The 238,235-nt window shown below is 37.0% G+C and overlaps 47 protein-coding genes across 47 annotated transcripts; 22 read left to right on the forward strand and 25 right to left on the reverse strand.

Annotated features, from left to right (window-relative positions):
• Positions 1 to 433: 433 nt before the first annotated feature.
• GCK72_022946 (uncharacterized protein) lies at positions 434 to 1,045 on the reverse strand (the record flags this gene model as incomplete). Its single annotated transcript, XM_003102888.2, has 2 exons — positions 434 to 684; positions 733 to 1,045. 2 exons carry the CDS (start codon positions 1,043 to 1,045, stop codon positions 434 to 436), a joined length of 564 nt encoding a protein of 187 aa, XP_003102936.2.
• Positions 1,046 to 4,563: 3,518 nt separating this feature from the next.
• Positions 4,564 to 5,042, forward strand: GCK72_022947 (uncharacterized protein; the record flags this gene model as incomplete). Its single annotated transcript, XM_003102869.2, has 3 exons — positions 4,564 to 4,741; positions 4,786 to 4,928; positions 4,974 to 5,042. The coding sequence occupies 3 exons, from the start codon at positions 4,564 to 4,566 to the stop codon at positions 5,040 to 5,042; spliced, it is 390 nt and encodes a 129-aa protein (XP_003102917.2).
• Positions 5,043 to 10,074: 5,032 nt separating this feature from the next.
• Positions 10,075 to 10,389, forward strand: GCK72_022948 (uncharacterized protein; the record flags this gene model as incomplete). Its single annotated transcript, XM_053735145.1, has 1 exon — positions 10,075 to 10,389. The coding sequence occupies one exon, from the start codon at positions 10,075 to 10,077 to the stop codon at positions 10,387 to 10,389; it is 315 nt and encodes a 104-aa protein (XP_053578711.1).
• GCK72_022949 (uncharacterized protein) lies at positions 10,126 to 10,395 on the reverse strand (the record flags this gene model as incomplete). Its single annotated transcript, XM_003095244.2, has 2 exons — positions 10,126 to 10,285; positions 10,340 to 10,395. The coding sequence occupies 2 exons, from the start codon at positions 10,393 to 10,395 to the stop codon at positions 10,126 to 10,128; spliced, it is 216 nt and encodes a 71-aa protein (XP_003095292.2).
• A 1,381-nt stretch (positions 10,396 to 11,776) lies between these two features.
• GCK72_022950 (uncharacterized protein) lies at positions 11,777 to 13,599 on the forward strand (the record flags this gene model as incomplete). Its single annotated transcript, XM_053735146.1, has 6 exons — positions 11,777 to 11,849; positions 11,925 to 12,049; positions 12,296 to 12,506; positions 12,555 to 13,156; positions 13,207 to 13,385; positions 13,440 to 13,599. 6 exons carry the CDS (start codon positions 11,777 to 11,779, stop codon positions 13,597 to 13,599), a joined length of 1,350 nt encoding a protein of 449 aa, XP_053578712.1.
• Positions 13,600 to 22,907: 9,308 nt separating this feature from the next.
• On the forward strand, positions 22,908 to 23,513 carry GCK72_022951 (uncharacterized protein; the record flags this gene model as incomplete). The annotated part of the gene is made up of 2 exons (XM_003095240.2): positions 22,908 to 23,214; positions 23,263 to 23,513. 2 exons carry the CDS (start codon positions 22,908 to 22,910, stop codon positions 23,511 to 23,513), a joined length of 558 nt encoding a protein of 185 aa, XP_003095288.2.
• Positions 23,514 to 24,088: 575 nt separating this feature from the next.
• On the reverse strand, positions 24,089 to 25,495 carry GCK72_022952 (uncharacterized protein; the record flags this gene model as incomplete). Its single annotated transcript, XM_003095264.2, has 4 exons — positions 24,089 to 24,313; positions 24,362 to 24,701; positions 24,757 to 25,099; positions 25,156 to 25,495. 4 exons carry the CDS (start codon positions 25,493 to 25,495, stop codon positions 24,089 to 24,091), a joined length of 1,248 nt encoding a protein of 415 aa, XP_003095312.2.
• A 16,727-nt stretch (positions 25,496 to 42,222) lies between these two features.
• GCK72_022953 (uncharacterized protein) lies at positions 42,223 to 43,178 on the reverse strand (the record flags this gene model as incomplete). The annotated part of the gene is made up of 3 exons (XM_053735147.1): positions 42,223 to 42,300; positions 42,759 to 43,021; positions 43,085 to 43,178. The coding sequence occupies 3 exons, from the start codon at positions 43,176 to 43,178 to the stop codon at positions 42,223 to 42,225; spliced, it is 435 nt and encodes a 144-aa protein (XP_053578713.1).
• Positions 43,179 to 49,066: 5,888 nt separating this feature from the next.
• GCK72_022954 (uncharacterized protein) lies at positions 49,067 to 50,072 on the forward strand (the record flags this gene model as incomplete). Its single annotated transcript, XM_003095275.2, has 2 exons — positions 49,067 to 49,708; positions 49,761 to 50,072. The coding sequence occupies 2 exons, from the start codon at positions 49,067 to 49,069 to the stop codon at positions 50,070 to 50,072; spliced, it is 954 nt and encodes a 317-aa protein (XP_003095323.2).
• A 6,196-nt stretch (positions 50,073 to 56,268) lies between these two features.
• On the forward strand, positions 56,269 to 58,134 carry GCK72_022955 (uncharacterized protein; the record flags this gene model as incomplete). Its single annotated transcript, XM_003095251.2, has 4 exons — positions 56,269 to 56,389; positions 56,466 to 57,167; positions 57,247 to 57,435; positions 57,536 to 58,134. The coding sequence occupies 4 exons, from the start codon at positions 56,269 to 56,271 to the stop codon at positions 58,132 to 58,134; spliced, it is 1,611 nt and encodes a 536-aa protein (XP_003095299.2).
• A 742-nt stretch (positions 58,135 to 58,876) lies between these two features.
• On the reverse strand, positions 58,877 to 64,730 carry GCK72_022956 (uncharacterized protein; the record flags this gene model as incomplete). The annotated part of the gene is made up of 10 exons (XM_053735148.1): positions 58,877 to 59,137; positions 59,188 to 59,742; positions 59,797 to 60,317; positions 60,381 to 61,502; positions 61,566 to 62,249; positions 62,313 to 63,969; positions 64,019 to 64,189; positions 64,239 to 64,406; positions 64,453 to 64,611; positions 64,662 to 64,730. The coding sequence occupies 10 exons, from the start codon at positions 64,728 to 64,730 to the stop codon at positions 58,877 to 58,879; spliced, it is 5,367 nt and encodes a 1,788-aa protein (XP_053578714.1).
• A 1,252-nt stretch (positions 64,731 to 65,982) lies between these two features.
• Positions 65,983 to 66,960, forward strand: GCK72_022957 (uncharacterized protein; the record flags this gene model as incomplete). Its single annotated transcript, XM_053735149.1, has 3 exons — positions 65,983 to 66,047; positions 66,469 to 66,777; positions 66,828 to 66,960. 3 exons carry the CDS (start codon positions 65,983 to 65,985, stop codon positions 66,958 to 66,960), a joined length of 507 nt encoding a protein of 168 aa, XP_053578715.1.
• Positions 66,961 to 71,200: 4,240 nt separating this feature from the next.
• GCK72_022958 (uncharacterized protein) lies at positions 71,201 to 72,708 on the forward strand (the record flags this gene model as incomplete). The annotated part of the gene is made up of 5 exons (XM_003095256.2): positions 71,201 to 71,410; positions 71,457 to 71,703; positions 71,750 to 71,887; positions 71,996 to 72,416; positions 72,465 to 72,708. 5 exons carry the CDS (start codon positions 71,201 to 71,203, stop codon positions 72,706 to 72,708), a joined length of 1,260 nt encoding a protein of 419 aa, XP_003095304.2.
• Positions 72,709 to 73,292: 584 nt separating this feature from the next.
• On the reverse strand, positions 73,293 to 73,902 carry GCK72_022959 (uncharacterized protein; the record flags this gene model as incomplete). The annotated part of the gene is made up of 4 exons (XM_053735150.1): positions 73,293 to 73,398; positions 73,452 to 73,552; positions 73,598 to 73,697; positions 73,745 to 73,902. 4 exons carry the CDS (start codon positions 73,900 to 73,902, stop codon positions 73,293 to 73,295), a joined length of 465 nt encoding a protein of 154 aa, XP_053578716.1.
• A 3,401-nt stretch (positions 73,903 to 77,303) lies between these two features.
• On the forward strand, positions 77,304 to 77,726 carry GCK72_022960 (uncharacterized protein; the record flags this gene model as incomplete). Its single annotated transcript, XM_053735151.1, has 2 exons — positions 77,304 to 77,444; positions 77,535 to 77,726. The coding sequence occupies 2 exons, from the start codon at positions 77,304 to 77,306 to the stop codon at positions 77,724 to 77,726; spliced, it is 333 nt and encodes a 110-aa protein (XP_053578717.1).
• Positions 77,727 to 91,823: 14,097 nt separating this feature from the next.
• GCK72_022961 (uncharacterized protein) lies at positions 91,824 to 95,310 on the reverse strand (the record flags this gene model as incomplete). The annotated part of the gene is made up of 4 exons (XM_053735152.1): positions 91,824 to 91,933; positions 92,489 to 92,554; positions 94,913 to 95,060; positions 95,203 to 95,310. The coding sequence occupies 4 exons, from the start codon at positions 95,308 to 95,310 to the stop codon at positions 91,824 to 91,826; spliced, it is 432 nt and encodes a 143-aa protein (XP_053578718.1).
• A 2,685-nt stretch (positions 95,311 to 97,995) lies between these two features.
• On the forward strand, positions 97,996 to 98,270 carry GCK72_022962 (uncharacterized protein; the record flags this gene model as incomplete). Its single annotated transcript, XM_003095250.2, has 2 exons — positions 97,996 to 98,079; positions 98,124 to 98,270. The coding sequence occupies 2 exons, from the start codon at positions 97,996 to 97,998 to the stop codon at positions 98,268 to 98,270; spliced, it is 231 nt and encodes a 76-aa protein (XP_003095298.1).
• Positions 98,271 to 100,728: 2,458 nt separating this feature from the next.
• On the forward strand, positions 100,729 to 106,335 carry GCK72_022963 (uncharacterized protein; the record flags this gene model as incomplete). Its single annotated transcript, XM_053735153.1, has 15 exons — positions 100,729 to 100,773; positions 101,046 to 101,165; positions 101,217 to 101,282; positions 101,533 to 101,619; positions 101,701 to 101,790; positions 101,841 to 101,903; positions 102,085 to 102,162; positions 103,036 to 103,122; positions 103,350 to 103,419; positions 104,191 to 104,393; positions 104,475 to 104,626; positions 104,678 to 104,738; positions 105,238 to 106,026; positions 106,071 to 106,210; positions 106,263 to 106,335. 15 exons carry the CDS (start codon positions 100,729 to 100,731, stop codon positions 106,333 to 106,335), a joined length of 2,124 nt encoding a protein of 707 aa, XP_053578719.1.
• A 366-nt stretch (positions 106,336 to 106,701) lies between these two features.
• Positions 106,702 to 107,526, reverse strand: GCK72_022964 (uncharacterized protein; the record flags this gene model as incomplete). The annotated part of the gene is made up of 5 exons (XM_053735154.1): positions 106,702 to 106,874; positions 106,927 to 107,028; positions 107,076 to 107,186; positions 107,238 to 107,378; positions 107,475 to 107,526. The coding sequence occupies 5 exons, from the start codon at positions 107,524 to 107,526 to the stop codon at positions 106,702 to 106,704; spliced, it is 579 nt and encodes a 192-aa protein (XP_053578720.1).
• Positions 107,527 to 109,275: 1,749 nt separating this feature from the next.
• On the forward strand, positions 109,276 to 110,118 carry GCK72_022965 (uncharacterized protein; the record flags this gene model as incomplete). The annotated part of the gene is made up of 5 exons (XM_003095248.2): positions 109,276 to 109,354; positions 109,404 to 109,553; positions 109,597 to 109,758; positions 109,803 to 109,913; positions 109,961 to 110,118. 5 exons carry the CDS (start codon positions 109,276 to 109,278, stop codon positions 110,116 to 110,118), a joined length of 660 nt encoding a protein of 219 aa, XP_003095296.2.
• A 5,456-nt stretch (positions 110,119 to 115,574) lies between these two features.
• Positions 115,575 to 116,976, reverse strand: GCK72_022966 (uncharacterized protein; the record flags this gene model as incomplete). Its single annotated transcript, XM_003095271.2, has 3 exons — positions 115,575 to 115,691; positions 116,315 to 116,633; positions 116,687 to 116,976. 3 exons carry the CDS (start codon positions 116,974 to 116,976, stop codon positions 115,575 to 115,577), a joined length of 726 nt encoding a protein of 241 aa, XP_003095319.2.
• A 662-nt stretch (positions 116,977 to 117,638) lies between these two features.
• Positions 117,639 to 117,941, reverse strand: GCK72_022967 (uncharacterized protein; the record flags this gene model as incomplete). The annotated part of the gene is made up of 1 exon (XM_003095289.2): positions 117,639 to 117,941. One exon carries the CDS (start codon positions 117,939 to 117,941, stop codon positions 117,639 to 117,641), a length of 303 nt encoding a protein of 100 aa, XP_003095337.1.
• A 1,199-nt stretch (positions 117,942 to 119,140) lies between these two features.
• On the reverse strand, positions 119,141 to 119,446 carry GCK72_022968 (uncharacterized protein; the record flags this gene model as incomplete). Its single annotated transcript, XM_003095273.2, has 1 exon — positions 119,141 to 119,446. One exon carries the CDS (start codon positions 119,444 to 119,446, stop codon positions 119,141 to 119,143), a length of 306 nt encoding a protein of 101 aa, XP_003095321.2.
• An 832-nt stretch (positions 119,447 to 120,278) lies between these two features.
• GCK72_022969 (uncharacterized protein) lies at positions 120,279 to 120,527 on the reverse strand (the record flags this gene model as incomplete). The annotated part of the gene is made up of 1 exon (XM_003095277.1): positions 120,279 to 120,527. The coding sequence occupies one exon, from the start codon at positions 120,525 to 120,527 to the stop codon at positions 120,279 to 120,281; it is 249 nt and encodes an 82-aa protein (XP_003095325.1).
• Positions 120,528 to 122,480: 1,953 nt separating this feature from the next.
• GCK72_022970 (uncharacterized protein) lies at positions 122,481 to 122,696 on the reverse strand (the record flags this gene model as incomplete). The annotated part of the gene is made up of 1 exon (XM_003095253.2): positions 122,481 to 122,696. One exon carries the CDS (start codon positions 122,694 to 122,696, stop codon positions 122,481 to 122,483), a length of 216 nt encoding a protein of 71 aa, XP_003095301.2.
• Positions 122,697 to 124,084: 1,388 nt separating this feature from the next.
• GCK72_022971 (uncharacterized protein) lies at positions 124,085 to 128,051 on the reverse strand (the record flags this gene model as incomplete). The annotated part of the gene is made up of 9 exons (XM_053735155.1): positions 124,085 to 124,167; positions 124,215 to 124,329; positions 124,379 to 125,099; positions 125,151 to 125,405; positions 125,461 to 126,545; positions 126,594 to 126,831; positions 126,959 to 127,446; positions 127,497 to 127,633; positions 127,964 to 128,051. 9 exons carry the CDS (start codon positions 128,049 to 128,051, stop codon positions 124,085 to 124,087), a joined length of 3,210 nt encoding a protein of 1,069 aa, XP_053578721.1.
• Positions 128,052 to 130,071: 2,020 nt separating this feature from the next.
• Positions 130,072 to 130,744, forward strand: GCK72_022972 (uncharacterized protein; the record flags this gene model as incomplete). Its single annotated transcript, XM_053735156.1, has 2 exons — positions 130,072 to 130,489; positions 130,614 to 130,744. The coding sequence occupies 2 exons, from the start codon at positions 130,072 to 130,074 to the stop codon at positions 130,742 to 130,744; spliced, it is 549 nt and encodes a 182-aa protein (XP_053578722.1).
• Positions 130,745 to 131,840: 1,096 nt separating this feature from the next.
• On the forward strand, positions 131,841 to 133,504 carry GCK72_022973 (uncharacterized protein; the record flags this gene model as incomplete). The annotated part of the gene is made up of 7 exons (XM_003095285.2): positions 131,841 to 131,939; positions 132,021 to 132,245; positions 132,291 to 132,453; positions 132,544 to 132,665; positions 132,712 to 132,933; positions 132,983 to 133,360; positions 133,415 to 133,504. The coding sequence occupies 7 exons, from the start codon at positions 131,841 to 131,843 to the stop codon at positions 133,502 to 133,504; spliced, it is 1,299 nt and encodes a 432-aa protein (XP_003095333.2).
• A 1,762-nt stretch (positions 133,505 to 135,266) lies between these two features.
• GCK72_022974 (uncharacterized protein) lies at positions 135,267 to 139,559 on the forward strand (the record flags this gene model as incomplete). Its single annotated transcript, XM_053735157.1, has 4 exons — positions 135,267 to 135,323; positions 138,856 to 139,089; positions 139,141 to 139,303; positions 139,399 to 139,559. The coding sequence occupies 4 exons, from the start codon at positions 135,267 to 135,269 to the stop codon at positions 139,557 to 139,559; spliced, it is 615 nt and encodes a 204-aa protein (XP_053578723.1).
• Positions 139,560 to 140,259: 700 nt separating this feature from the next.
• GCK72_022975 (uncharacterized protein) lies at positions 140,260 to 146,402 on the forward strand (the record flags this gene model as incomplete). Its single annotated transcript, XM_053735158.1, has 12 exons — positions 140,260 to 140,883; positions 140,934 to 141,146; positions 141,237 to 141,398; positions 141,462 to 141,695; positions 141,745 to 141,939; positions 144,395 to 144,556; positions 144,623 to 144,928; positions 145,087 to 145,242; positions 145,765 to 145,848; positions 145,925 to 146,008; positions 146,055 to 146,242; positions 146,327 to 146,402. The coding sequence occupies 12 exons, from the start codon at positions 140,260 to 140,262 to the stop codon at positions 146,400 to 146,402; spliced, it is 2,484 nt and encodes an 827-aa protein (XP_053578724.1).
• Positions 146,403 to 150,819: 4,417 nt separating this feature from the next.
• On the reverse strand, positions 150,820 to 151,565 carry GCK72_022976 (uncharacterized protein; the record flags this gene model as incomplete). Its single annotated transcript, XM_003095272.2, has 4 exons — positions 150,820 to 151,021; positions 151,100 to 151,200; positions 151,264 to 151,375; positions 151,423 to 151,565. 4 exons carry the CDS (start codon positions 151,563 to 151,565, stop codon positions 150,820 to 150,822), a joined length of 558 nt encoding a protein of 185 aa, XP_003095320.2.
• Positions 151,566 to 154,009: 2,444 nt separating this feature from the next.
• On the reverse strand, positions 154,010 to 155,529 carry GCK72_022977 (uncharacterized protein; the record flags this gene model as incomplete). Its single annotated transcript, XM_053735159.1, has 4 exons — positions 154,010 to 154,131; positions 154,233 to 154,877; positions 155,199 to 155,286; positions 155,332 to 155,529. 4 exons carry the CDS (start codon positions 155,527 to 155,529, stop codon positions 154,010 to 154,012), a joined length of 1,053 nt encoding a protein of 350 aa, XP_053578725.1.
• A 10,200-nt stretch (positions 155,530 to 165,729) lies between these two features.
• On the forward strand, positions 165,730 to 168,034 carry GCK72_022978 (uncharacterized protein; the record flags this gene model as incomplete). Its single annotated transcript, XM_003095262.2, has 5 exons — positions 165,730 to 165,784; positions 165,886 to 166,060; positions 166,141 to 166,252; positions 166,757 to 167,908; positions 167,996 to 168,034. 5 exons carry the CDS (start codon positions 165,730 to 165,732, stop codon positions 168,032 to 168,034), a joined length of 1,533 nt encoding a protein of 510 aa, XP_003095310.2.
• A 1,389-nt stretch (positions 168,035 to 169,423) lies between these two features.
• GCK72_022979 (uncharacterized protein) lies at positions 169,424 to 170,221 on the reverse strand (the record flags this gene model as incomplete). Its single annotated transcript, XM_003095258.2, has 3 exons — positions 169,424 to 169,713; positions 169,761 to 169,935; positions 169,985 to 170,221. The coding sequence occupies 3 exons, from the start codon at positions 170,219 to 170,221 to the stop codon at positions 169,424 to 169,426; spliced, it is 702 nt and encodes a 233-aa protein (XP_003095306.2).
• Positions 170,222 to 173,577: 3,356 nt separating this feature from the next.
• GCK72_022980 (uncharacterized protein) lies at positions 173,578 to 174,156 on the forward strand (the record flags this gene model as incomplete). Its single annotated transcript, XM_003095261.2, has 4 exons — positions 173,578 to 173,675; positions 173,782 to 173,878; positions 173,927 to 174,027; positions 174,081 to 174,156. 4 exons carry the CDS (start codon positions 173,578 to 173,580, stop codon positions 174,154 to 174,156), a joined length of 372 nt encoding a protein of 123 aa, XP_003095309.2.
• A 331-nt stretch (positions 174,157 to 174,487) lies between these two features.
• Positions 174,488 to 175,049, reverse strand: GCK72_022981 (uncharacterized protein; the record flags this gene model as incomplete). The annotated part of the gene is made up of 3 exons (XM_053735160.1): positions 174,488 to 174,627; positions 174,677 to 174,740; positions 174,975 to 175,049. The coding sequence occupies 3 exons, from the start codon at positions 175,047 to 175,049 to the stop codon at positions 174,488 to 174,490; spliced, it is 279 nt and encodes a 92-aa protein (XP_053578726.1).
• A 10,255-nt stretch (positions 175,050 to 185,304) lies between these two features.
• Positions 185,305 to 185,781, forward strand: GCK72_022982 (uncharacterized protein; the record flags this gene model as incomplete). The annotated part of the gene is made up of 2 exons (XM_003095263.2): positions 185,305 to 185,547; positions 185,602 to 185,781. The coding sequence occupies 2 exons, from the start codon at positions 185,305 to 185,307 to the stop codon at positions 185,779 to 185,781; spliced, it is 423 nt and encodes a 140-aa protein (XP_003095311.2).
• A 2,725-nt stretch (positions 185,782 to 188,506) lies between these two features.
• GCK72_022983 (uncharacterized protein) lies at positions 188,507 to 189,591 on the reverse strand (the record flags this gene model as incomplete). The annotated part of the gene is made up of 3 exons (XM_053735161.1): positions 188,507 to 188,698; positions 189,155 to 189,401; positions 189,485 to 189,591. The coding sequence occupies 3 exons, from the start codon at positions 189,589 to 189,591 to the stop codon at positions 188,507 to 188,509; spliced, it is 546 nt and encodes a 181-aa protein (XP_053578727.1).
• Positions 189,592 to 190,047: 456 nt separating this feature from the next.
• GCK72_022984 (uncharacterized protein) lies at positions 190,048 to 191,078 on the reverse strand (the record flags this gene model as incomplete). The annotated part of the gene is made up of 2 exons (XM_053735162.1): positions 190,048 to 190,216; positions 190,807 to 191,078. The coding sequence occupies 2 exons, from the start codon at positions 191,076 to 191,078 to the stop codon at positions 190,048 to 190,050; spliced, it is 441 nt and encodes a 146-aa protein (XP_053578728.1).
• Positions 191,079 to 191,543: 465 nt separating this feature from the next.
• Positions 191,544 to 192,170, reverse strand: GCK72_022985 (uncharacterized protein; the record flags this gene model as incomplete). Its single annotated transcript, XM_053735163.1, has 3 exons — positions 191,544 to 191,733; positions 191,933 to 192,049; positions 192,097 to 192,170. 3 exons carry the CDS (start codon positions 192,168 to 192,170, stop codon positions 191,544 to 191,546), a joined length of 381 nt encoding a protein of 126 aa, XP_053578729.1.
• Positions 192,171 to 195,803: 3,633 nt separating this feature from the next.
• GCK72_022986 (uncharacterized protein) lies at positions 195,804 to 196,777 on the reverse strand (the record flags this gene model as incomplete). The annotated part of the gene is made up of 6 exons (XM_003095246.2): positions 195,804 to 195,876; positions 196,035 to 196,129; positions 196,204 to 196,253; positions 196,303 to 196,402; positions 196,452 to 196,571; positions 196,661 to 196,777. The coding sequence occupies 6 exons, from the start codon at positions 196,775 to 196,777 to the stop codon at positions 195,804 to 195,806; spliced, it is 555 nt and encodes a 184-aa protein (XP_003095294.2).
• A 3,165-nt stretch (positions 196,778 to 199,942) lies between these two features.
• Positions 199,943 to 203,431, reverse strand: GCK72_022987 (uncharacterized protein; the record flags this gene model as incomplete). Its single annotated transcript, XM_053735164.1, has 11 exons — positions 199,943 to 199,985; positions 200,043 to 200,258; positions 200,310 to 200,776; positions 200,826 to 200,999; positions 201,043 to 201,396; positions 201,445 to 201,739; positions 201,789 to 202,073; positions 202,124 to 202,453; positions 202,534 to 202,803; positions 202,872 to 203,192; positions 203,268 to 203,431. The coding sequence occupies 11 exons, from the start codon at positions 203,429 to 203,431 to the stop codon at positions 199,943 to 199,945; spliced, it is 2,919 nt and encodes a 972-aa protein (XP_053578730.1).
• A 4,237-nt stretch (positions 203,432 to 207,668) lies between these two features.
• GCK72_022988 (uncharacterized protein) lies at positions 207,669 to 211,050 on the forward strand (the record flags this gene model as incomplete). Its single annotated transcript, XM_053735165.1, has 11 exons — positions 207,669 to 207,832; positions 207,907 to 208,119; positions 208,190 to 208,459; positions 208,540 to 208,869; positions 208,920 to 209,204; positions 209,254 to 209,548; positions 209,597 to 209,950; positions 209,994 to 210,167; positions 210,217 to 210,683; positions 210,735 to 210,950; positions 211,008 to 211,050. 11 exons carry the CDS (start codon positions 207,669 to 207,671, stop codon positions 211,048 to 211,050), a joined length of 2,811 nt encoding a protein of 936 aa, XP_053578731.1.
• A 5,912-nt stretch (positions 211,051 to 216,962) lies between these two features.
• On the forward strand, positions 216,963 to 217,488 carry GCK72_022989 (uncharacterized protein; the record flags this gene model as incomplete). Its single annotated transcript, XM_003105685.2, has 2 exons — positions 216,963 to 217,064; positions 217,111 to 217,488. The coding sequence occupies 2 exons, from the start codon at positions 216,963 to 216,965 to the stop codon at positions 217,486 to 217,488; spliced, it is 480 nt and encodes a 159-aa protein (XP_003105733.2).
• Positions 217,489 to 231,538: 14,050 nt separating this feature from the next.
• Positions 231,539 to 232,064, reverse strand: GCK72_022990 (uncharacterized protein; the record flags this gene model as incomplete). Its single annotated transcript, XM_053735166.1, has 2 exons — positions 231,539 to 231,916; positions 231,963 to 232,064. The coding sequence occupies 2 exons, from the start codon at positions 232,062 to 232,064 to the stop codon at positions 231,539 to 231,541; spliced, it is 480 nt and encodes a 159-aa protein (XP_053578732.1).
• Positions 232,065 to 233,291: 1,227 nt separating this feature from the next.
• On the forward strand, positions 233,292 to 234,264 carry GCK72_022991 (uncharacterized protein; the record flags this gene model as incomplete). Its single annotated transcript, XM_053735167.1, has 6 exons — positions 233,292 to 233,408; positions 233,497 to 233,616; positions 233,666 to 233,765; positions 233,815 to 233,864; positions 233,939 to 234,033; positions 234,192 to 234,264. 6 exons carry the CDS (start codon positions 233,292 to 233,294, stop codon positions 234,262 to 234,264), a joined length of 555 nt encoding a protein of 184 aa, XP_053578733.1.
• A 750-nt stretch (positions 234,265 to 235,014) lies between these two features.
• GCK72_022992 (uncharacterized protein) lies at positions 235,015 to 236,763 on the reverse strand (the record flags this gene model as incomplete). The annotated part of the gene is made up of 8 exons (XM_003095281.2): positions 235,015 to 235,049; positions 235,145 to 235,262; positions 235,307 to 235,684; positions 235,732 to 235,953; positions 236,002 to 236,120; positions 236,190 to 236,349; positions 236,397 to 236,618; positions 236,665 to 236,763. The coding sequence occupies 8 exons, from the start codon at positions 236,761 to 236,763 to the stop codon at positions 235,015 to 235,017; spliced, it is 1,353 nt and encodes a 450-aa protein (XP_003095329.2).
• Positions 236,764 to 238,235: the final 1,472 nt, after the last annotated feature.

Here is a 238,235-nt window from a genome sequence, read left to right on the forward strand (position 1 = left end):
ACTGTGCGAACAAAGAAGTCTAACTCTCGACTCTCAAAGTTGGACATTTCTAACTGAAAAAAGCAAAAAATGATATCATTTTGGCCGGTATTTATATCGGCATGTGTTTCATGATCAAGTAGACTGATTTGCTTCAATATTGTAACGAAAGCAAAAACAACTCGTGAAAACTTCACAATCTGTTAGAACTGATGAAAAACCAATCGTATTGATTTAATCTGTTGATTAAATTAAATTCTGTAATGAAAATTCTATTTTTTTAACCATTCAAATGGACATTGCAGGTGTCCAACTGATTTATGACAAATTTCCCTGAATGAAAAAATAACAGATCCTACAGGATAACATTTTCATGAGTTTCTTCCCCCGCTTTACTGATCTGAAAACTGCATGTTCAATCTTCATTAAGCCAACAGAATATCTGATAATCTCATTAATAAAAATTATCAAGAATTGATTCATGACTAGTGAACTTTTTGTGAACATTCTCAGGGCAATTTTCAATGTTTCCACGGAAGACTACGTCGAAGAACAAATGCCATTCGAGACTATAGACAAGGTTATCCGATTTGTTCAGCGGTTTCACGTAAATCCGGTCATTCAAATATTCTTTCCTATACTTGATGTATTTAAATTGCCACATAACGTTGTCCACTGGTTGCGAGAGCAATTCGACTGTTTGATCTGTATAAAGGAAAATTGTTAAAGAGTCGAACTGTGATTGTAACTCACTCTTGTTGAAAAAGCCAGGGCATCCGTGTAGAAAAAAGTGAGCTGCGAAGTATTTCCCGATTTCACTGGTATTTCCAGTTGCAATAGCTTTGTTCAGCTTGAGAACGAATTTCCTAGCCATAGTTTCAGTATTGTCCGAGGGGCGAAGGAAACCGACAGGATGTTTGATAGGATCATTGACGTTATAAACAGCATTTCTTGGGGATCCGTCGTTTTCAGAGTCGAGAAAGACGGGTGGAAAGTCCGACCAGAATCCGAAGTTTCCTCCGATCAAAGAGGAAAAGAGTAAAACGGTGAAGACGGTCGAATGCATTTCGAAAATGCGATGGAAAACCTCCAGCGAGCGGCAGTTTATATAGGCGGAAGAGATCAACGATCATGATAAAACGATGGGAACCAACTGCCATAAAACATTGTGAGACAACAGAGAACGAGCATTTTGGAGTTTCCCCACATGAGAAAATGGCCTAATCGAATGAAATATTTTCCGTGTGGGCGTTAAAATATTAGGTTGGCAAGAAAGTTTTTGTGCATGACTCAAGTTATTTTTACTCAAACAGGAAGCATACCAAATACCAAACATAGTAACCATTTTAGTCCACAACTGTCTCCAATTTACTGGGTATGTTCCCGATACCGTCCTGGCAGAGCGCCGGCTGTTTCGAGGCAAAATAGACTTCCACCCATTTTTCGACTTGACTTCAAGTATCGAAGTCCTGTTCAGCGGCCGAGCGCTGAATTACCCCGAACTTATAGTAATTCGTTAGAAGAAGGTCCGAGCTCTAATTTGCATGATTAAAAACTATTTTCCAATATTAGGTGAGAAAATATTTTGTCGGGTATGCAACTAGCGGATATGCAACATTATGGAGGTGGCAGATTTTTGACCGTGTGGAGCTGAAGACTCACGTATAGTTTCGATTTTTTGCACACAGAAAGAACAGAAGTAGAAGATTATTATTTCACATTTTCCAATCATATACGTTGTGTTGGGTCCTCCACATTAGGGTCATTATTTTCTTTGGGTATGATTCCCTTTTGATGATGTCTACCAGCGTTTGATCATTGCCAAGTCGTGGGTTTCCCTGGGGTAGTTTGTGTGCAATACCCACTCTCTATCAGTGATACCCAAATGGTTAGGTCAATTGAAGTTTGAAAGAGGAGAGAGATTTCGAAGCCGCAGGTCTACCCTTCAACGCGGATCTTGGCCAAAATATGACTATTCAATGTCTCTTTTTTTATTCTTGCCGACACATTTCAAAAAGTTTCCAATTGTGTTATAAGTAGTAGTGATTATCATTGATAATTCACAGGAAGATTGAGATATAAACTCTCCTTCTACAGCTCACAGCATGTACAAATCCTATTCATATGCACTTTTAGTACGTGGTACTTCGACCACAGAAAAATCGCATTTCTCAAAGTTGGAAACTTAATTACTAATAGTGTGCCAAAAGAAGAATTCATCCTTGTAAACTTAATTACTAATAGTGTGCCAAAAGAAGAATTCATCCTTGTAAACTTTTCCTGTTGGTTGCACAAATTTAGAAATTTAGGTATTAGATGGAAAGCGGAAATAAAAATATTGCTGTAAGAGTTGTCGGTCAAGAATAAAGATAGGCATGGCTCTTGCAGACGAGAAGCGTCAGGAGGAATTCCTGACTGCTATCAGAATCACAGAGAGTTTATCTAACAAATGGTATGCGTAGTTGGTTTTGATTCTTGTAATTTATCTGACAGCATTCAAAACAAAACATGCACAAAAACTTTCTTGCCAACCTAATAAAATACAAATTTTGATCATAGAACAATCAGAATTGACGAGAAAAGTGCAATAGATCAAAATTCATGTGCGCGCTATCTGGAAAAATAATTCAATTTTTGAAGGGACTCGTGGAATTTTGAGTAATTTTAATAAAGGAAATGTCATTGGTGCTGAAAAATTTTCGCTCAAATTACAATTTAAAAACAATTGGTAATGCAACGAAAAAACAGTCAATAATCGAAATAAACCATTAGACTTATTTTACAAAACAACAATCAAAAATACAATTTTAATCATCAGATGGTTATAGTACAAACGTTCAAGTTCTCAGTCTTTTTGGAAGAGAATCAGATCTCGCAGCACCAAAACGCGTTACATCACCAAAGATTCTGCAACACCAAAACACATTGCGCTACCAAAAAAATTAATGAGTTGAAATTTCAGCACGATAGTAGATATTGCAAGAAATAAATCAAGAAATATCAAGTTCCAGCTGCATTACAAAAAAATCAACTTTGAAAGTCCTAACTTTCTTTTCAGATTTGTTTAAAAATAAGAATCAGAACTCACATCATTGAAAAAGAAATCATCATAAAATCGCATCACCAAACGTTTGAAGAATTTTCATCTAATATAGCTGGAACTTAACATTTTTGATTCTTTAAAGTGAAGTGGCGTCTCCAAAGACTTCTATTGTTAGAGTGGGCAAGAGGAAGAGAGTTGTTAGAAGCCCAAGACTCTACCAAGTTGATTATCATTCGAAGTGCAAGAGGATCATGGGAGTACAGCTTAATATCGTCAGCGAATGCTGCAGTATGAGAGGATAAATGCAGAGGGAGCGCAAAGATGCGGAAAGTTTGGTGATGCAATATGTTTTGGTAATGCGATGTGATGATTGTTTATGTGTATGTGTTGTGAGTTCTTATTAGCATTTTCCAAGAAATATGTTAAGAAAGCTAGGATATCTCAAGTTATTTTTACCTTATCCAGCCAGAACATAAAATTTCTTGATTTATTCATTGCGATATTTCCTATTTTGCTGAAATTTTAGCTAACTGATTTATTGGTGATAAAATGTGTTTGATGATGCGATAGGTTTTGGTGGTGCGAGTTTTGATTTCATACTAAAAAAGGAAATATTAAAGTTTTCTTTTTCTCGAAACAATCTTCTGTACGCGGGTATTTTTCAATTCACTCTTAGAGGTTTACCCATTTCAACACTCCTTCATTATAAATTCTTGGTACCTCATGATTTTGTCCGGTTCTCATCTTCTACCCGCCGTCCGATGAATATTATTTGTATTGACAAGTTGCACTGACTTCTTCTCTTACACTATATTAAGCTATTAGTCTTGGGGTGTCTTGTTATCCATGCTCCTCTTGGAAAGAACACTTGATTTATGGTATACTTGTCAAATGGGCCAAAAGTCTCTGTTTCGAAAAAGCTCGATTTCAAAACGGCAAGGTAGCCAAGAGTCTCGGTTTTGAAACTTCTCGGTTTAAAAATGTCTCGGCTGCGGAACGTCTTGGTCTGAAACGTCTCAGTTTCAGAATGTCTGTTTTCGAAATGGCAAGGCAACCAAGTGTCTCAGTTACCAAACGTCTTGGTTTCGAAATGTCGTGATTTCGAAACGACAAGGTTCTCAAACGCCTTGGTTTAAGATTGTCTCGGTTTTGAAATGATAATGCAGCTAAGTTTCTGGTTTTGAAACGTCTCGGTTTCGAAATTTCAAGATTGCCACATGTCTCGGTTTAGAAACGTCTCGGTATTGAAATATTTTGGTTTCAGAATGTGTGGTATCAAAATGTCAAAGTTACCAAATGTCCCGGTTTCAAAACGCCTCGATTTCGAAATGTCTGATTTTCAGAGTATTTTCAGATCTCATTTTTCCAGCTTTTTTAAGTTGATTGTTGATCACCTCCTCGTCAAGATTTCATATTTTATCATCATGGTCTCTCATGCCCATAAAACTCCCCCATGGGAAACCGTCTTAATTGAGTTAACACGCCTATAAACCTATAAAGCTCGACACCTCTCCCCAGAATTCGCCATCATTGTGAAAACGATGCGTCTTCCTATTCTTCTTCTGACTCTCGCTGTCATGGTCTCTGCCACTATCTACTGGAAACATCCAGTTCGAGATGCGAAGGCGCTAGTCGAGCATCAGTTGAAGCTTATCATTGACGCAATGTATATCCAGGATATCAAATTGTTCGAGAAGCTTGTCAATGAAAACTATATTTGTGAGTTGAAATTTTCAATAAATTAAAAAACAACTACTTTTCAGTGGTCCAACCTATTATCGCAATGTACTCTTCTGAAAAATCTGGATATATTCTCTCGGCGAGTAAAACCGCAGACGGAAGTCTCATTGCTATAGCAAGATCAACAAAGGACGGGCATGACAGTCTCTATTTTAAGTGGGAGTTGGTAAGAGGAGTTACAGGAAGGCTAACTCAGATATCCTGATTTCAGTATGCTGAGAGTCCAAGCGGCTACAAGCTGGTCATCTGCGGTTTCTGTTCGGTAATCGGGCAATACTAATTGTATCTGTATAGGACTGATTAATAAATTATGGAACATTCCTTTCTTGTTCAAAAATTTTCTCAAGTTTCGATAGTCATTCTGAACGTCCATCCAACAAGTGACAACTGGCGAAATTGGGCTAGACGTCAGAGAATCACGTTTTTCAGCTCATCATCGTCAAAAGCTGAAATTATAGAATTTCCCAAAAATTTTAGATTTCTTATTGGAGCGCGACTACCACATCTCTCCTACACCGTTCAAAAGTCACGTTTTTCAGCTGATAATCGTTAACACTCAGCGATTTAGAACTAAAATCACAGAATTTTCAAGATTTTCTGACATAAAATTGTGTGGATTTTTCATTGAAGCGCGATTCCCCCCTTATGGTGCCAGCCACCTACTTTTCTTTCTCCTAATTTGTTGCCCGCTAGAGACTTGTGGGGTACCTATAAAAATCGATAACAACCGTGACGGTTTGAGCAAACAGTGGGACGACCACTGGAATGTACTCTGCGTCTCTCGCACCTGCACACTCTTTCATTTCTCTGCGTCATTACCGCACAATGATATCTCGTCATCTCTGCGCGCTCTCTTACTTTTACACTGTCTCTCGTTTTCGTCGTGTGCTGTCACGCATATTAATTCAATTTTGTTTTTGTTTTATCATTTTTTGCGCATCCTTTTAGCGCATCCTTACCGTACCCAATTATTTTTCCCAAACCCCCATGATATTATACTTTTTGAAATCGGGAAGATCTAGAGATTACGAATATGCTAATTTCAAAACATGAATATTCCAAATGTTCAAAGTTTATTCCATAAAAAGGGGATTTTTTAGGAAATTGATAAAGAAAAATCGAACTGTTATATTTTGAGAACATTTATTGGAAAACAACAAGAACAAGAAAACAAAGAACAAGAAACAATCAGTAACAATCGAGTTATTTCAACTATTTAGATTTTCCATTTCACACGAATTCCCATTCCAGAGAGCGAAACGAACATTATGATTTGCTATACAGTGCGTCCAATAATGATAGGACCCCCCCTAGATTTTGGGGTTCCAGACAGAACCAGTATAGATACAAAAAATCTGTGATGACCATTCGATTCAGGATACAAAGAAACCCCAGGGGCCATATTTTCATGATTCTACCACTTTTCTTATAAGCGTACCACCAAAAAGTCATTTTTTCAGCCGTCCACTAATGATAGGACCACCTCAAAAATCCAATTTTCAGTTGATTATCAAGAAATTTTTTTTCTTGGAAAACTGTTTTAATCGATCGAAACATACTATTTTTGTTGTTTTCGGATGATTCCATTATAGTTTTGACATTTTCAACCCCAAGCCCAAATGTTTTCCTTTTTCGAATTTTCACTCATCAGAAATCCGAGTGGGTTCGAGAATCGTGAGTATAAGTTTACAGAAAATGAATGTTTTTGCAAATCCCCTATTCATTTTTATCATGAATGACTTGATTTACCTTGCCGGAAAGTTTCAGAATGATACGTGATCTGTGATAAGAGATACTCGTCTCGAAATTCTGAAACAGTGAATATTTCTGATGGGTGAAAATTCGAAAAAGGAAAACATTTGGGCTTGGGGTTGAAAATGTCAAAACTATAATGGAATCATCCGAAAACAACAAACATAGTATGTTTCGATCGATTAAAACAGTTTTCCAAGAAAAAAAAATTCTTGAAAATCAACTGAAAATTGGATTTTTGAGGTGGTCCTATCATTATTGGACGGCTGAAAAAATGGCTTTTTGGAGGTGCGCTTCTAAGAAAAAAGGTAGAACCATGAAAATCTGGCCCCTGGGGTTTTTTTGTATCCTGAATCGAATGGTCATCACAGATTTTTTGTATCTATACTGGTTCTGTCTGGAACCCCAAAATCTAGGGGGGTCCTATCATTATTGGACGCACTGTAGATACAGAAGCTTTTTCTCCATCACCGTCTCTAATCAAATAATCCCGAGACGTTAAACCTGATGGAAACGAGTTAGAAGAAGAAAACAGAAACATAAGAAGAGAGGGAAATGAGATGCTGAAATACCATGATTTGTTCATCTGGGAAATACTTTATTGAACAAACCTCATTCGCCAATTGATATGAAGAATATAATCTGGATGATCAATTTGTCTGACATATCTTTCAAAAGTTCTGCAGCGTCGTAGTTTTTATAATCAGAAGAGTTTATCATAAGGGACTTCAAGTTTTGAAATCCTTGGGTTGACTTCCATTTTTTCAGAAATTGAGAGATGTTAGAGTCATTAAAGTTCGTTGAATGAAATTGAAGTCGGTTACCTTTAAAGCGAAGTAGAATCTCATCTCCATGGTCTCCTTTTAAAATAACTCTCAAGTGTTTAGCTCCATAAATCACAGAGTTCGTACTGAGAATTCCGTTGAAATCACCGTCAACTTGAATGTATTCTTGATTTGAAGAAGCGGTGAAACATGCTTCCAACTTTTCGGCAGTCGTGTTTTCTGGTACTTTGATACTAGTTCTGTTGATGTTTTTCAGACTTGGTGGCAGTTCATTTTCAGTTTTGATCTCATAATCGATTGATGACGATCCCAAAAATTGATACAGATAGTCATGAATTCCATGGACAACTAGGTGCTTCTGCTCTTTGTCGTAGATATAGTTTCTCTTGGAATGGAAACTGGAAATGTTATTAAATCGAATAAAAAATAATAAAAGAAAGCTTGTTCTGCCACAAACTGGCTAAACTAAAAATCCAAACTTCGCCTAAACTAGCAAATACTCACCAGATAGGAATCTCTGGTCCCTTTCCAAACACCTCCGTCGGAGTAACGACCAGCTCTCCCAGCGTGATTGATAATAAAGAAAAGAACCCGATTGAAGTTTCTGATCTCACTCTAACATATATAGTGCCTTTTTCTTCAAAAGAATATCTCACAAATTTGATATTTTTCCATCGAGATTTTTGAAGCGATTGAATCAAATATCTTGTTTGTTTGGAGCAGAAAGATAGAACTAGAAGATTATCAAATTCGATTAACTTAAATATTTTCTGCTGGCAAGTGAAGAAAACTTCAATAGTTTCATGATTACCTCTGAAAAATTGCATGATATGTACGATTAGAGGAAAGTGACTAGAAAAAAAACGAGAAAGAAAACGAGATGTTCATTAGGTTGGTAGGCCGTTGAGTATGTGTAGACGACGTGGCATTCCTCAAGAATCAATAATAGAAACTGTGGTCAACTGTGGTCTCAACCTATTTGCTTACTGTACTAGGTGGATGGCGACGTTTCGGTCTCACTAGTGAATGATCCGGACATAAGGTTTTTGAAATAAGACCTACATGGTTGGATAGTTCGTAATCTGATGATTTCGAAACTGTTTTCAAATTTTGCAGAACGCCTCTAAAGATCGAGAAAAATAAGCTCAAAGTTTGAGCACAGATTTCCATTTTTTAACCATAGGGAACATGGAAGTCCAATTTGAAAAACGACTGAAAATGCTCACAGAAACCTGCATAACTTTTTTCATGAATAAGTTCTGCAAAATTTGAATGCATATTCAAAAAGAGCATGTTTTCAGCTTTTCATCAATATATAATTTGACCCAGATCTCTAAAATACTTCTGGATCATTTCCTAGTCAGTGAAAAGAAAACGTGATCCGTCATATGAAACTTCTCAATTTTTCCCAGACATTCACTAAAAAACGAGAAAACCAGAAGAAAACAACTTTATTGGAAGAATAAATAAACATTAAAAGTTTGAGTAGTTTTATATTAGGAATTTTCAAACAATCTGCCATTAAATACAGCTTATTCACAAACATGTGAGTTCTCCTCCGAATTCCAGACAATGTTTTTGAACGTGCGTAAGCTCTCCGCTCTGTCAAACCTTCTGTAATTAAAAATATATATACTTCGTTAGTAAAATGTGAACAAACTTTTGATCCCAATTGAACTGTTTTGGCGAGTCGAATTGTTGCAAACCAACACTTTCGAGTATTTCGTCGGTATCAAAGTTATTGTGATGAATGAAAAAATCCACTGTTTCTAAATTTTGAAACCCTTGGTTACTCTTCCATTCGTTCAAAAATCGAATCACAGTTGATTCGTCGATAGTTCTGTCCCTGAAGTGAAGAGATTTTCCTTTGAAACCAAGTAGAAACTGATCTCCCGAACCACTATAAGAATAGATTCTTAAGCATTTTGTTCCGTAAATCACAGAGTTCGTACTTGGAATTCCATCATTGAAATGCCCGTCAATTTCAATGTATTCCTGGTTTGGAGAAGCGGTGAAACATGCCTCCAACTCTTCGGAACACAGATTCGAGATCTATTGATATTCTTGAGACTTGGTAGCAGTCTGGAAAGAGAAGAGAAAACTTGATGGACGACATGGGATCCGAAGAATTGGTACAATTAAGGAATGAACTGCTTTAGCGACTGTTGCCTGTTTCTGACTGCTCTCGTATGCATATTTTGTGCTTAAATATTGAGAGTTCTTCCTTCGACTGAAAAAAAAACATAATTAGTTGAGCTAGACGGCAATTACTAATAATTAATTGACCTACCGAATTGAAAGCATTCTTCCCATTCCAAACAGTTGCGTTGGTTTCACTTTTTTTCTCATGTCGAAACATAGTCTACAACCTTGTTTAGAATAATAGGGTTGAGTACAAACAGAAAAATAATTAAAATCGAAGATGTACGAGATTGTTTCAATTTTTCTAAATCGATTTTTTTGGAGACATTGAATCAAATATTTGGTTCGATTCGAGCAGAAGGATAGAACCAGAAGTTCGTCTAATTCAAGACTTTCAAATATTTTTTTCTTGAACGAGATTTGGAAATCGTAGAAGATGCATGAGAAGATTCTGAATAATTAGAATTAGAACATCAAATTAAGGGATTTCAATTTTTAAATTTTTATTCGCACCCACAAAGGAACAGAAAAAATGATAGACAAAAAGGGCCGTTTTTTAAATATATTAAGAAAAGTAGGGGATTTCTCTTGTTAAGCAATGATTGCAATAACAAGACAAGAAAGCTGGTGGTGATGGGGATTTTGAACTTGTATGAGCAGCAAGTTTGGGAAGAATTTGAGCGCTTAGAAGCACATGCGGTGGACGATGGATGGGCCGGACTCGTCGTACTCTTGCTTGGAGATGCACATCTGTTGGAAGTAGGACAGGGAAGCAAGCATGGATCCTCCTATCCAGACGGAGTACTTGCGCTCTGGTGGTGCGTTGATCCCGATCTTCATGGTGCTGAAAAGAGATGGAAATTAGAATTTGAAGAGACGAGGAGTTATAGAAACATACGATGGGGCAAGAGCGGTGATCTCCTTTTGCATGCGATCAGCAATTCCTAGGTACATGGTGGTTCCTCCGGAGAGAAGGGTGTAAACTTTTTTTTCAAAGATAGCTGAAACATTCAGCAATACGAAAATCAGTTTTTTGAAATAGTTCCAATTCTGATTTTTTCGATAATCGATTTTTCCTGATCGTGATTTGAAAATTCGAAAAAATACTTTTTATTTTTCTTTTGAAGTTATTGAGTTTTTAATGTCGAAATGTTGGAAACGATCTAAATAAACAAAAAATTATGTTGAATCGGCATTCTACTTTTTGAGCATCGTGCCACAGCTTCAGAAATCAAAAGTGGCGCCCTCGGGAAAATCATGATAACTTATCAGAAAATGCTACAAATTAATCGAAACATGTACCAAAAGATGTGTTTAGAGCTTTTCTACAAAAAACATCAAAAAGTTACATTTTTAGAAAAAATAATTTTTCTAATTTTTTTCACTCAAAAATTTTTTGATTCCCATTTTTTCCTAATTTTTGATATTTTCTCGCTATAAAACGAACATACCTCCTACTAACTTGATACAAAATGCTTCATCACACAGAATAAAACACATATGTGTATCCTTTGTTCGTTTTATAGCCAGAAAATATCAAAAATTAGGAAAAAGTGGGAATCAAAAAATTTTTGAGTGAAAAAAATTAGAAAAATTATTTTTTCTAAAAATGTAACTTTTTGATGTTTGTTTGTAGAAAAACACAAAACACATCTTTTGGTACATGTTTCGACTAATTTGTAGCATTTTTTGATAAGTTATGATGAGTTTCCCGAGGGCGCCACTTTTGACTTCAGGAGCCTATGATCGCTACTGTACTTGTCAAGACCCTGCCCGATCCGGCAAAACCCAAAAGACCCAAAGGCCCGGACCGTGCATTAGGAAAGTTTTGAAAGCTCGGCATTAATAAACGAGTCATTTTTTAAACATTTTTTAAATTTTTTATCGAACATGTAAAAATTTTTGATGATTAAAAAAACATTTTTCTTATTCCTCAATAACTCCAAGAGAAAAATAAAAAGTTTTTTTTTTCGAATTTTTAAATCACGATCAGGAAAAATTGATTATCAAAAAAAATCAGAATTGGAACTATTTCAAAAAACTGATTTTCGTATTGCTGAATGTTTCAGCTATCTTTGAAAAAAAGAAGTTTATGCAAAACTGACTTATTTCAGCAGAGATACATATGAAAGTATGCAGGTGTACTCACCTATGATCGCTACTGTACAATACTTTTCAATACGATATAAACTTTGGCTTGAAATTGTCCAACTTTGAGAGAATGTCATGACTTTAGGAATTCATTCAATGTAAATTGGTGGGTCTCATCTAATGCACACTTGTGGGAGCTAGTTACAGTAAGCAAATAGGGGGACGACCATATGTAGACCTCTAAATGTTCGACGGACCTCTTCTTATTGATCCTTATGGGTTGCCACGTCATCTAGAGACAGGACAGAAATTGGCCTGTGAGATCATCTACCTAATACAGTAAGCAAACAGGTTACACCTAAAGATTGGCTGGCCTCTGAGTGTGTGTTTAGACGACGTGGAATTCTATGAGAATGAAGATAATCGTAACATTCCCAGAGGCCCCACTCAGTTCAAAGGCCAACAGAGAAAAGATGTTCGAGACCTTCTCAATAGCCCAGTCATGTACGTTAGCACAGTAAGCAAATGGGTTGAGACCACAGTTGGCCTAAATCTTTATTATTGATTCTTGTTGGATGCCACGTCGTCTACACACACACACACTCAACGGCCTACCAACCTAATGAACATCTCGTTTTTTTCTCATTTTGCTGTCGCGGTTTGTCGCGGAGCCCCTATGTTCAATGTTGCTTAGCCGTTCATATCTTCTTCCTCTCTCGCTTATTTTTCATAATCTCGTCGTATTAATTCGTTTTCTTTTCAGGTACATCAAAAACTAATCAGAATGTGTGACGACGAGGTTGCCGCTCTTGTTGTAGACAATGGATCCGGAATGTGCAAGGCCGGATTCGCCGGAGACGACGCTCCACGCGCCGTGATCCCATCCATGGTCGGAAGACCAGACCATCAAGGAGTCATGGTCGAAATGGGACAGAAGGACTCGTACGTCGGAGATGAGGCTCAATCCAAGAGAGGTAATGATTTCAGAACGCTATGGACTTGATTTAATTCCCTAATTTCAGGTATCCTTACCCTCAAGTGCCCAATTGAGCACGGAATCGTCACCAACTGGGATGATATGGAGAAGATCTGGCATCACACTTTCTACAACGAGCTCCGTGTTGCCCCAGAAGAGCACCCAGTCCTCCTCACTGAGGCCCCATTCAATCCAGAGGCCAACAGAGAAAAGATGACCCAAATCATGTTCGAGACCTTCAACACCCCAGCCATGTACGTCGCCGTCCAAGCCGCTCTCTCTCTCTACGCTTCCGGACGTACCACCGGAGTCGTTCTCGACTCTGGAGATGGTGTCACCCACACTGTCCCAATCTACGAAGGATATGTAATCCCACACGCCATCCTCCGTCTCGACTTGGCCGGACGGGATCTTACTGATTACCTCATGAAGATCCTCACTGAGCGCGGTTACTCTTTCACCACCGCCGCTGAGCGTGAGATCGTCCGTGATATCAAGGAGAAGCTCTGCTACGTCGCCCTCGACTTCGAGCAGGAGATGGCCACCGCCGCTTCCTCATCTTCACTCGAGAAGTCCTACGAACTTCCTGACGGACAGGTCATCACTGTCGGAAACGAGCGTTTCCGTTGCCCAGAGGCTCTCTTCCAGGTAAATAAATCAATAATTCAAAGATATCATTCAATCCCAATCATTTTTAGCCATCCTTCTTGGGAATGAAGTCTGCCGGAGTCCACGAGACTGTGTACAACTCCATCATGAAGTCCGACTTAGACACCCGTAAGGACTTGTACGCCAACACCCTTCTCTCCGGAGGAACCACCATGTACCTAGGAATAGCTGATCGCATGCAAAAGGAGATCACCGCTCTTGCCCCATCGTATGTTTCTATAACTCCTTGTCTCTTTAAATTCTAATTTCCATCTCTTTTCAGCACCATGAAGATCGGGATCAACGCACCACCAGAGCGCAAGTACTCCGTCTGGATAGGAGGATCCATGCTTGCTTCCCTGTCCTACTTCCAACAGATGTGCATCTCCAAGCAAGAGTACGACGAGTCCGGCCCATCCATCGTCCACCGCATGTGCTTCTAAGCGCTCAAATTCTTCCCAAACTTGCTGCTCATACAAGTTCAAAATCCCCATCACCACCAGCTTTCTTGTCTTGTTATTGCAATCATTGCTTAACAAGAGAAATCCCCTACTTTTCTTAATATATTTAAAAAACGGCCCTTTTTGTCTATCATTTTTTCTGTTCCTTTGTGGGTGCGAATAAAAATTTATAAATTGAAATCCCTTAATTTGATGTTCTAATTCTAATTATTCAGAATCTTCTCATGCATCTTCTACGATTTCCAAATCTCGTTCAAGAAAAAAATATTTGAAAGTCTTGAATTAGACGAACTTCTGGTTCTATCCTTCTGCTCAAATCGAACCAAATATTTGATTCAATGTCTCCAAAAAAATCGATTTAGAAAAATTGAAACATTCTCGTACACCTTCGATTTTAATTATTTTTCTGTTTGTACTTAACCCTATTATTCTAAACAAGGTTGTAGACTGTGGTTCGACATGAGAAAAAAAGTGAAACCAACGCAACTGTTTGGAATGGGAAGAATGCTTTCAATTCGGTAGGTCAATTAATTATTAGTAATTGCCGTCTAGCTCAACTAATTATGTTTTTTTTTTCAGTCGAAGGAAGAACTCTCAATATTTATGCACAAAATATGCATACGAGAGCAGTCAGAAACAGGCAACAGTCGCTATAGCAGTTCATTCCTTAATTGTACCAATTCTTCGGATCCCATGTCGTCTATCAAGTTTTCTCTTCTTTTTCCAGACTGCTACCAAGTCTCAAGAATATCAATAGATCTTGTTGCGGAATTAATAAGTTATTAACTCGCAACTTGAGTTATGACTCCTGAGCCGCTAGTCTCAAAGCAGATTCACTATAATCTGCAAAAGAAATGAATAAAATGAGCTTCAACAACTGCTTGACACGTGACCCGTGACCTTCCACTACCATCACTATTCTGCACGTGCCTGGACCCAACCTGGTGACCTTACGATAAGGATTTACCCTACATTTCTGTGCATATAAGGAAGAGGAAATCGTCAGAATGTCGTCGTCTCTCAATCAATTTCACTCTCGGCGTTCGACTGTCAATCGAAGAGGAACTTGTGGCACCGTGGTTTGGAAGGGTCTTGGTGGCGACGGCCTGCGGATGGAATGGTCAAATCTGGATGACACATGCCCGCCTGTGACAAGCAATCGGTTGGAGATGCCTCGATCTCGGACGCCCATGGAACTCTCCACTGACATGTTAATAAAGTTGTTGTTGCTCTCCTCCCTTTTGTTCCATCTCGCACTATAAAAGTGACATGGGCTCACCGTCCCACTTGCGTGTCACGACAGATCTCGAATCTGTGTTCCGAAGAGTTGGAGGCATGTTTCACCGCTTCTCCAAACCAGGAATACATTGAAATTGACGGGCATTTCAATGATGGAATTCCAAGTACGAACTCTGTGATTTACGGAACAAAATGCTTAAGAATCTATTCTTATAGTGGTTCGGGAGATCAGTTTCTACTTGGTTTCAAAAGAAAATCTCTTCACTTCTGGGACAGAACTATCGACGAATCAACTGTGATTCGATTTTTGAACGAATGGAAGACTAACCAAGGGTTTCAAAATTTAGAAACAGTGGATTTTTTCATTCATCACAATAACTTTGATACCGACGAAATACTCGAAAGTGTTGGTTTGCAACAATTCGACTCGCCAAAACAGTTCAGTTGGGATCAAAAGTTTGTTCACATTTTATTAACGGAATATATATATTTTTAATTACAGAAGGTTTGACAGAGCGGAGAGCTTACGCACGTTCAAAAACGTTGTCTGGAATTCGGAGGAGAACTCACATGTTTGTGAATAAGCTGTATTTAATGGCAGATTGTTTGAAACATTCCTAATATAAAACTACTCAAACTTTTAATGTTTATTTATTCTTCCAATAAAGTTGTTTTCTTCTGGTTTTCTCGTTTTTTTAGTGAATGTCTGGGAAAAACTGAGAAGTTTCATATGACGGATCACGTTTTCTTTTCACTGACTAGGAAATGATCCAGAAGTATTTTAGAGATCTGGGTCAAATTATATATTGATGAAAAGCTGAAAACATGCTTTTTTTGAATATGCATTCAAATTTTGCAGAACTATTTCATGAAAAAAGTTATGCAGGTTTCTGTGAGCATTTTCAGTCGTTTTTCAAATTGGACTTCCATGTTCCTTATGGTTAAAAAAATGGAAATCTGTGCTCAAACTTTGAGCTCATTTTTCTCGATCCCTAGAGGCGTTCTGCAAAATTTGAAAACAGTTTCGAAATCTTCAGATTACGAACTATCCAACCATGTAGGTCTTATTTCAAAAACCTTATGTCCGGATCATTCAGTAGTGAGACCGAAACGTCGCCATCCACCTAGTACAGTAAGCAAATAGGTTGAGACCACAGTTGACCACAGTTTCTATTATTGATTCTTGAGGAATGCCACGTCGTCTACACATACTCAACGGCCTACCAACCTAATGAACATCTCGTTTTCTTTCTCGTTTTTTTTCTAGTCACTTTCCTCTAATCGTACATATCATGCAATTTTTCAGAGGTAATCATGAAACTATTGAAGTTTTCTTCACTTGCCAGCAGAAAATATTTAAGTTCATCGAATTTGATAATCTTCTAGTTCTATCTTTCTGCTCCAAACGAACAAGATATTTGATTCAATCGCTTCAAAAATCTCGATGGAAAAATATCAAATTTGTGAGATATTCTTTTGAAGAAAAAGGCACTATATATGTTAGAGTGAGATCAGAAACTTCAATCGGGTTCTTTTCTTTATTACCAATCACGCTGGGAGAGCTGGTCGTTACTCCGACGGAGGTGTTTGGAATGGGACCAGAGATTCCTATCTGGTGAGTATTTGCTAGTTTAGGCGAAGTTTGGATTTTTAGTTTAGCCAGTTTGTGGCAGAACAAGCTTTCTTTTATTATTTTTTATTCGATTTAATAACATTTCCAGTTTCCATTCCAAGAGAAACTATATCTACGACAGAGAGCAGAAGCACCTAGTTGTCCATGGAATTCATGACTATCTGTATCAATTTTTCGGATCGTCATCAATCGATTATGAGATCAACTCTGAAAATGAACTGCCACCAAGTCTGGAACACATCAACAAAACTAGTATCAAAGTACCAGAAAACACGACTGCCGAAAAGTTATAAGCATGTTTCACCGCTTCTTCAAATCAAGAATACATTCAAGTTGACGGTGATTTCAACGGAATTCTCAGTACGAACTCTGTGATTTATGGAGCTAAACACTTGAGAGTTATTTTAAAAGGAGACCATGGAGATGAGATTCTACTTCGCTTTAAAGGTAACCGACTTCAATTTTATACAACGAAATTTCATGATTCTACCATCTCTCAATTTCTAAAAGATTGGAAGTCAAACCAAGGATTTCAAAACTAATTATTAGTTGGTCAAGAGACGCTGAGCCAGAGCGGAGAAAGTTTCCAAGAGAAAAAGATCAAAGCAGCGTTTGGCCAGAAAAAATCTGGCAAAATTGTCGAGAAGAAGCGAGAATTGATGTATTTGAAGAATAAAAGTAGGATTTGGGGACAAAAACAACAAGACAGAATTATCAAAAAAGAAGAGCGAATTGTGCAAGCGAAGCCAATGAAAGTGGTGGATAGTTGGACACGATGTCGCCTGATTGGGTCAAGTTGACACTCCAATTGTACTCCACACGCCTGGAAATAGAATAAATAAGTTTATGAACGGAAGGTTATTGAAAATCTAGCTTACCATTTATATACAGACTCAGAAGCAACGTGGGTGACCGATATTTCGATTTCGAAGTAGTACTGTATTAAAAAATTTAATTATATTTTTTCAAAATCAAATATTTCATTTCTTAATTAAGAATTGCATTCCTACTCTTACCCCTCATCAATAAGGAACGGCACTCTTCCGAAGTCAAAAGTGATGAATGCTTTCTACGAGAAGAAGTGTGGCGCCATTTTCCAATTAAAAAAACTATCCTCTCCAGCCACCTCATCCATCACACCATCTGCTCGTTGCATATACAAAATCTCTTTTCTTTTTCTACTATTCCAAAGAACATTCCTCTTTATTTTCATAGGAGATAAACAAGAAAAGGAAAATCCTGACCCTGAAATCACTTTTCTTTTGAAGGAGAACGGAAATCGAAGTAAAACAATTATACTCAAGCCCGTTTAAAACCAAAAACCGAATGTAACAACCGTTCACTCTCAACAAACAGCACCTCTACCTTCATTCCTTCCAGAAAAACTCTAATATATCCTCACATGATTCGAAAGCAGAAAACCTGCAGGAAAAACAAGCAAACAGCAGGCTCGTTGAAATACTCTTACAACAATGTTCACAGACTCCACAGGCCGAGCCGCGCCGACATTTTGCAGTACGAGTTTTAGTGTGATAATTAAATCAATTGAATCTCAGATCACAATCGCCAATGATCGGAAAAATGGATAGATGTGATCCCACACTATGTTAGTGAGTTAGTGTTTTATTTGTTTGTGATGTGATTTATATAACTTTATGCATTACACATACTATAATTCATTCAATCTCATTGTTATTTGTTTCTTACACCCAGCTTTTCCACTCACTTTTTTGAACATTTTGAATATCGGACGGTCAAAAAAAAAGCTGAAATAAATTCAATTTATTTTTTGAGAAAGTCATATTTCATTTTTCAATCAAAAAGTCTATCCCTACTCTCCCCCTTCATCAATCAGGGAGGGCCCTCAATCGAAATCAAAAACGAAACCTGCCTCCTCCGTACAGTCTTAATTCAGAAGCGTTTACAGAATGATGAATATTTTTATGAAGAAGTGAGACGTCTTTTTTGATTAAAAAGGTATCCTCTCCAGAAACCTCATCCATCACACCATCTGCCTTGTTGGATATACAAAACCTCTTTTTTTTTCTATTTTTGACTCAAACGAAAAATATTTATATTTTTGTGAAAGGGGATAAACAAGAACCATACCTAGGAATCCACACCTTTCAATTGAAAAAAATTTGAAAAAAGTAATAGCAGGAAATGTTTGCGACCGCGATACCGGAGGTATAAGGCAATTGGAGCAGAAGGTTTTTTCACTATTTATCCAAACTTTCTTACTTAAACATTCCGTTACGCTATTAAAGCAAAAGGTTTTTTTTTGCTTTTCTATTCCAAATAACTGGCTCTCTTAAAAATTCTTGCGTGTCAGTAGCCCCTGCACCTCTCCTGGACACGTTCAAAAACTTATTTATTTTGTTTCCAGGCGGGTGGACTACAATTGGAATGCCAACCTGGCCCAATCAGGCGACTTCGTCGACGACTACTGGTAATCAATTCATGCACCGCTTGCATTGGCCTCGCTCGCACAATTCTCTCTTTTTTAAATAATTATGTCCTGTTTTTTGTCACCAAATCCTACTTTTATGCTTCAAATGCTTTAATTCTCGCTTCTTCTTGACAACTTGTCAGATTTTTTCTGCCCAAACGCTCCTTTGATCTTTTTCTCTCGGAAACTTTCCCCGCTCTGGCTCAGCATCTCTTGTCCAACTAATAAATTTCTATGAACAATGTTGTATTTTAAAAGTGAGAGTTTTACCGCATTTTTTCTGCCCAAGTGCTTCTTTCGGTTTGGAATTTATCCCCGCTCTGGGTCCGCCTCTCTCGTCCAACTAATAAATTTCAATTGTTGAACAATCCTGTATTTTATAGTTTTTTTTGAATTTAGGAGATGATGTAAGAGGAGGATGATTCCTTTAGAGAATGATTCCCTCAAGAAACCATTCAAAGGGGGTAGGGGTTAAAAAACAGAGAAGGGAGGCAACAAAGTCAGAAGAATGACCGGAAGGGGGGAAGAGGAGATGGCACTTTAATACACTGCCCGACATAAATATAGAGCCACTTGTGATTATCGACTAACTCACAAAAATGATGATACTTCAGGAAGTTTTCAGAATGGCAAAAATATACATTTATTAGCTGAAAAATGTTGCATGCAAAACATTTTAACTCTGCCTCTTTGTTTTTGGAAAAATCGAAAAAATGTGAAAAATGGCTTCAATCTATCCGACATAAGTATAGAGCCACTCACAAAAAGTGTCAACAATGAGAAAATCACAAGCTAAAAACATTGAATTCAGAATCTTCGTCGAAAGTTGAGTTGGTTAGAGATATTTCTCCAACATTTTCAGTTAAAAAATTTTGAGAAAAATGAGAATTTCTGCAAATTTCCAAGCCTCTCCATTTTCAGTTTGTTTTGTCCAAATAAGTTCTATCTAGCATCTGATTTTTGTCTATATTAAGTGTGTAACTCATGAATTAAAATTTGGTATAGTTTTTGTAAACATTTGAATTCTTTTGAACAACTTAGGTTGTCTTAAATCAGAAAAGTAGGAAATTTTTTGAAATTTTGCATGCATTTACATCGAAATTTCTGGTATTTTCCATTTTAACGAATTTTTTTTGCTTGTCAGACACCGAACTGGTTTTGTTGTTTTGTTTATCATCATTTATCCTGAATTAGATCTCTTGTAAATCAGCAAAAAAAGTAGCAACATGAAATTTTAGATCAGAAAAGTTGAAGCAAAATCATCAGATTATTCAAACTGTGTTCAATGAGCAATTATGACAATAATTCAGCATATATCAGTGTTATCATCATAGATTTGTTGCATTTTCAAATTTTTTCCTGAAGGCGGGGCACTTTTTACCAGAGCTAAAAATATACCTCTGTACGATACAGGTGTTTTTCATGTTGCTACTTTTTTTGCTGATTTACAAGAGATCTAATTCAGGATAAATGATGATAAACAAAACAACAAAGCCAGTTCGGTGTCTGACAAGCAAAAAAAATTCGTTAAAATGGAAAGTACCAGAAATTTCGATGTAAATGCATGCAAAATTTCAAAAAATTTCCTACTTTTCTGATTTAAGACAACCTAAGTTGTTCAAAAGAATTCAAATGTTTACAAAAACTATACCAAATTTTAATTCATGAGTTACACACTTAATATAGACAAAAATCAGATGCTAGATAGAACTTATTTGGACAAAACAAACTGAAAATGGAGAGGCTTGGAAATTTGCAGAAATTCTCATTTTTCTGAAAATTTTTTAACTGAAAATGTTGGAGAAATATCTCTAACCAACTCAACTTTCGACGAAGATTCTGAATTCAATGTTTTTAGCTTGTGATTTTCTCATTGTTGACACTTTTTGTGAGTGGCTCTATACTTATGTCGGATAGATTGAAGCCATTTTTCACATTTTTTCGATTTTTCCAAAAACAAAGAGGCAGAGTTAAAATGTTTTGCATGCAACATTTTTCAGCTAATAAATGTATATTTTTGCCATTCTGAAAACTTCCTGAAGTATCATCATTTTTGTGAGATAGTCGATAATCACAAGTGGCTCTATATTTATGTCGGGCAGTGTATAAGAATGCAAAATTTGAAAATGTTTCGGGTGTAGAAAGAAAAAAGGTGATATGGGGAAGAGTAGTTGGAGAAAAAAGGTATACTCTTAATAGCGGGTTATACTTGTCATTATTAGACTACAGAATTCCGAAGGGGAGAAAATATGAGGTCTGGGCGGTAATAACGTTCCTTATGGGAACAGCATGGGAGAAGAAATCAGAGCATTTGGAGCATAATACAAATAATATTCAACGGCGGATAGAACCATACGTACAAATCTAGGTTTGGCAAGTATGAGGTACCGTTAAGAAATTCATGAAGAAAGAGTGTTGAAAAGAGTCAAGCATTTAGAGTGCGCAAAAGAAAGACACCCGCGTACAAAAGATTGTTGCGAGACAAAGAAAACTCAATGACTGTCTTTCTTGTTGTTATCAAAGTGTCAGACGGGCTCACTATGATAAATAAAAAACCATTAGTTGGTTGAGGAGAGATTTCACGGTAAAACTTTGTTGATCTCCATCAACAAATGAGTAAAACTTGGGAGACTACCTATTTTTAGTTTTGAATGAACTTTTCTTGCCCTGGAAAGCTAAACACTCTGCTGGCTGCTTTTTATCACTTACAGCAATTTATCAATTGAAAGTTCGATACTTTTATTTCAATTTCCGGGTTTGTATAAGATTACTGTCACAAAAGCCGATAACTCTGAACTGAAAGTATTGCTTGAATTTTGAAAATTTTCAAAATAAAAACGAATTTTCAATAATAAAAAACAAATTTTTCCAAATTTTTTCAAGAATTGTTTCTTCCAACTTATAACTATTTTTGTTTTGTTATAACATCTTCCAAAAAACACAATCAGTAGACCCAAAAGAATTCAACATCTAGAAAGTTCTGCGCCTCTCTTTTCCTAATTTTCTCAGTGTTCGAGTCACCGACTTTTGAATCTCTGTAACGGGTGAAGTAACAAAAAAACAGCCAACTTACAAAATCGAATACTAGACTTGTTCTACAGACCAAGAATCAAAAATGTAGTTTTTCGCAAAAGATGGAAACATCACATTCAAGTTTTTCCTGGTAGACAATCAATACTTGCATCATCAAAACACATTCCGCATCACTAAAAATTTAGCATTACCAAATCACATTTCATCACCAAACATCAGTAAGCTGAAATTCCAGCAAGACAAGAGCAAAAAACCAAGAAATATCAAGTTCGGGCTGGATCAGGTCAAAAAACCTTGAAAAGTACAAACTTTCTTTTCAGATCTCTTTGAAAACGATTATCAGAACTCTTTTTTCTTTTTTAGAGGAAGTCAGATATCGCATTACCAAAAAAATGAGCTTAAGTTTGAGCACGCTAGTATATATAGGAGAAAATAAAGAAATACTGTATTATTTTTATTTCAATTTTATTAAACGCAGTGTGTGTTCGACTCACCTTTTCTTATTATTATTATTAACAATGGAAAACAAATTTCATGCAGCAGATGTTTCTTGTTGCTTTACTCATTTTTTTCCATATTATACTTTGAACAAGTATTTTTCAGCACCATTGACATTCTCTTTTTTCAAATACTTACTAATTCCACGATACTCTTCAAAATCTAAACATTTTTTCCGGATAGCGTCCTTATTAATTTTGATCTATTGAACTTTTCTCGACAACTCTGAATGTTCTATGATCAAAATATGTTTGTCACACCCACGCGAAACAAATTTTATTCGATTAGGCCATTTTTTCATGTTGAAAATCTCATGCTCGTTCTCTGTTGTCTCACAATGTTTTATGGCGGTTGGTTCCCATCGTTTTATCATGATCATTGATCTCTTCCGCCTATATAAACTGCCGCTCGCTGGAGGTTTTCCATCGCATTTCCGAAATGCATTCGACCGTCTTCACCGTTTTACTCTTTTCTTCTTTGATCGGAGGAACCTTCGGATTCTGGTCGGACTTCCCACCCGTTTTTCTCAACTCTGAAAACGACGGATCCCCAAGGAATGTTGTTGATAACGTCAATGATCCTATCAAATATCATTTCCTTCGCCCCTCGGACATTACTGGAACAATGGCTAGGAAATTCGTTCTCAAGCTGAACAAAGCTATTGCATCTGGAGATACCGCCGAAATCGGGAAACCGTTCTCATCTAAATTTATCCTACACGGATGTAATGGTCTCTTCAACAAAAGTGAGTTATAATCACAGTTTGACTCTTTAACGATTTTCCTTCATACAGATCAAACAGTCGAATTGCTCTCGCAACCAGTGGACAACGTTATGTGGCAATTTGAATACATCAAGTTTAGGACAGAAGACAAATTTGTCTGGATTTACTTGAAGCCGCTGAACAAATCTGATAATCTTGAATACGTTCTCGAATGGAGTTCGATCTTCGACGTAGTCTCCAATGGAGTAATTGGAAATTGCCCTCAGAATGTCCATCAAAAGTTCACCAGTCACGAATCAATTCTTGATAATTTTTATTAATGAGATTATCAAAATTTCTGTTGGCTTAATGAAGATTGAACATGCAGTTTTTAGATCAGCAAAATAAACTTAAATAAATGTAATCTTGTAGGATCTGTTTTTTCATTCAGAGAAATTCGTTATAAATCAGTTGTGAAATCTCCATTTAGATGGTTAAAAAAATACATCTCCCTATACAGAATTCAATTTAATCAAAAGATTAAATTTATACAATTGGTTTTTTATAAGTTCTAACATATTGTGAATTTTTACAGGAGCTGTTTTTGTTTCCGTTACAATACTGAAGCAAAATAATTCACTTGATATCCGATTTGTGTTTTCTAGAAAAAATGAATGTTGCTACAATCAATGATTGTTTAAAAAAGCAGGAAGCGTTTGTCAAAAACAAAAATTCATATATATATAAAGGATTAAAAAGTTTGAAAAAGTTTGTAAAAAATCAGCAAAAGAAATAGCAAAGGAATGAATGATACAGAAAATGGCTGAACATAATAATACAGGTTAATGTTTTTTAAACATGATAAATTGAGAAAATGGTGTAATGAACTGATAAATATAAGGAATAAAGTATTACATTACTTAAACAGGTTTTTGTCGTTTCTCCTTGCCAGTTGCGCAAACATCTGACCAAGATCCGTTGTGTCACTCCGTTCGCAGATTTGAACAATTTCCAGCAGTGCTTGCCTCATCATTTCTGCCTTTTCCGGGTGTTTTTTGGCGACTCGTTCAGCTTGATCCTTGATTTGACCAATATCTCTTTGAAATTGTTCAACGTCTTCTAATCGAACTGGGGTCCGGTTCTGAAAATACTATCATTTTTAAGAAAAACATGTAATTAAGAATCTTACGGTTGAGTAGGCAACGTGACGGCGAGGAAGACTTGGGACTCCGAATGGTGGTGGCTCGAATCCGCTGTTATCACCATGATCCATTTGAACATCGAAATCGGCGATTGGCTGGATCGTACTCGCTTGATGAATGGCTAGTGGTGAGTGTGTGTCTTGAATCGGCCAATTTTGCATCGAAGTACTCGGGACATCATTATCGAAAGACAAAGGATGTGCTTCACTTGGTCGGTTTTCATACATCGGTGGATCAGTGAACCATAAACCAGTTCGATCATCAAAGTATCCGTCGACTGGTTCTTGCTCATCATCTGCGTGAACATCGGAGCTCTGGTTGGTGATGCTGAAAAATAAATGTTATCTTTCAAAAATTATGATTAATCACTTTAAAAACTTACTCAACGGCAGGCTCAAAACCAATCTCATCGTTGTCGAAAGTATCTTCTGTGATATCACCAACAACCGTTTCATCATCCCTGATGTCTTCTACTTCCTCTTCATCATCAGAGACGTCAAAAATTATGGGTTCTCCCTTTTTGTCCACAGTGGCGTTTTTTCGGGTCTTGGTTTCCCATTTCCACGTCTCTGCTCTGAAGAAACGAATTGAGCCGTAGTTTGGATACTCTTTCCAGAGCTTATCCTCTACTTTCTCAACGGAGAGCATTTTTCTTTTGACCAATTTTTTCAATTTGCGGCGCAAATTCTCCTTCTCCATTCGAAAACAGGTCGAGACTGCCTTGGCTGAAAATTAATATGTAATATAATTATTCACTATGCTTGATTCAAAAGTAACTCACAGCTCAAATAACAACCAGTGCGCTTGTAAACATCAATGGCAACATGGGCATATAACCGATGCTTGCCTTGGCCGTATTGTGGGAGAAGTTTTGGCATTGTTGATATGATATCCAAAATGACCAGTTTGATCATTTCTTTGTCGCGACCTCTATTCAATTCGCTTTGGTGCCAGTCTTGGATTACAATATCCGAATTGTGTTCAATTCTCACATACTGTGAAAACGAAAGCTGACGACTCGGATCCCTTTGTGGTAATTCAGGAAGAGGTAGACGAGGAGGTTGTTGCCAGATGAATAATGGTGCTGGCTTGGTCTTCACTTGAATCCGTTGCAATGACATAATCAATAGGAACAGCGGTAGGTTTGAGCTGTAATAAAATTGATATTGTTATCATTAGATTTGAGAACAGAAAAAATTACAAGGAGTTTTCAAAACAAATTTGGTATGTATAGAGAAGAGTTTAAAAAATAAGAAACTACTACACTGCCCGACATAAATATAGAGCCACTTGTGATTATCGACTATCTCACAAAAATGATGATACTTCAGGAAGTTTTCAGAATGGCAAAAATATACATTTATTAGCTGAAAAATGTTGCATGCAAAACATTTTAACTCTGCCTCTTTGTTTTTGGAAAAATCGAAAAAATGTGAAAAATGGCTTCAATCTATCCGACATAAGTATAGAGCCACTCACAAAAAGTGTCAAAAATGAGAAAATCACAAGCTAAAAACATTGAATTCAGAATCTTCGTCGAAAGTTGAGTTGGTTAGAGATATTTCTCCAACATTTTCAGTTAAAAAATTTTGAGAAAAATGAGAATTTCTGCAAATTTCCAAGCCTCTCCATTTTCAGTTTGTTTTGTCCAAATAAGTTCTATCTAGCATCTGATTTTTGTCTATATTAAGTGTGTAACTCATGAATTAAAATTTGGTATAGTTTTTGTAAACATTTGAATTCTTTTGAACAACTTAGGTTGTCTTAAATCAGAAAAGTAGGAAATTTTTTGAAATTTTGCATGCATTTACATCGAAATTTCTGGTACTTTCCATTTTAACTAATTTTTTTTGCTTGTCAGACACCGAACTGGCTTTGTTGTTTTGTTTATCATCATTTATCCTGAATTAGATCTCTTGTAAATCAGCAAAAAAAGTAGCAACATGAAAAACACCTGTATCGTACAGAGGTATATTTTTAGCTCTGGTAAAAATTGCCGCGCCTTCAGTAAAATTTTGAAAATGCAACAAATCTATGATGATAACACTGATATATGCTGAATTATTGTCATAATTGCTCATTGAACACAGTTTGAATAATCTGATGATTTTGCTTCAACTTTTCTGATCTAAAATTTCATGTTGCTACTTTTTTGCTGATTTACAAGAGATCTAATTCAGGATAAATGATGATAAACAAAACAACAAAACCAGTTCGGTGTCTGACAAGCAAAAAAAATTAGTTAAAATGGAAAGTACCAGAAATTTCGATGTAAATGCATGCAAAATTTCAAAAAATTTCCTACTTTTCTGATTTAAGACAACCTAAGTTGTTCAAAAGAATTCAAATGTTTACAAAAACTATACCAAATTTTAATTCATGAGTTACACACTTAATATAGACAAAAATCAGATGCTAGATAGAACTTATTTGGACAAAACAAACTGAAAATGGAGAGGCTTGGAAATTTGCAGAAATTCTCATTTTTCTCAAAATTTTTTAACTGAAAATGTTGGAGAAATATCTCTAACCAACTCAACTTTCGACGAAGATTCTGAATTCAATGTTTTTAGCTTGTGATTTTCTCATTTTTGACACTTTTTGTGAGTGGCTCTATACTTATGTCGGATAGATTGAAGCCATTTTTCACATTTTTTCGATTTTTCCAAAAACAAAGAGGCAGAGTTAAAATGTTTTGCATGCAACATTTTTCAGCTAATAAATGTATATTTTTGCCATTCTGAAAACTTCCTGAAGTATCATCATTTTTTTGAGATAGTCGATAATCACAAGTGGCTCTATATTTATGTCGGGCAGTGTATCAAGTACCCTTAAACCAGTTATTGAATATTGCGTAGTTATCTCGTAGCAGTAAATATTAAGCGTTAAAACAAATTAATTGAATTATGTGCGCTAAAAGATAAAACAAATCGAATAATAAAACAGAAATGGCTAAGAGCAGACATTATACAACATGGTGGCAAGACAATGAGTTGCTAAATTAAGATAGGAGACAGGAAATGAATGGTGATTAAAATAACTTTTTTCAAACGAACGAGACGTGCTCTAGTCTTAATGAGACCAATTTGAAGAGCACTGGGGTTTCAAAGTGAATCTCTAGTGAAGGTGTCAGTGAACTGTTAATAGAAAACGTTGTTGAGAGTGCAGTAAAAGAGTTAGAGGTCGGAGACTAACTGCCTCTCAGAGAGAAATAAAAAATCATCCCAAATAAAGTGGGACCGTCGGATTGCCTTTGGTAGCCAAGTAAGGGGGTAAGCAAAAGAAAACCCTTGGCTACAAACGTGCTGACAGAGAAAAAATAGTTAATCAACAAAAAAGTAAGTTGTATTAAAAACAGCTGGTTTATGAATAAAGACTGCGTGATCAACTCTATCAAAAGACATTTCGAAACCTACGTATAAAAATTCAGAAGCTTTGATTCAAGAATTAATTGATTGAATCGACGGTAAGACCTGAGTCTTGGAAAGAATGGGAAGTTTAGCATGAGTTGACCAACAATAGGAAAGGGGGAAGATATCATCGATGTGCCCAAGACAAAAGTGAGTTATTTCAGAATGAGAAAGTGGCGAAAACTAGACATGGCCCAAGTTTTATGAAAAACTGTAATTCATTTTTGTAGTTTGAAACGTGTTTCCTATGAAGTGAAGTATGACCTAGAAACGCAAAAAAATCGGCAGCTGCTCATTTTTGCATTCAATTCAGAGAAAAATCAGAGTTTTTGAGAAAATTTTTTTTGAGAACAATAAAATAAAAAAATATAGTCAGCTATAAAAATTTTGTTCTTTTTACTATAGTTTTCTCTGAAAATACAGTTTTTCCTTTCTTCTCCAATTTTTCCAACACGCCTTGTGTCAAATCAGTTGGATTGACCGGAAACTTCGGAAGAACAGGAATTGTAACATTCCAGAGCGAAATCATTTTTTTATTTACTACCCTCTGCTTGAAAATTTACGGTACGTGTTGTTTGAAAATTTCTGATTCATCTTGTAATCCTTCCTCACCCCAATTGAATCTTCACAAGAAGTTTCTTTCTAATGTATATTCTTAATCTCTTTTTCTTTATTCTATTATTAAATAAAGGTTTAATTACCCAAGTTTGAGGTAACGATTGGTCTTGAGGATCTTAGTGTTGAGCGAGCACCCCTAAGGACAACCCTGCGTTTCATGGTGCATCGACACCGACGAAGCCGGACATTCCCGCGTGGCAACTGAGATCATCGAGACAAACTCAACCGATCGCAACAAAACGAAGAAAAGGACAATTCGCCCAAAACGGAAAGTCGAAGAAAGCAAAGGACAATCCGCCCAAAACGGAAAGTCGAAGAAAGCAAAGGACAATCCGCCCAAAACGGAAAGTCAACGAAGTTCAAAGGACAAAACCGAAGAAAGAATTCCGGACAGCGTCGAAAGGACAACTCAATTGAAACATGTCTCAATTGAGCTACAAGCAAGGCAACCTGAAGGTGGCCATTGAAAAGCTGAAGGCCCTAACCACTTCAGCGGAGGAAAAAGTCGAAGTATGGCAAGACCTCCAACTGGAAGAGATTTCAGCTCACCAAACCGAGCTGGAAAAATTCAAAGACCTACTGGAGTCCAAGATCACCACATTGGACACTTTCACAGGAGAGTTCAACGCGGAAGTTGATCTCCTGGAAGACGACAAGGAGATAAAGAAGGCTGATGACGTCATCGCAGCAGTGATGGCAGCTATTGGAGAAGCAAACGAAGTCACAGATCTGATCGCTTATGAGCTGAAGAGATGTGAAAAGGCAGCAGGAAGAAATCGCCAAGCTCCAGTTACTCCATCCACAGTATATCTCCCACCAGCAACAACAGTCACTCAACAACCACAAGGACAACGCTGGGATATTCCCAGAATTCCCAAGTTCAAAGGAAACCGCTGGGAATTTGAGAATTTTTGGACAATGTTCCAGACATTCGTCCATTCATCCGATCAACCGAAACTGCTCAAATTCAACTTCCTGATTCAACTTTTGGAAGGAGAACCGAAGGAGCTGATTGCGAGGTACAAACTTTCAGAGGACAATTACGAACGGGCTCTGGATCACCTCGAGAAGAAGTACAACAACCGAGAGGACATAATCTCGGATCTCACCAACAAACTCTACAAGGACAAGTCGGAATCAAACACGATTCCAGACCAACGCAAACTCTATGAGAGAGTTTTCATCATCTGTTCCCAACTTCAGGATCTCAAGGAGAACATCGAAACCAGAATGTTCAAAGATGCCATCGTCCAGAAATTCAGCAAGAAGATCCAGGAAGAAATCTTCAGAAGGAAATTGGACACTCCCACGGACGATTGGACACTCAACAGGATCCTGGAGGACCTGGAAAAAGTGATCAAACAAGAGGAGGAGCTCTTCAAACTCATCAAAAGTGCAGAGTCGGAAAGAGAAAGATCAAACCACAAGAATCCAGGACACAAAACAACAACGGACAAATTCCACTCAAGGGAAAACAAGAGCCCATACTGTCTATTCTGTAAAAAAGAAGGACACTGGGGAAGCGACTGCAGGACACATCCAGATCCGAAAGAACGGCTGGAAATGATACGAACAGATGGACGATGTGTGAAGTGTCTCAAGATAGGACACTCACCGGACAAGTGCGACAGAAGAAACTGCAGAAACTGTGACAAATCGCACCATTATTCCCTCTGCTTCAAAAAGATGGAAACCAATGGCTACAGAAAGTACGAGTCATTCAAAAAGAAGGACACAGGAGCGCCATCAAAGCAAGAAGCAGAAAAGGACAAGCAGAAAAAAGCAAATGGCAGCGGACACACTGTAGCAGTCACATGCAGGCTCCAAGAAGAGATGGAGAGAGAAGAAGCCCAAGATTGGACAAGCTCAGTGGCTTTCTCGAAACAAAAAGAAAGTCCAGCAGCAATCCCAACGGTACAGGCAAAAGCGTGGAATCCAAAATTGAACGATTGGGACAACCTGTCAATTATGATTGACACGGGAGCCGACACAACATACATCTCTCGACAAATAGTGGAGAGATGGAACCTACCAGATCTCGGAGAGAAAGAAATCTGGTTCAAAAGATTTAAGGAGCCAATTCCGGAAAGGGGTCATTTCATGAAAACCCAGATCACGCTCATGACGGACCAGGACAACAAGATCACGGTCAATCCATATGTAACGACAGACCTGGTCGGACAATTGAGACGTACGGGAATGTCTGAATCAGATTTTCAATACATCAAGGAAATGAAGATCAAGCTCAACCAAGACGCTCTCAAAACGGATGTAGAACCAGACATCATAATTGGTTGCGACTACATCCCAGAAATCATTCCCTCAATCCAGGAAAGACTGCCATCAGGAATTACCCTACTGGACACGGTTTTCGGGAAGACAACCTTCGGAAAGCCAGACCGAGATGAGCCGGAAGAAGAAACTGAGTACATCAGTTACCAATTCTCTATCATCGAAGAGACGGACACCGCTCGTGAACGCGAAGAAGAACAACGTCGAGAAACGAAAATGAAGACCAATGAGGAATTCACGGGACCAGTGGCCGAAGAGATGGCGGAAAACGACAGGAAAGTGGTCAAATTCTTCAAAGAAACTGTCGAAAAAAGAGGGACAAAATACTACAGCAGATTGCCCTTCAAGCCAGAGATCGAATCTCTTCCGGACAATTGGTCGATCACGGAAAAAAGACTCTGTGGACTAGTCAAACAGCATTCTACAGAAGTTCTGGAAACCATGGACAAAGTCATGAAAGACCAAATCGAGAAAGGATTCCTGGAAAAAGTGGACAAGAACACTCCAACGAAGAATCCCATTCACTACAATCCACTACAAGCAGTGCTTACACCCCACAAGACCACAACCAAATGTCGAATGGTGGTAGATGGAGGAAGTCACTTCAAAGGGAAACCATCATTAAACGACATGATCTACCAAGGACCATCAATTCTACCGGACATAACGGACATGCTCACGAGACTCAGATCGGGAGCAACGATGATCACCGCAGACGTGGAGAAAGCTTTCTTACAAGTTTTCTTACATGAGGACGATCGAGACGTCACCAGGATTTTGTGGTTGGAAGACATCTACAAACCACCAACACCGGACAATATTGCGGTATACCGCTATACTCGAGTTTTGTTCGGACTCAATGTCTCACCATATTTGCTAGCAACAACTATTCAACACCACCTCGGACAAAGCGAGAATATCGATCTTGCTAACCAAATACTCAACAACACGTACGTGGACAATGTCATTCTGACAACAGATGAATCCACAGAAGGAACCCTGGACATTATCAAGTTCAGCAAAGAAACCTTCAACGAAATGGGAATGAACTTGAGAGACTACAGGACAAGTTCAGAAATTCTGAATCAACTCATTCCAGAGCAGGACAGATCGCAAGAAGTCATCATGAAAGTTCTGGGAATCGAGTGGAACTCCGAAACGGACAACTTGAGAGTCTTCATCTCAATGGAGCATCAAGCAACCAACTCAAGAAGGACTGTATCAAGTGCTATTGCAAGCAACTTCGATCCCACAGGGAACTTGGTACCACTGATCCTTCCAATGAAACTGTTCCAGAGGAATCTTTGGGACGACGAATATCAATGGGACACCAAAATCACCACAATCCATGAAGAACAATGGAAAATGTTGGTAGACCAATGCAATGGATATTCCAGGAATATATCAAGAAATGTGATCGAGAAATCGAAGTCAAACACTCTGGTCACATTCACAGATGCCAGCAAAGATGCAACAGCATGCTGCATCTACATTGTCAACAATCTCGGAGCCAACATCATCTTTGGAAAAAGCCGAGTGAAACCCCTAAAAGAAAGCTGGACAGTTCCCAAATTGGAGATGCAAGCGTTGAAAATGGGAGTTTCGAAGACCCGCACAGTACTCGAAGCCTTGATGATCGGACAAATCAAGGTGGACAAAATTGTCATCCTCACGGACAGTACAATAGCTCTCAGCTGGTTGAAGCAGAAACCAGGAGTGAAAGAAGTGGGCATATTCATCAACAACCGATTGAAGTCGATCCATCAGGACACCAAAGCAATCCAGGACAAACAGATTCCAGTTCAATTCGGACACGTGGCAACAGAAGACAACCCAGCTGACCACGGAACTCGAGGACTGGACAGAGACCAATTGGACATGTCAAATTGGTGGCATGGACCCAGCAGCCTGAAACAAGACCAGAAAAACTGGAGCAAGATATTTGGACTTTTCGAGATGGAAAATGAATCTGAGATTCACGTCGTGGGAGCAATCAAGACAGTTCCCGACGATCAGGAAAACATCTTCAAGTCCAACGTCACCAAATCTTATGGAAAGATGAAGAGAATCGCGGCATACTGCCTGAAATTCATCCAAATCACAATCCGTGGACTTAATGAAGACCGCAGAATGAAGATGACAACAACGATTCCAGCTCTTCAAGTGGACAATACTCCAGGGAAACTGACTCCGGAACAAATCAAAGAAGGAGAGCAGTTACTCATAATGGATCACCAGAAGATGATTCCACCCAAACATCTGAAGGAGTGGGGAAATCTCGGAATCATCAGAAACTCCAAAGGACTACTTGTTTGCAGAGGAAGACTGGAGAAAGCCGAACTATCAGAGGAAGCGAGAGAACCAATTCTCATCAGTCCCAAATCAGACCTAGCTGAACAAATCATCAGAGACAGTCATGGTCGCTTCCACGGTTCGCTCGAACAAACAATGGACAAAGTTCGGAGAAGATTTTGGATTCCGAAACTTCGCCAACAAGCCAAGCAGATCATTGCAAAGTGCGTTCCATGCCAAAGAATGATCAAGAGACCATGCCGTTATCCGGATATGGCACATCTTCCAGCCACACGAGTACAAATTACTCGCCCATTTGGGACAACAGGATTGGACAACTTTGGACCAATACCCGTTAGAAACGAAGATGGTACAGAAGGACAAGTGTACGGCACAATTTTCACATGCGCCGTCACACGATTGATACACGTTGAAGTAGTACAAAACGCCAGTGCACTTCAATTCCTTCAAGCATTCAGAAGATTCTCAGCATTGAAAGGAGTTCCGGACAAAGTCATTTCGGACAACGGGACAAACTTCGTTCTGGGAGAGAAGATCATCCAACAAGCCATGGATATGAGCCAAAATGAACTCCACAACATCAAGTGGAAGTTCATTACACCGTACTCTCCGTGGAAAGGAGGATTCTATGAGAGGATGGTCAGATCCGTCAAACATGCTTTCTTGAAAGCAAACAGGAAGAACAAGCTCACAGTTGAAGAACTTCAAACAGTTTTTCATGAAATCGCGGCTGCAATCAACAGCCGACCACTCACTTTCATCGAAGATGATATCAACAGTGGACAAGCTCTGAGACCGATGGATTTCATTTCCCCTGAAATGAAAATAACGATTCCATTGGAAGATGTGATGGACATCACTGAAGACTATCTACCATCAACTGAACTCAACAGTATGGAGACAAAGTTGCAAACAGTCAAAGCATTGAAAGCGTCAGTTCTGGAAACAAAGAAGACGTGGAAAATCTGGCAGGACAAGTACTTGGCAGAACTCCGAGAACATCACAAAAACCGCATGGACAAGAAGAGAGGATCAAAACTTCTTCCAACCATCGGACAAGTCGTACTGTTGTGCGAAGAAGACCAACCACGAAACTCGTGGAGAATGTGTCGAGTACAAAAACTCAATCAGTCAAGTGATGGAGTCATTCGGGACATTGACATCCTAATCGAGAACGGAAAAACTCTCAATCGTTCGATAAACCAAATCGTACCTCTTGAACTGGATGAGGAACAAGATGAAGAAATCGAGGAAAACGAGAATCCAGAAGGACACTCGGTTGGAGAAACCGAAGGAAGAGAGGACAACTCGAAAAGATACAATCTTCGAGAACGGAAACCAGTCAAAAACAGCGAAGTCAATACCATCTGCCAAAGCTCGGCGATAAGCCGAATCATCAACTCAAACCTCATCATGCTAACGCTACTATGTCTAGTAGGCTATGCTGCAGCTACAGAAACCAAATCCAAGGTGATCTGTACAAATCAAGGGTTGCGAATACTCGGACAATACAAATCGTTCAATGCCTGTATCAAGGAATATTGCACACAATATCCAAGATTCGAACTACGGCACACGGAAACAGCAGAGATATGGATACCACCAGAGTTGAAGATCGCACCACACCACGGGACAATCAAGATTCAAGAAAACGGACAAATGACAATATGGGAAATCGACTGCCCAGCAGTCAAATATTGTGACACAATTGATTGTACCATATGCTGGACAAACATACTCAATCCGGAATGCCATATGAACTTTGCTATTCTTGGATTGGGAGTTGTCATATTCTTGGCACTGATGTTGTTTCATCTCATTTGCAACGTTCCAGTCAAGTTGGGAACACCGTTCAAAATGCTCTGGACAATCTTGACTTGGATGACAAGGATTCTCGCCAATACAATGATAAAAATTATTGGAAAGATGAAATTTTGGAGAAACCAACCGACAAAAAGAAGAGCAAAATGGAGAGAAATCTTGGTGATCGTATACGTCATCGCCGCCTCAATGCTCCTACCAACAATCCAAGGATGTCAAGAAATTGACATTCTGACTCAACTCCAGACCATATGCCAAGAAAAGGACAAAACGGCATGTCGAGTCTATACCGAAGAAGTCATCAATCTCAACCAAGGAAAAAATGAAGCTTGTATCCGACTCAACAAAAATGGGACCACGTTCAGAGACATCCGGATAAAACTCATCGAAGGACAATATGTTTGTGAAAAACAAACAATGATATTCACAAAGGACGTAGAATTGAGGACCTGGAGTGTAAAACGATGCCCGTCAATGGGTGAATGCACCAACGAAAAATGCTCCAAAATCAACAAATCATCGATCGTATCTGACCTCCACGAAGTAAACCATCTAGTCGGAGTCACTGGATGCTCCGAGAGCTGTGGAGGACCAGGGTGCGGATGTTTTTACATCAGTTCGGGGTGTCTGTTCTACAGAATATACGCCAAACCAAGAAGGGAAGGACTGATGGAGATCTTCAAATGTATGGACTACAGGACACAATTGAAAATCGAAGTCAAATCAACCACACTCAGAAACAAGAAGAATACTGCCAATCAACAACAATTGACAATTCCAATTGGAGGACAAGCACAATTCGAAGACATTACCTTCACGGTGGATACGATCAACTCGTTTCCAACTTCGATCACAAACACCTGGTTCATCAGGAATGGTTCAAGTATTGCCACTTGGACACAGGACAAATGGCCGAGTTTTCAATGCAATCAGGACAACAATTGTACATTAGAAGACAGATGTACATGCTATCCAGCACAAAATGAGATGATATGTTCATGTGAAGAAGATGACGTCAAAAGCCACTTCACGGACATCAACAAACATCTCCCGATTCAAGAAGGGCATTGGAAATTGGAGCAATTCCAGGACCACGTGGTCGCGAAAACGGACACAGCCGCCACGACAATCACCTTGAAGCTGAAAAGTAGATGGGAAACAATCCTATACAAAACAGCTGAAAGTTGTGAAGTATCAGTCACACATGCCATTGGATGCTACGCATGCACCACCGGAGCAACAGCCGAAATTTGGTGCAAATCAGAGCGAGCGGACACCACGGCAAACGTCGAATGCTCTGAGAATGAGGTGTTCGCGGTAGAATGCACTACAGAAGGAAAGAAATCAACAATCAAGTTCTTCTCGGACACCGCCAAATTCCAAACACGATGCAGAATTGACTGTGGAGGAAAGAAGTCAGTGGAAACGGAGATAACCGGGGTCCTCAAATACTCGGCTTCGATTTGGACTTCTTTCTACCGAATGATACAAGGAAACACCACGATATACAACGAGATCAATCTTCCAGATGTTGGACACCTCATTGAATGCTACATGTCTTATATGAAGACTGTAGCAATCGTGATCGCCATCGTACTGCTCATCTTTGTGACCACATACGCAGTCATCACCAGAATCGGCATCAAATGCTTCATGGCAGTCTACTATGGAATCATCAGCATAATATGCCTTCCATTCAAGTTGATCAGACGACTGAAAAACAGAGGACACGAACATCTTCACATTTTGATTGTAATCCCAATCATCACTGCACTCATTTCACCAGTATTTAGTACCATTCTAAATACTGAAACTTCTCCTCACTCTATTCACACTCCTTTGTTCTCCGGACAATCCTCACTCTCACAACTCGTTTTGCCTTGCCCACTCTTCTCTCAATCCTCATCTCTCACTCAATTTCCGTTCAAAACCCTCACAATCTCTGTAAATCCGGACAAAAAGAGAATATTTACAGGGAAAACCATGCAGCGACAAAGCAAAGTTGTGGACCAGGAGACCAACAAAAAGGACAAGGCTCCCCTGAGCAACGCCGAAACAATTCAGGCGATGACCAAGGCCATGGAGGAGTGGAAGAATATGAAGGAGGAGGAGAAGAGAGCAAAAATGGTGGACCGGGACTTCATGTTCAATATGGACCAGAAGCTCAACGCCATATGCCAATACCTCGGCATTCCACTCACCAACTCGCCGCCAGCATCCCCAAATGGAGATTCTGTGGTCCCAGAAGCGGTTCAATTCGAGGAAGTGGAAGCTGGAAACGGACAAGAGGAAGATCCGATGCCACGGGATTCCTCACCTCGAGCTTCATCGCCAAGTGATTCAACACCTCGTGCTTCATCGCCTCGAGCTGCACTGACTCGAGCATCATCGCCTCAAACTCCATCGACTCAAGCTCCATCGCCTCAAGATCCACCACCGCGTCTTCAATCGAAAGTGGAAGCCGTGGTAGACAAGAACAACTACAAAATGCGCAAGCTGGAAAAGAACCCAAGGAAGGGCACTACCACCTGTGTCTTCTGCAAGGACAGTCATTACTCTGATATCTGTCCAGTCGTACCAAAGGCTGACGACAGAAGGACAATAGCCATGAAGAAGAACAGATGTTTCCAATGCTTGCTCGATGACAAGAAAGGACACCCATGCAAAGAAAAACCATGCCACTATTGTCGCAGGACCGGACACCACAGTGCTCTGTGTCTCAGAGCCATCAACAAATGGATGGACAAGGAACATCGCAAACACCGACAGGAGGACAAGACTAGTGATAATTATCACCGTCGCCACCAAAAATGAGTTATGCTACATTGATATCCCACTCCTCTTTGTTGAGGCGGGAGTGTACTCGATCCGTACTTTCCTTTCTTTATTATCAATGACGTCATGAGGTGGGATGGGAGACGGGCCCAAAGGGCACCCTCTCCTCCCCCGCAACATGACACATTCCACATTTCTCACCTTCCAAATGGTTTTTCCCTCTATTGCTTTTTCTCTAGAGCATTGTCTCTCACCAGAAAACAGTCTGGCTCCGCCCCACGGGCCGGAGCGAGACAGTTTTCATTTCTATCCCTCATTCTTGATAAAAGCTCCCAGAAGCTTATATTTTATTTATTTTACTTTCTTTTCTTCTTGTTTTCATTTCTTTCGTTTTCTAGATTTTTCCCATTCTGTTTTCCTCCTCACATTCTAGAAACTTTCTAGGAAGTTATTTTCTACTTTTGTAATCCTTCCTCACCCCAATTGAATCTTCACAAGAAGTTTCTTTCTAATGTATATTCTTAATCTCTTTTTCTTTATTCTATTATTAAATAAAGGTTTAATTACCCAAGTTTGAGGTAACGATTGGTCTTGAGGATCTTAGTGTTGAGCGAGCACCCCTAAGGACAACCCTGCGTTTCACGTATGCTGCTACATATATTTATATTCCGAGAATGTACCACGCCTTGAAAACTAACTCTCACATTAGCAAAAATCTCGACTTTAAACATTCTTGTTTTTTTTCAAATATTAAAGGATATTTGCTATCTTTAATAATTCATGTTAAGAAAGACGTAAATGAGTTTATGAAGACTGAAAATGTCCTCTCTCACATGTTCTCATGTTTTCATTCGAGAAATGCTGTCAAAAAATGATAACGACAAAGTTGCTTCTAAAAATAACCATACGTTTAGAACTAACATGTGTACCGGAATACTGTTCGAACTTTTTACAAAATATGAAACAGCAAGTTGAAGTGTTTTGAATCCGGAAATCGATTAAGTGTATGATTTCGCTCTGGAATGTGTCAGACATCATTGCCAAATATGCAAAAAAATGACACGGCCTATTTCAAAATAGCTGTTTACAAAAAAATCACGATTTAAATATGTTTGAAGTTCAAACCTCTAAATATCAGTACCACCAAACCTTTACAGCCTGGGAGACATAGGTAGCAAGTTCCAAGTTAATAGAGCAACACTTGAGTTAGGAATGTAGCATTTCCGAAACCGAGTCGGTACAGAGCTAGATTAGTTTTATCTAAAAACGAACTACACGTGCTCAAGTCTTATTGAGGTCATTTTGAAGTACACAGGGTTTTGTGAGAAAATTTTTAGAAAAAGTGTGTAAAATGTTAACAGAGAACGTGCCGACAGAGAGAAAATAGGAAAGCCAATCCGAAAACAAAAAAGTGAGTTATACCACCAAAAATTTTGGTTTTATAAAAAAGAGTGTGAGATCAACTTTGTCAAAACCGTTTTTGCAATCTAAACAAATCAATTCGGGTGAGTGTGGGAAAGTTCAAAAGCTGTGAATTTTTGCATTGAATTTAGAGGAAAGCCCCACTTTTCGAGAAATATGTTAACTATGCGATACAACAAAAATAGATAGGTCAGTTATCGGAGTCAAAATCATATTTGTCAAACTAAACGAAGTTTTCATGATGACTTTAGTACAAAAAATAACAAGAAAGCACAAAAAAGAAGAGTGAATAACTTCCCAAAAAATTTCAGAAAAGTGATTGTATACTGGGCGAACAGTTAAGCAAAGAGCATCAAAAAGCATCAAAAAAATAATCTATGTTTGCGATTTTTAGTTTTCCAACAAAATATTCTGCTCATACCCTAATTTCCATATTCTTCCATATTATATTATTTTGTTCAGGTAATCGGGTGTCAATAAGTGTTTGAATGAAAAAAACAATACTGCGTAGGCTACGGTCAAGCAAACACACCCACAGCAGTCCAGTTAGACAATTTTTTGGCAGTGGAGTTGGGGAGAGAAAGGTCGTCCGACGAGAGAACATACACTCTTTTTTCATTTTTTTTTTGTATCTTTTTTTCTATGAATGGAGGAAAAACTGAAATGTTAGTAAAAAAAGGAAGATAAAAAGGTATAAACTTATATTCTTATAAACCAAAAAGCTAAAGGGGTCTTATTTAAACGGGTACGAAAAAATTTTTTAAAAGATGCAGTTGTCCGTTGTCAATAATGATGGTCCATCAGAGAAGAAAGGAGAGACGCAGAAAAAGAGAGACACGGAGGAGAGACTGTGCAGGCGGGAGAGGGTGGAATGAGAAGTAAGGCAGTCCAGATGGACGGCCGACCCTGAATGTAGCAGAAGGAGGTGGGGGATGAGCGGGGTCACACTCCGAAGAAATGACGGACTGGGGGAGGAGGTGGTTGTGTATTAGGATAAAGAGGGTAGAGGGGGAGGCAAATGAAAAAAGATCGACGGTTATAAAAAAGGTCTGGGTGTCACTCCTCCTGGTAATTGCATTGCTTTTTTTTTGTAATTTTGCTATTCTTCCAAGGTGTTGGGTTTGATTTCACGTGCTGGAGTGATTTTCTTATTTTTAAATCTTTGGAAAAGTTAGAGAACCAGAGTTTGACACAAGATATTAAACCGACGAGCATTTCAAAATGTATGAGAAATTGAGGGAAAAATTACTGCAAAAGACATGATCCCCCAATTGGAACTATAACAAATAAAGACAGTGCTATATCTTTTTGAGACAGAACGAATCAAGAAAAAAGGTAGCCAAACCAAGAAAAAAACTCAAAAGGAAGGTGGCTACTGTTTGTCTGGTTGTGACTAACACAGTATTATTAAGAACAATTGGTACTATGCTAGACAGTAAATCAGCTGAGAAACTGGACCTTGTCGTACCAGTCGTTTTTTAAATATTTAATACCGAAAGAGGGTAATTAAAGCAATTTTGTAGAGCGACGTGTCCTGAAGGAGATGTTAAGTCGACAAAAGCAGAACTACGAGCGCGGCGGGACTGAACGGCGGAATGAACAAAAGGCGAGCGGCGAATGATCACTCGCGTTTTTAGGAGGGAAAAAGTAAAGATATCGTGGTCCAGTTTAAAAGAAAATTATTTGTAAAGAAGACATAGGAAGAAAGTTTAGATTGGTAAATTCAAAAACTGCTCATTTTTAATTCCATATTCCATCAGTATGAAAAAATCATTGAGAAATTTTGTGGAGTAGTTGTCTGAATAAAAGAGATTTTACAATTGTGCTCTGACGGAACGGACTGCTCAGCAAAAATTACCAATTAAAAAAGTCATGGACGATCCAGAAGCAGGAATGAATTTTGATGCCACTTCAGATCTCACGTCTGTCTGTATATCAGCGAGACCGGATGTCCAGAAATTCAATTCTCACGTCTTTCTGTATATCAGCGAGTCCGGACGTCCAGAATTTCAATTCTCACGTCTGTCTGTATATCAGCGAGTCCGAATGTCCAGAATTTCAATTCTCACTTCTGTCTGTATACCAACGAGTCCGGATGTCCAGAATTTTAATTCTCACGTCTGTCTGTGTATCAGCGAATCCGGATGTCCAGAATTTCAATTCTCACGTCTGTCTGTGTATCAGCGAGTCCGGATGTCCAGAATTTCAATTCTCACGTCTGTCGGTAGCCCTTCTAATCCGGATGTCCAGAATGTCAGATCTCACGTCTGTCTGTATATCAGCGAGTCCGGATGTCCAGGACTTCAGGTGTCATAATATCACTGTTTCTCCCACAAAATGAATGCAATAGGTCAAACAAAACAAATGTAGATATCTATTTTTGTAGTTGACTACATTTTTGTGAATCCCTAGCAAGCAACACATTGAAAAAGTAATTTTCTAAATTACTCATAAATTTGCATTCCCCCATTTTCTTTCTTGTTTCTCCTCTTTCCTCTCTTCATCTTTGCTTATTTTGGTGAAACCAGCGTTTTGGAGTGCTCACTAATTAGTTAATCCGCTATCCAATGATAGAAAATTTTCGAAATTTCCACCCTTTTCATATGAAACCTACGATTTTGAACTTTTGGATTCAGAAGTGATTTTTGATATTTTATTTTGTTTTGACTGAGAAAACCCAAGTTATTGAGAAAAAAAAACAAATTTTCAAAGCAGAAAAAAGTTTATTAAAACAAATTAATACGTTGTTGAATAAAAGATGGAATATTTGAATAGTTCTTGCATCAAAAGAATAAGAAATGGATTACAAGAAAAAGAAGTGACGGACTTTCTGTGAACTGTTTCAGAAGCTACGAAATTAGTTGGATTTGAGACTGGCTTGTTGAAAACCCACTAATAATAGGTTTGTGATATACAACGGGCAGGATGACGGAATGGGGAACACATTTGCGTTGGTGACATTACGGTATGCCTTGAAATGTAACATTATGATTTGGGAAGGAATTATTGTTGATTGAAAAAGTATGGGTATAATGGATTCGTAGGATATAACGGAATGTGAGAAGGTTGAGAGAACTGCAAATCGGCAAATGAATTCAATATCGGGGTCGATGAGATATCCTGAAAGAAACCACTTTTTTGATAGGAAAAATTATTGCATCTCTGTTACCGATGTTTTGACACTTTCGTTGAAACTTTCATGTGTAATACTGTTTCTTTGGATGACATGTTGGTGAGAAGAACTCACGTGAGCGGTACAAGTCGAGTAGGGGGATCTGGAGTTTTAAACTTTAAATTTTGTATTATATGCTAAGATTATAAATTCTATGAGCTTTATCACAAGAAAAGTCTATTTTTTCTAGAACTTTCAAGTGTACTAACCCAAAATTTTGGTTGAGCTGGAAACTGCTTGTCATTTTTCCTGTTGAGCCATCACAAGTTTTATGAGTCAGAGAATTGACTGACAATGGATTTGATAATGTTTCTGTTTTAACTTCACTCAACAATGGCAAAGAAAATGTTGTATCTTTTAGTGCTCTTTCCTCTCGACGTGATTTCGCTCGACGATTTTGAAACCAGACCTAGAAAAGAAATAGAAAATCAAATAAGAATTGAAAAGCATTGTTCTTGTTATCTTTTTTCCACAGTAGTTATTTTTTTCAAACTTTCCGAAAGAGAACGTGAACTGTGAAATTCAAAAAATTCGTCAAAAACATTTTAAAAATCGGCATACTTTAATTTGATCTTTCGGAAGACTTGTCTTTGATTCCAGTGATTTCAGGGTTGGTTCTTTTGGATAACGAGATGAATGGTATGATTCTATGAGAACATTAAGCTGCTTCGTAGTGAACGCAGTTCGTTGTCTTCTTTGCTTCTTCTCTATATTCTTCTTTTTTATTTCTTCTGCTGCGGATTTTGTGTGAATCGATGTGGTCAAATTGAAATCAAATGAGTATAGAGAAGATGGCATGCATGAAGAAAAATTTGAGTTGTATACTGAAATGATTTATTTTTTAAACATAAAAACTTTGCTTATAATATCTTTTTTGAAATAATTACCTTGAATATTAGTCGGTGGCAGAGTGGATGCATTTTGATTGTGGACAATTGTGGACAAAACAGTCAATTGGGGTATATCATGGAAGCTGCTCATGGTTCAAAGCTGCTCAAGTTTTCAAATGCAAATGAGTAAAGCAAGGGGCGATATGTGAGAGATACCTCCTACTCGTTATCTTTTATCTCTGCGTTGTTATGATTAGTATGAATTCAGGAAAATAAACCTACTCCCCTCTTTTCTCACATGACAATGAAGCACATGTTTGTTTGCTTTCTCTGAACTCTGTATCATTTTATATACTAATAGAACTTATCAAAAAGGGTACAGAGAGTGATGTTTCAGACGGCTTATAGAGATGTACTGCTACTGTCACAATGAGATAATAGATGAGAAAAAATAGAGTGGAAGGAAGAAGAGAACAAGAGGGAATCCACTCCTGATGACAATACTTGAATTGATAAAAACGACATGAATATCAAACTGCATTTCCTGATAACTAATCGCAATAGCAGTTCCTATTCTTTTAATTTCGAATATACCGTAAAAGCTATATTTGAGGTGCCCGCCATATTGAAGTGTTATTCTAATAGTGGTGCCCTACGAACTTTTTTTTTTCGAGGGCGGCAAAGGCGACATATATGAGATAAGAAAGTACAACTCATCTGGATCATTTTCCTATATAGCACTATAGTCGCTCCCTGGAAAAAATTGAGAAAAAAACTGGTCTGAAAATTCACATTTTTGGAAAAAATGTGACATGTCGAAATGAGTTCGAATTTCTGACATCAAATAAGTCCCAATTAAATCTCTTTAGAATAATGATTTTCAGACTGTGTTCCATAGTTTTCAAATGAAATAGTACATCCCTGTGGACTTCTCTTGTCATAACACTAGTTCAAATATTGCAAGTTTTTTCATGTTTTGGAAATGCTATTGCTCATAACTCCTCTAAAACAGATGCAAACAGGCTCAAAAGCGCATGTATCGAATTTCGTCACTTTTTTGATCATAACTCGGCTAGACACCCAAATCTAAGGAAGGTATTTATATTTTCGAATAGCCAACACAAACATGTATCTAATCATTATAAATTTGCTTACTTTGACCTGCCGAAAAATCCAAAAAAAAACATGAAAAAATTGACAAATTTTTCAAAACAGTGATTTTTTTCTACACTGCTTCACATAAATATACGTTCACCCCATTATTTTTTGAAAAACCACTTTTTTCAAAATTTTCGAAAACTTGCTCCTATCACAAATTGGTACAGTTTCAAGTTGTTTTGTGTATCATCAGTAATTTTCCGAACAGAAAAACAGAGATAGCACAATTTTTGATTTATTGAAAAATTGAAACTTTTCGTTCCACATAAAGATACGTTCACCCGAAAAAACATGACGAAAACAACAAAAAAAATCAGAAAATAACCGAGATTAACATTTTTAGTAATTGATGTGACCTCCACTGTTTACCATGAGCTCATAGAGACGATTATCCAGCGATAGATAGAGGTTATCCAAAAGATTCTGATCGACGGCATGCCAGGCTTTGACAGTCGCCTTTTTGAGTTGGCCAACATTGTCATAACTCTTGTTTCCCTCGTAGACCTTCCTCGCCATGTAACCCCATACATTTTCGATGATATTCAAGTCCGGAGAGCAAGCTGGCCAGGTCAAAACAGGGATTCTTCGATCCTCCAGCCACTTCATTGTCTTACGAGCTCGATGACACGGTGCTCCGTCTTGCATAAACTGATAGCTTTTGTGACGATTACGACGCCAAAAGGGCAAAAGACTACGCCGGAGAACATATCGATATTCGGAGCCATCCATCCGTTTGGAAACAAAGCAGAGCTTCACATGACCTGCCGAACTGATTGCTGCCCAAACCATACAACCACCTCCTTTGAAATTTCGTCGCGAAAATCGAAGTTTCTCTTTTCTCAAATCGTGCCAATAGGAATTGTAGCCGTCAGGACCATCGCAGTTGAATTTTTTCTCGTCAGAAAAGACAATCTGAAACTTTGAACATTATTTATGAAAGTTACCGTAATCCGTACCTGTCTCCAATCAGTTCGTACGTTTTTGCGAGCGAATTCCAGGCGCTTTTGGCGGTGTACCGATGTCAGCATGGGTGCTTTTTTCATCTTTCGGTATTTGATGAACTTGCTTTTGCTTATGACACGTCGCACCGTCTCATTTGATACACTAAGGTTCAAATCACACTTGATTTTGGAACAAGTAATGACAGCATTGGATGCTTTTCGTAGGATTTGACGTTTATCTCGAACTGTAAGGAGAGAAGGACGTCCGGGGGACTTTTTGGTACCATGATTTAACGGATCCTTGATAAATCGATTGATTGCGTCCAAAGATCTTCCCAAATCCCGAGTGATCGGACGGTTGGACAATCCTTGGTCATTTTTGGCTGCGATTTGGCCTTTTTCGAAATCAGTCAGTGGTTTTCCACGTCCCATTTTCCGACAACCCTTGAAGAAACAAAAAAGTTGAACATTTGAGAAAATTATTCAAAAAATGTGGAAAAAATGGCGGTGAACGTATATTTATGTGAAGCCGCAAAAGTGAAAAAATCGGAAAAATGAAAAAAAAAGATTGCTCATTCTTATTTTGAATCGCTTCGGGACCGAAAAGCCCTTCCTACCGTATTCTTTTCAACCTCCAATCTAGATTTTGTAAATACTGCAAACATGGGTTTTTTGCCATTTTTCATGGGTGAACGTATATTTATGTGGAGCAGTATATATGATGCAGGAGAGCTAGAAAAAAGTGTTTATCTTATAAAATGCACAAAATGAGACTGGCAATTCATTTCTGAATAGATTTTGATCCTATCTTTCGAAATAAAAATTTTCATTTTTCAACTTCAATCGATCGTTTCGGTAGGTCAAAAGGGGCGGAGCCTGATGTGGTATAGTATAAAAATTTTAGAATTCCCAGGGTACTAACAAATCAAGTAATCAGCCGAAACGGATCAACTTGGTGCATGTGTAACATGGCTTGTAAGCCTATTCTCGAGCCAGTCAGAGATTGTCTCTTAAATTATCATACATATTCACATTTTTAAAAAAATTGCAAAAAATTTCCAAAAAAAAATTCAAAAACTCAAAATGTTTCAAAACGAGCCGAGCGGGCCGGGCCGGGCCGGGCCGAGATTTTTCCTGATTTCGGCCCGGCCCGTGACAAGTCTGCTTATTGTCACTTGTATCATCTATTCCGCGGTGATGCTTTGTGAGGCCTTTCATTCTGATTCACAATCTTTTTCGAAAACTTGGAAACGGAAAGGCGACAATTCAGTTCATCGGTAAAAATGTTTTTACCTAGTCTTCATATCACCACTCGTAGTTCCTTATTCCAAAAATCTGTGAGCCAACTAGTTCCTTCAAAAAACGTCTTTTTCCATTGTATACCAATACAACAACAGAATTTGGTGGACACTGTATAAATTTATAGCTGGCGCATCTCATTTTCCCAATCTCAATTCCTTTATCAGACTGTCAAGTTCTCCACGAAGACCCATGACCCTCATTTATCTCTCCCCCCTCTCCGACAATTTTTTCTCTTTTATCCTTCCCATCTGGAATGCCATCGTTGCCAATGTTAGTAGTTTCCTCTCCCCCTCCCAATTTGAACATCTTCTTGACTCTGCCATTACCCGGTTTTAATTAATTATCTCATCTGGTCATTTTGTTAAATACATATTATTCTTTTCTCATTTAATTTGCCTTCTTACGGTTATCTCTTCCCCCTTGCCAACTTGTCTGTGTACCCTCCTTTTTATATTTATTCTCATTCCCCGTTTTCTATTTATCATGTCATCCCTATTTTCTACTCGAAACTATCTCGTGAGGGATCTTTTCTAGTCTTTTGAATCTATATGGTTTCCTTTTAGTCACAATAAATTTAATTTAAACTTGAATTTTAAATTTTCGGAAAACAGGAACGCCTACTTTTTTCACAAGATCAGCGTTTCGCTTCAACGTACTGTCTGAATCTTTGAACTCCATTTTATATCAAACATGTTCCGTGGTCGTGAGGACGCCCCGACAGCACTGTTCTGTGTGTGTGATAGTATTAAACCTTATGAAATTCTTGAAGTCTTCTCATCGTCTAATTTATTTGCACAGGAACACAGATAAGGACGTGGCCGCTGACCTCTAACTCCGCCTAACTCTAACTGCTCTCTCTTTCTCGTCCATACAAAAATTTAACATTTTTCTCATTTAGCTATTTTTTTATTTTATTTCTTAGAAAATGACTAGCAAAATTTCCTATCCTAGCCTCAAGTGCATTCTCGAGTTTTTGGAAGTTAGTCCACGGTAAGTGATTTCCTGCAAAAGCGGTTCATTTTCACTCTTTTCTCAGATTCCATATGTCCTCTCGTTGCTCTGGTGTACAAATCGTCAAAAAGTTAATCCCTCTTTGCGCCGGAAAACTTGAAATATGGAAAACAAAGTAGCTCTGGATAATATTACTTACTGTACCGAAAGCTCGGAAAGTGGTCAAAACGAGCGAAAACGAATGAAAAATCGACGAAAGATCAAATATTCACGTCGACATGGTGGTTTTTCATGAACCGCCTTTTTATAGACGGATTCCTGTAACACTTCAATTGGTGGTCAATAAACTGGAAATACCATCAAGCTCTTTTGAGGATTATCTTCCTAGAATCCATACTAATTCTTTCCCTCTTTTAAACTTAACGCTTAGTCTTAATGAGTCATTTGATGTCAATCATCCGGTGATTGCCTCCGCTCAAAATGTGATTTTTAGACACGTTGGACGTGATAAGTTGCATGGCGTCGAGAAACTTCAGAGAGAAAAATTACTCATCGAAAATACTGGCTTTCAAAACGTGGATGTAGTCGGAATAATTAGAAATTGGATGGAGAATGGAAGGAAAATTGGAACAGAATATTTTATCTCTAATAATCTTGTCTGCATGTATAGTACGTTCTCGCGTATAGAAAGAGAGTTCGACAATTTCAAAAAGAAATTAGAGTGAGTCAATGAACCGTGAGTAATCAAAATATTGGTCAAATTTTTAATTTAATATTTGTTTTTAGAATTCTCCATTCTCTGCCACAATTTTCCATTCCAATGAGTTCAACATCCAATATTCTTGTCTACGGAATTGAGAAAGAGTCAGGCCCGCGCACCGTGTATCAAATTGTCTTGAGAGTGGTGACAGTTGAAGAATGAACGAACTTGCAGAAACGACAGCCTGGATTATCTGAAAGATGGATGCATAAAGTTTTTAATATTTTTCCTTTTCTCATTTAAACGTTTTCTCACAACTATTTTAACATCAACGTCATCTTCCTCTTCCATTGTTTTTTTCCTTTTTGTTACTTCAAACTGTTTCAGTAATTTTTCATTTTGACTATTTAGAAGCTTTCACTAATAAATTTTGCTCCACATTCAGTAGTTTCAAGTTTTCTTTTTTTAGATTCCTAGCTTAGTGAATGTCGTCATGTCAACAAACAAAACAAAACAATTATATTAAAATCAGGCTATCACTAGTTTTTTTAAAGACAATCTCGTATTTTTTAACTTTCGTTCACACGAATTAAATGTGTTTCTATTCATGAACACCTGTTACAAATAATGGAATGCTCTTCAAATATTGGACTATTGTCAAAAACGGACCAATCAAATACTCAATGTGGCTCAAAAATCTAGATAACAGCAATACTACTGTTGTTAGAGTGGTATTTGCCGATTTAATTGTTTCATGAGGGAGATAGCGTACGATTTACCATCTGTTCTTTTGTTCTGCCATCTGTCAAGTATGAGACACTGCCAGTGGAGATTAATAAGGTCAGACCTTTTTGTCTATTTTTTTCTGTTCAACTATTGCTTCAAATTATTAGTTACATCTCTTAAAATTTTTAGGTTTCAATACCTTTGCACTTATGCTACATTCTCATTATATTTTACTTTCAGATTTCAAAAATTGAGCGTTCAATGGTAAACGTGCCAGATTACGATGAAACTCCAAAAACTTCATTCACGTTGTTTTGTGATACAAAACGTTTACAGATAAAGGAACAACTGAGCACCGAAGAGTATCTCAAAGTATTCGTATCGCTATGGGAAAACACAAACCCGGAAGAAAAAGCGGTGTTCAAAAAGGAAGCTGCTCGACTTAAAGCGGCTCAAAAAAAATTTTACGGTCATATCACCCGACCAGTCAAAGCATTCGACATTTGGTCCGCTGGAAAACGAACACAGATATCTGGTCAAGATCCAACAGCTAGCGTGCGCGTCATAAAAAGACGGATGGAAATTATTTGGAAAAATATGAGCGGCAAGGAAAAACTTCCGTTTTATGCTGAAGAAGAGTCTCAGAAAGCTGATTTTAAGGCTGCCATTGCAGCTGTGAAAAACGAGTTTAAAAACAACAAAGAAATACCAAAAGCCAAACGCCCAAGAAACGCATACATGATTTACTATAATATTAAAAAAGATGAGTTGTCTCAAGATAACACTTCTATCGAAAGTGGAACTATGAACGAAGAAATAAGAAGAATTTGGAAAAACATGAGCAATTCTGAAAAATCTCCATTTCAGCTCGAAGCCAATCGATTGAAAACGGAGTATGATAAGGTAAATTGAACCATTTTTCCTTTTCCTGTTGTTTAATGATTCATCTTTCCAGAAATATCCTGATTTCAAATACCAACCATGGCTTAAACGTCAACAAAACTTGAATGAAGAAACAGTGGAGGAACAAATTGAATACTCTCCTGAAGATAATGTATTGGAAGATGCAATTTCTTTATCAACTGAAGCTGATTCGGAAAGAAGCGACACCCAGTCATCATCAACTTCCCCTACCTATTCGTTAGAATGTTCTTTTTCAAATCTAGGCCTTGACGATGACGAACTCGAACACCTCGAAAACATTGAACCAACAATCAAGGTGCAAAATGACTTTCCTTGGTTGGAAGTCTTCAGAAGTATTATTTAAAGCAGTTTCTCCGTATTATTTAAAGTTACCTTTAAAGCACTTTTGTTTTTCTAACATTTGATATTTCATAAAATTCAGTGTTTTGTTTTTTGTTTAAAATGAAGTCAGTATAAATGTTCAATCATTTCTGAATTTGCTGCTTTAGTCTCACTTGGGCATCGATTTCAACCTTTTTGAAAATGACTAATTTAAAACAAAAGTTTGATACTTTGGTTTGACCGCAACAAGCTTTGCACAGAAGGATAAAAAAAGAAAATAAATCATGGTTTGCACCAGAGAAAAATAAAACCGCTGTTTCTCAATTTTAGCTTCCGTCTCATTACCACGGTGATAACGGTGTGCCTAACTTTCTCTAATTTTTTGATTTATTTAAATTTTACAGAAAAACTGTTTTCTTGGATAACAGTGACAATAATTTGCTATTATCGCATTTTATATGAGAATCTTTGGCACATTTGCTTACCGTCTATGCGTTCTGTTATATATTCATATGCTCACCGTCTATGGATTCTGTTACTTATTCGAATGTTTACCGTCGATGAATTCTAAGAACAACGGACTATTTTCACATACGCCTCGTTGATCGTTGTTTTTCAGCGATTTCAATTTGTTTTTTTTGTCGGACCATACCTGAAGAATGACCTTTCTATTTCTTTTTTACCCTTTGTTTCCAATGCCCTTCCTTATCGATAAATTGCAAAACACTCGTTGTTACATGATTTTTTGAGAAATTGGTTTTTTTTGTCAAGCTTGAAGTTAAAACAACTTCAGTATGAGAAATAATTATTAACTAGTAGATCTGTTTTTTTCAATTGCTAGACCACTCTCTTTCGCTACTGTGTTGACTTCTTCGAATCCGTGCATTTTTGCCGCTGCTCCCAATCTCGCTCTGAAAATTAATTAAAAGTTACTTCCGTTGTTTTGACTTGAGTTTGACGTCATTTTTTCAAAATGATTTTTACTTTATGTTTAATTCCTCCATCACTATTTTGATGAAAAAGGGGGAGATTGAACAACTTCTACTCAAGAGAAAAAAGAAAAATATTTGAGTTTTAGGTAGTGAATTAATGAACATCATCATTTCTTTAGATAAACAAATATATTTCTTTCATATCCTCTTTTTCAGCAGCATATCATATTTTAGTCCTGTTTTTCCCAGTCTTCTAAATATTTTTATTCGTTTTTGCCTAACCGTCTTTCTTGTTTTGTCCTCTGTTATGTTTTAGTTCGCTTCTAAAGACATCTTTATATTAATTGCTCATTCTGGTTTATTTTCTGTATCACTCTCCTTTTATCACTGTCAATCTCCATTTTATAAAAATGTATCGAATTGTAGTTTTCCATTGCATTTTCCGACAACACTGAAAAAGAGGAGTTTTAGTACTTTAAAACAGGATAGAAAAACAGAAATGATGTATTAAAAGTTAAATGCGCAGCCTAGGAAACTAGAATGTATTCATCATTTTTTATTCGAATCTATTTCAAATCGTCAATTACTCTTACTATTTTCTAGTATTTCAACACCGCCATTTTCGTTATAACTACCAGTTACAACCTACAATTATTGAAAAAAGGGGAATCGAATGCGGTTGTTTACATTTCAGTCCAACTTTTTTCTCGTGAAAACTGACAAATGCCTTTACTATTACTTCTCAATGATAATAAACTGGTTCCATCAAATGATCCGTCACTGTTCTGTCATACAAATGTACTGGACGTTAGTTCTTCTAATCCAACAAGTAGAAACTTTTTCGACTCTCATGATATAAAATGTATTGAGAGAAACGTGACTATTCAGAACAATGATTCAAGTTTGTTTTATATGATTCCTCATGCTCTCAAAATAGTTGGCATGATGATTATTGTTGTTTATCTCATAAGTCATTATTCAACTCCGGTTATCTACCGCATCAAGTCTTATTTCTACGATATTTTATGCTGTAATTGTTTGGTATCATTATTAAAGACTGCATTTTCAACAACATCTGTGTTGGTGTTCCATGCAATTGAACCTGAGATGGGAATAAATGCTAGGCCAATAATCAGGGACAAATTGATAACGGAAGAATCAAAACTGAAGGATTATGTGACTCAGATTTGTATGTACTTTGATTGGTTCGGCGATTGTTTTTCTATGATGATGATATTTTTGATGGCTCTACAAAGATGTTTACAGTTTGTAGCATTTAAATGGAATATCAAATTATTTGGAAAGTGAGTTATTAGATTATGTCGAGTTTACATATTTTCCCTCAATATTACACGTATTACATTTTAATACGAGGTTAGGATTTTCAATACACTTTGCCGTTGTAAACATGCGACGACAATTATTACGTAGTACTAGCTTCTTGAGTCAGTTTGATCTTATCAGATTTTACCGATCTTTGTTATTCTTTATACTCATTGTAAATTTCTTTTTCAGTAGTTTTTAACTTTAATAGGAAATTCATCAACTTTTGAACCTTGAAAGACCAGACTTTATTTCATAATGTAAACTAAATTGCAGTCCATATGAATTTATGTTCAAAGTCATATCGAAAGATTAATCATACTAGGATTTTCTTCAGAAACGGCACTAAATATTCAATTGGTTTATGCGCCAGTCTATCGTTTGTTCTTTTAGTATTATATGTTGCTCCTTCTAATATGAAACGGTATTACGTTCAAAATATTGGATTTATTGATACCGGAATGGCAGGATATCAACTGGTAAGTGATAAATTGTTAACTCGGAGATTGGAAAGTTTTTAGATATTATCCCGCTTTTTATACATTTTCCCATTTGGCTCAATAATTTGTTATGTTATATTATTTTGTTATATTCGCAAGAGGACGCATCAAGTCAACTCAAGAGAGAATGGGAAACAAAAAGCTTTTGTCCAACTTCTGATAACAATCATTCTCTATGGGGTCTGTTAAAGAATGGCTTGACTTTCTGAAATATATATTAACAATTACAGATTATATGCGTTTTATTCGAAATTATCAACACACAAAACTGGTCGGGTGCAATTATCGCTAAAATGGATTTGGTTATTCTACTGAACAGTGCCAACTATCTTCCAGAAATATCATTACCTCTACTTTTACTGATTTCAAATAGAAAAATTAAAACAAGAATATCGAGTTTATTACAAACGAGGTCTCCACAAATCCCTAGATCTAACATCTCTGTTTTACCGCTATAATTATAATTTTTTCTTATCCTGTGAGTTACAAATGTTAAAAACACAATGAAAACGTATAACATTTTTAGTGCTGTCTTTGAAAATTTATCACACGTGTTTCGTTTGTAAAGTAATTTAAAACATATAATTTTGTTCTCCGTTACTACTTCCTGTTTTCCCTGCCGCAGTTTTAATTGTTAGTTTTTGCGTAATGTGCAAAGACGGAAATTGCGTGTGTTGTTTTTCATGGTTTTTTTTCCCAAACTGGTTAAAAAGACACAAATGGCCATTTGGACTAATTGTTTATGTTTATTAATGACGTCTTTTAAAGGCAAAGACAAATGTTTGTAATTTTTTAAGTTCAGCCCTTACTTCCTACAACTACTAAGTATTGAGACATTGTGTTTCTCATTATTTTGCTCATAGGAAACAATTACTACCATAAGCACTGAAGTATACCTTTGTTAGAAGCATACATGAAGTATAAACACATTCTCTTTATGTCTCAAAAAACTAGAAGCACTCCCTCTAAAGAAGGTACAATTGGTATAGAAGGTGTCGACTACAAAAACATTTCATCTTGTTTCGTGCAGCGTCTCGTACTGAATATTACTATAATTACGCATTTTTCAATTCAAAACTAGAAACTGATTTTGTTCCAAACATCACATTGAAATCAACAAATTATTTCTGGAATATTGTCTGTCTGCACTTTGTTCGCTCTCCATCCCTCCCTAGAGCAATCTTATAATTTGTGATTTGTGATGTTGAGAAATGGCTCGTGTGTTATTTCAAATTTCGCGTAATCCGCTTTATGACGTGTTGAAGAATTTTTACTTTTTTAGTGGATACAGCTTTTGGTTGTTAGGCCCCGCCTTCTGAAAGCAGAAATAGATTTCTATCTTTCGCTTCTCAAGCTCGTGCAGCAATTTCTATTTTCGAACTCATTCCGTTGCCTTCTCTCTTCCAGCCATTATGTCAGATCATCCGGAATTCGAGAATAAGGTAACTTCATAAATTTTAATGAATTTACGCTAAGAACATACTAAATTGTATAATCTTGAATGTACTAATACCACAAAAGTGATTCAAAAATAAAATATTAGCAAAAGAGTGATGAAACAAGACTGGTGTACCATTCTGTTGTTTATTTTTGTTGTCCATTTCACAGAATTCGATTGCTTCTGTGAACAATCAAGTCGGAACCAATTCTTCTTGCGGATCCGATTCATGCCGCTGCCTCTGGTGAGTTTAGAGAAACGTTTAAGTAAGAATCATCACTTTACAGGCTCAAATGGATTGTTGTTACTCTTCTCGTTGTCATCTTCATTGCAGCCATTATTGCCGCCATTGTCATTGACAAATATTACTAACCGCGTCTGATATTATTGGTTTTCGAAACTTTGTCGGTTGTGTTTGATAGCTCACTTTATCAGTTCAAAATATTTTGAAGCGAGAAAATTATCAGCTCAGATTCTAGTTTTATTTCGAATTGGAACTAGTAAGCTAAGGCAGAACAACTTGACTTTGAGTTCATCTTGATCAATCCAAATGCCTCAAACACAAATAGCAAAGTTTCGGAAACTGATCATAATCATCCTCAGAAGTTCAATAAAACCGTTTTAAAATCATCGGTTTAATATACACAATCTGGCTGCGGGACAAATGACTATATTGAAAAATATTACATATGCTCTTGCCTTTGTTTTTATAGTATATTTATTTTGAGTGGAAGAGGGGTTGACAGTTGTCTATGCCCAATTGCTCTTCCCAGAACCACTCGTTTAGCCCTCCCTTCGCTTCGCCGTCTCGTCTTGTTCTCGCTCTCCGTAAATCTACACTCTGCCTGCGTCTCTCTAGTGGCGGGCTGTTCTCTTCATCGGTCGTTGCGAGACCTGCTGCGTGGGCGACGAGCGAGGAGATTGCTCACTCTTTGTATATTCACTTTTTTCCTATCAATTTGATGTAATCTTCCTGGCTAAAACATATTATAAATTAGTCCCAGATTAGTATAACTTATTAGAATGTCCGCTTTAGCCGAAGGTCACCTAAATTTTCCCTATTTACATTGTCCGGGATCGTTCTCACTCCGGCAGCGATTCGGACTTTAGGCCTCAATTTGCTTCCGATTTGGGAGTTTATATTTTCTCCTTTCTATCCCTTTTACGGTAATAAAATATTACTTGTATCTTGTTCTTTTTCTTTCATTTTTCAGATGGTTCTTACCCACATTTCACTCAATATATGATTAATTCTCTCCTTAATAATTTTCTAATCTTTTTCCTTTAGATTAATTCTAGTTCTTGTCAATCTTATGAATGACAAAAAACATAGTCCATTCTATTATCTAATCTCATTGCATTCAAGATCTTATTCACTGTCCTTCTTTTTGACACTTCCGTTCTCCTTCTCGTTGCTGGTCCCTCAATCTACATCCTCATTAATTTCTTCATCCCACTGACTGTCAGATCCCCCTCACGTCGAGAGGTCAGTTTGTTATAGACTCTGACTGCACCACCTTCTCCCGTAGCTCAATACATTGTGTCCTCTGCAACGCTACATTTGACCATTCCGTCATTATTGATTTTTCTTGTCCTCGTTCTCATTTGAGACTAACAGTAGTAAAAGTCCAATTGCTCTTCTTGCTCTTCACAGAACCCAGTTCATTCACCCTCTTCAATTGGCCATTCAACTATCTATTCTCATTGCATTTACACACTCATTCACGTTTCTTCTTTTTACCCTTCTGTTCTCCTTCTCGTTTCTCTTCCTCCAATCTACACCGTTATTGATTTTTTCATCCCACTGACTATCCTAACCCATCTCACGTCGAGAGGTCAGTTTGTTGAAGACTCCCATTGCATCCGCTGTAGCTCAATACATTGTGTACTCTGCAACCCTTCATTTGACCATTCTGTCATCATTGATTTCTCCCGACCTCCGTCTTATGTTTCTTTGTTTTCATTCATCCTCCTTCACAGAAAATATACTCAATCAGTTTCATTCATTTCAGATAACAATTTAACATGGATAGCTCCAACAACTCGTCGAATCAGCCAGCACGTGCCGAACCATCTGCAAACGGTGCCCGTCAAAGGGGTCGCCCGCGTCGCACGGTCGTTCCAAAGACTGTATTTGATGCCACACGTAAGTTTTTTGCCAATTATAGGTACACAGAATCCGAATTTAAATTCTGACCTCCCATCATCAATGTTATTTTTAGCGGCTCAATGCAAATCAAGCGCTCCAGTTATTGCATCGAATACTCAGAATAAAGGCGGAGCAAAGAGGAAAGAGCAAGTTGTTGATAAAAGAGATTCAACGGAAGAAGACAATACTCAAAAACGAAATAAGTTGGAACCCATTCCATCCGCTCCGTTCGCCATCTCACAATCTTCTGCCGCTTTGCCATCTGGAGCATCTTTACTTGTAACACCACCTCCATTCCATCAAGCCTCCACTTCAAGTCAATCAATTTCAAATTCCTCGTTGGCTCGCAACACTACTTCTAAAGCAGGAACAACTCATAAGCCAGCAATTGATGTTCGTGCTAGATCAAGACCATTTGAAGTCTTGGCGGCTCTTCGTGGATCCCCTCTCCCGGATCTTCAAGTCACTTCAACTACAAGTGATTTGCTTGCTCCAAAAGTCTGCACTGCTGAGAATCCTGCTCGCCCAGCACCTCGTCCCGCCGCTCCATCGACTGCCACCCCTTCAAACTTTCAATTTGCATCGGGAGTTGGTACAAGAGGGACAGCAGCTCAAGCATCGTCAACTACGGTTGCCGTTGCACATAGATTTAGACTCCAGAAACAAGAAAATCATCCAGGACTTCAGCAAAAACATCGTTTCGCGACTAAGCATCTTACGGAGTATGTTGCAAAGAATGCTAGTCAAGGAGTTGCCGTAATGAGTATGGAGAAAGGTTAGTTGGAATTTGAAGTAATTATTTCAAAATATTAAAACTTAACATTTTTTATGCAATGATATTATGATTCTTTCAGAAGCTGAAGAGCAAGGAAATCATCGGAACGATTCCCTTAGGCAACATGAAACTGATAATATGGAATTTCCCCCATACAATACGGAAGAAGGTGAAATGAGAAGAGTGGATGAAGTACAACTGAATCACAACGTTAAATGTGATGTTGATGATGAGGATGTAATGGTGATTGAAGAGAAATTAGCAACAGGTTAGTTTTTAATATTATTAAGACTCGTTTCAAGAATTTAATGAAATAGCTGATCTTTCTCAACTTTCAAGTTCTCCCGATGGTATATTTGTACTTTCAGGAAACGTGTCAACTCACAACGTGGAACCCGTAACTGCGCAAGTCAAGCAACAGTATTTGAGACGCTCGTATCCAGTCACTCAAAGTTCACATCAATTCATGCCTCAACTTCGTTATCATCGAGAGACTCAACATGAAAACAAACAAGCCCAATCATCTCGGGTCACCAACTTCATTCAAAAGACGTCGGAAGCACCAACATTCGAAAAAAAGTATATGACACAAGAAGATCTGATGGATGTAAAACTAGGAAAGATTGAGACTCAACCTCTTCAAGCTATCAAATTTAACTGTCCATTTGACTTGCCCAAAGAGAACTATTTCAAGGTCAAGAATATTTCGGAGCACCGGATCGGGATTATGATTAATGTCAGTTCTGGTGACCGCATTGATCTGGATACTCAACTCGCGTGTCTGCGTCCATTGAAATCCATCACTATCAAAGTGACGACTCGTTCGTTTGACCTGAAGGAATTCACAAAAGATTTTATTGCAATTGAATGGATGAATGTTCTGGATAACACGGTGCTTACCAATGAGTGGTTTGATGGCGATGGACCGCGAAACAAGAAAACGTTAATTGTTGAATATAGCCTTTGAATTCATTCTCACTTTCCACTTTTTGTTGTATCTACCCATACTTCCTTTCTTATTTGTTGTATATTCCATTCTTTTGTCAATTCATATCTGATTTTCCTCTTTTTCTATTTTTATTTTCGGAAATCGGACTAAATATTGTGCAACTCTCTTTTCTATCATCTTGTATTTTCACCTTTTATTACTATACGTGAATTTTCATTGTTAGTGACATTGGGTTGTAAATTTCTTTATCATTTTCGTTTCCATGGCGTCTTCCTTTCTTCTTCTTTTTGCTATTTTTTGAAAATTTTCGTTTTCATCTATCTTTTACTAGAATAATGACTTCCAGGAACAATAAAACATGTCAGAATTCAAAAAAGTAAAAAAACATCCGGCCCTATAGATTTGAAAACAATCAAAATAATTTTTATTTAGCCTTCGAGCATCATTCGATTAGTTTTTTACTGGCTGAGTTTTCAATTTTTTAGTCTTGAAGTGCATTAGATCAATCAATGTTTTATAGTGCAACAGAAATAGTCACTGTCCAACTATTTGATTTTTATATAGAAGTTCTCTATAAACAAGAAAATATGAAAAGTTCTTATAAAAAAGATGTTTCAAGTTATAACATTTGGCAAAATTAGTAGACGAGTATTATGAAACTATCACAGGTTCAATGAAAAAAGGAATCGGGGAACGTTGATGAGATGGGATGTATATGAAGGGCTAATAAATATTTACAATAAATTACAAGTGATGTGTTCTATTTCCTACAAAAATCAGATGGGGGAATATACTTTGGATAACAGACAGTATTTGTGTTGTAGTCGACAATCGAGAGAATTTTGAATCCCGATCCTCCTCCATTGACAACTTCGTCGTAAGTCGGTTCTTTGGAGATCAAATTGGCCTCGCATTGAAACTTGACAGATTTCTTGGCACGTCCTGGGAATATCAAATTGATAGGTTGACGGCGGAGACGTTCTCGACGATTGTAAATGGGTTTAGGCGGACGAGTTTTTTTCTGAAAAACAGTTTTATTTGTTTCTGTAATGACCTACAAGAGAAACCTACTTCGAACTGAAGTTTCATTGGAGTCTGGCAAGGAGTTTTCGCATGACTAATGTAATCTGGCACGTTGTCAAATAAATCCGGTTTTCTCAGGCATGATTTTTTTGGTGTCGAATGATGGATTGTGAGTTGGCAACTTGTGTGACTTTGAATTTCGTTCAAACGTTTGGTAACTTCTATTTTGATCAATGCATTTGACACTGCCTCACAGTTTACTGGTAGAGAAAGAAGTGGTACAACTGCTTCAACGACTTTTGGTTTATCTTCGATGCAAGGTTGGATTAGCATTGGATGTCCGAACAACATTGCCATTTGTTGAGCCAACCACATCGGATCTCCAGGCATCACGATTGGAGGAGAAGAAGGAGGAGGTTGGACTACAACAACTTGTTTCACTTCGATTTCAGCAGCAACAGGTTTTTCCGGACTTTGGATTGGCGTTGATGGAATTGACAATTCGGGTGAAGAAATAAATCGAGTAGGTGTTGAGACTCGTGCATCTCTCTCAGACTCTCCTTTTCCGATTGGTGTCATTTGGTCGTTCTCTTCAGCAACATTCTGATAATAGAGATTTTCAATAGATATGAAATGTAATTTAATAATTTAACTCACTGTCCTTACCTTTTCAGGAGTTGCAATTGTTGTATTTTTCACAGCTTCAAGAAGTGGAACTGGATTAGGAAGTATTGGAACGATCGGCATCAAGGTTGATGGTGTAGCGCAGGATTTGGGGGTGATTCCTGTGACAACCGGAACCGGAGTCACCATTGCAGCAGTTTCCTTTTTTACCAAAAATTCCAACATCTTTTTGCTGGCTTCCTCGATTTCAGTATTTTTAGCAGGGCTGGTTGTCACTCCAGCGCCCAACAGTTTCGCTGACTTTTCCACTTTGTCAGATTGTATGTCTGTGGCCACACTGCAGGTTTGTGATTGAACGGAAGCCGCCACGATGATATTCCGTGTGACCGCAGGAATGGGTTGTTTGGAAGCAAGGAATTTCTGCATACGCTTAGCAGCTTTCTCTAGTTCGCTATCCTCTTCTTGGTTTAGCTTTGGTTGATTTGTATTGATTCCTTGCAGACTTATAGCAGACAACGGAGCAGAAGTAACATTTGTGATTTTGCATAGTTCTTCTGAAATTAGATTTTGTTTTACAATTGTAGTCTCTTATCTGGAAGCAAAGAATACAAACTTACGTTTTGCAGTACTGTCCACGTCATCCACGTTCTCACCTTGGTTTCCTGTTAGTTGTTTTGGATTGCAATCAGGAAATGTATCAGTCTGCTGAGAAATAGGTGTTTCCGTATTTCTGACCAAGTCCTCAGTCGTTGGCTCAGTAAGTTTCATGTCCGCCGATTTGGATTGTTTGGCTGCAAAGAATGCTTGCATCCGCTTCTCGGCTTTAAAAATTGCGTCTTCTTTTGCTGGACTAGTTTGAAACGTTCCTTGGATGATTGCTGTTTTCCGGTTGCTGCCACCTGCAGGCTCTTGAGAAATGGGTGCATACACAGTTCTGACCTCGTTTCCAGTTGAACTCGTTTGAAACGTTTTCCCTCCATTTTTGTTTCCTTTGGTCTTAAGGAATTCCATCATTCGTCTATGGGCATTAGCAATCTCATCATCTTTGACAGGACTGCACAGCAACGAATCTTCAATATCGAGGTTTTTGCCCTCAGTAGTCGAATTTTCATTGCTATGATCTAATACTAACAGCAATGGCAATTTGTTTTTGACGGTCATTCCAGTGTCCAACGGTTTTGCTGAATTTTCCGCTTTGTCAGCAGGAAAACAATTGACTGCTAGTTTAGCTGGCTCCAGAAGTTTCATTTCCGCCGATTTAGTTTGTTTGGCAGCAAGAAACGCTTGCATTCGCTTCGCGGCTTCCAAAATTGCATCTTCTTTAGCTGGACTGCTTCGAGATGTTCCTTGGATTACTGCTGTTTTCTGGTAGTTCCCATCCTGTGATTTTCCAGCAAAAGCCGACGAACCGTGTGTTTTATTGTCAGTGATTTTTGCGAGTTCGAGTTCGGTCTTATCGGTCGATGGTTTAGCGATGACGCTTTCCAATTGCTCATTAGCTTTGATAACCGTATCTACTGCTGCTGGTTCTGTGTGAATCGGTTTTGTGGGAATGAGCTTAGTGACGTTGATATCTTGTTTGCCAACTGGAGTCGCCTGCTTGGATGCAAGGAACGCTTGCATACGTTTTGCCGCTTCTGCTAATTCACTATCCTCAGCTTGGTTTAGCTTTGGTTGATTTGCATTGATTTCTTGCTGATTTAGAGCAGTCAATGGAGCAGAAGTATTGCACGGTTTTTCTGAAATTGGATGCTATTTAACAAATGTAGTCTCTTGTCTGGAAGCAAGAAACATCAACTTACGTTTTACAGTATTATCCACGTCATCCAATTTCTCATCTCGATTTCCTTTTAGTTGTTTTGGATTGCATTCACTACATCTAACGCTCTGCTGAGAAATAGATGTTTTAGTATTTCTGACCAAGTCTCCCGTTGTTGGCTCCGAAAGATTTTTATCTGCTGATTTAGCTTGTTTAGCAGCAAGAAACGCTCGCATTCGTTTCTCAGCTTCCGAAATTGCGTCTTCTTTAGCTGGACTGGTTTGAGACGTTCCTTGGATTATTGCTGTTTTCCGATTGCTTCCAACCATTGGGGTTTTAGCAAAAACCGATGAACCGACCTCCAAAGATGCCTCCGTTATTGCTGGACTGGTTTCAGATGTTACTTTGCAGTTCATCACGATTGTGTTGTTTTTACAAAGTGGAGTACCACCAGCAGACGAAAAGTCTAGTGTTTCACTATCCGGAGTTTCTTGAATCCCAATGTTTGCCATGGAAGTTTGTGATTGAGCGGAAGCCGCCAAGATGATATTCCGTGTGACCGCAGGAATGGGTTGTTTGGAAGCAAGGAATATGTGCATACGCTTAGCAGCTTCTTCTAGTTCACTATCCTCAGCTTGGTTGAGCTTTGGTTGATTTGTATTGATTCCTCGCAAACTTATAGAAGTCAACGGAGCAGAAGTAGCATTTGTGGTTTTGCACGGTACTTCTGAAATTGGATTTTGTTTTACAAATTTAATTTCTTGTTTGGAAGTAAGGAACGTCTACTTACGTTTTGCAGTATTGTCGACGTCAATCGAGGAGTCACCTTGGTTCACTTGTGGTTGTTTTGGATTGCATTCAGAAAATGTATCAGTCTGTTGAGAAATAGATGTTCTCGTATTTCTGACCAAGTCTATAGTTGTTGGCTCCAGAATCTTCTTATCTGCCAAACGGGCCTGCTTAGCAGCAAGGAATGCTTGCATTCGCTTCTCGGCTTCCAAAATTGCGTCTTCTTTTGCTGGACTGGTTTGAAGCGTTCCTTGGATGATTGCTGTTTTCCGTTTGTTTCCGCTCAGTAAGATTCCAGCAGACGTCGATAACCCAGCCTCCAATGATGCGCATCCTATCGCTTCACTGGTTTCAGATGTTACTTTGTTATTCATCATGATTGAGTTGTTTTCGCAAAGTGAAGTAGCAGCAGACAAGAAATTTTGTGTTTCACTATCCGCCGTTTTTAGGAGCCCAATTTCTGTCTTGGAGGTTTGTGATTGAGCGGACGCCGCCACGTTGATATTCCGTATGCCCACAAGAACGGTTTGTTTGGAAGCAAGGAACTTCTGCATACGCTCAGCTGCATCTTCTAGTTCACTATCCTCAGCTTGGTCGAGTTGCGGCTCCTTTGAATTTTTTTCAGACAGTACCACTGCAGGCTCTTGTGAAGTGGGCCGAATAATATTTTTGACCTCATTTCCAGTTGAACTAGTTCGAAACGTTTTCCCTCCGTTTTTGTTTCCTTTTGTCTTGAGGAATTTCATCATTCGTCTGTGGGCATCGGCGAACTCATCATCCTTGACCGGACTGCACAGCAACGAATCTCCAGTTTCTGGTTTTCTGCTGTCATCAATCGTGTTTTGATTCAACTGGTCCATAACATATGGCATCGGTAATTTATTGCTGACAGTCTTCAATGTTTCGATGCCTTCGCTGGTGATGTGAGGAACTTTATCAGCTTTGGTGGACATGTCAGATGTAAATCGATTGAACGCAGTTCCAGAAGTCATCGGAGTAGTCTGTGCAGATTTTGCCATCAGATATGCTTGCATCCGCTTTTCAGCTTCGATCAGAGCATCTTCTTTTGCTGGACTCGTTTGAACTGCTGACGCAGAGCAGATATCATTGTCTACTACTGCTGATGGTTTAGCATGAATCGATGAATCTTGATTTTCTTTTGGGAGAACTATACCAGTTCCTACATTAGACTTTTCGAGTTCTGATTTGGAGAAATCACGTTCCGTGAACATATCCAATCCAATGATATCTTCTTTTTCTTGACCAAGATCAATGAGAGTTGGAGGATTGAGCATCGTCATGTTTTGATCTCTCTTGACGAGTGAAGCTGCTTGATCCAAGGCTAGTATCATCTGCAAGCGTTTTTCAGCGTTCCCCAGCTCCTTTTTTTTGTGTTGACTGCTTTGGAGCTGGCCCTGATGTTTTCCAGATAGTTTTGCAGTTTCTAGAGCACTTCTGGTTTCTTTTTTCCTCAAAAGGTCCATTATTTGACTGTTAGCATTGGCCAGCTGATCATCTTCGACATGTGTGCTGTTCAAGGTGCTCCCGCTTCCGATGGTTTGTTCTTTGTGAGTAGAACTTCTTGCTGTTGTTGGCTCGTTCTTTTTCGATGGCGTGGTAAAAAGATTTTCAAAATGACCGTTAATACCCAATGCACTCTGAAAGTACGAAAGCTACTCAAAGCCCCAAATCACATTTCTAACTTACCATATCTTGTAGACGCTTAGCAGCCAATATTTTAGGATATCCAGAGTACAGTAACTTGGAGTATCCGGCAAATGAGTGAGGTTGGTCTGGAGACCGGGGAACGAACATTTCAAAAGTTTTGAATCCGTCTCTCGGTGGCGTCCCAAATTGATAAACTTTGCGTGGTGTATTCTGTAACAGCAAAATGTTTTCATTTGCAAAAGTGAAAGGCAGTACTCACCGAGAGCTTTTTCTCTAAAGTCGATCGATTTTTACCACTTCCAACGCTTTTAACTGTGTCCAAACGACCAACCACTTCAGAGTTTTTGTTTTGTCTAACAGCGTAATCAATGCGATCAGAATCGAAAATATTCTGAGAGAAGTATTGATCGTACGGCGAGTTAGGTCTCTGAAAATAGAATACTACAAATCTGAAGGTGCATGTCAATACTTACCGAGAAAAAGAAGTTGTTTCCGAGTGAATGACGGGAATCCGAATGTGGAGATAAACACTCAAACTTAGAACCATCTCTGGCTTTTCTATTCAACGAATAGCCATAAACTGGCGGTGCAGATTTTGGAGGACAATCGAACATTACACATGGCGCTTTGCTCTGAAAAAATAATTAGGTACTTTATAACATCAATCACATTAAAAATGTACCTTATTCATGCGATCTTCCGGCGTGAGCGGCACGGGAATCTCTTTTTTGAAACGCTTGCGTCCAATCATGTTGTCTCCAAGTTTTATTACGTGTTCTGGAAATATTGTGATGGGATTACAAGAAAAAACGATGGGAACTAGACGAAAAACCGAAAAATAAGCGAAAAAATGAAAAAGAATGATGTTTTCGCCACGAAAAATGCTGTGCGCAGGCAGTCCGCAAACACCGCACGCGCAAGGTACTTTTGCGCGTAAACCCTTTTCCCTGCCCGTTTTCGGGTAGCTTGTCCCCTCGCAAGAAGGAGTGTTCACAAAGACATGGTTGAATACGAGAGCCCACGGGAATTCAAAAATAAGTTTGAAAGTTATCATTAACATTTATCAATTTTTCAAAATTTCCATTTTCTTGAGATTTCCATTTTTTCGAGATTCTCTTTTTCTGTTTGCTAAGTTGATGAGTTTGGCAGAGGAAACATGAACCAAAAAAAGTTGTTCTATGACGTCACCTCGTTTTTGAAAAATGCAATTTTTTCGAAAAATTTTAAAAATCACTTTTTCCCCGGTCTGCTCAGAAAGTGGAGTTTATAAACAACTTTCACAAATTTCATTCAGTTTTTTAAAAATTTGAAACATATTAAAAAAATATTTAGGTCCTGAAAAAGGAGGCAATGTGACACCCTCCAAAAAATCTTTTTCAAGGCAAATTTGACATATTAGGTTGATTTATAATTTTCTGCAATGTTCAAGCTTGCCGGTTGTCGTTTTGATTTCTCGGCACAGGAATTCTTCTTACATGTGGTTGTTTTTATGTTTGGTAGACCTACTCAAGTACTTGTTTCAGTTTTCAAGTTTCACTTCTCGCTAAATTACCTTGATTCAAAAGTTTGAAACAAGAAACTTATATCTGACTGAAAAAGTTCTTCTCTTTCAGCTATCAGAGCTAGATTTGAAGTTATTGCAGGGAATCGTTGAAGCTGATTTGTATCAAACCACCCGTAAGTTGTCAACTTCATTAGCTCATGTAGCTGTCGTTCATGGATGAAAACCAAATTATCGGAATGAATTTCCCGAAAACGGAACCGATCTTTGGTTCTCGGGTCGGAAGATCACTCCGACATACAGCATCACTGTTTTGTGTGTTTGTAATAAGCTCTATGAGATTCTCAAATTCTTCCCGTGGACTGATTTGTTTGCACAGGAACACAAATAATGATGTGGCAGTTGACCTTTAACTCCTCCTCTCTTACTCTTTCTCTCTCGTCTACACAGAAATTTTACATACTCCTCATTAGCCTACTATTTTTATTCATTTCTATCAAAAATGACTGCCAAAATTTCCTATCCTGGCCTCAAGTGCATTCTCGAGTTTTTGGAAGTTAGTCCACGGTGAGTGATTTCCTGCAAAAACCGTCCATTTTCACTCTTTTCTTAGATTCCACATGACCTGCCGGAGCTCTGATCTACAAAAAATTGACAATAGAATTCCTCTTCGCGTCAATAATCTTAAAATATGGAAAAATAAAGTATCTCTAGACGACATGTCTTACTGTACCGATCAAACTGGTCAAAACGAGCAAAAACGAATGAAAGTGGACAAGTCCAAAGAAAAGTTATTAAGGAAATATTTTGAAGGAAGAACAAATATTCACGTCAACCATGTGGTTTTCCACGAAGCGCCTTTTTATAGACGCATTCCAGTTACGCTTCAATTGAACGTCAATAAATTGGAAATACCATCAAGTTCTTTTGTGGATTATCTTGATAATATTGATACTAATTGCCTTCCTATAAAAAATTTAATACTTAGTCTCTATGAGCCATTTGATGTCAATCATCCGGTGATTGATTCAGCTCAAAATGCGATTTTGAGACTCATCGGACATCAAGATAAGTTAAATGGCACCGAGAAACTTCAGAGAGGAAAATTACACATAGAAAATACTGGCTTTGAAAAAGTGGATGTAGTCGGAATAATTAGAAATTGGATGGAGAATGGAAGGAAAATTGGAACAGAATATTTACTCTCTGGTGATGTCGTCTGTATCTACAATACGTTCTTGGGTATAGAAAGAGAGTTTGGCGATTTCACAAAAAAATTGGAGGAAGTCAATGAACGGTGAGTAATCAAAAAATTGGTCAAATTTTAAATTTAATATTTGTTTTTAGAATTCTCGATTCTCTGCCACAATTTTCCATTCCAATGAGTTCAACAGCCAATATTCTCGTCTATGGAACTGAAAAGTTAGTCCCCCGCATCGTTTATCGCCTTGTCTTGAGAGTAGTGGCAGTTGAAGAATGAGTATCACTACAGAAGACCATCCTGGATTATCTAAAAGATGAATGCATAAAGTTTTACATGTCTTTCGTATTTCTAATTTATAACAATTTCTTGCAATTTTTTAACATCAACCTCCTCTTCCTATTCCATTGTTCTTTTCCTTTTCTGTTACTTCGAACTGTTTCAGCAATTTTTTCATTTTGACTATTACATTTTTCAATTATTTAGTATACTACAACAAAAAACAATTTCTGTTTTCTCAATTTTTAATATGGACTTTTATCATGTACCATCTCATTTTTTATTATTATGCAAGTTTTAACTAATAAATTTTACTCCATAGTCAGTAGTTCCAGTTTTACTTTTTTATATTTGTGAATGTCGTCAATTCAACAATCGAAACAATAAATCTATATTTAAATCAAGCTATCACTGGTTTTAATTTTTAGACAATCTCGTATTTTTAACTTGCGTTCACATGAATTAAATCTGTTTCTATGCATAACCATCTGTTTCAAATAATGGAATGCTCTTCAAATATTTGACTATTGTCAAAAACGGACCAATCGAATACTCAATGTGACTCAAAAATCTAGATATAAGCAATACTACTGTTGTTAGAGGGTTATTTGTCGACTTAATTGTTTTTTAAGAGAGATAGCGTACAATTTTCCATCTGCTCTTTTGTTCTGCCATCTGTCAAGTGTGAGATACTGCCAGTGGAGATAAATAGGGCTAGACACCACACCACACCTGTTGCCTGAGCGTTGAGACAGAATTGATCCGGAGTTTGGAAATCCGCTGGTCGTTTATCAAATATTTGATCTACAAAGAACCCTCTTCTCATTAATCCTTTGTGCCGTGCTTTGAATTGGCTCAGCACTAACTGAACAATTTGGATTTGGTGTTGGTGACGTATAAATCCGTAAATGATGTCACCATTCTTTGGAATGATTGTGGGGTTTGTCGTTCAGCCAAGGTAATGAACGTTTTTCCAATTATATACTCAATGCCAATTATATACAAAAGTAGCCGAAATGCATGGATTTACAGTAAACTACAGTAGCGAGCCTAAGTGAGAGTTTCTGGATGAAAAACAAACATAACTTTTAAATATTGCATGCAAGATGCTTTATCACACATAATAAAACACATTTATGTGTTCCTTGTTTGTGCTGTAGTCAGAAAATACCAGAAATTGAGAAAAAATAGGAATTAAAAAAATTTTTAGCGAAAAAAATTAGAAAAATTATTTTCTCTTAATCTGTAATTTTTTGATGTTGGTTTGTAGAAAAACACAAGACACGTTTTTTGATGCATGTTTTGGCTAATTTGAAACATTTTTTGATGAGTTATGAAGATTTTTCCGAGGACACTACTTTTGACTTCTGGAGCTCTAGCACGATGCTCAGGAGTTGAGAAGCCAATTCAACACAATTTTTGTTTATCTGATCATTTTCCAACATTTCTAAACAAAAAACTCAATAACTCCAAGAGAAAAATAAAAAGTTTTTTTTCGGATTTTCAAATCAAGATCAGGAAAAATCGATTATCGAAAAAATCAGTGATGGAAGTTTTTCGAAAAACATATATTCGTATTGTTGAATTTTTTGGCTTCCTTTCAAAAAAAAGTTTTGGCAAAACGGACATGATTCAGCTGAGTTACACATAAAAGTACCTAGGGGTACTCACTTATGCTCGCTACTGTATGACTCAAAGCGTTTTTCCGCTGGGCATTTTTTTTTCGATTTTCTTCTTTTTTCGTTCATGTAAAGATTGGTTTTCAGCCATTTCATACTTTACAGAAGTTTGGTCCACGTTAAAAATCCATAAATCCACAACGATTCGTTGAAACAGGGTATGGAAGAATTTCGTGATAAAACACAGACAGAAAAAAATGTTTTTAGAAATTATTTCATTATAATTGTCAAACTGTCAAATATGAAAACAATGCACAAATTTTTTTTGAATATTTTTCTAGTAGATTATGCTTTTTCAAAGTTTATTCACAAGTATCACGCAGAAATTTTTTTTAAAGTCTGGTTTAAAATTAATTTTGTGTCTCTTGAAAAATCCTATTTTTGCCCCATACATAAATAAAAATGCATATATCTCGATTCAGTGAAGTGTTCTACCAAACTGGATTACATATTCGGAATCAGCGTGTTGAGAAGTACTCAAGCATATGAGCCGATTCGAAAAGCAGAGCAAAGCCAGGAACACTCTCGCGGAGCAATATTCTTTGAAGCCCGTCGGTGACACGGGGGCTTTGGGAGAATCCGTGTAATGTGGGTGTGACGTAGTTCGTGGCCTTGATTCCGACCGTCTCGAGAACTTTTTAGAATCCATTGCTTAGAATTCGAGGCGAAGAGCCAGTGCTCAATAAAATGCACCTGTTTCTAAAACTGGCAAAGAAAAATACAGTGGTGAAGATGAAATTCGAGTACGGATGTAACTCGAAGGACAGAGGACTGAAGTGGGCGATGGAGGAGAGCTGGAAATTTTTCAAGAATCTCGAGTAGTATTTTGGGGAGATGGATGCAATGAAAAGACAGAAAATGGAGAATTGGACGACGCCGTGTTGGAAAGAATGAACGTGCCGCAAGTGGTAGTTCAGAATTGTGTTAGCTTGTATTGCAAGTGATTTTTAAATGTTATTTTTAAAATTTCAATAAATGTTATATGTTTTGTTTAAAATTTGAACACGATATCAGCAAGCAATTCGGATGAGTGGGTTGACAAATGAGAGGGGGACGTACTACGGCGGCATTGACTAAATCTGATACAAATTATAAATTCAGGGAAAAAAACTGCTGAGAATCCGAGAATCTGAGTATACGGGACAATGGAAATCCGGTATTCCAAAAATCTAGAAATCCGAAAATTCTAGTTTATTATTCACTTGATACTTAGCCGATGAGTCATTTGAGTAAACGCGCACAAATGAGAAATTGTGTGTTTGCAGTGCATTTCATTCCAAGATAAAACTGTTTACAACTAAACAGGTTCACCGCTAATCGCGCTCTCCTATGTTTTGCTGAAAGTAACATTTTTAAAAATTTCCTTTGATATCAACCTAATTTTTAATTTCCAATGTCTTTTTCCAATGTCTTTTTCCAAATTTTTGTATCTGCATTTCTACTCAAAATGAATCTTGTGTGCTCTCGAATTTCAGTTTCCTAACGATACGTCTAGAAAATACCGTAAAAACTGTAATAGAGGTGCATGCGCCTCTATTTTTCAAACCTCGTTCACAAGTGCGCCTCTATTACAGGAGCACTTCTAAAAAAGGGGCCCTTCTATTACAGTTTTACGGTAGCTGGCATTGTCGAAGCATCACTCGATACACGACCAGTTTCCATCCAACCAACCATCGACTCCTTGGTCGCACTCACATAATTTCTTTTCCCAGATCACGTTTAGCTCAGAAAGAAAGATATACAGAAATTATGAGTCATTTGAGCCTTCGCACTCCTCTATTGACCCTCCAATGATTGATGAATGTACACGTCATTTCTCTTTATTATTCCTCATTTTTCCAAATATTGCAGATTTCGATCAAGTAGGACAGTTGATAAGCACATAAATGTAGCTGCTCTTTACTATTTTTTGACACCAATGAGCCGATTATCACAAGTTTTCTGATGACCATTCTTTTCAATATCACTTTATTTTCTCTGGAAGATCAAGTTTGGCCCTGAAAAAACATTGTATGTCATTTTAGCGTTCTCATCCCTCAGGTGTCCTTTCAAATCATGTTTTTGAAGAGAATAAACGTAATTCCTCTTTACTAGGCCACGTTTCTTCATCAGCTTTTATATTTGACAGATTTCATCTAACCTTGCTAAAATATAAAAACCAACCTAGCCTTAATCTTTCATCTTTTTCGTTACGTATAGGTGTCCTTCTGAATGAAATTCGTGTGCTTTCCAGCTCAGACTCTTTGCCGATAGTCCGAAAAATGCTTGACATCGATTTTTCCTAACGTCACTCAATAACCGACCCGCGTTCATCTAATCCACCATCTGGTCGTTTATTACACTCGTCCTCTACTAGACATTGAAATCATATGTCATTTTAGTGTTCTCATTCCTCGACGACTCCAAACAGTGTTTGATGAGAAAACACGCCATTTCTTTGTTTGTTCGCTCATTGCGATTCTTTTCTTCTCCATATCGATCGATCTTTCTGTTTACATCTTTTAACTTCTAATACTTTGGACATCTCCTTCTAGACATTTCATCAATTCCTTCCGGATCAAATGGACTCAAAAAGCAGGAGCTTTTATCAAAAGTTGCCGGATTATTTGCTTGAAACCGATAATCAAAATCAACCGGGACCATCAGCCGCCTGGCGACCTGGATATGCGCATCCATTCCTACTCTCTGGAAACTTCTATCACTATATTCCTGCAGTCCCTGCACCCCCTTCATGGCATCAGACAAGTTATAACAACTTTTTGAGTGTGGAGGTATGTGTTTCACTCCAGCATTCAAATGTTCAATTTCATTTTTCAGAGGGAGGAAACTCGTCATTATCCTCAATATGTAAACAAACTTCCACTTCAGAGACAATTAGAGCCCCAGATTATTAAAACTGAACCGTATTTCTGCGAAAGCAAGCAGCATTCTCCAGCGGCTGCTGAAAATGCCTCTCTTAATCAGATGAAAGATTACGATGATATCTATACAAAAGACACTGTGACCACTGAAGTGAAAAACGAAGAAAAAGAAGAAGAAACAGAAAATTGTCTCTTACCAAAAAGTGAGTCTCCTCAGTCAGTTTCTCATTTCGAAAGAACTGTTTTCAGAGTTTTGCAACCGCCCTATCAAATTAGAAGAGGTTGACACAATAGAAACTCCAATGAATGAAAGCAACGTATCTGAAACAAATTCCGTTTTTCCATCATCACTCGTTCAATTCACCGAACCAAAAAGTTTTACTAAAGGTGAGTCACCTGAATCGGAAACGTTTGTAGTTTTAAAGGAAATAGTGAAAAATTGTTGAGATTATATCAAATGTTTTGAAAATTCTACGACAAAAGTGCTGTTTTCAGAGCCTTGTAATCGTCAGATAAAGTTGGAGGAGATTGATACAATAGGAACTCCAATGAACGAGAACAGTGCATTTGAAACAAGTTCTGTTTGCCCATCATCGATTACTAAATTCACCAAACCAAACATTTTGACAGTAAAAATCGATGACTCCGTGTCTCTTGATACTAACGATCTCTCTGAAAAAATTTTGAATGAATTGAAAAAACATCAAATTTCACAAACGGTGTTTGCAAAGAAAGTGCTGGGCCGCAGTCAGGGGACAGTCTCTGAATTGCTCAAGCACCCGAAGCCGTGGGAACTATTGCACACAGCAGGACGAGAAACTTACCACAAGATGAATAATTGGCTTGTTCTCCCACTCCAAGAACGTCTTGATAAACTGGGAGACTATAAGACCATTTCTTCGACAAAATTAAAACCGTTAGTTTCCTGTTATTGATTCCAAAGTTATATGTCAACTTGTTTCAGATATTCGAAATCTCGCGAAAGATTTTTCTTCACATTGGTTCAGAAGAAAACTTTGGAGGCTTTTTTCAAGTCGCACCCAAATCCATCAGACGAATTAAAAGTGGCCATTGCTGAGCAACTTAAGATTGATTTGTCTCAAGTGTCGAACTTTTTCTTCAATTCTCGACGTCGTATTCGTTACTCAAAGCTTGGCCAACAAATGAATCAATCAGGTTCTGATGATATCTCCGAGGCATCGGCCTAAATAACTTCATTTTATTTCTCCTGTAAATGATTTGTTCTTTAACTTTTGTGTCCGCCAACTTCAGCAAGTTTGAACTGAATAGTTCCATCTTTCTGACACTCAAAATTCAATTTCAATTTACTCATTCATTATATCAATCAACTTCATTGCCTATACTTTTTCCTCTTTCTCTCAATTTCAACAATTATGTTTTCCTGTCAATGTTCACTCAAAAAACCAAATGAATATCTTTTCCATGTGTTGTCATCTTTAATTTTTTGATCATCTTAAATCTTAGACATCCGGACCCTCAGATACACAGACAGACGTAAGAATTAAAATCCTGGACATCCGGACTCGCGGATACACAGACGTGATTGAGAGTTTATTTTTGAAAGCATAAATATTAAGATTTTTGCTTCTCCAGATAGAAAAATTTTTCTGATTTAAATTCAGTCGAAAATTTTATCATGTAATTTTTCTTGTATTTTTCAACATAAAATTAAACAAATAATGTAATTAAAAAACTTATCTAAAAAAGAAAAAAGGAACAGAAATAATATCACAGATGTTTTTAAATGGGCCTTTGTAAACATTATTCGTTTTCAGCAGTCATCCTCCTCATCAGAATAAGAATTATCGTGGAAAAGAATTCCAGTTGCTGGTATTCCTCTGTCAAGAATGTCGACTTTCGATCTAAGTCGTGATGGGCTGCAAAAAATGATATCGTTTTTTTCCATCTCAAAAAACTCATTTCAACTCACAGATCTTTTTCATTAATTATTGACAAAGCTTTATAGCTTCTCAAAACTTTTTTGGTCGTGGTGCAATTGTGAATAATTTCCAAAGAAAGATGAATTGAGCTCTTTAAAAATTGTTTTTGCTATATATTGTTATTACTTATACTCACCTCGAAAAAAGAACAATCGCCAGTGTTAATTGAGGTTTTCAAAGTAAAACTCTCTCGATGACATTGAAAGTCTATGTTTTCTAATATTTCATCAGGAGAACTGAAAAACAGTAGTTTCAACATATCGAAAACAATTGAAAAACTCACATAGGCTCAGTTTCAAGAATGTGTCCAAAAAGACAAAAGCTGTGCTGCAAATCACAAGTGAATGTTGCCGCAATTGAAAAATCTTTGTCTCTTTGAACTCCATTTTCACAGAATGGCAACAAAGATAACAGCACAGCGATACTGATTAATATTGCCATAATGACAAGATGATTCGTTATGTTCAATTGGCTTTAAAAACAATATTTTGCAAGAGGCGTTACCATGTTATTTTGTTGACAAACTGATTGACGACTAATAATTTTAAAAAATATGGCTCACACGAGCAGAGTCCTAAACAATTTTCGGACTGATAAGAACATTAGCCTACTACAATAGAGGTACGCAACTCTCCTTCTTCCCTTTTGTTTGCCCGATCGTAAAAAAACGCCACCAATTTCGTGATAAATTTTCAAGTAATAGAGTCCTTTTTGAATCGTAAAAATCGGGCAGTAATAGATTTATTGAAAGGGGAGTTTTGATAGACACGTCGCTGAGAAGATGCCCATGAAATATTCATGACATCCAGGAATTCCATTCCGAACAGAAACTGGAACAGTTCTGAGAAAAAGACGAAAATTGTAAAAATTAAGGGAGTCGGCTGCTTTTGTGATATGGAACTAAATTATACCATTCCGAAAAATAAAATCTGATATTATCAGAGAGAAAAAAGAACAGAAAACTATTCCGGCTTTATTGTTGTCATTTCTTTCTCGTTTTCTCATCTGCTGCGTAGTAAATTTTTTCAAAACAATTTTATCTGTAGTCTAACAAAAATCTTTTTTCTCCCTTTTTGTTTACTATTTGTTCATGGTACACTCGGTTGACTATAGTTTAAATCAACAATCAACCGTTATACCAAGTCATCAAACTCAAATAAATAATACACTCTTTTTCCTTATCTATTCAATGCGCTGCCTCTGAGAATGTTACTGCTAGTCAATCAACACTAAAATGAAAAACATCATTGTTGAATTTGAAAATGACCAAATAGAGAAAGGGGTTACTTTCAAAGAAATAATTGGAACATAACATGTGAATACCGCTCATTCCAATAAAACTCGATGAATTCGGAAATGATGATTACACTTTTAGACACTTTACCATATAAACTTGATATTTTTTCCATATAAATTCTTCATCTATGATAACAAAACCACAAAAGAAGTGGCAAATAGGGGAGGCAGAAGCCAGGGGAGCGTAATAAATTAACATATCATTCTACACTAAATTTCAGACATCAGAGTGACTGATCAAATTATCTAATCTGTCACTCTTCACTAACAAAACATTGAAGACGCGGTTATGTCACTCACATTTCCCAACGTAGATATGATTTGCTTCTACCCTACGGAAGATATCCAGGCCTCATAAGCCCTAAACCTCCTCTTCACGTATCCGATTTTCCATAATCAGAACAATTAACAACAAAGAAAGAACACTGCTGCAGCTAGTACTCGGCTGTAGACTGAAGACTGGCTGATTGTGGAGTAAACGCGCTCTATCTTATCGCAAACGCAGGAACACACTGCGTTTGCGCGCAGAAACGAGACAACCTGCCACATCTCACCTCAACATTCTCATTAGCCTCCAAGATGTTTTAACGGAATAAACGTCACCCCCGGCCTTATTGATTTTTATTGAATCCTTGTATTTCTCTTTTTAAAGAAATTTGAATTTTCGGAATTTGCGAAGGTGAGTCAAAACTTTTTGAACATTTTTGAAAAACGAATTTAGAACGGAAAATGTTCCGCGTCCCAAAACGTGACAGCGCCACACTTCTCCCCATCATTTATTAATATGTGCTCCCAGGTAAGTCACTATCAGGAAAACTTAAGACACGTTCTCTGTTACTCTCAACTATCCCACTGTTGACGACTGCACAGAAAAAACTCAAACGAGTCTAAATGAGTTGGTATTGAGCATAGTAACTGTCCAACCTCTTATAAGAATAATCGCAAACGTTTTGTTAGGCTCCGCCCCCTTCCATCTGAAACCCAGATACCATACTGAAAAATTTAAAAAATTTTCAGATGATGAGATTTTATTGAAATCTTTTTATAAATGAATTATTAGGACTATTTTAAGAGTTTTTTGTGTTGGCACTAATAATCTGACATGCCATCTTCTCGAAGAAAAGTATCATCAAAAGTTCGTTTTTGGTAATCGAGTTCAACTTTGACGAATATCTTTTCATGGAAATTCTCTTGCAACGAGATCTTTTCAAATTCAGAATCTGCGTAAAATTCTGGTCTGAATGAGTAATGTCCAGTCAAAAAGTAGTGAGCACCTATTTTTGCTATGAGCGAAAGTATGCGTTTTTTCTCACTTTTTCCATGAACCCCTACTCATGGATGAAAATGTCAAAGTCCCAGATTTCAATTTCAATTTGCCAGAAAACGTCTATTGAGGGGACTGATTCATTCCCAAAATTTCAGTGCTCTGAGTTCAATCCCCGTCGTTTTCAGAATTTACTGTTTCAGCTTTTACTGTTTCAGCCGTGAATATTCGATCAGCTGCCTGCAGCGAGTAACATAACTGAGAGCGCTAAAATTTTGAGAATGAATCAGTCCCCTCAATAGACGTTTTCTGGCAAATTGAAATTGAAATCTGGGACGTTGACGTTTTTATCCATGAGTAGGGATTCGTGGAAAAAGTGAGAAAAAACGCATATTTTCGCTCTTAGCAAAAATAGGTGCTCACTACTTTTTGACTGGACATCACTCATTCAGACCAGAATTTTACGCAGATTCTGAATTTGAAAAGATCTCGTTGCAAGAGAATTTCCATGAAAAGATATTCGTCAAAGTTGAACTCGATTACCAAAAACGAACTTTTGATGATACTTTTCTTCGAGAAGATGGCATGTCAGATTATTAGTGCCAACACAAAAAACTCTTAAAATAGTCCTAATAATTCATTTATAAAAAGATTTCAACAAAATCTCATCATCTGAAAATTTTTTAAATTTTTCAGTATGGTATCTGGGTTTCAGATGGAAGGGGGCGGAGCATAACAAAACGTTTGCGATTATTCTTATAAGAGGTTGGACAGTTACTATGCTCAATACCAACTCATTTAGACTCGTTTGAGTTTTTTCTGTGCTTCACTTTGCTCGCAAATGACAGATAACGTGTCTCAATAAGATAGCACGTTGTTTTTAGGGACTACTATTGTGTCAGACGGTTGGAGAGCATATGGAGGGATTTAAAGAATGCAGTCCGGCTACCATCATCTGTTCGTCAATCATAAAACTAATTTCGTGGATCCAACCGACAGAAGCTTTTACACTCAAACCATCGAGGCCACTTGGGGTGTTTTGAAATTTTCACGATAATTCGATGTTGCTAAATCATCTCATTTACGAGATAAAATATTACAGACGCAGCGAAAGCCACGAGGATAACTATGATTTAGACCTTGCAGAATCGGAAGAAATGAGTCTACTTCCCAGCTAAAAAGTTCAACCTGTACTCCAGAAATTTCTACCTCACGATCAGAGGAAAGTGACTCCGATGTAGAAATAATTGGGCCGAGCTTGAGCATCAAAAAAGAAATCGATATGGTCGAGGAATATAAGAACGACCCTGATTTCGGTTTCGATGAGCCTGAATGGGTGCGAGTGAGAGTCGCGTTGGCATCTGAGCGGAAGCGGCAAACAAAACTACCACAAAACCTGAGCCTCAGTGTAGTAAACTGGACGGTGAGTTTTGATTTTATTATGAGATTTTACTTGAAAATGTTGCATTTATTTTTTGCAAACTTCACAAACGTCAATTGATCTGTTTTGCAGAGCCAACAGTTTGCTGAAGTGGGACACCAGCTCGGCTTCTCACACGATGTCTGCAGGAGGATTCGGGAGGTCATAACGAGTAAAGATAAGGATAACTTGATGTTTGAAAGAAAGATAACATATCGGACTCTGTGCCAAACCCCTCGCAAATTTGTTGATAGTCTCTATAAAAGAATACTTGATTCTGTGTAGAAATACGCAGGAAGTGAGGAAATTAGAAATGAAATTTAAACAGCAAAATGATTTCTAGGATTTCAACAGTCTTTGGTGTCATTTTCATATTTCTTATGAGCCTATTCACGACATGTAAAAGTGCGTTTTAATACGTATTTCTTTTTATTCACAAACGGTGAAAAATGTCTTTTTTTAAAATATAAATTCCTTCATTTTTCTACATTTTCCCCTACACTTTTACAGTCTTTTCCTTTTTACCACAAATGACATGTGAGATATTAATGCAAGGCCGATCCCTACGTTTCTATATTTTTTCTGACTTCAACTTTTTTTCCATTTTCAATTGTCTCGTACGACATTCTAGAAATTCTTGGACTTATTCAAAAAACTGTTGCTGCACAGCGCTGATTTAGAACTACAAATTGGTGATTTTATACTTTTCAACTGCATTTTTTTGTATACAACATTTGATAGGAAATCGTTTTTAGCAAACATAGAATTTTCACTCGCGTTTGTCTTGTCTCTTTTTAAAAATTTGGGTTTTTGGAATTTGCGAAGGTGAGTCAAAACTTTTTGAGCATTTTGGAAAAGCGCATTTAGTATGGAAAACGTTTCCTTCATATGGAGTTAGAGCTAAAATAAGTGGAGAACAATAGGAATTTGCAGGAAACTATTGACCACTCCAATCCCAAAAATCCCTTTGAGTCGCCCGCGTTTGCTTCAATATCTTTCAGCCCGGGGTCACTCGAAAAAAGAAGAAATTGCTATGGAACAGGAGGCTGAATGGGTGCGAGTGAGAACCGAGCTGGCAGCTAAACTCCCAGAAAACTGGAGCATCAGTGTGGAAAAGTGGACGGAAAGTTTTAATTTTAGTCTGAGATTTCACTTGAAAATTTTTTTTTGTTGCAAATACAGTAAACTCAATTAATCTGTTTTGCAGTGTAAACAGTTTGCTGAAGTGGGACACCAGCTCGACTCCTCGCCCGATGTCTGTAGGACGATTGGGGACGTCATACACACCAGACAAGATAAATGTGACTTGATATTTGAGAGAAAGATACTGTATCTGTGTTGAAACTACCGAATAAAACATTATTGCTATTAAAAACGTTACTTTTAATTATAAAGTATATTATTGTTTAGTCAACTCTTTGTATTTTCATGCACTTTTCAATTCAAACCCCAGAATGAAATCACTTTTTATCATGACCAAAGAGAGAAGTATAAAATCGTACGATATTCTTAAAGTTCTTGGACACCTTTGAGTAGAGAGGCCAATCTACCAGGATCGTATATTTTCAAGGCACATCTAAACGACTCGGATCGTTTTGTCTTCGTTACGATTTGCCAGCTCTGAGCATCAACAGAATAGCAGACGATCCCAGCTCATAGGATGACTCAGACGAAGAATATTATTGAAAGGTGATTTTTCTGACCTTCACATAACATTTTTCGGCTCTGTTCTAGTTTAGATGTCCTTTAAAAATATGAACGTCCCTTGAAGTGACCATATGCGGAAGAAGCGATCAAAAATGATCGGCACACAAGAAAGAAAAAAGGGAAAGGCAAACTCAGAAAAAAAAACAATAAACTGATATAAAGTATGTAGAATCGAATTATAAAATAAAACGTAAACAAAAAACTTTATGGGGTAGGCCAACAAAATTCAGAGATAAGGCGGAATAAAAAATCAATGATGTTTCCGATTATACAGACAGTACACTGCACGGAAATGACAGCTACCCCATCGATAACTAAATTGTAGAGTATACCCGTCTTGAATTTTAAACTTCTAGAAAGACAAGCTTATTAATTTACTTTTGATCCCCACTGTTGCTGCCGGTAATCTTGCCGTGAGCATTGCCAAGTCTAAACTCTGTTTTTGATCCGTTCTCGAGAAAATCTAACTGAAATTGAGTATATTGAATGAACAAAACTAGCAGATCTACAATACAGCTCAAATGGTTACCAATTTTGGCGGTTTTCAGAGGAAAATGACTAACATAAGTTGTGTATTTCGGGGCCGCCAGATGGTCCGATAACTTAGTTTTATATTGGCTGAACAGAACAAAAATAACACATCATTTTTGTAGTTGACCGTTTTTTGTAGGCACACTACCTCGAAAGTTACTCTAAATCATTTCTCAATGAAACCGACAAATTTCAGTGCATATTAGGGGAATTTCGGAGATTTTCACAATGACAACCAACAACTTTAACAATAGAGTTCCTACAAAAAATCGGTCAACTACAAAATTTGTAGCCAAGGGTCGCCCTTTGGTAACCTCCTTACTTGGCTACCAAAGACAATCCGACGGTCCCCTCAGGTTTTCCCCACAAAACTAGGACCATCGAAGCCTTTACTTACCTCTTATTCAATCTGTTTAACAATATTACAATTATCATCGCTATTTCCAGTTATCTGGTTTATATTTAATTATTATAAATTATTATAATTCGAACCACCAAACTACGACTCTAAAACTCATCAAAAGCGCTCCAACAAACCCAAAATCCCTCAATTCTCACACTCCCTCGCCCACGTTCGCGATAGCGGCACTCGCGTGCGGTCGCGTCGCGTGTTATTTCTCATGTCAACCTTTTTAGGCCAGACTAATGCAGTGTTCGTTCTGTCAGCTTGACGACGGTCGTCTCCCGACCGTCTCCGTTCGGTTTTCCCTCGAACGTCCCGCTGAGAATGTTGTTGAGGTGGTCAGATGACAGCACAATACGTTTTCCGTGCCATCTGTACCGAGCGCGTGCTAGAGTCTAGACATTTACCCATTTTATCCGGTTTTTGGGACTAAAAGTCTCTTTTTCCCGCCTTTTCAGTTTTCGCCGCGCTCGTCGTCCATCTCGTCGCCTCTTCTGCTTTTTTGGACACGACGCCCAATATAAATTCCTCTAAATTACCCTTTCTCTATATTTTGGACAAAATTGTTGTTTTATTTTTTCTCTGTTCAGTCCATACAAAATAAAGTTTGTCTGGCTATCAGGTGACGCCGAAATACACTTTCAAACTTAGTCATCTTCCATTAAAAACAACCAAAATTGATAACCTTCTGATCGGTACTATAAAGTGTTTCGGAGTTGCACAAGAAAGATGACAGCCGGGTGGCCACAGTATAACACGCCAACGGTGTACCAATTCTTAACGTCATCTGGCATGTAGTCGGTCCAATATTTGTTTTGTATCGACTGCCAAATAGGCCCAAAAGGGGAAGGACACAAGTAGTTGACGTGCGGTCCGCATTAGGATTCAGGCTCATACCAGAGGACATTTATTGAGTGTCGTGTGGGAAGTTTCTTTCTTCAGAGACAATCGATTATTATTGGTCTTATTCGTACTCCTTTACGTCTGTTTTTTTCCAATGTACTTCTCAAATACCTTCTCAAATTCTACGCTGATCCTCTCAATTTTTTTTCTTTCCTTCAGGCTCATCGTTTCTCATTATCTACAGTGGAACAAATTATGGTTCAACAAGTTTCAATGGAGAATTCGTGAAAATATGCTCCAAGCAACGTAAGTTTTTTTTAATTATAAAATTCACCGATACCCTTTTTCAACGTGTGATTTTACAGATTTTCAACGTGGACAAAAGTTTTGTGAAGTACGAGATGACTAAAAACAAATGTTTGGATGTGCGAGGAAAAAAGAATGTCGAAAAATATGCCCAGAGGAAAAACATTCACGGAGTTATAAGTCACCAACACAAAATCGGGAATGATGACCAGCGATCACGCTATCGAATGGCCGGAGGAAGTGTTCATGCCTAGTTGTACCAAAATTCATTAAATCTTAATCCATAAATTCCGTACATTATTTCTATTCACAATGACAACCTGATAATTTCACATTCCCCCAATTGATCTTTTTGAACGTTTTTACTTTTTTCGTTCTTCTCTTTGTGACTTGAAAATGTTTCTATTACTCGAAAAATCAAAAAAAAATTGCGATGAAACTGACCTCTGAACTCGAAAAGTTTTTTTGAACATATTGGAAGTTTTATCCAGTACGAATCTAGCAAATTTTCTGAAATTTTTCGCAACGAATTTGAGCAGGCAGGTGTGATATAAGAGAAACTCTATTCTAGGTCTTACAAGGGACTTTTTTTCATACACCGCTTGAGAATTTGAAGAAACTTGGCACACTTATACTGAAACGGACAACACGTTTGGAATCCTCTGTTTTCTCTGGATCCGAGTAATACCAAAAAGCCTTTCATGTAACTAACTACAGTCAACGTTGCCTATTCCGAAAAGATCTCTCTGTCCTGTCGACTTCCGAACTCGATCCAAAACATTCCGGGAAAAATCATAGTCTGACTATCTCTTTTGCTCTTATTAGAGCAGCTCTGATGATGTTGGCTCTTGTTCTTCTTGTCGTCACTTCATCGGGCTATTCTGATTTTTTGGTAGCAGTCCAGGAAATCATTGTAGCCTGTCAAAACCTGGTTTGATGTTTAGACTCGTTTTCTCTGTTGATTCCAATTCGTCTTTTGTTGGTTCTGTTCTTGTTTGACTTCTAAGTGTCAGACGTTAGAGATCGTCGGGCTGGTATATCATCTGCCACGATTTTCAACCTCAAATTTTTCTCACCCCGACTCTGAGGTTTTCGTTTTGCTGTCACGTCATTTGAATTAGCAAATTTGTTTTCCTCAGACTTGTCACGAGCCGGGCCGGGCCGAAATCAGGAAAAATCTCGGCCCGGCCCGGCCCGGCTCTGTTGAAACATTTTGAGTTTTTGATTTTTTTTTTCTGGAAATTTTTTGAAATTTTAGAAAAAATGTGAATATCTATGATAATTTAAGCATTTTTACTCTATTTTTTCGAAAAATTTCAAATAATTTTTTGTTAAAAACGGCTTCCCATTTATTGAAATCAGGAAAAATTTTGGCCCGGCCCGGCCCGGCTCTTTTTGACAAGTCTGGTTTTCCTAAAGTCAGTATGAGTTCACTACTGGTACGGCACGGAAGTGGCAGCTATCCCATCAATAGCTAAATTAATGTTCAGGTCACTGATTTTCCAGCAAACAGAGATACTTCAATGGTAACTGCTTCCTTCATTTTTCACTAAACTGTTCGTCTAAAAAAACACTGCGGCAAATTTCACAAAATGCACAAACCTATTGGTTTTCAGAGGCTTCTAATGGAATACATAGGTGCACTATCGTTTTTCATCTTATTTTTTCCAGAAAGACTGCTATTTCCTTTTTGTTTCTCCGTCTTACAAGGGAAGTCTTTGGAGACGCCACTTTCAAACGATCTGTAAATTTTGGTCATAGGTACTTTCGACTACGTGGATTCCATTTCTGCAGTCAAAACCTGCTAAATGTCTATGTGAGCCGAGTTATGAGCTCGCAAACTTTTCATACCACTCGTACGTTGAAAAAAAGTAGAACGTCTTTGCGTATACTATTCGCCAATTTGGAATGCCATGTAAAAAAGCTTGACCATATGAAAAGTTTCCCTCATAACTGGGCTCACAAAGACATGTAAACAGAAATGGAATGCACGTAGTCGAAAGTAACTATGACCAAATTTACAGATCATTTGAAAGTGGCGTCTCCAAAGACTTCCCTTGTTAGAGTTTACGAAACAATCATGACTTTAAATTGAACACTACAGTAAGAATTTTTAACTAAAAAAGGAATAATTCAGTTGAAATTATCAAAAAGTGTTTTCAGTAGACATTATTGTTAGTTTCTGCTCCAAATTTGAAGTGTCATGCAGATTCCAAGTTCTCTGCGATGTTATCAAAACAACATGTAGAAAACTCAGAACCAGCGATTTTCTGTATTTACTCATCATTCTACTCCTAAGAGAGTTATAAGAGACACTGCAAATAGGGTGTTGTATACCAAGAAAATGAGAGGAGGAGAGGAGATGACGTAACGCCCCTGATGATGTGTAGCTTGGTAAGATTAGAGGAGAAAGACCATTGGAGACTTAGAGAAAAAGAGAAAATCAAAGTGTGCCTGCCGCATCGCACTATCACTATCGGTCACTAGAGGAATTGACGAACGGAGAAAGAGAGAACGACACCTGAATAAGAGAGAGAGACAGAGTGAAAGACTCTGCTGGTCAGAGAGACTCCTCTGGCTCTACCCCAACATTCTCTTTTGTCTCCAAGATGTTTTAACGGAATAAACGTCACCCCCGGCCTTATTGATTTTTATTGAATTTTTGTATTTCTCTTTTTATTTTATTTTTTAATAATTCGGATTTTCGGAAATTGCAAAGGTGAGTCAGGACTGTTGAGCATTTTTGAAAAAACATAGAACGGAACACGTTTCCCCTACTACTTAAAAACTAATAATTTTTTCTAGTTTTGGGGTTGAAAAAGTGCGAAAAAAACTGTTTACAAAAACTATGCGAAAACACACATTTCTCTCGATAAATCTATAATTGCTTCCATTTTTCAGAAGAAATGTCCAACGGAACTTGCGACCGCAGTACGTCAACCGTCAACGCTGTGGTTGTTTAGTGGAAGAATCGGAAGAAATGAGTCTACTTCCCAACTAAGCAGTCTCATCAGTACTCCAGAAGTGTCCATCTCGAGATCAAAGGAATGTGACTCCGATGTTGAAATAATCGGGCCGAGCTTAAGCATCAAAAGAGAAATCGATATGGTCGAGGAATTTAAGGACGACCCTCATTTCGGTCGATGAGCCTGAATGGGTGCAAGTGAGAGCCGAGTTGGCAGCTGAGCCGAAGCGGCCAACTAAACTCCCAGAAAACCAGTGCGTCAGCGTAGAACAGTGGACGGTGAGTTTTAATTTTATTCCGAGATTTTACTTGAAAATGCTTTATTTGTTTTTTGCAAACTTCAGTAATGCGAAATAATCTGTCTTGCAGAGCAAACAATTTGCTGAAATGGGACACCAACTCGACTTCTCACACGATGTCTGCAGGAGGATTCGGGAGGTCATAACGAGAAAAGATAAGGATAACTTGATGTTTGAGAAAAAAATACTGTATCGGACGCTGTGCCTAACCCTTCGCAAATTTGTTGATAACTTAGTTTCTATAAAAGAATACTTGATTCTGTCTAGAAATACACAGTAAGTGAGGAAATAAGAAATGAAATTTAAACAGCAAAATGATTTCTTTAATTTCAACGGTCTTTTGTGTCATTTTCATATTTCTTATGAGGCTATTCATTACATGTAAAAGTGCGTTTTAATACATATTTGTTTTTATTCAGAAACGGTGAAAAATGTCTTTTTTTTACATAAACCTTCGGAGAATGCGTTATATTGTACTGTCGAAACAAAAAAGTTTCGACATTTTCAGAATGCAAAGTCAGTAGTAATTTTGTACTGAGTCTACATTTTGTCGTAAGAAAAAAAATGCCAGAACTTTTTTATTTCGACAATACTAACTCAAAATACACGAACAACACAGTTTAGAAACACGTACCAGATCAATAAGACGACTAAATTCGAAACGCATTGTTTCAGAAAACATTTTATTGAACTCTGGTTAGTGACCAGAACATTTGGACTGCAATTCCAAGTAGCTTGGCGTTCTCGTCTCTCGCGAAATTTGAATAGAACACATTGCTCGTAACTGGAGAAGGGTACAATAAGCGATGCCAATGAATTTGAGACTAAATTTTCTTTCAGTTGTACATGATTGTCTTCTCAAGTGCCGCTTCCGAGTGAATAAAACGTTATGAACAAAGTTTAAAAAGCATCGTCGGCATAAAACCGCTCACACATTCAAAATATTTTTCGCATGCTTTTTCTTTTCCAAAAATGATGAGAAATTCATCTCTTCTTCAAAAGTCATTTTTCGGTTTCGAAGACAAATGGAGGAGGGAGTACAAAGTGCAACATGTTCAAATTTGCTTCTTGTCGTTCATATGGTCAAAAAGCAAGACACTCGAATTGTCAAGAAGAATACCGGGCCTTTTATCATTTGGGTTTCTAACAACAATCGATTTCATATGATGAAAAAAAAAATTATACACCACATATTTGGTTTGATACTATAAAAAAGTGCTATCACTTTAGATAAACGTTCGTTTTCAACATTTTTGAATCTTCTCGTGCCATCTCAAATTATCAATGAAGTTTTAGTAGGAGTAAAGCAATGTCGAGCAGTCATTTCAAAATATTCTCAAGAGACTCACCGTCTATTCTGAGCTTCTCAACGTACAAGTTGTCCGATCAGCAAAAAAAAGAGATCAAAGGAAGAGAAGAAAACAAAGGAAGGGAAGCTGAACATTGACGAATTAACTTGGAGAATTTCGATATTCATGTTCTTTTTTTCCTTTTTGTTTTAATCTACTACGCTGAAATATATCATTGTAAAAAAATTTTTTTCTTCAAAGCCAGGACACAGAAATGAAAGTTTTAACATCCGAAGGTTGGATGAACTCACATAAAAATGACGTATTTTGTTCTTTCTCTCAAAAAGTTTGTTTCTGAATTGTTTTGGTTTGATAAACACGTTTGTATCTCTGAAAGTACTTGTTTAAAAAATAAAAATGTGTTATGTTATATTTATTTATTCATCAAAGAACATGACTGGAAAAGAAACGGACGCCTTATATCAAAAAATTCTCTATGAATAATTTGGAGTGATTTTGTCCGTCATTATTGTATTTTGTTCAATTTGTAACCAGAAAGAACAGTCACAACTTTCAAAATAAGAAGCAGGACACATATGCCATTCTTTCTGCCAAAAACATAATAACAACTCTTTTGGGAAAACTAAAAGAGAAATAATATTGTTATTATGACACAAGAAAGGAAATGAGATCTGAACCTTGGAGAAATTAATTGATATTACCGGTATACAACTGAAGCTTCAATGTGTTTTTGAAAATATACAAGTTGGCATAAATTTTCTCATTCTTCTCTTGATTAATAGCAACTATTCGTTTTCATAACGTTGCTTCTCGGTAAGTCTCACTATTGCTAGATTCTGCCCTTCACATAGAAACAATGTTCCAGATGCCATTTCATCACAGAACTCAAGAAATCAGGAAAAACAAAGTTCACAGCAATCGCCAAAAAGCTAAAAAACGAGAAACCGTTCAAACCGTCGCTTGTCGAGCGGTTGTAGTCATGGGCTCTACTTTCACCGTGGTATTCATCGTTATAATATTTTTTTGGATTTTCCACTTTGCTGCAGTTCAATACCGCGCTGTCTCAAAAATAATCAGAGATTCTGGACACTTCTTCTGATTTGAAAATCAGCTACGTTAACAATCATCGTTTTATACTGATTCATTTTGATTTTTCGTTGTGATTTTCAAATTTTATCAAGCAAGTTAGTGAAATCTTATTTCTTATTGAAAAACCTTCTCTGCAATTCAGTAAATAGCAAAAAGCTTCATAAAAGCCCTCGCCCTTGCTTCCGTTTCTAGGTATCTCTATTTACTTCAGATTTTCCTCTTCTTTTTTCATCTTTTGTTTTTGCCCCCTTCTTTTATTTTTCCTTCATTATCCATACATGCTCTCCACTTTTCCTCCCAAAAAAAGGTTTGTAAATAGCTGAACCTGGTCTCAATTGTAAATACAATTCTAAGTTAGTAAATAAATCATTCTTGCATACAAAACGTTTTGGAAGTCTATCCATCGGTCCCAATGTCCGCAATTTTTTAGAGATGAAAAAGAGAGGCGAACGGGCCCAAAACAAAACCTTGCGTTCTTTGAGCAGCGAACGCCGCCTTGGACCACTAGGCCCAAAGTACGCTTTTGTGTGAGAGTAAACACGTAAATAAGGATTGGGATTAATAAAAGAAATATGATGTACACCATTGGGGCCGTTTTATCAGAATTTCCAGGCAAAAACTGATAAAAGATAACTTATTACTATTGACCCAACTACGGTAAATATAAAAAGGACAAGATCTATGCAGACTGTTGCCCATCTCAATGAAATACCGGTAGACAAAGTAGATGTTCTCGCAAGTAACACAACTGATGACTTCTAACGCTGATATATTCCAAGCTGTCGCACGGACTTATAGTAAAACTGAACAATTCAATATTTGGATGTGACAATTTGTTTTTTATCCATTTTTTCCAATGTATCATTTTTCGTTTCCGAGAAATCGAAATTTTAATGATTACAGTTTTATTCAATTTTCAGAGATTGATATCTTAATCAGCTGATTCCCATAGCTTAATTTCATTGTGGTTTTTGCAAATACATGCTTGTTTTAGTGAGTATACAAAGTTTTAGCAGTTTCCAAGCCAATTAATTTTTTTTCGTTCAAATTTTTCGGTCCAAAAATTTGTGAAAAAAAATTTGCCAAAAAAAAATTTTTTCTCGAAGTTGGTTTTTTGTTGGCTTATATTAATAATTATTATGTGTTATTGGTTTTTGAGTTTTTGAAAATGCCATTCGCTGCTCAGATGTCGATTTTGATCGAATCTCACAATGGAACTCCTTTTCTGAAAATTGGCTCATACATATGTAGGTAGTTTCGTCCATTCTGAATACGGTAGTTACAAAATCTTTTGCCCATTCCTGCTCCGTAGCATACAAATCCGGAGCATACGGAGATTACAAAAACAAAAAAACTAAATGTCGGGGAAGAGAGTCGAACACCAGACTCTTCCACTGGCGCGCCCGCCCACTACTACTTAAAAAAAAAGAAAATACGATAAAATTCTATATGCCAATTTTCAGCAAATTCTCAAACATTTTCTAAAATGAGTTCCCTTGCCAGGCGAAATCAGTATTGACTGTATGAACAGAAACCCCTGTGTTCTTTTAACTCTACTGACTTAAAATCCTGATTCCCGATTGTTTCGGTCTCATAGAACTCAAAATTGAGAAAAGTGAAATGAATCCTCTTGGGAATCAAGCTATTAGTCATCTTTGTACTTTTTCTTTCCTTCCGACATTCCGCGTGATACTACAGCCAAAATCTGTACGGAGTAAAAATGGTTAACCAGTCAAAAAGACTGCGGCTCTGACACCCATGTAGTACTCTATGTTGTTTAGTTTTTTCAATTTTAGCAGAAAAATGGAAATTTTTTACATTCCAAACTCTAAAATGAAATGTATTTTAACGTTTCGTTCACATTTTTTCTTTGAGTTGTTGTTGCTTTCCGATTTTATGATTTTCTTATGTATTGTGATTGCTTTTCCTGCACATTGGCTTCGTTTGTAGACATTTTTACCATTTACCGAATAGACAATTCTCCAAGATAATACATATTTGCTGGATAAAAATCAAAACTTTGCACTTGTACTACAGCCTAATGAAAATCAGGGATATAAGTTTCAGCTGAATTGTTCTTTTTTTCAAAAAGTCAATGATTTCTCTCAGAATCTCATTGAGGTGTTCAATTTGAATTGTTATGTCAAACCTCAATAGATAGCGGCTGGAGAGAGAGGAGAGTCTGAATATATGACGAGTCTACGTCATTTATTTTTTATGTTCTTGAACGACAAACATTTCAAAGACCGTGTTCCGTTCCCCCCTTTCTTCCACCTTTCCTTCTCTTTTTCTAATTCCCCCACTTTCTCAAGTGACCGATAGCCATCGGGCAATGCGGTATCTTCATTAGAGAGAGGCTAAAGAAAGAGGGGAGTCTCTCTGACCATCAGAGTCTTCCACTTTCTTTCTCTCTCTCTCATTTACGTTTCTTTCTCTTTCTCCATCCCCCATTTTCTCCAGTGACCGATAGCCATCGGGCGATGCCGCAGGTTCATTTTAGTTCTTTTTGCCTCGCCCCCCCCCTTAGTTTCTCTCAGTCTCCAATGGTCTTTCTCCTCTAATCTCCAAATCTACACACCGTCGGGGACGTTACGTCATCTCATCTCCTCCTCTCATTTTCTTGATACACGACACCCCGCTTGCAATGTCTTTTATAATTCCCTTGGAGGTAGAGGAACATAATGAGTGAATGCCATTTAGTTAGAAAATAGCTGGATCTGATTTTTCAACATGTTGTTTTGATAGCAGGTCCGAAATGTGACCAGAAACTAACAATAATGTCAGCTGAAACCAATTTATGATGATTTCAACAGAATTTATTCCTTTTTTAGTCAAAAAGCCACTGATTTCTGTCAGAAATTCATTGAATGTTCAATTTGAAGTCTTCATTGTATTTCAAATTCAAATAGGAAAAGTCTGAACAGAGAAGGAATTCTCTCTGACCACCAGAGCCTTTTACCCTCTCTCTCATTCACGTTTCCTTTTCTCATTCTCGGACTGATGAGAATGTTGGGGTGAGATGAGACAGAAACAAGTAAAAGGCTAAAGAGAAAGGGGAAGCTCTCTGCCCATCAGAGTCGTTAACTTTCTCTCTCGCTCATTCTCGTTCCCTTCTCTCTTTCTCCGTCCTCCATTTCGTTTAGTGACCGATAGTCATCGGGCATTGCGGCAGGTGCACTTTCATTCTGTTTGCCATCCCTCGTTTCTGCGCTGATTCCAAATCTGTATTCTGTTTTTGCTGAACGATTCCGTAAAAAAAAAGAAGATGATTTTGGCGTATTTCAATTTCAGAATTTGTTTTCAGAAAAATTTTTGTGGAGTTTCTTAAATTTTCAAAAATGACGCATCTACAAAGAATTTGTCTGAAAATTTTCTATAGTTCCAACACAGACAATACGATCTACATGATTAGAAATACACGTACAACACAAAAAAGTTTGAAAAAAATAAAGAAAACGTTAATTTTGGGAGTCTTGAAAATTTCCATTTTTGTTTTTTCCTCTACTCTCCCAAATTACACACCGACGGGGACGTTACGTTGTAGCCTCTCATTCTCATGCCTTCCTTCATACACAACACTACAATCACTTCTTTTGCTTGTCGTCTTAAAAAGGGAGAAAATAGATAGGCATCAAGTAAGAAACTTAGTTTTGAATATGGAATCACGTATATGGACTAATTATATTTTGATTATTATATATGAAACTAAAAAATTGAAATTAAACATATGCTAAAAAATATCTATACTTCCGCCGAAAGTTCTAATTCTTTTGTTTCATTATTCACTTTCTCTGCATAATCTTTTCAAATCGTTTTCTTTTTCAGATGGCAACAACGACAGTCAAGTATCTGCAAATTTGACGGCATAATTTCTTCTTGGAGCGTAGTGAAACTGCAATGAGCGAATTGTAATTCGGAATTAGGAAATTAAAACGTTTTTATGTAGTACGTTTTATCAAATTTTCTTCCCAAGTATTGAAATTTTTTAAAAGAAAGTATTTGAAAGCGCGGCTTTTAAAAACTCAAGCATGACACGTTTTCTTCTGAATGATTCATAGTACTTTCGAGTTTTTAGAGGCAAGTTTTGGAACAAAACCCATTGTCGACCAAAAAACCTTTAAAATAAACATTTCACCCCTGTACTTCAAAATTAATTTTTTGGAAATGTGCCCTCGAACACTTCTCTCGCTGAAAAAATGCACTTCAACTAATTTGCTCCCAGTCCTCTTTCTACCGCAGAGTGAGTAGACATTACTGTTGCCAGTTCACGAATGGATGACATTGACAAGTTACGGGAGGTAGTGGAAAGTAGAAATGGGTCACTTTCCACTACCTCCCGTAACTTGTCAATGTCGAACTCCACTGGTCTTCCAGAACTTGCTTCTTCGGCCAATGAAAAATTATTATTTTTGAAACGATGGACCCAACGACTAATTGTCTGCCATTGAGGGGCATTATCCTTTTAAACTTCAACCATACGTTCTTCAATCTCAGTGATCTTGGAGTTAGATAGAAACAAAAATAAAATGACATGACGAATATGAAGTCGGTCGGGGACAAAGATTGGTGCCGCGTTCATTGAGAGGAGGCAGCCAGAAGAAATGAATGTTATTGTCAATACACCCGACGTCTTATATAATGGAAAACATGCACTATTTGGTTTGATTCTTGCTCTCTGTCCTATAGCAGAATAACAAAAATACGTTCGAAAACTTTTGGGACAACCTAATAGAAGAGTGCCATTCGGATATATGAATAAAAACGAAAACACTAGAAGATTTAGACACATCAAAACACAGGAAGACATTCAACTTCCAAACAATCAGTACCCTAGCTTTCTCTTCAATAACTCAATATTTTTTTCAGAATATTAGTACTGCTAAACAACACATCAAGCCGCCAAAGTGATGGCAACTTCTGAGAAGGATTCTAGACTGGGAATTTCCGCTGCATCCGAAATAACAACGTTGCTGTTGTCATTTTATGGGCTAAAAGACGGTCCTCATGCAGCTTCACATAGTCCACATGCTGGTTAAGAGCTGAAATTAGTTAATGTATTGTGTGAGTGTTCAGGTATATATTTAATTCAATTTCTGATAATGTGTTAATACGATTTCAAGAAAACAACAGGTTGGCACTGAAGAGCACTGCATCGCTTTCAACGGTTCCATCATTTTTATCTGAAATCAGAGTGCGAGCTTCCTCGAAATACAACTCTTTAGCAGTCTTACCACATGGAGAATCAACAACTGCTCAACTATTCATCACAACGGAGTTATTCTCTGCTCAAAGCTACAACACGAGATTTGAAGATCTCACGACACCGGAAAATGAACTAAACAACGTTAGTAGACAATTAGACAAACAGTTTGGCAGACCGATAATTGGTCGAGTTCTAGTTTCTTGGGTCATCTAGGGATTGTCCTCATTGTTAGCCATCCTGTAAACTCGATAGCTTTTGATTTATCAAATATCAAGTTGTCGAAAAGTTTGAAAAAAAACAGAACAACACCTTGCTTGTAAAACTTCCAAAAACGCTTTTTTTATTTTCAGTGTGCCTAAAATGCGCGTCACATTGTCACAACACTGCTTACTCCAAAACTTTGAAGTGCATCCCGGAAGACGTCTTGCCTCGTAGAACTGGACGTCTTGTCCCTGTTCTGAAAATATTTGCGATCTTGTCGAACCGTTTGCTGGAAGATTGTTGCGGAGTGTGAAGGTATGTCTTTCAAATGTACTTATTCAAACTTTAAGTTTCTGAAAAATGTAGCCCAAACTGCAGAACCACAAAGATACTTAACATTAAGAAATTCAAGTAAACAAAACTGAGAATGACATAAACTGTAAATGCCAATTGGCTTTTTTCAGATTAACTATCTTCTTTATAACTGTATTTTCTGAAGTTTTAGTAGAATCTTAGTAATTTTCGTCGGCCAAGAAACAAACATTTTCAAAAAACATACTTCATATAACAAAAGAAACAATATAGCAACTGTGAGCGTTTTGAGTGATAGGAACTGTAGAAAAAACTAAACATCTAGACCTAAAGAAAGACTTTCAAAACTAATATTTCCGTTTTCAAAATCAGTTCACGAGACCTCTGAAATGCTCAAACTGAAGCTCAAAGTCGTTGTCCCATTAACCCCATTCATTATCGCTCTCCGAACCTAAAAGCAACGTGCCCGATTGGTTGGCGAAGCCCCACGATGAAAATTTTTTAGAAATGGTTTGATTTGGTTCATGGCTTTCTCTTTTGCATGAATTTTTACATTTCAACAATTGAGTAAGTTCATCAGAAGTGTTGCAAATATAATTATTATCATGAAAAAAGAAAACCTTGAACGAAATCAAACCAGCCCAAAAAAGTTTCTCAGCATGACACATTTTCATCTACTTTCGGAGTTTATGAATAGGGCGAACGGGATAACGAGGCATTGCAATTCTCATGCTGAAAACTATCAGACTTCGAGCTTCAGTTTCTGATTTTGGAAATATACTTTTGAAAATTCCTCTTTCGATCCTGAATGGTTAGTTTTTGGAACAGCTCCCACCACGTTAAAGGTTCCTTTGTAAACGAAACAGCTATTTGAGCCATAGAAAATGATAAAAAGCCTTGAATGGCAGCCAGTCATTTAATCTCTTCGATACAATCTTTCTGAAAAAAAGATTTTTACATAGTTTAGTGATGTGAAACTACCGTGAGCGCAACCAAATTGTATCGAGTAGACAATTGCAACTTCTTTTTCAGTTTCTTCGTTGATTCTTTCAGTAGAAAGCTCTCGCATTTCTGAATGACCAAACCGGTATCGTACATGTCAGCCACCATGAGGATTCCTTGGCTCTATTACAGTTTAGGCGTCCTTTGAAAACTTGAACGTCCCTTAAAACACTTAGACGTCCCTTAAAACACTTAGACGTCCCTTAAAACACTTAGACGTCCCTTGAAACATTTAGACGTCCCTCAAAAAACTTGGACGTCCTTTGGGGACCCAAAAGTCGTCCGAAACGTTTAGACGTCCCAAAAAATGTTTAGACGTCCCAAAAAACATATAGACGTCCCTTAAAACATTTAGACGTCCTTTGACGTCCCAGAATTAGGTTTCGAATAATTAGACGTCCCAAAAATTATTTAGACGTCCCAAAAAATGTTTAGACGTCCCAAAAATAGTTTAGACGTCCTTTGATATCTCACATTATGATAAATAATATTTAGACGTCCCAAAAAACATTTAGACGTCCCAAAAAATATTTAGACGTCCCAAAAATATTTAGACGTCCCAAAAAATATTTAGACGTCCCTTGAAATCCGAAACTTTGGTTTTAAATACTTAGACGTCCCAAAAAACATTTAGACGTCCCAAAAAACATTTAAACGTCCCAAAAAATGTTTAGACGTCCCTTCAACACTAAAAGCCACTGAAAGTGTTCAAGGGACGTCTCAATATTTAATGGGACGTCTAAATATTTTTTGGGACGTCTAAACATTTTTTGGGACGTCTAAATATTTAACACCAAATTTTGGGATTTAAAGGGACGTCTAAACATTTTTTGGAACGTCTAAATATTTTTTGGGACGTCTAAATATTTTTTGGGACGTCTAAATGTTTTTTGGGACGTCTAAATATTATTTATCATAATGTGGGATATCAAAGGACGTCTAAACATTTTTTGGGACGTCTAAACATTTTTTGGGACGTCTAAATAATTTTTGGGACGTCTTAATTTTTCCGACAATTTTTCGGATTTCAAAGGACGTTTAAATGTTTTTTGGGACGTCTAAATGTTTTTTGGGACGTTTAAACATTCCAAAGGACGTTTCAATTTACAGGAAAAAAATTTGGGCCTCAAAGGACGTCTAAGTGTTTTAAGGGACGTCTAAGTGTTTTAAGGGACGTCTAAGTGTTATAAGGGACGTTCAAGTTTTCAAAGGACGGCTAAACTGTAATAGAGCCGATTCCTTCGACAGTGAATTCTGAATATTGTAACTAGAAAACTGAACAAATTATAAGCACTATTACCATTAATCGCTTGTTCTCCATAAAGAACTTCAAGGTAGTTTTGAAAATCATCCGAATCGATTCCAGACAGTTTGATCTCAGTTTTGTTTGCTTCGTTGAATTTTCCCAAAAACAAAACCTTGAAATATGGAGAATGCGTGGCAAGGTACTGAAAAATATGAGCTTCTGAAGATGCATTTTACACAAGGATGTGCGGAACGGAAATAGCGAATACCGAAATTTCTGACTTTTTCTCGGAACTTTGCCGAAAGCTTTCGAAAATTTTGAAATCTTTAGTTTTTCACACTCACCAATTTAGAGACGAAAAACTTTGCATTGTGGATGCTCAGAACGATATCCGAGCATTCTTCCATTGTTCTATCGAAACTTCTCAGATTCTCTTTGTAAACGCCTGTCATCTTTCTCACTCTCACAGGAATTTCAGCACAGAAGCAGTCATCAGCAACAATATCTCTTTCCAGTTTTTCCCATTCGATGAATTTTGAAAAATGAGTGAGGATCCGAACAATAATCCCACCAATTTTCTCTTTTTATTTTGCTCGCATTAAAATTAGATAGATTTCAAAATCAAGTGATGAACGCAACTTTTGTCAAAACTTCAGCTATTCCTTTATGTTTCGTGAAATTGAACTTGATTCCATCCGCTTTTTCACTGAATGAAGAGAACTTGCTGACGAGGACCCAACTCTTCATTTTATTTTTTGCTAGTTTTTTACTGTCCAAGTTTAGGGTCGAAACAGTAATACTTTGAAAGAAAAAAGATAGAAAACACGCTGACACATGAGTATAATGCCCCAAAAGCGTTTATTATGACAGAACGGATTAACGACCCTCTTTGTTGAGCAGAAAGTAGCAGAAGAAGCAAACAAGTCGTCCTCGAATGATTACTTCTGAAAATCAGTTAAATTTTAAACTCGAAATGGGAAGCTTGAAGAATTGGAATATTGAAAAATTGGAAAAAACAAAGAAGTATTAGACCATAAAGGAAATGCCTGAATATAAGAAAGTAATTTTAATGTACATGGTTTAGAACACAGGTGATGTACTTTTCATTAGTTTATTTATATTTGGGTCATACATTTTCTAGAAGACGTATTCAACGAGGGAATGCTCATAAAAAGGGTTGAAATTGAGGAAAAAAATAATTCCGCTTGAAAGCTTTGACAGCAAAGACATTGGAAAGTGTTTTTTTTTTTGTTTTTTCCTACTGTCGGATTTAAAATATAGAGTAGTCTTACAAAGTAATCCTTAAACCATGCAAGTGTTATTTTTGGCTGAACTTTCCCGACAAATTAAGAATGATTTCATAGATGGAATAACACTATGATGTTCTAAAATAAAACAAATGAGTGTGTTTTCCATTATTATCGGATACCAGAAAATGTATTGTGTCACTTGTGATCTACAGTTTTTTTCAAGCAACCTCCCACTACAACAGAGTTACAGTTTTCAGTTTGTCCAAATAACTGCACTCTTCATAACACCTTTTCAGTCAGAAATAACAAGGTTTGTGAGTACTTGTGTTTGTATTATTCTCTATTCGAAAACCAAAAATAAAATGATTTCAGAGTAATTCTGGATTCAACATCTCAAAAAAAAGACTTAATGGCACAATGTTATTTTCTACTATAACCAATGATGCAATCAGACTAACCATGTTATTGCTGTGAATTTATTTCTGATTCTCATTGGTTTTTTTGTGTAGCTATTCTATGCTTCCATTTTTATGTCATGTACTTGTTAAAATTCAGTTTTTTCAAAACGTTCTTCATGAATTCTTTTTTCAGCATTCCTAAAGAATATTCCTTACTAATTTTGAAATTCAAAAACACGGTGTGCTATTCAAAAGATGAGAACGTCAATTGTATGATTAAAAAGTATTTCACAAATTGATACCATTTTCAACATAAGAATTTTCTCATATTTGCAACGGGTCGTGACGAGAAATTTTCACGTCCCGGCCCAGCTGATAAAATTTGAATTTTTTGAATTTTTTTTTACCAAAAATGTCGAATTTTGACTATACTTCAGAATTCAATCAAAAACTAGTTATGCATCAAAAAATTACAATTTTTAATGTGAAATTTCAAAAAAAATTCAAAAAATTCGGTTAAAAATAGGTACCTTTTTTGAAGCCGGGCCTTGAAAATTCTCTACCGGCCCGGCCCGGCCGTAAATTTGCAAGTATGAAATTTCTGTTTGAAACTTTTCTATCCTTTGTCTTTTCAGGGTCTCATTTTTATTTTTATTTTTTCAGTGTTTCCTTTCTCAGATCGATCTTGTTTCCAGCAGCGCCGAATTGAAGTCAATGCAGTCTCGTTGAATCTTGAAAACGCCTTAAAATAATATTAGTGAATCATGTACAAGAAAGTAATAGCTATTATTCTAATGTTTTCTTCGAATATTGCTTGATTGCCAGACAATTCCCGGAGGTCCTACCCACGCCGGCAGCTAAACGTTGGATTTCCTTGAAATTGCAAATTTCCGTGTGTCGTTCTGCATTAGTGAGAACATTCATCCTTTCGATTTATGTTCCCGTCATCTTCGAAAATTGGCCAGGTATAAAAATCAGATTAAAAAATAGTATTTTTGTTTGGTTTTGTGACTCTTGAATGGATCTTCAACTCTTGAATGAATCTTCTAATTGATTATTTGATAATTTATCAGGTTTTTATTTTTGGGTTTTCTAACATTCCAGCTTTTCAGAAGGTCGCCTGTTACAAAACTAAAATTTCAGTTAAAATATTGAAAATAAGTAGGTCGGATTACCAGTAGAGATTCTGATTAATCTAAATAAAATTTCTTGAAATCCGTTCTAAATTGAATCTATTTTCTGAAATGTTTTTTCTTTTCATGAAATTTTTGCGATAAATCATTTTTCTCAACAAAAAAACAAAAAATGAGGCTCTTTCTTACCGAGCAGGTGATTATATACCACTCATTTTTTATTGGTTACCCCACAATTATTTCTCTCACACTAGGCACCTCACCGTTCTTTTCATTTAGTCTGCTTGATTTGTGGCATCTAGCCGTTTCAACTTTGACACTTTTCATTTGTTTTTCATTAAGAAACGTTTTAGTAAATGGGAGCGAGTCCATCAAGAGTCTACACTACGGCCCAAGTGGAGGAGATGGAAAGACGTAATTTGGAAAGGGAGGATAGTGAGGTACATAGGGAATCTGGTCAACTAGAAATTGTGATGTCTTGCAGATGGATGACTATATTCTACCAACAAACAAGTATGATAGTTTTGCTCGGTTTGCTCTCATCATCTGTTGTACAGTCGGAATCATAACAGCCATCTTGTTCATCAGTTTGGTGACCGCTGCGGAACTGGCTTCGTATTTGAAATCTTGAGATGTTTTTTCTTAAACTAGCTAGATTATTTTTTCAAAAAAGTAGCTCATTTTGTATATGTGGAAATAAAAATAATACCAAAAGTTTTCAAGTGATCGAGAAAAAAATTAAACAATAAGCTTTTCACCGATAAAAAAGGAAATTACTAATTTTCCCTTCTTCCTTAAGAACATATTTTTGAAAAAAGTTTGCACGCTTCTCCGTATTACGCTTCTCCGTATTAAGTGATCCCTATTCCCTCAAGGATACCAAAAAATATATACATTCTAAAAGAAATCGCGCAACTCAGTTGGTCACCTGCAAGTCGGAAGAAATTACAAATAATGTTGTCCTTTTTTTTGAGACGCCATTTCTAATGTTGGGCACATGTCTTCATAGTTTGATGGGAAATGTTTATCACCCTTCAAAATGCTAAATAGTAAAGCCTAAGAAACTGGTTGGAGATTTAAAATGTAAGCTTTTGTGACCATTTTTGAACGGGACAGTACAAATTGATTCAACGAACGTTTATGTTTCTTTTCTGTTTGCGAAAAAATTAAGAAAGACGAAGAAAATAAGAGAGGTCATTAATCTTTTTTGCGAAAGCAGTCGAAAAAAAGATAGAAAGGTGAGATAACATCGGAAATTGACATGTGGCTGGTTTCTTCATAGATTCTTTTTGCTTTTAAATGTTCCTCCAATCTGAATGAAAATTGTGGAACTCATCGCCGGGACACTTCACAAAAAAACGCCTAAATGAAATTTTGAATTCATTTCATTAGTGAAAGTTCTCTCCAATAACTTGGATTTTTGAAATGGCTAGTTATATGTAGAGGTCAACGTGCAAAAAAGTGTGAAAAATTGGGCAGTTTTCCTAGAGAACCTATTCTGAAGATTCGGCAAAAATAACAGCGACGGACATTAAAAATTAAATTTTCGGCAAGACTCTAGACAATAACAAATGTGAAATACACACTCACATTCCAGTTCAATGTAATCCAAAATCTTAATTCTTTTTGTGAAATTTTTTGTTTCAAAAACCTGGAATAAGATTAACTTTTGTTAGCTGCGAAAATGTTTTTGAATAAAAATGTATATCGATAAACCTTACAAGAAGATTTAAAATTTATTTTTTCCAAAAAAAGCAAAGAGCAGAATGCATGCGGTCAGTGTTGGTTTTTATGCAAGCGAAAAATAAATATCTTCCGGACAGGAAGGAGCGATGTAACTCTGGCAGCAGTTCTTCGGGGGAAGAGGGCATTCGTCAGGAAGATACCACACAGACTGGGGAGAATCAGACACCGGTCGCCGCTAAACGTTATCAGATCAAAATCGAGACAGCGTATCGTATTAAAGAGGTGTTAGTATTGAAGATAAGAAGCACTTTTTATTTTCTCTGCGCCTCTACAAATTTTGAAACGTTGGTGGGGACGCGGTCGGGGGTCATTGTGTAACAGTTCATCAGAACGAATCGGCAAATGATCACTTTTCACCAGACTTGTCACGGGCCGGGCCGGGCCGGGCCAAAACCAGAAAAAATTTCGGTCCGGCCCGGCCCGGCCCGCTCGGCCCGTTTTGAAACATTTTTTCAAAACATTTTTTGTTTTTGAACTTTTTTTTGGAAATTTTTGGAAATTTTTGGAACTTTTTCGAAAAAAGTATAGTTTTCGAATAAACATTTAAAATTGAATCAAAATGTGTATATGTATGATAATTTAAGCATTTTTACTCTTTTTTTCGAAAAATTTCAAAAAAAAAATTGGTGAAAATGGGTACCCATTTTTGAATCCGGGCCGACCGGGCCGGGCCGGGCCAAGAGAAATTTCGGCCCGGCCCGGCCCGATCAAGAAAAATCTCGGCCCGATTTTTGACAAGTCTGCTTTTCACCCATGTTTTTTCGTTCGTTTTTCATATTCTTAGCGGTTTTTCTGTCGAACGTATGTTCTGCTGGTTCTTCTGATTGTTACTTGAGAAGACCAATTTTGAGAATGTGTTACGGTATCACTGATTGTCCCACCAAGTATAATTTTCAAGGACCATTGAGATCAAAAGCAGAGCTCCATTTTTGTCGTTGACAACTTTTTTGAACGGACGCTCGCTAGTGAGTTATGGTCATTTGACGACAGCTCAAAATAGCATTAATTGGTCGATTTGAAAGATAAATTATTTTGTTGATACGTAACTACTATAACTAAAAAAATGGAGTTCTATTTTTAATCTGAACGATCCATAACAATAATAACTCGTGGGACAATCAGCGATAAAATGACACCCTCTCAAAGTTGAACATTTTCCATTAAAAACGCCAAAAGTTTGAAGAATTATTGCCACCACTGTATCCAACCGACTTCAAGTGTTCGTTCAAAGTTTTCGAAAAGTTTATATTTATTGAGCTTACTCTGTTCACCGTTTTTTCTCATATTTATTTTTTCATGTTGTTACAGTTTTTAACACATTCAAAGTGCCCATCTCGAAAGAAATGAACAATACTTCTGAACCAGGAAGATGTCGCTTGGAGAGAGCAGTATGTTTTATTTTTTATTTTAATACAAAATCTGAAAACTTTGGATATTGGCATAGTTGTTAAGGCCCGGGCCGGGCCGGTAGAAAATTTTCAAGGCCCGGCTTCAAAAATGACCCTTTTTTTCAAATTTTTTTTTCGAAATTTTTTCAATTTTTCATCGAAAATGTGACCATTTTTGATTATTTGAAAATTTGACTTTCGCGCCAATTTGCCCGGCCCGGGCCGGGCCTTGACAACTTTGGATATTGATATACAAATCAATTATTGTTCAGGCAAAAAACACCAAAAATACGACAGCGATCGGTTCCGATAACAAACTTCCAATACTCAGAAATACTTCTAAACCTGGAAGTGTCAAGAAACAGAACCATAGAAAAGGCAGAAAGGCTGCGGTCAGTAACTATCAAGGAGTTGCAAGAAAAAATAAGAAAACGTCTTTTCAGGCCAATAAATCGTCTGTCGGTCAAGCAAAAGTTCAAACGGTCAGATCCATGAAACCAAAAAATATGGTAAGTTAAAACATTCGTGTTTTCATTTGCCGAGTTGTGTTTTTCAATAAATAAATTTTTCAAAAATATCGAACATAAGGTTATCTTTAATTTGAGCTTGTAATACTAAAATCTGATAAAAATCTCAATTCCTCATAAATTCTTCTCGGATAAATGTTTTCGGTGTCTTCTTACAAATGTTCTAGCAAATTTCATACAACAAAAAAAGAAAATAAAAAAATCCGACAATTTGAAATAATTTCGTATGTAGATCAATAAACCATCAACGTTTACCGCTTCCCTGACCGCTACCTCTACCGATCTTTCTTCTTCATCTGCTCCAAGAACCTCTACTCTGGTGAGTTTTAGTCGATGAAAAATCTGAAAATTATCATGTTACGTTTTTGGTAGGAACCATCGAAATATACCCTCAATTCAGGTCTCGTCTACCATTCCTGCTGCTAGTACTACTTGCTCTCCTGAATTGTCTGTTTCTGGCATTTGCGAGCCAAAGCCGAGCGACGATCCCGTATGTTTTAATTTTCTTTTGATGGACGCTGGATCATCATAACTTTTCAGACTTCATCAAATTCTCCTGCTCTTACCACTACTTATGTCTCTACTGAACCAAGAAATTTTTTTGTAAGTCTTCAATTTTTCAATTCAATTTTCGCTGTCTCAGTCTAGAAAACTTTTCTGGTCATTTTTTTTATGCAGAAAGGAAAATTTAAAAAGCGTCTAAACAGCCGGGATGCCACATAATTCGTAAAGGAGACATTATTTTTTCTGAAGAAAACTGAAGATATATGTGAACATATTGCAGATTGAACAATTATTAGCCCCTGCTGTCTGTCCACCCATATCGTCTTTCACAAACGTCTCCGCGACTTCTTCTGTTGCGGTACGTTCCAAGATATGCAGTTATAAAATAGTATTTTTCGAAGTACTGAAAAAACGGAATTATAGGCACATGTGCCTCTATTTTTTGAACCCTTTCGAAAATGAGGGGCGATTCTGTTACAGTTTTTACGGTATTTCATAAATATGAATAGAATTTCGTGAGTTACGATTAAGACACTTACCTAGTCCCATTAGGAATGTAAACAGAAAACCACAAAAAAAGCCGAATTTCTAACAAATTTTACCTATGAAGTACAATTAAAAATCATCAAAAACTAATATAGTACGTATTTCAAAGTTATCCAACTCAAAAGCTTCCAACAAAATTCATCAGTTCTCTTTTTTTCAGAAAGTACCACCAGTTTTTCCTGCTCTCACTACAGACCCTCTTCTTTTTAAATCAGGTGTGAAAAAATTCAAAACAAACAATTTCTCCGTAAGTTTTGATTTTTCTACCAATCTCGATAAGAAAATAAATAATTGTTTTCCATGAAAAACGTTTTAAATTTTCTAAAACTATTATTGTGAAAAAGGTTCTATGAGACGTAGATTAAGAAATTTTCTACTTTTTTGTTTCTTTTTCTGATTCAAAAAGTGAAGTTTTTTAACGACCTGTAAGAACAAAAACGAAAAAAAGTCTTGAGAAATGTTGCTTTTTTTGGAAAAAAGCATTTACTTACGCGAGGACGTTGCAGATCGAAAATATATTGAGCACTGTTGCCGGTCCCTCTAATACTGTATCTTCAATATCCTTCTGTCCGAGTTTTGTGCTGACGTCTTCTTCTTTGGTAAGCATATTGGTAAGCAGTTTCTGAAATTACAAGACAACCTGTAACAAATTTTAGTAATATTCATTCAAACGATCATTTTTCAGACATCGTCAGTCACGTCTTCCACCCCTTACTTTTTCAACGGCTCGTTCAATATTGAGAATCTATTGACGGAAGCAAAAGATAAGGCTGTGAGTTTCTTTTTCTTTATTTTGATTTTTGCAATTTTGAAGGAATCATTTGAGTTTGGTCATTACAGACAAATCTAGACTGACCCAAACACCAAATTTTAGTGTTTCAAAAAAAGTTCAACAAAATATCTTGTTTTTCAAACGTATCAGTACGTGAGACTTTCTCAAAACACTGACAGAACAAGTCTTTAAAAAAATTTACCAGAAAAATACGCCACATATTTTAGGACGCCACAATCATGGATACAAGTGCTTCGGAAGACACAGCGGAAGATGCGAGTGATGAGCAAGACGAAGGTAAGTTGTAATTTTTCAATAGATTAAGGTTTCAAAAAAATTTATTATAAACTTAGTTAAGCGATTTGAAAAACTCCGGGTACAAACAAGCACTAATTAGAGAAAAATCTTGAGGAGTCTTGACAAAAATTTATATTTCCATGGGAAAAATAATATTTTACAGCTGAAAAAAAAGAAATTTCAATCGAAATTGTGATTTCTATTATTTTTTCAAGCTTTTCTCCCGGTATTTTCACTTACATGGCCAATTTTGTGTCATGGTATCACCGATTGTCCCACAAAATAAATTATGTATAAATCATAGGGCACAAAGGAACCACTTCATTTTTGTAGTTGACAACGTTTTCGTCAGAGTATACCATAGCAATTGACATATCGACAAAGTAGTTTCTTTCTCGAATCGTCCCCTTTAAGGGCAAAATAGTTTGATTTCTCATCTGCACACTTAAAATGATTATAGCACTCAAATGTAAAAAGTGTCCGTGAAAAAGGTTGTCAACCACAAAAATGAAGATCTATCTTCGATCTGTATGATCCATGAAAAGTTTACTCTGTGCAGCAATCAGTGATACCATGACACATTTTCAACGTAGGACATTTTCATCTAAAAAGAACAAAGCTGTATACCTTATTGCACGGTACTGTTTCTGTAGTCTATTAGAAAAATTAAGAAATTTATGGTTATAGAATGTTTCATTATAATGGTTTTAAAATTGATATATTCCTTGAACTTAATTTTAATCTTCTTCATAAGCAATTTCTTTTTTTCAGATGAGACGAAGATTGATGTAACTTCCTATCAGTCATATCGTGAATACCAAGGATTGATCCCATTTGATACGGATGAGCCTTCATACTCTTGGAAAGACGTCCTCTATGAGAAGGAAACGGAGAACAATGAGTTTCTTCCAATTGAAGCACTACCTTTTAGTCTTCTGGTTCATCTGGAAAATCGGATAGAAGAAGGACTTCTTGTAAGTTAACCTGTGATTAGTTAATTGAGCACATGCAACTAATTTTTTTTTCACTTTCGTAATAGAAGTTTTTTATTACAGCTCGAAATAGCAGTGCCGGATATGATTTGCGACAAAAATCATCAAGTGGCTAAAATTATAAAAGTTTGTGGATTTCGATTGCTCATAGAATATCAGTACACTGCTGAGCAAGAGTGGATTCATCTTTTTGATGAAAAAGTTCATTCTGTAAGGTAGGTTTATCTGAAACTTTTTTATCATGAAATGCCTTATTATTGGTTCAGGATCAATAGGAAACAGAACCCACCTATCCCGACGGAACATAATTTTATCGAACCAAATTTGGTAAGTTTTTATTACATAATGTAGTGAGAATAGCTGAAAAATTTTTGGGAAAACTTATTCGCAAAGAAAAATTTCGAAAAAAAAGTTGGTATTAGGCAGATTCGGGAGACAGATGTTTCTAATCAAATGTTTATTGCTTTAATGCACATAAGAATTGACTCCGAATTTCTTGAAAAAAAAAGAAAATCTTTTTGGAGGTAGGTCTCACGGTGATTTTTTATCAGTATGTAGTTCTGAGCATGAAAATTTTAGCTGTGTTCACAGAAAAAAATCAGTGACAGAAAAGGAAAAACAAGGTTACGCTGAGAATCAATGATAAAAGAGCCTCGCGCGCGAGAACACTTTAAGAGATACAACTTTAAAAAAATTTATTTTCTGCACATCTCCAGAAGCACATTTTTTTCCCCTATATAAATGTTAGTCGATTCATATGAAAATAGCAACATAAAAATTACTTCGTACCTTTAACCGATGTTTTAGTATAAATTCATATTTTCAGACAGTTTCAACTGACGAAGTGTTCGATCATCCACAACTTGTGAAGACTTACGAGGAAGCGAAGAAGAATTGGTGGAAGTCAGACTACTCTGTTGGACAACGATTCGAGCTTCTCAACTTTTCAAATCCCTCACAGATCCGCGTGGCTCGTATTAAAGCTATTTGTGGCCGTCGATTGAGCGTCATTGTTGAAGAGAAAGACTATCCTGGTGATTTCCCGCCACCTGGAGAAGAAGAAAGAATTTCTGACCCACAACTGGCTTACAAAGGAACCAGGTGGTGGGTAGATCAAGACAGCGATTTTATTTATCCAGTTGGATTCTCGAATCTTATTGGATATGAGTTGATCGCCACCCCCGATTACAAAGAGCACTCCCAAAGAATCGCAGAAGCAATCAGAAACAACAGAAATCCAGAGTATGATGAATCGGATATAAAATTCAATAGAACCATTCTGAGAGAGCAACGACCAGAATTCTACAGACAAGTGGAAGTCGGAAATCACATGGAAATTCTGAATCCAGTGGCGAAGAATTTCAACTCATTGTCTGCTGCGAAAGTTTTCCAAATATACCCAAACTTGGGGTATATGATCATTAAAATTCTCGGAGGGGAACAAAAGGGAGCCAAGTTCCCCATCAGAATTCTTAGTGAACTGGTGTATCCAGTTGGATACGCCAAGCGGAATCACCTAGAATTGGATGCTCCCAAGGGATTCGCCAATCGTAGGAAAACGTCGATTCCAATTCGTGTTGGTCTTTCTCCAAATGAGAAAGTCAAGCTGTTTAAGGTATTTCACATTTAAACTTGTAGAACAATATAATGTTTTTTCAGATTGGCATGAAATTGGAAGCTGCCAGCAAAAACGAAAATGCTCATATTTGTCCAGCTACCATCAAGTCATTACATGGCCAAATTATAAAAGTCGCTTTCGATGGATGGGGATCAGATGTTGATGAGCTTTATGATGTCTGGTCAGTTTTTTAGCCATTATTTGAACAAGATTCAATTTTCATCAATTTTCAGCTCGCATGACATTTTCCCAGTGGGTTGGGCGGAAATGCACGGGTACCCGGTAGATTTCCCACAAAGCGGATAAATTTGGGTTCTGAATTGTATATCTTCATAATTTTCTATCATGTTACTTTTCTGTGCAACAGAAATTTCAGTGTTTTATCATTTTGTAGACATCGTTTTTAATAATTGTTCAATTATTAGGCTTCAGCATTTTTCTCTTTTTGTTTCAATGGTGTAATATGAGTGATATCATGACAAAAGATGAGTATTTCAATTTTTGTGTCAGTGATATTTGTTTTCCAGGTATAAAACATTTTAGCACTCAAAAATGTGTATTATAAAAGTTCAAAACACAATCCAACAAACCGATAAACAAGTTTGAAGGAAACAAAAGTATTTACGTAAGTGTTTTCTTTCATATTGGTCACTGCATGAATCCCAAAATAACCTAAATACTGTGAAAAGTTGGCAAAGCAGTTGACGTATCCTTAGTAATCTCAAATTCTTGAAGAGGACTGTCGCAACTATAAACATTGGTTTGTGGGTGGCAGAGAAATGTACATCCGTTGGATAATTTGACTTCGTTATTGATCCAAACAATCTTTCCACCTATGTCACAACCTGGAACAAGATTGCTGTTAATTCATTCCGATTGTTAAAAATGAAAACCAACTATTTTTATGAATTTTTCCATTCCAGCATGACAAAATGGCACCACGTTTTCTATTGAACCAAGTACCACTGAATGTTTTCCCATCCACAGTGCATTCATTCTCTGAAATAAAACATATTTTTAAATTGAGTTGTCAAAGATGAACTTACCGAGTTTTTCAACGGGCACTATATCGACTTTACCCGGCTCTACCTCAATGCATTTTTGATATTTGTTTTCCATATATTCACTTGTTAGATTTAGGTTCATCCAATCACAACCTAGAACATTGAAAGTTTTCTACACGTTACATTTGTTTTACAATTACTCACCAGCAACTTTTTTTTCGTAGTAACCATTTTCGGATTTATAACAAGTCATAGAACGCATTATTGTGCTGAAGTTTCCGGGATTTGGTTCCAACCATCTTCCGCCAATTGGATATACTGTACCATTGTAAAAACACCCCGATACTGAATATATATATATATATATATATATATATATATATATATATATATATATATATATATATATATATATATATATATATATATATATAAACTTACGTGCATGGCTGACTCTTTGTAATGCTCCATTGAAGTTATAGCAAGAAATCATGACTGAACCATTGTTGTAAATTTTTCTTTCTCCAACCTTGATTTTTTTTAATGGCCAAGATAAACCGTAGGAGAAATCTTCAGCACATGCTACCGGTTGTAAATTCAATTTTCCATTTACTTGGTTTTCTTGACATTGCCATATGAAATTATTGTGGTAGATTTCATCATCATTAGCCCATATTATGGGTAACTTGTCATCTAGTCCTCCGCAAGCTCAAGAAAGAATTATGGATACTCTTTTAGAATTGAAAAGTCGGCAGAAAACAGTGGGAGAGCAGAAAAAATAAGGCCAGGGGGCTAAAAATGCAGAAAAAATGAAAGGGCCGGTATTTGACCTCGAGAAAAAGAGGGTTCAAATTATGAAATGTTCAGAGTTTTATATTATCGAACAACATGAAAATAGTCTTATACTCTGACTGTAGAACCACAATTTTAATGAACAACTGAAGTACTAATTGATTTTATTTTTTTGTAATCTGAACTTCCGGCAACTATTTTATCAGATTCAAAGAGTTATATGCACATAGTTTTGTTGAATCTTTTTTCTCTTTTTTGTTGTTGTGAAAAACGTTTTAAAAGTCTTAAATATTTGTGCCTCAATTTTATCACAGGATCTTTTTCAATGAAAGTTCTCGATTATGATCGTATTTTAGAATAAAACACTTACTTCTTGGAAACTTCTTTTTCTCTCCAGTTTTCCAATTTTTCCAATAATCATAGTGCACAAAAATTTGTGGTTTCCAGTTCTGTTCAGATTCTTTATAATCCGGAATTAGTGATGTCAGTGGATCACTTAAATAAGTGGATTCCCCAGTGTAGTAGCTAGTACAAGAAGAGTAAAACTCAAACAGCAAAACGAGCGTAATCCACATTACAAATAGAATAAAAAATGACCACGCTTGTTATTTATACATTTGTTTTAGATTGTACTTTTGTTTACACAGCTTTAGAAGTCATGACCGTTAGAGAGTGATTGAATAAACAAGTGTAAAAATACAAATGCGTTGTAGTGTTAAGTGGTGCTAAAATTTGATATAAAAACATGACATTTCCATTGAATTTCTCATAAAGTATTTTATAAACAAGATGATGAAAAACGGAACAGCTAGCTATGAGATGACGTTATTAATAAAATGGTTGGAACCTCTCTAAACATTAGATGAGAAAATTGAAACCACCGGAATATTGTCTTAAATAATATTTATAATCCAAATATACTGTCATGACAAATATACACAAATAGTCTAAAAGCTGTGTAAATATGATCGTTCCTACAGTTTATTCAAAGGTTTGGGAATCCTATAAAGAGCGAATTTTCTAGATGAAAATTGTATTCACTATGATGTTGCAAACTGTTTTTATCAATTTACTCTCCTTTGGTTTTGCATACGACGCCGTTTGATGGGAGAGCCATTACTCCCCTATATCCGAAACTATCACACTTTTGAGAGAGGAAATGTTCGGTTCGCGGAGTATAATGATTGGAAAACTGGCAAAAAAGTGGAGCGTGCTTTGTGTTCGTTTTTCCAAAAAATGGTGAGAAAAAAAACAGTAATTTATTGTAGACAGCGATCGTTACGGAACATCGTATTCTGCTAGATGGGAAGTTAATGCGGATGGATTTTATTGGGTTTAGAATGTCCGTGATGAAGACTCATTCCCAGAAGAACACGCTGTCGCTTGCTCATACGGGGAATACAAAAGATTTGAATTCTACAAAGAAGAGCAAAGAATTGAAATAGGTGAAATGAAATCTTTTGAGAACGGAAAAGTTCGTGTAAAATGTGGCAGATTCGATGGGCATGTTAGAAAAGTTAGTGAAGCTGGTTAGTCATTTCATAATTAATTATTTATTTTCATTTATTTTCATTTCAGTAACTGGATGTTATTTCAACGGTACAGTACACAAACTTGGTGAAGTGTGGACTGAGCCAAACTCGAATGGATTGGAAGAGACATCGGCAGTGAACAAAACCATGTTCTGTAGCAAATCGGCCGAGGGATATTTTCAGAGCAAACTTATTGGTGAGAATAATTATATCGTTTAAATTCTAGTTGCTTCTTTCAGGGTGCTCTCGAACTCACATTCGAAACTATACATACGGTGTTAGATTCTTTGAGACAACAGATAGAATTCAATTAAATTCCACTAATGAGGTGTCCCCATATTTAATGTGCACGGAAGACACACCGGGTGGGGTTCAACTGGTCAATGTAAATGAGAAAAAAGGTTTGAATCGACATTTCACTTTGTTTATGAACTTTACTTCCCAGAAGCTGGATGTTTGATCGACAATGTTTGGCACAAAGGTTCTGAACCGTGGATTGATGAGCAACGAGGAGCAGTTTTTGAATGTCATAGTTACTCACAGTACAGGAAAAAAGGTTTGTTTTTATATAAACAAGACACCTGATTAAAAGCTTATTTTTAGAATGTTTGATTGAAAACCGCCGTATAAGCATTGACAAGGAAGTGAAACTGTCAAATGGTTGTACATTATTATGTCACCCCCAAGCCAATATTTACAAGTGCAATACTCCATTGATTAATTTTGAAGTTGCTGGAAAAGTTCAAAAATCAAACCATTAGATTTTTAATTTTCAATTTAATTCAAAACTTCATATTTGTATATTTGACACATAATAAAAATTTGTGATTTCTATCCAATAATGGATGTTACTTTTATCAACAAAATATTCAAATATGACAATGGATACGAGTCTCTTGAGTATCGACGTCTTGTGAGCGACTAAATATTTATTTACAAATCTATAAAATAATTTGTTCACTTACTATCCTACACATATACTACCTAGACGTCATCAGTACTACTTGAGATGTATTATCAAGAATACGAATAAACATAATTCTCGGTACATTACTAATCGAACTTTGAACTGCGGGAATTCTCTACCTTCTTCATGCTTCCCGGAAAAATTATCTACCCAGTTTTTCAAATATAATATCAAATTGTTGGATTTAACCAAATTTCTTGTCTTCAACTACAATCAGTGATGGAGCTATTCAGAGGGTAGCAGGAAATGCAAAAAGCTATTTTTATATATTTCACAAAAGAGTTTTTTGCTTGCTTTTCTGCTATATTGTCAATAGGCCCATAGCTCTAATTATGCTACCCCTCTTTATCTTTTTTTTGTTATTCCTCCCGTTGACTCTATTCCCGGTTGTCGAATAAGTGGCCTGTCCCTTCGTCCAATAAATCATTCATTTCATTTCATTTTTACAGTGTGATTTGATTAAAACTTTTCATTAATTTTTCAATAAACATAATAGATTTTCAAGACGAGAAGAAAAACGTGGTCGTTAACATTTTAGATGATGACAGAACTCTCAGTTTATTATTCAACGACATACCACCATCTCCACCTATTTGAAAAAACCTATCTAATTTTCAATGAAAGGAGTATTGTCTGTAATTGTGTTTTCATTGTTCTTTATTTTTGTCACCTACAAAAAATACATCAGCTCCAGTTGGTTTGGAAACAGTAAATGATATATAGACGACTTTCAAGCAACTTGAACTATTATACAATCCACACAAATCTGTCCGATGTCTTTGCTTTTTTTTTTTGAATACAATTGAATGATCTGATTAACTACATAAAGCAATTACCTAGTTGTGTTATTTCAAAAAGATGGCGTCAATAGATAGACCAGCTTGTTAATTTTAACAAGCTCAACAATATAATGAAAAACAATATTCTTCTGGTAAGAAAATTATTGGTTTTGTTAGTCGAGGTCTAGGTTTTGTGAATCTTCTTTTCTTTTTCTTCCACGTTTATCATATTCTCCTTCATCTGCAACTATGTCTGCTGCAACTTATTCGAAAAATGTCCAGAAAGCTAAGAAACATGTTTCTATTGCTATAAGAAGAACAGATGAACGGTCTTATGGAACAATTCAACGCCACCGATTGAACCCACATGTTGAAAAGGAACTAACTGCAAAACATCTAGTTCTAATGATCATTGCGGCGATTTTTGTCGTGCTTGGAATCTTGGAAATTTGTAAATTTGTTCGACTTCAGCGGCAGTCAATTTGATTCATAGGTCTTTGAATGTCAATACTTATATTGGTTTTTTATTTTTGTTTAGAAGAAGAAGTGAAGTCTTTCAGGTGAGTGACTTGTATGAGTTGTGTGAACGTTTTTCAGATTGATTTTGTTATATGCCCATCAATTTTAATTTCTTTTTTTCAGTTTACAATTTTGAGAGATTTCAACATGCTATGGACAGTTCAAAAGTTTACTTTTTTTCTGATGCAACAAGTTTCAGTAACATAATTGCTTTCCATGTTTAAAAGTTTATACATAATTATTTGATAGAGAATGAAGGTTTTTTGCGAAGTTTTTGTTGATATGCTTGCGAAAAAACCTTTTTTGATAAACTATACATTTTTGAAATCACAAATTCTGGATTTTATTACATCGGGTAAACATCATACCGTGAAACGCAATATTAAGTCATAATTAAAAATGAGCCAACACTTTTTTTTTGAGTTTTTGTTACCTCAGTTATCTTTTCTTGGGACAGGCGGGGCCGAATCTTCATGTGCTTCCCCTGCCACCTAGCTCACCCCTCGACTGCGGATTGCTGAAAGTCATTTTCAGGTGCCGTGATATTTGGGTGGAAAATCGAGTGAATCACATGTATTAAGTTAGGGGTTTCAGACCAGAATATCTGAATTCTGGAGGGGATCTTTATCTTTACTAATAATATTCAACAGATTCCGTGTGTCCGTTTATGTGTTGCACGTCATAACTCCCTTCGTACTGGACCGATTTTAATGAAACCTGGATAGATAGATAGGAAATTGCGCTTAGATGATGCCCGAACTTTTATTTTTTCTAAAATATCAAATTTGACGTCATCTGGAGACGATACCGATTTCAACAGTAAAAAGCGTTGAGAAAGGTGTGTCCCGACAGGGTGGTAGAACGTTCAATAAATCAGTGTCATACTACTGGCTCGGTTGTTTCTTCACTGCATTCTCGAAAGCGCCTCGGCCGCGCGTGTTTGGTGTAGCGGTCTACGCAGATGACTCTCACGCGTCGGGTGGTGAGTTCGTTACCGCCAGGTCGGAAATGTTTTTTGGTTTTTTGTTTTGATAAGAACATAGCCAGTATATGAAAGTTGTAAATATTTTGTTATAGCAGAGATTTTGTAGAACAAAAGGAAAAAAATCTGTCATAATGGATGAATGAGTTCCAACATTGACGGTGTTTAAAAATTTCAATCCTACAAACACCGAGTCAGAAACTTGATAGTAGTTAACAATAAGCCTTTTGTCCAAAGCTTCTTGGGAAGTCATGCAGCATTACCACCGATCGTTTAAAAACTCAAAAAGTGTTTTTTTTAAAGAATTAAAAGAATTTTTCGTGATGCACTTTCAGGTACAAATGAGGAGGATTGAAATCAAAATAGACTGAATAAGGGGGCTTCTTCAACTGTTGAATTTAGAAATATGTAAAATAGTTTTAGTTTCGAAGTATTCTAGAGAAGAGAGGCGGCATCGCCGCCGAACAGTCCGAAATTTAGGAAGCAGAACGTTTTGGATAAATTAAACTAAGAGAAGATTTCCGTGTATATGAAAAAATATATTGAAAGGTTTTGGGGGAGGGAGGCGGCATCGCCGCCGATAAGTCAAAAACTTCAAAAGAATATTTTAAACGTATCCTTTGAAGATGTGAATAGGAAATTCTCTTTTGGTAAAAGGCAAAAAAAACACATTTCCTGTATTTAGTAAAATTAATTCTGAGACTTGGATGTCTCCACCATGAAATAAACGACTAGGAGTATAGAGAATGAAATAACACTACTCAAGAAGAGATGGTGATTTCTGAATAATGAACTTTGTCGTAGCTCGGTTACCTTCAAAAAAGAAACAAATTCTAGGATAAGGATTTTTCTAAACATGGTTTTAGTTTGCCATACTCAGAGGAGAGAGGCGGCATCGCCGCCGATCAGTTAAAAGTTAAAACTTAATATTTAGAGGATCACCTGCCTTTTGATGAGGGGAAATTAGAGTTACCAAGTTCCTGTTCTTCTAAAGTAATTTATCGAAATCTTATCGGGAAAGTAGGGGTGTTTTAATTGTTCTCTCTAGAACGGGTTGCTCAGCTAATAAAAACTACCAACAATTGAAGAAAAATTATAGAACTAGAAGAAAAAGAGAATCCTGATACCCCGATTGTTTGAATCATGTGAGAAGCGCCGCAGGCGCTGTAACGCTTAGAAGGGTGATGTTGAGAAGGAGGTTCAGTCGCCGTTAGGCGACGTGAACCGACTGGTTCAGCAATATTTAAAAACTGATTTCTTATCAAAATGCAATTGTTTTTCAATTCTGCTGGGTCTCGTTTGTGAACCAAAGTCAGTTCAGACCGTTTTCTAACTAGCGTATTATAAATGACTCCTTACTCAGTTTATACAGTCCGAGTTACTAACATCGCAAAGTTGGGTTCCTTTGTTGCTTATATGAAGTTTTAAACTTGTAATTTTGATATAAGAGCTCACTTTTTGAAATTGCAAGGGGTCTCCTTTGTGCAACAAGTGATCTCCTCCTCAACCAACTCCACAGTTCTGATCTTCAAATTTCTTAATTCAGTAATCAAATAGTCTCACCAGACTCTGTGTTCACTTCCTTGTCTATATGATTTTAATGAACACGTAGCTAATTCAATTATAATTTGTTACCCGCAACATTATTTCATGGAGGATTATCAAACTGATTTGAGAGAAGGGCATAAACGTAAAAATAAGAACAGATAGCCAACGAATATCTCGTTCTGGTTTTTCTTTTCCCTGTTGTCTGAAGACAAACTCATTTGGGCAGGACATTTCGATGAGTCTCTTCAGATAGAGTACCGGCCAAAAATGTATCATATTTTGCCTTTTTCAGTTACAAATGCCCAACTTTGAGAGTGGGTCATGATAAAGCTAATTGTCCCTCACAATAACTTTTTGTGGTGTCGAACAGACATAGAGTAGAACTCCATATTTGTAGTTGACAACTTTTTTATACAGATACTCCCCAGAGAGTTACTTATCGACAAAGTAATTTCACACTCAAATCGAACCATTTCAGTGCAAAGTCTATGTATAGCCTCGTGAGGCGCTTGATCCGGTCTCCTGTATAATTTAAAGATATATATTCCAGTCAATAAATAAATTAAAATAAATTAAATCTAGTTACTCTTTCTGAAACAGAACCTTAAAATGGCACATCAATTTCACCATTCAGCCCTGTACAAAATATGTTCCTTTCAAATTAACTAATCTCTTTCACCAGTTCTCCTTTTCTTAGATTGGTCAATCCATTAAATCCAAATGGTCAAAAATAATGTTGTAAAAAGTAAGCAAGCCATCTACCCCACCAAAAATGTGAATTCTAAATCTATTTTCTCAAACTCTGAATCTTATCTCTGAATATTCCTCATCCCAACTATCATAAACCTAAACTCCAACAAAAAAGACGGATCACATTATCATTAGGGTAGTTATTACTCGATCTTAAGCTGCTAGAAAGAAAACGAAGGTCAGCAGGTAAACGAAAGGTATCAATTGACGAGACACGAACGAAATTTGTGGTTCAAAGTTTTGAATCGACAAATAAAACACTAACGAAAAACTAAAGATGTCTTGGTTATCACTTAATATATCTTTTTTAAGTAACGAAGCAAGGAGACTTTGGCTTGTTTTTTCCGAGCAAAGTTTGATAAATAACATCTCATTCATAACTAAACCACACATTTAAGAAATTAGAGACGCAGTAACTATGAGATAAAAACAAAAATGGGTATGGCGGTGTTATTATTGCGTTCTACGCAAAATAGGTCTTTCTAAGGTTAAGAGAGTGCTAAATGGTAACAATTTTAATGGGATTCGTACTTATTATATTTTATTGGAAATGGAGTTTCGTGAATATGAGGAAAAGGATAGAATATTAGATAGTTTGAATAGTGAAAGAAAAGATTACAGAATATCTGAGTCAAACTAATAAAACAATTCAGATGGGGGGCTCAAAGTTAGTCAATTGTCCAAATCGATCTTATGCAACACTTTGGAGATTTCTAGACGAGCCTTTTCAAAATCTCTGCGATCCATGTTTGATAGAGCTTGAGAGACAATGCGGATGAAAAGAGATACCTGAAAATATATCGTGAGATAAGGTAAAACTGATTGTACAATTTTGTAGTTGAGAAGTATTCGAATTATTTTGCAGCTTTCAAAGTAGGCGCTTGTACACAAAAGTGAGACGTCAAAAACTTGAGCTTTTTAGCGCTCTTTTTCATAGAAAGCTTTAGCCGCTTATCTCAAAAACAATGTCACTTATCAAACTACTTTCAACTACAAAAATGAAAATAAAGTCATTTTCTCCAAAACTGAAGAAAAGTTCAATTTTCGAGAAAATTAGAAAATGAAGAAAAAAAGACTCATCTCATCTTCACTCTGTTCATCTAACATTTCTCTAAGGATACTCTCCTTTATAGCTTTTTCTGGGGGTGATGAATTTTCGATTATAATTTTAGTTGGGGTTGCCTTCCGTTTACGAGACCTTGGCATTTCGGTGTGTTGAGGGAGTTCGTGGGAAGTAATTCCGTTTTGAACGGCTGGAGAAATCAGTGGACCAGTCTGAAAAGTTTGAAGATAACTTGAAGAGGAATGCTTTGATTTTGGGTGTTTTATTCATAGTCAATTTGCCATCACGTATTAGCACTTGAAACCTGTGGGCAAAGAGGTTGAGAGAAGATATACAGGAAATGACATACCTTGTTATTTCCAGCAGCCCCATCAAACCTATTATTATAGGGGTGTGCCAGTCTCTTCACATCTATGTTCATTTCTTGATCTGGTGAATTCAAGTTACTGTTGGGAGTGTTTCCAGAAGATGAGGAGCTTGAAGAAGTTTGAAGAGAATGATAATTATTTCTATCTTGTGCCAAATCTTTTTTCATGCTGTTAATCTCATCCAGCAACAATTCGTCATCGTCTTGTATATGCGAAGTGCTGGCTCTATCCATCTGACGTTTCCGATTACGGTGCTCAATATATGGGTCCAGGAATGACATTTTCTGGTAATAATTGTACCTGAAACAAACCACGTACTAAACAGTTTTCAGTGGTAGAGCATATTTACTTACCACTTATCAGTCTCCTTGATCGGCGCCCTCATTCTATCCTGCTTTCTCAACCGAACATATTTATCTCTCATATGTTTCCATTTCCTTTCCAACTCTACCTGCTGTCCGTCAAATCCAACTTCAGCGCTGATCATCTTCCATATCTTGAGCTTGTGCTCAGTGAATTTGTGTAACGGATTATAGCGGTTGTAGACGCACGGGTTACGTTGTACTGATTCAATAAGCGCTATGAGGAAATCGTCTTCAATGGGGTCAAAACTTGGGGAGCCGTCTTCGATGACCGAAGTCATAGCTGGAAAATATTGGCTAGGAAAGTTATGGAATAAAATATAGCACGAGGGTTAGTAAATGAAAACTTTTTTGTACGAGCCCTATAGCTCTCCGCAAGATAAAGTGCACAAAGACTAATACCTCTCCAGAGACGCATTCATGCGTAAAAGTTGTCACGGATGGTGATTAGAAGTTGTACTTTTTCATATCATAAGATTCAGAAGAACAAGTTAGAATGTAACATGGCATCGTAACTTATCAAAGTGAAAATACGTTAATTATCATATCTTGTACTTTAAAACGACATAACTACCGAAGAAAACCCCATGAAGAAAAGTTCTAAATTATTATACAAAACAGAAAATCTCGTTGAATTTTTCTCTATTAGGAAAAGGGCTCAGCATTTGAATTTGCACAAGGTATTCTAATTGATTTCAAAAATCAACGAGACGCTCTCCGCGAGTTCTTAGCCAAAAGGGATAGAGAGCATCAATATTGCAAACAACATTCACTGTTGTTAACAGATGAATGATTTCGTAAACGGGCAGAGTAACCAATAAAGCAGAAAGATTTAAGTCACTACTGAAAAATATTCTTTAAAAATTAGTTGGATTGATAACCATTTGATTCAAGAACACATCAAAACACGAAACACTTGAAGTCACACATTTATTTGAGTTCATTAATTTCCAAATGAGTCGAACACAGTCCATTCCTCGTATTTAACAATTTTTTCCAACTCTTTGACAAGCTCCGCTTTCTCTTCTTCGCTCGTGCCCTCCGCTTCGATTTTCTGCATCAAGTCAGATTTTGTTGCTTCCATGACCCAGTAAAGGAATGCTATTAGCATAATCAAGAATGCCGCAATATATACATCGTAGGCTGATTTTTTCTCAGCCGGTTGTGGTTTCTTCTTCTTTTCAGTCGGAGTAGATTTGCTGTTCTTCTTGTTCCATTGGTTGTTTCTTTGCTTGTTTCGAGCCATATGAAAAAACTCATATAAAAATATGTAGGTGAAGAGAAAAAGAATTAGAAAAAGATTATTAGGAGAGCAAAAAATACAATTGCATGATGGGGAAGAAAAAAAAACGGCATGCTCATGAAAAACATTTTTGAAGTCTTCCAAAATTACCCCTTCGAAAAAGGAAAATAAATGTAGATAACACTGATATTTGATACACTTACAAGAGTTTTCACTTTTATCACTTTGCCGGACTTTTAATTCTTAAAACACCAAGCTCGCCAAGTTTCAAAATGATTTGTTATTGAACTCTGTCTAATACAAAAAAAGAATAACATCGGAAAGTGGAGTTATATAGTAGATAGGGAAAGAAAGCAAAAAAGATAATAACAAGTATGTTACCAAGGAGACACTCACGTTTTTATTTGAGATTTTATCTATCAGGGAGACATAGGGAATTCCCAAAAAAGCTTATAAAAACAAAAATATCCGGAATAACAAGAAACGAGGAAATTATGAGTTTGAGACACCAACTCGTAAACAAACAACTATTTCTTATTAGGGCCTAAACTTGCTAATTTGAGAATGAGTTTTATCGAAATATGATTTTGCCAGAAACAGGAAACGAACAATTGCTCTCACTTTGTCAAAATTGCAATTGCCAATTCTAGAAGAAAACGGAAACCGGAAGTTGGATTCATCAATTGAAAGTGCGAATAAAGCATTATTTCATGAAGAAATCACAATAAGGCCTATTTGTGGAAGATTTCTGGAGTGTTAAACATCAGTGTCAAAATATCACGCGGGCTTTTCTCAAAGGTACTAATTACTCATATTTCAAAAGTAAAAATGGAGAGGAGTTTCACGGATTAGACGTTGTTCTTATAGCATTTGTTTAGAATAATCTAAATGAGCGGAATTTGGAATTCTGAGAAATGGGAAAGGAAGAATTGAAGTTGTGAAATTCATTGATAAAGTGAAAAACAACAAAAGGTAAAATGAATAAGAATCAAGTCGCCCTGATAATAAAAATGTTGATGTTCCTATGCTAAACGAGAATTTGGGAATAAATAGATGTTTATTATTTTGGACTGAAAACAATTTTTACAATGCATAAAGACGAAATGTTAGTTGGATTAGTATTTGAAACAACTTAAGTTGCTTTTAAAATTAGAATATGTTAATGAATGAAAACTCGGAAAACTCAATTTTGTATTTATTGTTTACTGTCGCTTAATCCAGAAAACGCTTGCAAAACGTCTTTGAATCTTCATTGTGTATTGCAGCCATTCAAGCCAAGCTGCCTTCTCTTCTTCAGTTATTCCCTCGGCATTAATTCGTTCCGTTATGTATCCGTGAGCCATTTCGCAAATCACATAGACAACTACCATAGTAACCAGTATGAATACGCCAAGATAGTGTAGACAATTAACACGTCTTTCAACTTGTTGATCGAGCAATGGTGAACCCATCTCACCCAGGTCCACATCAAGCTTGATTTTTTTGTGTTTCGGCTTGTTACGAGTCATCTGAAATACATGAAAACCGTTAGAAATATAAAACGATTTTTGAAAAAATCAATTATGAAGTTTTAAGTTCAGCTCTTAAAAATTGGCTGAAATAACTATTTTATAATGAAAAAAATTCGACGATGAAGTGGCAGAAATCTGTTTCTGTATTTATTGGATGGAAATTTGATACATATTAACCTAATCTAAACTGAACGCGAGACTTCAAACACGTATCTTGTGTGCAAACGTAACTTATGGAATTCTAAAAAATGAAACTACTTGAAACAGAGATATGAAAAACACGGAAATCACTAACAAAATTGCGAAACCTTTCACTCACTGCGACGTAAAATTCTAAAATGTAAGTCGAGTCCAATACTCCGTTCAATAAAAAATACTTGCAGAAAAATTGCAATACGTTTTCCAATTACCTTTTAGAACATAGGCAAATGTGAAACACGCTTTGATTAAAATTTCTTTTTTGAATAATGTGAGTACTAATTACGTTGTTCCAAAAGATCAGTATCAAAAAATCAAGAAAAATGATTGAAGTTATAAAATAAAAAATGATGCAAAGTTTATGTTTTAATTAAAACAAACGTTCGAAAAAAAAATAACTTTTCAAAAGTTCACTTTCAAAAATGATTTGGAAACTGATTCATGTTAATCGAATTACCCCGACTACAATGAATCATTTTGTTTGTTTGTTAGATGAATCTACTATGAATATTATATCAGTTTGTGGTACTGGTTCTTAAAATTAAACACAAAAACACATTTTTCCTTCATATCCATCTTTATTTGAATGAAAGTTCACATCGGCCATTTGGGAAAAAAAGAAAAAGTGCAATCAATGAGTGGGAGTTTCGGTAAGGACACACTCCACTTTGAACAAAAAGAGAGCAAGAAGCATGAAAACAAGTAGAATGAGGATGACGTTGCAATAGACTTCAGATATTTGAGGAGTTTCTTCATCGTTGTCAATTTCATCGAGTCCGTGGTTTGAAGCGCCAAATGGAATCAGAGAGACAATAGTTGGAGCGTCACCTCGTTTTTTGATAACTTGCCGAATGGGTGGCTTGGTGGGAAATGGCTGCATTACGTCACCTGGAATACTGTTAGAATTGAAGAAAAATCACCAGAAACGAAAGAAAGTGGTAGTCACGATAGATCGATCAGCACAAATTATAATGAAAGTATGCTCATATTAATAGTTTTTAAATTAGATCTCAAAATAAATCAATAATCATAAAAATTTACCCGAAATTTTAAAAGAAAATACTGCTTTCAACATTCATTGCTCAAAATTCTACATAATTCCCTCAAAAATGTTTTATGATTGACATGAGACATGCAACAACTTGAATTTCTCTAACAAAAAATGAAGAATGTGAAAGAATAATGTTTTGAAACCATAAATTAGTATTAAAATTATGTTTTCGCTCTTTTCGCCAGTATCCAAGACAACCAGAACAAGAAGGCTATAATCAAAACGGCTCTCCATCGTCGTTTTCTTTGATGTTTTGTGGTTAAGATGAATCTAGAATAACAATATTTTTGGAGCTTGAAAAAGTGAAAAAAAAAAAATCGTATTACCAAAAAGTTATTCGAAATTAATAATTTTCCGGATACGGTATGAAACAAAAAATAAAGTGATCGAGCGTAATGTTTTGGAAAAATAGGAATGAAAAAATCAAAATAGTTTTTAAAAAATGGTGTGGGGGGTTGAAATGTTATTAATTCGGTATTCCAAGTCTCGATTTTTTCACTATTTCCAATACATGTATTCGTGATTTAAAGAATATCTTATCGACAGTTCTTTTTATGATGAGAGTTTTCGAGATAACCATATTACGGTTGTAATCATCATACGACTTTTCAAAGAATGTTTTGTTTCTCGCTCCTAAACTTAGCAGCTTCGATGAACACAAAATCTCCGGAAAATTGAAACAACTATATTGCCGTGGTAATTTCGAAATCTTACAATCTCATTCTCTCGTTTATCGACCCGAAAAAACCTACTTACCAGGGAATTGACTTTCGGTATTTTGTTTTTGTTTTTGACATTGTTTCCAAATGGAGAAGGCACTGTATGATTATCCGGCATGTCCTCGAAAAAAAAATATTTATTGAAGAATTGTCAAAGAGGAGTCTCCATCATGAATGAGACCATGAGAACAAAAAGTTGTCTCAAAAAAAAGTTTCATAGCAAATGTTCAGAAAATGTAGAAAACAGTTCGAAACGGAATAAAAACTTGATGGCAAAGTTCGAAAACACTGTAGTTGACATTTTATGGCCAGTTTTCCACATGCAAAAAAAAAGAAAAAGGGGGAGGGGTCGATCCCCAGACCTTCCTCCTACCAGTCCCCCTCGCTGCCTCGTGGCCATCCAACCGCTGGTCGAGAGGGCAGCAAGGTGTCTTTACGAACCCGATAGTCCTCCCGAATTGGCACTCGTGTTTTCTATGATGAAAAATAAGCAGACTTTCGGAGCAAAAAAGTCCAACTTTTCGGGAGTTTTGCACTTTTTTACTATTATCATTGTTTAAAGCAGATTCGAAACTATCAGTGTGCAAGTTTATAAAAAATTCTGAACGCATACCGAAAGTCAATTCCCTTGTTAGTGTCAAGAAAAAAATTGTAAAAAATAATGCATCTTGTAAAAATTTGAGAAAATTTATTATCAGCAAAGTGAAATTAGATGAAAAAGTAAACCTAGCACTAAATTTTCTCAAAAATTCAATTTCGAGAGGATAGCTTTTTTATAAACATGATATCAAATTTCAAGACACTATGAGATTGAGTTCTACTCAATTCTACTCTAAACATAACAAATAAATTCTAGGTATCAAATTTTCAAAAGCGATTGTTTATTTTCAATCTTTTCATTTTCCAAAATTCAACTCCATAGCATCTTACTCAACTTTATACACATTCATGTAACATTGATAAACATCAAACGATGAAGAAGTAAAAACAAACATATCAACTTGTTTTATTTACGGATGTGGAATTACTTTCATCATCACGTTGACGAATTTCAAAAAGAATATTAGTCGTTGATAATTCTGTTGTACTTCGTGGCGACTACAAGCCAAATCTCCACAAGATAGGACAAGAACAGCAGCAAATGAAAATTGACAAACGTCATTGAGAGCCAACGCCAAAAGACATTATCTGGAGTCCACTCCTCGCCTTCTTTCTCTTTCTTCATCGGTACTGACTTCGGTTTCTTTGGATACTTTGCAAAGAGCCTACGTTGGGTCATCTAGAAAGAAACAACATGAAGACTATATCTCAAACTGAGTACTGAACGAAAGTCGAAACCGGAAAATGAAAACAAAACTAGCAAGTGAACTCACTAATAAAACATTAATATAATCTCGGATAGATAGTCTGAAAACATACCGAAAGAGAGTATCTTCGAGTATGCAATGATAAAACTAAAACGCTTTGAATAATTGTGTGAAAAACTTAAAAGTGGTGTATAGGTTTACTGTTATTGTTTATTTCTAGTCTAACGGGAAATATTTTCACAGGTATAGTTTATATGAATAATCGGCATTTTTCCGTTGTCGTTTGTTTAGATATTACCCTCTGAGTAAAAATAACACAAATCTTTCTGTTTCTCAAAGTGATAACTTCAACTCATTTTAAACGATGAGTCACATGTAGCTTTACTTGCAGCAGTGTTTCTTGCTTCAAAGGTTTTAATTCAGTTCTGCGTTTCTATCTGAATATTGTCCAGTCATTGATTTTCACGCTAAAAATTTTTTCTTTTGACATGTAGAAAAAATTGGTTGCAGAAGATAAAGAATGAAGAAGGAAAGAATGAAAAAAGAATGAACGTATGTTTTGAAAATATTTCCATGTAAGAAATATGTGGAACCGTTCAAGCTCGTCCCAAATTGAATTTCTTGATTAACCTGAATTCCTGAAACTGATGGTAGAAATTTTTGAACAACAGAAATGAAACCAAAACCGTTATCCCGCAATATATTTATTGAAATTTGAGATTGGCTCTCAAAAAAGATTCTAAAATGAATCTTGGGCGGGTACGTATAGACAGATTGAACAAAACTTCCTGTGGGTATTACTTCACACAGGAACAACGGAACCTGACATTATAACTCATTGAGAGGGAGCGTTTGGGTGGAGTTAACGGGAGGGACGAGAAAAAGTACCGGGTTGTGGGGACAAGTGTTAGAATTTCGACACGAAAAATACCGTAGTGTACTTGAGTGGGGGTAGATAAATGATATAATGACGAAAAATTAGGAAAAAGTAAAAGACACCGGGATAAATTTAGAAAGACTATAACTGGTCTACAATTTTCAAGAAAACGAATAACCGGAAAGTATTATGAAACGGAATGGGCAAAATTGGTCACATTGAGTTAGAAATTCGAGTACCATCGAAATTCAAGTACCAGTAGTAGGATCAAAGGAAATGTGATAAGCATATGACAAAAGTGATTATAGAAAGACAGTAAAAATCTGGGAAAAACGAAAAAAATTTTGATAAAATGAGAGGCAGAGATTACTATTATTCTGCATAGAAATGATGTGGATATTTCCAGATGGATAAAATTCGTAACCACAAAATTAGATGGAAATCAATAGACAGAAGAAGGTGTATATAGCAAATGAGATCATATCAGTACTCGGAGAATACGAACATCTCACGGAGGCGCAAGATCCATTCGATGACATAATCATTAGTAGGTTGCTTTCCCGAGCCTGTAAATATTGATAGATTTCGTTTAAAATCGGATAGCACTACTCACCGTTTCTCCATTGCATTTTGACACTGTCATCAATTGTATCGATAATTTGACGAATCATCGTAGGTGTTGAGAACATATCCGAAGTTAGAACATCTCCGTCAATGTAATCAGATGGCTGGAAATACAATAAAATGAGAAATTATAAATTTTTTAAGGGTTCTCACCGAACGACCTCGTCGCTCATAATTGAGTTGCTGGAGAATCGCCAGATCTCCGCGCAAGGGTTGTGTCCTTGCGGCATTGACGAGGTCATGGAGCATACGGCTCCACCGTGCATTCAAACGAAGCACACTTCCAATTGCTCCCGAACCCGTAGCAAAATACAATTGTTCACCAGATGCAAAGATATGTTCCTCGAAGAACATTTCTTGTTCATCGAAGATTATTTTATCCGATTTCAGCAGTGTCGGAACTGCACCAAGCCAGTACGATCCACGGGGAAGATTGTCTCTTCCAATTTTGAGCGTTTCGTTTATGAATCGACTGTCAAGGTAACACTGGTCTTGTTCATAATTGGCGTCGACAACGGTGATCATGTCGTCGGAGATAGCTGCCCTCACTAGATTTGGTTGAACTGGTCTAGAAGCAACTTCTTGAGCAACTTCTCCGGTCACATCGATTGTCGCCGCAAATATGAGTTTCCCGTTCGTCAATGAAACTGTGTGTTTTTTGTCTGCTGTGAGCACGAAGAGATTGTATCTGTCAAATTTGAGGAATTTCGGCGCATCAGGAATGATCAAATAGTGAGTCATTTTGCAAGTGTTGCTTCGTACGTCAAACTTGAATAGAGAGACGCGATTCTGAGCTTCATCAGTATAACATTTCAGGATAGAAGCCATTGCAAAATACTCAATTTGATTGCGCCCGAACTGACCAGATGTAATTCTGAAAAAAAAATTATGAAATAGAGTGAATTATAGATTAGATGTTACTCACGAAATAAATTTCTCTTCATGATCAAGGTTCAAAACTGTTAGTTGTTGGCACGAAGCAGCATCGAGAATAAACAGTCGGTGAGGACGAATAATTGCAGTCCCGTTTTCAGGACGACGCGATGTGACCATAGCAATAGTCTTTGTTTTCTTTTGGAAAGCCAATTTCTCAGGCTTTTCATCGACATTGACTGTTTGCGCCCTGTTAAGAAGTTTTCCCATGTTCACGTTGTTGTCGGTGGCCAACACATACAGTACTCTGGAAATAATTGGGGATTGAGTTCAACATCCAAAGAAAAACCTCAATAACATACCCATGATTTTTGACACGCACGGCAGCTGCTCCAAAGATATGGTCGAGACCTAGTTGTTGTGTCTCCAACTTGCCAACTTTACTGAAGATGATTCGCGGATATGTAGATGCAGTGATGGCAAATCCGTTCATATTGTGAAATGTTTCCGCAGCTCGAGTGGAAATCATCTTCCACGTTCCTTGGTGTTGATTAGCCACACTGTACTCTGAGCATCTGTACAATCCTCCAGTTCTATCAGCCACGACAAAGTTATCAATCCAAGATGTTATTGAGATGGGTGAGCAGATATTTGTATAGAATTTCATTGCCGAGAGTAATGTTCGAACGTTCCAAACAAGAATCGTAGATGAGTGTTCCAGTGCTAGAAGTACATGCTCCGACGAGGCTGTGTAGTTGACAGTATCCTTTGAAAGTAGTGCGAGACATGTAACGACTTTAGTTCCTGCTTCTTGACTATCTTCTTGGCTATCTTTTCCATAATCAATTTCACTTTGATCGAGTTTTCGCCGTTTCTCCCGGAAGGCTGGCTTTCCTTGTTCTTGTCCAAATCTAACTCTCGACACTTCGTTTCCACTGCACGTAATAATATTACCGGACACGACATCAACGTCAGCTAGTTTGATGGTTCCAATAGGGCTACGGTAGCTACACAACTGTGTCCATTGGTTTGTGGCATCGTTATACTTGAAAACGATTACGCCCGGTGGAATGACTTGGACAATACACTTGTGGTGTACCAAGTATGCCAGATGAATTGTCTCGAGATTGCTGAACGGCCTTCCTTGATCCCATGTCTCGAATTGTGTACCATTATGAACAATATATCTTGTGTCATCTTTCCTCGAAAGCGCCAACATATCGGAAAATTCATTTTCGTTTGAACCAAGAACTTGTGGCACTGAGAAAATTCGTTGGATATTAGGAAAATGATAGGATTGATGTTGTTCAAAACGAACTGATCGTTTGAACACGCGAACGACTCCACTATTTTCTTGTCCACAGGCGGCAACGAGGTAAGATTCGATATCGGTCTCAACAGAAACCAGGTCATTGATTTTCTCACATTCATCAATATTTCTGACATGCTATAAAATTAAACTACTTTTACATCTGATAATTCACCCTGAACTCACCATGTATTTCTTATTGTGTTGCATACCAACTCGAACAAACCCCGCCGCTCCGTTGCGGGTGGCCACGAAAACCAAGTTGTGCTTGAGTGCGGTTAGCAAAGTCGGGCGTGTTCTCTCAGCACCAATACAGCGGATTTCATAGTTCACGGGTCCGGTGGAATCCGATCGACGGAATTGGCCCAAGAACATTCTACCCGCATTGTCTCCAATCAAAACAGTACAAACAGTGGCATCTCTGCTGAGAATAGCTGCGACGACAAACTTGTTGTTCTCCAATTTTCAAGTGTGAAACGATCGTCTTTGTTTTCATTTTCCATTCTGAAAATTTTAGCAAGTTTTAGATAGAAAAGAAGAAATGAACTTACGAGGCAAACATGATAGTGTTGGATCCGATAAGCATATGCGTGTTCTTAAAAACGTTTGGCAAGACAATGTTAAAAGCTGTCTCAAAGGATCTTTCAACAGCTCGTCCTCCAAGGTTATATTGTTTCACTCGGGTACCCATATTAACAGTTCTTGCTAGGATCAAATATTCCGACGGATTCATCATTCCAACGTAACGAATTTTGGTGATTCCAGCATTTCCAAGAACTGGATGACTCAAATCACTCGAATTCCACATAAAAAAGTTTCCGCGGCGATCAACAACAAGGAACGATCCTTGACAAGACGAGACGTGATAAGGAGGCTCTCCAGAATGTTCTGCATCCAATAGTTCGGTTTTCGAAATGGATCCGTCTGCCTGGTTGTACTTCCACAAATCAACAGATCCTGAATAGGCCACAGTGAATAGGGAGTCAAGGGATTGAGGTGCAGTTGATGTGGTTGCATTCAAGGGGTTGCTGTTTTCTGTCTGAAACACATTGCTATGAGTTTAAACTTTTAACAGAAATCAAAACAAACCTGACTATTTGATCGCACAAATCTAACAGACTGCAACATTTCACTTGTATCAAATCGGCGGATTTCAGAGAATTTTGATTCATCCAGCAGTACAACAGTCCTTCCAACTCCCACTGCAAAGCATTGCTGGTTTGCGTCTGAAAACAACATTTGAGATAATGTTTCATATCCACAAACTAAAGAGAACCGAAACATTTTCTAATTTCTCCGTGACTATGAAAGAAAAACTGGAGTAATTGAGACGTGTCATAGAAAATTGGAAAACACAAAAGCTAAAGCTGACATTTTCGTGCCTAGTATCATACTTGGGACGTGGTATGGATTGGCCACATCTTTATAAAGATCACAGAAAAACATTTTCTTGGTAGTAAAAATTTGACTCGCAGACCACATTTTCACTGTAAAACAACATTTTTATGAAAAGCAACTTTTTAAAAGATTCTCAAAATAGGCATAAAAGTACTCACTAAGAAAACGTCCAATGTCTGCGCCACTGACTTTCCGATCATGGACTAAAGTAGTCACTAGCCATTTGCTAGGTTCGGACCCACTCATGACGATTCTAAAATGGAATTTATAGAAAAATATTAGCTAAAGGGTGAGAAGACAGAGAGTTTATGAAAAATGCAATAATTTGATCTAAGAGCAAAAGAATTTGAGAAGAAAAAAGAATAGAAACCCCAGTAACGGAAACTGGCCAAATGGAAAATTGGAAAAATCAATAAGAGTAAGGGTCAACTGTGTATGGGGCAAAACATAACTGACCTCCAATATGTAGTGAGAGAGTGTCTCAGCGTTGCAATGCAATGAGACGCAGACGTGTGACATTATCTCACTGTCGCAGTGGGGCAGACTTGCAACCTTCTTTGCGACCTCTTACTGCACACACAGGCAGACGCACTGAGAACACATCTGCAGACAGAGATTTAGACAACGAAACATACAAAAAGGGGAATTCCTCCTTCTCATCATTTTGTCTAATGGTTTTCGGGAAGATGTGGGACATCAGGGTGAACCGACACACAGACAGACAGCAACGAAATACACAAAAGAGCGTATTCGTCCTTCTCACCATCACGCCTAACCAGTTAAGTATTTTGAGGCGCGGCAACCGATTTATGAACATGGTTATAGGTATTTTCGACTACGCGGAATCCATTTCTGAAGTCAAAATTAGCTGAATGTCTCTTCGAGTCGAGTTATAAGCTTTCAAACTTTTCAAATGGTCAAGATTTTTCAAATGAAATTACAAACCGACCGCATATACGCCACCCCGTGGTTTCATATGTGTTTCCGAGCGGTTCACCTCTGTTCGTACGGTGAAAAATAAGAACATCTTTGTGTATACTATTTACCGATTTAGAATTTCACGTGAAAAACCTTAACCATGTGAAAAGTTTAAGAGCTCGTAACTCGGCTCACAGAGACATTAAGCCGGTTTTGATCTAAGAAGTGTCGAAAGTGCCTTTGACCAATTTAATAGATAGTTTGAAAACTGTGCCTCCAAAGATTTCCTTTGTGAAGCTTCCCGTGAAATAATAGGATATCAGGATGAACCAACACACAGACAGACTCACTGAAAACGCAACTGCTAACAGAGATTTTAAGAAGGAGTCGATTGCGCTACTTTCATCCGAAGATTTTTCATGCTTCTAGACCCTGAAATAATAAATTGCGGCGGTGAGAAACACTGTAGTCCTCTCATTCCTACTAACCGCCATGCAACTCCATCGATTTTCTTTCACTTTTTGTTGTAGATCCCCTTCACTCTTCCCTATTAGTTTTTTATCATTCAGCTGCCTGTTCTGGAGGTTCATAGGATGAATGTGGATTGTGTGAAAGTTCTGGGAAATATCTCATTTCACTATTGTTTCTGGCTGTTTTAGGCTAAATAAATGTACCGTATTACTTATAATAACAGCGTTTATCAAATGAGAATGTACTTCTAATTGAAAAGCACCCCTTCCCCTAATTGTAGCTGATCTGAATTCAAATAAATGTTTTCTAAAGAAGAATAATGCAGCATTTTCTGCAGAAGGTAAAAACAGTTTCTATATTTGTTTTTTCAAGAATTTTTTGCTGTAACTTAGATTTTAGGTTGAGTCATAAGTTTCTTTCTTTAATTTTTGACACCAATTTTCTCGAAGGCTCATAACTCATATGATGAGAAACATTGTTAGTTAGTACCTATAACTCATTGTAATTCCCCGCTAAAACCACGTCAAAACACACGAACGCTTTTTTGGTACTATTTCCATTTTTCCATTATTTTTCCATTTCGCCTCCATTTTTTTCTTAGAAAATGGTGGCGAGAGTGGTGAACTATCTAATGTTGGGACAAACAAGACACGTTATGCATGAAAAACTAATACAGAGATCTACAGAAAAAATGAAAAATAAGAAAAACGTTAATTTTGTGAGTCTTGAAAATGGTAATTTTTGCACTGAGAAGCCACAAACATTTTTCAGACGGAATGATGAAAACGAGGAGTCCGTCCTATTCTATGTATCTTTGCCTGAATCTTGGCTAGCAGTTGTGTTCTCAGTAAATCTGTCCGTGTGTCTGTTCATCCAGATGTCCTATTTCTTGACGGAAACCTTCAGACAAAATGATGAGATGGAAGAATCCGTCCATTTGTATGTATCGTCGTCTAAATCTCTGTCAGGAATTGCTCCACCATCACCCTCTGTTCCGGTGATCTGTCGTCAAGAATCTTTGCCTCCAAGTCGCGAAGAATATGATGTTCCAATTGTTGACCAATTGGGATTGCTTCAAAAAGGAGTTGCAAAGTTGGATGAAGATGAATTTTCCTCAGCTCTCTCAACACTTCAAGAAGTGAGAGCCCCGACTATAGAAGTTGCGAGTGCTCTGCTGGAACAAGTTACGGATCCTAAACTTTTTTTCATGGTTCTGGCCCTCGTTCCCCTTTTCAAATGCTTCAAACCTTATAGGAATGCAAACCAAGGTTTGGATGTCATCTTCAACAATTTTGGTAATTTTGAAGTCCTCCAAATCGCCTTCAATTCCAAGGCCGTTTTCGCTTTAAGAAATTTTTGTAACGAATGAAACCGCAAGCACTATCAGTTCCTCTTCTTGGTGAGCATCCCAGCTTGTAGAGGACTTCGGAAAAATCGGGATTCGCTACCAGCTTGAAGAGACGAAATGTCCGGTGGCAAAACGTCCGGGGGCGAAATCTCTCGGAGCCAAGAATATGGAGTTTGGAATCAAGTTAGTAAGGAAATTATAGTTCCAATTTCTTCTATTTCTTTTTTTTATTGTTTCTCCTCCCTTAAATGTGTTGACCCCGTCCTACTCGTTCTACGGTAATGTCCTCTGTGTTTGTCCTCCATTTATTTACTACTCCTTCCCAACATCTGTCACATCTACTATTGATTCCTTAGACTTGCATAACAGTGTATCTTACTAGCTCCTCTTCTACGTTTCTCTAGGACCCGTCCTGCCTCAACTCTTCTTTTCCAATTTTAATCACAATTTTAGTTTATTTCCCACTTACCATTGTTGGTTTCTGTAGGCAATTGAACCTATCTCTTGACAATGGTCGAATGATCAAAATATCAAAAATTTTCACGCATTATTCCATCATGCACGGTCTGTACTGGAAATTAAATTATTGGGTCAACCAAGAAGTACCTTCTTCTTGAAATCGATTACTACGAAAAGTACAAAAAAGAAGTCGTTCACTACATATACACTTTGATTCAGCCAGACGGTGAATTATGAAAGAGTAGTAAGATGAAAGACTGCACAAAATTTGGAAAGAGTACACTATGCAATTAGGTACATTCTAACAAGTTTGGCTCAACAAAATCGCCGATTCAGTTAGACAATTTAAAAATTAGGAAATGGGTTATTGACTCGTTTCCATTTTTCGCTGTGTTTTGTAGGCATCTGTTTCTTTCACTGTGCAAAATCAAAATATAGAGTATAATATTTGTTTTCCGTTTTTTTGATTGGCGAAAATACAGCATTTCATTTCAAAATTGAAAAAATTGACAATTTTTTTTCAATATAATTTTGCTCCAAAATTATGAATATTTCATTTGCCATGTTTATGAAAATAGAAAATATTTTAATTCTTTCTTCAACACTGGCCTATTTACGCTACTTGGCGTATCTAGTGTGCAAGTGTGCTCCCCCGCACTTATACTAATCCCTCGCTCAATACTCTTTTTTCGACCGGCAATGAGTGTCTCTGGTGTCTCCCCTCTATTCCTTGTTAATTGCCCTTGCTTTTATGGTTTTTCACCGTTTTAATTGACTTTTCTTTTGTTTTTCTGGATATTTACTCGCGTTTTTCTTAAAACTCGCTTTTGCAGGTGACAATGACAAAATCAATTCGCAAAAACAGCCACACCAAATGGAATATCATAAAAGCACCCAATATGATCATTGATAAAGATTTCAAAAATCCAAAATCCTTGGTAAGTTTTCAAGGCTTCAACTTTAATGCTGATTGATAAGCAGATAACACGTTGATTCTAATAACTTGAAAACATTTACAGACTCGATGGGTGGCGACGTGTAACAAAACAACTCTATTGTTTCCAAGTGCGTACGCATTGCCAGACGACATCCGGGGAAAACACTCAATCCAACACTACCTCATTGACGACGACGACTTTTTAGCAATCAAATACATGACAGAAGACACACCGGGATTCAAGTGGACAGAAGAGTCCGTTCAGAACTTTGCTACTCTTGAAAACTTCATTAAATTCGTCGCAACGGTAAGAAGTTGTGGAAGTGATGAATATAAAAACTTTTTTTCCTAGATTCCCGGGAATGATCAAAAGAAGAAAATATACGTGCGCACAATTCCAGCTCTCCCAATGGGTGACTTTGGAGCAACTGATGTACGAGTATTTATTGATGAAGTAGCAATGGTTATCCCACTTTTGAGAGAACAACAGGGAGATACGTTCAATAAGCCACATGGTTAGTTCAAGAATTTGAATAATAATATTATTATGTTGTAGATTACACTTAATTCTTGATAAAAACTTACACATAATGCCTTGATTTCAGAACACTGTGATAAAATCCAGGAGAAATTGAAGTTAGCTGACCAAGGCTATTACGCTACCATTCCACTGGAAAAGTTCGAGAAGTTGCTTGAGGTGTACGATATTGACAAATCATTGGTTACGGTAGGATTTTCTTTTCAATTTTAAATATACAATGGGTCAATTACAGCTAGTCGATGACCCAAACTGGTTGATGGGATGCGTATCGTTTGTAAACACTGGTGTCCACTTCAAAATGCTCAGTGTTAGCGGGGATGTGATCTGTAGCAAGGAACAAGCGGCACTTTATATGTTCCAGACTTTGGTCTGCGGTGTGGATTGGCATGGTGTCGAGTTTGCCGCCAGACTGGAAATTTTGCAAACAATCTATGCATTTGCAAACTGCCAAAAAGTGAGAATTCAAAAAAACAATTCTGTAAATTCATTTTTTCTTCTTCCAGGGTCTTTACGTTATGTACGACCCAGTTGTGAAACTCATCGTCGATTCGAAAAGAAAACATGCAGAAATCTATAAGAATAAAGGATCAAAACTCAATGTAATGTTTTACAACGAATCACCAGTCACTTTGGTTGACCACAGCGACTATGAGATTCTCTCCGACATGTTTGGGTTGCCACTCTACACAGCCAAAGACGTCAATCTGGCCCCATACCGTGTTTGGTTTTTGAGAGCTCTGCTCATGCTTGGATGGATCCATGGCTGTGTACAAAATGACGTCTACTTGGAGATGTACCTTCCTGATATTGCGAGAGCCACCATGGTTGCTCTCATGCCAGCAATTCCAGAGGGACAACGTCAGTTGATAAAGGACATTACGGTGAGTGACAAAATTATTGGAAACAAGAAGGAGAAAAACGAAAACCATTTTCAGAATGAAGTTATCTTTATGGAAACGGATCTGGTCACTTTCGATGCAGATCAAGTCAAAGTTTCTCTCCGCAAGGCCGATCGACGCAAGTGAACACTTTTCTGCCGAAGTCTGCGTTCTAGCAACGTCTCCCTGTTATCAAACTTCTTATTATCACGTTTTTCCAGACTTTTATTTTTATACACTGACTAGATCTCTTTTGTAAAAATTCCTCTCAATGTGTGTCATTTTTTCTATCAAATTCAACTCTTTCAATTTCAAAAACAAATTATCTTCTAAACATCATCCACTCCATCCAACGCATTTTTCAATCCACAACTAGTGAACGATCTCTCGGTGAGATCTCGAGGCACATCGTTCCAATCATTGACGATCCATTGCAAATAGATGTCCATTGGCGGCGATAGCATGTTTCCATATGCAGTGTAGGACTTCTTGCCATGCATCATTTATTTATTTATTTATTTATTGAATACGATCGCAAGTATCGTGCAAGAAAGAAAAGAGAACAGAAGTATCAAGAGTATAAGCATTAGTGAGGGTTAATCGGGGTGTTAAATGTCTAGCATAATACAAGAAAGAGATGTCGTATTGTGGTCAATTAGGTAACGAGTGCAATGAGATAGACGGTCGGTCAGAGCTGACGGGAATGCGGCTAAGTGTGCGGTGAACAAAGAAGTTGCGCCTAGTTCTAGTTTTACCTGCTTTCCAGTGAAATGTGTTGCTACTGCGTGTTTTAGTGAATGTGTTGGTCGTGAAGAAGTCATCAGTGTTAATATCAATTTTGCCTAGCTGCATTTTGATAATCATTTTGTAGTCTGTTGCTTGTCTGCGTTGCTCCAGAGAAACGAGACCATATTTGGCGTTTCGTTGATTGGCTGATAAATAGTCCGGGTCAGACGGAGTAAGATACCTCCCGATCTGTCTGCTGAGGAGGCGGCGTGTAAACGAATTTTGAATAGATTCTATTGCCCTGATATCGCATTTTTTGTACGGGCTACTTACTTCTGTACCGTACTCAAGAACTGGTCTTATGAAAGTTTTATACAGAAGAGTCATGATTTTTGAATCGTTACTACTGTAGCTCGTGAACATTTTGGAGACAAGGAATTTGGCTGAGTTGGTGGCCTTGTGCCAATGATCACTGAAGTCAAGTTTCGGGCTTATCAGGAATCCAAGATCTCTAATTAACGTTTTCTGACAGATAATATTACCTTCTATAGTGTAGGTATTCATAGTTCTTCTATTGCCTAGAGTAATACATTCGGTTTTACTATTGTTCAAGTCTAATTTAGCTTTTTTTGACCATAGAATCACAGAGTCTATAGCTAGTTGGAGACGATTAGGAAGCGAGTTACTAGAGTCTGAGTTGGAGAAAGAGGCATAAATTTTGGCTCTTTATGATTTAACGGGGGTTTTAAGAATTAACGGGGGTTTTAAAAATAGACGGGGGTTTTAAGAATAGACGGGGGTTTTCAGAATAGACAGGGGTTTTAAGAATAGACGGGGGTTTTCAGAATAGACAGGGGTTTTAAGAATAGACAGGGGTTTTAAGAATAAGCGGGGGTTTTGAGAATAAACGGGGGTTTTCGACAAGTTCTCTTTACTTATACTAAGAAAACCCCAAAATGGTCAGAAATGACTACACTCCCTCCAGTATACATTTTTTCCATAGGCTTTTCCAATTTTTTTGGATTTTTTTTGTTTTTTCTGCATTTTCTCATTTACTTATCTATTTTGTACGTCGCATTGTTTTTTGATCAGAGAAGTGTAATAATTGTCCTCCTTCTTCTTTTGCTCTACATTTGAAATCGACGAAACGGCGATGTTTCGGGCTAAATATAATCGGGATCATATGGTAGATCGTCCAACTGTTTGGGTTTTTGGATTGCTGGAAAGGAAGACTAATAAGGTAGATTCGATAATCCTGCTGCCCATAATCAGACGTAATCTGAAACCTGGTATGATCTCTGAAAAAAAATACATTAAAAAAAGAGATTTTTCAAGAACAACGATTATCAGCGATAGGGGCTTTGTTCAAGGAGGGAATGAAGAGCGCCAATATTAAAAAACGTCTTGACATTCCATCAGCATCAGTACAATGTTGGTTACCTTCAAAAAGGATGGAAGTCTCTAAGAAAGGAAAAAAATCCGGAAATCCGACAACACTTGTAGGACTCGAGGAGTAATCAAAAGAAAAATCTCCCGCAATTATGATATCAGCATAAACAAGATCGCTATGGTTCTAAAAATCGATCGTGGGAGTGTCCAAATTACCGTCAAAAGGCACTTCGACCTCAAGTCCGACAAACTATGTCAAAGACAGTCCCTTTTCGTCCAATTCCAAGCTTCACAACTTGAAAAATCTCTTTTTTTATGTATTTTTTTTCAGAGATCATACCAGGTTTCAGATTACGTCTGATTATAGGCAGCAGGATTATCGAATCTACCTTATTAGTCTTCCTTTCCAGCAATCCAAAAACCCAAAAAAAAAATAAATAAATTGAAAAATTAAAACCCAAACAGTTGGACGATCTACCATATGATCCTGATTATATTTCGCCCGAAACATCGCCGTTTCGTCGATTTCTAATGTAGAGCAAAAGAAGAAGGAGGACAATTATTACACTTCTCTGATCAAAAAACAATGCGACGTACAAAATAGATAAGTAAATGAGAAAATGCAGAAAAAACAAAAAAATCCAAAAAAATTGGAAAAGTTTATGGAAAAAATGTATACTGGAGGGAGTGTAGTCATTTCTGACCATTTTGAGGTTTTCTTAGTATAAGTAAATAGAACTTGTCGAAAACCCCCGTTTATTCTCAAAACCCCCGCTTATTCTTAAAACCCCTGTCTATTCTTAAAACCCCTGTCTATTCTTAAAACCCCTGTCTATTCTGAAAACCCCCGTCTATTTTTAAAACCCCCGTTAATTCTTAAAACCCCCGTTAAATCATAAAGAGCCTAAATTTTTAGGTCGTCTGCAAACTGACGGCATTTGACTCCAGGTGGTAAAGTTTTTGGGACATCATTGACAAATATACCGAAGAGAATGGGCGATAGAACTGATCCTTGCGGGACTCCGCACAGTGCCTTACGTTTAACTGAGTACGATTTTCCCACCTTGACCTCAAAATATCTCTCAGTTAGAAAAGAGTCGATCCAACGGATTAGTGAAGGATTCAATCTAACCTCCACAAGTTTAGCTAGCAGTAAGTCATGTTGTACGCGATCAAAAGCTTTAGCATAATCTAAGTAAACAATGTCTACTTGGTTCCCTTTATCTATGTTATCTGTCCAGTCATTTAGTGCGGTTAGCATGCAAGATACTGTAGATCTCCTGGGGCGGAAACCATGCTGCTCGTCGCTCCAAAAGTTGATTGAGTCTAGATGCGCTATGATCTGTTTCAGTAGAAATCTCTCATAGATTCGGCATATTTGGGACGTAATAGAAATAGGTCTGAAATCTGACGGTTGAGTGGGCTTAGCAGTTTTATTGAGAGGAAGGATGTAAGAGTGTTTCCATACTTTTGGAAGATCCATACTTTGGAAGATCATCCAATCCTCGTACTTGTTTCGGATATTTGCCTTGAACGATGAATTTCAGAACACATCGCCAGCCCGAAAGAAAACTAAAAAAAACTAAAAACAACTCTTCGCACTTGAAGAAATTTGGTAGTACTACCCGGAATAACATCTATATCCACTCTCAGTTGCTTCAGCACGGATTTTGTGTCAGAACTGATGTGGCAACGAAAAGCATCGCAAACCAAGAGTCGGTGGCCAAACAGTGAAGTTCCTATGATCGAATTTAGGAAATGATATGTTATTTCGTCGTTAAAAATTAATTTTATCTTCCAAATCACTTCTGGATTGTTGCGATCGGACGTTTGTTCGAAAGCAACACAAATAGACGACACTTGAAACGATTAGATCTTGCACACAACATAACGGTCACATGGAGCTTGTCGTGCCCCGTGCTGGCTACCAACATATGAAGATAGATTGTTGAACCTCAGTAAGGATTTGAATTACTGGTTGATTTTTAGTACAAAAAAGTGGCTGATACCTTAAGCTTTTTTCTGCTTTGCACGTTTTTCGCGAACTCAAACAGCAACGTTTTCATCAAAATCAGCATCGTTGACACGTCGTCCTGCTCCGCCAATTCTTCTTCGTTTTACACCATCTTTCTCTACAGCATTTTCGAGGTCCACTTGTTTGTCTTTTCAATTATGAATACACTAGCAAGATACTGAGAACCTCTCCACCGCATTTGTTTTATTTGTCTTGATCGCAAACTCTGCGGCTTTTTTTTGAAGTTGATATTGAAATTTAGACGTCGTTTACGGAATGACGATTCCTCTCGAATCTCGATATTTGAAATGCAGGCACGGTGTTTGCGTACTGAAAAAGACACCTCTAAAAGAGAGCAACTGTATTAGAGGGGCACCTCACCTGAAATACAGTTTTACAGGATTTTAATTCTTTTATATTTCTTTTCCATTTGCTACAGTTTTAAGTCTTTGTTTAGAGTTTTTGTTGTTAGATGGGGCATGTTTTCCAGGCATGATGATGAATCTCAAAGAATTGAGATTAGCAAAATTAATTTTTCTAGTGTTCAACTTCTGTGGACATTAGTTCTGATAAACTAGTGACAGAACAAATGGTTTGTTTTTCAAAAAAATACTATCTAGGAGTCAAATCGGAGATTCACTCTATTCTTTTATTCCGTTGCCATAGAAAAATACATTCAACTACATCAGGAAGTTAATTTATTTTAATTTGCAAACTCGATTGTTAGATTAGTAACCAAAAATACAGTTTTCAAAAATTTTGGAAAAATCGATAATTGAATTAAATCGGAATTCGTTAAAATTTTATCTTGTTCACAACTACTTTTCATTTTATTCCGCCCAATGACTTGCAAAACACGTTTTGCCCTTTACAAGGGGGGTCACCTCAATGATTGTTTGTTTGTGTGTGCAAACGCGCTCCGCTGAACACCTCTCCGCAGTCGACCGCAAACGCGCATTCGAAGTCCCCTCTCTCTCTCTGAATTGTCATTATTTTCGCTTCATTTTTTGTTGTGTTTCGTCGTTGTTCTGGGTATTCCTTGGATAAATCGACTAATTTCATAAACGAATTTTCGGCGATTCTCGGGCATTTCGTTATCGTATTTTCCCTGAGATTTTTCACGCTTCCGGCCTTATTTTCGAGCATACCCTTTTTTTCTATTAACACATTATCGACGTTCCGCTTTTTTTTTATGAATCAGCTTTTTTACTCAAGATCTTTTGTTTTCTTTTTTCGTGATTGAATGAAAATCAATAATAAAACATCATCCCCACTTCTGAAGTCAGTTTCTGCGTAGATCCGAAACACCCCAATTCATTGGTGAGAGACTTTCCAGTTTAACTTGCAAATTTTAATTACTTGGTTTCAGACACACTGGGTGCTCTCGCATGATCCTTCGTCAACCAAACTCTACCCATGTTCCTACGCGGCGCCGGAAAAACTCCGGAAAGATCTGAACATCGCTTACTTTTTGATTGATCACGAAGATCTGATGACGGTTTATGAATTGGAAAAAGAATTCTCGTACAATACTTACCAGTACTGGGGAGACTCGTTCAGCTCAATTCTCCAGTTCACTCAAATGATTGATATGGTTGGAATGGTTAGTATCATGTGCCAAACGGTGTTAAATATAAATATTGTGTTTTTTTAGGTCGCCGAAGAGAGCAGAAGGAAGAAAATGTATCTCCGTACTATTCCAGCACTGCCAATGGGTGACAACACAATCGGAGAGTCTCGTGTCTTCGTCGAAGAGATTTCGGCGATGATTCCTATTTTGAGAGAACATCAGGGAAACTCGTTTAAGAATCCAGAAGGTTAGTTTTTGTTGTCGTTGTTTTTAGAACTTGATAATAGTTGAGCTTTTTTCTTAAATTTATAACCTACATCCACGCAATATGGTAATTTTCAGCTGAACAGCAAAAAATCTCCGATAGATTCAACCCAGACAACAACTCTGGTCTCATCCAAACAATTACACTCTCACAAGTGGAAAATCTTCTCGAGGAATACGATATCGACAAGCCCATCATCAGCAAGGAAAGGAAACTTTGCACTTGTTCCAGTCCCTGATTTGCGGAGTCTATTGGGATGGAGTCCCGACGGAAAAGAGAGTACAAATCGCCAATGTCATCCATGCTTGTGCTACCCTGGCACTGAACACACAGCCATCTTCACTATATACCACCCAAATTGATTGTTTGATTTTCTTTTTTAACTTTCTACTTTTGCTTTCCTCTTGCGTAGTTCTAAAATTTGCGCTTTTATGAAAATCATATTGCTGAACTTTCGAAAAATAACCCACAATTAGGTATGTATTTGTTGTTGAAATCACTTACTATTGCAATTTCACGCTTACTTTTTTTGCGGTGAAGTGTTTTTTCACTTTCTTTTGCAAAATTAACTTGTCTTTTTGAAAAAAATCAAAAATCAAAGTGCATTAGAAAAAAATGGTTGTCTGTTTCTCTCCAACGCAATTGTTATCTCACTTTCTCCTTTGTTTTTTCTGCCGTCTATTTCTCTCACACATTTTCTTTTCCGTGTCAATCCTTCGCAAGTTCAATTCTTGGGTTTTTGTTGCTCCCCTTCTTTAAAAAGAAGTGGAATTGTCTAATTTTCAGAGCTCACAATTCTTCACGAACTCAACGAAAGATGTCGTTCAACAAGATGCAGCACAACACCTACCTCTCAAAAAGTGGAAAAGTGAGATTTCGCACGGTTAGTTTTCAAAACCTCCATTCCATCTAGTCATTTTCCAATCCAATTTCAGATTATGAACACTGAGGAGCGGATCGCACAATACACGGTCATCAAAAACGCCATCAACACCTACACTCCACTTGTGAGAGGATTCCTCCACGATCTGATCGTCGCCGAAAGATCAGTAGAGGATCGGGAGAAGATCTTGACTCTCCGGAGCGAGAAGAAGACCAGATTTTTCGATGAAGAGAATAAGAAACTTGGAGTCACTGCAGGGAAAGATATTGGAACCGGCGAATGGGTTCTGGAGATGACAGGAAAGGTGTTTCTTGATTCAGAAGTCAAAGACAGAGCGGTTATGACGTGTGGAGCTTCCCACCATCTCTATCAAGGGATCCCGTGTGGAAGAGACAACGAATCAATTTGCATGGCGGTTTGGATGAAAGATACCATCGGGATGTACATTCGCCGATCGTGCCAGCCGACTTGCCAGCTAGTTCATCACTTTGGAACTGAGCTTCACCTGGTAGTCGAAGCACTAAAACCTCTGAACGGAGGAGATGAAGTGACCTTGGCTCACGAATCGGATTGCCTTGGATCGCAACACCAATTGAAATGTGCCGAGCATGAGAAGAACCCAGACGACTGCCCAATGGAACAAAAGAGACTGTTGAGAAAGGCGCAAAATGAGAATCCGGTAATCTTTTTGTTATCGTTTTAGCGGTATTGAATTGATTTGTTTTACAGGCTGCTTATTCTTTAACGGTCACTTTGACCGAGTCGGGGGAAGAAGAAACTATTGTTGCACTGCCCCCAAATCAGCCACTGGTCGTCGAAGAAGTGGTCGTATCCAACTTATCATCCGACAGCTCCGCTCGCTCCTCGCCAGAAGCTCCGGAATCTCCACTATCTGAAGTGCTTCTCCCTCCACCTCAGAAAAAAAGACGTGAAAATGAAAAAGTGAGTTTTTGCTATTTGTGAGAGCTCTTTTTTTTTAAAACATTGAAAAACTTCGAAAACAATTAATCGAACTCAATTTTTTTTCTATAGAATCCAATCAAGGTTCCGTCGCCAGCTTCTTTCTCGGTTTCTCAACGGGCACATCTCCACTATTCGCCACCTTCTTCACCACAGCCACAACAGCCACGTGGCAACTTTTCGCCAAAGGCAGTTTTGGCTTCTGAATACCTTACCAACATATGGACAACTGATGTGAGAATTTTTTACATTTAAAAATGTAAAGGTAATATTGAAATTGAAATGCTGTTTTTGCAGAGAGTCCAGCAAATGGCGAAGAAGGATACGCCACTCGAGAAAAATCTTCAAGCTTTGCCGATCCTCCCCAACGACAAACTTAATAACGGTGAAGGTTCGGATCGAGCACCCCAAGTTGCTGAGTCAGATGAAGTCATGCACGATTCCACTTCTGGCAACCAAGGAGAGCTCGATGAGCCGCCGAGAGCCGTGTCTCCGCTGAATAATGTCGATTCGTCGTCAACAATTTCAAATGTAAGTTATTTCCAATCCAATTTTAGATTATTTTCCAATCCAATTTCAGATGGTGCACAATAAGGAGCAGAGAACGCAGTACACGGTTGCACTGCCCCCAATTCAGCCACTGGTCGTCGAAGAAGTTGTCGTATCCAACTCATCATCCTACAGCTCTGCTGGCTCCTTGCCAGAAGCTCCGGAATCTCCACCGTCTGAAGCGCTCCTCCCTCCATCTCACAAAAAAAGACGTGAAAATGAGCAAGTGAGTTCTTGTTATTAGGTTGGTAAATAATTTTCTGCAATTTTCGAGCTTGCCGGTTGTCGGTTTGTTTTCTCGGCACAGGAGTAGTTTTTCGATGTGGTTGTTTTTGTGTTTGGTAGACCTACTCAAGTACTTGTTACAGTGTCAAAGTTTTACTTCTCTTTTTTTTCTCGCCGAGAACGGAGCTTTGATTTACACGCAACTTTTTGCGTTTTTGAAACGTCTTTTTGTTTTCAATCGTTTCTGGTCTAAAAATTATTTAATTCAAAAGGAAGTTGCTGGTGTATGTTAACAGAGGTCTCTTTGTTTTAACGCAAATACATTTTAATTCAAAAGATTCGAAACAAGAAACTTGGATCTGACTGAAAAAATTCGTCTCTTTCAGCAGTCAGTGCTAGATTTGGAGTTATTGCAGGGAATCGTAGAAGCGGATCTGTATCAAACCACCCTTAGGTTGTTAACTTCTTTTAGGGTGACTCATGTAGCTGTCGTTCATGGATGGAAACAAATTATCGGAATGAGAAAATTCGTCGTTACATACCACACGCTTTGAATCAATATGAGATGGCACATCACATGGACCTAAGTTGGTTCTTAGTACTTTTACACCCAACACACGTATGGTCAAGCTGTTTATTTATTGGAAATAAATAGTTGAGTTGTTACTCTAACGATGTGAGGAAAGTACAGTGTGTGGACTAAGATTTGCGCATTCTGGATGTTCTCAAACCGAAAAAAGTGGTTTTTTAAATCTGGTACTCAGTACTCTGGGTGGAGTAGTGGGAACTCCTGAACGAAGACAGGGAAGTAACATCAGATGTTTACGTTTCTTATTTTAATAAATTTAAAATCATGTGACTTCAGGACGGGGAGATATAACAAAACGGTGTTTTCAGTATGGCAAACCTTTTTCATGTGTTGGGAAAGTAACCCACAACAAATTTTTGCCATCTGGCTGGACAATACTTTTTTATTCATCGTATTAATCCAACCTTCTTCTCTTTAATTACAAACATTTTGCCTGACTTCAACGGCATTTTAATGGGGAAGAATCCAAATAAAAAGGGGATATCAAAAAGAAGCAAGTTTCCTTTTCAAATGATCTCGAATAGATGGTCAACGCAGAGAGAATCAGTAAGCTACCAAAATCTTGTCAGAAGACTACCAATGCTGATAAACAGGTTTTTGAATTTTAGAAATCTTTCTGGATTTGAAAAAATAAAATCAAAGTTTTATCGAAAAATTGCAGAAAATTATTTACCAACCTAATCTTTACTAATAATATTCAACAGATTCCGCCTGTCTGTTTGTATGTTGCCCGTCATAACTCCCTCCGTAGTGGGCCGATTTTTATGAGACCTGGATAGATAGATTGGAAATTTGACTTAGTTGATGCCCAAACTTTTCTTTTTTCGAAAAAGTTGATTTTGACGTCTTCTGGAGACTATGACGATTTCAACGGTAAAAAGCGTTGAGAAAAGGTGTGTCCCGACAGGGTGGTAGAAAGCTCAAGATACCAAGCTAATACCACTGACTCGGTGTTTCTTGACTGCACTCTCGAAAGGCGCCGGCCGCGTGTGTGTGGTGTAGCGGTCTACACAGATGACTCTTACGCATGGGGTGCTGAGTTCGCTCCCTCCCGATTGGAAATGTTTTTTTGCTTTTTTGCTATGGGAAAGTAATTTATTGAGGAGCGCAGAGCGGTACCTGTGCACCCGATCTCGCATTTGTAAGAAAATTGTGTGTAAAATTTGGTCAAGATCGCGAAATTCCTGTTGGCAACGGCCCAAAAGACTACAGTAATCCTAAGATTCACATTTTATCATGAACATTGGTTTGAATTTTGAACCCCGCTCACATACAAAATGGGAAGGAGGGAAACCGGGAACATTTTTCTGTTAGCGAAGCCTACAAAAAAGGGATTAAATGGAAGAATGCTACTCAAGTAGTGATGGTGGTTTGTGAATAAGCAAATTTGTCGGTGCTCGGCTACCTAAAAAAATGAACTCTAGGATGAGGGTTTGTTAAAACACCGTCTCGGTATGATCACTCGCCTTTTGGGGAGAGAAGAAAGAAGAGTTATCAAGTTCACGTTCCTGTGTAAGATTGTTTTGAAATAAGGAAAGCATAGGAAAAAAGTTTAAATTTATAAATTCTAAAAAAGCTCATTCTAAATTCCATATTCTATTAGGATAGGAAATTTAATTGAGAAACTTTGTGGAACTTGAGTCTGGAAAGGAGAGATTTCACAATTAGATATGCTTTGTTGGGACGGACTGCTCAGCTAAAAAGCGCCGCAGGCGCTGTAAAACTGAGAAAGGTGGTGTAGAAAAGGAGGTTTAGTCGCCGTTAGGCGACGTAAACCGACTGGTATTTATCTATTTATGGTAGCTCATTTTTGTAAAATATTGAAAGATTTCAAAAACAATTAATCGAACTCAATTTTTTTCTCCAGAATCCAATCGAGGTTCCGCCGCCAGCTTCTTCATCGGTTTCTCGACGGGTACATCTCCAATATTCGCCACCTCCTTCACCACAGCCACAACAGCCACGTGGCAACTTATCGCCAAAGGCTTTTCGAGCTTCTCAATGCTTTACCAATCCATGGACAACTGATGTGAGTTTTTTTACATTCAAAAAATGTAATGAAAGTAACATTAAAAATGATAATTTGTTTTTGCAGAGAGTGATGAAACCTACGGAGACGACACTCGAGAGGTATATTCGGGCCAACTGCCAACCTGATGACGGTGAAGATTTGGATCGAGACTCGACACTCGACACGCCACTCGAGAGGTATCTTCAGGCTTTGCCGATCCTTCCCAACGACCAACTTAATAACGGTGAAGGTTCGGATCGAGCACCCCAAGTTGCTGAGTCAGATGAGGTCATGGACGATTCCATTTCTGGCAACCAAGGAGAGCTCGATGAACCGCCAAGAGCCGTGTCTCCGCTGAATAATGTCGATTCGTCATCGACAAGTTCAAATGTAAGTTTTTCTGGAAAAAGTTTATATAAGATCCCACGAAAACTGAAAGTACAATTGGGAAAAACAGGTAACCAAAACAGAATTTTGTCATCAAATTTTCCGGAACTTACACGACGCGGAAAATTTAAAACTAACGATTTACCCACTTTTATTTTCAGAGTGGCGTTCGTCAACCAAGAACCGAACAATTGGCTGCTGATGAACGTGCGGCAACTCGGCGGAGAGGAGTTGCAGAAGGTGAAGCTCAGCGGAAAGCTGCTGCGATTGCACGCAGAAATCGTGCTTCAACCAACAGAAATTCTTCAAAAAATAACGTGAGTAAACAGTTTTTGAAGTATAATTCAGAAAGGTTGGAATCCTTGATTTAGTGCGTATCGTAGATGTTTTCATATAAGAAATTTGGAGATCTTGCTCCTTCATCGGACCATATGGTTGATGTTTTCGCACGAAAGGTTGTAAGAAAGAGTTTGTCAAAAATCGGTGACACCAGGGTGGAATCGAACCACCGTCTACAGATTAAGCCTCCGCAGCACTACCACTGTGCTACCGGTGCGCCCGAAATTCGACTCTCTCTTTCTTTACATTAACCTTATAGAGCACAGTCGACGTCCGGCAACGTTCGTTGATTCCTAGACGCGAAGCTCGAGTTTTTGGTTGTTTTGAAGTGTGGAATTCCAGATTTGGTCCTATTGATGTCACCGATTTTTGACAAACTCTTTCTTATAACCTTTCGTGCGAAAACATAAACCATATGGTCCGATGAAGGAGCAAGATCTCCAAATTTCTTATATAAACAGTTTTTAATTGAATAAAGTTAATTAAACGATCAAGTTCAGGCTGTCGTAAACGAGTGTGCCGTGGTGAGAATCGTCGGCAAGCGTATTACACAACGAGGAATCGAATACCAAGTGAAATGGGAAGTAAGTATTTTTAAATTTGGGAATTTTGAAATGCCAAAAAAATATGATTGAAAAAACGATGAGTATTAATTTTCAGGGATGGCCAGAAGACTCAAATACTTGGGAACCGCTCAACAATCTGAATTGCAAGGAACTTGTGGACAGATATGAGAAGGAGAAGGTATTAAAACAAATTTTGCCAATTTTTTTCATTTTAACAATTACAGAAAGCGGAAAGACCAAGAACAGTGGCAAGACGGGCACTCTCATCTACATCCACCCAATCTCCAAGACGTGGTGATCAGAGTTTGAAGAAAATCAAGACAGTCGAAAAAGAAAATGGAGATCTTCAATTCAACTGTGAGATGCGGGATGGGTCTGAAAAACAAATCCCGAATTCCACAGTCTACGGAAAGTAAGTTGTTCTTATAAATATCAAAATAGATGAGTTATTAGAGATAACCAAACAAACAACAACAATCGAAAAATTGAATTTCAGGTATGGAACCAAAGCTGTCCAATTCTTCGACCAAAACGTTCTTGCTCAAATGGAAGAGGGGGAGTCCAGACCCTAAGGGATTCATTTTTATATAACCTTTCTAAAACCATCACGCCTCCCTTCAATACTTTTCCCTTTTGTTTTTTCCTACCTCTCAATCTCTTTTTCCCGTCGCCATAAGGTCCCATTTTCGACGACCAGGTTCCGCCCCTTTCAGAACTCCGATTCCCTTTTTTCCCTTCCATTTTTCCACTTTACTTCTCTCCAACTTTTCTTCAATATTATCCGTCTTCCCATCTTGCTATTTTTTCTTTCTTCAAAAAAGAAGGTGGCTGTGAAACCGATCCCACATTTGGCACAGTCTACGGAAAAAACTTTTCACCTTCCATCTCTCCACTTTACTTAATTTCAATTTCTTATCAATGTTCTCCTTCTTCGCCAGTTTTCTTCCCTCTAGCAATAAGGTGACAATGGGACCGGTCCCATTTCGACGACAAGGTTCTGCCCCTTTCAGTGCTCCACTCCCCCACCCTTTCCGGTTCCATCTTTCCACTTTACTCCTTTCCAATTTATTTTTAATGTTTTCTGTTTTCCCATCTCGCTATTTTCTGCTCTTTTTACTTAATAAGGCGGCTACGGGACCGTCCCCTCTTCTGGCGAACAAGTTCCGCTACTTTCAGCGTACCTCACATTTAATATGAGCCCTATTCTATCTGACCCTTCACTGTGACCCTTGATCAATAAACTATTTATTTGGAGAACTGTGTGTTCAATTTTGTTTCTGAACAGTTTCCTTTGAAAAATTTTGCGAAATTTCGAATAAAAAAGATCCAAAACGGGATTCAGATCTTGGAAAGCAATACCCTACATGACGGAGAGAAAAAGTTAAAACTCTAGTTCTACACAGTAGTATTCACAAGGCGGAAGCAAGGAATTTTTGTAAGAATTGTAGATCAAACAGTGACCCTAACTTTTGTAGTTGACAATTTTTGTACGAGCCCTATAATGACTGGGCATGAAATAGATTCATTGTTGCGCAAATCGCTATTCCGTGATTCTCACAGGAACTTTCTTTTCCTTTTGCCTTTTTTTTTAATTCCATATCTCCACCAACAAGGAAATGACCCTGAGTGAAACGCGAGATTCTTAACGATGTTTTTACCGAAGATGAGCCTTACCAAGACTAGAACAAGACTAAATGTTTCAGTGGCAACAAACTCGTTTCCAGCGCAATGGCAAACATTTATCACTTTTTCAACATTTCTTGGTCAAATCACTTTAAGACACTGTAACTTTGTTCATTTCCAAGGTTTTTATAAAATTAAAAGTGCTATGAAAAGGAGAAGATGTGGGCTACAAAAAAACTAAACGGACCTTTTTATCAAAAATGAAACCTGGAAAGTTACAAATCAAAACGCAAAAACACAGATCTTGGCGGAACGTTGTTAAAACATGCTTAAACACAGTTTTTGAAAACAATTATCATGTTTTGGTAACTTTATGATCGCTGATGAAACGAATGCATAGATTTTCTAATAATATCCATGTATAGGGGTCGGTGGAAATGACTTTAAAGTCATCATTGGGCTCGTACAAAAATTGTCAACTACAAAAGTGAGGGTCACTGTTTGATCTACAATTCTTACAAAAATTCCTTGCTTCCGCCTTGTGAATACTACTGTGCCGAGCTAGAGTTTTAACTTTTTCACTCCATCATGTAGGGTATTGCTTTCCAAGATCTGAATCCCGTTTTGGAGATTTTTTATTTGAAACTTCGTAAATTTTTTCAAAGGCAACTGTTCAGAAATTAAATTAAACACAAAGTTCTGCAAAATAAATGGTTTATTGATAATTAATAGTTGAAGGATCAAATAGAAGAGGGCTCATATATGAAATGTGAGGTTCATCCGGATGTCCTATTTTTTTACGGAAAGCTTAAGACAAAACTATATAACACCAACATTGCTCAAGTCGGCCACTTTCTATCCAATTTCAAAATTCTTCTCAATAAGTCTCTTCATTAATCATTCCATTTTTTTTCCAGCACTTTCCTTTAAGCTTTATTTGTGTCCCTCATTCTTGTTCATTTTTTGTGAAGAAACAATATAAAAACTAACACTACGTTCGATCGTTTCATTTGTTATTGTAGTCAATCAATATACCCAATTTTATGATGGGAAATCGGTCGGGTTACATCTATTAACCAATTCGAATAAGACATTTACAATCACTATCTGAGATTACCCGTCATAAAATGTGGTAATGAACAAAATTTAGTAGTGGTAATGTGGTAAAATGTGGTGATCGACTACAATAAAAATGAACCAATCAAACTTATTGTTAATAAAGCATTTAAAAAAAATTGGGTTATGTTATTTACAAGAAGGAATTTGGATTAGGAGGGCAAAGGAACTAAGGTGTATGATTAGTTAAACTATTCTAGAAAAATATTGAAATCAAGAACAAAGTTAGAAGAATTATGATTTATACAGATGAGACACAGAACTATAAAGCCTATTACAGTGGTAAAGTCCCGCAAAAAAAATCTGACTAGGGAAGGATCCCGGGTTAAGGTGGAGTTATAGGTCGGGATATATATCACTAGAACAAAAACGTTGGGCTAATTTCAAAACAGAAAAACTGAAAAAATAAGAAAAACGTTAATTTTTTCAAATCTTGAAAATGCTCATTTTTGCACTGATTGTGAGAAGCCACAAACATTTTTTAGACGAAATGGTGAAAACGAGGAATCCGTCCTGTTGTACGTATCATTGTCTAAATCTCGGCTAACAGTTGTGTTCTCAGTGAGTCTGTCTGTGTGTTGGTCCATCCAGGTGTCCTAATTCTTGACAGAAATCTTCAGGCAAAATGATGGAAAGGAATAATCCGTCAATTTGTTTGTATCGTCGCTTACATATCTGTCAGGAATTGTACTCTCAGTGAGTCGGTCTGTGTGCCGGTTTATCCAGATGTCTTATTATTTCACGGGAACCTTCAGACGGTATGGTGAGATGGGGGAATCCGCTTCATTGTATGGATTAAGCTGTTCCATTTTTCTGATGTTTCTATTTGCATAATTTTTTACAACAATGAGTTTGTAGTACCATGATAATGAAAAATTCGAGTTTCACTGAAAAAATTAATCTAGTTTTTTTTCTGTCTTCATCTTTCCAAAAAAGAACATGGCTTTCGCAAAACCCAATTCAGTATGGAATGTGCTGAGCCGTCTAAAGAAAAACCAAAAGTTCAAATAAGAAAAATTACAAGAGAAGTTGGACATCAAAACTTTTTTTGGAAAAAGTGGAACTTCGAAAAAGATTTTGAATATTCGAATCGGAGAACTTCAAATGAGACCGAACCAAGCTGTCTCTTTTCCACAGAACCATCAAGATGTCTTTTTCTTAGAGCCTTCTTAGAACCTTCATTCTTAGAACCTTCAAAATTCAATTCGCTAAAAGAAATAAAGCAATTCGATTTGAATTTCCCCCAATTGCACTCCAGTTTTTGCGTCCAATCTTTGTCGCGCGGCAGGCGACGACGGGCGCATCTTTTACATAAAAGATAGATAGGAACTCGGAAGGACGCACACTGCCCGAAGATTGATTCGGAAGCAAAGAGAAGACACAAGGCGAAAGAACGAGAAGGGTCTTTTCAAAAATATGCAAGATTACGCGCCTGGAGGAAAACATTGAAGAAGAAGAAAGAAAAGAAAGAAAGTCAGGGAAAAACTGATTTTTTTTTCAAAAGCAACAAATTCGGTATCTTCAATAAAAATTAATTAACGGATTTATACGTTATATTCGTCGAAAATTTTTATAACGATCTTTAAATAAAAATATTGAAGTTGTAGTTTCATACTTTTTGTCAGATTTTGGTTATGTAACCATCCTCGTTGAGTTTATATTACAAGGAACATTGTGGCATGATATGATTGTGAACACCAGCTATTATAAGAAAAATTTTAGATTATTTGTCTGTTTCCGTATTTTTTTAAATTTTTAAATGGCCAACACGATAGCAGCTGATGTCACCAGTGAGAGAGAAATAGACAAAACAAAACGACGCGAGAAGAAAGCATGTCATGAAACTTTGCTGTTTTATGTGAGAGACGTCAAAAAATAGACGGGATCAAAAAAATAGAAGAAAAAAGGGGACAGTCTTCTTTTGGCGTCAAAGGACATCTCACGTAGGTTTCAGAAAAACACAATCAGTTGCGAAGTCAACAGTTCAAGATTTATTTTCTTTCAATACAAATTCAAAATTCGAATATAAATGGAAATAATCAAGAACAAATCGGAAGCAAGCAAAGCTGAGAGCAAAACGTGTTGAACGTCTTGAAGCGGAAGAGTGAGACTGCAAAATTATGTAAGTATTAAGCAAAAAATAGCAGTTGCAGTATTAAAATAAGTTGCAGAAAGCGAAGCGAATGGGAGAAGCTTGTTGGGTTATTTGTAAGCTAAATAGCTTAAAGTCAGACATTTTAGAGAGACAAATTAGAAATCTGCGCGAAGATGACTTGCGGCATTTTTCTCCGTCATTTTTTCATCGGTATGAATTGGTTTTGACGAAACAATCCAATCACGAAGTTCTTGGGAATACTCATCTTTGGATGGGTTGATGAATTCATGCGTGGTCCCATTGTTTGTCATGTGAATATCAAATTCTTGATATTTGAGCTTCAGCTCTTCTGGTGGTCTGAAATTGTCACTTTATCATCTGAGCTATTACTGTTGGAGTACTGATACATGCTAGTTGTTTTATGTTTCGACTTACAGGAATCTGAACTTCACAAGTGGGAAATAATGAATTATTCGACGAGCAGTGTTGTCACAGGTGCAATTGTGTACCAGCTCCAAAAATGGTTCATAATAATTCTAAAAGATATTTCGTTATAAGAGAAATGCAAATAATCCAAATTTGAAACTAAATGCACTCACGTCCCATTCTCCAAATCCATCGCCACCGGTGAAGTTTATATGGTGGATTACATGAAATGGGTTTCTTTTGGAGCAATAGAACGGGAGGCGATCCAACACATCGTCTTCAGTCCTGAAACGTTTTGTTAGGGATTTTAACTGAATCAACTTTTCACTCACATCAGATCTTTTTCCTTATAGTATCCTGTGACACAAAACGATGTGTTAAGCTTGCAGTGAAACGACCCCAAATATAGTACTTCCATAGTGCTGTTTGGTATCCCAAAATATCCCCGTATTCCTTCACCTATGACGTCACGCATACTGAACGAGAAACTGGCAAATTGTAGAAAAATTGAAAAAACGATAAACAACAACATTCTTCTGGAAATTACCAAGTTTTTTTGTTGAGTTTTAAGAACATTTGTATTTTTCGATCATGTTATTTGAATGTTTTTAGTAAATTAGAAAGCATACAATAGTTACTAGTCAAGCAAATCAAATTTTAATTCTTAACGACTCACTTTTAAAAAATAGTTCTGGATGCTAGATTTTTAAACAGATTGCTTTTGATGATTGATAGAATTTTTGTGATACGGCAATTCTCAATTTGAAAATTAACAGAGGCAAAAACTGGTAAAATTTTCGGATAAAAAAGGAGGCCAAACTCGAATGATGACAAAAAGTGAAAAGACGAATATTTCTGTTCACTGATACCGTAGAACGCAGTTCTCCAAAAAGATGGGCGTGGCTAGAACTCTGCGATCACCGATTGGATGTTCCAAAAAAAAAATGGGCGGAGTGAAATGTTTCAGGATCCCAATTGTGTCAGGCGCCTAACATGAAGAATCAAAGAACATTGCTTGTCAAAAACCATCAAAGTCGCTCTGCTCTAACATTGATGATTTTTTTAAACCCCCCGGGAGGTCGAAAAGTGAAACGCTCTTTAGAACTGAACGCAAATGGAGAGAAAAATTGAGAAAAATTAGAAAACATTAAACATGATATACATTCCAATTTTAAATATATTTTTCATATGTTTTTTCTGAATCTGAAATTTCGATTCTTTTCAATGTTTATTGGTGTTTCTGGTTAAGTTAGCAAATAGTTGAGTGGTAAGACTTCAGAACTTTGTGAATCATCAAATTAGCCGTCTTGATATGATTTACAGTAATGTCCCGGGTTCTAACAACTTCAACCGTTTTCAGTTGAAAATAATCATTTTCGAAAATGTGTCATGATTAATCTCATTGTTTCCTGAAGGCAATTTCAATGAATTATACAGATCAAAAACAGAGCTTCATTTTTGTAGTTGACAGTTTCCCTTATTGTCTTTTCAACAATGAATGCACACATCTTTTTCAAAAAAATTACGTGTGGTAGAGAAAACTGCACTTTGTTGGTGCCCATCTAAAGACCACTAGTGCCTGGTGCAGTTTACATTGAGCATTGTTCCGAAAAAAAAAGAGAAAATTGAAACGCGGTTCGTAGATAACTGCATTTTCGAATGCATGGAAGGAAACAAGCCAACAAACCAAATTGTCAGCCACCGTCACAATTAGATGTCCTTTTGGGAAGTAACATGAGTTGCAAAAAAAAACCATTCTACTCAAAATTCTGAGAGAAAAGTTTGAAACATAAATGTATTGAAGAAACAACAAGGGATCGGCGGGATACTTTTGATAAAGATGAGAAAAAGAAAAAAATAATGGTTCTGGGTCAAACAATTTATTATTTTTCTACTTAGAAAAATGAGATATGATCTCAAATAAATCTTTGAATAAATAGCAAAGTGTCATCCTTTGAATAATATTAATAATACCGCAAAACCTCTAATATAGGTGCTCAAAGAGATATTGCGCTCTAAACTCTTGCGTATCACCAAATATCTTCACCGGTAAATATTGCAGTTACATTTCTCAAAGATACAGTATTTGAGAAATCCTTTTCGATTATGTTTGCTTTGTTCTCTTTCTTTTCATATGAACGGTTTCCAGTATTATGTAAAATGCTGTACTAGTTCTTTCAGAATTTATTTCTTATTCTCCTATTCCTTTCATGTCAAATACTCATGTATCAATCCTCTTCAAAAATGTGCTGTGTGGGGGGAAGAGAAACTTGCACTTTTGTGAGAAGACGGGCAAAAGACGGCTCGTGCCAGTCGTCATCCCCAATTCAATTTAGAGAAAACTGCACTTTCTTGAAAAAATGGAAGAGATCTGAGCCAAGCGCCAGACGCCGTCACAAGAGGACCAGTGTTTTTTTGCCAGCAAGAAGAACAATGATGACATAAACCCCCGGCTGCTGGCACCATCCGCTTGGGCCGTCATTCAAAAGAAGATGGAAACTACTTCACTGCAAGTATTGAAGGGAGCCAAACTAAAGACCATGGGTGCCAGCCGCCATCAGAGTCGCAAAACAGAAGATAGAAAAGGCAAGAAAAGTTCTTCCCAGGAAGCAATTTCTGAAAAGCTGTTTAGGTCAAAGCCACGATACTATTGTTTCTACCCCCGTTGTAACTTTGTGTCCCGAACTGTCTCTCTCTTTGAAGATATGTATTTCTTCTACCGGAAAACAACGATGTTTTTCCAAAATATGGTTTTTATTCAGTAACAGACAAATTTACAGCAATGTAGATGAGTGCAGAAAAAAGACTGTAAATATCAGGGTGTTTGAAAAGCATATGTTCACTGAAGAAAGAAAACATGTCAATTGCGACAATGCCAAAGTTCAAAAAAAAATATTGAAGGCTCAAGAACGAAGTTATTTATGGAAGAGGAGCTCCATCACGGATGGCCATTTCTTGCATAACATAGGCGACTGATCTGTCAATATAACTACCAATAATATCCACTCGTTGTCGATGGCATTTGTTGAAGCAGAAGCACTCTGAAATTATTGGAGAAATTAATAATCTTGTGAAAACGAACAGTTGTCTTGTTTTAACAATTCGGAAAAGGAAATGTTGTTTCTTCCATTCTATAACTTACTGGAAAGTTCTTCGCGCAGTACTGCGACATACTTCATGGTTACCAACGAATTGATACATGGATAGATTGAAACGAAAATTGTAAACAGGTACACCAAGAATGATATTTGCAGGCCAAACATAAAAGTTACGAACATCAAAATGAATGGTGTGTAAAGAAATGTTTGAATTAAGAGACTTTTGGCAAGTTCTCGTTGAACCTTACGGGATGCATAGATTGGTACACCAGGTTCCTTGAATATTTGGAACATACGGCATATAATAAACACAATTGGAATGATTGGAATTATCATTAGGAGGGATAAAACGAGTAATCCAATAAGGGACGGAAGATGGAAGCGAATAGTTCCAATATTCTTCTGATAATACTCTGCTCCAATATATGAATACTCATCTGGTTCCATGCAATCGTTGGCCATGAATTCTTCATTCGTGGTTTGGTCCTTAGAAGCACTCGCTCCCAATAAATAATAAGTTGAGCATCCAAAGAGAGAAGAATAGAAAACGATGAGCAGGGTCCAGAGAATGAAAGATTTTTTAGAAAAAAGATGAGCGAGTCTTGACGGATTTGTGACAAAAGTATATCTGTATAGTACTTGGATGAAGACAGAAGAAATCATCATTCCAAAACAAGCGACAAAGGCTGCTAAAAGGAAAAATATTGAAAGTTGGGGACTGAAAAGCTAGCATGCTATTTCTATATTTTCGAAACATTTTCTAATATCGGTTCATTAGAGTAACCTAAAAATTGCCAACTGCAAAAATAGAGAATTTACGCAAAATGTTAACGGAGTCGTCACCTGAGATATCTCAAGAGACCGCTTGACGTGTGCCCGCGTCGGTTTGAGGAGTTGAAGCGCATGCGCATTTTTTCAAAACAGCTTTTTCGACTAAAAATTAAAAATCCTGAAGGTGCCGCAGCTCTTTTAGAATTCTGGTTTTCAAACTGATTCAAACTGAAACTCACATAGTCCAATTGATTCAAATCTTTTTGGTAGTTTTGAGTATTTCTGAGGAGAGAATATGATAACCGAATTGCGGCCCATATGGATATTCTTCAAATAATAAACTATGGAATATTACAATTTGAAAGAACTAACCGGGTTGACAACAACATTACAACCGGAAAAGACTAGTCCGGCCACAGCAAACGCCAACATAAGATACTTGTAGTTTGCGAATCTTTTCTTTGTCCTCAAGAATCCAATTAGGGCACCGTTAATCGCGCCGGAAAGAACGATTCCGATACAGTAAAAGTAAAAACTTGCGCCAATCCATTTAGTTGAGCAGTCACTCATCGTTCCCGATGAGAAGAGTAGAGCTGAAAAAGTCGGAAGTGGAGAAATGAGATAGGTAAAAGGAAAGAAAAATGAAAAGAAGTGAGGCTAAAAATCTTGAAATCAGAGAAAGGGAAGAGCGACTAATTATGTTGTGATAGCAGTGTCTCTCTAACGCACACTCTCACTCTTCTCACTAGGGACCTGTCGCTTAATCCGAACTTTCAAATTTTTGTTACAGAATCATGTTAAAATCTCCCTATCCCCTCGTCGTCCCATGACGTTAATTTGCTGCCATCCTTCTATCCCCGATTTTTTTGCTTCCACCATTCCAATTTGGAATGCGATTACTACTAATGTCCCCCAATTCCTCCCTCCATCTAAATTCGAAACCCTTCTTAACTCCTCTATTACCCGTTTTTAGTATTTCGATTAATTGCCTGTTTTCCCCCGGTTTTCTTTTCTTAACTTGCTAACTTCATTAATTTTCTCCCGGTTATTTTACCCCTTATCCCAATTCTCTCACATTTTCCTTCATATGTTACTAGTCCATCTCGTAAGGGATGTATCTAGTCTCCCCCTTTCTTAATGTTATTTTTTTTCTCTGTTATTCTATTTGTCAATAAATAAATATATATATACATAATCAAAGGGCAACAACAGAATATTTGGGATTGGATTGAGTCAGCGATAATTTAGAAGAGAAATTCTTGGAAAACGTTTTGGTAAACTAAAAAATAAAACAACGTATGATAATTGGACAAGAGATTTTGATGAATCAGCTTATCATCTAGAAACTAACAATGCATGACAAATATATAAATTTCTAACACTTGGAAGGACGGTGAAAACGAAAACTTTATGGCTTTCGGATAGAAAAAGATGGAGTCAGTTTTTATTACTTCAGAGGAACATTTTTATTTTACCAACCGTATAGAATCGAGGATCTTGCTGGTCATCTTCGAATGAAGTGCAAATAGAGCAGATAGAAGATCGGAATAACTAACGAGGGAGAACGCAATAATTTTGTAATCGAAGAAAAGGGGAGCATTCTAAACACCCGCTTTGACCTTTCAATGGCTCCAAAACACTCTGTCATGTTTTTAAACTTAGCAAAAAATAAAAGTGAAGATTGAAAATGCATTCGCTGAGAGCGGAAACCTGGATTTTTGACCAATGCGATAGAAAAATCTTCGCTTCAGGATATTTAATGCGAAAGAATTCATAGTTGCGGAGTGGTAGGAGGAAGTTGATAAGATGAGAAGCTGGTAGGAGAAAGAAGGAAAATGAAAAGGAGACAAGAAATCAAAATGACGGAGGATTCAGACTTCCATCTCTAATTTCTAAGAGCCCTTTTTTATGATCATCTTTTCCAAAAATCTTGCTACTGTTTTATTATTCCAAATTGATATCTAGAATTCCTATCCTTTCTCTTTTATCTTCAGTGAAAAATATAGAAAGATGGAATTGTGTAAAAGCCAAAAAATCAAAAAAGGGAGGAAAAATTAGTCTTACGAAATAGGTATCTCAACACCATACACTCTCTCCTTCCTCTTGGGATCTGTTGCTTAATCCGAAATTTTGGATGCGGTTGTCACATGATTAAAAAGTAAAAGTACAATAATAATCAAAGTTAATATATCAAGCATCAGAACGAGAAGATTCTGAAATGATCACCACTAAAACACGGTGTGAATGTTTTGATGTCTCTATCTAAAATCTCGGTCTAAAATCTCAATCTAGGGGAAGTGTCGCCTGAACGATAGTGATTGCCATCGGCCGCGACAATAGCAGAAAATTTAATCCTTGTGTAAGTTAGGTTCACCATGTCTTAATTGGAAGACCTCGGCGTATTATTGCTGACCAGAAAAGAAAAATTCATCAGAAATCCACTAAAATGTCCGATCGCAATTCTCATTTACTGTTAAAAATTGAGTTTAGAAGTTAAACTATCGAAAAAGTAGAAGGAAGTGCTTTGGAAACCTAATACAGACACGAATATAAACAGATGAGTTACATTTCATCGGATCAAATATTTCTTTCAGAAAGAGAGTGGTTACATATTATCTAATGATAGCACTTTGCTTCAAAAAGTAATTAAAATTTCTTTATTAGCAGCTAGTAAAAGCTCAAATGAACTCATGACAATCCAATATTCTATCACGCGACTTTGTAGTTTTATTTGATTCCAAGTATTTGCGTGACTGTTTTTATTCGGGAAAACTTACAAACGTTTAACCGATATTGCATCACTTTCGTCAAAATTCCTTCCTTATTAGCTCTTTTGCTAGTTGTTGATTCAAGACATGAACCGGGAAGATCAAAGACTGTTTAGGTTTTCACACACTTACAAAAAAATTAATTCTTTTAGAAGTACAAAAACCAAAAAAACTAAGCTTCAGAATTCTCCTCACTTAATACAAAGCAGTATTTATATTTCCTTCTTTACAGAGAGGGTAATGAAAGAGTTACTGCTGGGCGAAGGATGATAATTTTTCTGTGATCACATCCACTCCCTTCTAAATTTTTTCAGCAATAGATGTTAAACCCTTCGAGTAAGAATGAAAATCCAAATACAGGTTTATTCAAGAAGTCCGGCTATTTAGTATGTGACTATTGATTGATTTGTTTGAAGAACTTTCACCACTTATACAAATAAGTAAGAAAAAAGAAATAGTTAAAATTCAAAAGTCAGAGTGTTTAGGTATTAAAAAGGGTTCCACAAAAAAAATATTACATCGAAATACATCGGAATTAGGAAAAGTGGGGAATATATGAGGGGGAAACTTATTCCATCAAAAGATAATCCTGTTGATAAAAAATTAGCAAGTGTTATTAGTGTTGTTGTGAAGTTAAATATTTGATAGCACGCAGTTTTTGAAACCGTCTCGAGAAATGATGCCCTCTCTTGCAAATTTTGATTTTTTTTCAACCTTTCAATGACACCGGCCAGCCCAGCTCCAAATGTCAGTGATTGCTCACAAGAACAACAAGAAAGCCGATATAAAATCACCTGGAACCGCAACAGTATTCATTAGGGACGTGTGACTCTCCCCGCCAAACGCACTTCTCCTTCATCACTTTTCTAGAACTATTTGTTCACACTAACAGAGTCTTTAATCATCAGAATTCAGGTTGAATCAATCTTGAATCGAGAACTGCAATGCAAGATTGTAAACTCTGTAAATTTCTTTCCAATTTTTCGATATCATATGTTTAGCTCTGCCTGTCTTTTCCAACTTTACACGAGGTTCTCTAAAACAGCAAGTCAACTTCAAATTTATGTTGATGGGATGAAGTGGGATTTCTCTTACTTAGCCTTTTCCCACCTAATATAGATTAGTATATGTTTGCTTTTTGTCTCATAGACAGGATGACGAAGACTAAAGGATGTAAGATGCTGTTTAGTGTATTTCACCGATCACATACCAGATTCTTTTTTCACAATACAAGTTGCAAAAAACTAAATTTTCTGATTGGGAAGGAGGATTCTGTGTAACAGGTCTGATAAGAGATCAATATAAATTAAGACGCACTCTCTGACTCGTTCGAGCATCGATCAACAGACCATGTTCACCCGAAAAAAGTCGACCATCTCCGATTTGCCAATCCTTTTGATCAAAGATAGTACCAAGTGTTCTTAGCAAATTGGGGTACTTTTTGGTCAGGTCCGTCACCTGGGTACCTAGGAAAATCAAAAAATCGATATTTTTCGAAAATTTTTCCTGAAGGAGTTAGGAATGAAATCTCAACGGGAAATTAATGTAGACACTATTTTAAGCATTTTTTGTGTTCAGAACAAAATTCCAGCTCAACACCTTCATAGTGAAAATTTTGAAAATTTATGAAATTTTCGGGTTGTTTTCATGAAATCGCTTTTATCTCGGCAGGGACACGAGAAGACGGGCTTTTTTATTTTAAATTCGAGATCTACATAAAATTTGGTATTGGATCCATGTTGTCCCTACTGGTATCTCTTTCTCCAAAGAACACTTTTTTCGGGAAGTATGAAAAAAACTGCGATTTTAACTTTCAAGTCCTTCCAGTAAATTTTTTTTTGATGTTTCAAAATAATGGTTTTTTGAAGTTTTTCATTCAATCATGCTATTTTTATTTAGTTCCGGTACAATTTTCGATCATACCACAAAATTTTTTTTCGAAAATATTGAATTTTTTGATTTCTGAAAATTTTCTCCCGAATTGAATCATTCCGACTGAAATGTTAAGGATAGCATTATAAAATCAGGAGAATATAAATGGAATATTCTTTAGGTTCATAAAAAACTTGATTCCCACTGTCGGGTCACCTGCTACTTACGTGTTCATGGTGAAAATCAGCGAAATTTTCAACTTGGGAAGTTGGTGCAAAGAAACTTTATACTTGCAACGTTATTTGACAGGGAATTGTGATGAATATGACAGGAATAGTAAGAAAACGGCAAAAATTGATAGATTCTGCAAGATTTTCAAAAAAAAAACTTGAATAGTTTTTTCCTGATATCCATAAAAAGGTCAGACCATTGAACATTTATGAGTCCTAATTTTTTGAAGCTTTTTTTGAAAATCTTGCAGAATCTATCAATTTTTGCCGTTTTCTTACTATTCCTGTCATATTCATCACAATTCCCTGTCAAATAACGTCGCAATTATGAAGTACCGTTGCACCAACTTCCCAAGGTGAAAATTTCGCTGATTTTCACCATGAACACGTAAGTAGCAGGTGACCCGACAGTGGGAATCAAGTTTTTTATGAACCTAAAGAATATTCCATTTATATTCTCCTGATTTTATAATGCTATCCTTAACATTTCAGTCGGAATGATTCAATTCGGGAGAAAATTTTCAGAAATCAAAAAATTCAATATTTTCGAAAAAAAAATTTTGTGGTATGATCGAAAATTGTACCGGAACTAAATAAAAATGGCATGATTGAATGAAAAACTTCAAAAAACCATTATTTTGAAACATCAAAATAAATTTACTGGAAGGACTTGAAAGTTAAAATCGCAGTTTTTTTCATACTTCCCGAAAAAAGTGTTCTTTGGAGAAAGAGATACCAGTAGGGACAACATGGATCCAATACCAAATTTTATATAGATTCCGAATTTAAAATAAAAAAGCCCGTCTTCTCGTGTCCCTGCCGAGATAAAAGCGATTTCATGAAAAAAACCCGAAAATTTCATAAATTTTCAAAATTTTCACTATGAAGGTGTTGAGCTGGAATTTTGTTCTGAACACAAAAAATGCTTAAAATAGTGTCTACATTAATTTCCCGTTGAGATTTCATTCCTAACTCCTTCAGGAAAAATTTTCGAAAAATATCGATTTTTTGATTTTCCTAGGTACCCAGGTGACGGACCTGACCAAAAAGTACCCCAATTTGCTAAGAACACTTGGTACTATCTTTGATCAAAAGGATTGGCAAATCGGAGATGGTCGACTTTTTTCGGGTGAACATGGGTGATCGAACGAGTCAGAGAGTGCGTCTTAAAACTCATGCAGAATCGCTGAAAATGCTGAACAAAATTTTGAAAAACAAAGTGTATACGATTGAATAAATAATTTAGTCTACTTTTTTTTGAATTAATCATAAAACTGTATGATTGACTGAGGAGTCACAACATTATAATGAATACTGCTACATCTCCAAGTGTTTTTATATCGGTTTTCTAGTTACCGTAAAACCTCTAATAGAGGGGCACTCAATAGCAAGAGTTTGGAGCACAATCTGCCTAATGAGCTTCATAAGCATTCAGCTACATTTTGTCTGTTAACAACTTTTTGATATCTCCTTTTAGAAAAATACATACCGCGTTGAGTAGATTTCTTTGGAAAAACCTCTATTAGAGGCTCTACGGTATTCTCGTGATTAGATAATCCCAGTCATTCAAAACATGTTATGTCGGAAAATTGTTAGCAAAACAGAAGAAAGCAGTTTCATTCAAATTTTTCAAAAAAGGATTTGTTTTCCTAGTTTTTCTCCGAAACCTAGTGCTCTCAAATTTTAATTTTCTCCATATTACCCGTCCTTGAATTTCCTGGAATGCTCTTTTTTGAATGGAAAACCAGAAAAAACTAAAACGGGAGAAATTTAGCAAAAGTGATTGCGATATGGGCTATACGTTTGTACTTTTTTTCAAAAAAAAAGTCACGCAAATATTTACGGACCTATTCACGTGGTAGCAGAAAAAGTGAGAACAATTTTTTCTATTAACAAAAATAGTTTTTGCATTTTTGATACCTAGTGAATAAGCCCATTAGAATCAAACAAAACTACGAAATCGCGTGATAGAATATTGGATTGACATGAGTTAATATGAGCATTTACTAGCTGCTAAGAAAGAAATTTTAATTGCTTTTTGAAGCAAACGTGCTATCATTAGATAATATGTAACCACTCTCTTTCTGATAAAAATCCGTATCAGGTTTCCAAAAAATTGTTGAGGTCTTTGTAGAAAATCGCGATATCAAAAAAGCAAGAGCCTAAATTTGTTTCTTTCTTGTTTATTATTTTTTAAATATTCCTCTTGTACATATTTTCCTCACATTACCATTTCCCCTATTTCTTCCAGCATTTTATTGTTTCGATGACTCAGGCTCCTCGTGGTCTAAGCGACCAACCACCATTCCGTTCGCTTGTTTCCAAATTCCCTCCCCTGACTTTTCTAAGTCTCGCCCTTTTTCCCACTATCTCCTTTGCTCCCCTTCTACAGTTTTGCTGGTATAAAACCCCGTTCCTTTCCTTTCAATCAGTTTTCTCCTCGCCACCAATATTTTGTCTTCTCCATCTATTTCTCTCCTTTTTCGCCATTTGACCCATCATTTCTTCCCGTTCATTTTTTCCCCTATAAATCCTTTCTTTGACAGTCACAGCTCGCAATTCAAGCTCTATGGTCTCCCAATTAACAAATGAAAAACCTAATTTATACCGCAAATCATACTTGTGAAAAATTTCTCGCCGGTAATCACTTAGGTAACGCGTCCCCAGTTTTAAAACCATTCTTTACTTCATTCATCAAAACATACATACCACTTATTCGTGGTAATTATATCAGATTCTTCTCAGTTATCCGTTGTTTGATATTTTTGTTTACCAAACTTTATTCCAAGATTTTTCCCCTTATACTTCATCAAATTTGAGTAGCATAATTATTGTACTTTTATTTCCATTCATGTGATAACAACATGCAAATCTGTGGATTAGCCAACTGGGTGGAAGAAGACTGAGAGAGTGCATGTTGTTGAGAGCCCTATTTCGTAGGACTAATTTCTCCTCCCCTTTTTTGATTTTTCGGCTTTTTCACCTTTTCACCTTTTTCTTTCTTTTAATTTTTATATTTTCAATCTTCGATCTAATTGGAAAGAATTCTTGTCCGACTGAACGCATTGATCTGAACTTGTTATTCTTGCTGCTATTGGTAACTTTTATGAAGAAACTATCCTATGTATGTCTGTTCTCATGGTTGCCCGTATCGTTTTCAATCAGAGTCGAAAAATATTGACATTTTCGAAGACCCTAAACATTCCTACACATATTTGACAGCTGGTCGTAGAATTTTTTAATCCCTCACAGCGTGCATACTGGTTTTCTTTCTTCCATGCTTTGCTCCTTCTGGTTTTGCTTCTTTATCATACCATCTCCTCTACTTATCAACTGTCCTCTACCATTCTGTACCTGTGAGTTATTTTCAACTGAATAGTCTGGTATGACTTTTTTAATCACATTTGTTGAAAAATCCAGATGTCTTCTTTTATCAAAGACGTTCTCAATCAAACGTATCCAATTTTTTGACTTTTCACCAGACAACATCTCTTGATTGCTAAATAGGAATATCCTATATGAAATTCATTAAAGAAATTTTTCTTCTTTTTTTGAGTACTTTTTTAAAAATAATTAGGTAATTGATACTAATCACATAAAAAACTGAGCTATCTATCGCATTTTATTACTATTTCGTATGGCATTTTTTTCTCTGTGTCTCTCCGTAGAATTCCGTGTTTTTGGAAATAATTACATCATCATAATAGTAAGATAGTGTTCCTCGTTTAACACTTTTCTCCTTTTTTTTTGAGTCGCCTGCTTCTTTCTTACGAAATCTGAGAAAATCAAAGAGTACAAACAGACAAGGAGAGGAGGTGAGACTGTCTGCATGTCTAGACATATGTTGGCCTTCAGACATTAAGGTCGATAACGGACCAGATGTAGCCTGATTTAAAAATTGTTAGTGAATTAGATAACAACTGACACCAATTGCTGACATCAAGGTTTTGTTTTTCTTACTGTGTTTTTATTCATACGGATTTTTTTTTTCAATTATCAAGATTATGTATACCGGCCCAATATCTTTCTACTTTGTTCCTTGTTTTACAAAAACAAAAGATACTATACATATATGTGAGAACAAGTAGGTTCAAGATATACAAAGCGATGGGAAACCATATTTTTTAATCAGCTTTTTAGTTAGCTATTGACAGGTATGTAAAAAAGTTGAATGACGCAGTATCGCGTGACTTGAAAATGAAAGGAAGAGATTTCTACCGTATTCCTCTCATTCATACTTGCAACGGGCCGGGCCGGGCCGATTTGAGAATTTTCACGGGCCCGGGTCACAGTACAAAAATTTGAAAATTTGAATTTTTTAGAAATTTTTTTTGATTTTTTCGCAAAAAGTAGAATTTTTGACTATGTTTTTACATATCGATAAAACTCAAGTGTACATAGCATTTTTGACTATTTTTGATGAAAATTTCAAAAAATTTCGAAACATTTTGTGAAAAAATTGTGCTCATTTTTTGACTCCGGTCCGACCGGGCCGGCAACTTTCTCTAGCGGTCCGGGCCGATATTTTGCAAGTATGCTCTCATTATTGTCAAATTAGAGGTTTCTTTTAAGCGATTCCATTCATTCCTACTGCTTTCTTATGTGTATTCATTTAGCTGTTCATTTTTTTCATGCATCAACCTCAGCTTTGATTTTACTCTATCAAAAAATAAATTTGCAATTTGACAACTGTTGAAAATTTCAATCATAAGATTGGTGTGCCAAAACTAAAATGTTTCTTTCTAAACCTGCCTTTCGTCGTCTAGTCTTCTATCAAAATTATCTACATGGATAAACCGATAGATTTAAAATAGACGTCGCAGTACAAAAATATCTGTGCATCTCTCCACTCACCCCTTTTTGGCAAAGATATGTGTCCTCTCTGGATGGAGACGTCCGGATACATAATTTTAGAGAAGAAAACAGATAGGAAACGATGATGTCATACCATCTGTCGCTTAAGTGTTGAAACTCTCCATATTTATGATCATTGAGCATTGATTCTTTTGGTTTTCCTTTGTCTTTCTGTAGTTGAATTGTTACCAGAAAAAATATAATTTTTTTAACTGTTTTTTTCCAGTTCTCCGTATTCATATACATATTTATTGCTTCGCTGATTTAATGAGTTTCAGGCTCTGTAATTCCTATGGCTTTAGTGAGAATTTTTAACCACAGTTACACATTTTGCAAAACTTTTGTTTCTCCAATAGCTCCTTTAAATGTTCCGAAAACGCTTTTTTATTTTAAGAGGAAGAAAGAACTTCTGGAAGGATTCTACTAGAACCTATGTTCGGACCGTTTCAGTGGTCGAGGGTTTTTAAGTACCATCCATAGCTACAAATGTAGTATTGAAAAAATGTAGTGACGAATGAATGCTGTACACAAAACATCATGGTATTTGATACTATTTTTGATGAGTGGACTTGGCTGAAAATCCTCAGATCTTCCCTTCCAATTGTGAATATTAAAAGGATTCCTCATCTTCCTCCTGTGTTTCTCTTTCTTTTTTTATCTATTCTCTGTTTACTGTTCATTTTTATGAAACTTCTCCAAGCAGAATGCCCGCCTTCAGTGTGTCAGTTCAAAGAAAGTTATTCTCTATTTTTCCTCTAATTGTAGGTTTTCGATCATATCAAACTGTCCTCTTCTATCAATATCTACAAAAATTGCCAATATTTTTCTCTCTGGGTCCTATTGCTGAATATACTTATTCTTTCATTTATTTTTCTTGTTTCCTCACTACAATCATAACAGTACTGATGATTACAGGTAATTGTCACACAAACAAGAGGTTCTCACCACCCTCATATTATCGTTATCTGCATCTCACCTGAAAGATAGTCATTATGGTGAGCAATCCTTCCAAGAGCTCAAAATAGCTGTTTTCTTTTCAGAACCAAATGAATTCAAACGATTTGGGAGAGAATGGAACAAATGATGTTCGGATCGAGAACGGTGAGCAAATACGTTAATTTTTAAAACACTACCACATGGTTTTTATCGAGTTATTGATTGCTCATCCTTCTGATCACCTGTAATTCACTCTTGGATTCCAGACAACGATGTTTCTACTAACGGAGTTCTTGTGGTATTCAACCAACAAGCTGCATCTACTGCTCAAAGCACACCGGCTGCTCTTGGAGTCCATCAACTTCTGCCGCCACAAGATCTGGCCAACAATGGTGTTGCAGTTGTACCAGGACCAAGCGTTCATGCCGCTCCAGCTACTGGGTGGGTCACTGTAACTTTAGACAATTTGAGATTTGAAAATTTTGAATGTTTGGAATAAAAATCATAAAATATTTGTTTAGGTCAGCATCAAAGAAGGCGAGAGGAAAAAAGCAAAAAAGAGGCAAGAAAGGAAAATCTGCAAAGCGTACTACCCAACCAGCGCCAAAAAATCCATCAAATGCGCCAGTCAGAGTAAGTGATAGTAAATCCTTCGTCGTTTTGAGCCAAATTATCATTTACAAATTATTGAAAATCTGAGTTTTGAAATCTTAGGAAAAGACTAAATTCACCTGATATTTGAAGTAATTACTACACGTTGCAAAATGTTTTAAACATCCCACAGTACTGAAAAACATTGGCATTTTCCGGTGTTTCGGATAAATAGTGATTAAAACAAAACATAATGTAATTTTCAATCATATCTACTCAATTCGATACGTGGTTTCAAAATTGATTTCAAATTCTTCTTTCCTTGCTTTTTGTCATAGCATTATGGGTCAAAAATTTGGTCCGATGGTGTGTGTGTAATGTAAAAATCGTTCCATGTTTTCTGAACAGTAAGCCCCAACGCTTTGGAATGCGCATAATTATATACAACAAATATCAAGTTGAAATGTTTATATACAAAACAATTCAATAAGCTCTAACCCAATTATGTATTCCGAAAAAGTTTATTAACTTCTTTCTCATTTCCAGCATCGAAAAACCGAAGCGGAGAGACTCAAAGACGGTTTGGACGAGGAATGGTTTAATAGAAGTGGGACACGAAGCAGTTATGCGAACCGAAGACAGTCAGGCGGTGTGGGAAATTCGGACGGTCTGGTGTCTGCTCGCAACCGTTTGCGTTCACAACCGGTCACAACAGCCAGTCATCGTGCAACCACAACTCCAAACAATACTCCTCCAGCAATTCCCGTCAATCATATTCCACTGGTTCCTGTCGTCAATGCAATTTCTGCTGCTTCCAACCAAGCTGCTTCCAACCAAATTGTTTTCGACCCAGTTGCTCCACCATCACCTCCTATTCCGGCTGTCTGTCGTCAGGAATCTTTGCCGCCGAAGCGCGATGAATATGATGTTCCTCTCATGGATCAATCGGAATTGCCTCAACGTGCAGTTGCAAAGTTGGAAAAAAATGAATTTTTCTCAGCTCGCTTCACACTTCCCGAAGTAAGAGCCCCGACTATGGAAGATGCAAGTGTTCTCCTGGAACAAGTTACGGATCCTCAACTTCTCTTCATGGTTCTGGCCCTTGTCCCCCTTTTCAAATGCTTGAAACCTTATAGGGATGCATGCCAAGGTTTGGATCTCATCTTCGACAATTTTGGATATTTTGAAGTCCTCCAAAACGCCTTCAATTCCAAGGCCGTTTTCGCTTTAAGAAATTTTTATAAAGAATGGGCGGCGAACAAGTTCGTGCCACCAGCAATGAATGGAGGTTGGACGCTTGGATGCTCTATGAGGGATGTGTTGGCTCTCTTCAAGCTCGTCGCTAATCCGAATTTATCCGAAGTCCTTTACAAGCTGGGATGCTCGCCGAGAAGAGGAACTGATGGTGTTTGCCGTCCAATTCTGGACGACATAATAGATTATGTCCCACGAAGAACAGCTCCGTTCACGATGGAAACTGTTCTTCTGATCAAAAGTACGGCTTTGTTGTTACTCGATATTCAACCCACGCTCGAGAGATTCGCGATGCTCGAAATTGGAAAACCGATTCCAGTGAGACCAGAAGCATCGGAATTTAATTGGAATCTTGCAAACGATATTGTAAAAATTCAGAAAGAAGGATGGCGCGTATCATTGTTTCCAAATACAGGTGAAGAAGAAGGAGAAGTTGTGGAACAGGTTGGTGGAAAACAACTATTGCTAAGTTTGATGCGGGGGTTGAATTTTTCATCAGAAAACATCACCAGAACAAAGGTTAATTTTCAGAAGTTCCAAACAATGGAAATGAAGAAAGAAATGAAATAGATATCTCTCGCCCGTCTTTGTTCATCTCTTGCTCGTCTTCGTTCATCTTTCGCCCGTCTTCACTTCTTGTCCGTCTTCGCTCTACTCATATCTCAAAATCTTTCATGTCCAATAATCCTGACATTTACTCTTTTCTCTTCAATACATGTTTTCCCTATTTTTCTGTTCTTCTGTTATCTTACTTACCATGCTTTTTGTTATCTTCTGTCTTGCCCCGTTCTTAGTTCTCTCTAAACTACTCGAATCTACGCTCAGAATTTACTCTACGAAAACTCTCTAACGATGTAATATCCTCTTTACGTCTTGTACGGAACTTCTCTCAATGTACTTCATAAAGCACCGTAGACTCAAAGCTCAATTTCTCCTCGTCTATAAACTTATTGCTGGCGCAACTCATTTTCCCAACCAAGAAGACCCTTGTCCCTCAGTTATCTCTCCCCCATTCTCGATAACATGTTCTCCTTCATTCTCTCCATTCGGAATGCCATTGTTGCCAATGTTGATATTTTCTTTTCCCTCTCCCAATTTCCAACTCTACTTGACTTCGCCATCACCTGTTCTCAATTTATTACTTCTTTCTTCTTATTTTGTCAATTGTTTTTCTTATTAGCTTTTGTCCCGGTATTTGATTACTTCCTTGCTATTATGACTGTTTCAATTCTATCCTCCGTTTATCATTCCTACTTTCCCTCGCTTTTTACTTTTCTTGGCCTTCCTCATTTTGCTTTCGAAATTGTCTGGTCAGACACTTTGTCAAGTCTTTTGTATCTCTTTGCGTGATTTTTTGCTGCAATGAATTGAATAAAGTTATAAATAACCTTCACTACGACTTCTCTATCATTAAATCAATCATGTCCCTATTTTTCTATTGTTTTCGGTTGTTTTTATTATGTCACTCGAATTGAGTCTTTCTTTTTTTACTCGAGTATGTCTTTTCGTTTTTCACTGAATCCTGTCATTCTTTGGTTCATTTTTTGTCTCCTCAGTCCCCCACTCATATCCATTATTGAAGAGACAATGTGGCAACAATGACGCATTTTGAAAATTTTTAGACATTTTACTTTCTTGCACAAAGAAAAGACTTTCATTGGCCCGTGAAGATCTCAGAACAAGTTCCAGACGGATTTGTTATCTTGACGCGATAAAAAATTATATTTTCCTTGAAGCTCCATATTTATCAATAAAAATGTTGGTAATGAAAATACAAAGCAAATACAAAAGATGATAAGAACTCAGTAAACAGAAAAGGCAGAAATGAGAGAAGTTGTGAAACATGGTAGTAATTGACAAGTTACATATGTATATCAGTTTCGCGGTGAAAAAGGGAAAAAATGATCGGAAAAAGACAGAAAGCTGAATAAAAACAATATTGGTGAATGGAGAAAAGTTTTAGACAGCTCTACGAAGCCTTAACCACATTTTCAAAAAAATTCCACAGAGAACGATGAGAAAAACAACGACGACCGTCAATTGCTGCAATGTGTTTGGGAAGATACCACTCAGTTCTTGTTCCAAAGCAGTTTCTTTCGAAATTCGAGAATTGGCTGGAGTGCTTGTCATTTCTTCCTGTTCGACTGACATTTTTGGAAACATAGTCGAAGTTTTAGTATCGTGAGGAGTCACAGGGACTGCAGTCACATTAGCATCTGTCCATTTGACAATTGTGGTTTCAGGGGACGCTGAAAAGTCATCAGTAGAAAAATACGTATTTGAAAAACTATTGTACCTTTTGCGTAGAATAGTTTCCGAGTTTCCATTGAATTATATAATTTTCTCGATATGTCTTTCATGACGGTGGTTTTTGCAGGAAGAGTCTCGGATTCAGATCCTTCCGAAATTCTCATTCTGTCGACCACTTTGACATCCACAAGGTGAGGATTTAAATACTTCTGGAGTCGGTACTGAAAAGAAACTTGAATTGAGAATATGTTCCTGAAACCAAAAACTAACCTGTAAACAGTAAGTTCCGATATTTTCATTTTTCGGGTTGGCATACCAAACACCGTCAATCTTTTGGATGAATTCCGGAATCTGGTTGCAGGTTTTCCAGACAAAGACACCATCTTCGAATCTGTACCGTCCTCCAACTTTCATCTGGTAAACAGGGTGCACAGAAGTAGTTCTTGGCTTGCACACCTTTGAGGCCACTAGTGGAATCATGACAGAAAGCAAGATGATAAGTTTCATCTTGCAGAGAGTTGAATGTTGATGAAGAAAAATGAACAAATTGAGTTCTCGAAAATGAAGTTGAAATTAAAAATGAATCTCCACTAGTTTGATGGGGTGGAGTTTATGACAGCTGCGTGACACCTGCATTAGCTTGTTTTTTGTACCATGAAGGGATCGGACGAGTTTCAAAAAAAAATGGTTTGCTAGAATAAAAAACATGTCCGACTCAAAAGAGAACATCTGGAGGGTTTCTACAACTGGAGAAAAACAAGAATTTCGAAATGTGCCCACGTGGCATAGCTTGTTTTTATGAAAACTAGTTCTGTGAAAGGGAGTTTCGCGTTTCGAATTCTTCACTGGGAGCCGATGTCATAAAGAACGTGTAGTGAGGTTGAGATGTTGCTTAATTTCCCGGGAGGGGAGAAAATTCCTAGGGTTTTTTGGCTTTGTTTCAATCTGGTCTTACAAAACAAATCAGTTGACCAGGAAATCCTCGAGACATATTTCGAATATCTGGGTCGAAGTATATATTGAAGAAAAGCTGAGAACGTGCTCTTTTCGATCATATATTCAAATTTTGCAGAACTGTTTCGTGAAAACAAATTATTCAGGTTTTGTGAGGTCTCTGTAGAATTTGAAGTCATGTAAATCACCCAAAAAGTAAATTCAAAGGAATTGGAAAAAACCAGAATATGTTTTTATCGACGCAGAATACTTTCAGTCGTTTTTTGAAAAAACTATTTTTTCTTTAAAAACAAAGTTTTTAGTGTCCTATGTTTTCCGAATATGTTCTCAAAAAAAAAGTTATGTCATTTTGAATGCGTTGAATAATATCTTACAACAATTATTTGATCTCATTGCTGCCTAGATGACTTGAAAACGTAAATGGAAATCAAAAATGGGCCAGTGCTGAAGCTTTGAACTTTTTTTTTCAATTTCCAGAGGCGTTCTGCAAAAATTGAGAACAGTTTTGTAATTTTCAGATTTAGAACTATCCAACTATGTTGGCCTTTGAATGTTATGTTTCCAAATCATTCCCTGGTTAGGTTAAAGTTGCCGTTACTGATTTTGTATTTTTATTCTGCGTCGGCATATCAATCTTTATCAGTTTCTTTATCCTTTGCATACCAGTAATTGCTGAAAAACTTGTTGAATCATAGTCTATCTAGACATTATTCCATAAGTGATGTTTCTTTTGTGGTTTCCATCATCTCGATTTCTGCATTTCTTTGTTTCGACACCACATTCATATAAAGAACAGACAGAGTAAACCAATCTAGTGCCATCCACAGGAAAACAGGTGCATGACCTTTGTTGTGGGCTCTGTTCATTTCATTAAGCTACAATATAAACATGAATGTGGGTTCAGATAAACAATTTTCAATCGAAGAAAAGAATTTCGATTGAAAGCACATCAAAACATATGTAATGTTTTGGAGAAACGTACAAATCAAAGTATTAGGCATAATAAAACAAAACATTTAAATAAGAAAAGATTGGTATCTGGTCTAACTGATTTGTAACTGAAAACTTATTAACTTACTTAGAACGTGCCAAGCCTCTCTCCACTGTCGTTTCTCTTTTCCATGGAGTGTGGGCCAATGAATACTTCGTTTCTTTTCCTTTCACCGATTCTGGCATTAAAATCTCCTATGATCATTTTATATCTACTCTTGCATGACTTGTACACGTCTTCCAGATTTTCATAGAAATTTGAGTGTTCTTCTTCTTCGTAATCAGCGGTGGGGGCATAGACTTGAATGATAGTGCACTGATTCTTGTTCACTTGCAGTGTAATGTATCCGATACGATGACTCACTATCTTTATCTCTTTTATTTTTGGCATAAGTGATTTATTAATGATAAATCCTACTCCGCCAGATACAGAAGAGTCGTTGTGTTTTCCAAGTATTACGCCGGTTCCGTCCCGATTCGTCATATGCACTTCTGCGGATCTTTTTGTCTCCGAGAGTTCAACAATGTCGTATTTAATGCGATTTGTCTCTTCGAGGAGTTCTGCAAGTTTGTTGTCTGTGGCGACAGACCTGTAGTTAAAAGTGCATATCCGTAGATCGGTTTTTCTGGTTTTTGGCCCGGTTAACTTTGTCCTTTTTGAATGGTAGACGTCCATAACTCCGAGATTAGATCGCCTCTCTCGACGTGCTACTGCATCTACCGTAACAGTTGCAGAGGCCGAGTGCAGAGGACTGAGGCAGGTTTTGGTGCTGTTTTGAGCGGGTTGGGTGTCTCTAGTTACTTTACTATGGTCTGCTAAACTAATTCTAAAGCCGCCCGGTTACAGAGAGTATTCGACGCTACCTCTGACCTGTGGGAGACGTTGTATTTCTTGGCCAGATGTTTCACTCCCGGCGTGACGAATTCGCCGGGTTTGTAGAAGTGTAACATCTGTTGATCTTCTTTGCCGCAAAGAGACTCAGTACAGAAGAAATATCTAGACATTATTCCATAAGTGATGTTTCCCTGACGTTTTGTGGTTTCCATTATCTCGATTTATGCATTTATTTGTTTCGACACCACATTCATATAAAGAACTGACAGAGTAAACCAATCTAGTGCCATCCACAAGAAAACAGGTGCATGACCTTTGTTGTGGACGCTCTTCATTTCTATAAGCTACAATACAAACATGAATGTGGTTTCAGATAAACAATTTTCGATCGAAGAGGGAATTTCGACTGAAAGCACATCAAAACATATGTAATGTTTTGGAGAAACGTACAAATCAGAATATTAAACATAATAAAACAAAACATTCAAATAAGAAAAGATTGGTATCTGGTCTAACTGATTTGTAACAGAAAACGAATGGGATATAATCTAAAAGACGAAGATATTGGATTCTTCGCGATCACTTGTTTGAAAATCATTATCGCAGTTTAACTATGGAATGGTGAATACAAAAAATCGGGTGTTTTGAGTGAAAACAAATGTTTTTTTTAGCTCATATTGAATTTTTCTGCTTACTCTAAGTCAGTTTTACACGTTCTGGTATCATCAGTACAAATTTTTGATTTCCCAAAAATCTCCAAATTGCTCCGCTTTCTAGATTATTAATGTTTCAGTTTTTAATTTCGTTACAGTAAGGATTTCTTCCGTATTGATTTTCTGATAATTCCTTCTCAAAACTCTTTCTGCTTTTCTCGTTCTTTCGTTTCAAAATTGTCCTTTTCGTTCCCATCATACAAAAACGTTCCCACCATTTCGGCAAGGAAAATACAGAAAAATCCCTCTCACATTCCCATCACAGAAAAATTTTCTTTTCGTTTAATATTTCGAAACCTCCAATCCTCATTCTCTCTTTACAGGGGAAGATGATGACTCGCTCTCTTATTTTCATCTTCCTAGTTGTTCATATGATCCAGTCAGATCCAACTCGGATGTACTTGAAATTCATTTGTCATCCAGATATTCAAACATGGTGTGGTACTCTGATGGTTTATGAGTCTGATTGGTAAGTTAGTTTCTCTTTTTGCCATCCAGTCTTCTTCCTGGGCTTGTTCACTGCAACTGAAACTCAGCGAAGTTCAAGAAACCTGTTGAAGATTGAAACGTTTCAGGTTCACTGACGACATCTTGAAACATGAGAGTTTTTGCGTGAATGGTGTTGCCAAAGAGTTCTGGTACGAATTGTATTCAAAGGGAGACTACTCGCCGGTAAGAAATTGCATATATGAACAAATCGAAATGCAGAACTGATTATAGCATTACGAATGGTTGTACAAGCTCAGCCACAACTGTACCTCTGATCAAAAAAATCGGTGCCTAGAACCTGAAGAACATAAACGTACTAAAACTGATGGAATGTAAGTTGAGAGTAAATGGGAAACAGAGTTATATTTGTGAATTATTTTTCCAGACAATACGTCCATTTCATTGAGGCCGTAATGAATGCTGGAGAGCAAGTGGATAACTGCACTCATCCAAACGGATAAAACGAACTTTACTTATCAAATAAACGTTTATGAGCATTAGTTATTGTGTTCAAACATGTTTTCAATCTCAAGTTTTGGAAATTACAGCTAAATCTTGATAAAAGGGATATTTGTATCATTATTGATTTTCGATCGAGTTTGTAGGATTCAGAACCACCCTCATGCATTTTGGTTTCAAATTGGAAGCGGCTGGAATCCCACTGCTCTTTCTTGTTGCGTAGAGAGCGAATTTCGGTTTGAGCATAATCCAAATCAGTTCTCAAGTTGTTAGGCTATCCTAAAAATATTGATTTGGTTAAATGCACTACATGTTTTATTTTCAAACTCACATTCAAGTCGCGGAGTCAGGCTTCCTTTCCACAAGCTTGGATTTCACCTGACGATTTTCCTCTTCTCTGTGTTTGAGACCTTCGTCTTGAGAGCGAAGGATAGTCCTCGCAGCTTGAAGACGAGATTCGAGAGAACGTCTCTCTGTAAAAACTTGTTTAGGGAAAAATAAATTTTCATTCCAGCTACTCACCTTCCTGAGTGTCTTGCAGGTTGTTTTTGTTTTTTTTCTGTAGCGAGTTCTCATCTGGTTGACGCTAGTATACGTTACAGTGGCTTTCTTCTTTTTCATTCGAGCTAAAGTGTAGCTCATTGCGTTCTATCTCGAGTTTATTTATCTTGTTAGGAAGTGATTAAAAAGTTTCTTCAAGGTTTGTAATATCAAAAACATCATTCAAGTTGACTGTGATAGTTCCATCAAGATTGTTGATCACACGTTCAGCGGCTGAAATAAAATAATCAAATTTTTCAATCACCAGGTACAAACTCACCAGATGTAGCTTCTGGACGTGCACAGTGTGATAGTGCGAATGGAAATGAACGAGGATAAGGAACGTAGGATTCATCCGGGTCGCCGTGACCTATTTCGACTTTACGACCGAAATCAGTTATTGATGCCTTTGAGTTCGTTATGGAGTTTGGTCCGTTCGGTGTCAAATTGAAAAGCCAGATGATTCAACTGATTGTTCTTCTCACGGAATGCATTCTGTATACGCTCCCTCTCAGTCTTGGCAAGGCTCAAAGTTGCCTTCAACTCTTTCAATGCATCATCAGCAGATTTCATTCAATTTTTGCAACAATTGGAGTCAGCCTCCATATTGATGTTGTTGTACTTCACGGAGAGCAGAGTCCGTATTTCCTCTCCACCAGTACAATTTTCCTCTCTCATTTTGGAAGGTACTGTACCGATCTCCAATGAGCGGGTCATGGGATATCTCTTCAACAACGACTCAATGAGCCTTGTGAAAAAATTGACGAAGGTTGATATATCGGTCATAATTACATTCAATAAGTTGATAACTTAGAGAATGAATAAAAACATAAGTTTGGACAACAGCACAATACAAACATTTCGGATAGTCCACTGGCAACCAAGATCAATTTTTAGTCTTATAGTCTTAAACATCATATGCTGACATGCAAAACAACCATAATCCTGTTTTTTCCAATTTGCACACTGATCATCTGCTCTTGTCATGAACTTTATTGTACGTGTCACTAATCTTTATTCTATTGAAGTTTCTTGGAATCGGCTAACGAGATTAGTGAAATGGCAATCAGTCAAAAACAGGGGACAATGACATGTTGTATCTTTAATCTGGTAAATAAATGTCAACGACATTATTTATCCACTAATTTCAAATAACATAACTGAGATGAAAAAAAATCGAGAACAGTTTCAATGAGCAAGTTGGTCTAAGATTGAAAACTCCCGTTGTATTTTGACAGTAAGTGAGTCATTTTGACAGTAAGTGAGATAACAATGTTGGATTACTGAATGTCACTCTTACGTCAACATTTTCTGAAACGCGGTCTTCTATAAAACGAATTGCGATATCCCTCTTCAATGATCCTCACAGTGAATCCCAGCGTAATCGGGGTTTTATTTTTCAAACTGATATTATTATAAACTTAAAAATGTCGGCGATTTCATGGCATGTGTGTCTACGAGGTTTGCACCACCACAGTTCTCAAAGTTATTATAACAATTCTTTCAGAAATCTTGCTTATCTAAGCAGAAAATGTATTTGTACCGGGTATGTCTCAGATTTCCAATAATTTTCTGATTCCATTTCTGATTTCAAATTCGATACATTCTGAACCAGATCTATACACACGTCAATGGTTTCTAGAAGCAGTCACGAGTGATAATATAAGTTTCAGATGCATGTATATTTGGACCCATCAAACTGGAATTAATTAGAAAGAATTAATTAGAAGGGCGTGTTACTTGGTACCAGTAGCGTAAAATTTCAATAAACAATGACTCAATAAATATGCTCTAAAAAAACATGGGCAGTGTTTACTTTAAAATTCAGCGTTAAGGAAATAGGGAAGTAAGTTTTTTTTAGGGTAGTCCAACTAAAAAGGACACGTCACAAAGTGTTTTAATCATACTTGCAAAAATCCGGGCCGGCCCGGCCCGGATTTGAATTTTTGAATTTTTTTCACTATAATTTTTTTTTTCAATAATTTTTTTTTCAAAAATTTTCCAAATTTTTTCCCAAGTATATCTGAAAAATGCGTTTAAATTGAGATATGAGACCCCAAAATTCCAAAAATCGCTCACTTTTTCACTTTTCATGCATTTTTTCAGTACATTTCAACAGAAATTCTCGTCATCTGTGCATGAAATGCATTCATATTTGTTCATTTTTCGAATATTTTATTGAAAATTTTTGAAAATATCGCTTTCTCGTGCACGACGAAGAGAGTTCCTATTAAAATGTTTTGAAAAATTGCATGACTAGCATCGATTTTTGCCATTTTGATGTCTCATAACTCGCTTGAAACGCATTTTCAGACATGAAATCAAAATAAATTTATCCTTTTTCTGGCTTTCTGAATTGATTCATGTCAAAAATCCTAAGTTTAGGAGTAGATGTTTCCCCCTTTAGAATTTTTTTCCGAAAAAATCGGAAAAAATTCGAAAAAAAAATTTGAAATTTTTTAGTACTGAAAATCCGGGCCGAAACGGGCCGGGCCGGGCTCGGGCCGGGCCGGGCCGGGCCGGGCCGGGCCGCGGGCCGGGCCGGGCCGGAGAATTTCTGATTTCGGCCCGGCCCGTTGCAACTCTGGTTTTAATTATTGTATCAAAACATCTGAACAGGTATCAATTTGTAGATGAATGAGAGAGACGTGAGTGGTTTTGCAGATTTTAAAATCTTGTAAGGCCAAATTATGCGAGAAAAACTCTTTGGTTTGAATAGTTGATGAAACGGCTGGAAGAATCCTGATGAAACCATACAATAAAGTTCATTTTTATGTTATATTCATTGACTATAATGAGTATTTTGAATCAGTAATTCACAAAATCCCAACAATCTAGCTCACCTTACAGTTACCACGTTTTCCCAAATAGACATGAGGACACTTGAGTAACGCGCAAAGACAATTTGGTGGAACAAAAGAATGTGTGCACCGAGTGAGTTCAATTCAAATCTGGGGATTATAGAACCTTGTTTTAGACTGGAAAAACAAGAACAAATCCTCCAGATGTCTTTCATTCCTGGCGCACATGTTTTTCGAAACTGTGCAACCTTGGGCAGTGTGATCATCTATTGTTAAATTTCATACAGCCAATACATACACGTTAACATCCCCAAGATGTTTTCTGTTTCAAATCGGGAATCTGAAACTGGGATGTTTGATTTCTTTGGTGGAAGAACTTTTGAGTGATTACTGAGCCAAAAATTCTGTTTTTCTTCGATCATCTCCAACCTATAATTTTTGATAGGTGTATGTGAGAAATTGGAAAAGTGAATGAACAAAGTTCATGAAAGAAATAAACCAGAACTTGCAATTTACATGAGATCTTTCATTTTTTGGACTGGAAGTTTGATCGAAGAAACCCGAAAATAGCGAAATCTGATGTGATAACGTTTTTTACGAAAAACTGAACAACTAAACAAGCATAACATTTAAGGATTTCTAAAACTGTGAATTACTAATTTCTCTTCAATCAGTTATCTTAAAAACATAAAGTTTTTGAAATATGTGAAAAAGAGACTACTGGCAGGATAATTCCTCGACTGAAAAAGAGCACATGACTCGGTGTGCTCATGACAAAACACGTGTACTTTCGTAATATAAAAAAAGCGTAGGAGCACTTTTCTATAAAATTTATAAAACTTTTTCCAAATTTCGGTTGCTATAAAAAAATTGTCAATTATATTCCTCATTATAATGCGTAATGAGAAATTTTACGATTGAGCAAAAAAATTCTTATCAAAGTGATTAAGCGATTAAGAACAAGTTTATCCTAAATACATAATTTTTAACGTTTCAAATCAGAAAAACATTGAAGCAAGATACATCCATATTCACTTTTTCAGACCAATTTGAATGCGTTCGTTGGCTCTTTCCGATTCAAGGCTTCCCAAAACCGGGACTGTCCGTTTAAGTAAATCATCATAAAATAATTTGGAATGAATCCTGTAAATAAGCCTTATTAAAAACGTATATTTTAAGGATTGTTTTAGGAGGTGCTGAAACGAGTGTAGCTTAATGTGTTGTTAATAAATATCAAAAGGGTTTAAGTTGAATAATGTCTTTTCCTTGAGGTCCGATTCCAGAGTAACCAACGTGAAGTTTCTGACTCGAACTCTCATTCTTTGGTTCCCCATCCACATCATTCAAAAATTTTGTACTCAGAGCCTTTTATATTTTTAACACTTATCATTTCAGATGATGTTTCATGCTTTTAGAATGCGGAGGTTGAAAACATCTACTGTTTTCTGATCAGCCGGTAGATATTTTGTTTGTCTGTTTTATTGAAACTGCCATTTGAAACACCAATTAAAGTTATGTTTACTCGGAAAAGTTTTGAATTCTATATGACTGAAAATTACAGGTTTGCTCGCTTTCAAGAAATTTGAATGTGTAGTTTTGGTGTAGTTAAAAACCTTTTCTGAAGATTTGAAAATTGTTGTTGACTTCCAACACGAATGTTTCCAGTGAGCTATTGCAATATGGAATTGATATATTCAGAAAACTGATTAAAGAAAGAGCTGAATGATTGTAGAGCTCTTCAATCCAAAAGCATTTGCTTAACCCTTGATATTAAATCAGGAGCATTTCTTTATTAGAATGTATCAAGAACCTGTAAGACAGTATTTCTGAAATTGAGAGCTGGTTCTCAAGGAAAATATCTGAAAATGCATGTATCTTTTTGAATAGAATCCTTTTAAAAATTGAGACAAATCATCTGTTTATTGATTTTACTGTGGAAGTTCATGGAGTCAGTGTGGAAATATGCGTGGTCACCTAACTCATTGGAAAGCAAAGAAAACGCTAATTTCAAATATATAATCAGTTTTTGCCCTTGTGGCCTGGTATTCAAAAAAAGAGGTCAAAGTTTCGACCTCTAGTAAGTGATTTCCTTCCTTACGTACAAAAAATAATCCAGCATGTAGATGGTACTGAGACGGTGTGGCATGGAGAATGATGTAGATTCAATTACCGGCCGTGCGAAATTTTCTGCATTTTTTAAAGGAACTTTCAAGATGCTCTAATTAGGTCCGACTTGATCTTTTTAAGATTTGAGTATACCAGTTTACTTGTGAAAAGAAAAAAACTGAAAGAGTTTCTCAAAAAGATCATGACTTTTCGATCACCGAGTGAAGGACAAAATTTTGAAATGTATTGAGAATAGGTTTTCTCAAACCTTGAAAAAATCAAGTCAAACCCAATAGATTATTTTGGGAGTTTCTTTTTTGTTTTCGCATGGGTACACCGCGTCACTACCTCTAATGATGAATAACAAATTCACTAGATTTCATCTTTCCCAATTCGCACAAATTTACATATAATGGACACCTTTTTTTTTTGAAACATCATGAATAACGGAGAAATGAAGCACTTCGATAATCTTCAGTCCAATCCATCATAAACTCCAAAATGGATCTCAAAAATAGAAAAACATGAAAAAAGATTAAACGGAAAATTACAGGTGCTTCATGTTTTTGAAGCTTATAAACCTGTAAAGAAGCCGTTTCACGAACGTCACTGTTTTTGGTGATTTCAGAAAATGCTGAAACTTGGCTGGTCGATAATTTGTTTGTCTGTTTTATTGGAATCGCAATTTGAAACACCGATTAAAATGATGTTTTTGAAAAAGTTTCAATTTCCTTCTGACTAAAAATTACAGGTTGGCTTGTTGATAAGTTCGTTGACAATGTAGTTTTAGTGTAGTTAAAAACCTTTTAAAAAAGTTTGTTAATGTCACGATAATCATCTCAATTCTTTTCGAAATCCTGTTTTTCTGAGCAGAAGATTTTTTTCTTCCGGGTCTTTCTTAGATTTTCTAAAATTTTCTGATTTTACTTCTGATTTCAAATCCGATACATTCTGAACAAAATTTATACACACGTCAATGGTACCTAGAAGCAGTCATGTGGCTCTGATGCGTGATGATATCAGTTTCAGATGTGTATGTATTCGAATGTATCGACTCGGAATTAATTAGAAGGACAGAAGCGTGCAACTCGGTACCAGTTGCGTGACATTTCAATAAACAATGACTCAATAAAATTTTTCCATAAATGACAGATCTTGATGTCCCGCTGAATTAATTATAAGTAAAAGAAAGAAAATGTTGAACGTGAGAGGGACAATGTTTACTCACAAACTCAGATTTGAGTTGAATGAAATAAAGAGATATTCAAAATGAAAACACTTTTCAGATCAATCGACAAGACAAAAGTTCCCGATTGCGTTTTTGTTTTGTTAACTTTACCACGTGTGACTAATATAATTTATTTCTCAATTTTTTTTTGAAAAAAACTCACAATTTTCGAGGTTTGTTTCCCAAGCGGAATGTGTCTTGTTAAGTTATTTGTTAGAATAATCCAAGATATTGTGACTCACGCAATGTCATCAAATCATTCTAATCCACCGACTTATTGCTGTTTTTCAGAGCCTGGTACATCATCTTATCAAGATTTTCAGATATAGTCGATAATCCAGCTTTAGTGATTAATTTATATGAATTTTGTGCTTAGTATTGCGTAGAACAAGAAGTGTAAAAAATTTTGAACATCTTAAGAGACAATCTCTGACTGGCTCGAGCATAGGCCTACAGGTCATGTTACACATAAACCAAAGTGATCCGTTCCGGCTGATTTTTTGATATGTTACTACCCCAGGAATTCTAAGATTTTTATACCATACCAGATTAGGCTCCGCCCCCTTTGAACTACCTAAACGATCGATTGAAGTTGAAAAATGAAAATTTTTCTTTCGAAAGATAGGATCAAAATCTCTTCAGAAATGAATTTCCAGCCTTATTTTGTGCATTTTACAAGATAACTACTTTTTTCTAGCTCGCCTGCATCATATAGAAAAAATCACTTTTTTGAAAAAATTGTCAATTTTTTCATGTTTTTTGGATTTTTCGGCTGGTCGAAGTACTGTGGTCCAAAGAAAACTTATGATGGTAAGATACGTATTTGTGTTGGCTATCTGAAAATATAAAGACTTTCCCCAGATTCCACTGTCAAGGTGAGTTATGATCAAAAAAGTGACTAAATTTGATGCATTTCGACGTACCCCCCTCCATGGTAAAAAATGGCTGGGTGACGAAAATTAAAAATATCTCTGATTTCAGTTATTCAGAGTTAGAATAGTGCTTACACAACTTTTCAAACAATTCTAACCATGTTTCAGTGAGTTACAGACACCTCCTCCATTTTTTCGAATCAAAAAGTTTGAGCTCTCGTAACTTTCCTAATTCTGACTTAAAATCTTAGAAACTTCTGGAAAACAGTGAAATATACTTCAAAAACGCAAGTGAATGAATAAATGTCAAGTTTTGTCGTTTTGTTCAACTTTCGTTTCATATCATATATGATAGCTTCATGTGTCTACGATAGGGAGGTATTCTAGGGTATGAAATGGCAGCATTCTTTTTTGTAATCAACTTTTAACTATTCACTTGCGTTTTTGAAATATATTTCACTGTTTTCCAGAAGTTTCTAAGATTTTAAGTCAGAATTAGGAAAGTTACGAGAGCTCAAACTTTTTGATTCGAAAAAATGGAGGAGGTGTCTGTAACTCACTGAAACATGGTTAGAATTGTTTGAAAAGTTGTGTAAACACTATTCTAACTCTGAATAACTGAAATCAGAGATATTTTTAATTTTCGTCACCCAGCCATTTTTTACCATGGAGGGGGGTACGTCGAAATGCATCAAATTTAGTCACTTTTTTGATCATAACTCACCTTGACAGTGGAATCTGGGGAAAGTCTTTATATTTTCAGATAGCCAACACAAATACGTATCTTACCATCATAAGTTTTCTTCGGACCACAGTACTTCGACCACTCGAAAAATTCGAAAAACATGAAAAAAGTGACAATTTTTTCAAAAAAGTGATTTTTTCTATATGATGCAGGACAGTTAGAAAAAAGTAGTACTTGTAAAATGCACAAAATAAGGTTGGCAATTCATTTCTGAAGAGATTTTGATCCTATCTTTCGAAAGAAAAATTTTCATTTTTCAACTTCAATCGATCGTTTAGGTAGTTCAAAGGGGGCGGAGCCTAATCTGGTATGGTATAAAAATCTTAGAATTCCTGGGGTAGTAACATATCAAAAAATCAGCCGGAACGGATCACTTTGGTTTATGTGTAACATGGCCTGGTGGCTTGAGCGAGACATTGTCTCTTAAGATTTTGATAAGCTGATGTACCAGGCAGGGAAAAACAAAAATAAGTCGGTGGATTAGAATGATTTGATGACATTAAGTGAGTCACAACAACCTTGGATTACGGTATGTCACTCCTGCATAACCATTTTCTGAAATACGATCTTCCAGTCAATATAAAAAAGGATTGCGGTATCTCTCGTTAGTGATATCACAATCTCAGCATAATCGTGGTCTTCTCTTTCGAATTGTCAAGATATCAAACTTTGAAAATGTACACAGACTTACTTGGGTTGTGTGTCCTCGGGGTTCATTTCACCATAGTTCTCAATTCTCTCGGAAATCCTGTTTATCTGAGTAAACGATGTATTTGTTCCGGGTTTGTCTCAGATTTCCTAGAATTCTCTGACTCCACTTCTGATTTAAAATCCGATACATTCTGAACCAGATTTTTACACACGTCAATGGTTCCTAGAAGCAGTCATGAGGCTTGATACGTGATCATTTCAATCTCTTGAAAGCTGTCACGTAGAATAATCCTCAGAATGATATCAGTTTCAGATGTATGTGTATTTGAATGCATCGACTTGGAATTAATTAGAAAGAGAAACGCGTGTTGCTGGGTACCAGTTGCATGGAATTTCAATAAACAATGACTCAATAAAAATGTCCGAAAAGTGACAGATCATGATGTTCCGATGAATTAATTATAAATGAAATAAGAGAAAATAGCAAAAATTAAAAGAAAGAAAAACAGGCCACATACATTTGGTCAGAAATTTCCACCAATAACGTAAAAAACGCCAACATTGTACAAAAATGTCTGTATTGGTTGAAAAGTAAGATATTTGTAGATGAATGAAAGCGACGGGAGTGCGTCGCAAGTTTTGAAATCTTATAAAACCGAATTATACGAGAATAACTTATACGAGAATTACTCCAATAATCGATAAAACAGCTGGAATATTACACAACTATTAACATTGTGATTTAATGCGGAATTCATTGACAACTAATTCGTATTTTGCGTCAGTGATTCACAAAATCCCAGCGTTCCAACTCGCCTTACTGCCCTCAAGTTTTCCTAATTTGATTTAAACATTATTGATACTGTTTTTTGGTTTGCTCGTCGGCTTCCGTCATAAACTTTACAACGTGTGTCACTAATGCTTATCTTAATTCCATTTTACATAAAACTCTCAGAATCGGATAACAAGATTAGTGAAAAAACAATGACATATGAATGCGAAACAGTTGGCAAAAACATGTTTTCCAAGATTTTCTAATCTTCTGCAAGAGTTGTGATATGTGAACTAACAAAATGATGACATGTCATACCGATTGGAAGGGGATAACTGTTGCAAATAAACTCAGAACTGTAACTAAGGAATGATCAGGTGGAGATAAGGCATGTAACTTTTATCATTGGAAAACTGAGATAATGAAAATAATGGATATCTTTTTTATTGCGGAGCGTCCTACTGTAAAGTGGGATTGGGATTTCCGGATTCAAGGAGTTTGCGGAAAAACGTGACTTTTATAATTTTTTATGTGTTGATTCTGAATTTAGAAACGATAAAAAAACAAAAAATGTCTGAAAATCAGTTCTCGGCAAGAAATAAACAATGAAAATGTACAGAACCCTCTTTATAGGCAAAAATTGAAAAAATCGATTATCATGTTGAAACGATGACGTGAAAAGGATTAACCAGGTACATTGACCGTATATAACATACATGGGAGTGATTTTTTTAACTTTTTTCAAGAGGCGCTTTCTTTGTCTCAAAATTCTAAATCCACACATATATAGTTAAAGCACCATCATTTCTATTTTTTTTTGTTTTTGGTCCCATTTCTACTCAATCGAGGAGGGTTCAGCAATAACTGTGATATATATCACTTTTGTGATCTCACATCCAGATTTCGGTGGAAGAAATTAATTGACTGACATCATATCTTTGCAAAAGTGAAAACTCCGGAAGTGGTCCTGACTAAAATGCACATGGCTTTTCAGATGATGATATCTGTGTGTTCTCTTCTAAATTCTCATTATTTAGTTTGTTTAATTCAAATACTTCCTTGTCCTTCAAATCCCGTTCCAATCGTAATAAATAACACATGTTACTCACTGAAATTCTCTTGCATTCTTCTCTTTCTCTTACTCTGAGCATTTTTTGAACTTCTCACTTTTGGACTTGATCTCAAAATAGGCGTGGTCATGTTGAGAACATGATTTGTACCGAACAGCGGGAGGAGCCAATTTTCTCAAAATTTCTAATCTGAAAACGGGGCGGAGTTTAGAGTAGAGCACGAAAGGGGCGGGGCGTACTGGTATAAAAACCCGAGTCTGCCCACTAATCACTCATCAGATCATCCTTCTGCCCATCTTCCTCTCTTGAAACCCCTTGGAACCCTCCCTCGGAATTCCCTTGGAACCCCTCGAACTCTCTCTACGATGAACCCCAAACTCATCTTCGCCTTCTTCTTGGCTCTCAATTTAGCCGTCCCAATCTTCGGCCTCAGCTGCTACAAAGTCAACGAATGGGAGACTTCAACGGTCCATGACCGTCATTTCTGCACTGCCTACTTCGAAGTCGGAGATGGCCATGCAAGATTCGGAGGATCGGAGACTCATCCAAAGGACCTCCCAAAGACCTTCGCCTTCGATTTCCTCAAAGAAGATGACTGCCAGCTTCAAGTAAGTTGAATTACAAAAGAGACGAAAACATCTCTATAATATAAATTATTGCAGACTGACGTGCCCATCATGACTATTCCCGGTGAGACCACGAGCATCTGGGTTTGCATCTGCTATGAGAGCTTCTGCAACTTCCCCTTCAGCTTCAAGGAATTCTCCCGTCGAGGTCACACTCTTCGTCCATCCTTCGTCCCTTCGCTGATGCCTGCTGAAGATTCAACAGGACACCACTAACTGCTTGCTCTCCTGGACACCATTACCCTCTCTCTCGTCTCCCGTCATGAATTATCGTCTCAATGTGTGCAACTGATCTTATTATCACTCATTTAACCTTTCTCTGTCGTTCAACCTTGAATAAAGCCTGTTGACCAAGCCCGTGTTTTGGTGTTGTCAAATTTCAGATGGAGAAAGCGTGAAATGGATGAACATACTTGGGGCTTTAGAAACGAGAAACAAAATGGAATCAACTTCTAAGGATTTCAGTTTTTGGCTTCGGTTTCCTCCTTGAACTCGGTCTCTTCTTCGTTTGGGTTCTCTTCTGATCTCTGATTCTTTTTCACGGGGGATTCTCTCTAATGAAAGACAAAAAGAATCAAAATGTGAAGTTTTCAAGATAAACTTCGATTACGCGTATCTTCAAGTCGGATGCAAGAGAAGGAGGACTTATGGTATGGACTGGAATAATAGAGAACACGAGCGGGGCACTATTTTTTAAAAGTTTGTTTACGAATACTGAGAGGCTGGCACTAGGAGAGTCTTAAAACGGGGCATTATATTGAGAAGATTGTGTAATAGGAACAGATTCAGAAATAGGATTGTTATAACACCAAATAATATAACACCTTTACGAAAACTTTCCCAGCCGTTTTGTAATACGAAACAGAGGTCCACGTAATCTGGGCCGACACTCACCCTTCAACACCTACGTTCTTCCAGTTCTTGAATATTGCTCCGCTGTTTATTCTCCTACACCCTCTAGCTTGCTCTCTCCAAACTAGAAAAATTTCTTCGATATTTCACCAGAAAAGTTCTTCAGAGGAGAAACATTCGCTACACCTCCTACCTAAACCGTCTCGAGATTCTTGACTTATACTCCCTCCGTCACCGTCGTCTTAAAAAACAATTGGAACTAACTATACAACTCATACTCATCAATACAAAATTGAAAAAAAAAGGTAAAATCCATATATAGAATTCTATCGCCGTAGCTTTCTATACTGTTTTCCGTTTCCACCAGTTTCACTGTTGCTTTTTTTAATGGTACAATCAGTTATATTAGGCTGATGCATAAGTTTTTTCTCTTTTTGAGGTGAAACTTTGACTCACGGTTTCTAGGCTCTGATTGTTTATCAGCCCAAACTCTGATTGTTTATCAGCCCAAACTCTGATTGTTTATCAGCCCAAACTTTTTTACATTCTAATGAACTTTTTAGTGGCTAACAAATATAGTTTTATGCTGGTCCCTTGACAGTCCGCTCGTTGAAGCGATGGTTTTTTCGGTGGTCAACCAAATGCCTATTTTGGAAAGTTTTTTGGTTCTAGACGCATTTGTTTCAAAATTCAAAGATCCTAATAAGAAATTAACCAAAATTTATAGACTTTATCATGTTCTGACATTTTAGTTTTTGGGTGCCTACATAAACTAGAAGAGACAAAAAAGGTATGATTCGACGATCGACAGCAGCGAGAAATCATTGTTCAGCTGGGTTCAAGCAGATTACAGAAATATTTGAGAGCGCATTTTTACCTAAGTTTTTGTAAAAGTTACAAGACAACATGATTAACTTATTCCATAAAAAATGTATAACAAAGTCATTCGAATACACGATAAAACTTGGCTGATGTGCTTCATATGATTTTCGCGCTTTGCGAAATTTTGTGCAGTAGACCTGGGTGAAGTCGAGGTCTCTTCTCAACGCTCCAAAACAAGTCTGAATTGTTTTGATATAAATAATAAATTGTAGATGCATTGCTCTAAAAATTGTGCAAAAGATCTAGTGAATTGATTTAGAAATACGAGCAGTAGGCTTCATCAAACTCAAAAATCATGTGATTTTGATGATGTTGACTTCGCGCTTCTAGCGAAAAAAGACAAATTGTTTAAACATTTGACACAAAGCAAATTTAAATATATCAATATCTACATCATTAACCTTATCTAGCGTCGAAGAAAAATCGAAAATACTCGCACGTACCTAAATTGCTGGTCATCACCTTTCTTCAGGGGCCGGCAGTAAACTATCGTTGCTTAGTTAAAATGTTTATATTAGTTTTTTATATATTACGTTTCTTTTTTTTGAAGTTCGTTACAAAGCTTGATCAATTTGGTGTCAAATTGACAATCCAGAAAAATGTTGTGATCAGTCTGTCTTTTCACGAAATGCATTCTGTAGTTGTTCCTTCTCAGTCTCGCCATGGCTCAAAGCTGTTTCCAATTTTTCAACGCATCCTCAGCAGACTTCTGACAATTTGTGAGACGGTTCAAGTCAGCCTCTTCATTTGTTCAAGTTACGGGTACTGTACTGATCTTCCAATAAGCAAAGACGGTCCTGAGCACTTTCAAGATCCATTTGTTTCTGGACAATACTAGCCTTGCTCTCAAAAACTTCATCTTCCAAACGGCGAACTTGGGAAGTCACTGAATTTTACAAAATTAGGTCTGAAGAAGTTATAATAGATTTTTAAAACTCACAGTCCCGGACTCTTTGTCAAATAATCGATTCTGTCATTGGCAGCTTACAGTTGTGCCTTCAATACCGTGGTGGTGGACACAAAAGCTTTGGCTTCGGAGCGGACTTCCATGTTTGGATTTCCTTATCAACATCGTTATGGAAATCTAAAAAATCATCTTTGATATTCTCGCTCTGGGTATTGAGATTATTGATTTTCTCACCATAGTCCTAGTTCTCTCTCTCTTATCTTTATTCTCGCAATTGAGACGCAGTTAGGTTCCAGAGTATCATAGCAAGATCTTTCTGGAGAATGAATGAACGTAGTGAATGGCCCGTTCGATGGAATTTCTACGATGGATCACGGGGTTTAACGCCAGTGCGAGAGAAGGAATTTCCGGCATTTGTGCCAAACAAAGAATCACGTCCGCCATCACCGTAGACCAAATCGCAGTTTCTTGTCGAGCCGCCGTCCGTCGATCCTAAAAAATGGTTGATTTAAAACTGGTTTCCCAAACACACTATGAATTAAGTTTTTGAGACGGACATGATTGGGTACGAGTTTTTGTACGTTGAACTGTACACTAATTGAAAGAAGTTGCGTCCGAGTGAGGAACATAAGAGAAAAGACTGCACGCACTATCACTAGTATCTCGTCATACGAGAAATTGAATTTGCATGACCGGCTCAATTCTCGAACTTTGTGTTAAGAATTTTCGAGAGATGTCTACTTTTAAAAAGTTGTTTGGTTTTTAGTTTTTAACAAAAAGGAAAAAATATTTCGAAAGGACGCTTACATAGGGTAATTGTTTTAAGTGGGAAACTTTAAATTTCTAATGGTTCTCAGCACTCGAAATGTGAATCGATCGGCCGTCATTCCTGTTCTCTTTTCTGAGATGATGCATCTCACTGGTTTCGATGATCTCTTGATGCAATACCTCCCGGTTTTTACTTCTATGCACGTGGATAACCGATGTATTTTGTTGCTGTTTAGAAACTTCTGGTGGGTAAGTTTTGAATGTCATTTTCATACCGAAATCCTCAATTGTGGAGATTGGACGGCGATAGCTACTTCCGGCATCAACTGGACTTTTGAAGTCGGAGATGTGTGGGCGGTAGGTTGGAGTAGATGTTCCAAGTGGTGGAGTCAATGGGCTCGTTGCGAAGGTCGGACGTTGGTAAAAGCTGAAAGAGTTCAACTAGTTATAAAATCATTCACGAAATATTAGAAATAAGAAAAATATATAAGTAAGAGAATTTTAACTCACCCAACAGAACAACTTTCACCATGAATGATTACGTCGATGTTGTGGTCACTATAGCTGTCACGATTACCAAGAACATTGAATCCAAGACGTCCAATGTCATTGTCCATGGAGCAATTGACAGACTCACACCTGCGACATTTGCCATCGAATTAGTTACGGAGAATGGCAATTTGGTGGTCAAGCTGCTTGAGTGTGATTGCTTTGAGTGCGCTCCCGGTTCTCATTAACTTTCTCGGCGTGAAAATAGTTATTTAAAAAATCTCTCAGCTTCAAAAACTAGTTGTTCTGTTTTTTTGTTAATAATTTTCTAATTTTCTAAACGCAAATAGTTTTTGAATCACTAACGCGCCCTGTGGGCATGCACGAAAGTGTAAGAGACGCAGACACATCCCTGTTCCGCAATTGCAAACACCGCGTGCCAGGTTTGCAATTGGCGACCCTGCCCATTTTCCTTGTTGTCAAAATCGATGATTATAAGAAAAATTGTTTTGAGGTAATCACAGCGTTAGAACAATATTTAGATTCCGATCATTTCAATTTCATTTCAATTGAAGACGATACCTTTAGTCGAATTGAGATAACTTCTGACATGTTTGGGTGGATATCATCAGTTCTCCTAATTTTTCATTGAATTCACAACCAAAATCAGGTCCGCCTGGTCTTCTTCTGATTTCAGTTCCAATACCACCTCCACCAGCTGAATCGACACTTCCAAATACCACCTCCCATTGCCTGGATCCGAGCGTTGTGCAAATAGTCCTCCACCGATAAAACTGGCTCCCCGTCCATCAACATATCCAGCTCCTCAGTCAAAAAAGTGTAGAAGTTGTTGGCTATCCGTAAATTGATAGCGTAGAGAGAGCATCCGAAAGGATGCTTTTTTGGAGTCGGTTTTGATGTAGTCTTGTTGGAGAGTTGTCAATCGTTGGTTGGTACTGTCGAGACAAGATATCAAGTGATTGGTTGTGTACTTTCTTGTTTCTATAATAATAAAATGAAGTGAATCAGCTATCATTCTTATATATAAAACGCATGTGGAGTCTGTCCATCTGTCCCAATGTCCGCAAATTTTGAGAAATGAGAAAGAAAGGCGACCGGGCCCAAAACCGAGCTTGCGCTCTTTGCGCAGAGACCACCGCCTTGGACCACTCGGCCACGCGGACACATTTCTGAGAAGGTGAACAAGTAAATGAGGAGAGGCCAGCCGGATGAAGCGCCGAAGGCGCGGCAGCCAGGCTGGTTATGAAATAACAAACCAAGTTCTTGAAGAGCATTGAGACAGTTGTCCTCAGAAACACGGTGATAGTGTGCAAATGATAAACCGGTTTGGGATCAAATTGAGCAAAAACAGTTTGGGATCAAATTGATAAGCCAGCATAATCAAGTTATCAGCCTGCTTGGTTTTTTCACAAAAAACCTCCTGAAGACGTTTCTTCTCAGTCTTGCCATAGCTCAAAGCTGCCCTCAATTCTTTCAATGCATCCTCAGCAGACTTCACACGATTTGTGAGACGGTTGAAGTCTGCCTCCATGTTTGTGTTGTTGCTCTCAAGACCATTGTTCTGACGAAGAACAGAGTCTATTCTCCTCTCCATTTGTTGAAGTTACGGGTACTGTACTGATCCTTCAATGAGTGAAAACGTCTTTGAGCGTCTTCAAAATTCATTTCTCTCTGGACAAGATTACCCTTGCTCTCAGAAAGTTTATTTTCCCAACGGCAAACTTGGGAAGTCACTAAAATGATTTAAATTGAGGTCTGAAGAAGTTATAATAGATCTATAAAACTCACAGTCCCGGACGCTTTCTAAATGATGGATTCTATCATTGTCAGCTTGAAAATGTGCCTTCAATACAGTGTTGTTGGTCTCGGGAGCCTTAGCTTCGGAGCGGACAGTGTATGCAGCCCTCTCCTATTTCGGGATCTTATTTTCAGCATCATTACGGATGCCTTTCACCTCATATTTTATCTTCTTGCTCTGAGTGTAGAGATTGTTGACAGTCTCAATTTCTCTTCTCTCTCTCTCTCAACTTCGTTCTCGCGACGTGGTTAGGTGCCTGGATTATATAGCGAAATCCTTTTTGAGAACGAATGGACGTAGTGGCACGTTTGATGAAACTTCCACGATAGACAAATCAGATGGTTGATTAAATATCAACTGGACCTTTGAATTCGATAACGTGTGGCTTGGAATAGATGTTCCAAGTGGTGCAGTCAATGGATTCGATGCGAAAGTCGGACGTTGGTAGAAGCTGAAAGAGTTCTTCTAGTTATAAAACCCCTCACAAAATGGCAGAAATTTTTTCAAAAAGTAAGAGAATTTCCACTCACCCAACAGAACGATTTCCATGAATGATTACATCGATGTTGTTGTCACCCTAGCTGTTACGGATATCAAGACCGTTGGATCTAACACGTCTAATTCCGTTGACCATGAAGAGATTAACATACTCATGCCGGCGAGAACGTTCGCGAACGAGTTGGTCACAGAGAATGACAATTTTGTCGTCGAGCTGCTTGAGTATGATTGCGATGAGTGCGCTCACGGTTTTCATTAACTTTCTCGACCTGTAAATAGTTATTTTTAAGAATCTCTGAGTTGGCTCACGCTGTACCTGTCTCTTATTTTGGCGCATTCTGATGAGAGTTGGGCACAGTTCTTGTTGAGTTCCTTGTTCTTACGCTCCATAGCATAGAACGACCACACTGAACAGCGAATGGTGGCGTCTGTGCGACGTTTCTCTCTTTCAAGCTGTAATTTGTTATTATTCGTGTAATAACGAAAGATCAGATCACTTACAAAACCAATCCATGTGAAGTTCTGAGAATCTTTTCTCTGCTGAGTCTACTGGTTTTCCATATCCTGAACGCAGCGTTTCCTGAAATTTTAAATACTGATTATTGAGTCTAGTTCGACTTGTTATATCAAACTTACTTTTGAAACACTTTTCTTCTGGAATTCGTGGAAAACCGTCTTTCTTTGTTTTTTCTGGAAGTCGTCGAACGTCAGGAGATCTTTTTTTTTAGCACTTCAGCATGTTTTGGCAGTTCTGACGGTATTAGAAGGCAGCAACTATATGTTTTGCACCTGGAAAAATTTTTTTTAATGATAAATGTTGTGTGATAAATTATAATACGTTTCAAAACTAGTTATTTTGCTTTTTTGTTAATTATTTTCTAATTTTCTCGACGCAATTCATTTTTGCTTTGCAAACACGCTCCATGGGCATGCACGAAAGAGTATGAGACGCAGACACATCCCAGTGCCGCTCATACAATTTTATGAAATCTCAGCCAGCCAAATTTTGTCATTACTACCTACATATGAGGTTTCTTTCAACGTGTAACAAAGATAAAAATTAAAAACTTACCGTCAATCAGTTTACGTTTGCCTCGCCGACTTGTTCTGCTATTCTCTCATCCAATCGTTATAAATAGCCGTTTCTTCAAAAAAAATTTATGAAAATATTGAAATAATCTTCAAGATTTCCAACAATAGCAACTGAATTTTCATTTCTTTGAAAAACAATCAACATTTAATTCTGTTGGTTGAAGTAAAGAGGAGAAAGAGAAAACAGCCCATAACGTCAATGTGTGTGCTTGCCATGCGGTGAAGAACCAATTAGCGGGCCGTTCGGTTGTCTTGTGCACCCCGGACACCTAAATGTTGGCAGACGGTGTCCCGAGGTGTTCGATAAAGAGAAATAGTGTGTCGCATAATAGAAACACAAAGAAAATAGAGAAAAACGGCCTCGTGGTTCAGTTGCCGCATCGTTTCTTAATACTCTTCGTAACGAAGAAAAGAGAGGGGATGAATAATAAGAAGACGTAGAAGAGACGAGGAAAGAACAAAACACGTGAAGAAACCGAAATAAAAGACAAACGATTTGTTCAAGAAAACATCAATTGTCTTCCGCGAGTCAAGAGAAACAATATATGTAGTAAAAATTTGAAAAAATTTTGTTTATTCCAGTTTTGCAAATACACAATGTCGAAAGAAACACTCCGAAAAGCAAAAAAAAACACACACGAATTCGGTTAAAGTTTTCACTATTCCTCTTCTTCAATAAAATAGTAACATCGCGTTACCGTTATGTGAAAATCTTCTCTTAAAAAAAGAAAGAAGATAATCACTTTTTACAACTGGCGTGCCTCTGTTGCGTTTTTTATTTGAAAGGAAAGAAAAAAATCGGTGAAGAAGGATTGCGTGTGGGTGGAGGCGCGTATCGGGCCTGATAAAAATATTAATTAAAGGGTTGGAAGCGGCAAAATGATTATTGTGCCCTTTGAAGGAAGACAAAAAACGGTATTAGACAAAGTTTTTTAGGCAAAGAGGTAGTGGTTAACAGAGTCGATCACTCATCAATTGGAGAAACGGTGTTTTTTCGACTAAAATCTTTTACAGGTTTTAGAGCCAAAATAACTTGGTTTTTGATTATCCATTAAAAACTAATGTGTTTCTGGATTATTTTATAGGTAACCAACAATGTATCTAAAGGAAATTTAAGAAAATTTAAGAAAAGTACGCGAAAAGCAAAAAAATAAACAGTATTTTTTGGTAAATTTTCTCTGTCAATATTATAAACCACATTTTCTGGTTTCGTTTGAGAGATTCACCGCTTCGCCAAAAAGTTTCGCTCCCGGGTGGGCTCGAACCACCAACCTTTCGGTTAACAGCCGAACGCGCTGCCTATTGCGCCACGGAAGCTCATGTACCCCGACAGCAAAGGGAAAACATAAAAATGGGAAAACCAGCAAAGGGAAAGAGAAACGAAAGAGAGAAGCACCGTAAAGATCAAAAGATCAGCGCCACTATGTAAGAGACGCAGAATAGCTAGAGAAACCACTGTTTTCAAAAAAAGGAACTCATTTAATATAAAAGCTAGTAGTATAAAACAGAAGAGTTTTGGAGAAATATATAACTAAAATTTATAAATTTACCCACTTTCAGACTCACAGACTTTCAGGGTCAGTCTCCACATATAAGTTGATGTCCATAAGACAGTAGGTAGCTCGGTCAGCTTTTAACCAATTAGCTGACCATAGCAGTTTGTGAGGGAAAATAATGAATTGGCAGGTTGAGACAATTAGGAATGGTAGTTTCAGGCAGAAATATCGTATGAATCAATTTCATTCGTTTTAAAAGACGAAAACACAATTTACAATAATATGTATTGAAAGAAAAATAATACAAGTGGTTTGAAATCTTTGAATTTGTAGAGATGCTGAAGTACCATTCTTCCTATCTCTGACTATCACTGGCACAACTATGATTTGGAGTTCAAATCCATTCACATCTTCTTTTTTACTTTTCCAGTTTCGGCCCAAATTCCAGTCAGTGGCATCCAGAGATAACGACGCTGTTGATTCACAAATCTTCTGTTTCTTTTTCTTTCTGGACAATCACACTGAAAATAAATCGTTATTGATTGATACTCTTCTTTCTCATGCGGGTTTTTGCTTTAAATCAGCTCACAAACATTTTCCCTTGGCTGCAAAAACTCAAATAACCCTTTTTTATATAGAAAAAAGCTTACCTGGTAGAATAAAATGTCAAAATGTACTAATATTCAGAAAAAAGCAATAAGAATTTCGAAAAAATAGATGAGAAAAACGACACTATTCCGTTAAGCATCGAGAGGGAAAATGAAAACTGATTCAATTTTCATTCGACCAAAAGTACAGTTTTCTCTTTGTCTCGTTTAAATGTCCTTCATGCAAAACGACACGTCAGCTAGAATAACAATTGCCAACACTAGATGTTTGATGTTTCATAAATAGCCGCGGATGTCCCTTTTTTTCGAAAGTAGACAGAATTTGCAGGATGATAAGAATTGAATATACAATTTTTGAATATGTCAATTTTAGGTGATCCTTGAACAGAACTGTAAAAACATCTTTTTTTCTTGAAAATAGGATCTGCTCTCAAAATGGACACTTTTTGAGATCAGATCCCAACTTTGCAAAAAAAGCTAAAAACTGCATTCAGCTGTGTTCGACGTCTTGTTTATTGTGGGGAAAAGAGACGAACCAAAAACATACAAAAAAGTATAATTGCGTCAAATCAGAACTGGCAAAATAAATACATCCAAAAATAATGGTGAAAAACCTTCCAGTAACTAAAAGGAAAACCATAGCGCAGTTTTAATTTGCCTATCAAATAAAAGAGTAATACATGAATAAATAAACGAAAATGAAATGAGTTTCTTTGATATATTTCGTTTCAATAGTTTCTCATTTCTTAAGAAATCAAAATGATTCAGATCTTTAAAAATTACTTCAAGAGTGACCAAATAACAATAAAACGCATTGTAGATGTAGATCAATCATCGAAATAATCTCGATTGATTGGAACGCGAACATTGTTGACGTAGAGCTTGTGTATTATTCCAATCCTGAAAAATATCATCAATATTCAAAATATTCGTTCATAAATGTATTTGTATCTGTGTATCTGTGCAATCTGAAATATTATGTGGATTCCCAAATAGATATAATGATGCTTAGTTCTTCAGTGCTGTAGTTTATCCAACTACCTAAATAATGAACTCACTCGATGTTCCCACTACCGATAGCCACAATCTTGCACGGAGTTGCTTTTACGCCAACGGTGAAAGAAGTGACAGTTTCATCATCGAGAAACTCTCCCTGTAAATCGTTTGATTATTACACATCAAACTATGATAAAAGTAGTGTCACACATGTGAAACTTCAAAACTTACAGTAGTTGGAACAATGATTCCATTAGCTCGAATTTCCATTGTGGACTTGTCTGTAGTTTTCTAATTTAAAAAAAAATCACTGCCAGTTCTCAAACCAACCAAGATCGATTTTCCACTTGACTCCATCAATATTGCAATCCCATGATTGCCATTGTCGGTGATGTTCTTTTTTATAATCCTTCAGCAACTTTCCGTCGACCTGAAAACATTTTTTTTTGAGTTTTAGTAATCACTTCTCTGAATCTCACTTTCAGAGCGTATATCAAAAGCGTAGGATTGGCGGCTTTCACCATGACTCGACATTGAAGAGTATCCACTTGGAATGATGCTTTTCCAGTCATCTTGTATTGTCCTGTACGGAACAATTCCTAAACAAAACACAAGTTATATTTCACAAAAAAAAACAACAACATTCTATCTAATCTTAGATTTTCATTGATATAACTCCTGAACTCACATTCCCATCAACACGAAGAACTCTGACTCCAGTTCTCTCTCCGTGTTCAAATTCGACAACATGAATTTTCGATTTTAGTGGAATTTTCCACAAGATTACATCTTCCGAATTGGACATGACGATACCAAGCGTCGAGAGGGCTGAAACAACTAAAAAAATTTTCACAGATAAAAATGGTCAATAAAACATTTTTTAAAGCTCTCTTTCAATAGTACATAAAAGACAGCGTAAACAATAACAGAAAAACAAGTTTATGAGAATAATTAGATATTGAAATCATGTAGCATTTAGTTGCTCAACTTATCGGGACAGCTTATCACAGAAAATGACACGAGGACACTAAGAGAAGAGAGATGGATGAAGAAAAAGTGTGAGCAGATATTAGGTTCATGTCATACGCCTTAATTATAGGGACGCATTGTTTTGAACTCTCAAAGATTAGTAATACTCAAACAACACCTTATGTGGTATGTAGTATGATCGATACTCAGACTTTGAGCCTACCCGATGTACTTTTTGAAATGCAATTATTCATCAATCAAAAATTTTGAAGTCAAACGAGGAGAGAGGTATTGAAAAAATCGATTAATAAGAGATTTTTGAAAAATTAATAAGATATTTTTTAAATAAAAAACTACATTTAAAAAAACAGAAAACTAGCCGTTTAACTAAGAAACTCTCACTGAACAATTAGAAAATATCATAAAAATGCAAGATGATAATTCTTCAAAAGTACACAACGGGAATGTTTGTCGTGATGAGAAACGCATTCACCACTTTTTGAAAAGTGCAACGCACTTTTATCTTTAATTAGTGCAAATGCCAAAGTCAGAAAAAGGTATTATTCAGATATCAGTAAAATGAAATCCCGCTGTGAGTTGCACGTCTTGATTAGTGATGATCTTGATATCAGATGTAAGCCGGCTGCACTTTTTAAAAAGTACACAATTCAACTCCCTGACCACAAAAGAAAAAAGGTCATATTTCACACTGATTATAACAGGGAGTTTGAATAACAATGTGAGTTAATTTTTGAGTGAGAAAAAATACACGATTTTAAGGAACCAGTAATAACTGGACATTGACGTCTTGATTTATTTTGTACTACAAATCATTTTTGGAGTTCCGGTTTAGTTTTTTTCAACTCTCATGAAGCACATGAGTGTAGATTTCAAAATTACTGCTTTCTCTAGAAAGTTGAAAGAGAAGTCAAAATTTTGAATTTTGAAACAATTGTAAACACAAACATGCCCAAACTTTGACTGATGGCATAATAACAGAAAAACATAAAACCCTTTCATGATATTTCCCGCCATAATGCCGACACCGTTATGCTTCTTACTACACACCAAATATATCATAAAACCTCTATTAGAATGACACCCCGAATCGCCTCTAATAGAACACAACTTTATTTGTTTATCAAAAAATTAAACAAATTTTGAATTTTGATATAAAAGTAAACATAAACATGCCCACGCTTTGAAGAATTTTATAACAGGAAGAATTGAAAAAAAGGCGCCCAAGACTAGTTTATGATAGTTCACGTTACAGCACCAACACCATTATGGCCCTACTACACACCAAATATACCGTAAAACCTCTATTACAATGACACCCCTCCAAGGATGACTCGAAACTTCAGATGTTTATCAAAAAATAGAACATCAACCTCTAATATGATGATAGTCTCAGAGAAAGTTCAAAGAGTACAACGACATGTCGTTCTAATAGAACATTACACTACGCATTGTTATTTCTTTCCAGTTTTCTAAGGACCTATGATTTATTATATTGATTAAGAACAATCGCGATGAGTGAGAGTTTAGAAGCAAATAAGCGTACTTGAAAATACATGAGCTAGTTATATTTTAGAATAAACAACATAATTAAAATTTACCAACGAGAAAAAATATAGAGAAGAAAGTGCTCAAATTCAAGAGTTTTGAAATGCAGAAGTTGTTAAAATGAAAGCTTTATGAAGGAGGACAAGTGAATGAGGCTTCACGTTTAATAAAACTGCATAAACTGAAAATTCCGTAGAAACGTCATCAGTCAGAACTATAATATCAGAAATTTTGAGATAAGGCGAAAATTATGTTTTCCGAAAAGTACACTTCTGAATACTTGTCGTGATTATAAACAACTCTGCCAGCTTTTGAAAATGCAACTCGTTTGAAATTGGATGATGAGAATGATACGCGGGTCGCAACATCGACGTTTTCTTTTTTGCTTTGCAACCCAATGGACAAATGGAAACAATTGAAATTAAAAAACTGGCATCATCACGTTTGTACCACACATCACTTTTTACTAAATGTGCTCTCTTGGAAAACAAACGGATAGCGCGTGAGTATATATCCTATAATTAATGCATACATTTTTAAAAAAAGTTGAAAACAAAGGTTTTAATTTCAAGATGATATCAACCAACCTTTTCATCATAACAAACAATATCAGACACAAAACCCTGATGAAAAATATGTATTCACAACTACTTTCAATTAAAATGTAAAACTCCTTTAAAATTGTTGCCAAGAATAAAAAAGGGGACATTGGATTTTTCACCTTTCGATTGACCGCTGGATTGGTCTTGTCTTGGAAACTTTTTGGTAGAAGTGAAACTTTTATCGTAGCCTCATGTTACAAAGACGGCGGTATCTTTTTTCAACCACGTTTGCTGGACGTTTTTCGCTCACCCACTGTGTAGCCATCATTTTCACTTTGTTTAGCAATATCCAATGTTCCCTCAAAAGACAAAACTTCAAAATTTGAAATTAAATCGAGCGAAAGTAGACTGGACATCGAAACTATAAATACCGAGTAGAAAAATGGGTCAAAATTAATTTTGGCTTTCAAGCGTAGTTTAGACCGAAGGAAATGGAAAAGGTTCCAATAAACCGCAGATAGTTGTACACCAAACCGTTGCACTGATTGCAACCGATTTCAATTGACTGGAAAACAAAAGACCCATGCACACTTTTGCACGCATTGGGAACCAATTGTTTTAATTCTAACCCTGCTCTGAACTTGAAACAATACAGCGGACTAAATTCATCGAGGTCAACTCGGAAATATAAAACATTAGCATAGAAACGACCTACATAAATGGCACAAATGGACCTATGGGAAAAGGGGGCTTAAAATATATAAAACAACTCGGGAGAAATGGGGAACGAGTTCAGAGAGGGGAAACAAAATTATAAAACAAGGACATCGTGTGAAGATGAAACTGGGTAGGTGATGAATGGAGCGGAGTGGATAGAAGAGGAGCAAAATGGACTAAGGAGATGGAGGCAAGACGTCTGGGCAACCCACGCGGCATCTGGAATGAAAAACGTTGAAAACCCCAGCGAACCTAATGGAACGTATTAAAACTTACTCGCACTGTCGCCACTCTTCTGGGTTGTCCACTGGACTATCCGATGCAAGACTGTCATCATGGAAGTATGCGGTGACCCTCTCACCAATCGCAATGTTTTTCGAGGCATAGACAGCAATTCGTGGTATGATCGGGTGGTTCTTGAGTACACGACTGAGAGTCTCGATAAACACTGCATTGGGAGTAGCAGAGTGTTGGATGAAACGCATTGCGTTACTGTAAGAACAACATTAATTATTACTCCAATTTCTTCGAATTTTTACTTACCCAATTCGACGTGAAATGATTGCCATATCAGGACTAAAGATAGAAAAAGTCTTGTGGAATGGTCCGTCGTTCAACTTCAACTGCGAAGTACAATCCAAAGAGCTGGAATTGTCAGGCTTTGATCTCTTAGCCAGTGGAGAGTCAGACGGATCTTTCACTTGGTTCGGGTGGAGGAACAACTCTCCAGCCAGTTCGCCAATCAGTTCTCCTGCTTCAATCTTCTCGCCAGCAATCAGTTCGAATCCTTTCGCCTCATCGTCACACATAATCACGAGCATCTTTTTGCCACCGTTTTGCAGACGGCGTCTGGGGCAGTTGCGAGTGCATCCACAATCGGATGAGCACTCAACAGTTACGTACTCATCACCAAATGCGTGTTCGTCTAGCTTCTGCAGTCGGCCCATTCTATCCGGAATACAGAGCTTGGTGTTCTTTCCAAAGTGATTGTGAATGAGCATTGCTTCGTACTGAAAATAATTTTTTCATTTTTTGTCGATTTTGAATAATGTAACTTACGGTAAGATTGCATTTGCAAGACTGTGGAGTCTCGCATGGCGTTTTTCCAAGTTTGAAAGTGTTGTTGGTACGAAGAGCCGTTTGAAGATGATTATTGAATAGGTCGTCAAGAATGCGAGTTTTTTCGATGCAGTGAACAAGAACGTCATGCAACATCACGTGCTGAGTCACAAACTGAAAACATGATTTTCCTAAAGAAAATTGAACTAAAACTCACTGTGTAATTTGGAAGGGGTGTAGTTGGACCCGTGAAACACATATAGTGAACATTTCCTTGTCCACTATCTTGTTGGATCTTGGAATGAAAATATGTGAGGTCCTGAAGAAACCAGTACCGATTGGAACAATCAGTTCGAAGAGCAGGAGTCATGAATTGCTCCAATTCAATTAGAGCTTTCATCTTCTTGTCGGAGACCTGTCTCTTTAGAACCTCTACATATTTGTTTCTGGTTTCCGCAATTTCGTAGAGCGTTTTCTCATGATTTCGGAGATGTCCAACGGGGAGGTCGAATATGTGGAATGACTTCCAACCAACATACAAGACGGGCAATCGTCCCTTTTTGGCACCTCCCTATAAATACGATTTAAATTAAACAATAAAAACAAATATGAACCATACCTTGAAAATTGCTTGAATTCGCCAAAGTTCTGGAACCTCTGGATGCTCGTCGGTTACTCCATACTTTTCGAGAGCACCTTCTCCATGAAGCTTTTTGAACGGAATTCCAGGAATGTTTTGATATTCCACAGGAACTTCCACACCTTCCTCTTGTGCCACTTTGGCTGCATGGCATCCAGTGGGAAGCTTTACCACTAGCTGATTCACAAATTTGATACATCCCATCGAGTACCGTATATCTTCGAATGCGATACCAATCACGGTAAAGACTCGTCCGTCAAATTTATGGGTCGACCTGAAACATTTGGAGTTCGTAAAATGTAATGGAAAAAGGGAACACTCACATTTCGTTAGATGACAAGCGATTATCGATGCCCGAGTCTCTATCAAAATCCGAAACGATGTTGAAGATATACGGGCACGAACCATCACGTGCTTCTGGGATTCTCTGTGAGTTGATACACCGCATGTTGTCATCAGCCGTGGGTAAGACTTGACTGACTTTTTCGATAGGAGTTTGTGGTGCTGATCCTGCATCAATATCGATTTGAACATTCTCACTTTTGACAGCCCATGGGACACACCGAGTGGTAGAGCTGCGACGACGTGATGATGGGATATCACTAGTACTGTAAAACAAAGTTTTACTTAAACCAATTTATTTTCTAGTGATTCTTACCTTGGAACGTCCTTGTTCTCTCGAGCATGTGAATCAACTTGGTCGTTATCGAGAAAGACGCAATCGTCATCAAAGTTGTGCTCCTCAATTGAAATTTGTCTGGATTTCGACATTGAATCATGCCGAATAGTGCTCAGATTGCGTGATGTTGACGATCTTTTTCTCGATTTCGACGGAGTTTCCGATGTGACACGAGCCTGTGTAGATGGGGCAAAGAGTCCAACATTATGAAGTTTTTCCACTTTTTGTTTAGCAGTCATCATGTCTTCCTTTTGACGGTTTAGCTTGACTTCGTCGAGCAACTTTCTTGTTTCTCTAACTTCTCGCTCGCTGCAAAACATACATTTTATTCTAAATGTTTCGTTTTCGTTCATATCAAATCTGTCAAACTGATTTCTCAACTTTCTTACCTGGGCCGCCGAAAACCGAGAAAGATGCAGTCCCTGTCTTCATTTTTGTGTTCGAGGGCTGAAACATGTCTGGGTTTTGTCATGGAATCATGTTGAGTAATGTCCAGATTGGGAGAAGGTGGCTCTATCTTTGTCCGGATGGACAGAGTTACTGATCTGACACGAGCATGTGTAGATGGAGCAAGGCGTCCAACATTATGGAGTTTTTCCGGTAGTTCGATGATTTCGCAGTCTGGATCCGGAACCAAGTCACGGTGTTTCGGGATGCTACTGCAATAACACATCATTTCAATGAACCCACTTTTCATATCCCATTTTTTACTTTTCTTGCCACGTACCTCATTATAAGATCATCGTTTCTGCGGATCGAGTCGCTCTTCACTTGATGACCAGACGTGTCACTTTGTCCAGAACTCATCGTCTGGAATGGCTGCAACAGGAGACTACGAATGGATCTATGGGAACTTCTGCTCGGTTGGTCACTTTCCACGACGCGAGAAATGTTTTGTTGTGGACGAGGTGGATAGTGAATGATGTCCTTGAGGAGTTGAGCGGCAGATACCCGCTGCATCGTACGTTCGAGTTCTTCCGGGGGAGTGCAGCTATATGGGCGGAGAACGTGCTTTTTGCCTTCGTCCGACAAGCAATCGAACTGCTTTCTGAAAAAGGAACGATTGGTAATATATTGTTGGTTCTTTGAAACCATTATGGCAAAATCTATCAAATTCACTAACCTGAGCTCTACTCCAAATTGTGAAACACACGGACGATTCGAACTATTGGCCACTCTCGCTGAACGGAGTCCAGAATTCAGATGAACGTTCTCCGGTTTGATTGCACCGTTTCCCAGTGGAGTTGATTCGATGTCCCATCCGGGATTCGGTGGTTTTGACTCCATGAGAGGTCAAGCTGAAAAAAAGAAGATGAGTGTTAAGAAAAGATCCTGAACGAGTTAACTGCAGGTGCAAAACTGACAAAGCTTCAAGAAAAAGACGAACAAATTATCAAGTATCTGTTTGAGCAGAATGAAATACGCCTAGAATGCAAAAAAAGACATCGGTGCTCGTTGGCAGACTCATTTTACACTTTCAGATGGTTTAGGACAAAAATTATCATTTCCGACGAAAAATCGATGACCCAATTAGAAATGCTACATGCGAAAATTTGATTAGTCGGTATGAAGCAAAATTATAAAGCAGCAATGATGTTATTGAAGGGAATTTCTTGCCATAAAACGGTTTTCGGCGGATAGAAGAACAGCGGAAGCGAAAATGTTTGGTGACAGACAGAAATTGCCGGAAATTGAATAACTGCAAGTGAAAACGTCTAAAACTGGGTAAAAAAAGAATTAAGCAACAACTGATTTCATATGTAACTATCTGAAGAAAAGAAAAGCTTTCTGAATAATAGGCGGTGAAAAAAGCTAGAACAGCGGATGCGAGTCAGAATCGCCGGAAAAGTCAGAAAAGCGCTTACATGGAATGATCGCGAATTGATATGCCTGGTTTTGGCTCATTATATTTTCAAACGAACACCCATGCAAAAGTAAAATGTTCCTGAAAATATTGTGTTTTGTGCTATCATATTTTTTGAGAAAATTGAATTTTTGTAAAAATGATGAAAAACGTTTTCCGCGAACTTCAAACCTTCATAACTTGCTTCAATCTAACTCAAAATGGAAGATCTAAAAAATGAAAGAAAGCTAAATTCTTCTAGTTTTAGAAAACAATAGCATAAAAATGCTACAAACTTTAATAATTTAAAATTGGAAACGAAATAACATTTTTTCTCCAGTACGTAAAAACCGTATAAAAAATTCTAACCGTAGAAATCGATTGAAAATAGTGTCATAAAGTAGCAAATGCATAAATATGTTGAAAACACTCATAAAACCCCGGGGCACTCCAAAAGCAGAAAAAATATAGAAAAAAAGTTGAATTCAAAAAATAGAAAAAAATAGAAAATTAAATTTTTCCATGAAACTATCTATAGAAGTATTATAGTTTTGTCTCAAAATTAAATTTGTTGTATCTTCAGCTTTAAATTGAAATATAAACAATCATAATGTGAAGTTTTTTGGCTGAGCTATAATAGCTTGAATTGTGAATAACTTTTAAAAATTAACACTGGTATTATCCGGCTTCCGGCAACGACTTTCTAAAACATTTTATAATTTTATTTAATTATTCGAATATATCTGGTTTCTAGCTTTTAAAAAATATTTGCATTTTTGCTGTACGTCACGATTGACGACAGTTACCATGATTTTTGTGAGGTCAGGTGTGAACAGGTAATTACAAGGTGACTATTCAGTATTGTGACTTGTGTTTCACTCCATATCCGAAATTGGATGCATACATTAAAATTAATTTAGTTATCTAACACAATACAACACTTTGAATAGGTTTTTTTAACAAAAAAATCTATGCTTGATTCCGTGGTCTGGTGTCATGTCATCAAAAGTAGAGGACGCTCCACGCAATCAAACATAGAATATTTTTGTGAAAAACTTACTCTTAAAGTTGTATTCTGTTATATAACAAAATGAACTATAGTTGTAAGCATCCAACTTCGAATATGGAGTGAAACACAAGTCACAATACTGAATAGTCACCTTGTAATTACCTGTTCACACCTGACCTCACAAAAATCATGGTAACTGTCGTCAATCGTGACGTACAGCAAAAATGCAAATATTTTTTAAAAGCTAGAAACCAGATATATTCGAATAATTAAATAAAATTATAAAATGTTTTAGAAAGTCGTTGCCGGAAGCCGGATAATACCAGTGTTAATTTTTTAAAGTTATTCACAATTCAAGCTATTATAGCTCAGCCAAAAAACTTCACATTATGATTGTTTATGTTTCAATTTAAAGCTGAAGATACAACAAATTTAATTTTGAGACAAAACTATAATACTTCTATAGATATTTTCATGGAAAAATTTAATTTTCAATTTTTTTCAAATTTTTGAATTCAACTTTTTTTCTATATTTTTTCTGCTTTTGGAGTGCCCCGGGGTTTTATGAGTGTTTTCAACAAATTTATGCATTTGCTACTTTATGACACTATTTTCAATCGATTTCTACGGTTAGAATTTTTTATACGGTTTTTACGTACTGGAGAAAAAATGTTATTTCGTTTCCAATTTTAAATTATTAAAGTTTGTAGCATTTTTATGCTATTGTTTTCTAAAACTAGAAGAATTTAGCTTTTTTTCATTTTTTAGATCTTCCATTTTGAGTTAGATTGAAGCAAGTTATGAAGGTTTGAAGTTCGCGGAAAACGTTTTTCATCATTTTTTCAAAAATTCAATTTTCTCAAAAACTATGATAGCACAAAACACAATATTTTCAGGAACATTTTACTTTTGCATGGGTGTTCGTTTGAAAATATAATGAGCCAAAACCAGGCATATCAATTCGCGATCATTCCATGTTAGCGAAACGTCGAAAATGAGCAAAAAACGAGAGAAGAACCAGAAAAAATGAGAGAAACACCTTCGAGAACGGTCTCTCCGACGAAAAATGACTGTTTTGTTGACCCTCGGACGCATTCGCTGTTTTCGCGCGAGAGGTCAAATCCTAGACCTACCTTTTTACGAATAAATCCTAGGCGTGCCTTCAAGTGCGACTTTGCGTTTTTTTGCGCATTAGGCAGTTTTTATGGAGGTGATATGAACGTAGCATGTTAATTTTAGAGTATCGGGAAAAGATTTCAGTAATAGTGTCACTAAATCTGAAAATTTTAAGACACATTCTCTCGGTGAAACTCGAACATGGCGATGTACAGAAAAAGTGAAAACGGTTTTTTTGGGTTGGTATTATACATAGTGGGTACCCAGAAAACTAATAACACATTGGTCCCTATTTCATTTGGCTCCGCCCCTTCCGTTTAAAATAGCCCCTATGGTAGGTGAAAATTCAAAAAAAATTTGAACGTTTTTTTTCGAAAAACTTTTAACGGAATCAAATAAGAAACGTTATTTTAAGCATGTTTGTGATTAGACCACAACTTTAGCGCTTTGTTTTCACTGTGAAAAATGTCGTTTTTGTTAAAATGTTCGGGGTTTTTCCAAAGTTTTGCTTATAACTCAAAAATACGACGTTGATTAAGATGAGACCTTTTTAACATCGGAATCTACATAAAATTTGGAGGATTATAGGCAGTGTTCGAAAATTCCGGGGCACGTATTTTTGCAACTGAACAAAATATGCAATTTTTTGAAAAAGGCAACGTATACTCATGAAGTGAAAGTTCAATGTTGCCAAATTGTTTGAGGTTTCGTCAGAATACTATACTATATGTGTTCTATTTATTCCCAAAATTTCAGCTCATCCGACTCAATCCGTAGCTTTTTTGAAAATCTCTTTGTCAGTTTTCAATGTTTCAACCGAAAAACAAGTGCAACAACTCCGAGAGGCGGGGATTAAACCGTATGAGCGGAAGTTTTGCGAATCAGTGCTCAAGTTTTATAGAGAATGTGTCTTAAATGGAAATTGATAAAACATGTCGTTTTTTGACAACGATATCATATTCAAAATTCTTTATATATTTAAAAAAGCATTTCGACTAATAGTCACGAAAAATTTATTTAACCACGAATGGCAGAGCAGAATTGCGGATAATTGACAGTATCAAAGAAAGAACGACTAACACGGCGTAAAAAATGAAAACGTCGAGAAAACGAGAAGAATGTAGAGAATAGATGTTGCATCAAACATGAATTGGTATGGGTGACCACGGCAAGCGTCTGGATGCATATTTATTTGTATTCCATCTTTACCAAGATTTACACGACGATTGTTGAACTGCATAAAAGCATCGCTGAAATCTGTGAGCTGCCCAGCTGCCCTGACTAATCAAATTTTCGCGTGTAGCATTTCTAATTGGGTCATCGATTTTTCGTCGGAAATGATAATTTTTGTCCTAAACCATCTGAAAGTGTAAAATGAGTCTGCCAACGAGCACCGATGTCTTTTTTTTGCATTCTAGGCGTATTTCATTCTGCTCAAACAGATACTTGATAATTTGTTCGTCTTTTTCTTGAAGCTTTGTCAGTTTTGCACCTGCAGTTAACTCGTTCAGGATATTTTCTTAACACTCATCTTCTTTTTTTCAGCTTGACCTCTCATGGAGTCGAAACCACCGATTCCCGGACGGGACATCGAATCGACCCCACTTGCAAACGTCGCAATCAAACCGGAGAACGTTCATCTGGATTCTGGACTCCGTTCAGCAAGAGTGGCCGAACGTTCGAATCGTCCGTGTGTTGCACAATTCGGAGAAGAGCTCAGGTTAGTGAATTGATAGATTTTTCCATAATAGTTTCAAAGAACCAACAATATATTGCCAATCCTTCTCTTTCCAGAAAGCAGTTTGATTGCTTGTCAGACGAAAGCAAAAAGCATGTTCTCCGCCCATACACCAATAGTCCCCCGGAAGAACTCGAACGTACGATGCAGCGGGTATCTGCCGCTCAACTCCTCAAGGACAACATTCACTATTCACTTCGTCCACAACTAAAAATTTCTCGCGTCGTGGAAAGCGCCTCGATCCGCAGAAAAGATGATCTTATAATGAGGTACGTGGCAAGAAAAGTAAAAAAGTTTTGATATGAAAATTGGGTTCATTGAGATGATGTGTTATTGCAGTAGCATCCCGAAACACCGTGACTTGGTTCCGGATCCAGACTGCGAAATCATCGAACTACCGGAAAAACTCCATAATGTTGGACGCCTTGCTCCATCTACACATGCTCGTGTCAGATCAGTAACTCTGTCCATCCGGACAAAGATAGAGCCACCTTCTCCCAATCTGGACATTACTCAACATGATTCCATGACAAAACCCAGACATGTTTCAGCCCTCGAACACAAAAATGAAGACAGGGACTGCATCTTTCTCGGTTTTCGGCGGCCCAGGTAAGAAAGTTGAGAAATCAGTTTGACAGATTTGATATGAACGAAAACGAAACATTTAGAATAAAATGTATGTTTTGCAGCGAGCGAGAAGTTAGAGAAACAAGAAAGTTGCTCGACGAAGTCAAGCTAAACCGTCAAAAGGAAGACATGATGACTGCTAAACAAAAAGTGGAAAAACTTCATAATGTTGGACTTTTTGCCCCATCTACACAGGCTTGTGTCAAAAAGGAAACTCCGTCGAAATCGAGAAAAAGATCGTCAACATCACGCAATCTGAGCACTATTCGGCATGATTCAATGTCGAAATCTAGACAAATTTCAATTGAGGAGCACAACTTTGATGACGATTGCGTCTTTCTCGATAACGACCAAGTTGATTCACATGCTCGAGAGAACAAGGACGTTCCAAGGTAAGAATCACTAGAAAATAAATTGGTTTAAGTAAAACTTTGTTTTACAGTACTAGTGATATCCCATCATCACGTCGTCGCAGCTCTACCACTCGGTGTGTCCCATGGGCTGTCAAAAAAGAGAATGTTCAAATCGATATTGATGCAGGATCACCACCACAAACTCCTATTCAAAAAGTCAGTCAAGTCTCACCCACGGCTGATGACAACATGACGTGTATCATCTCACAGAGAATCCCAGAAGAACGTGATGGTTCGTGCCCGTATATCTTCAACATCATTTCGGATTTTGATAGAGACTCGGGCATCGATAATCGCTTGTCATCTAACGAAATGTGAGTGTTCCCTTTTTCCATTACATTTTACGAACTCCAAATGTTTCAGGTCGACCCATAAATTTGACGGACGAGTCTTTACCGTGATTGGTATCGCATTCGAAGATATACGGTACTCGATGGGATGTATCAAATTTGTGAATCAGCTAGTGGTAAAGCTTCCCACTGGATGCCATGCAGCCAAAGTGGCACAAGAGGAAGGTGTGGAAGTTCCTGTGGAATATCAAAACATTCCTGGAATCCCGTTCAAAAAGCTTCATGGAGAAGATGCTCTCCAAAAGTATGGACAAACCGACGAGCATCCAGAGGTTCCAGAACTTTGGCGAATTCAAGCAATTTTCAAGGTATGGTTCATATTTGTTTTTATTGTTTAATTTAAATCGTATTTATAGGGAGGTGCCAAAAAGGGACGATTGCCCGTCTTGTATGTTGGTTGGAAGTCATTCCACATATTCGACCTCCCCGTTGGACATCTCCGAAATCATGAGAAAACGCTCTACGAAATTGCGGAAACCAGAAACAAATATGTAGAGGTTCTAAAGAGACAGGTCTCCGACAAGAAGATGAAAGCTCTAATTGAATTGGAGCAATTCATGACTCCTGCTCTTCGAACTGATTGTTCCAATCGGTACTGGTTTCTTCAGGACCTCACATATTTTCATTCCAAGATCCAACAAGATAGTGGACAAGGAAATGTTCACTATATGTGTTTCACGGGTCCAACTACACCCCTTCCAAATTACACAGTGAGTTTTAGTTCAATTTTCTTTAGGAAAATCATGTTTTCAGTTTGTGACTCAGCACGTGATGTTGCATGACGTTCTCGTTCACTGCATCGAAAAAACTCGCATTCTTGACGACCTATTCAATAATCATCTTCAAACGGCTCTTCGTACCAACAACACTTTCAAACTTGGAAAAACGCCATGCGAGACTCCACAGTCTTGCAAATGCAATCTTACCGTAAGTTACATTATTCAAAATCGACAAAAAATGAAAAAATTATTTTCAGTACGAAGCAATGCTCATTCACAATCACTTTGGAAAGAACACCAAGCTCTGTATTCCGGATAGAATGGGCCGACTGCAGAAGCTAGACGAACACGCATTTGGTGATGAGTACGTAACTGTTGAGTGCTCATCCGATTGTGGATGCACTCGCAACTGCCCCAGACGCCGTCTGCAAAACGGTGGCAAAAAGATGCTCGTGATTATGTGTGACGATGAGGCGAAAGGATTCGAACTGATTGCTGGCGAGAAGATTGAAGCAGGAGAACTGATTGGCGAACTGGCTGGAGAATTGTTCCTCCACCCGAACCAAGTGAAAGATCCGTCTGACTCTCCACTGGCTAAGAGATCAAAGCCTGACAATTCCAGCTCTTTGGATTGTACTTCGCAGTTGAAGTTGAACGACGGACCATTCCACAAGACTTTTTCTATCTTTAGTCCTGATATGGCAATCATTTCACGTCGAATTGGGTAAGTAAAAATTCGAAGAAATTGGAGTAATAATTAATGTTGTTCTTACAGTAACGCAATGCGTTTTATCCAACACTCTGCTACTCCCAATGCAGTGTTTATCGAGACTCTCAGCCGTGTACTCAAGAACCACCCGATCATACCACGAATTGCTGTCTATGCCTCGAAAAACATTGCGATTGGTGAGAGGGTCACCGCATACTTCCATGATGACAGTCTTGCATCGGATAGTCCAGTGGACAACCCAGAAGAGTGGCGACAGTGCGAGTAAGTTTTAATACGTTCCATTAGGTTCGCTGGGGTTTTCAACGTTTTTCATTCCAGATGCCGCGTGGGTTGCCCAGACGTCTTGCCTCCATCTCCTTAGTCCATTTTGCTCCTCTTCTATCCACTCCGCTCCATTCATCACCTACCCAGTTTCATCTTCACACGATGTCCTTGTTTTATAATTTTGTTTCCCCCTCTGAACTCGTTCCCCATTTCTCCCGAGTTGTTTTATATATTTTAAGCCCCCTTTTCCCATAGGTCCATTTGTGCCATTTATGTAGGTCGTTTCTATGCTAATGTTTTATATTTCCGAGTTGACCTCGATGAATTTAGTCCGCTGTATTGTTTCAAGTTCAGAGCAGGGTTAGAATTAAAACAATTGGTTCCCAACGCGTGCAAAAGTGTGCATGGGTCTCTTGTTTTCCAGTCAATTGAAATTGGTTGCAATCAGTGCAACGGTTTGGTATACAACTATCTCCGGTTTATTGGGTACCTTTTCCATTTCCTTCGGTCTGAACTCCGCTTGAAAGCCAAAATTAATTTTGGCCCATTTCTCGACTCGGTATTTAGTTTCGATGTCCAATCGATTTTTGCTCGATTTTATTCCAAATTTTGAAGTTTTGTCCCTTGAGGGAGCATTGGATATTGCTAATCAAATTGATAATGATGGCGACACAGTGGGTGAGCGAAAAACGTCCAGCAAACGTGGTTGAAAAAAGATACCGCCGTCTTTGTAACATGAGGCTACGATAAAAGTTTCACTTCTACCAAAAAGTTTCCAAGACAAGACCAATCCAGCGGTCAATCGAAAGGTGAAAAAAAGTCCCCTTTTTTATTATTGGTAACAATTTTAAAAGAGTTTTCCATTTAACTTCATCAGGGTCTTGTTTCTGATTTTGTTTGTTATGATGAAAAGGTTGGTTGATATCATCTTGAAATTAAAACCTTTCTTTTCAACTTTTTTTAAAAAATGTATGCATTAATTATAGGATATATACTCACGCGCTTTCCGTTTGTTTTCCAAGAGATCACATTTAGCAAAAAGTGATGTGTGGTACGAACGTGATAATGCCAGTTTTTTAAATTTCAATATTTCTATTTGTCCATTGGGTTGCAAACCATAAAAGAAAATGTCGACCCGTGCATCATTCTCATCTTCCAATTTCAAACGAGTTGCATTTTCGAGAGCAGGCAGAGTTGTTTATAATCACGACAAGTATTCAGAAGTGTACTTTTCGGAAAACATTATTTTCGTCTTATCTGAAAATTTCTGATATTATAGTTCACTGACTGAATACGTTTTTGCGGATTTTTCAGTTTATGCAGTTTTATTGAACGTGAGGCCTCATTCACTTGTTGTCCTCCTTCATAAAGCTTCCATTTGAACAACTTCTGCATTTCAAAACTCTTGAATTTGAGCACTTTATTCTCTATAGTTTTTGTCATTTGTAAATTTTAATTCTGTTGTTTATTCTAAAACCAGTCGGTTTACGTCGCCTGACGGCGACTAAACCTCCTTCCCTACACCACCCTTCTCAGTTTTACAGCGCCTGCGGCGCTTCTTAGCTGAGCAGTCCGTTCCGACAATGCACAATTATAAAATCTCTCCTTTTCAGACTCAAATTCTACAAACTTTCTCAATGACTTTTTCTATCCTGATAGAATATGGAATATAGAATGATCTGTTTTTGAATTTTCGAATTTGAACTTTCTTCCTATGTTTTCCTTATTTCAAAACAATCTTACGTGAACTTGATAACTTTTCTCTCTTCCCTCCCCGAAAGGCGAGAGATCATATCGATATGAGATTTTATTTTTTGTCTGATCGGCGGCGATGCCGCCTCACCTTTTCGGAAAATGGCAGACTAAGACCATTTGTTTTTACCAAAGTTCAAGAACTTGAAGACTTTTCTATTCACATCTTCAAAAAATGGATTCAAAGTATTCTTCCTGAAGTTTTTGACTGATCGGCGGCGATGCCGCCTCCCTTCTCGTAATATGGCAGACTAAGACGGTGTTTTAACAAACTCTCATCCTAGAATTCATTTTTTTAGGTAGCCGAGCAACGACAAAGTTGCTTATTCACAAACCACCACTACTTGAGTAGCATTCTTCCATTTATTTCAACATCTTGTTGGTAATTTCGCTAGTTGAGCAGTCCGTTCCGGCAGAGCACTAATGTAAAATCTCTCAATGACTTTTTCTATCCTGATGGAATATGGAATTTAGAATGAGCGGTTTTTGAACCTCCCTAAAAGCGAGTAATAATTCAGATATCACTTTTTTACTGATCGGCGGCGATGCCGCCTCCCTCCTCCCTCCTCGTATGGTGAAATAAAACTATAAGTTTTAACATACCCATAGGGTCGCTGAAAACGTCATCGATCAGGCGCGATTCAATGGTAGACCCGAACCTAATGATAAGCAACAGAGAAAAAAGGGTTTCCCGGTTTCTTTCTCTTTTACTTCTATATTGTATGAAAATTTTCTTATTTTGTATGTAGTTTTTGTTAACTCTGAGCAGTCCGTTCCGTAACTTAATCCCTGCTTTTCTAATAGGAACTCACAGTTCTTCTCAGTGATTTTTTATCCTAAATTCACAGGAACTATTTTAAAGGTCTCTTCCAGAAAAAACATTTGATAACTTTGCTTTTTTTCTTCTTCGAACGTGAAGAGGTCATTGAAATATCAATTTTGATTTTTGATTGGTCGGCGGCGATCTCGCCTCTTTCTTCTAAATACGGCACACTAAGATCTTTTATAAAAAGAGCAACTTCGAAACTATCTGGGTTTATAGAGATTTCTCAAGGCACACGGAAAGTCAATTCCCTTGTTAGAAATTCGGATTTCCTATTCCCTTCTTTAAAAAATGCACTTACAGTCTTTTGAGTTTTTTATATGAAGCTGCGGGCAAAAGCCTTATTGTAAACTGCCATTCTGCCACGGTTTTTGTGAGATTCTAGTTTTTTGAACGCCGTCAAAGTTGCAACTCAATCACTCATTATGATAGAATCGTAGCGGTGTGAACAGTGTCAAAAGATTGGTGAAGATTACTTAACCATTTTGATCTATGAAATCTCGACTATACCGAAGTTATTTACAACTTTCACATACTGGCTGTCTATGTTCTTATCAAAACAAAAAACCAAAAAACATTTCCTACCTGGCGGGAACGAACTCACCACCCCCAACCGTGAGAGCCATCTGCGTTGCCCACTACACCAAACACGCGCGGCCGGGACGCTCTCGAGAATGCAGTCAAGAAACACCGAGTCAGTTGTGTTAGGTTGATATCTTGAGCTTTCTACCACCCTGTCGGGACACACCGTTTGTCAGCGCTTTTTACTGTAGAAATCGAAATCGTCTCCAGAAGACGTTAAATTTGAAATTTTTGAAAAAATAAAAGTTCGGGCATCAACTAAGACACATTTCCAATCTATCTATCCAGGTTTCATAAAAATCGGCCCAGTACAGAGGGAGTTATGGCTGGCGACAAACAAATACACAAACGGATCTGTTGAATATTATTAGTAAAGATATAACTAGCTCATGTATTTTCAAATACGCTTAATTGCTTTGGTCTTATTTGCTTTCGAGTCATCCTTGGAGGGGTGTCATTGTAATAGAAGTTTTACGGTATATTTGGTGTGTAGTATGGCCATAATGGTGTTGGTGCTGTAACGTGAACTATCATAAACTAGTCTAGGGCGCCTTTTTTTCAGTTCTTCCTGTTATAAAATTCTTCAAAGCGTGGGCATGTTTATGTTTACTTTTGTATCAAAATTCAAAATTTTTTGATTTTTTGATAAACAAATGAAGTTGTGTTCGATTAGAGGCAATTCGGGGTGCCATTCTAATAGAAGTTTTATGGTATATTTGGTGTGTAGTAAGGAGCATAACGGTGTCGGCATTGTGGCGGTAAATATCATGAAAGGGTTTCATGTTTTCCTGTTATTATGACATCTGTCAAAGTTTGTGCATGTTTTTGTTTACAATTGTTTCAAAATTCAAAATTTTTGACTTCACTTTCAACTTTCTAGAGAAAACAGTAATTACGAAATCTACACTCATGTGCTTTATGAGAGTTGAAAAAAAAACTAAACCGGATCTTCAAAAATGATTTGTAGTACAAAATTAATCAAGACTTCGATGTCCCGTTTTACTGGTTCATTAAATTCGTGTATTTTTTCTCACTCAAAAATTAACTCACATTGTTATTCGAGCTCCCTGTTATATCAGTGTGAAATATGACCTTTTTTTCTTTCGTGGTCTGGGAGTTGAATTGTATACTTTTAAAAAAATGCAGCCGGGTTACATCTGATATCATCAACACCACAATTCGAGACGTGCAACTCACAGCGGGATTTCATTTTACTGATATATGAATAATACCTTTTTCTGACTTTGGCATTTGCACTAAAGATAAAAGTGCGTTGCACTTTTCAAAAAGTTGAGAATGCCTTTCTCATCACGACAAACATTCCCGCTGTGTACTTTTGGAGAATTATCATCTTGCATTTTTATGATATCTTCTGAAAGTTCAGTGAGAGTTTTTCAGTTAATCGGCTAGTTTTCTGTTTGAAGTATTTTTGTATTTCAAAAATCTCTAATTAAGTTAATCGATTTTTTCGCAAGACCTTTCTCTCTCCTTGTTTGAGTTCAAAATTTTTGATTGATGATTATTTGCATTTCCAAAAATTCATCGGGTAGGCTCAAAGTGTGAGTATCGATCATACTACATACATACATAAGGTGTTATTTGAGTATTAATAATTTTTGAGAGTTCAAAACAACTAATATCTGCTCACACTTTCTCTTCATCCATCTCTCTTCTCTAAGTGCCCTCGTGTCATTTTCGGTTGATATGCTGTCCCGATAAGTTGAACAACTAAATGCTACATCATTTCAATATTTAATTATTCTCATAAGAGAAGTAAGGATGGGTCTTAGAGTACACACAGGGTAGCATACCATGGGGCTTTTAACACACCACATGGATGACGTCACTAAAATCACTTTACTTGAGTGTTTTCATGTTATTTTATTTGTTTTTTGTTTAATTTTTGCTTTATTTTAGCAAACTTATTGAATAGAATATTCTTTAAACTTTATTTTCAACTTTAAATTAATTTATTTCATCAACTTATTCAATTATTCATATTACTAATTTGTTTTATCGACTTTTTGACTTATTATTTTTCGACTATTCATTTATTTATTTAATTATTTGTTTTTGATTTTAATGTAGTTTCATCCATGTATTTTTTATCGTCAATGGGAAAGTTGTTTCTATTCATTCCTGATATTATAGTTTTCTAAATTAGTTCTAATAATCAGACAGGTGTTATAAGACTTGTGATTTTTGCCACTTGTCTGTACTATAAGAATTCACATGAAATCCATTTCAATATAGTTTTTTGTTTTGTAGACAATTTAGCTCTTACTGATATTGTGATGTACTGATGGCGACAAGATTGATTGTGTCTTGCTAAATATAGCTGTTCATATAACAATACGGGTAATCTAGAATTTCAAACGGGTACGAGCGTTATTTGTCGGTAGATACCAGAAAAAAAGTCGCTTTTTATGCTCAAAGCACTATTTTTCCACGTTTTCAAGACATTCTGCTTGCAATAGTAGTGACAAAGAGGGCGGAGCTTGTGAAAACTAGTAGAAACCAAACAAAAAAGTAGCTTTTTATGCTCAAAGCTCTATTTTTCCACGTTTTCAAGACATTCTGCTTGCAATAGTAGTGACAAAGAGGGCGGAGCTTGTGAAAACTAGTAGAAACCAAACAATAAAGTAGCTTTTTATGCTCAAAGCACTATTTTTCCACGTTTTGCGCATAATAGTAACAACAAAAGGGGCGGAGCTTGTGAAAACTATAAATATCCCAACATTGAGCACTAAAAACTATTCTACCTTTCTATTCCCGTTAAATATTGTGTGATTTTCCTATTTCTGATTTTAAATTTATTCAACTCTGTAACCAAGTTTCGAATACTGCCCACAATGAGTACATCTGGAGAAAACAACGAATCATCCACCGGAAATCAAGCAAGAACATTGGTGGAGTGGATAAAAGAAACATCTGTGGGATTTTTGTCTGAAGAGGTAAGTTCTATTTTTTGATTGAAAATGTTCATTCTTTGATTTTCAGGAGCTGAAGAAAGAACCAGTCAACGTTCTGAGAAAAACTGTCGATGAAGCTCAGGGATCATTCCGTGGAACAGTCACAACCATCTCATTGTTCACCGAGTTGTCGAAAGTCATCACTGTCGACCCATTGGGACCTGAAGCGTTTGGAGAATGTGTACACGATCTTATTATAATGCATAATCCATTCTCTGGTCCGAAAATTTATGTCTCTGTTTCCATTGAATCGCCTGAAAGAAATCAACCACTTGGTACTTGTTTCGGAAAACTCAATGCTATCACAGGTGAAACTATTTCAAACTGCTTGGAAAATAGTGGACAAGACCTTGAACTGAACACCCCAAATATTACTATCAAATTGACCTATCTTGTTTCTCCATAAACTGTTATATTTACAAATATCTTATAAATAAATATTTTAAACCCGTACGCAACACGACATACTAGAAAGAATACTGTACCTGGTGCTACATTCCCACCATAAGTGTTATAGTGAGATAAACCATGCTCTCACAAAGATCTTCGTTCTTGGTTCATATTTTGTTGTATTTTGTGAACAAGACTTTTGTTTGATATTTCTTTGTTCTGATATATCATGCCACCAAAGATTCAATCTGATTTTTCTGTTGAAAACTTTTGTAGTGTAAAAAGAAAAATTAAGATGCACATAACTAAATCTTCCTATATGTTGAATTTGCATTGGAACAATTTTAACAATTATTTGAAGATTGTTTCTATTTTCCAACAATAAACTGTGGGTTGAATGAGAATGTGCGCTCATGTAAAGCACAAACACACTACTCCTTTCGTAAGCAACATTCGCTTTTTGGTTAACAACCTTGTCTTTTGAAAATCATACCAGGGATCGAACCTTCTTTGTGAAGGTTCTCTTTTGTATTTTACTGTTGTTATATACCACTCGCTTACAAAAATTCTGAATGAAAGTGAAAAAAAAAAGACTAAAGTTGTAGAGGCAAAAGTTTGTAGAGTTTTTGTCTGTAAAAAGCAGAAACGACATTGTTTTGAGCATTTGAACAGAAAAAAAGTGGTTGGTATGTAACCATCATGTTTCTGTATGTATGCATGTCATGGAGCGGTTTTGAAATAAAGTATGCTTGAAACATTAAGCAAACTCAAAAAACGCCGTGAGATACCAAAAAGTTGCTGAGAAGACCAATTTTTCAAAATTACGGAGAAAACTTTAAAAATACGGAAAAACAGTGAAATTCAGAGTTAGAGTAATGATGACTCATCGTCATTTTGTGAAAATAATGGAAAAACAAAGAGTTTACGGTGGAACATGTATGTAACCGTGAAAATGACCATATTCGTTATTTTAACCAATATTCGTGATGTTCCCGACGCTAAGACCACTATATAAAGCACGGCTAAACGTTATTATTTCATTCATACCTACTTTTTTCCCTTGTATAAGGAACATTTATTTTTCTCCTTAAACTATTTTCTGATATTTCTGTGATGCTCTCCAAGCTGTCATCATCAACTACGAGGCTACGAGTTGGAGAAGAGGTAAGTTATTATCACATTAAATTTAATGTAATAAACTATAATTTAGGAACAAATAGGAGGTGCTAGTGTTCGCGTGGTACAGAAAACCAGTGAAAAAGCCGGTGGACGCTACCATGGCACGGTCGAGACAGTGACACTTGCTCTACAACTATCGAAATCTCTGACAACTGATCCACAATGTGCAGAAACGTTTGCAGATACCCTAGTACAACTTGTTAAAAAACACGATCCGTTCAAAACACCTCGAACAAGAGTTGGTTTAGTTTTTGAGTCTGATGAAATTTTCGACGCTGTAGGATTGACTTTTCGTGAGATTAAGAAAGTCAGGGCGAGTGAAATTGTCGAGAGCATGTCACGAATGTCTCAGTCAAGCAGGTCTCCACTCGAACTAGATGCCCCAAACATTTCTGTGCGAATCACCTACTTGAACCCTCCAGCAGGTAGTGGAAAACGAAAGTTTAACACAGGCAGCGTCATGGATCTCACAGCTTTTGAGAAACGACCAAAACATGAAGAAAGTTTGGAAAAGGAGAAAGCAGATAAAACAACGCGGTCGAACATGATGCCAAATGAAGGTAAACCATTCTCAATTAGTTTATAATTTTTAGATTTTTTCAGTCTTGGAAGATTGTCTATTCCATGCACTTCATCAATCGCTTATGTATCACCAATGGAAACAGAGCAAATCTTTGGAAGATTACAACAAATACCGAAGTTCGATAAGAAAAACTTACAAAAAACCGGGAATGTGCTCTGATGTCTATGAGGCTGTAAAAGTCATGAAAGAGGTAAGTGTTAATTAGTAAAACACACTAATCATTTGTTCTATTTTCAGGAAGCAGAAATGACGAAATCGAACAATTTTGACTTTATAGATGTTGATCACTTACAAAAAACTGTTTTTTCTGGAAAATACCAGATAATTGTGTTTTGTCAAAACTCAACAACACCTTACTATAGAGGTCCATATGTTGGAGAGAAAAAAAGTCTCGTGCTTTACCTCAGCAACGGTCATTATAACGGTGTGAGAAGTATATGCGCCTTACTAAAAACCAGTTACTATTGTTTTTTGTGCAATAGTAGAACAGAAAACGCTGTCACGCACTACAGCTGTCCCCTTCTCCATCGTCTGTGTGGTAAGAAGAATTGTCCAGGTGTGAAGGAAGGAGAACAAAAGAAATGTGAAAGATGTACTGTTGTGTTTCGATCAATCCAATGCTACGAAAACCACATAGCTAAAGGTAAGAACATGTTTTATGTTGATAATCACAGATACTTATTTTTCAGGACCGAATGGAGGTAAAAGTCGATGTGACTACACAGCGGTTTGCAAGAAGTGCGATGGCATTTACTATACAAACAAAGGAAAGAACAATCATCAATGTGGGGCAAAGTGGTGTTCCAGATGTAATTGTAAAAGAACAACACCTCATAAATGTAATATGCCAAAATCGGTGAAGAATGAAAAGAAGTTGACAAGGAAACGAGTCTATTTCGATATTGAGGTAAGTCTAACCAAGAATTTTAATGTTCATTGTTTTAATTTTCAGAGCAGAGCCGACGAATCAACTGGACAGCAGCATCCTGTTTTGTTCGTGGCTCTCCGTTGCTGCCCAAAGTGCTCAGCCAACATACCAAAGTGTCTACAGAGTTTGAAAAGTGAAACATGTGAACATTGTGCACCAGATGGTCGTCTAAAAATAATTGAATGCATCACATCAAAGAACCGTCATGTGAATGTTGGATCTCAAATGACAAAATGGTTATTCGCAGATCACCACAGAGGAAGAGTTGTTGTGGCACACAATGCTTCAGGGTAATTTGACTATTTTCAACATTTAAAATTCTTGTACATATTTCAGGTACGATGCACAGTTCATTCTGGAAAACATAATTGCAAGCAACACTGCAAAGCCAAAACTAATTTTGGAAGGAACAAAGCTTGTATTTCTCGAGTATAACGACGTTCGACTTTTGGACTCTATGAAATTTTTAACAATGAGTCTAGCCTCATTGGGAAAATCATTTGAAGTGGATTCAGTCAAAGGGTAAGCACAAAAAGACTATATAATGTAATAATTTGTTACTTTTCAGAGATTTTCCGGTTCTCTTCATCAAACCTGAGCACTACAACTATAATGGCAGTATTCCCGAAGACAAGTGGTACAATCTGGAGAACAAATCTTCTTCTGGGAAGAAACAACTTCTGAATTTTCTTGAAAGTGAAAGAAAATCAAACAAAACTTTCAATTTTGTTGATGAGATCATGAGGTATTGCTACAACGATGTGTATATACTCGCCAAAGCTATGCACATTTTTGAGAAAGAGTTCGAGACAATGACAGATGTATGTCTTTTGGAGGTAAGTTTCTTTTTAATGTACCATATAATACTTTTTTTTTTTCTTTCAGGAATCCACGACAGCCGCGTCAGCTGCTGCGTTAGTGTTCCGTCGAAACCATCTCGACCCAGAAAAACCAATCGTTTTAGATGTAAAACCGTCGGTTTCCATCAAGTGCTCCGTAATAAGTCAAAAATATTTGGCATGGTTCAGTAAAAAAGAAAATGTTTCACTGGGCATGTCAACGACGTATGGAGAAGAAAAGGTAAATCACTTATATTTTAGATTTAAAATTAATTAATTTTTTTCAGATCGGAAAGTATCGTGTAGATGGTTTTGTTTCACCATGCGAAAAGTATCCCGATGGATTGGTGATTGAGTTCTTTGTGAGTAATTTCATACAAGTAACAAAAATAATTATAGTTTTTACAGGGTTGCTATTGGCATGCACACAGTTGCAGTTATTCTCAAGAATCCATGATTGGCGACATGAGTGCCAAAGAGATTTGGGTACGTGATGAGGAACGGTTAAGCTATTTGAGACGGAAACATCCAGTCAAAGTTGTTTGGGAATGTGAAGTGAATCAGGAACTTGCTGAAAACCATGAAATGCACGACTTTTTCGAAAACTATGAGCCGGTGGTGAGTTATATTTAGGTTAAAAAAAAACTAACTAATGTCAGAATTTCAGGATATTCTACAAAGTGAAAAATCGTTAGCCGGGGGAAGAACTGAAGTATTTCAACTTCAGGCCAACAACTTCAAAAAGGTTCTACGCTACCTGGATGTTGTCAGGTACTTTTACTTTTAAAATCAATATTATTTTAATATTTACAGTCTTTATCCAACCGTCATGAAGCACGAAGCATATCCAATCGGAGCCCCAGAGAATGTTTCACGAAGTACTATCAAAACACCAATCACTCTTCCTGAACACATCACATTCAGAGGTTTTATCAGTTGCAACGTATTACCACCACGACACCTACGACTACCGGTACTACCTATAAAATATGGCGGTAAACTGTTGTTTGGACTTTGTAAGCGTAAGTTCTATTGAGATTTCAGTTTTAAATCTAATTTTTTCAGAATGTTGCAAGGAAAACTGTCAAACGGATTGCGTACACAACAACGAAGAGCGATCATTCAATGGTACATTCACAACTGTTGAAATTCAAAAGGCGTTAAGCGTAGGATATACCATCACAGAAGTGTATCATGTAAGTTGACGAAAATGTTTCTCATTATAATATCATAATTTTCAGGGTATCAAATACGAACATTGGGTGGAAAACAATGCTGATGGAGAAGGAGGCCTATTTACATCATTTATCAACCAGATGATGGAAGAAAAAATTGTAAGTTTTAGATTTGAAAAAAGTGTTTCACTAAAATTTTATTTTTCAGTATAGCTCAGGCTGGCCGTCAAATGTCAAAACCGATGAAGAGAAAAATGCGTTCTGTGATGCTTATTTGGAAAAGGAACACATCCATCTTTCTGACCGTAACCGTTTCAAAAAGAATCCAGGAAAAAGAGCTGTTGCCAAGTTGATGCTGAATTCATTGGTAAGTTTTTAACCGTACTATAATCATAACACTAATTTTTGTTTTTCAGTGGGGAAAGTTCGCACAAAATGTTGATCGAGATGCCACGGAAATCATCATAGACCCGATGGAATTTTGGAAGCTTGTCTATGACACAAACGTAATAATTTCGATTGTACGTTGTGTGAATGACGTTCTGGTTGTGAAATATAGAAAACAACCAGAAACTATGCAGAGCTTGAAAACTAGTGCAATGCAACTCGCTTCATTCACCACATCATATGCACGTCTCCGTCTCTACGATTTTATGGAACGAGTTGGAGGTGAAAACATAATATATACAGGTAAGGAAAAAAAAAACAACACTGAATATACTTATTTTCAATTTTCAGACACCGATTCCATAATATACGCAGTGCCAGATGGAACACAAGATCCTCTCGAACACGACATTGGTCCTTATCTTGGACAACTAACTGATGAATTGGATGGAAAAATGACAGAGTTTGTCAGTTTGGGTCCTAAAACGTACTGTTACAAGGACCTATCCAACAATGAAGAGAAGATTGTCAGAAAGGCCAAAGGAATCACGATAAACGCCAAAGTTGAAAAGAGGTTAAGCTTCGAAACTATGAAACACATGGTGGAAGAAGTCGTTGAAAATATACCTCGAACCACCCTGAATTTACCTCAACACATCATGTACAGGGATAATAACCACAGGGTGTATAGTCGAAATATTGTAAAGGAGTTTAAGTATACGTTCAACAAACGACGACTTCTTACTGATGGATCGACGCTTCCGTTCGGATATTGTGGTATTTAATTTGTTTTTTTCTTTTGAAATAAACCTAATAGTTTTTAAAACACTCTCACTAGATTGAAAAATGCAAAAAGTTTTCTGAATTACACATTGTTTGAATTAGCAAGAACGATAAGGACAACTCCATAACGCTAATATCTGGCAACTATGATGTTATGTTACACTATCTAAAAACAAATTTTGAACTGAAACTAGCTCTTGGGTAGAAAAAAGTTAATTTACGACTTTTTCGCAATTTGGCTAGTGAAATTCCAGTTTTGCGTTTTCTAGGACTGTGACAGGCAACAGTAAACTATACAGTTGCATTTTTCAAACTCAATTACTCACTACGATATCACTTGGAATCAAAAAACGACATTTTTACATGCCGGAATAAACATAAAGATTCAATATAGAACAACCTTGTATTGGGAACTTGAATAATGAAGTTGATATAATTGCATTGTTTTGATGTCAGAATGATGTTTCTGTGAGTGTTATATTCTTCTTGCAACAGTATCTTTTGTGAAAATTTGACAGAAATGTGGCTTTTTCCGTTTGTTGAAACGACAAAACGTCACCTTTTCTTTGTTTCAAAGTGTTAGTCATTTTCCCAAGAAGACAAACAGAAAGACCAGAGTCCAAAATAACACGAACGTATAAAAAACCCGTAATTTTCGAAAAACTTTACGGTACTCATTATCCTGAAAACGATATTTCCGACTATTAAAACTGTATTCTGCGCTTCTTTTTGCATCTATATCAGTCATTTCAATCCTTTTCCTTTTTGTTTGAACGGAATTGGACAAAAATACGTATAAGACAAAACGAGAGACTTGTGGGGGACCTATAAGAATCGATAATAACCGTGACGGTTTGAGCAAACAGTGGGACGACCACGGGAATGTTCTCTGCGTCTCTCGCACCTGCACACTCTTTCATTTCTCTGCGTCATTTCCGCACAAATGATATTTCGTCATCTCTGCGCGCACTCTTACTTTTGCATTGTCTCTCGTTTTCTTCGTGTGCGGTCACTCCTTGTCATTGAATTTTGTTTTTGTTTCAGCGTATCCTCACCGTTATATTGGCGCATCCTTAGCGCATCCTCAAAAATTATTGTTCTCAAACACCCATGATATTATACTTTTTGAAATCGGGAAAACGAGGCAAAAACGATTATGATGGTCTTATCTCCTGTTTCCGTCAAATATTCACATAATTTGCAAAAAAAAAGGGTCCGTGAAATTACCAGTCTGTGTAGTTCTTTTTTTTTTTTTTTGCAAATTCTGTTTTCGAACCATCATAATCTATTTTGCCTCGTTTTTCCGATTTCAAGTGTTTGAGAACAATAATTTTCAAGGCTGTACTAAGGATGCGCTAAAACAAAAACAAAATTCAATTACAAGGAGTGACCGCACCCGAACAACGCGAGAGATGACGAAATATCATTTGTGCGGAAATGACGCAGAGAAATGAAAGAGTGTGCAGGTGCGAGAGACGCAGAGAACATTCCAGTGGTTATCCCACTGAGCTCCCCCACAATTCTCTCGTTTTGTCTTATACGTATTTTTGTCCAATTCCGTTCAAACAAAAAGGAAAAGGATTGAAATGACTGATATAGATGCAAAAAGAAGCGCAGAATACAGTTTTAATAGTCGGAAATATCGTTTTCAGGATAATGAGTACCGTAAAGTTTTTCGAAAATTACGGGTTTTTTATACGTTCGTGTTATTTTGGACTCTGGTCTTTCTGTTTGTCTTCTTGGGAAAATGACTAACACTTTGAAACAAAGAAAAGGTGACGTTTTGTCGTTTCAACAAACGGAAAAAGCCACATTTCTGTCAAATTTTCACAAAAGATACTGTTGCAAGAAGAATATAACACTCACAGAAACATCATTCTGACATCAAAACAATGCAATTATATCAACTTCATTATTCAAGTTCCCAATACAAGGTTGTTCTATATTGAATCTTTATGTTTATTCCGGCATGTAAAAATGTCGTTTTTTGATTCCAAGTGATATCGTAGTGAGTAATTGAGTTTGAAAAATGCAACTGTATAGTTTACTGTTGCCTGTCACAGTCCTAGAAAACGCAAAACTGGAATTTCACTAGCCAAATTGCGAAAAAGTCGTAAATTAACTTTTTTCTACCCAAGAGCTAGTTTCAGTTCAAAATTTGTTTTTAGATAGTGTAACATAACATCATAGTTGCCAGATATTAGCGTTATGGAGTTGTCCTTATCGTTCTTGCTAATTCAAACAATGTGTAATTCAGAAAACTTTTTGCATTTTTCAATCTAGTGAGAGTGTTTTAAAAACTATTAGGTTTATTTCAAAAGAAAAAAACAAATTAAATACCACAATATCCGAACGGAAGCGTCGATCCATCAGTAAGAAGTCGTCGTTTGTTGAACGTATACTTAAACTCCTTTACAATATTTCGACTATACACCCTGTGGTTATTATCCCTGTACATGATGTGTTGAGGTAAATTCAGGGTGGTTCGAGGTATATTTTCAACGACTTCTTCCACCATGTGTTTCATAGTTTCGAAGCTTAACCTCTTTTCAACTTTGGCGTTTATCGTGATTCCTTTGGCCTTTCTGACAATCTTCTCTTCATTGTTGGATAGGTCCTTGTAACAGTACGTTTTAGGACCCAAACTGACAAACTCTGTCATTTTTCCATCCAATTCATCAGTTAGTTGTCCAAGATAAGGACCAATGTCGTGTTCGAGAGGATCTTGTGTTCCATCTGGCACTGCGTATATTATGGAATCGGTGTCTGAAAATTGAAAATAAGTATATTCAGTGTTGTTTTTTTTTTCCTTACCTGTATATATTATGTTTTCACCTCCAACTCGTTCCATAAAATCGTAGAGACGGAGACGTGCATATGATGTGGTGAATGAAGCGAGTTGCATTGCACTAGTTTTCAAGCTCTGCATAGTTTCTGGTTGTTTTCTATATTTCACAACCAGAACGTCATTCACACAACGTACAATCGAAATTATTACGTTTGTGTCATAGACAAGCTTCCAAAATTCCATCGGGTCTATGATGATTTCCGTGGCATCTCGATCAACATTTTGTGCGAACTTTCCCCACTGAAAAACAAAAATTAGTGTTATGATTATAGTACGGTTAAAAACTTACCAATGAATTCAGCATCAACTTGGCAACAGCTCTTTTTCCTGGATTCTTTTTGAAACGGTTACGGTCAGAAAGATGGATGTGTTCCTTTTCCAAATAAGCATCACAGAACGCATTTTTCTCTTCATCGGTTTTGACATTTGACGGCCAGCCTGAGCTATACTGAAAAATAAAATTTTAGTGAAACACTTTTTTCAAATCTAAAACTTACAATTTTTTCTTCCATCATCTGGTTGATAAATGATGTAAATAGGCCTCCTTCTCCATCAGCATTGTTTTCCACCCAATGTTCGTATTTGATACCCTGAAAATTATGATATTATAATGAGAAACATTTTCGTCAACTTACATGATACACTTCTGTGATGGTATATCCTACGCTTAACGCCTTTTGAATTTCAACAGTTGTGAATGTACCATTGAATGATCGCTCTTCGTTGTTGTGTACGCAATCCGTTTGACAGTTTTCCTTGCAACATTCTGAAAAAATTAGATTTAAAACTGAAATCTCAATAGAACTTACGCTTACAAAGTCCAAACAACAGTTTACCGCCATATTTTATAGGTAGTACCGGTAGTCGTAGGTGTCGTGGTGGTAATACGTTGCAACTGATAAAACCTCTGAATGTGATGTGTTCAGGAAGAGTGATTGGTGTTTTGATAGTACTTCGTGAAACATTCTCTGGGGCTCCGATTGGATATGCTTCGTGCTTCATGACGGTTGGATAAAGACTGTAAATATTAAAATAATATTGATTTTAAAAGTAAAAGTACCTGACAACATCCAGGTAGCGTAGAACCTTTTTGAAGTTGTTGGCCTGAAGTTGAAATACTTCAGTTCTTCCCCCGGCTAACGATTTTTCACTTTGTAGAATATCCTGAAATTCTGACATTAGTTAGTTTTTTTTTAACCTAAATATAACTCACCACCGGCTCATAGTTTTCGAAAAAGTCGTGCATTTCATGGTTTTCAGCAAGTTCCTGATTCACTTCACATTCCCAAACAACTTTGACTGGATGTTTCCGTCTCAAATAGCTTAACCGTTCCTCATCACGTACCCAAATCTCTTTGGCACTCATGTCGCCAATCATGGATTCTTGAGAATAACTGCAACTGTGTGCATGCCAATAGCAACCCTGTAAAAACTATAATTATTTTTGTTACTTGTATGAAATTACTCACAAAGAACTCAATCACCAATCCATCGGGATACTTTTCGCATGGTGAAACAAAACCATCTACACGATACTTTCCGATCTGAAAAAAATTAATTAATTTTAAATCTAAAATATAAGTGATTTACCTTTTCTTCTCCATACGTCGTTGACATGCCCAGTGAAACATTTTCTTTTTTACTGAACCATGCCAAATATTTTTGACTTATTACGGAGCACTTGATGGAAACCGACGGTTTTACATCTAAAACGATTGGTTTTTCTGGGTCGAGATGGTTTCGACGGAACACTAACGCAGCAGCTGACGCGGCTGTCGTGGATTCCTGAAAGAAAAAAAAAAAGTATTATATGGTACATTAAAAAGAAACTTACCTCCAAAAGACATACATCTGTCATTGTCTCGAACTCTTTCTCAAAAATGTGCATAGCTTTGGCGAGTATATACACATCGTTGTAGCAATACCTCATGATCTCATCAACAAAATTGAAAGTTTTGTTTGATTTTCTTTCACTTTCAAGAAAATTCAGAAGTTGTTTCTTCCCAGAAGAAGATTTGTTCTCCAGATTGTACCACTTGTCTTCGGGAATACTGCCATTATAGTTGTAGTGCTCAGGTTTGATGAAGAGAACCGGAAAATCTCTGAAAAGTAACAAATTATTACATTATATAGTCTTTTTGTGCTTACCCTTTGACTGAATCCACTTCAAATGATTTTCCCAATGAGGCTAGACTCATTGTTAAAAATTTCATAGAGTCCAAAAGTCGAACGTCGTTATACTCGAGAAATACAAGCTTTGTTCCTTCCAAAATTAGTTTTGGCTTTGCAGTGTTGCTTGCAATTATGTTTTCCAGAATGAACTGTGCATCGTACCTGAAATATGTACAAGAATTTTAAATGTTGAAAATAGTCAAATTACCCTGAAGCATTGTGTGCCACAACAACTCTTCCTCTGTGGTGATCTGCGAATAACCATTTTGTCATTTGAGATCCAACATTCACATGACGGTTCTTTGATGTGATGCATTCAATTATTTTTAGACGACCATCTGGTGCACAATGTTCACATGTTTCACTTTTCAAACTCTGTAGACACTTTGGTATGTTGGCTGAGCACTTTGGGCAGCAACGGAGAGCCACGAACAAAACAGGATGCTGCTGTCCAGTTGATTCGTCGGCTCTGCTCTGAAAATTAAAACAATGAACATTAAAATTCTTGGTTAGACTTACCTCAATATCGAAATAGACTCGTTTCCTTGTCAACTTCTTTTCATTCTTCACCGATTTTGGCATATTACATTTATGAGGTGTTGTTCTTTTACAATTACATCTGGAACACCACTTTGCCCCACATTGATGATTGTTCTTTCCTTTGTTTGTATAGTAAATGCCATCGCACTTCTTGCAAACCGCTGTGTAGTCACATCGACTTTTACCTCCATTCGGTCCTGAAAAATAAGTATCTGTGATTATCAACATAAAACATGTTCTTACCTTTAGCTATGTGGTTTTCGTAGCATTGGATTGATCGAAACACAACAGTACATCTTTCACATTTCTTTTGTTCTCCTTCCTTCACACCTGGACAATTCTTCTTACCACACAGACGATGGAGAAGGGGACAGCTGTAGTGCGTGACAGCGTTTTCTGTTCTACTATTGCACAAAAAACAATAGTAACTGGTTTTTAGTAAGGCGCATATACTTCTCACACCGTTATAATGACCGTTGCTGAGGTAAAGCACGAGACTTTTTTTCTCTCCAACATATGGACCTCTATAGTAAGGTGTTGTTGAGTTTTGACAAAACACAATTATCTGGTATTTTCCAGAAAAAACAGTTTTTTGTAAGTGATCAACATCTATAAAGTCAAAATTGTTCGATTTCGTCATTTCTGCTTCCTGAAAATAGAACAAATGATTAGTGTGTTTTACTAATTAACACTTACCTCTTTCATGACTTTTACAGCCTCATAGACATCAGAGCACATTCCCGGTTTTTTGTAAGTTTTTCTTATCGAACTTCGGTATTTGTTGTAATCTTCCAAAGATTTGCTCTGTTTCCATTGGTGATACATAAGCGATTGATGAAGTGCATGGAATAGACAATCTTCCAAGACTGAAAAAATCTAAAAATTATAAACTAATTGAGAATGGTTTACCTTCATTTGGCATCATGTTCGACCGCGTTGTTTTATCTGCTTTCTCCTTTTCCAAACTTTCTTCATGTTTTGGTCGTTTCTCAAAAGCTGTGAGATCCATGACGCTGCCTGTGTTAAACTTTCGTTTTCCACTACCTGCTGGAGGGTTCAAGTAGGTGATTCGCACAGAAATGTTTGGGGCATCTAGTTCGAGTGGAGACCTGCTTGACTGAGACATTCGTGACATGCTCTCGACAATTTCACTCGCCCTGACTTTCTTAATCTCACGAAAAGTCAATCCTACAGCGTCGAAAATTTCATCAGACTCAAAAACTAAACCAACTCTTGTTCGAGGTGTTTTGAACGGATCGTGTTTTTTAACAAGTTGTACTAGGGTATCTGCAAACGTTTCTGCACATTGTGGATCAGTTGTCAGAGATTTCGATAGTTGTAGAGCAAGTGTCACTGTCTCGACCGTGCCATGGTAGCGTCCACCGGCTTTTTCACTGGTTTTCTGTACCACGCGAACACTAGCACCTCCTATTTGTTCCTAAATTATAGTTTATTACATTAAATTTAATGTGATAATAACTTACCTCTTCTCCAACTCGTAGCCTCGTAGTTGATGATGACAGCTTGGAGAGCATCACAGAAATATCAGAAAATAGTTTAAGGAGAAAAATAAATGTTCCTTATACAAGGGAAAAAAGTAGGTATGAATGAAATAATAACGTTTAGCCGTGCTTTATATAGTGGTCTTAGCGTCGGGAACATCACGAATATTGGTTAAAATAACGAATATGGTCATTTTCACGGTTACATACATGTTCCACCGTAAACTCTTTGTTTTTCCATTATTTTCACAAAATGACGATGAGTCATCATTACTCTAACTCTGAATTTCACTGTTTTTCCGTATTTTTAAAGTTTTCTCCGTAATTTTGAAAAATTGGTCTTCTCAGCAACTTTTTGGTATCTCACGGCGTTTTTTGAGTTTGCTTAATGTTTCAAGCATACTTTATTTCAAAACCGCTCCATGACATGCATACATACAGAAACATGATGGTTACATACCAACCACTTTTTTTCTGTTCAAATGCTCAAAACAATGTCGTTTCTGCTTTTTACAGACAAAAACTCTACAAACTTTTGCCTCTACAACTTTAGTCTTTTTTTTTTCACTTTCATTCAGAATTTTTGTAAGCGAGTGGTATATAACAACAGTAAAATACAAAAGAGAACCTTCACAAAGAAGGTTCGATCCCTGGTATGATTTTCAAAAGACAAGGTTGTTAACCAAAAAGCGAATGTTGCTTACGAAAGGAGTAGTGTGTTTGTGCTTTACATGAGCGCACATTCTCATTCAACCCACAGTTTATTGTTGGAAAATAGAAACAATCTTCAAATAATTGTTAAAATTGTTCCAATGCAAATTCAACATATAGGAAGATTTAGTTATGTGCATCTTAATTTTTCTTTTTACACTACAAAAGTTTTCAACAGAAAAATCAGATTGAATCTTTGGTGGCATGATATATCAGAACAAAGAAATATCAAACAAAAGTCTTGTTCACAAAATACAACAAAATATGAACCAAGAACGAAGATCTTTGTGAGAGCATGGTTTATCTCACTATAACACTTATGGTGGGAATGTAGCACCAGGTACAGTATTCTTTCTAGTATGTCGTGTTGCGTACGGGTTTAAAATATTTATTTATAAGATATTTGTAAATATAACAGTTTATGGAGAAACAAGATAGGTCAATTTGATAGTAATATTTGGGGTGTTCAGTTCAAGGTCTTGTCCACTATTTTCCAAGCAGTTTGAAATAGTTTCACCTGTGATAGCATTGAGTTTTCCGAAACAAGTACCAAGTGGTTGATTTCTTTCAGGCGATTCAATGGAAACAGAGACATAAATTTTCGGACCAGAGAATGGATTATGCATTATAATAAGATCGTGTACACATTCTCCAAACGCTTCAGGTCCCAATGGGTCGACAGTGATGACTTTCGACAACTCGGTGAACAATGAGATGGTTGTGACTGTTCCACGGAATGATCCCTGAGCTTCATCGACAGTTTTTCTCAGAACGTTGACTGGTTCTTTCTTCAGCTCCTGAAAATCAAAGAATGAACATTTTCAATCAAAAAATAGAACTTACCTCTTCAGACAAAAATCCCACAGATGTTTCTTTTATCCACTCCACCAATGTTCTTGCTTGATTTCCGGTGGATGATTCGTTGTTTTCTCCAGATGTACTCATTGTGGGCAGTATTCGAAACTTGGTTACAGAGTTGAATAAATTTAAAATCAGAAATAGGAAAATCACACAATATTTAACGGGAATAGAAAGGTAGAATAGTTTTTAGTGCTCAATGTTGGGATATTTATAGTTTTCACAAGCTCCGCCCCTTTTGTTGTTACTATTATGCGCAAAACGTGGAAAAATAGTGCTTTGAGCATAAAAAGCTACTTTATTGTTTGGTTTCTACTAGTTTTCACAAGCTCCGCCCTCTTTGTCACTACTATTGCAAGCAGAATGTCTTGAAAACGTGGAAAAATAGAGCTTTGAGCATAAAAAGCTACTTTTTTGTTTGGTTTCTACTAGTTTTCACAAGCTCCGCCCTCTTTGTCACTACTATTGCAAGCAGAATGTCTTGAAAACGTGGAAAAATAGTGCTTTGAGCATAAAAAGCGACTTTTTTTCTGGTATCTACCGACAAATAACGCTCGTACCCGTTTGAAATTCTAGATTACCCGTATTGTTATATGAACAGCTATATTTAGCAAGACACAATCAATCTTGTCGCCATCAGTACATCACAATATCAGTAAGAGCTAAATTGTCTACAAAACAAAAAACTATATTGAAATGGATTTCATGTGAATTCTTATAGTACAGACAAGTGGCAAAAATCACAAGTCTTATAACACCTGTCTGATTATTAGAACTAATTTAGAAAACTATAATATCAGGAATGAATAGAAACAACTTTCCCATTGACGATAAAAAATACATGGATGAAACTACATTAAAATCAAAAACAAATAATTAAATAAATAAATGAATAGTCGAAAAATAATAAGTCAAAAAGTCGATAAAACAAATTAGTAATATGAATAATTGAATAAGTTGATGAAATAAATTAATTTAAAGTTGAAAATAAAGTTTAAAGAATATTCTATTCAATAAGTTTGCTAAAATAAAGCAAAAATTAAACAAAAAACAAATAAAATAACATGAAAACACTCAAGTAAAGTGATTTTAGTGACGTCATCCATGTGGTGTGTTAAAAGCCCCATGGTATGCTACCCTGTGTGTACTCTAAGACCCATCCTTACTTCTCTCTCATAAACTTGTTTTTCTGTTATTGTTTACGCTGTCTTTTATTCTCTATTGAAAGATAGCTTTAAAAAAATGTTTTATTGACCATTTTTATCTGTGAAAAAATTTTTAGTTGTTTCAGCCCTCTCGACGCTTGGTATCGTCATGTCCAATTCGGAAGATGTAATCTTGTGGAAAATTCCACTAAAATCGAAAATTCATGTTGTCGAATTTGAACACGGAGAGAGAACTGGAGTCAGAGTTCTTCGTGTTGATGGGAATGTGAGTTCAGGAGTTATATCAATGAAAATCTAAGATTAGATAGAATGTTGTTGTTTTTTTTGTGAAATATAACTTGTGTTTTGTTTAGGAATTGTTCCGTACAGGACAATACAAGATGACTGGAAAAGCATCATTCCAAGTGGATACTCTTCAATGTCGAGTCATGGTGAAAGCCGCCAATCCTACGCTTTTGATGTACGCTCTGAAAGTGAGATTCAGAGAAGTGATTACTAAAACTCAAAAAAAAATGTTTTCAGGTCGACGGAAAGTTGCTGAAGGATTATAAAAAAGAACATCACCGACAATGGCAATCATGGGATTGCAATATTGATGGAGTCAAGTGGAAAATCGATCTTGGTTGGTTTGAGAACTGGCAGTGATTTTTTTTTTAATTAGAAAACTACAGACAAGTCCACAATGGAAATTCGAGCTAATGGAATCATTGTTCCAACTACTGTAAGTTTTGAAGTTTCACATGTGTGACACTACTTTTATCATAGTTTGATGTGTAATAATCAAACGATTTACAGGGAGAGTTTCTCGATGATGAAACTGTCACTTCTTTCACCGTTGGCGTAAAAGCAACTCCGTGCAAGATTGTGGCTATCGGTAGTGGGAACATCGAGTGAGTTCATTATTTAGGTAGTTGGATAAACTACAGCACTGAAGAACTAAGCATCATTATATCTATTTGGGAATCCACATAATATTTCAGATTGCACAGATACACAGATACAAATACATTTATGAACGAATATTTTGAATATTGATGATATTTTTCAGGATTGGAATAATACACAAGCTCTACGTCAACAATGTTCGCGTTCCAATCAATCGAGATTATTTCGATGATTGATCTACATCTACAATGCGTTTTATTGTTATTTGGTCACTCTTGAAGTAATTTTTAAATAATGAGCAATTGGGCCAGACCACCAGTTAATGAGATTGTATGGAGAAGAAATAGGTCGATTCTACTTTGAGAGATATTATGCCTTCGCTTTTGGGTGCTCAGAGCCTTAGACAAGGTGTCCAAGTGGATTGCTGTGAGAATCCTAAAGCTACTTCGCATTCCTACTCCGATCACCTTTAAGGTTTAAGTTGGGTGGTGGATGGTCGGGAACAATTGCAGAAGATAATAATACAACTCTAATTATATGCTGTATAACCCGCTATTAGAGTTTACCCTTTGTTCTCAAACCACCCTTCCACGTATTACTTTCTTATATTTATACAAAATGTATTTTAAATTGGTAAACCTATATTACTGTGCTATTCCCCTGTTACCAGTCATTATTTTATATTGTTGCCCCGCATTTCTCACTATGAACCCACCCTTTGAATGATCTCGTGAGGGGACGATGAAAAATTTACCCGGATAATCGCGAAATAATTTGAATGCGAAAATACAGAAGACGGGTTTATTTAAAAAACTACAATAGCAAAAAAGATACGCATGAATTGGATATATCACAGTGACTGCGGAACACTTCATAATTATAAAACGTGGAGGCGTGATGGCGACAACCAGAGAAAAGATAATAACCCGTATGATGTGTCGAAGATTACGTTCAAATGACAGTAGATGGAGAACAATTGGAATCTTTTATCTCTTATCGTTTTGTCCTCTGCGCTTTCCATCTGAAACATAACAAAATGAAGTGTGATTACAGGCAGTGATCAGGTGATCAAACAGTCGTGATTCTTTGAACATGCCCTCTCTGTATGCGACTTACTTTTTTCCGGACAATCTTTTTCAATCTTTCCCTCTTGTTGCTGGGCATGGACATCCAAAACCTTGCCTTGTTCTTCTTTCAATCCAAGTTGTTTAAAAATGTAGCCAAGAGCTTCTTTCTGGAAAAATTCTAGTAATACATGCATTTCGTAACTCTATGTACCTGTACATCTCTAATGAACTTTCGATCAACTTTCGGAATTGTAGCCATAAGAGCAGTTATGGTTGCCTCAGCAATGCCAGCGACAAAATCGTGCAACTTGACATCATTTTGAACTATGCTGTGAAGCCATCCGAGTGTGAGCAATGCTCTGAGCATCCATACTGGCAGAGCCGGCAATTTCATATTCACAAATACGTAAAGCGGCAAGTTGAAAGCTGCAGCAATTTCTTTGTACTCGTCATAACCAACCAGATCATTTGGAGACTGGCTTTGGTACATTATGTCGACCTTCGTTTTTTTGACATTGTGGAAATTGGAGGAGTCTCGATTCATAAGAACAATAAGGTTGACTACAGTGTGAAACGCCATGTAATCACCCTAAATATTCCAACAAATGTTTACTGGCATGTAATTTAACTGCTTACACTTTTACATAGAGTACAAGCACCGATGACCCCAATGATATGGGATCTCATACTGAGTGAAACTCCTTCCCAATTCACGCCGCAAACTAAGTGTTGAAACATGTACAGTATCGCCTGATTTTTGCTGATGATTTGAGTACTAAAAGCATTAAGAATTTTGAACGGTGTACCCGTCATTTCAAATGATCTCCATCCAATGACGTGAACGGGATCGTCAACAAGCTGAAAGAATGAGTAATTTACTTGGAGTTCTGTATTTTAAATGCTTACAGTCAATAACGACTTGTCAACATCATATTCTTCGAGCAACTTTTCCAAATCGTTGAGCGTGATAGTGGAAAAAAATTGTTCGATTGGATTCAACCTTTTGAAAATATTAACTTGCTCATCTGAAATTCCTGTTTTCTTCCCACTCGGGCTTTGCTTAGGAAACTAAAACATCAATTCAATATACTGACCTGCAGCGTTCTCAAAAGGCATTCCTTGTTGTTCCCTCAAAAATGGGATCATAATCGCCACCTCATCAGCAAAAACTCTAGATTCTCCTGATTGCTCGTCGCCCATCACATTAGCAGAGATTACACGAAGGTAAAATTTCTTCTGGACACCACCGCCAAACTGAAAATGAACTTTAATGAAAAAATTTAATTTCAAGCAACTATTACCATCTTCAGCATCTTTGCAAACGTGTCAAAAGTCCCAAAGAAATCTGCACACGTTTTCCACGTGAATCCCGGAAAACGCGATTCGACTTGTTCGACTGCACGCAATTCGTCGTAATCGATCAGAAAATAATCCATTTTCTGAGTTTTTCGAATGTTTTCTGGGAGTGCGTAGTGACTGGGAAGCAGCTGAAGGGATTTATCATCCGATATTACCCAGTTGGTCTGAAATTGCGTAATTAAATCAGGAGTTTATGGACTATTAACTCACCAACGAGTTGGGATACTTCGGATCTTTTCCGAGTGTTTTATCAGACATTGAGAAGACTTTCCATTTGGTATCGTCGTTTTTATGCGTCGGTTCCGACATTGCCACCTGACAAAACAACATTTACGTGAGCGATACGAACACAACGCAGCGAAATTAAAACTAACTAGTATAAAACAAAAAAAGTCTATAAGAAATCGTCAGCAAAAAACAGACAAAGAAGCAAAACTTAAAATGAAAAGAGAAAAAGTCAGATAACGAGGACAAATAGAGAGAAAACACGGATGTTTCGCTCTCGAATGAATACATTCTGTTCGCCAAATGCGGTGGTCCAGTGGAGCGCACTTGCACACCTTTCTTGCGACGCGAGAGAAGAGGTCGTTTACTTTGCGGTGATCTGGGAAGATTCTCTCTGTCTAGGAGGCAGAGTAGGTATAGTGTGGATGAGTTGCTTCAAATGTGTAAAAATGTTTTCGTCAGTTTTCTGACATTCATTCTTGTATTTATTTTGCACAGAATATCCGAGAGCAAAAAAACTTTTTCGGAGTTTGTTTCTCTGAGTTCACATGTCAATATCATTAAAATAACAAGTGTAAAAATGAACGATGGAGAAAATGAATAAAATATAACGAGTTATTATACTGAAAATTGAACATCTCGCCCAATAGTGTTTGTAAACACAGCTGATTGTGTTTTAATGCGTTTAAAAAAAGACGATAAAATAGAAGTTCGTGCTTTATGAGACAGAGCTTCTAAAAATACAAAAAGTGAGATAGAACAAGATTAATGATAGTTCAGCTTTTGTCTGTCCTGTTGGCATCACTGAACTGGAGGTCTCTCTGTGTTGAGAAAGGCTCCTGGAAAGCAGAAGAACTGTCGCGTTGCGGCTTTTTGATATCTCTGACTTTGTGGGAACAGAACATTTTCCGAAGAGTAATCATGAAGCAACATCACTGTCGCGTTGTTAATCTTTATTTATTTATTTATTTTATATACGCACTCGAGGTACGTGAAAAAATGAGTTCAATATCTCCGTGACCGGTATCCTTATAACCTTGACCTTCCTTCATGCACAATATTTCCTGTTCTTATTTCTTGCATTGGAAAAAGGTTGGAATTTGAAAAGCATGCACCAAACCCGATAGGTGCCAAACGGAACAGTACCCGATAGATGCCAAGCGAAACAGTTGATGACATCAGTATCACTTGCTTACGATCCACAAAATTGTACTTCAATTCTGGAAACTTCAACCAATGCCGACGTTTTGCCGATTCCATTTTTTCCAAATACTCCTAGCCTTATTTTCACTCTTCATCTTACGTTTTCTATTTTCCTGTAGTATCCTTCGCGCTGATTCCCATTTTTCTTTTTTTTGTGACCTTATCCGACGCTTGATATTCTGCTTTTCTTCTCTTACAGCTTCTTTTCTTTCCCAACCCTTTACCAACATTGAATTAAAACCAAAAACTAAATCAACTTGATAGTTTATGAAATGGAAAGAGGTCGACCTCTTTAAGAATTGAATGGTCAGAAACTTGTAATCTCTCACAATTTATTAATTCCGAGGCATTTT

Source organism: Caenorhabditis remanei, chromosome X (genome assembly GCF_010183535.1).
Source record: "Caenorhabditis remanei strain PX506 chromosome X, whole genome shotgun sequence".
Lineage (NCBI taxonomy): Eukaryota > Metazoa > Nematoda > Chromadorea > Rhabditida > Rhabditidae > Caenorhabditis > Caenorhabditis remanei.